General features: G+C 41.6%; 4 protein-coding genes and 2 pseudogenes across 20 annotated transcripts; 3 read left to right on the forward strand and 3 right to left on the reverse strand.

The window, feature by feature from the left end:
* Positions 1–6,034: 6,034 nt before the first annotated feature.
* On the reverse strand, positions 6,035–66,696 carry GCH1 (GTP cyclohydrolase 1). 7 transcript variants are annotated; one of them, XM_009427837.5, is made up of 7 exons: positions 66,102–66,635; positions 29,408–29,517; positions 23,781–23,836; positions 11,135–11,166; positions 9,804–9,888; positions 8,022–8,164; positions 6,035–7,076 (listed from the first exon to the last, which is right to left on the reverse strand). In XM_009427837.5, the coding sequence occupies exons 1-6, from the start codon at positions 66,442–66,444 to the stop codon at positions 8,038–8,040; spliced, it is 753 nt and encodes a 250-aa protein (XP_009426112.1). In that variant the 5' UTR covers positions 66,445–66,635; the 3' UTR covers positions 6,035–7,076; positions 8,022–8,037. The 7 variants fall into 7 exon arrangements, with proteins under 7 accessions (XP_009426112.1, XP_009426111.1, XP_063648997.1 ...); XM_009427836.5 differs by having other exon boundaries at positions 7,995–8,164; XM_063792927.1 differs by having other exon boundaries at positions 6,035–8,164; positions 66,102–66,696.
* LOC112205500 (U6atac minor spliceosomal RNA) lies at positions 23,315–23,430 on the forward strand (annotated as a pseudogene).
* On the reverse strand, positions 48,369–50,136 carry LOC104002038 (farnesyl pyrophosphate synthase-like; annotated as a pseudogene).
* A 40,006-nt stretch (positions 66,697–106,702) lies between the features above and the next one.
* WDHD1 (WD repeat and HMG-box DNA binding protein 1) lies at positions 106,703–191,665 on the reverse strand. 7 transcript variants are annotated; one of them, XM_063793400.1, is made up of 27 exons: positions 191,532–191,644; positions 191,213–191,305; positions 190,001–190,136; positions 178,964–179,075; positions 175,799–175,950; positions 174,099–174,210; positions 173,807–173,857; positions 172,771–172,866; positions 167,557–167,649; positions 166,350–166,456; positions 165,967–166,108; positions 161,075–161,285; positions 156,755–156,942; positions 154,567–154,751; positions 152,678–152,919; positions 150,258–150,395; positions 147,071–147,227; positions 132,820–132,934; positions 132,015–132,146; positions 128,496–128,716; positions 128,282–128,397; positions 128,042–128,095; positions 123,127–123,164; positions 122,569–122,739; positions 121,102–121,235; positions 109,873–110,011; positions 106,703–107,231 (listed from the first exon to the last, which is right to left on the reverse strand). In XM_063793400.1, exons 6-27 carry the CDS (start codon positions 174,180–174,182, stop codon positions 107,031–107,033), a joined length of 3,015 nt encoding a protein of 1,004 aa, XP_063649470.1. In that variant the 5' UTR covers positions 174,183–174,210; positions 175,799–175,950; positions 178,964–179,075; positions 190,001–190,136; positions 191,213–191,305; positions 191,532–191,644; the 3' UTR covers positions 106,703–107,030. The 7 variants fall into 7 exon arrangements, 6 of the variants coding, with proteins under 6 accessions (XP_063649470.1, XP_063649469.1, XP_509959.5 ...); XM_063793399.1 differs by having other exon boundaries at positions 123,127–123,170; XM_509959.9 differs by lacking the exon at positions 190,001–190,136 and having other exon boundaries at positions 123,127–123,170; positions 191,532–191,632.
* Positions 191,595–213,991, forward strand: SOCS4 (suppressor of cytokine signaling 4). Of its 5 annotated transcripts, none has more exons than XM_009427839.5 (3): positions 191,601–191,975; positions 196,362–196,490; positions 207,459–213,991. In XM_009427839.5, the coding sequence occupies exon 3, from the start codon at positions 207,549–207,551 to the stop codon at positions 208,869–208,871; it is 1,323 nt and encodes a 440-aa protein (XP_009426114.3). In that variant the 5' UTR covers positions 191,601–191,975; positions 196,362–196,490; positions 207,459–207,548; the 3' UTR covers positions 208,872–213,991. The 5 variants fall into 5 exon arrangements, with proteins under 5 accessions (XP_009426115.3, XP_009426114.3, XP_009426117.3 ...); XM_009427842.5 differs by having other exon boundaries at positions 191,626–191,975; positions 196,388–196,490; XM_009427841.5 differs by having other exon boundaries at positions 191,840–191,975; positions 196,303–196,490.
* A 2,157-nt stretch (positions 213,992–216,148) lies between these two features.
* On the forward strand, positions 216,149–230,698 carry MAPK1IP1L (mitogen-activated protein kinase 1 interacting protein 1 like). Its single transcript, XM_001148351.7, has 4 exons — positions 216,149–216,311; positions 226,165–226,186; positions 227,103–227,810; positions 229,097–230,698. The coding sequence occupies exons 2-4, from the start codon at positions 226,169–226,171 to the stop codon at positions 229,106–229,108; spliced, it is 738 nt and encodes a 245-aa protein (XP_001148351.1). The 5' UTR covers positions 216,149–216,311; positions 226,165–226,168; the 3' UTR covers positions 229,109–230,698.
* The last annotated feature ends 57,660 nt before the right edge of the window (positions 230,699–288,358 follow it).

Consider the following 288,358-nt stretch of genomic DNA (forward strand, 5'->3'; position numbering starts at 1 on the left):
TCTGTCGCCCAGGCTAGAGTTCAGTGGCACAATTTCGGCTCACTGCAACCTCCACCTCCCGGGTGCAAGTGATTCTCCTGCCTCGGCCTCCTGAGTAGGTGGGACTACAGGTGCCTGCCACCATGCCCAGATAATTTTTGTATTTTTAATAGAGATGGGGTTTCACCATGTTGGCCAGGCTGGTGACTCCTGACCTCAGGTGATCTGACCTCAGGTGATCTGCCCGCCTCAGCCTCCCAAAGTGCTGGGATTACAAGTGTAACCCACTGTGCCTGGCCATTTTCTAAGTTTTCTATGATTAACAAGTATAAAAAAATGAGATGGAGGAGGAAAAAAGTAGGATATGTTTAGAGGTATCAGACCGGAGAAATAAGTTATTTATAAAGGCAATTGCAGCAGTGATTATATTAATCTGGAGACAGTCCCTTTTAAGGGACAATTTACCTTTAGACTTATCAGCTGAGTGGTTGCAGATGCCCTTAACCAGGGACGATAGAAACGATTGTTCGCAGAGTGATCCACACAGCTGTTCTCCTGCCCAAATTGCCTGGGAAGGAGTTACTGGCTTCCTGATGGGTTCTGTGGGTCTGAATTTTTGTATCTTAGGCTAGTCATTCTCAACTGAGGGAGCCCACCGAATAACCAAGAGCAATTTTCTTTTTCAAACTATAATTACAAATACTGAATAGCTCCTCACAGGGTACAGAAACATTGTCTAAAAGTTCCCTAGGTGATTTGGATAGGCACACATGGCCAATAGTCCCTCATTTAAATAAACGTGTGTGTGTGTGTGTGTGTGTGTGTGTGTGTGTGTGTAAATATGCCTTAAATATTTGGAGAAGTATATGTAAGAAAGTGGTAAAGTGGGCCGGGCACAGTGGCTCACGCCTGTAATCCCAGCACTTTGGGAGGCCGAGGCAGGCGGATCACCTGAGGTTGGAAGTTCGAGACCAGCCTGGCCAACATGGTAAAACCCAGTCTCTACTGAAAATACAAAGTTAGCCGGGTGTGGTGGTGCATGCCTGTAATCCCAGCTACTTGGGAGGCTGAGGCGGGAGAACCGCTTGAACCTGGGAGGCAGAGGTTGTGGTGAGCCAAGATCACGCCATTGCACTCCAGCCTGAGCAACAAGAGCAAAAACTCTGTCTCAAAACAAACAAACAAAAAAGTGGTAAAGTGGTGGCTTTGGGGAAAAGAACTGGGCAGCTGGGGATGGAAAGGGAGAGAGACTTTTCAAGGCATATCCTTTTGTGCTTTTCACATTATATGCAAGTGCATATATTACCTATTCAAATAACGTGAAAAGTGAAAGAAAAAAACAAATTTTAAAAGAGCCCCTGCTTGAAACACTCAGTTTGCCAGAATCTGCTTTTCTTTTGCTAAGGTGGTCAAAGTTCTGTAAAGAGGACACATTTTTCTTTTGCAGATGATTTTGCTAAAAAAAAAATTCAGAGAAAGCATCTAATGACTTTGAAAGAACACCAGAAATAAACATAATGGATTTTACATTCTGATAGTTACACAAACTCCTCACCAGTTTAGAGTTACACCTTCTACCATTAGGAAGTACATAAAGTCAGCCTACATGCAGGAGACAAAGATTTTCATTCTGCCATGAAAGTAAAGAGTTTCGTTAAATATCTCTGATGATAGCAGCTGCCTGGCTTACTTGGGAGCAGAGGTGAAGGTAAATGTTTCCTTAATTATTTTGTGATGTTTGAATTTTGTGCTAACCACAGAATTACCAGTTTTTATTTATTTTTTTAATTTGAGCATTTAAGACAGTGTGATTACATGGAACTACAAGGTGACCATCTCACACTCCTATAATCACTCCCAGCAGCACCTTTGAGTTCAAAGGGCAAAGGTGATAGTATACATCTTCAAATATGTGGGGGCACAGAGTGACAGAGGGCACCTGGAAAAGATTAACCAGCTGCAATGGGAGCCAGAGGTAACCTAAGGGGCTGGGCCCACTGGTTAACAGAAAGGTCAACAGAAGCAGAGTCCAGGGAGCAACATCAGCTCTTTAACCCAGTGTGGGTGACGCACGTCATTTGACCCTCCCTGACACCCAACTCACTTATAAAATGGAAATACTCAATTAGCTGGGCACTGTGGCATGTGTCTATAGTCCGAGCTACTTGGGGGGCTGAGGCAGGAGGATCGCTTGAGCCAGGGAGGTAGAGGTTGCAGTGAGCTGTGATCGTGCCACTGCACTCCAGGCTGAGCAACAACAGAGCAAGATACTGCCTCAAAAAAAAAAAAAAAGAAAGAAAAAATATATATTCTTCCTTATAACAAGTCTTCCAGATTCGGTGTTGGGTACACACACACACATACATACACACACACACAGAAAATCTGGAAGATTTGTTTTCCATCCCCCAAACACTAAAATGCAGGAAACAAATTATGAGTTATCAGAGCTCAGGGTTTCATGTTGATTTTAATGTCCTGTTTTGTGTGTGTTCTAGTTAAAAAGACAATGAGAATTCATTGTTGGCTTGTCTATACTTCAAGTGCACGTGATACTTTTTATTCATAATTATTTTTTAAATATATTAAATTTATATGGAAATTCTGTTATAGTCAAGTGCTGACTCCACCAACCTCTTCATTAAGAGGTGATTCTGACAACTGTTAAGCAAGAGAAGGTCAGCTAAGATTTGGATAAGACTTCAAATACTCTTTGATCACATGCAAATCAACTTTCAGAAATGAGACTTCAGGCAAGAAATTTTGCTCTGAGATTAGTTGTCTTGGGCTGGGCACAGTGGCTCAGCACTTTGAGCTGAGTGTAGTCTTAGCACTTTGGGAGGCCAAGGTGGGTGGATCACTTGAGGTCAGGAGTTCGAGACCAGCCTGACCAACAGGGTGAAACCCTGTCTCTACTAAAAATACAAAAATTAGCTGGGCGTGGTGGAGGGCGTCTTTAATCCACTACTCGGGAGGCTGAGGTAGGAGAATTGCTTGAACCAGGAGGTGAAGGTTGCAGTGAGCCAAGATCATGCCACCGTACTCCAGCCCGGGTGACAAAGCGAGACTCTGTCTCCAAAAAAAAAAAAAAGAGAGAGCAAAAGAAAGATTAGTTGTCTCTAATTGGTTAAAGGTACTTGAAAGTTCAAAGGTACAAACTGAAACAGTCAGGGTGCTTCCTCTCTCTGGTTAGACTTGTTCAATCTGCAAGTGGAAATTCCTTTAAAATTTCCCAAATTGAGAGGAGCGGAAGCCACTGTGTAGGTCCACAGGAGACTGTAATCTATCCAGATACAGATGTCAAAGGCTGTTCTTCCCAAGCAATCAGGAACGCAGTTGAGGCTGGCAGCAGTGAAGCCAAAGAGAGACAGAGACCAAAACCCACCTCCAGCCAAAACTGGTTGAGCAGCTGCTAGGAGACCAATGACCAGATGACCAATATGGACCAATAATTCTGAGGTCCCTGATAGAACCAGAATGGTTTTAAGCTGATTTTTATTTACTAGCTTTTTTTTTTTAATTCGGTTTATCCCCCTTGGTTTTAGAAGTAAAATGTCCTTGCAAAGAGAAAAGTTTCCATAAAGAATTTTATCAGTCTAGATAGAATGACTGTAAAAATTATCACTACACATATAATGGGAAACTCCACAAAAAAAAAAAATTAGAAAAAAAGAAATCTCATTTATTTGTTCAGTACATTTTTGAATGTGAAAGGATCCAGGAAAAGGAGGAAGAATCAAAAATGCATTCTAAAATCAGGGAAAATCAATAGCCTGAGAGGAAGTTGTACATACACACACCCAGGCATTTCATCACAGGACTCCCTCCACACAACCTTCCCAATGCTCACCGGCAGCCAAACCACATTTCTCTGGCAGCACAGTCAGTTCCAGATTGAAAGGATTTCTCAAAAGGTCAGAGTTGTGGACATATTGCTCAAAACAAACAGGAGAATGTAGAAATAAGAGGAAAAGTGGATAGGTGCATTAGGGCTGTGTAATGCAGGTGCCAGGAGTTATCCTACCAGGACCCACAAGCAAGTCATAGCTGCACTGCTAGGGAGGAAATAAAGGGAGCTGCTTAAATGCTAGACGCGGTGTGTCCTCCTTCACCACCCTTTGTCGGCCAGAGCCTGATATTCATACTCAGGATGTCATGAAAATGTAATTGATGAGGTCGAGGAGCCGGGGGGAAGAAACCCAAGTACTCCTACTGTCCAACCCAATGGAATTCCCCATGGGTAGGCCCTCAAAGTGATGCCAATTACTGTGAGATTCATTGTTTTCACTTCTGTAATAACTTTCCACCTTAACCAAAATCTTGGCAGCCAAGGAATCCACCAAGCTGAAGCCAAAGGCAGCATGTTTTAAAATGGAAGCCTTACCCAAAAAGGACACACTCAGAAAAAAGCAATGAATTCTATTCTGTACCTGGGGAATGGCTCTAAGTTACAAAACCAAGGAGAGCTATGTTCCAGTTAAAAGCCAGACAGAACCAGACCAAGCTAGGCTGCCCAGGAGTAGGGGTTTAGGGACGTGGAGAAGTGTTGTGGCAAAGAACCCTTCTTTTCCCTGTTTAGCTGGAGTTTGACCTCATTTGGACAGCCACAGACATTCCAGCAACCAGACAGTTCCTGGAATAAACACGGGGCTTCTCCAAAACAAGTGACCAGATAAATTTTAAGGAAAACAGAGGAGGGAGTAGGAAGAGAACATATAAGATTCTTAAGAGACTTAAATCAACCTGTTGCAATGTGTGGATCTCGTTTGTACCTTGATTCAAATAAACTACTAAAAACTACACAACAGTAGGGGGAAATCTAGATATTTGAATTGACACCAATTTTTAGTGTGATAATGGATGTATTTGATCATATATTTCTTTACCTGATTCCACTTTATTTAGATGATCTGAAATATTTATGGATGAAATAATGCCTGGGATTTGCTTTGCAATAATCTGGTCAGATGGGTATAGAGGAAAACAAGATGGCGCCCTTGAGTTGAGACTTCTTGAAGCTGGGTGATTAGTACACAGGGGTTCATGTGCTCATCTCTCTACTGATGTGCATGTTTTATTTTCTGTAACAAAAATTAAAAGAAGGCAAGGGCCTCTGGGAGGGTGAGGAGTCAGGTACTCACACTTCCCCTTGATCTCTTGAGACTTCTTCTTCTCTCCATCAGCAGGAGGACCCATGCCTGTGATGGTGAATCCAGGTGCTCTGTTTTGACAGAAAGGCTTCTTGAAAACCCTTCATGTCTGCAACTGCTCTTCCACTAAGTGAAAAGGAACTTGGCCAATCAATCTTCAGTGACAAAACTCAGGAGCAGCCACTCGGGCTTAGCTGAGCAGCTCATCATTTTATTGACACCTATGAGTGGTGGTTCTAGGAATGTTTTATGCCAGTAAGCATTCCTACTTTGATAAGATTTGCTACCCAACGGTCTACAGGGTCCTGCAAGGAGCAGCAGGCCCCAGTACTTGGACATGCTGGCCACCGGTGAGGGCAGGGGCGGCCTCTGCCTATGGGGAGCACGGAATGGGGAGGAGACCATTAGCAAGAGGGAAAGGAGGTTGTTGGGCATGGGACAGAAGAGCAGCACAAAACCCCTTGCACTAACTGGAAGTTCTGCCCTGGGCAGGCTCTTCCTAGAAGAGGGAAGGAAATCCTTTTCCACTCCCTGCCCCAGCCTACTCTTCCTTCCCCAACAGCTCCCACGTAGGAAACAGTGCCAGTTCCCAGGGGGCTGAAGTTACCTACTAAGCATTAAGACAACAGGGACATGAGGGCCACTCAGATTCCTGACTCTTATCCCAGACCTCCTCCTCCCATTACCTCAAGACAGTGAGGACGGTAAGACTCCAACCAAATACCAAGGAGAAACTGTCAGAACCTGGGCTTACTTCGTACTATAATGGAGATTAGTATTCAAATAGCTTTGATGGCTGGGAGAAGCCCTTATGATGTCTTTGCTGAAACAGAATACAGCCAAAATAATCAAGTTATTTAAATATTTATAGTGGTGGTTGAAAAAGAAACAACTTTCACAAGAACAAAGTTACAATAGTTTAATAATTTAAATAGGACCAACTTCAGGAACATACATACACATACATAAAATTAAACAATTTAATTTTGAACAGTGTATTGAAATACATCAAATTCTTAAAAATCCCCCAAATGGACTCAAGATCATGGATATGAAAAGGTAATTTTGAAGCACTAGAGACTAGAGTAAAACAGACAAAGTCATTACTTTGCATTTACTAATAAGACAACAGCCTGTGGATACATTAGACCTTTATAAGAACACTTCTAGGAAATGTTAGAACAACGAGTCATTAAAAAGGAATATAAATGAGTTCATAAAGATAAATGTATAGCTAACAATTTCTTTGGTCCTCGAAGTCACACTTGTTTTTACTTTAAAATGCCAAACATGAGTTGAGTGCTCAGAATTCTACCTATAAATGTCTAAATATTAAGCAGGCTAATGTTTATACTGGGCTAGATTTAAAAAGGTAGTCAAGCCAACCATCACTGTACTTAAACTCCAGAAAGAAAAAGCTAGGAAACAGATAGAAGTAGAGAGGAATGGAAAAAAACAAAAAAACCCAACACCTCCGCCATCTTGCCCCATCATAACCCAAATAGCATCAAAGTGGCAGAGATGGGACTAAAGTTGAAGCAAGCATCAAAGTTATTACTTTTAGGGTAATGGGATGAATTTGAAGAGCACTATGTCAACCAAATAATAAACTTCATGGAATAACTGTGTTTGTGTTTCTGTGGAGGAGTTGCGGTTTTGTTTGTTTTAATTTGGCCCACGCTGCCCCAATGGAGGAAATTTTAAGATAATCATTAATAAGGCAACAGCTTCCAGGATTAAAATACCTATACCATCTATAAGGAGTTACAATGAGGACAAGACCCACATAGACCACAAAGGAAACCGGGACCAGAAGCTTCCAGTGCATTTTCACAGATCGTTGGTACGATACGCTTTGGTTAGAACGTTGGACACAGCTCATAATGTCTTCCACCGTCAGTTCATTCTGTGCTCGTTCAGGTGCATGGAAGCTATGGTTCTGCAGACCTGAAAATGATGGGCACTCTCAAATGTTTCTGGAAATACTTAGAAAAATATCTTATAAGATTAAAAAAAAGAAGAAGAAACATTTTGAGGCATCTACATGGATCACACAAAGGAAACTCTCAATAAACCTATAAAGTTAAAACTGAGCTGACTAGTTATTTGCAGTGTGAGTACTAAGTCTCATAAAATAATGGCTTTTTTAAAAAGGCAAAAGCATCTACACTCTAAATGATATTCTTATCAAGGCACAGAGAGTTAAATGTCTAAATCCCTGTATGTTGACACAAGAATACACTCGTAAACAACACCAGGAACTAATTCCCTATTCTTGAATTTAAAAACAATAGAAGGTAGAAATGTGCCTTTTTAACTCACAGTAAAATCAAAAACATAGACATTCCACCAGCTTCCTTTGGTGACTAACATTACGACTGCTAAAAATATATTTTTAAATGTCACTGGTGGTTTAATAAACATGACCAAAGTGGAGTCTGTTGAACTTGAATTCACAGAGCAATACCGCATTAAATATTTTAGCACTTTCAGCACTACACCACTTTTATTGGAGGAAGAAAAAAAACAGTATAGTGGGCACAGTTCCCTCTCATTCCCAATGCTCCTATGCTTATGAGGCAAATTACTGTACTATTTGAAAAAAATACACTAATTCTTCTCCCTTCCCAGGCCCCTCTGGTTATCTGGCAGTGGTTTTGTGCACGTACTTACACTATTAGCAGTTCACTTTAATATTGCCACAAAAAGGTGGCAAGAAGAAAGTAGAGGGCTCAACCCTTTATTATATTTATTTGACTTCCTAGAAATAATTTTAAATATAATTAGTGACAAGGAATAAAGTTCACATCTGTAACAATTGAAAATGGAATGTACAAACAAGACCAGACAGACAGACAATGATACCGGCAGTACGATCGGCAACCAACGCACACACACTGAATGAAGCTCAGCTCCTAATGAGAGTCAGGAACTCTTCCCGAGTCTTTGGATCCTCCCGGAACACACCCAACATTGTGCTGGTCACAGTTTTGCTGTTCATTTTCTGTACACCTCGCATTACCATACACATGTGTCTACAAAATAAGGCAACACAGGTTGTTTAAAGGAGTAGACAGCTGCTGGTTTGGTTTTTAAAAGCAGGCCTAAAGATTAAATCTCAGCTCACAGTTCCCAAGTATATCAAAATATCCCTTCTTACACAAATGTTATCTATTAGGTTCATGCAAAAGTAACTGCGGTTCTTGCTATTGAACGTAATGGCAAAAACTGCAATTATCTTTGCAGCAACCTAAACTTTTTGTTCTTGAAGTTGTCTTGCAACTTTTATTTTTATCAGTAGTTGATCCTTAAAGCATCCAAAAAGGGGAAAAATGGAATTTTCTTCTGGGGTGAAAGTAATATAAAAGGTCTACAGAGTTACTTAACTTCTAGATCAAAAGAAAGTCAGAATTCTCACTTGCTCTGCCTTCAGGACCAAGACAGCACTATGCTAGCCTAGGTGTTCAAATAAATGCTCAAGTATACTGATGTCACCAGGCAGAATTCAGATAATGGTGACCAGATATCCTGTCTGAGCAACCTGGTGACATTAGATACCAGACATAGAACAGAGTTCACACCATGTCACAGAACACATACGAACTTTGTCCACACAACAGCTGCAATTCTCTTAACTCATCCTAACTTAAAGAAATGTACCAATTCTTGGCTTTATTTTTTAAATGTGTGACAAAATATTAGAAAAATTTGGCTTGGAGCAACAGAGAGCTAAAGAAGAAATCAAGAGAAGACATAAAATCAAGAAGACATAAAATCAAGAGAAGACATAAAAATGGCTATTGGCGCGGTGGCTCACGCCTGTAATCTCAGTATTTTGGGAGGCTGAGGTGGGCAGATCACTTGAGGTCAGGAGTTTGAGATCCCCAGCCTGGTCAACATGGTGAAATCCCATCTCTACTAAATACGAAAATTAGCTGGGTGTGGTGGCAGGCACCTGTAATCCCAGCTATTTGGGAGGCTGAGGCAGGAGAATCCCTTGAACCTGGGAGGCAGAGGTTGCAGTGAGCCGAGATCACACCATTGCACTTCAGCCTGGGTGAGAGAGCAAGACCCTGTCTTGAGCATTTTAAAAAAATGGCGATTGAGCTGGGTGCAGGGGCTCACGCCTGTAATCCTAGCACTTTGGGAGGCCGTGGCGGGTGGATCACGAGGTCAGGAGTTCGAGACCAGCCTGGCCGACATGATGAAACCCTATCTCTATTAAATACACAAAAATTAGCCGGGCATGGTGACACACACCTGTGGTCCCAGCTACTCGGGAGGCTGAGGCAGGAGAATCGCTTGAACCCGGGAGGTGGAGGTTGCAGTGAGCCGAGATTGCACCACTGCACTCCAGCCTGGGCGACAGAGTGAGACTCCGTCTCAAAAAAAAAAAGGCTATTGATTATGCAAATCTCTACACCTGTGCTTATAACTCCCTATGCCTCCACAAGCCCCATCCTACCCTCAAAAAATACTTCTCCCATACTCTGTTCCTATATCAGTAACAGTAAATGAAAGTGGTAAAAGGGCTTTAGGCTCAGGGATGGAAATCTACAGTTATCATGTCAGTTGTGTGGCATCACCTGGTGCTACAAAATATGAGAAGCACTAAATAGCAAGATCACTTCTAGTGCACCATTATGACGTTACTAAAGGCAGATGCAGACTTACGTTGCTTCAACCACTACCCCGACTCCAGCAGGCCGCAAGGCTTCCGTGATTGCTACAGCAATTTGTTTTGTAAGGCGCTCCTGAACTGTGGATGTGATAAGGAGCTCAGTTTGAGAGTCTGACACAAACAGCTGGAAGCTTTTTCTGTCTCTAGAACATTTGAAATCTTAAAAATCAGACTTCTGTGAGATTTAAGAGCCAAGACACACCAGCTTTTACCAGTCTGCTTTGTCTGCTGACTGGGCCACAGAGAGGCCCGGATTCAACTCCCTCACCTGAAGTACAGGGCTAAAGAGATCTCAGAACCCCCTGAAGCCCTCCAGCATCACTGCGGGAAGGAATTAGAATAGCAATTATCTCATACCTGTGCAGTTAGAACAACACAGTACTGGTTACCAAGCACCTCCATGGAGGTAAAGTAGTGCAGCAAATAAATAGCCTGCAACAGGGTTAACAAAGGGGCTGCAGTCCAATTATTGAATTGTGCTTAGAGCAATGTTGAAAACCAACAATTTAACCTAAATAATATAGTTCCTGTCCTGAATAAAATGACTTGTCTTTTAATTCATACAGGAATATTCATTGCAGCACTGCATCTATTTGAAAACTGATGAAACCCCCCAATATCTATCAGAGCAGGTATAGGTTACGCCAAGCCATGGCATATACAGTAGGATTCTAGACAGCCACCAGAATGAATGAGATAGTTACATGGATGTGGCAAAAATGTTTAAGATTTGTTAAATGAAAAAACGCAGGGGAAAAAGCAAGGCTGATTATGTATAAAATGAGCCCATTTTTGTTTAAACATAATCCAAATAAATTGATTTGAAAATGTAGGTATATGCATGAAAATGTGAAGGAATGTGCAAATACAACAGTGATTTCTTCTGGAAGCTTGAAACAGTAGACTTTTTATAGTCCTAAGAGGTTTTACATTTTTATAAGTCATACTTATCGCACTTGTAATAAAACAAAAAATACTTTTTGTGTAGGAAAAATGTTTTCTGTAGCCAGGCACAGTGGCTCATGCCTGTAATCCCAGCACTTTGGGAGGCCAAGGTGGGCAGATCACCTGAGGTCGGAAGTTCGAGACCAGCCTGATCAATATGGTGAAACCCCGTCTCTACTAGAAATACAAAAATTAGCCAAGGCATGGTGATGCACTCTTATAATCTCAGCTACTTGGAAGGCTGAGGCTGCAGTGAGCCGAGATTGCACCACTGTACTCCAGCCTGGGTGACAGAGCAAGACTCTGTCTCAAAAATAAAAATTTAAAAAAAGAAAAAAAAGAAAAATGTTTTCTGTTAATACAGATTTTTAAAGCTTACCTTGTAGTCTTCTACTATAGATTTCTACAATCCTAGAAAAGAAAGAATTGTTTTAGTTAATCACAAATCATTTGAAGTAAAATTGATAAGCCTTCCTCATAAAACAAAAAGGACATTGTTGAAGCAACAGTGGGCTGCAAGAGGAAATAAAGCTTATGGCAAGATGACAGAAAGATACAAGTACCACAGGGAGATGTAGTCTAAAGTCAACTTGATTGGATTGAAGGATGCAAACTATTGTTCCTGGGTATGTCTGTGAGGGTGTTGCCAAAGGAGATTAACATTTGAGTCAGTGGGCTGGGAAAGGCAGACCCAGACTTAATCTGGGTGGGCACAATCTCATCAGCTGCCAGCGAATACAAAGCAGGCAGAAATATATGAAAAGGCAAGAGTGGCCTAGACTCCCAGCCTACATCTTTCTCCAATGCTGGCTGCTTCCTGCCCTCAAACATCGAACTCCAAGTTCTTCAGTTTTGAGACTCAGACTGGCTCTCCTTGCTCCTCAAGCTTGCAGACAGCCTATTGTGGGACCCTGCGATCATTTAAGTCAATACTTAATAAACTCCCCTTTATATACATATATATATATATATATATATATATATATGTATATATATATATATCTCCTATTAGTTCTGTCCCTCTAGGGAACCCTTACTAATACAGAAGACCACCAACCACTGCAGAGTGGTGCTTCCTGATGTCCCCAGAAAGAGAATTAATGAGTCTCCAACTGTGACGTTCACTTAGGAAAAACAGAGATGAGTAACAAAATTTTAAAGTTCCAAATCATCAATTTTAGATCATGTCTCAAGTGCTCTGATTAATCATATTGTTTTATCAGAGCTTAAAATTCAAGTTAAAAATAAAAAGACTTTGTTAATTAATAGCACACCATGGTCAACTACTATACCAACTAAACCTATTAGGGGAATCAGATTGGAACTGATTAGACTTCTTCAGACACCTCTTCATAAGATAGGTTTATGTAAGCACTTAGTATGATTAACCCCCAAGAAATAAAAGCCTCCTGATCTTAACTTATAGCACAATCTGTCAAGTGATAAATTTTCTTTTTTTTTTTTTTTTTTTTGAGATGGAGTCTTGTTCTTGCCCTCCAGGCTGGAGTGCAATGGCATGATCTCGGCTCACTGCAACCTCTGCCTCCTGGGTTCAAGCGATTCTCCTGCCTCAGCTTCCTGAGTAGCTGGGACTATAGGCACCCGCCACCATGCTCGGCTAATTTTTGTATTTTTAGTAGAGACAGGGTTTCACCATGTTGGCCAGGCTGGTCTCGAACTTCTGACCTTGTGATCTGCCCACCACAGCCTCCCAAAATGCTAGGATTACAGGCCTGAGCCCCTGTGCCCAGCCAGAATTTTTCCCTTTCAACATCTTTCATTCTATTTATGAAATGTAAAGATGACCACGTGACTTATCCATTTGAAGATGACTATTCACACTGAGGACCTTTCCTTTAAATTCATGGCCTTTTGATCATGAATTCAGACTCAATTTATGGTTCACCTCCCTATGAGGCATTTCCTGGCTCTTCCCCCAACTACACGTCTCAGAACCGACAACTTGCTCCTTTATACCCATTACAGCCAACAAAGTCAGTAACAGGTCCGCCACCCCGTTTACCACTCAGCCCAGAGCTCCCTGAGGGCAGAAGCCATCCTAGCTCTCCTTTATCCCAGCAGTAGTTACTAGGATATTGAAGAAATATATTAATAGCTATATTCTATTGGTATTTTGAACAAAACCTTAGAAAGGAATGGTTTTTAAGCTCCTAGATAGGAGGTATGTCATATTTCTTACTAGGTCAAATTTCTGTGTATATTACTTCTGATAGTTTTTCAGGTGATTAGTTTGTTATATATGTAGGAGATGCCACTGATTTTAAAGTTAGTAATGTTTTCCTTCTCGTATTCACCATTCTTTTTCTGGAGTAGAACTTCAGGTGCCACATTGGACAATAGTGGTAACACTGGGCAACCATGTTTTGCTCCACACTTCAATAGGAATGCCTCTAGGATTTCACTACCACCCACAGTGCCTGCCTGCTTCTGGCAGACAGCTGCTCTCATGGCAGGAGGAACATTCCCATAGATTTTTACTGAGTGCCTACTATGTATGTGATTATATGGTGAACATGCTCTCTGTGCTCTGAGAGCTTATTATTTCTAAACCCTAGTTTATTAGTTTTCTTTTTCAAGTGAGGAGTAAATATGAAACCTAACACATCTTTTCAGCATGTCATGTAGCTTCCCTAGATTAAAAAAAAAATCTTTATTTTGCTGTCATTCTGGAAAGATAATTTGTTGAGAGGTATTTGCTGGGAACCGAATTCTAGTTTGACACTGATATCTATCTTGCCCTTCAGTATTGCTGTTGGCAAACCAATTCAGTGTAACTGCTGTTGCCTTTTAGATAATCGATATTTCTTTCTGTGGCTGCTTTTATATTAACTATATTTTATAAGTATATGCTGCAATATACTATGTTTTAATCCAAGTAGGGATTTAATTTGACTTATTTGGAATTTATTAGGCTTTCTGAAGACCGATATTTTGCATGTGTTCTAGAAACTTTTTTAGCCATTATCTTCTCTAACATTGCATCTACCACATTGCCTCTGTTATCTCCAGGAATTTCAATTAAGGGCATATTATACCCTCCCAGTCTTCCATGTTTCTTAAATTCTCATTCATATTTTCTACCTGTCTTTGTGTTGCATTCAGCACAATTTCTTTAGACCTTTCTTCCCAATCACCGTATTTCATCTATGTCTAATCTATTTAATGAGTATATTGGACTTCAGTTTCATTTTTTTAATTTCTAAAAGTTATATTTCATCCTCTTCCCAATCTGCCTGGCTAATTCTGCAAGTTTCTTATCCCTTTGTCAATTTTTGTTTGTTTGTTTTTTGGCACGGAGTCTTGCTCTGTTGCCCAGGCTGGAGTGCAGCAGCACAATCTTAGCTCATTGGAACCTCCACCTCCCGCATTCAAGCAATTCTCTACCTCAGGTTCCCAAGTAGCTGCGATTACAGGTGCCTGCCACCACACCCAGCTAATTTTTGTATTTTTAGTAGAGACAGGGTTTCACCATGTTGGCCAGGCCGGTCTTGAACTCCTGACCTCATGATCCGCCTGCCTTGGCTTCCCAAAGTGCTGGGATTAAAGGTGTGAGCCACCGTGCCCGATCTCCTTTGTCAATTTTTTTATATATAAGTAGGTTCTTTTTTTTTTTTTTTTTTTTCCCCCGAGACAGAGTCTCCCTCTTGTCACCCAGGCTGGAGTGCAATGGCACAATCTCAGCTCACTGCAACCTCTGCCTCCCAGGTTCAAGCATTTCTCCTGCCTCAGCCTCCCAAGTAGCTGGGATTAGCGGCACCCGCCACCACATCCAGCTAATTTGTTTTTTTTTTAATTATTATTATACTTTAAGTTCTAGGGTACATGTGCACAACGTGCAGGTTTGTTACATATGTATGCAAGTGCCACGTTGGTGTGCTGCACTCGTTAACTCATCATTTACATTAGGTATATCTCCTAATGCTATCCCTCCCCGCTCCCCACGACAGGCCCCGGTGTGTGTTCCCTACCCTGTGTCCAAGTGTTCTCATTGTTCAATTGTCACCTATGAGTGAGAACATGCAGGGTTTGGTTTTCTGTCCTTGCGATAGTTTGCTCAGAATGATGGTTTCCAGCTTCATCCATGTCCCTACAAAGGACATGAACTCATCTTTTGTTATGGCTGCATAGTATTCCATGGTGTATAAGTGCCACATTTTCTTAATCCAGTCTATCACTGATGGACATTTGGGTTGGTTCCAAGTCTTTGCTATTGTGAATAGTGCCGCAATAAACATACGTGTGCATGTGCTGGAGGCATCACGCTACCTGACTTCAAACTATACTACAAGGCTACAGTAACCAAAACAGCATGGTACTGGTACCAAAACAGAGATATAGACCAATGGAACAGAACAGAGCCCTCAGAAATAATACCACACATCTACAGCCATCTGATCTTTGACAAACATGACAAAAACAAGAAATGGGGAAAACATAAATGGTGCTGGGAAAACTGCCTAGCCATAAGTAGAAAGCTGAAACTGGATCCCTTCCTTACACCTTATACAAAAATTAATTCCAGATGGATTAAACACTTAAATGTTAGACCTAAAACCATAAAAACCCTAGAAGAAAACCTAGACAATACCATTCAGGACATAGGCATGGGCAAGGACTTCATGACTAAAACACCAAAAGCAATGGCAACAAAAGCCAAAATTGACAAATGGGATCTAATTAAACTAAAGAGCTTCTGCACAGCAAAAGAAACTACCATCACAGTGAACAGGCAACCTACAGAATGGGAGAAAATTTTTATGATCTACCCATCTGACAAAGGGCTAATATCCAGAATCTACAAAGAACTTTAACAAATTTACAAGAAAAAATCAAACCACCCCATCAAAAAGTGGGTGAAGGATATGAACAGACACTTCTCAAAAGAAGACATTTATGCAGCCAACAGACACACGAAAAAATGCTCATCATCACTGGCCATCATAGAAATGCAAATCAAAACCACCACAATGAGATACCATCTCACACCAGTTAGAATGGCAATCATTAAAAAGTCAGGAAACAACAGGTGCTGGAGAGGATGTGGAGAAACAGGAACACTTTTACACTGTTGGTGGGACTGTAAACTAGTTCAACCATTGTGGAAGATGGTGTGGCGATTCCTCAGGGATCTAGAACTAGAAATACCATTTGACCCAGCCATCCCATTACTGGGTATATAACCAAAGGATTATAAATCATGCTGCTATAAAGACACATGCACACGTATGTTTATGGCAGCACTACTCACAATAGTAATTTTTGTATTTTTAGTAGAGATGGTGTTTCACCATGTTGGCCAGGCTGGTCTCGAACTACTGACCTCAGGTGATCTGCTCACCTTGGCCTCCCAAAGTGCTGAGATTACAGGCGTGAGCCACTGCACCCAGCCTATTTTTTAATATATAGTAAGTCCTTGCTCAAGGTCGACAGGTTCTCGGAATCTATGACTTTACTAAAACACTGAGAACAAAACAAATTTTACCCTAGGCTAATTGATATAATAAGAATTAAGCTCCTACAGCATATTTCTGGTCACAAAAACGTCAACAAACTTCCAAATAAACACAAAAACACTTCTAATATTAAACACTAAAATAAATGTGAGCGATACATACATTTAAGAAAGATTAATGGAAAGATATTGATTTCCCCAATTATTCCAGTTCAAGGTCTCAAGTGGCTGGAGCTTTTCCCAGCAGTTCAGGGTACAAGGCAGGAACTGACCCTGGACAGGACACTATCCCATCACAGGGCACACACATCCACCTACTCTCACTCAGACTGGGACCACTCAGATCAGATACGCCAAATCACCTAACGTGTGCATCTTTGGGATGTGGGAGGAAACCGAAGCACCTGGAGAAAACTCACAGATGTGGGAGAAAACTCACAGATGTGGGAGAAAACATGCAAACTCCACACAGACAGTGGATCCCAGCAAGGAATTTTTTTTTCTCAATCATCATGAAATGACATTGAATGAAACAACATTATTCCAGGACTGTTATATGCCACTTTGCCTGAAGTCATTTCACTTCAGGTTGCAGTCTCCAAGAACCCATCGACAACGTAAAGTGAGGACTTACTGTACTTGTTTTATATCCTATCTCTGATAATTCTACTATCTGCCCTCTTCCATCGTGTTTGTCTGACTCGACTCATGGTACTCCTTGGAACTTCATCTTTGGGTATCCTTTCAAGCCTGGATAAAAGTGCATCAGAGAACATGCACTAGTTTCTGCTAGCTGCCTGCAAGGATACCTCTATGGGGATGTTTTATTTATTTTTATTTATTTATTTTTGAGACAGAGTTTTTGCTCTTGCCCAGGCTGGAGTGCAATGCTGCGATCTCAGCTCACTGCAACCTCCACCTCCCGGGTTCAAGCAATTCTCCTGCCTCAGCCTCCTGAGTAGCTGGGACTACAGGCGTGTGCCACCATGCCCAGCTAATTTTTGTATTTTTAGTAGAGATGGGGTTTCACCATGCTGGTCAGGCTGGTCTCAAACTCCTGACCTCAGGTGACCCACCTGCCTTGGCCTCCCAAAGTGCTGAGATTATAGGCATGATCCACCATGCCTGGCCTTATGGGGTCGTTTGAAACTAAATTATTCCATTTGATTTTTTGAAGGCCACACAGGTAGTACTAATTCTGATCCCAAACTTTATGAATGTGTCTATGAGTTCCTTTTTCTTTTTCCTGCTCTTCCTAGAATAATGCTAATAGGTAAGTATCGTCCTTGATTTGGGATGGGAAAAGGGAGGACAGAATCCAGACTTTGGCTTTAGTGCTAATTCCAGTGGATTCTCACTAGAATTGCCTCATGCTTCCCCGAAAGTGTAAAATGTACATATGCATTATATCTTGATATGCTGTGCCAAGAGGGGCATTATTACAATCTAGTTCACCACACCCAGCATCAGTAGTTGTCAATTTTAATCTAAACCATTCTTACATTCTTGGACTAAACATCCCTGGGTCATGTTGAAAACAGTACTTCTATACTAGCCTGACATTTTAAGATTCTTACAACTACATTAATCAGTGAGATTTGCCTATCATTTTTTTTTAATGCTGGGCTTATCAAGCTTTGTTATCAAGAATAGGCAGCTTCATCAAATTAATTGACACTTCACAGGTTTCTCTACGCTCTTGAATTATTTATACACATGCAAAATTAGTGGTTACTTGAAAGCTTGAAAGAACACTTAGAAAACTGACTGGGTCCAGGCACTTTCCCCCAAATCATTAATTTGACCTTTTCTAATGGTTATTAATGTATGCAGGCTTTCAAACTCTTGGTCCATTCCTTTCTCTCCCCATCTTTTTAAAAAACGTATTCATCAAGGTGTAAAGATTTATAAAGCATATTTTTAGTTACATATCGTCTCATTCCTAGATATCAGACTCCCCAGCAATCTATGATACAAGATTTTCAACTTGTAGATTTGTGATTTCTGTTCTTTGGCTTTTTCTAAATTATTCTAAATAAGGAGTTTGGACTTTATCTGAAAAGCTGTGGTGAGCCACCAAAGGAGCAGCATGATCCAATCCACACTTTAGAAAGAACATCCCAGCAGCTCATGAGGGCGAACTGAAGGACCCTCAGAGATGAGAGGCAGGGAGGAGGCAGGAGCTTAACATTCCCTCCAGGAGGAAGATAAGAAAGGCCCAGCAAAGACCTGCAGCAGGGAGGGCAGGAAGGCAGGAAGTGGGGGTGCTGCACCTGCCGGGCAGTGAGCACACACAGCAGTGGATGGGTTCTGCCTCACTCCTCACCCCAAAATACACTCCAGATGGAGCAAAGATTTAAATATAATAATGTGGCCATACAAGTACCAAAAAAAAAAAAAGAAGTTTGTGAACTACAGAAAAGTTTTAAACTTCTTTATGGAAATATAATACTATAAAGCAAAATCAAAAGACAAATGACGAGCTGGGAAGCATTGTCTGTAGCACCTGACCTGACTGCTTTAACATTCAGAGCTTGTGCAAACCAAGAATAAAAAGACAAATAACTCAGTGGAAAAATTAATACTGGAGCTAAGAACAGGAAGTGTCTGAATAGATTCAACCTCGCTCTATTAAGGAAATGCAAATTAAAATAGATACTATTTTTTACTTATCAGTTTGGCAAAGATTTAAAAGTGTGATGAAAAGTGTGTTGGCCGAAGTGTGGAGAAACATACACCACCCCTTATCTATGTATCTATTTATTAGAGTATAAACTGGCATGGTCTCTTTGGAGAGCAATTTCATAATATCAAAAATTCGGCTACCCTTTACCCATCAAGTTCCATACTAGTAATTTATACTTCAGATAGATTCAAAGCACACAAAGATACTAAAATTTGTTCACCAGGGTACTTTTTTACTTTTTGGCAATTCTCAAACTGCAAACTGTACTTATCTATAGCAAATACTGGTTAAATGAATTGTATTAATCAAAGAAATATTAGGTAGCTATGAAAAGAAACTTGGACTTTTTGGACTAAAAGATGTCCAAAGAACTTCAAGGTATTTTAAATTTTTAAAAAGCTGGCCAGGGCCGGGCGCGGTGGCTCACTCCCGTAATCCCAGCACTTTGGGAGGCTGGGGCGAGCAGATCACCTGAGGTTAGGAGTTCAAGACCAGTCTTGCCAACATGTTGAAACCCCATCTCTACTAAAAATACAAAAATTAGCTATGCGTGGTGGTACACGCCTGTAATCCCAGCTACTCAGGAGGCTGAGGCAGGAGAATCGCTTGAACCCAGGAGGTGGAGGCTGCAGTGAGCCCAGATAGTGCCACTGCACTCCAGCCTGGGCGACAGAGAAAGACCCTGTCTCAAAAAAAAAAAAAAAAAAAAAAAATAGCTGGCCGGGTGCAGTGACTCATGCCTGTAATCCCAGCATTTGGGAGGCCAAGGCAGGCTGATCACTTGAGGCCAGGAGTTCGAGGCCAGCTTGGCCAACATGGAGAAACCCTGTCTTTACTGAAAATACAAAAATTAGCCAGGCATGGTGGTGCACATCAGTAATCCCAGCTACTGGGGAGGCTGAGGCAGGAGAATCACTTGAACCCAGGAGGCAGAGGTTGCAGTGAGCCGAAATCGCACCACTGCACTCCAGCCTGGCCGACAAAGCAAGACTCCATCTCAAAAAAACACCAAATAAAATAAAATTTAAAAAAGCAAGTTGTAGTACAGAATATAAGATATGATCTTATGTTTGTGCTTGCATAAATATTTTCCAGAAGGATAGTGAAAGAAATCTCTAGTTCTAACTCTGGGGAATGAAAATAGGTAAGAAAAGTTTTCACTTTATTCACTCATTTGTATTTAAATGGTATGTTGCTTTTATAGTCAAAAAAGAAAAAAAAAATACTGCTCCCTCTGTAATCTAATACTCACCTCACTTACTCTTACTTCCATCAGTCAATCTGGTTCCCATCCACTGGAATAGGCCTTGCTCCTACCCTCTGACTGGTCTTTGCTCATGCATTAACTATACCTAAAGAAACTTCTCCCCCATTTAGAATTCTGCTCATCCCTCCACCTCCAGGTCTATTCACCTGCCAGGCCACAGCCATCATGGCTCCTCTGAACTTGGAGCTACAGCAGGCATTTCCATGGCACTTGCAGTCTTGCCCTGTGCACTCTCCTTGAGGGTGGCTGCCATGTCCTGCTTCTTTAGCCTCCACAGTAGCTGGCACAGTGCCCACCCAACAGGTCAGCCATGGCTACCTGAGATACTACAACTCTAAATTCAAGATTTCGCACATTCACTCAATTATTTATTTATTTATTTATTTTTGGTGACACAGAGTCTTGCTCTGTCACGAGACTGGAGTGCAGTGGTGAAATCTCGGCTCACTGCAACCTCCGCCTCCCAGGTTCAAGCGATTCTTCCATCTCAGCCTCCGAAGTAGCTGGGATTACAGGCGCATGCTACCATGCCCTGCTAATTTTGGTATTTTTAGTAGAGATGGGGTTTCACCATGTTGGCCAGGCTGGTCTAGAACTCCTGACCTCAAGTGATCTGCCCACCTCGGCCTCCCAAAGTGCTGGGATTACAGGCATGAGCCACCTCACCCAGCCAAGGCTCAGTTATTTCTAAGGGAAGAAAATGAATACATGTTCAATGGCTTTTCAGCAACAAAAGAAAGTTCTATTCAAACTAAGTTTATTCTAGAATTCTACTAGAGTTGAGCCAGATCAACTCACTTCTGGCATTTTCTTGTTACTTAAGGCTTTACTGCTTGATATTTGACTTCACTGGCACTGAAAGGTCATTCACTTAAAGGCAAGCATATAACAAACTTCACATACAAGATTAAAATGAGCAGTGAAGTTTTGCTAAGACATTCAGCTTTTATTCCTCTTCATTCTCTAAATATTCTTACTTCTTATAAGGAATAAGTAGTTGGATAAAATCTTAGTCTTCTTTTCTATTTAATAGACTCTTTATTCAAATTTTTTGCAAAGTATTTGAAAGCAACATACACTTGGTTCTTTGGCTTAATGTTCCATTTTATTCTTAAATTTTAATCCTATTAGTCTAAGGACAAATCCCTATGCTAATAATCAACTCCTTTGTATTGTTTCATAAAAGCTTAATTATTTGAGATCTTTTCCTTTCACTTGGAAAGGAAATAACTAAGATTATTTCCTTCTACCACCAGGTTGCCATTTATTGTATGATCTCACTGAATCACTCAAGAGTCCATTTCCCATAAAGTGTTAATCATGATCAACAGTTGGTTTTTCAGAGAAGGCTGTTACATTAAGACCAAGGCCTAATGTGATCTGCCAAGCTTTTTTACACTATGAAACTATCCATTACACCTTTCACATATGGACAGTCTGTTATAGGCATCAGCAGTGCCGGAATTTCTATATGGGCAAGGTATAGGGTTAGCAATCTTGCTGACAGGGAGGCCCAGGGGACTAGGCCTACAGCTATGTTTGCACAGTAAGCATGCTGATTTTACTTAGACTGTATATTATAAAACCATAAGAATAACCAATTTTAGTAAAGATACTTTTACTCACAGTTGACATGAAATTGGCTTAATACATCATTAGTTGAGAGTAAGTTACTGGGAAAGGAGTTGTTAATAAAAATTATAGTAAGATTAATTACTCCTAATCACTACCAACACACTTTTTCTCAGCAACTTTTCAGCACTGCCACCAGGGATGGATCACACGCAAGCAGCCAGAATGTTTCTGGATTTGTGCTAAGAGCCTTATTCCAGTGAAGCAATTACAGCTATGATATAATATTCTTTCATGGTGCCAAGCAGCCCTATCTAATAGCAAAATAGCTGAGCAGGAATGAGGTCAGAAACTGGGGAAGTTAAATTTGTCTCTTCTACCCACTTTCTTATTGATCCCCAGAGGAAATGAATGAGAAAGTGGAAGTGAAAACAAAGTAACAGGAACAACTTTAGAGGGCAGGTGTCAGATTGCTGGGGTAGTTTTTTTTTTACAGATTCCAACACAGAATTGAGAAATATCAGGACCACCATTTCACAACTGTGTTAAATCCCAGGGCCTGCATAAAGAAACAGGAACACATCAGAGCCACAGCGCAGTCAACTGGTCACAGAGACTCATTTATTCCTCTTCTTTTATTTTTATTTTTTTGAGATAGGGTCTTACTCCATCGCCCAGGCTGGAGTGCAGTGGCACAATCTCGGCTCACTGCAAGCTCTGCCTCCCGGGTTCAAGCAATTCTCCTGCCTCAGCCTCCTGATTAGCTGGGATTACAGGTGTGCACCACCACGCCCAGCTAATTTTTGTATTTTTAGTAGAGATGGGGTTTCACCATGTTGGTGAGGCTGGTCTCAAACTCCTGACCTCAAGTGATCCGCCCGCCTCAGCCTCCCAAAGTGCTGGGATTACAGGTGTGAAAGACGGCACCCGGCCGAGACTCATTTATTTCAATTATGATATGGTCACTATAACCTCAAGTTATTCAAACTTAGCTTGATTATTTTTGAAAAAAAAAGAGTAGGAACACTTTACCCGACCCCTTCCATCTTGTTCTTAACTTTCTCTCTCTCTCCACACACACACACACCTCCCAGTATTTCCTCCATCACCCAAAATTCACTAACTTTATACGAAGAAACAACAAGGATATTTAAGGGCAATAAAATATTGGTGGCTGGGGCCTACCAGAGATATCTGAACACAAACCCCCATGTTGACTTCCAGTTAAACACAGATGAACGTGTATGTACATCACCTCTCCTAAAACCCAAATAAAAAAGGCAGTAAGGGAATTTTTTAGGGCATGAACCCACAGGATAAAGAACAGAAAAGAAGATTGTAGCAGGAAAGAGAAATGAGAGCGAGGAGCGTGAACACTGTATCAGAATAAAGCTGTGCAAAGCCAAGGCAGGCAGTCTTGTGTTTGCAGAAACAAAGAACCTAGACATGAACGGACTGGCCTGCAGGACCCCTGAGATATGCCTGGAGGCATCCAGTGCAGAGCAAGGCAGGGTTGAGGCTGGGGATCCCACAGGGAAGTTTCATTACAAGTCTGAAAGCAGTGTTGTATGAAAGGAAAGAAGGTGAGCACTCCCCTTGACAAGGATAGAAGAGTCCTCAGGCCTGACAACAAGTCTGACAGCAGAGCACTGCAGCTAGACCCCTGCCCAGCTTCTTCCCCAACCCCTCACTGTTAGCTAAACCCCCCTTAAAGGATGGGGCTGGACTGAAGGTAAGCTCAGGACCTCTCCAGTCAGAGAAGGCTCTGCAGAGAAAGAGGTGGGCTGAGACTTCCAGGATGTATGTATCTGCGGAAGAAAGGGTGGGAAGTGGAAGAGGAAGCAGGCAGTAGGAGACGAGAAGGAAGGGGCATCTGTGTTTCAGACCCTCCAAGTCTTTAAGTTGCAATATGACTTCCAAGTTAGATCCATACAGGTAAAGAGAGAAAGCCTGATGAGATAGATTCTCAGCAGATGAGGGCAGGTCCTATAAACCTGTATTCTTGTTCACTGCACAGTCACACTTACCTCGCAAGTTTGCTGAGGCCAAGGACTTGCTTGTTAGGAAGATAACCAATATGGACCTTCAGAGAAGAGACGGAAATCATTAGCTGAGTGAAAATACAGTGCCTTCTTTGTGACAAAATAAGGAAATATAGAAAGAATATAGTACACTTTTATGTAATTTATCACAACAATGTATTACCTTGAAAACATCTGGAACTGTTAAGACTTAGAAAATGAAACATTTATATATGTATTTTTAAAATTACATCAATGCAGTAAAAGCAAAATATGTAAGTATGAGTCTATTAATCAAATAACAAACTTGTACAGTTGTCCGTTGGTAAATGCGGGAGATTGCTTCCAGGACCCCTGTGTATACCCAAATCCTGCATACTCAAGTCCCGCAGTTGGCCCTGCAGAACCTGCATATATGAAAAGTTGCCCCTCCATCTATACAGGTTTTGTATCCTGCAAATACTGTAGAATTTTTGATCAGTGTTTGCTTGAAAAAGAGCCATGTCTAAGTGGACCCATGCAGTTCAAATTCATGTTGTTCAAGAGTCAATTGCACGGCCCTGACACTTACCTGTGAAGTTGAACTCTTGACACAAATCTGCAAGTTTCTTCTTTATGGAGGAGAAACATTCTCAAGGAAAGGCAAATGATCTCATAGCAACATTAAAATGTATACAGGAAAGCCTCCTTTAAATGGCAAAAACTGTAAGCATAAGTATTGCCATTCCACACATCACAGCAGCCTTAAGATCCCACCGCAAAGCCCTGCAGCACAGAAGGTCTCCACACCCTTTTGTGCTTGGCTTCCTGGTTTCTAAGCTGCTAGAGAGTGCACCATCTTCCTTTTTTTTTTTTTTTTTGAGATGGAGTCTCACTCTGTCGCCCAGGCTGGAGTACAGTGGCCCAATCTTGGCTCACTGCAAGCTCCGCCTCCAAGGTTCAAGCAATTCCCCTGCCTTAGCCTCCTGAGTAGCCGGGACTACAGGCGCCTGCCACCACACCCAGCTAATTTTTTGTATTTTTAGTAGAGATGGGGTTTCACCGTGTTAGCCAGGATGGTTTCGATCTCCTGACCTTGTGATCTGCCCGCCTCGGCCTCCCAAAGTGTTGGGATTACAGGCGTGAGCCACCACGCCCGGCCCCATCTTCCTAACTGGAGAAAAAGGGCACTGCTGCCACCATGGCTTGGCAAGAACCTGCACCCTAAGAACTAAGTTTTAAAGGACCCAATATACAGCCAGGCCATTCATGTTATCTTAAATGGCACCAATTAATATCAAATATAAAAGTTACTCTTTTTGGGCCAAATACTACATACGAAAAACACTAGTTCTCTGAAAAGATTAATAGAGTAAATGGTCACTTGTAGGCAATTAATTAACCGAATATAAAATTAGAGACTCAACGGCATCATGGTTTGCTAACACTGTTTTCATTGTTCACTTACTATTTACATAATTGATCTAGTAGTACTTAGTGATTTTTTTCCCCATCCATTGGCACTATGCTTTAGGAATTTGAGAAGTCCACCTCATTGCCTTCCTGGTTGGCAGGAGGAAAAAGTAAAATAGCACCTGAACATTGAGGATTTCAAAGAAAAATTAGAGAGTTAAAACTTTCCCATGAACCAAGGTCTTCTATGCTGTCTGAAATTTTTACATTTCCATGCAGACACAGAATTTGTTCATTGTTTATACTATTTTTGGTCTTAAGATCCTAGGTAATTTAAATGTCCATTTCACAAAATCACTAAATAGGCCAGGAGTGGTGGCTCACACCTGTAATTCCAACATTTTGGGTGGATTGCCTGAGGTCAGGAGTTCAAGACCAGCCTGGCCAACATGGTGAGACCCCATCTCTACTAAAAATACAAAAATTAGCCAGGCATGGTGGCGGGTGCCTGTAATCCCAGCTATTCGAGAGGCTGAAGCAGAAGAATTGCTTGAACCTGGGAGGCGGAGGTTGCAGTGAGCCGAGATCGCACCACTGCACTCCAGCCTAGGCAACAAGAGCAAAACTGTCTCAAAAAAAAAAAAAATCACTAAATAATATACTTTTAAAACAAAGGTAGCAAAAACACAAACACTGAGGAAGTAATAGCAGAAAGTAACAGGATAAAATGGTGACAGGCTGAGTACAGAATCAGTGCCTTGGATCTGGCTGCAGCCAAGCCACTAACTCTCTCTATCCTCTTGAACAAGTCATAGGCTTTCTGTGTCTAATTTGCTCACCAATAGATTCCCTTTCAAAGATTCCTTCATTATTAATTGCAGGATTTCCAGATACGATATGGCTTCTGATGTGATGTATCTGGGTTTTCTGATTGCTTTCTCTTCTTTTCTTTTTAGAGACAAGGTCTTGTTCTGTCACCCAGGTTGGGGTACAGTGGCATGATCATAGTTCACTGTAACCTGAAACTCCTGAGCTCAATCTTCCTGCCTCAGACTCCCAAAAAGTAGCTAGGACTGCAGGTATGCACCCACCATGCCCAATTAATTTAAAAAAAAAATTTATTTTGTGGTAGAGACAGTCTCACTTGCTGGTCTTGAACTATTGACCTGAAGCTATCCTCCCACCATGACTTCCCAAGTCGCTGGGATTACAGGCATGAGCCACCTCACTCGGCCCTGATGTGATATAATATGAAGTCTTCAGCACCCTTATGAAGCACTACTTTTTTTTTTTTTTTTTTGACACGGATTCACTCTCTTGCCAGGCTGGAGTGCAGTGGTGTGATCTCGGCTCACTGCAGCCTCGACCTCCTGGGTTCAAGCGATTCTCCAACCTCACCCTCCCGAGTAGCTGAGACCACAGGTGCATGCCACCATGCTAGCTAATTTTTGCTTGTTTTTTTGTTTGTCTGTTTGGTTGATTGCTTTTCGTTTTTTTTTTTTTTTGGTTGGTTTTTTTTTTTTTGGTAGAGACAGGGTTTTACCATGTTGCCTAGGCTGGTCTCAATCTCCTGAGCTCAAAGCGATACATCCACCACCTGCCTTGGCCTCCCAAAGTGCTGAGATTACTGACGTAAGCCACCGTGCCCAGCCCTTACGAACTACTTTTATCAGAAATGTTTAGCCCTAGTCTTATGAAACTTTAGATCTAATCTAGTTTATAGGAAATCCAGAGGCTGAAGGAAACAAATCTGGAAGGTGGGGCACTCTGCTGAACAGCTGGCCTATTTTCTTTTCAGTAGAGAATGTTATGGGTGGGAGCACTATTTTAGAACAAAAGGGACTTAACAGGTATAACCAAATGCAATGTAAATACAAATGTGTGACTCTCCATTGGATTCCTGTTTAAACAAACCAAGAGTAAACATTTGAGACGATTGGAGAAATTTAAATATGAATTCGTTATTAGACACTATTTAAGAATTATTGTTAATTTTGTGATAGTGCTACTGTGGATAAGTAAGAAAATATTTTAGGGCCGGGCGCGGTGGCTCACGCCTGTAATCCCAGCACTTTGGGAGGCCAAGGCGGGCGGACCACGAGGTCAGGAGATCAAGACCATCCTGGCTAACACCGTGAAACCCCTTCTCTACTAAAAATACAACAACAAAATTAGCCAGCATGGTGGCAGGCACCCTTAGTCCCAGCTACTCAGGAGGCTGAGGTGAGAGAATGGCGTAAACCCGGGAGGTGGAGCTTGCAGTGAGCCGAGATCACGCCACTGCAATCTAGCCTGGGCGATAGAGCGAGACTCCGTCTCAAAAAAAAAAAAAAAAAAAAAAAAAAGCATGCACATGTACTCCAAAAAAGTATTGACAGCAGTATTGTTTGTAATAGCAAAAAAAAAAAAAAAAAAAAAAAAAAAAAGAGGCAACAATACAAAGGTCCACCAAGAGCAGAATAGATAAATTGTGGTATATTTGTACAATGGAATAAGATATAACAATGAAAATAAACTACAATGACAGGCAATGACATCAATGAATCCGACTATGTAGAACAAGAGAGGCCAGACACAAAGAGTACATATCGTAGAATCTTTCCACTTACATATAGTTGAAAAACAAGAAAACGAATTCATAGGGTTGTAAGTTGATAAACTGATACAAAGGATGGATTAGGGATTAAGAAGAGAAAAGAAATGAGGTGAGCTTCCAGGATGCTACACATATTGTAGTTGTGGGGGTTTCGTTGTTGTTTGTTTGTTTGTTTGTTTTTTTGACAGGGTCTGGCAGTCTGGCTCTGTTGCCCAGGCTAGGATATAGTGGCGCAATCTCGGCTCACTGCAACCCCTGCCTCTTGGACTCAAGCCATCCTCCCACCTCAGCCTCCCGAGAAGCTGGCAGTACAGGCATGCACCACCATGCCCAGGTAATTTTTATTTTTATCTTGGTAGAGATGGGGTCTCACCATGTTGCCCAGGCTGGTCTTGAACTCCTGGGTTCAAGCAATCCACCTACCTCAGCCTTCCAAAGTGCTGGGATTACAGGCATGAACCACCGTGCCAGCCTATTCTAGTTCTTGATCTCTGAAGTGGTAAGGAACACCCTTAAGTTTTATGCATTTTCTATCTATATATTATTTCCATAAAAAAGTGAAAAGATACAATACTTTAACAAAGACAAAAATGAAGCAAAGGTTAACACTTTAACTTTAGTTGATGGGTATATAAGTATTCATAACACTGCTTCTTGTAAGTCTTCCGTTTAAAGATTATTAATAAAGAGTCAAAATTAAATAAAATTATGATGGGGGTAGGGAAATGGGACAACTCTTTGTTCTATACCACATGTTCTTAAAGGTATGTTAAGTAGTCATTCCTAGACAACATCTAATAACTAACTCAGATTTAAATTCCTCCAATTGTCTCAAATGTTTTACTTTTGGTTTGTTTAAACAGGAATCCAATGGAGAGTCACACATTTGTATTTACACTGCATTTGGTTATACCTCTTAAGTCCCTTTTGTTCTAAAATAGTGCTCCCACCCATAATATTCTCTATTGAAAAGAGAATAGGCCAGCTGTTCAGCAGAGTGCCCCACCTTCTGGATTTGTTCCATTCAGCCTCTGGATTTCCTGTAAACTAGATTAGATCTAAAGTTTCATAAGACTAGGAGTAAACATTTCTGACAAAAGAAATTCACAGAGGTGCTGAGGAATCTAATGCATTAGATTCACTTTTCCTAATATAGAAAGGAATGGAAACAAATCCACAAATACCATAACCTCTGTCACAAGAAATTCTGCAATTATTGTTGCTCATGACATGCCATACATACATATCTATCTTGGATCAAACATTATTCAAGTTAAAATAAAGGGCATCTCTAGATTGGGATGCTAATAATAAATAAATAAAGGGTAAAGGTTTTCAGAGCCTGTAGTAGCTACAAAAAAAAAAAAAAAAAAAGAGAGAGAGAGATGCTACTTAAACCTCATAATTTTAACCTATGAACCTGGTATTTAACATGAAAGGCTTATCCTGAGAGCCTTCTGCTACTTTGGTTTTGTTTTTTAAGTTTCAAGTTATTAGTCAGGTTAATAAAGAATAACCATATATGTATAATTGTAAATACCTGGGATATCAGCAATTGGCAGCTAAAAATTTTAAATATAATTATTCTAATTGAAAAACTTTCACTATGTTTTAAATTGCTGGGAAACAACAAAGAGAACCTTACCTTTCCAACAAATGGAACCAAGTGATGCTCACACATGGAAAACATGTCTATGTCCTTCACGATCACCATCTCATCATGATCTTCATCAAATATAGCATCGTTTAGGACATCTGAAATCAGAGGCTTGCTTTAGTAACATGTCCAATTTTATAGAAAGGTAGAATTATGGATAAACATGAATAGACAGTCAACATAAACGAACGTTAATCCTCCCTAAAATATTAAGGGAATACAAATTAAAACTAGATATTTTTCCTTATCAAAGTAGCAAAGTCCTTTTCTGTAAGTGACATTTAAAAATCCTTGATACAGTGTTACATGAAAAATGCAGGATTATGAACATATTTGCAGTATGGAAGAGGAAGGAGAACGGAGGGAGGAAAGGAAAAATTATACCAAAATAAAACAGTGGCTATTTCTGGCAGTAGAAATGGGCCACTTTCACTTTCTTCCTTACATTTTCTTCTACTTTATATTTTGTCTATAATCAATATGTAGAAAACCATATCTGAGAAAAAGACTAATCCTTAGCCCTCTGACTTCTGAGGCCAGATCCAGACACCTGTAAACTTGACCTCTATTATCAATTCCCCAAGTAATTTTCTACATTTTTAAAGTGTTCTATATATTGTAGGCTAGCATCAGACTTATTCTAAACAGTTGCCTTCCTAAGGAAATAAATCCTACAGTTTGTGTGTATATGCCTCTCTGGGAAGGCTTTGGAAGATAAGCAGTGTCTTGTTTAAGCTGTGGACCCTGGCACTTCCAGCCAGACATACAATAGACATTAAAAAAAAAAAAAGCTTTATTTTTAAAAATTGCACTGACTTATCCTCAACTATGCTATGTGCAAAAGAAAAGATTAATCAGATGATGCCTGAGAGCACTCTGAGCTTCCTAACATTCAGTGACTGCAAGAACATCCTGTCCTGGATGCTGAAGAGGGATAGAGGGAAACAAGCCACATTCCCCACCAATCATAATATAGCCAAGCTATTGATAATAGGCAGGTACCCAAACAACATTGTAGATAAATGCCATATGACATGGAAACTTCTTCAGCTATATTGTCAAATGAGAAAAGAAGCTACAAAGAAATACAGTAGGATTTCATTTTCGGAAAATAAATATAGACATAGAAAAAAACTGTACTGATACCTAGACAGCTTGGCAGACTAGATATAACAAGACACATAGCTGAGTAATTTCAAGGATTTGGGGGATATGCAATATACATAATAGAATTAGACAGAGAAGGGAAGGGATGTATTAGAGCTTTGCACCTGCAGCTCTTTCCCCTCAGAAAGGCAGGCGGCTGAGTGAGTCACAGGAAGATGGACAAATGTCCACCCACACTGCCTGACCTTCAGTGGCTCCACTGCTACTAGAATAGGGGGCTCACAGAGACCAAGTCATCACGTAAACCACAGTTATTACCCCAAGTCAGGCTATTCAGAGATACATTTGACTGTGTCATAGAAAAGTCATTAGTGTGGTCAAGAAAGGCGAACGTGGCAGGGTTAGACACATACAGACAAACACAGACACCCCTGGTAGAAGTGGCTGATAACATCCCAGGAGAAAATGGCGCAGTGTCACTCACTGAGTGTTTCTTCTACCACAGCACTTTTCTATGCTGAATATTCTGCCCTACCTTCAGTCATATTTCTGAAAAGAAGACCAAAAATAGACCCTTAATGTTTCCAAAAGTTTCTTGGATTTCTCCCCAAGATTTTAATATGGTATGATTGCCACATATAGCTTACTAAAATCTTTAGTCACACAAGATATATTCCTGGAAGGAAAAACAAACCAAAAAAATGTCTTAAAGAAAAAACAAGAGAGAAGCATTAAATATAGGAAGCATTTGTTTTCTCTGGCAAAGAATGAGAGCGTCCCCATCCTAAGCTCTGACGACAACCATATGGCCCATGTTAAAGTCAGCCCTTCAACTCAGGCGAAGTGAAGAGCTGGCTCCAGGCTGGGTGCAGTGGCTCACGCCTGTAATCCCAGCACTCTGGGAGGCAGAGGTAGGTGGATCACCTGAGGTCAGGTGTTTGAGACCAGCCTGGCCAACATGGTCAAACCCTGTCTCTACTGAAAATACAAAAATAAGCCAGGCGTGGTGGTGCATGCCTGTAGTCCCAGCTACTCGGGGGGCTGAGACAGGAGAATTGCTTGAACCCGGGATGTGGAGGCTGCAGTGAGCCGAGATCATGTCACTGCACTCTAGCCTGGGCAAGAGAGAACAAGACTCCATCTCAAAAAAAAAAAAAAAAAAAAAAAGATCTGGCTCCATCACTTACTAGTTATTAGGCCTTGGGCAAGGTACTCTGTACCTCAGTCTTCTCGGCTATAAAATGAGCATAAAGTGCCTGCTTCACAGGGTGTCATGAGGATTAAATGGGCACATGTGTTTAGAACTATGCAGGCGGAGCAAGTGCTAGTTATTGTTATTACTATTATTATTACAATTAAGATTGAGGGAGCTGCAAAGCTATGTATCTCCCATGCATATTGAGGTACATCAAAATTTAAAAAGCAATAATTTGCCTTAACAGAGTACAGAAAAGGAAAAATAGTAACTTAGTGGAGAAACCTGGCAGAGGCTACCTTAACCAAATGATCAAGGTTAACTTTGCCAGTAACAGGACATACTGACATCAGGTAGCTCCTGATAGGACACCATGAGAAGGGCACATCACCTCTGCGGTATTCTTCCCAAAAATCCATAACTGCAGCCTAATCATCAGACAAATCTAGGGACACAAAATATCTAAACAAGTACTCTTAGAAAGCATCAGGCCAGGCACAGTGGCTCACACCTGTAATCCCAGCACTTTGGTAGGGCAAGGTGGGAGGATCACTTGAGCCCAGCATTCTGAGACCAGCCTAGGTAACACTGCAATATCCCATCTCCACAAAAAATAAGAAAAAAATTAGCCAGGCACGGCAGCACACTCCTATAGTCATAGCTATTCAGGAGGCTAAGGCAGGAGGATCACTTAAGCCCAGGAGTTCAATGCTACAATGAGCTATGATTGCACCACTCCACTCCAACTAGAGTGACAGGGCAAGATCCTGTCTCTATTTTTTAAGTGTTTAAAAATTAAAAAAAAAAATTAAGGCATCAAAGTCATGAAAGACACAGAAAGACTAAGGAATTGTCAGATTGTAGGAGACTAGAGAAATGACAATGAAAATCTGAATAAAGTCTGTAGTTTAAATAATAGTATTGTACCAATATTACTTTTAAAAATAAAGTATATTTTTATTATTTTTTCTTTTTTTGAGACAGAGTCTTGCTCTGTCGCCCAGGCTGGAGTGCAGTGGCATGATCTCGGCTCACTGCAAGCTCTGCCTCCCGGGTTCACACCATTCTCCTGCCTCAGCCTCCTGAGTAGCTGGGACTACAGGCGTCTGCCACCACGCCCAGCTAATTTTTTGTATTTTTAGTAGAGATGGGGTTTCACCATGCCAGCCAGGATGGTCTCGATCTCCTGACCTCGTGATCCACCCGCCTCGGCCTCCCAAAGTGCTGGGATTACGGGCGTGAGCCACCGTACCTGGCCTTATTATTATTATTATTACTTTAGAGATGGGATCTTGCTATATTGCTCAAGCTAGTCTTAAACTCCGCGGCTCAAGCCATCCTCCCACCTTGGTCTCCCAAGTAGCTGGGACTACAGGCATGCACCACTGCCTGTAGCTCCAATATTAATTTCTTTTTTTTTGTTTTTTTTTTTGAGATGGAGTCTCACTCTGTCACCCAGGCTGGAGTGCAATGGCGTGGTCTCAGCTCACTGCAAACTTCGCCTCCCGGGTTCAAGCGATTCTCCTGCCTCAGTCTCCCGAGTAGCTGGGACTACAGGCACGTGCCACCAAACTCAGCTAATTTTTTTGTATTTTTAGTAGAGACGGGGTTTCACTATGTTGGCCAGGCTGGTCTCGAACTCCTGACCTCGTGATCTGCCAGCCTTGGCCCCCCAAAGTGCTGAGATTACAGGTGTGAGCCACCATGCCCAGCCAGTATTAATTTCTTAAATGTTGATAATTGTACCATGGCCATGTGAGATGTTAAACATCAGGAGAAACTGGGGAAAGGGTATATGAAAACTCTCTCTACTATCTTTATAATTATTCTGTAAGTCAGTCTAAAATTGTTTCAAAATAAAAACTTTCTTTTTGAAACGAAGTTTTGCCCTTGTTGCCCAGGCTGGAGTGCAATGGCACAATCTCAGCTCACTGCAACCTCTGCCTCCCAGGCTCAAGTAATTCTCCTGCCTCAGCCTCCTGAGTAGCTGGGATTATAGACACATGCCACCACGCCCAGCTAATTTTGTATTTTTAGTAGGGATCGGGTTTCTCCATGTTGGTCAGGCTGGTCTGGAACTCCCGACCTCAGGTGATCCACCTGCCTCAGCCTCCCAAAGTGCTGGGATTACAGGCGTGAGCCACCGTGCCTGGCCCAATAAAAAGTTTTCTAAAAAGCAAAAGGACAATGTCCCTCAACTGGAACATATAAACAATGGAGTACACTCAGCAAGAAGACGGAATGAATTACTGATACATGTAATAACATGGTTTGAGTCTCCAAAGTACACTACAATGTGAAAGAAGACATCCATACACAGAAGAGACTACCTATGTTCTAGAAAAGGCAAAACTATAGTGATAGAAGGCAGACAGGTGGTTTACCAGGGCCAGAGAGGTAGGAGAGAGGACTTCACTACAAAAGGAAAGAAAGAAACTTTTTTGGGTGATGGAAATAGTTCCTATCTTAACTGTATGGGTGGCTATATAACTGCATACGTTTGTTAAAATTCACATTGTACATGTAAAGTAGGTAAATTTTACATAAGATAAGTGACACCTTAATAAAGCTAACTTCAAACATAATTTTTAGGCTGGGTGTGGTGGCTCACATCTGTAATCCTAGCACTTTGGGAGGTGAAGGTGAGAACATTGCTAGAGGCCAAGAGTTCAAGACCGGACTGCCCAACCTAGCCAGACTCTGTTTTTACCAAAAAAAAAAAAAAAAAAAAAAAGGGTGGGGGTGGAGCCAAGATGGCCGAAGAGGGACAGCTCCAGTCTACAGCTCCCAGTGTGAGCAACGCATAAGACGGGTGATTTCTGCATTTCTAACTGAGGTATCGGGTTCATCTCACTGGGGAGTGTCGGACAGTGGGTGCAGGACGGGGGTGCAGCGCACCCAGTGTGAGCCAAAGCAGGGCGAGGCGTCACCTCACCCGGGAAGCACAAGGGGTCAGGGAATTCCCTTTCCTAGTCAAAGAAAGCGGTGACAGATGGCACCTGGAAAATCAGGTAACTCCCACCCTAATACTGCACTTTTCCAACGATCTTAGCAAACGGCACACCAGAAGATAATATCCTGTGCTTGGCTCGGAGGGTCCTACTCCCACAGATCCTCGCTCATTGCTAGCACAGCAGTCTGAGATCAAACGGCAAGGCGGCAGCGAGGCTGGGGGAGGGGCGCCCGCCATTGCCGAGGCTTGAGTAGGTAAACAAAGCGGCTGGGAAGCTTGAACTGGGTGGAGCCCACCGCAGCTCATGGAGCCCTGCCTGCCTCTGTAGACTCCACCTCTGGGGGCAGGGCATGGCCGAACAAAAGGCAGCAGAAACCTCTGCAGACTTAAATGTCCCTGTCTGACAGCTTGGAAGACAGCAGTGGTTCTCCCAGCATGCAGCCTGAGATCTGAGAATGGACAGACTGCCTCCTAAAGTGGGTCCCTGACCCCCGAGTAGCCTAACTGGGAGGCACCCCCAAGGAGGGGCAGACTGACACCTCACACGGCCGGGTAGTCCTCTGAGACAAAACTTCCAGAGGAACGATCAGGCAGCAACATTTGCTGTTCACCAATATCCGCTGTTCTGCAGCCTCCGCTGCTGATACCCAGGCAAACAGGGTCTGGAGTGGACCTCCAGCAAACTCCAACAGACCGGCAGCTGAGGGTCCTGACTGTTAGAAGGAAAACTAACAAACAAAAAAGACATCCACACCAAAATCCCATCTGTACATCACCATCATCAAAGACCAAAGGCAGATAAAATCACAAAGACAGGGAAAAAACAGAGCAGAAAAACTGGAAACTCTAAACATCAGAGTGCCTCTCCTCCTCCAAAGGAACGCAGCTCCTCACCAGCAACAGAACAAAGCCGGATGGAGAATGACTTTGATGAAATGAGAGAAGAAGGCTTCAGACGAACAAACTACTCCAAGCTAAAGGAGGAAGTTCGAACCCATGGCAAAGAAGTTAAAAACCTTTAAAAAAATTAGACGAATGGCTAACTAGAATAACCAATGCAGAGAAGTCCTTAAAGGACCTGATGGAGCTGAAAACCATGGCACGAGAACTACGTGATGAATGCACAAGCCTCAGTAGCTGATTCGATCAACTGGAAGAAAGGGTATCAGTGATGGAAGATCAAATGAATGAAATGAACCAAGAAGAGAAGTTTAGAGAAAAAAGAATAAAAAGAAATGAACAAAGCCTCCAAGCAGTATGGAACTATGTGAAAAGACCAAATCTATATCTGATTGGTGTACCTGAAAGTGACAGGGAGAATGGAACCAAGTTGGAAAACACTCTGCAGGATATTATCCAGGAGAACTTCCCCAATCTAGCAAGGCAGGCCAACATTCAAATTCAGGAAATACAGAGAATGCCACAAAGATACTCCTCGAGAAGAGCAACTCCAAGACACATAATTGTCAGATTCACTAAAGTTGAAATGAAGGAAAAAATGTTAAGGGCAGCCAGAGAGAAAGGTCAGGTTACCCACAAAGGAAGCCCATCGGACTAACAGCTGATCTCTTGGCAGAAACTCTACAAGCCAGAAGAGAGTGGGGGCCAATATTCAACATTCTTAAAGAAAAGAATTTTCAACCCAGAATTTCATATCCAGCCAAACTAAGCTTCATAAGTGAAGGAGAAATAAAATCCTTTACAGACAAGCAAATGCTGAGAGATTTTGTCACCACCACGCCTGCCCTACAAGAGCTCCTGAAAGAAGCACTAAACATGGAAAGGAACAACTGGTACCAGCCACTGAAAAAACATGCCAAATTGTAAAGACCATTGAGGCTAGGAAGAAACTGCATCAACTAACGAGCAAAATAACCAGCTAACATCATAATGACAGGATCAAATTCACACATAACAATATTAACCTTAAATGTAAATGGGCTAAATGCTCCAATTAAAAGACACAGACTGGCAAATTGGATAAAAAGTCAAGACCCATCAGTGTGCTGTATTCAGGAAACCCATCTCACGTGCAGAGACACACGTAGGCTCAAAATAAAGGGAGGGAGGAAGATCTACCAAGCAAATGGAAAACAACAAAAGGCAGGGGTTGCAATCCTAGTCTCTGATAAAACAGACTTTAAACCAACAAAGATCAAAAGAGACAAAGAAGGCCATTACATAATGGTAAAGGGATCAATTCAATTCAACAAGAAGAGCTAACTATCCTAAATATATATGCACCCAATACAGGAGCACTCAGATTCATAAAGCAAGTCCTTAGAGACCTACAAACAGACTTAGACTCCCACACAATAATAATGGGAGACTTTAACACCCCACTGTCAACATTAGACACATCAACGAGACAGAAAGTTAACAAGGATATCCAGCAACTGAACTCAGCTCTGCACCAAGCAGACCTAACAGACATCTACAGAACTCTCCACCCCAAAATCAACAGAATATACATTCTTTTCAGCACTACACCACACTTCTTCCAAAATTGACCACATAGTTGGAAGTAAAGCACTCCTCAGCAAATGTAAAAGAACAGAAATTATAACAAACTGTCTCTCAGACCACAGTGCAATCAAACTAGAACTCAGGATTCAGAAACTCACTCAAAACTGCTCAACTACATGGAAACTGAACAACCTGCTCCTGAATGACTACTGGGTGCATAGCGAAATGAAGGCAGAAATAAAGATGTTCTTTGAAACCAATGAGAACAAAGACACAACATACCAGAATCTCTGGGACACATTCAAAGCAGTGTGTAGAGGGAAATTTATAGCACTAAATGCCCACAAGAGAAAGCAGGAAAGATCTAAAATTGACACCCTAACATCACAATTAAAAGAACTAGAGAAGCAAGAGCAAACACATTCAAAAGCTAGCAGAAGGCAAGAAATAACTAAGATCAGAGCAGAACTGAAGGAAATAGAGACACAAAAAACCCTTCAAAAAATCAATGAATCCAGGAGGTGGTTTTTTGAAAAGATCAACAAAATTGATAGACTGCTAGCAAGACTAATAAAGAAGAAAAGAGAGAAGAATCAAATAGATGCAATAAAAAATGATAAAGGGGATATCACCACTGATCCCACAGAAATACAAACCACCATCAGAGAATACTATAAACACCTCTATGCAAATAAACTAGAAAATCTAGAAGAAATGGATAAATTCCTCGACACATACACTCTCCCAAGACTAAACTAGGAAGAAGTTGAATCTCTGAATAGACCAATAACAGGCTCTGAAATTGAGGCAATAATTAATAGCCTACCAACCAAAAAAATCCAGGACCAGATGGATTCACAGCCGAATTCTACCAGACATATAAGGAGGAGCTGGTACCATTCCTTCTGAAACTATTCCAATCAATAGAAAAAGAGGGAATCCTCCCTAACTCATTTTATGAGGCCAGCATCATCCTGATACCAAAGCCTGGCAGAGACACAACAAAAAAAGAGAATTTTAGACCAATATCCCTGATGAACAGCCATGCAAAACCCTCAAAAAAATGCTGGCTAACCGAATCCAGCAGCACATCAAAAAGCTTATCCACCATGATCAAGTGGGCTTCATCCCTGGGATGCAAGGCTGGTTCAACATATGCAAATCAATAAATGTAATCCAGCATATAAACAGAATCAATGACAAAAACCACACGATTATCTCAATAGATGCAGAAAAGTCCTGTGACAAAATTCAACAACGCTTCATGCTAAAAACTCTCAATAAATTAGGTATTGATGGGACATATCTCAAAATAATAAAAGCTATCTATGACAAACCCACAGCCAATATCATACTGAATGGGCAAAAACTGGAAGCATTCCCTTTGAAAACTGGCACAAGACAGGGATGCCCTCTCTCACCACTCCTATTCAACATAGTGTTGGAAGTTCTGGCCAGGGCAATCAGGCAGGAGAAAGAAATAAAGGGTATTCAATTAGGAAAAGAGGAAGTCAAATGGTCCCTGTTTGCAGATGACATGATTGTATATCTAGAAAACCCCATTGTCTCAGCTCAAAATCTCCGTAAGCTGATAAGCAACTTCAGCAAAGTCTCAGGATACAAAATCAATGTGCAAAAATCACGAGCATTTCTATACACCAATAACAGACAAACAGAGCCAAATCATGAGTGAACTCCCATTCACAATTGCTTCAAAGAGAATAAAATACCTAGGAATCCAACTTACAAGGGACATAAAGGACCTCTTCAAGGAGAACTACAAACCACTGCTCCATAAAATAAAAGAGGATACAAACAAATGGAAGAACATTCCATGCTCATGGGTAGGAAGAATCAATATCGCGAAAATGGCCATAGATTCAATGCCATCCCCATCAAGCTACCAATGACTTTCTTCACAGAATTGGAAAAAACTGCTTTAAAGTTCATATGGAACCAAAAAAGAGCCCGCATTGCCAAGTCAATCCTAAGCCAAAAGAACAAAGCTGGAGGCATCACGCTACCTGACTTCAAACTATACTACAAGGCTACAGTAACCAAAACAGCATGGTACTGGTACCAAAACAGAGATATAGACCAATGGAACAGAACACAGCCCTCAGAAGTAATGCCGCATATCTACAACCATCCGATCTTTGACAAACCTGACAAAAACAAGAAATGGGGAAAGGAATCCCTGTTTAATAAATGGTGCTGGAAAAGCTGGCTAGCCATATGTAGAAAGCTGAAACTGGATCCCTTCCTTACACCTTATACAAAAATTAATTCCAGATGGATTAAACACTTAAACGTTAGACCTAAAACCATAAAAACCCTAGAAGAAAACCTAGGCAATACCATTCAGGACATAGGCATGGGCAAGGACTTCATGTCTAAAACACCAAAAGCAATGGCAACAAAAGCCAAAATTGACAAAAGGGATCTAATTAAACTAAAGAGCTTCTGCACAGCAAAGGAAACTACCATCAGGGTGAACAGGCAACCTACAGAATGGGAGAAAATTTTTGCAATCTACTCATCTGACAAAGGGCTAATATCCAGAATCTACAATGAACTCAAACAAATTTACAAGAAAAAAACAAACAACCCCATCAAAAAGTGGGTGAAGGATATGAACAGACACTTCTCAAGGATATGAACAGACACTTCTCAAAAGAAGACATTTATGCAGCCAACAGACACATGAAAAAATGCTCATCATCACTGGCCATCAGAGAAATGCAAATCAAAACCACGATGAGATACCATTTACACCAGTTAGAATGACGATCATTAAAAAGTCAAGAAACAACAGGTGCTGGAGAGAATGTGGAGAAATAGGAACACTTTTACACTGTTAGTGGGACTGTAAACTAGTTCAACCATTGTGGAAGTCAGTGTGGCGATTCCTCAGGGATCTAGAACTAGAAATACCATTTGACCCAGCCATCCCATTATTGGGTATATACCCAAAGGATTATAAAACATGCTACTATAAAGACACATGCACATGTATGTTTACCGTGGCACTATTCACAATAGCAAAGACTTGGAAGCAACCCAAATGTCCAACAATGATAGACTGGATTAAGAAAATGTGGCACATATACACCACAGAATACTATGCAGCCATAAAAAATGATGAGTTCATGTCCTTTGTAGAGACATGGATGAAGCTGGAAGCCATCATTCTCAGCAAACTATTGCAAGGACAAAAAGCACCGCATGTTTTCACTCATAGGTGGGAATTGAACAATGAGAACACTTGGACACAGGAAGGGGAACATCACACACCGGGGCCTGTTGTGGGGTGGGGGGAGAGGGGAGGGATAGCATTAGGAGATATACCTAATGTTAAATGACGAGTTAATGGGTGCAGCACACCAACATGGCACATGTATACATATGTAACAAACCTGCACATTGTGCACATGTACCCTAAAACTTAAAGTATAATAATAAAAAAAAATTATAAAGTACTGCATGGTGATATGTGCCTATAGTCCTAGCTATTCAGGCGGCTGAAGCAGGAGGATCCCTTGAACCCAGGATAGGAGTTTGAGGCTGCAGTGAGCTATGATTACACCACTGCATTCCAGCCTGGGTGACAGAACAAGTCCCTGTCTCTAAAAATCATAATAGTAATAATAATTTTTAAAATTGTAGTATAGTATGTAGCCTTTTGTGTAATGAAAGTGGAAGGAGGAGCTATGAACATATGACATATACATATGAATGTATATGCTTATCTGCAAAAAGAAACACTGGAAGGATAAATTCAAAAGCTAGTAAAAATGATTAACTGCAAAGCAGTAAGAGAAGAGACAGAAGGGATATGGATGAAAGGGAAGCATCTTTGAATATAATTTGTTACACAGTTTTGACCTTGGAATCATGTAAATGTTTTACATACTCAAAATTAAATCAAAGAGAAAAAAAATCTAGTGATCCTCATACAGCTAAATGCTTCATGTGATAATGGAACACTAATATGTTGCCTATGCCCCATTTTATTAAAATGAACCAGACTATAACCTTGACCTAGCCAAATCATTTTTCTTCAGTAATAAAGTTTCCCTGCTATATTTACTTATGTTTTGCTCCAACATATCTAAAAGCTACCATCTGTAGATAATAAGAACAGAACACTATCACATATTGTTTTAATTTCCTGCCTGTTATCAGCAGCAAGAAGGTAACCCTGGAAACAGGGATTTATGGCATTCTGTTTCCTACGGTTGGTCACAACCACAAACAAAACGAAAGCAGCCTCCACAAGTTAAAGGTTTGTCTACAACAACACCACACAATGTCAGTTTTCAGGTATACCTTTCTCATGTCATTCATAATTAAGCAGTGTCAACAAATAACACTGCTGGGTAACATCCCTCAAGTATTTAGTCTGCCAGACCCTTTTCTGAAAGTATAGTAAGACAGGCCCACAATACAAGCCCAAGTGCTTTTTTTTTTTTCTCGAGACAGGGTCTCCCTCTGTTGCTCAGGCTGGAATGCAGCGGCACAATCTCAGCTCACTGCAACCTCCACCTCCTAGGCTCAGGTGATCCTCCCACCTCAGCCTCCTGAGTAGCTGGGATTACAGGCGCAAGCCACCATGCCTGGCTAATTTTTGTATTTTTTTGTAGAGATGGGGTTTCGTCATGTTGCCCAGGCTGGTCTCAAATTCCTGAGCTCAAGGGTTCTGCCTGTCTTGGCCTCCCAAAGTGCTGTGATTACAGGCATGAGCCACCATGCCTGGCCCCCAAGTGCTTATTTAAGCATACTTCGAAACAGGGGTTCCCAGACTCCCGCAGTGGGCCTGTTAAGACACAAATCTCTAGGCCCCACCCCTAGGGCTTCTGTTTCAGGTGATCTGAGCAGACCTGAGAATTTGCATTTCTAACAAGTTCCCAGAAGATCCTGAAGCTCCCGGTCTGAGAACCAGAGTGCCCCTGGTTTGAACTATTCCATGTTTTGTGCTGCTACATAGAAACTTCATCTCTTCAAAATGCTCCTACTCAAATATATAGGTAAATATTTAAGGACAAACAGACCTGTTTCTGCTGTGGAGAAAGTGAGGGAAAAAGGTAAGAAGAAACTCCAGGGAAAGATTTCCTCAAAAGGAAATTTCTGTCCAATGGAGTTCCCTTTGAACCCATAGTATAGGAATTAGTGCCGTCTGGAGTATCTGGTGATCAGCACCAACAACTCCAGCTTTATGAGGAAGCCGGACACCCGACGCATCTTCCTGGAAGGACAGAGTTAAAAGACAGTGGAAGATGACTTGGAACATCTGAGTGAGCATCCATCCTAAAGGATAGGAAAGAGCTAATGGAGTCTGCCTACTGGTTTTAAAATTAAGAGAAGAGACAGAAAGAAGTGCCTAGGGCATCACACCTCTGCTTTTGGCTGGAATTAAATCAACTCAAGGTGCTAACAAAGATAAGCCTATTCTGATTTGGTGGAGAATGGTCCAGACCCGCATAGTTCCATCTAATATCAGAGCTACCTCCACCAGCATACAGCGCTTATCTCATCATGCCTCGTAGTACCATGGTTATTTGTGCCCACGTCCCACAGACACACTGGGCTATAAGTTTCTGAGTTAAGCATTATATCTGAAGGCTTTGGAGCTTCTACACACTTCCCTGTAACACCATGCACAAAGCTGGAGTTAAACATAGATCTTCTGTGTTTATCCAATTAATATGTCTGTCTTTACTCTATGATTCACTTTTTTTTCTTTTTGAGACAAGGTCTCGTTCTGTCACCCAGGCTGGAGTGCAGCAGTGCAATCACCACTCATTGTAGCCTCCATCTCCCAGACTCAAGCAATCCTCCCACCTTGGCCTCCCCAGTAGCTGGGACTAGAGGTATGCCACCATATCCAGTTAATTTTTTATTTTTTTGTAGAGACAGAGTCTCATTATGTTGCCCAGGCTGATCTTGAACTCCTGGGCTCAAGCTCCTCCTACCTCAGCCTCCCAAAGTGCTCGAATTACAGGTGTGAGCCACCACGCTGGACCAATTCACTTCCTTAAAATACATTTTTAAATGAAGGGACTCCAAAGAAATTCATGCAGCCAAGGGAACATAAGAATTTTCAGCTGGGCACAGTGGTTCACGCCTGTAATCCCAGCACTTTGGGAGGCCAAGGCAGGTGGATCAATTGAGGTCAGGAATTCAAAACCAGCCTGGCCAACATAGTGAAAACCCATCTCTTCTAAAAATACAAAAATTAGCCGGATGTGGTACCATGCACCCGTAGTCCCAGCTACTTGGGGAGGCTGAGGCACGAGAATCACTTGAACCTGGGAGGCGAAGGTTGCAGTGACTTCAGATCACACCACTGCACTCCAGCCTGGGCAACAGAGCAAGTCCCTGTCTCAAAAAAAAAAAAAAAAAAATCACTGCCGTCTTGTTGGTAATAGCAAAAATAGAGAAGAGTGAATCAGAAGAACAATTACACAGTTTGGATAAACTCACAATAAAATACGACCCAGCAATGAAAGTGAGTAAATTTGGGCTGCATTTATAAATCCTTGAAAGGATATTCAGTGTAAAAAGCATGTAGCAGAAGGATATGTAGAGTATGAGCCATTTAAATTAAGTAGAAACAATGTTACATGTTGTTTGTAAACATATACAGAAAATGAAAGTATAAAAACAGACATGAGGCTGGTCGCGGTGGCTCACGCCTGTAATCCCAGCACGTTCGGAGGCCAATGAGGGCAGGACTACAAGACCAGCCTGGCTAACATGGTGAAACCCCATCTCTACTAAAAATACAAAAATTAGCTGGGTGTGGTGGCACATGCCTGTAATCCCAGGTACTCAAGAGGCTGAGGCAGGAGAATCGTTTGAATCTGGGAGGCAGAGGTTGCAGTCAGCCAACATTGCACAATAGCACTCCAGCCTGGGCGACAGAGAAAGGCTCTGTCTCAAAAAAAAAAAAAAAAAACATGAAAGCAATCCCAGCTACTCAGGAGGCTGAGACAGGAGAATCGCTTAAACCCGGAGGCGGAGGTTGCAGTGAGCCAAGATCATGCCACTGCACTCCAGTCTGGGCAACAGAGCAAGACTCCATCTCAAAAAAAAAAAAAGAAAGTTAGGGACCAAATTCAGTACAGTGGTTACCTCTGTAGTGAGATGATAACTGGATCAGGAAGTGATAACTAGGAAACTTAAACTATCTGTATTTTTTAAAAGCAATTATAGCAAAATACTAAGATTTGTTAAAACCCAATGTATTTTGATTAAACTTGTTCATACAGTCTTGTATATGTGAGAAATTTCATTAATAATATATTATAAAATATATTTTATATATAATATAATATATATTATAATATAATACATAATATGTAAAATATATATTATATAATACATAATATATAATATATATATATATATATGGAGTGTAATGCTGCAATCTCGGCTCACCGCAACCTCCACCTCCCAGCTTCAAGCTATTCTCCTGCCTCAGCCTCCCGAGTAGCTAGGATTACAGGTATGTGCCATCATGCCTGGCTAATTTTTGTATTTTTAGTAGAGACAGGGTTTCTCCATGTTGGTCAGGCTGGTCTTGAACTCCCAGCCTCAGGTGATCCGCCTGCCTCAGCCTCTCAAAGTGCTGGGATTACAGGCGTGAGCCACCGCGCCAGGCCAATAAAAATTTTTTTTTAAATTAAGGTCTTCATACACATGCTGGCATTTGTTTTTTCTATAAAAATAAAAAAATTTAAAAAAAGAAACAAACATTAAAAAAACAGGTTACCTTTGCAGGGAGGGGCTATAGGAGGAGGGCAAGGAGGAGTACACAGGAAGACCCAGCCAGCTTCACGCAGTGCTGCAAACTCCTTCAAAATCCTCCCTAAATCACATCCTGCAACTCCAAGTCTTCTGCCCTGAAGATGGCATTAAGATGTTTTGCTTTCTACCACCTGTTTGAAAAATTTGTCCTACAAGTAAGAGCATGTTAAAACAAATTCAGAGAGGAAAAAAAAAATCGCTCTGTCTGCTTTCACTTTCATCACGAGTACACCTCTTGTTAGAGCTTCCGACACTCACAGCTTTTTGTACTTACCAAGACAGAATTTGGAAAACTTGGCCAAAATAAGCATGAACCCAAACATTCCACAGACTGACACAATGGCGGAAACTAAGACGACTACAGACAACCAGTCACACCATCTGCTGGAGTGCACAGAGCTGCCGCACAGCTTTGATATGCTCCACAAACTTATTTCATAAACTGTAGGTTTGTCAGCAGGAAAGACCTAATGTATTGCAAAAAAAGTAAAAGTTTGGTTATTTTGGAAATTTTCACTCCCTTCATCTTTGGCAGAGACAAATTCATATGTTGCTCTTAGCTATTAAAATATAGCCAAAGCTATTGAAATAGATATTCTCAGCTGCCCTCAAAATAGTACTGACATGCATGTTTCCTTCAGCCAACCCAGTACTGATGAGCTATTCTCATCCTCTCAGCCAGCCTTGTCACAAACACTACATTTCTTGGTAAGAGTTCAAGTTTTCACGTATAAAGTTATCTTTACTAACATTTTGCTCCTCATTACAACAGTAATATTCATGGAAGTTTATTGGTAAGATGTAGAAATAATCAAATGAGAAAGTGAAAGCACATATAATCTCTCCACCCTGATGCAATTACTTTACTGCCTCTTAGGGGAACCGCATGCACAGTGGTTCAAGATGTAGAATGGTAAAGTAGAAGGAATGAATAAAAGAGTCCAGAGACCCAGGTTCTAGTGCAGGCTTTGTGCAGATTGTGTGACCTGGGCTTCCGTGTCCTCAGTGAAGGGGATGCTTAACATGACTCCCAGGTTCCTGATTTGCACAGCTCAAGGGTGTTGGACATTGATGCCAAATTACAAGTTATCCTTCTGCCCCACTGCTCAGCTTCTGAGATGTGCATGGCAGTGGCCAGGGCCTCTCTGTACTGAGGTAAGGGGAAAGTACTTATTTTAAACTGTTTAGATTTATTGCTGGATAAAACTGAAGGCTGCCAATCATGTATACTATTAACTCTCAAAGTTATCCAAGCCAAAGAACTCGCCTTTCTGGTCTCAGTTTACTACTCTGAATATTTCTGGTAGACCAAAATTAGAGCCTTAGAAACTGTCTAAGGAATCAAAACAGTGTATTCAAGGAGTCATTTTTAAAAACACACACACACTTGCCAAATTTAGTTTTTTAACTGGATAATTTTGTATATCTTTCACAATCCAGCTGTTAAACCAAAAATGGAATTTACGAAACAGATGGTGATAACAAGGTCTAGTTCACAGCAGTTCTACAGAAAAAAAAAAAAACACACCAATCTGATTAAACTATCCATTTGCTTCAAAAGCCTCTAATAGGCTCGTCCCTTATCATCCTACATTCACTTATACCACGAGATTTCATACAGATGGGTGTGATGGAACCATCTGTAATCCCATCCAAGTAAGTACCATCAGAGTGCGCAAGCCACCATCATTAGTGACAGATGAAGAGATAAGGGATCTTCCTTCGCAACAGGGGTTCCCAAATACCTGTTTTGGAAAATATAGCGTCCCAAGCTACCCAGCAAAAATCTCATTTACTATGTGTAGGGATGGACCCAGGATAAGTCGTTTTAAAATCTATGTGATTCTGGTGACTGGCTGGGGTGGGAGCACACAGGCTTGAGAGCTGAGGGTACATGAGGGTTGAAAACAGACCCACTGCTGGCCGGGCGCGGTGGTTCACGCCTGTAATCTCAGCACTTTGGGAGGATGAGGCAGGTGGATCACGAGGTCAGGAATTCGAGACCAGCCTGGCCAACATGGTGAAACCCCATCTCTACTAAAAATACAAAAATTAGCCGGGCACGGTGGCGCGTGCCTGTAATCCCAGCTATTCGGTAGGCTGAGGCAGATGAATTGCTTGAACCCGAGAGGCGGAGTTTGCAATGAGCAGAGATTGCGCCGCTGCGCTCTAGCCTGGGCGACAGAGTGAGACTCCGACTCAAAAAAAAAAAAAAAAAAAAAAAAAAAAAAAAGGCCCGGTGCGGTGGCTCACGCCTGTAATCCCAGCACTTTGGGAGGCCGAGGCAGGCGGATCACGAGGTCAGGAAATCGTGACCATCCTGGCTAAGACGGACAAAGTCCGTCTCTACTAAAAATACAAAAAATTAGCTGGGCGTGGTGGCAGGCGCCTGTAGTCCCAGCTACTCGGGAGGCTGAGGCAGGAGAATGGAGTGAACCCGGGAGGTGGAGCTTGCAGTGAGCCGAGATCACGCCACTGCACTCCAGCCTGGGAGACAGAGCAAGACTCTGTCTCAAAAAAATAAATAAATAAAAAGAAAAGAGAGAAAACAGACCCACTGCTGGCCCAAATTTGCTGTTCAGCAAGGCCAAACAGTGGGCAATTCTTCACTGTAACCCTCACTACAGTCACCACGTCATTCCTGTGGAACACTATGAGGCCTGGGGCAGGGGTGGGGTGGAGGCAGAGACAAGGAGGAAACTGGAGCCAACTCGACCTAAAGAAGGTGAGGCAGGAAGGACCCAGGTAGAGAACCTCTACGTGGTTCTTTTTGCTGGAGCAAATTTTAAAAATTTGTGAGGACCTCACATCAGAAAGTTGTACCCACATTCTAGAAAAATATCCCCCACTTAAGAAACCAGTTGCATCCTACAACCAACTCATTAGAAATCAATGTCTAGGGTAATACAATAAAGTTTTCATAGTTCTGAGCTGAAAACAAATCTATCAAACCATGACCTCAAGCAACTTGAGATCTGCAGAAATAAGAGGCCTAGGTGTAAAAATATTTGGAGAATGACTAGAGGTTAAATTGTAAAACTGATAGTTCACAGAAATGAAAACTTGTGGGCTGAGACAAAACAATATGATTGTATTGAAGATTAAAATTTTACCCAGGCCTAAAGGTCGAGTAGGAGGAAAGGTGGAGGGAGGGTTTCCTACAAAGGGAAAGGAAGAAAAGTACCACATAAAATAAGATATGGAAGTGGGAAACAGCAAAAGGAAAAAAGCCTGTGTAGGTCTATGCATGGAACAGAAACAAAATTCCCTTCTCTTTTAGAGCATTGTTTTCTTTTTTTCTTTTTTTGTAAGATTACACAGTAGGCCGGGTGCAGTGGCTCACGCCTATAATCCCAGCACTTTGGGAGGCCAAGGCAGGCATATCATTTGAGGTCAGAAGTTCGAGACCAGCCTGGCCAACATGGTGAAACCCCATCTCTACTAAAAATACAAAAATTAGCCGGGCGTAGTGGCGGGCACCTGAAATCCCAGCTACTTGGGAGGCTGAGGCAGGAGAATCGCTTGAACCCAGAAGACAGAGGTTGCAGTGAGCCAAGACCGCACCATTGCACTCCAGCCTGGGCAACAAGAGTGAAACTCTGTCTCAAAACAACAACAACAACAACAACAACAAAAGATTACACAGTAATTTATTGAGAGCCTCCTCTCCCTGCCTTGCAGTTGCTTGGAGATTTTGTACGCTAGCCCCAGGAAGGTGGCTGGGGGCAGTGGTGCAACACACTGCTCAATGAGACCCATAAGGTGGCTGTAACCATCTTCCACATACCAAGAACATGGTCAGCAGATCCAGCTCCTCATATAGTGCCTCCTCCCTGTAATTCTTCTGTAGGATCTGGTGCTGTTCCGGTGTGGCCCATTGCAGACACTGAACCACCAGTCAGCTGCATTTGTTGTCATCTGTTGTCCTGGATGTCAGTACAAACTCTGCCAGTGGTGACAGTAGGGTCCCCAAAGAGGTCAAGGTAATCATCCTGAATCTGAAAGAACTCCTAACTCCAGCAGGATCTTCCTGTCATTGGCCCATTCCTTCCCCACATTGACGCCTGCCATAGACATGGCTGCAGCTTCAGGATGGTAGAAGTAGAAGAAAGCTGTCTTATACTTGACAGTAGATTTGTACCTCTTTTCAGCGAATCAGTCAAGATCCACATTGCTCTGGGGGGCTGTGATGGGGTCCAGGGTCTGCCTGATCTCTGTCTAATAGGAACTCCACAGGAAGTGCTTTATCAGGTTCAGGTAATGGGGTTGCTCTCAGCAACAGAGCTTCAACAGGTGATAGATAGATGCTTCTAGAAGCATAGCATCATTGATGGCATCCAAACCTACACCTGGCTTCTGATACAAGCAGATCTGCCCCCAGCAAGGTGAGGGATGAATCCCTGATGTCATCTGCCACCAGGAAGAAAGCTTGCAGCACAAGGTGCAGTGGCTCACACCTGTAATCCCAGCACTTTGGGAGGCCAAGGCAGGGGGATTACCTGAGGTCAGAAGTTCGAGGCCAGCCTGGCCAACATGGCGAAACCCCGTCTCCACCAAAAATACAAAACTTAGCTGGGTGTGGTGGAATGCACCTGTAGTCCTGGCTACTCAGGGGGCTGAGGCACAAGAATCACTTGAACCCAGGAGATGGAAGTTGCAATGAGCCGAGATTGTGCCACTGCACTCCATCCTGGGCGGCAGAGCTAGGCTCCATCTCAAAAAACAAAAAACAGCAACAACAAAAAAAACGGGCAAGCTTACAGCAGTTCACACAACAGCCCAGACAGGACCTGCTGGAGACTATCAGCATCCTGTTTCCTGGGCTCTGCCAGCTCCTGGAATGCTACCAGCAACATCAAACCCTAGTGGTACTTGTCTCCAGTGGCAGTGTACTCCAGGACCTCTTTGAGCCAGGTAATAGACTCTCCTGTCTCTGGGTGCCCCATCTCATCCTCAGTCAGCATCCTGACAATCTGGGAGAAGTCCTGGATAAAATTCTGCTTTTCTTGGGCATACATATCTGGATTTCTGGTCTCCATTCATTTTGTTCCTGGATGTGAGTTCCTGCTTGGACAGCATTTTTCAAATTAAATTTTACATTTAGTTTGTGATTTCTTTCAAGCCCTACCACAACTCGCATTAGTCAAAACCAGTTATAGGCCGGGCGCGGTGGCTCATGCCTGTAATCCCAGCACTTTGGGAGGCCGAGGCGGGTGGATCACGAGGTCAGGAGATTGAGACCATCCTGGCTAAGACAGTGAAACCCTGTCTCTACTAAAAATACAACAAATTAGCCGGGCGCGGTGGTGGGTGCCTGTAGTCCCAGCTGCTCGGGAGGCTGAGGCAGGAGAATGGTGTGAACCCGGGAGGCGGAGCTTGCAGTGAGCCGAGATCGCGCCACTGCACTCTAGCCTGGGTGACAGAGTGAAACTGTCTCAAAAAACAAAAACAAAACAAAACAAAACAAAACAAACACCAGTTATTGTCCCCACTTTACAGATGAGGACACAGATACTGTCATTTGGAAACACTAGCTGACTGCTGAAGAAGAGCCAACCAGCCGGTGGGAGAGCCAGATTTTGACCCATCTTCTGACTCCATTGGGCTGAACTCAACCTACTAGAAGTGTGGACTGAAGGGGAGAGGTCCCCTTCAGGAAACACGCATCAGGGGTTACTGTAGGTTGAAGTCTGCCATGTGGTGACAAGGCCCAGAGCTGATGACAGCAAAAGACAGCAAATCTGATTTTTTAAAAGAAAAGTAAAATCCATTATAAACTGTCAGCCAGGAGAGCAGAGCAGAAAGAGTGGTCTAATGCCCAGAGACTGCCAGAACCAAAGTGGTGCACATCAGTCACAAAATACTGTTTCACCAACTATTTATTTGGCTTATATGAGGGAAAATTCAGAAATGTAATGCTATGTTGACCTTTTCTTTTTGAAATCAAACTGGAAGAATTTCAGGGGAAAGGAAAATCCCATTAAATCTTCAAACTAATAAAACATTTTTTAAAAAGGAACTTCTCTAGAGAAGCTTATCCTAGAAAACCAGTGAAACAGGGCTTTTAAAAACCAATTAGAAGTCTTTAAATCTTCAAGATCCAAATACTTAGTGTCTCCCAGTTGTGACAGTGCATGAAGTACAGAGCATTCCTGCTAAAAATGTTTTCCAGGAATTTAGTGAGGTCTTTAGACCTGACTTGCAGTTACCAGGAATATGAGAAATATAGAAGTTAAATGAAAACAAACAAACAAAAAAATCATACAAATCATAAAGGTAGAGTATCTTACAGGACAACTGACCTCTCTGATAAAGCAGTGGCAGGGGTTGGGGGCCGTAGGCGCTATTCCAGATTAAAACGTAATAATCAAATGCAAATGTATGGACCTTGAGTGGATCCTTGTTGGAAAAAATCATTAGTAAAAGACATTTGAGACACCTGAGGAAATGTGAATATATATTAGGTATTAGACGATATGAAGGAATGAATAGCTAATTTTACTAAGGGTGGTGTAAATCATTAAGAAAAACGCTTTTTAGGGTGACATTTCACCTCTAAATACATGTCTCTGATTTACTATCAGTAAACGAATAAACTACGCCAATATGGCAGAATGTTAGTTTTCGATCTAGGTGGTAAGTATATAGGTGTCTATTATATAATTTTGACTACTTTTATGTTTGAAGGTTTTACATAATAAAAAATTAAAGTTTACAAATACATGAGACTAACAGTGAATATTAGTTTTTTCGGTATTACTATTCTACCCAACCACTCCTTTTCTAGTTTATATGAAGCTTTATTAATAAACTAAAACTTCAAGCACTAGTAAAACTAACAACTGGTTATTATTTTGGTAGAAGCAACAACAACATTCTTGGGGGGAAAAGTCTTTTAATAAAGGCTCTGTCTAATCAAAGGAGCTACAGGTAGGAAGACCATAGATCCCAAGAACATTTAGATAAGAAACCTTTTCAAAAATCTGCATCATAAGAAAAAAGACAGAGACCTGTTACTATAGAAACGATTTGCAGGGCTTGAACATTTCCAGGGAAAACAGCACCTCTAGCAAGGAAAGGAGGCTGAAGAGCTTCCTAGGGCCTTGCCTGTCAGCTGCTGGAAGTCAACAGAGTGAGCGATGACAATTCTGACAGGCCCACCCATGCTCAGAGACCTCGGCATGACAATTTAACTCCTAGTCCTACTGCCTCTCCCTTCAGAACAGACCCAGAATAGTCAAGTGACTCACCTACCTAAGTTCATAAACCAGTTAGCATATTACTAGCCCAGGCTAGCTGTTCTTCCCATTACAGCAGGACAAAGCTTTGTTGACATACTAGTTTTTTTTTTTTTTTTTAGATGGAGTCTCACTCTGTCGCCCAGGCTGGAGTGCAGTGGCATGATCTCCGCTCACTGCAAGCTCTGCCTCCCGGGTTCACACCATTCACCTGCCTCAGCCTCCCGAGTAGCTGGGACTACAGGCACCCACCACCACGCCCGGCTAATTTTTTTTTTTTTTTTTTTTTTTGTATTTTTAGTAGAGACAGGGTTTCAGCGTGTTAGCCAAGATGGTCTCGATCTCCTGACCTGGTGATCTGCCCACCTCGGCCTCCCAAAGTGCTGGGATTACAGGCATGAGCCACTGCACCCAGCCTATACAACTAGTTTAAGAAATACCAAGGAGATTTCAGAATTAGATCAGTGAACAGAATTTCCAACATGCTAAATATGAAGCTGAAAGATGTGCATCTACTTTTTATAAACTACTTCACTTGTAAACAGCCCCAGCCCTCAAAAAGCTGTTTACTGTGGTGGAGGAGGGGTAGAAGGGGAGAAAGAGATGACACCAGAATGAAAGGACACGCAGCATGGGATAAGTATGGCCTCCGTGGAGGCAAAGCCTGACAGCACTAACAGCTGGAGGCTGTCAGCAAACTGTTCCTTGAAGCTGAAGGGCAGATTCTTTTTGATAGGCCATCAGAGAGGCATACCTCCAGGGCTGCCCATGTGATAAACGATAAATGGTGGGGTCAATTAGAGGGGTATGATCTACAGCAGCTATGCCTTAAAGTCAACTAGTCAGCGACCTCACTGAGTTAAGGCCTCTCATCTGATCTCCAGGCACGCATAGCCCTTCCTCACTGCTAATGAACACTGTACCACAAATGCCTAGACCACACAGGTAAAATTATATTTTAAGCTATTTTAGTGAGAGATTCCTTGTTTGGGATGTTTGCCAATGGCCTCTATTGAACTGAGTTCTGATTCCTGCTTAGGACAAATAAAAACTAATGTGTGATACATAAAACACATCACACTTCACAGGAAGAGCCATGGCCTCTTAGGACTGCACATCACAAACATTTGGACCAACTGGACCTCGAAAAATTCACCCAGAACTCAGTCACGGCCAATTTCCTCACCTAAACCTGGCTGCTTGTTCACAGAAGTCTCCATAAGCAATAGTTGTTGATAAGCAAGAGGCAGCAGCCACCTCCCCATGGTTGCCAACCAAAAACAAAAAGGACAGTAAAATAAATTACAGGAGGAGGGCAGATAATAAAGGCCAAACATTGCAAAAGAACAAACCTCAGGATCTTCACCTGGGTCTCCAGCTCCAGCAAGGAAATGAGACAGAGTGGTTTCTCAGATTAACTGTGCACTAAACTATGCACTAAACTAAAATACTAAATTGCCCTATATGAGGAAATGCGATGGAAGATAAGAAAAAAATGTCAAAAAATGTAGCAAGAGGCTACAACAGAACAAAACCTCACAGCAATGGTGAGGAAAGACAACAGAAAATCAATCAAGTGTTTTTTGCAAGGAAAAAACTTATTCAATTTTAGAAAAATCACTTTGGCATGAATGGATCAGAGCAGGACAAGCTAGGAGGCAAGAAGGCCAGTTAAGAGGTTATTGTAATTTAAGTGAAAGATGACTCAGATCCTAGAAATATTCAGGTGGTATATGTGTCAGAACTTTGTGAGCATGATTAGCCAAGGGGATTCACGAGAAAGAATAATTGCAGATAAAACAAATAACCAGGCCGGGAGCGGTGGCTTACGCCTGTAATCCCAGCACTTTGGGAGGCCGAGGTGGGCGGATCACCTGAGGTCAGGAGTTCGAGACCAGCCTGACCCACACGGAGAAACCCCATCTCTATTAAAAACACAAAATTAGCCAGGCTTGGTGGCGCATGCCTATAATCCCAGCTACTTGGGAAGGCTGAGGCAGGAGAATCGCTTGAACCTGGGAGGTGGAGGTTGCGGTGAGACGAGATCGCGCCATTGCACTCCAGCCTGGGCAACAAGAGCAAAACTCCGTCTCAAAAAATAAATAAATAACCAGGTTACAAAGACTAGATGAAGTAGCAACATGTGTCAGGTTAAAATTCATTACAAGGGTTGACTATGGCCAGAATGAACTTTAAAGACATCAGATAAAGGAGCTGGCCCTAATGCCATTAATATTGATCTTTTAAAAGCTTAAAATAAATCTAATTGCCTTGAAAACTCCATTTAATTTTAACTCTGGTACAGATAACTATGAATGTTAGTGTATGCCTTTTATTGAAAAACACTTAGACCATAATCTCTAAACCAGCATGGACACGTTCTGCAAAAAACAAACAACCCAAAAAAACTCAAAATGAATTTCCTTCTAGGTTCAACTCAAAAGCTACTTTCTCCATAACATCTGGACTTTCCTGTCTCTCCACCAGAAGCACCCAGCTTCCCTCTGACTACACAGAACCCCTTTACTCCTTGAAGGCCAAGATCAGGCCAACAATCATCTTTGTTTCCCCTTTAACAGTGACTACTCATAGAGACCATCTACAGTTCCACTTTTCACAGTTTCAGTTACCCTTGGTCAAACATGGTCTGAAAATATTAAATGAAAAACTCCAGAAATAGACAATTCATAAGGTTTTTTTGTTTGTTTGTTTTCTTTCTGAGACAGAGTCCCACTCTGTCACCCAGGTTGGAGTGTAGTGGCACAATCTCGGCTCACTGCAACCTTCGGCTCCCAAGTTCAAGCAATTCTCCTGCCTCAGCCTCCCTAGCAGCTGGGATTACAGGTGTGCACCACCATGCCCAGCAAATTTTTTTGTATTTTTAGTAGAGATGGGGGTTTCACCATGTTGGCCAGCCTGGTCTCGAACTCCTGACCTCAAATGATACGCCCGCCTTGGCCTCCCAAGGTGCTGGGATTACAGGCATGAGCCATCATGCCTGGCATTTTTTTTTTTTTTTTTTTTTTAAACACAGTCTCCCTCTGTCACCCAGGCTGGAATGCAGTGGTGCAATCCCAGTTCACTGCAACCTCCGCCTCCCAGGTTCAAGTGATTCTCGTGCCTCAGCCTCCTGAGTACCTGGGATTACAGGCACGTGCCACTATGCCTGCTTAATTTTTGTACATTTTGTAGAAATGAGGTTTGGCCATGTTGGTCAGGCTGGTCTCTAACTCCTGAGCTCAAGTCAGTGACCTGCCTCGGCCACCCAAAGTGCTGGAACTGCAGGCATGAGCCACCGCATCCAGCCAACAATTCATAAGTTTTAAAATGCACACTATTCTGAGTATTGCGATGAAATCTCCAGCCCTTCTGCCCAGAATATGGATCAATCCTTTGTCCAGAGGATCCACATTGTCTATGCTACCTACCTAATAGTCACTTAGTATCCATCTCAGTGATCAAATCAACCTTCAGTTTTGCAGTGTTTGTTTTCAAGTAACTCTTATTTTACTTAACAATGGCCCTAAACCACAAGAGTAGTGACATTGGCAATTCAGTTATGCCAAAGAGAAGCTGTGTTTCCTTCAAGTGAAAAAGATTAAAGTTCTCAGTTTATTAATGAACAAAATCATTACGCTGAGGTTGCTAAAACTATATTAAGAACAAATCTTCTGTCTGTGAAACTGTGAAGGAGGAAAAAAAAATTCATGCTAGTACTGTTGTTGTACTTCAGACTGCAAAAGCTATGGCCACAGCGCATGGTAAGTGCTTAGTTAAGATGGAAAAGGCATGAAGTTTGTGGGTAGAAGACACAAACAGAAATTTATTCTGAATGATGGCAATCCGGTTTGGTACTACCCTCAGTTTCAGGCACCCACTGGGGGTCTTGGAACAGATCCCCAAGGATAAGGGGAACCACTGTATCTTCAATTCTAAGGTTTTCTTGAAATAAGGAAATTAAAATATAATATGTGTTGAGAATATACAACATTGTACAGAATGAATTACTGATGTGGTGGCTCACGCCTGTAATCCCAACACTTTGGGAGGCAGAAACGGGCAGATCATCTGAGGTCAGGAGTTCAAGAACAGCCTGGCCAACACGGTGAAACCCAGTCTCTACTAAAAATACAAAAATTAGCCAGGCATGGTGGTGGGCACCTGTAATCCCAGCTACTCAGGAGGCTGAGGCAGGAGAATTGCTTGAACCCAGGGGACGGAGGTTGCAGTGAGCCAAGATCACACCACTTCACTCCAGCCTGGGCGGAAGAGCAAGACTCTATCTCAAAAAATAAAAATAAAAATAAAATAGATGTTTTTAATGTGGATGAACCTTGAAGACATTTTGCAAAGTAAAATAAGCCAGACATGAAGGACAAACATTGTATGTTTCCGGCCGGGTGCGGTGGCTCATGCCTGTAATCCCAGCACTCTAGGAGGTTGAGACAGGCCAATCACTTGAGGTTAGGACTTCGAGACCAGCCTGGCTAACATGGTGAAACCCTGTCTCTGCTAAAAATACAAAAATTAGCCGGGCATGGTGGTGGGCACCTGTAATCCCAGCTACTCGGGAGGCCGAGGCAGGGTAATTGCTTGAACCTGGGCGGCAGAGGTTTCAGTGAGCTGAGATCATGCCACCGCACTCCAGCCTGGGTGACAGAGCAAGACTCTGTCTCCAAATAAATAAATATTTCTACTAATGGGCTCCAATAGAATAAAATTCTAGTAAATGAATGTCCTCTTGGCCTTGAGTATAACAGATTTAACTTGGTTCAGATACTCTTTGCATAACCCAACACAAATTATATCCCAATCTAATTACTATAGACTCTAGCAAATTTATAACCATGGGAAACATATTTGTTTGCATAACCTGGAACTGAGAATTGTTCACATAATCCAGGATTCATAATCTGGGATCCAATGATTAGACAGTTGCCCTCTCCTGGTGAGTTTTAACACTGCAGTCTACTCAACCAAATACTAGACTCAAATTACAGTCCTCATATAGAAATCACTGGCAAATGAGTCAGGTGGGGAATGCCCAGGCATGGAAGGGTTTCTAGAGGTGGACAAAGCAAACAGCAGAGAAAATACAAAAGCGGGGATAGGTGAGGAAGAAGGGAGAAATGATTCAAATAAATTAGTAAAATATTATTATTAAAATTAAATCACCTACCAGAGATTACCATGATTCTCATTCTGTATCATCCTCTCAGCTCCGCCACTTTCAAGATACAGTCTTGGGAAAGTTCTCTCTGTGCCCCAATTTCCTTATGTATAAAATGGGAATAATATTGCCTACCCCATCGTGCTACTGTGAGGATCAAATGAGGTAACACATGTAAAAACTCACTGTTTAGCACAAAGTAAGCCATCAGCAGTATTTGTTACTCAGAACATCAGTCGGCTTAAGCATCGCTTCACCCATTCATGCTTCCATCTCCTGGCATTGGTCAAGTTCCTATGCCAAGTGCTCTCACTGAGCTGTGTTTTTGTTTATCATCACATTTCTCAATCTCACAACACATTTCTATTTCATGTGATTCTATCTGCTAGGCTGTAAGTTCCATGAAGGCAGGAACTATACCTGGTTTTGCTCATCCTGCATTCCCAGCGTTCAGTGAAGTGCGTAGTACTTGATGATCAATGAAATTGTAGTAAAATTCCTACTAATTTTTTTAATAATAGTATTTAGTACTAATACAAGTTGAATTGTGCCATTCGCCAAAAAAGATATGTTGAAGTCCTAAACCCCAGGTATCTTTAGCATGTGACTTTATTTGGAAGTAGGGTTGTTGCAGATGTAATTAGCTAAACTAACACAGGCATACTGGAGTAAAGTGGACCCTGCCTCATATGACTGACATTCTTATAAGACAAAACAAAAACATGGACACTGACAGAGGCAGCGACTGGAGTGACGCAGCTCAAACCAAGGAACACCATCAACTGACGGCCACCACCAGAAGCTGGGAAGAGGCAAGGACAGCCTCCCCCACTACAGGTTCTGGAGTGAGTATGGTTCTGCTGACCCCTTGATTTTGGAACTTTAGTCTCTAGAACTGTGAGACTGTTTATTTCTGTCATTTAAACCACCTAGTTTGCGGTACTGTGTGATAGCAGCCCTGGGAATCTAGTACGAGTACCAACCTGAAGGCTTTGCTTGCTATAGTGAAGTTATGTATATTGATTTTTCCTCCCATGTCAGAAAAATTGTTTATAGATAATCCGTTTTTAAAAGAAACTATTAGGATTGGCTTTTCTCCCCCTTTCTCAGTAACTTCTTAACTGTTTTATTCCACTTAGACATGTCCAAAATTCCAATCATATAATATGTCAAGTGCCTTGTTATTTTTTCTTCTTTATTCACAGTGCTCTTTCTGGCAATGAACACAACTAAGTCCTATATAAGTGTTCATTAACAAACCAAGCACAAAAATTATTAATGGATCAAAATTTGAGTGAGCTACACATCTAAAATAGTACCTCTTAATGATGAGAAGAGCATTTCTATAATATACTTTAAAACTTGGGATATAAACTCACCTTTCACCCATGATATAGGAGAGAATAGTAAATAGTTTATGTTTTTGTTCCTCTTCACATCTTAGAAGTTGTTAAAATTCTTAGTTCACCACAGCAGTCTAATTTAATAAATCCGAGAGGTTTGTGATTCAAAAAGAAAAACCTTTTGTGATTGCTACATTTCAGTATGAAGTGTCTAAGATGCATTTTTGTATAAACAAAGTATCTAATTGCCTCCCATTATCTTTAGTGAATAGACATAATCTTCCAGTGAAAATGGCTGAGGTGGGGATATGACTCACTGCCAGTGTCTGTGCTTCCTCAGCCCTCACAGGGAAGCAGTCAGCCACCTCCAATGCCATCTCCTCACGCTGGATTATATGCATGCTTCCCAAAATTTTGAACTGTTAACATGATTTATAAAAACTGTCTTGGCAGACAAGCTAAAACCTACTTTAACTGGAAATGTGACAGAGTCAAGACTCTTGCATATTCCCAAAAACTCATAAAAAACAACTGATGGAACAAGTTATACCCATTTAATCCTTGGTAGATAATGCTGTCTGAAAGGCTGTTCCCATGTATACCTGGAAGGGTCAGTTACAGGGGCATGAAGATCAAGGCCCTCAGAGAATAGCAGACTCTCCAATTTAACTAAGTGTAGGTTCTGAATAAAAGAATAGTGGAAATACAGGAAAGGTACCTTATATAGAAAGGAGAACTCACCAAGATAAAACCTTGAATATTTAAGAGAACTAGGATACAGCTAAACTGAAATGGGACAGAAATAGATCAAGATGAGCTGGTCTGAGCTGGTCCAAGGATCAGCTTGTGATGTAGATTCAAAGGACAGCCAGTTCCTGGGAGAGATGATAGCGTCTCCTCCAGCCCTCCCTCCTAGCCCATGAGCTACAGTCCAGTAGGGAATAGTACTAGGAAACCTATACAACCCTGACACCGCCCTGGTCACAGATGACCACAGATGCTCCCATGGAAGGTACACACTGGAAAGTAGGGAAAAGGTGCACAAGGAGACAGTCATGGAGAGATGCTGCAACGTAGGGAAAACTGAACAAATTCCCCAGAATGCCAGGAATTTGGATCAATCCACACAAGAGGAACTGGGAGGAAAAATGGATTTTGAAGAATGTAAAATACCAACTTATTTTAAATTTTACAACACTTAAGTCAACATTACTAACCAGGAGTTAATATATAGAATACAGATATATAAAAGATATAAAGTCCTGTATCCTGTTTACAAGCACAGAAAAGTGACCTTCAGAGAAGTATGTTCTTATCCAAAAACAATATATAGTGGCCACTTGACTCATGCTCTCTAAAGAAATAAAAGGGATTGTGCAGAAGTGTTTATGGACCTAAAGATGTGGGTTCCCACTCACTCCTATCTCCCACCAGTATTCTTCCTTCTCCCTGCCATCCAGGTTGGTCCAAGACCCCACCACATTTCAGGTTCATTCCTTTAAGTTCAGCATCATCCTTGTTCTCACTACTCTGTCTTCTCTTTAATTATATATCTCTTTAAAAAAAAAAGAAATATGAAATCCTTAAACAGATCCCCTAGATACAGGCTTTCAAACTTTTGACTACAACCTACAGTAAGAAATGCATTTTACATCTGGAGCCAGTGCACACACACACAATTATACCTATAAAACCTATATAGAAGTTTCTCGGCCGGGAGCGGTGGCTCACGCCTGTAATCCCAGCACTTTGGGAGGCCGAGGCGGGCGGTTCACAAAGTCAGGAGATCAAGACCATCCTGGCTAACACGGTGAAACCCCATCTCTACTAAAAAAATACAAAAAAAAAAAAAAAAAATTAGCCGGGTGTGGTAGCGGGCGCCTGTAGTCCCAGCTACTCAGGAGGCTGAGGCAGGAGAATGGCGTGAACCGGCAGACCGAGCTTGCAGTGAGCCCAGATCGCGCCACTGCACTCCAGCCTGGGCTACAGAGTGAGACTTCATCTCAAAAAAAAAAAAAAAGAAGAAGTTTCTCAAAACACTTGTCCTTACTATATGTGATAGACTGATCTTATCCATTCTACTCCACTTTTTTTTTTTTTTTGAGATGGAGTCTTGCTCTGTCGCCAGGCTGGAGTGCAGTGGCACAATCTCGGCTCACTGCAACCTCCGCCTCCCGGGTTCAAGTGATTCTCCTGCCTCAGCCTCCCAAGTAGCTGGGACTACAGGCACGCACCACCACACCCAGCTAATTTTTGTATTTTTAGTAGAGACGGGGTTCTTGATCTCTTGACCTCGTTATTTGCCCACCTCAGCCTCCCAAAGTGCTGGGATTACAGACTTGAGCCCCCGTGCCCAACCTCTACTCCACTTTTTTTTTCTGAGACTGAGTTTCGCTCTTGTTGCCCAGGCTGGAGTGCAATGGTGCAATCTTGGCTCACTGCAATCTCTGCCTCCTGGGTTCAAGCAATTCTCCTGCTTCAGCCTCCCAAGTAGCTGGGATTACAGGCATGCACCAACACACCTGGCTAATTTTTGTATTTTTAGTAGAGAAGGGGTTTCTCCATGTTAGTCAGGTTGGTCTCGAACTCCCAACCTCAGGTGATCCACCCGCCTCGGCCTCCCAAAGTGCTGGGATTACAGGCGTGAGCCACCGCGCCCGGCTACTCCACTTTTTTTTTTAATGCTGTTGACCCAATTCACAGTTTGAAATATACAGATAGGGTACACTGATTCAGTTCTCTGTGTAGCAGTATAAGGAAGTGGCTAAGAATTCTGCAGTCAGACTCTCTGGATTCAAATACCAGCTCTACTACTTGTGTCAACCTCTCTGCCTCAGTTGCCTTGTCATGGGGATAAGAGAAATGTTTACTTGAAAACTGGAAGATGAACCAAGACCATCCACGTAAAGCTTTTAACCCATTAAAAAGTACGGTCATGCATTGCTTAACAATGGGGATACATTCTGAGAAACACCTGAGAAATGCAGTTTCATATCGCAAACACTGAAGGAAGAGAGTGCTAACACAAACCTAGATGAGATAGCCTATTACACACCTAGGCTACACGGTAGAGCCTATTATTCCTAGGCTACAAACCTGTATGGCATGTTACTGTAATGAATGCTGCAGGCAACTGTAACACAATGGTATTTGTGTATTTAAAGATATGTAGGCCAGGTGGGATAGCTCATGCCTGTAATCCCAGCACTTTGGGAGACCAAGAGGAGAGGATCACTTGAGCCCAGGAGTTCGAGACCAGCCTGGGCAAAACAGTGAGACCCTGCCTCTATATTTAAAATACAAATAATAATAATTTTAGAAAGACATCTAAACATAGAAAAGGTACAGTAAAAATATAGTAGAAAAGGCTTAAGATGGTATGTCTGTGTAGGGCACTTACCATGAAAGGAGCTTGCAGGACTGGAAGTTGCTCTGGGTGAGTCAGTGAATGCATGGTAAGTGAATGTGAAGGCCTAGGACATTACTGTACACTACTGTAAACTTTATAAACACTGTACACTTGGGCTACACTAAACATATTTTTTCTTCAATAATTTCAGTTTAATGTATTTAAAACTTTGACTCTTTTGTAATAACACAGCTTAAAACAAAAACACATTGTACAGCTGTGCAAAAATATTTTATATCCTTGTTCTATACCTTTTTCTATTTTTAATTTTAATTTTAATTTTTATTTATTTATTTATTTTTGAGACGGAGTCTCACTCTGTCAACCGGGCTGCAGTGCAGTGGTGCAATCTCGGCTCACTGCAACCTCCACCTTCTGGGTTCAAGTGATTCTCCTGCCTCAGCCTTCCAAGTAGCTGTGACTACAGGTATGAGCCACCACATCTGGCTAATTTTTATATATTTAGTAGAGATGGGTTTTCAACATGTTGGCCAGGCTGGTCTCTTTCTAACTCCTGACCTCAAGTAATCCGCCCACCTTGGCCTCCCAAAGTGCTGGGATTACAGGTGTGAGCCACCATGCCTGGCCCAATTTTCTTAATTTTTAAATTTTGTTAAAAACTAAGACATGGGGGAGACGAGAAGAAAAAACTAAGACACAAACAAACACATTACTCTAGGCCTACACAGGTCAGGATCACCAAGACATCGCTAGACAATGTGAATTTTTCAGCTCCATTGTAATCTTATAAACCACCTTCATACATGTCGTCCATCATTGAAGGAAACATCATAATGTAATGCATGATTATATTCAATTAATGGCTTATAATAATCTTAAATGGGCTGGGTATGGTGGCTCACACCTGTAATCCTAGCACTCTGGGAAGCCAAGGCAGGCAGATCCCTTGAGCTCAGGAGTTCAAGACCAGCCTGGGCAACATGGCAAAAACCCATCTCTATCAAAAATACAAAAATTAGCCGGGCATGGTGGCACAAGCCTGTAGTTCCAGCTATTCAGGAGGCTGAGGTGGGATCACTTGAGTCCAGCAGAATGAGACTGCAGTGAGCCGAGATTGCGCCACTGCACTCCAGCCTAGGCAGCAGAGCCAAACCCTGTCTCAAAAACATGAAAATAAAAATAATAATAATAATCTTAAATGGTCCGCTCCATGGACTTTTCTTTTCTGAAACAGGGTCTCCCCACATTGCCCAGGCTGGTCTCCCGAGCAACAACTATCCTCCTGCCTCAGCCTCCCTAGTAGCTGGGACTGCAGGCACGCCACAAAACCTGTCTTTATATTGTGGTAAAATATATATAAAATTGGTCATTTTTAGCCATCTTGAAGTTACAATCCAGTGGCATTCACAATATTGTGCAACTATCACCACTCTCTAGTTCCAGAACATTTTCATGACTCCAAAAGGAAGCTCCAAAGGAAGCTCCATACTCATTACACAATCACTACCCATCCCCCTCTTCTCACCAGTCCCTGACAACTACTAATCTTGCAGTGTCTCTACATCCATGGACATTTTTTTTTTTTTTTTGAAATGGAGTTTAGTTCTTGTTGCCCAGGCTGGAGTGTAATGGTGCGATCTCGGCTCACTGCAACCTCCGCCTCCAGGGTTCAAATGATTCTCCTACCTCAGCTTCCTGAGTAGCTGGGATTACAGGCACCTGACACCATGCCCGGCTAATTTTTGTATTTTTGGTAGAGAATGGGTTTTCCCATGTTGGCCAGGCTGGTCTCGAACTCCTGACTTCAGGTGATCCGCCCGCCTCGGCCTCCCAAAGTGCTGGGATTACAGGTGTGAGCCACCGCGCCCGGCCCATGGACTTTTTAAATAGTAAAACTTGACCAGAACAGTTTTTTTGTTTTTTTTGTTTTTTCTGGAGACAGAGTCTCCCTCTGTCGCCCAGGCTGGAGTGCAGTGGTGCAATCTCGGCTCACTGCAACCTCCTCCTCCTGGGTTCAAGTGATTCTCCTGCCTCAGCCTCCCGAGTAGCTGGGACTACAGGCGCCTGCCATCACACCCGGCTAATTTTTTTGTATCTTTAGTAGAGACGGGGTTTCGCCATGTTGGCCGGGCTGGTCTTGAACTCCTGACCTCAGGTGATCCGCCCACCTCGGCCTCCCAAAGTGCTGGGATTACAGGCGTGAGCACCGAGCTCGGCCAACCAGAACAGTTTTCTAATGTGGAATGATGTGTTCTTTGCAGTTATTAATCCTCTTTAAATGAATCTTCGCTCATGAGATATTTCAGCTAACCATTTCTCAAGTAACTCTGTGAGTCACTTTAGATAATTCTGTGACCTGTCTCAGGGTCAGAAATTCCTCTCTCTTTGGGTAATTAGATCCATGCTAGATTACAGAACACTGTCCTATGAATTCTCTTTAAGGGAGGATTCCCAAAGCCTGGCCGATGCTGTGGAGTAAACCACTTTCTGCGTCTGCAAGGGGCAAAATGAGTAAGGCCTTAAGAAGACATTTCATTACATTGTGAAATATCTCACACACACACACACACACACACACACACACACACACACACACACAAATTTAAAGCCCTAGACCTCCAAAGAGCTGATCCCACAGAAAACTGAAAGTTTCTTCTTCAGTCTTTGTATTTTGAAATCACTTCTGAGATTCCAAACTTTTGCAATTGAGGGGTAAAAAAAAAGTGAATTTGGAAACAGAACTAGAAGTCACTGCCGGTTTTAGAGTGTAGCATCATTTCCTTTTGGGGCCCCGTCTCTTTCACATTCTGATTTCCCACCCTTCCTTTGGGGTGTGGAAGACTGGGCAAAAAATAACTTTCTTTTTCCCAGGATCTATTTGGTGGAATCGCTCTACACTCCTTCAGAGAAATAACTGGGGCAGGGAGATTGCCTTTCCAGCGCACTGTTTTTCTTTCAAAAAACAGTGAACGGTAGAATGCTTCTTAGGCCAAATAAATAAATGTCACCAAGACACACGGAAGGTGTAGACTGGAAAATAATGTCTTTGGTCCCAGCTGTAGAAGCCAGAAGCTTTATTTTTTTAAACATAGATCAATACTGCTTCTCTGGCCAACAGGCAGCAAAGTCCCCATTTTCCACTCTCCATCACCCCATCTTGCATCCTACCCACACTGATTGCATCCCCACCCTCTGGGTGAAAAGCCGACACGCCTCAGACGCTAACAGCACCGGGTCAACCCGGCTTTATTTTAGGGTGGGAGGGTGCGGGGATGAGACTGAGTCCTGGAACCCACGGAGCCCTCCGAATCCCGGAGTAGCTTTACTGCTTTTTGCGGGGTTGGGGGTGGGGGGAGGAAACAGATTTCAGCAGCAAACTTACCCAATCAACCTCACACCTCAAACTCCGGGGAAGCCAGTGCCCAAAATTGTGCCGAATTTTGTAAATGTCCTGAACTGAAGTAAACTTGAGGTGGACAAAAAAAAAAGCACAACTCTAAGACTCCGATCCCCTGGCAAATCACTGGGAATGCAGGTCCCCGAGGTTTCGGGGAAGGATCGCGCCAAGGCTTCAATCCAGATACACACCCTGACAATGGGATCTCAATAAGGAACTACCTAGGAAGCCGTCGCCGCAGCAAGTGCCCAGGTGATCCTTATCGTGGGCAAGTTTGGAACCGCAGGTGCCCCGAGAATCCCGCGCTGGGCGCTCAGGGGAGAGGGCTCCGGGCTCCCGTCCACGCCCACCCGGGGCGTTCTAGGAGGGCTGCGCGCTGGGAGCGGGAAGGGCCCCTGGAAGGCGGCTGCAGCGAGTTCCGGGGCTGAGAGGTCGCTGCCACCCAGGAAGCCCCGACTGTGCCCCACGCAGGGCCTCGGCAGGGCGGCAGGCTAGGGCGGGTTCGGAGGTGACAGCGCCCGGCTCCCTGCGCCAAAAGTGAGGCAACTCCGGAAACTTCCTGGAGCCGGCGCGCGTTTCCTGCAAGCACCGCCCCCGCCGCCCGCACGCTCTAGCAGCCCGCGGGCGCACTGACCTGAGATGGTCTCCTGGTAGCCCTTGGTGAAGAACTGCATGGCCGAGGCCGCCCTCCAGGGCGTCTTGAGCAGCCCTTGCCGCTGGGGGTTCTCGCCCAGCGAGCTCAGGATGGACGAGTAGGCGGCTGCCAGGTTAGGGAGGTTCAGCTCGTTATCCTCCTCGCTGCGGGGCCGCTCGCCCTTCCAGCCGTCCGCGGGCTGCGCGCTCTTGGCCTCGGGCCGCGGGGGCTTCTCCGCCGGCCTGCTGGGCCCGGGCCGCGGCGGATCCCGCTCGGGGAACCCATTGCTGCACCTGGCGCCCCGCGGCTTCTCCGCCGGTGCCCGCACAGGGCCCTTCTCCATGGACCCGCCGCAGCCGCTGCCGTTCGGGAAGGACCCCGGGGCGCTTCGAGGTCTGCGGCTAAACTCCGCCGGTGGCCGCGGACAATGGGCTGTGGCCGGAGTCACCTGAGGAAGGTACGCGACCTGCTTAGATCACACTCCGAGCCGGGAGCGGCCACAGGCTGGAAAGCCCGGCCGCGCCTCCTTTTTATGGCCCGGCGGCTCAGCCTGCGCCGCGGAGCGCTCCCATTGGCCGGCCCCGCCTCGCGTCACGGCCCTCGCCGCGCCCCTCGGCCTCCCGCCCCAGGGGTCCCCAGCAGGGGTCGCGGCTCCGGAGACGCCCGGAGGGGTTCGCAAGCGCAGGGAGGGAAGGAAAAGGGCGCCGGCCCCTAGGATCCGGCGGGACCCCTCCACTTATTGCGGAATGAGCCGAACCCGAAAAGAGGCAGTCGTCCAGGAGCTGGGATCTCAGTGAGAAAGACGCGGTCTGGGCGCCCAGTCGCCCCCTCTTCAGGCCAAGAGGGCGCTGCATTGAAGGGCTCCGGTCCCCTCGCCCTGTGAAAGATCAGCAAACAGGTGGCCTTGCCTGGAGAGAGACCGAGTTAAGCCACCGATTAGGAACCAACTCTTAAGCTTTCAAGGCAAGAGAATAATGTGACTTCAGACTCTTGGGTTTAGTTAAAAACCCACCTGCCACCTAGGGGCCAGGTGGCACCGCTGTCGGGGCAAGTGTCACATCAAGTGGCCCTTATGTGGGTCCCTATGTCTAGAAGGATAGGATTTATGGTTGCTAGAACTTTGATCCTGGAAAAATTGATTTGCAAACGAAGATAGGACTTTCACTTAAAATCCATTTCCGTCGGTGGCTCACGCCTGTACTCCCGGCGCTTGGGGAGACCGAGGCGGGAGGATCGCTTGAGGCCAGGAATTCGAGACCAGCCTGGAAAACATAGCAAGACCTCATCTCTATAAAACCCATTGCATTTTCTAGAAACGCAGTTGTGCAGATTTGGTGCTCAATTGTTTTACAGTTCCATGCAAAGCGTCTTTCCCCAGATGTTGGTACAAATTGTGAAATGCTATTCACCAACTGAACTCTTAACCAGTGACATCTGCTGTAACTGTTTTCTTTGAGATTAAAAAATGGACCTTTTTCCTCACTTGAGGGATTATCTCATAATGCCGAAGGTGAGCTTTAAAACATGTATCAAAATAATATTTTTTTCTTTTTCTTTTTTTTTTTTTTTTTTTGAGGCTCACTTCATCCTCCGCCTCCTGGGTTCAAACGATTCTCCTGCCTCAGCCTCCTGAGTAGCTGGTATTACAGGCACATGCCACCACATGAGGCTGATTTTTGTATTTTTAGTAGAGATGGGGTTTCACCATGTTGGCCAGGTTGGTCTTGAACTCCTGACCTCAGGTGATCCAACCGCCTCGGCCTCCCAAAGTGCTAGGATTACAGGCATGAGCCACCTCGCCCGGCCATTAATATTTTATTTGTTTCAGAGTTTTGTTTTTTTGTTTGTTTTTTTCTTTTTTTGAGATGGAGTTTTGCTCTTGTTGCCCAGGCTGGAGTGCAATGGTGCGATCTTGGCTCACCGCAACCTCCGCCTGCCGGGTTCAAGCTTTTCTCCTGCCTCAGCCTCCCAAGTTACTGGGATTACAGGTGCCTGCCACCATGCCCGGCTAATTTTTTTGTATTTTTTGTAGAGACAGGGTTTCACCATGTTGGCCAGGTTGGTCTGGAACTCCTGATCTCAGGTGATTCACCTGCCTCAGCCTCCCAAAGTGCTGGGATTATAGGCGTGAGCCACCGCGCCTGGCCTGTTTTGGAGTCTAATGTTGATTTTCTTTTTCTTTCTTTCTTTCTTTTTTTTTTGAGATGGAGTTTCGCTCTTGTAACCCAGGCTGGAGTGCAGTGGCACGATCTTGGCTCACTGCAACCTCTGCCTCCCAGGTTCAAGCGATTCTCCTGCCTCAGCCTCCCGAGTAGCTGGGATTACAGGCACCTGCCACCATGCCCGGCTAATTTTTTGTATTTTTAGGAGAGGTGGGGTTTTGCCATGTTGGCCAGGCTGGTCTCGAACTCCTGACCTCAGGTGATCCACCTGCCTCGGCCTCCCAAAGTGCTGGGATTACAGGTGTGAGCCACCATGCCTGGCCTAATTTAGATTTTCTGACATAGAAGCAGGTATTAATAGGCTTAGGATCAAACAAACCAATAGGGAAGCCTGTGGAATTATTCTATGCTAACAATGTAGCTTGGTCATTATAATAAGTAATTAGTATTTATGATACATCTGCTCTAGGCGCAGCCCCGTTGGAAACATTCAGGAAAGAAATATGGACATTGCCTAGCCTTGTAGGCACCTTTACTCCAAAATGGAAGAAATGTTCATATCAGTGGGGTTATTTATTTATTTATTTATTTTTAAATTTTAATCTATTTATTTAAGAGCGGGTTATGAGACTGGCTAATTTTTGTATTTTTGGTAGAGATAAGGTTTCACCATGTTGCCAAAGCTGGTCTTGAACTCCAGGGCTCAGGATTATAGGCCTGAGCCACCGTACCTGGCCCAGTGGGGTTTTTAAATAGAGAATATGAACATCCTTTGGAAAACCTCTTTGTCATTTTCCTCTTTATTAAAATTTTTAAATTTTTTATTGTAGGTTTTTATTGGGAGTGGGGCCCTGCAACATTTTTTTCCTCTAACTGTGCTGCCCACTGTCTGCTGATACCTCCTGGTCAGAATTATCTGCTGGGTCTCAAGCTATTTCAAGCATAGTTGAAGACAACATTCAAAGGATAACCTTGCATTTAACAAATGAAAACAAAGATTCTAAGTGAGGTACTTTAAAAATGGAGAGAGTAGATAGAGATGCTTTCAGTACGAACTTATTTTTAGTGGCAATCTTTTGTCTTCCTTTAAAAACATGTGTAAAGATTAACTAATATTGTATTCCACAAAGACAGTTTCTAATGAAATTTTTACCCTAAAAATTAACATTTTCTTACACATATTGCCACTGAGGCACCTGCACCTTTGTTGCAGGACAGGGCCTCTGGATACATGCTAACTTGTAAAATGGAGGCAGTGCCTTTCGGCCAAATGCCCAAAAATAATACAAGAAAACTTTGAAATCACCAACATTATATGAATAATTTAATAGTAAAATGTAGATAGTTGACAAGGGTGGTTATAAGTAGCAACAGGAGAAAAAAGAGGAATAAACCAAAAGGGAAGTATGTCCCAGATAATTATTAGCATAAAATGGTTCAACAGTAATATTATGAGCATTTACAGCCAGGAATTGTTACCGCATCCATGTTTTTCACCCAGTAAGGGATTCATTTTCAGCTTGGACCCAGTCTGGGAGTTTCTTTCTACCAAAAAGCCAAGGAATTTTTTAAAGTCTCTAATTTCTAGGACAGCAGCAGAACAAAGAGGCAGATGAGAGAGACACACCAAGTCAGAGACTGAACACTGCAGTGCTACAGAAATGTACAAAGAGTTGTTTGCCAAGTGTGATATGATGATACATGTATATGTAGGTTTTCAGCCATAGTACCTGGTTCATAACTCACAGTCTTTTGTTACAATGTTGGGGCACTGTAGGCCTCAGAAAATAGAATCTCTCTCTCTCTCTCTCTCTCTCTCTCTCTCTCTCTCTCTCTCTCTCACCTTCTGCTCCCCTTCCACTCACTAAAGGCAGGACTCTAATCATCTCCCGCCTTTCTGATTACGGATCATAAACCCTCATTGCAAACAGGGTCCTGCCTCATACCCTGGAGGAAGCATGGCTGCGCAGAGAGGTCAATCACACCTTGACACGGCTGTCCATGCTTCAATCATGCCTATACAACGAACATAAAAGGCCCAGACGGCAGGGCTCAGGGAGGTTTTGGACAGCTGAATATGTGGAGGTTCCTGGAGGGTGGTGTGCCCAGGGAGGGCATGGAAACTCCATACCTCTTACCCCATACCTCACCCTATGCATCTTTTCATCTGTATCTTTTGTAATATCCTTCATAATAAACTGGTAAACATAAGTGTTTCCCTGAGTTCTTTGAGTCACTCTAGCAAATTAATTGAACCCAAAGAGGGGGTTGTGGAAACCCCAACTTGAAGCCAGTCAATCAAAAGTTCCAGAGGCCCAGACTTGTGAGTGGTGGAAAGGAGGGGCCAGTGTTGGGGACTGAGCCTTCAACTTGTGGGATCTACAGCTATCTCCAGGTAGGCAGAATCAGAATTGAATTGAATAAGAGGGAGGACACCTAGTTGATGTCCCCTGCTTGGTGTGTGGGAGAAAACCCCCACCCATTTGGTCACAGAGTCTTCTGTGTTGACTGTTGTTGTGGTATAACAGCAGAAGAAAACCACAGTTTCAATTTGTCCAAACACCAAGGGTAATAGACAAACTAACATTGGGTATTTGGCAACAGTAATTGGAAAAAAGCAATTAAGTGAACTTGATGGAGGCTCTATACTTGAAATTCAAACTCTGGAGGAGATTTTGGATCAAGGTAGAAAGGTACAAAGAAAAGGTGGCCGGGCATGGTGACCCAAGCCCGTAATCCCAGCACTTTGGAAGGCCAAGGCAGGTGAATCATTTGAGGTCAGTAGTTCAAGAATAGCCTGGCCAACGTGATGGAACCCCATCTCTAATAAAAAATACAAAAATTAGCCGGGCATGATGGTAGGCACCTGTAGTCCCAGCTACTCAGGAGGCTGAGGCAGAAGAATCATTTGAATCTGGGAGGCAGAGGTTCCAGTGAGCCAAGATCATGCCACTGCACCCCAGCCTGGATGACACAGCGAGACTCCATCTCAAAAAAAAAAAAAAAAGGCTCAACAGCCTCATATTGAGTATAATAAGCCATCCAAAGCCTAAATGTACCCATAAAGGATACCCTAACAGACATGTGTCCCTGGTAGAGAATCTGCAATACCATCTCAGAAGAGCAGGCAGATGCTAAGAGGGATGCTAATAGAGAGTGCACCTCAGCGCTGCTGAACTCTGTCCCTGCCTCCACATTACCCCAGAAGAAGGGATGCAACACAGCTCCTCAAGCTCCAGACTGCAGCAGAGTCAGGAAAACAAAAGGGCTTCTGTTATCATGGAAAAACCTGAAGATGTCTCAACAATATCAGAGATACACAGTGTCAGGAAACAGCCTCCCAAGCATGGGCAGGGGGCAGAGAAACAGCATGGCAACCGTGCAAACATACACCAGCCAAACAAAACAAAAGAAAACCAAGGGGGAACATCATATGGCATGCAGGAGACATAAAGGCAAATAATGCAACTAAGAAGAAAGCAAATCTCATGGAACAGAAGAAAATTCCTCACGAATGTTTGATGCCAGAGACTAACTCAATAAAAGTATAAATTCAGGCTGGGTGCAGTGGCTCATGCCTGTAATCCCAGCACTTTGGGAGGTTGAGGCAGGAAGATCACCTGAGGTCAGGAGTTCGAGACCAGCCTGGCAAACATGGTGAAATGCTGTCTGTATTAAAAATACAAAAATTAGCCAGCGTGGTGGGCACCTGTAATCTCAGCGACTTGGGAGGCTGAGGCAGGAGAATGGCTTGAACTTGGGAGGCAGAGGTTGCAGTAAGCTGAGATCACGCCACTGCACTCCAGCCTGGGCAACAGAGCGAGACTCAGTCTAAAAAAAACAGACAAACAAACAAAAATCATGAATTTAATAAGACAAAAGCCAAAATAATAGAATTGAAAGGGGAGCTATGGATCAACAAAATAAATTGAGGACCATCATTATTATAGAATCAATTAGAAAGAACCATGTACAAAGTAGATACTGTTGAAACTGTAATTGTTGACATAAGGAAAGACGTGAGAGTGAATACAGAACAAAAGACAAACATGAAAGCTATTAGAGAAGACAAAGATGATCCAGTGTAAAGATAATTAGGGTTCCTGAGGTAAAGAACTCAATGAATGTGAGGGAATGTAATCAAATATATCACACAAGTGTATTAATCCTTACATTTATGTTTGATTGATTTTCGACAAGGATGCCAAGACAATTTAATGGGGAAAGAAGAATCTTTTCAACAAATGATACTAGGACGACTGGATATCTACATACAAAAGGAAGAAGTTGAACCTCTATCTCACAACATATACAAAAATAAACTCATCGGGTAGGTGCGGTAACAGGCACCTGTGGTCCCAGCTATGCTGGAGGCTGAGGCTGGAGAAGTCTTGAGCCCAGGAGTTTGAGGCCAGCCTGGGCAACATAGCGAGATCTTATCTCTAAAAAATAAAACAAAAGAAAATCAGAATGTAAGAGGTAAAATTATTAAACTCTTGGAAGAAAATATAGGCATAAATCTTCAAGACCTTGAGTTAGGCAATTGGATTTCTTAGAAATGAAACCAAAAGTAGCGCAACAAAAGGAAAAATGTAGAAAAAACCTAACAGCCATGTCATGCGGTGGTAAAGAAACAACCTTCAGTTTCACTGTCTGGGTTCATGGCCTGGCTCCATCAATTATCTTTGTTGTCAATGGGCAAGTTTCTTAACTTCTTTAAGCCTGGTTCCTCCTCTGTAAAATGAGTATTATATATAGAGTCTTTGTCATAGGCTTATTGTGAGAGTTTGAGAGAGCAACAGTATTAGACATATACAATTTGAAAAATAAGTATTGGCCATTATTAATGACAAAAATGTCTTTATACAAAAGCAATATTTTAATTCTAGCAAGTTCCCCTAGATTTTATTGTTGCTACAACCAGTGAAAAAAGAAAAAATTTAAAAATTTTTTAAAAGGCAGATCCCTTGGGAAAAAAAAATAATATTTGGTGCTGCTTTACTTAAGAGAGTCTAAGTATAGACAGAAAACTTGAAGTGTTCTTTTTTTTTTTTTGAGATGGAGTCTCACTGTTGCAAAGGCTGGCCTTGAACTCCTGGGCTCAAGAAGTGATCCTCGGCCAGGCGTGGTGGCTCACACCTGCAGTCCTAGCACTTTGGAAGGCTGAGGTGGGCAGATCACCTGAGATCAGGAGTTCAAGACCAGCCTGGCCAACATGGTGAAACCCCTAAAAATAAAAAAATTAGCTGGGCATAGTGGCGCATGCCTATAATCCCAGCTACTGGGGAGGCTAAGGCAGGAGACTCCCTTGAGCCTGGGAGGCGGAGGCTGCAGTGAGCTGAGACTGTGCCACTGCACTCCAGCCTGGGAGAAGAGCAAGACTCTGTCTCAAAAAAAAAAAAAAGAAGTGATCCTTCCGCCTCAGCCTGCTGAGTAGCTGGGATCACAGGCTCGTGCTACCACACCCAGTTTAAAGTGCTGTTTCTTATCATTAACTGAAAATTCATCAAAAGTTGAAATAAAACATTTCTGTTCCTTGGTTAATGGAAATAGAAAAAAAATTTTTTTAAATTATAATGTAAGTCAATAGGGTATAGTTTGTTTCAAGATTTTCAGCAACAGAGTGATTTAACTGAGGTAAAACTGTATTGTAAATACTACAAGTTTGGTGTTTATTTATTTATTTTAAAGAAGGGGTCTTGCTCTGTTGCCCAGGCTGGAGTGCAGTGGCATGATCATGGCTCACTGCAGCCTTGAATGCCTGGGCTAAACAATCTTCCTAGCTCAGCCTCCCCAGTAGCTGGGACTACAGGAGTGAGCCACCATTTAATATTGTTGCTCTCTCAAACTCTCACACCTAAACTCCACCACCCAACTAGAGTTTGGTTTTTTTGTTGTTGTTTTTTAGAGATGGGGGTCTCACTTTGTTGCCCAGGCTGGTCTCAAACTCCAGGCCTCAACAGATTCTTCTGCCTTGGCCTCCCAAAATACTGGGATTACAGGAGTGAGCCACCGTGCTGGGCTAATATATTTTTTAATGTACTTAGTGCAACACCTGATGACAGAACTATGAAATGATACCTCAAAAGATGCATTTCACTGAATACAATTTACTATTAAAAGCCCATATGCTGAGTTCCCAACTAGGCATTGCGAAATGACACCATTCATCAAGAAGGCTTTCAAACTTATGTATGATGAGAACACTGGGTCAGGGCTCTATCATCTGAGGAAGGGACAATCTAGACATGGATCAATATCTATCTGCAGAGCATTATCTCCAACACAACAGTGTCCGATGGCAGGGCTGTATGTCTCATCTGCACATTTCCACTGCTCCCCACTTCTCCCGAGCTCCTCTATCGGTAGTAGTTATTTTGGGAGGAGGCCTAGTTTATCCAGAGCAGAGGATTTGTTTTCTAGTCAGCAGATGCTTTCAAGTTGTAATTTAACTGTCAATGAAAAATAAATAAAAGGTGTTGCAAATTCTGTAAGATCTTAGCAATTCATGGAAGCTCTGTTGTTATTGAATGTATCTCCCTCTCAGTTGCCTGGGGAACTGCATTTTAATGTCACACATCAAGCAGCTCTTTCCTGAATGTAATTGTAGTTTTTCTGATGCCATGGTTAAAGCTGTTCAAATGTTTGGCTTCTGGCAAATATTTTCTAACATCATTCATGACAGTGATGGATCTGAAGCAATTTTAATACATTTTTAAATCTCACTAACTTATTAAATAACCAGAGAAAGAATCCTATATAAATTGAAAATATATTCATTACCAGAAGAAGTGTCTAGGAAGATACATGTGAGTCTGTAATGATATGAGGTTTTCATGACTATGATTGGTTCATTGCAGGATAGCATATTAGAGGCCAGGCACGATGTCTCATCAGGGTATGCCATATACCAAGATGAAGCCCTATACCAGATGGACCATTGGTTTCTACAAGTCACTGCTAGATGCCTACCCCAATATCATTTCTCCCCTTCTTTTACTAAAGGATCTCCAACTCAGTTCAGAGAGGCCTGGACTTAGTTCAATACACTTGGACTTGACTTTAAAAAAACACACACACATTTTCAAGTTCCCTGCAGTTACAATGGCCACATGACATAGTTCTGTCCAATGAGTTATCAGTAGAAATTGCTGGATGGCACTTCTGGGAAAGGCCCTTAAAAGGGGGCAGATTGTTTTCAGCTGATAGGCCCCCTTAAGCCCTTCACATCCTTCTCTTCCCAGGAGCGCAGAGGCCATGCTAGAGATGGATTTGCCATCTTGAGGCCAGGAGGTCACAAGAACATGCTCAGGATGACTGAGCAGAAAGATGGAAAGATGCCGAGCCCCTGATGACATGGCAAAGCCTCCATCCAGCCCTGGGCCACCTCCCTCCAGACTTCTTATCACTCGAGAAAAATAAAGCAATTTGTTGTGCCAGTTTATTGAGTGTTTGAATCCCTGTCATTCGCAGCCAAACACAATCACTAACTGATACAAAATGAAATTAAACCAGATAACAATGGATATAATTAGCAAGTCAAATTTTTATTGATAACTCTACTGTATCAGTAGTCATACACCCACAACTAACATGACAGTTTGAGTAAGAATTCCCTGACATAATACAAAATATAACAACATCATTATAGATAATTGAAAAGTAAATATCAGGCAACCTTTGGCCATATTCCACTCTAGCCCCACTTGGGCTCCCGCCAGATGCTGGGTCCCTCTCAAACCAACTCCCTCTTCTCAAGGTTAGCTCCATTTATCTAAGTCATTCCTACCAATGCAACGACCACAATTCCTGTCCATTTGTTGTATAAATTAGTTCATCTATCACTCTGGCCCCAGCCTACCTCAGCCCTGAAGGTCATGTACTTTCTACCCTCTAAAAAATATTTTGCTTATTACAGATAGTTCTCTCCTGCACCACTGCTGCAGAATTCTGTATTAATTCAAACTACCATTTTACCTCTACTACATATGTTATCTCAAAATCTTGAAGCTTCCTCAACCAACTTTTGGCTATTTGTTGAAGTTCTGTATCACTTAATATCTGTGAAAAAGCTTGATCCATCATGGAAACTATTGACTCAAAATGTATGGATCCAGTTTATTTAAAGTCCTAACAATTTCTCAATACTCCATCTGCATAATATATGTTGCTTTTCTAAGGAATATGATAATTAATATTGATATAATATCTGTTTATACCCATCTTGTCCCATGAGAAAATTCTGAGTTAATGTGCAGTTCTGCTCAGGTATTAGATTAACATTTTCATAAGGAACCCTAGTGACAAAAACTGTTGAATTTTAGGCCGGTAGGGAGGTGTTTTTGAGCAGGAAAGCCTGAGTGCCCCTCAGTTTCCAACATACAAGAAGTCCTAGGCCAGACGTGGTGGCTCATGCCTGTAATCCCAGCACTTTGGAAGGCTGAGGTGGGCAGGCCACTTGAGCTCAGAAGTTCGAGACCAGCCTGGGCAAGATGGTGAAACCCAGTCTTTACAAAAAATACAAAAAAATTAGCCAGGCATGGTGGCCCATGCCTGTAGTCGCAGCTACTGTTCAGCCAGTGAATGGAGCTGGCTTTGGCTTTCATGAACAATAAGGTGTGGGGAGGATGAGATTTGGAAAGAGAGGATGAGATTTGGAGGATGAGATTTGTCTAATTTTATGCAATTAGACAAAGGGGTACATTCCAGCACAGCAGTGAGTAAGTCCTAGGTCTTGGGAAATAGCACCCTGTAGGTCTGTATATTTGCAAAGTTGTGGAGAATCTAAAAGGAAAATTGTATAAACTTTCCTCTCCAAGGCTACCTCATTTTCTTTAACTCACTGGTTTAATTTGACCGGTTTCATTCCTTTTGGCTTTCACACCTGTCCAAATCTGCTTGTCTCACTTTTATTATATATATAATATTATTATTTTAAAAAATAAAACATACTTCCCAACTGGTGAGCTTTTATACATATGCATATATAAATATGCAAAATGTTCTTATTGATCTACATAGGCAGTTGTAAATTTTATTTTATTTATTTATTTTTTTGAGATGGAGTCTCGCTCTGTCACCCAGGCTGAAGTGCAGTGACGTGATCTTGGCTCATAGCAACCTCTGCCTCCCAGGTTCAAGCCATTCTCCTGCCTCAGCCTCCCAAGTAGCTGGGATTACAGGTGCATGCCACGATGCCTAGCTAATTTTTTGTATTTTTAGTAGAGATGGGGTTTCACCATGTTAGCCAGGCTGGTCTGGAACTCCTGACCTAAAGTGATCTGCCCGCCTCAGCCTCCCAAAGTGCAGGGATTACGGGGTGAGCTACCACACCCGGCTGTAATTTTAATAAATGGGTTTGGAAGATACAGTTTAATTAGAAGATTAATGAGACCTTCCAGAATGTTAACACAATAGGAGCGTGTGTTTGAACAGTATACGCCAAACTTCAGTCATTCAAGTACCATCTGGTTCTCTGATTGTGCCTATTTCTGAGGATATTTTAAAAGCTCCAGGATGTACCCCATACAACCAAAAACTTGGAGGGAAGAACAGCAATGTTCCCAGCCTTGTATGTTGTAATCACCAACCTTAAATACATTCCAACTATGAAAGAGAACAGGCCTTTTTGTGGCCAGGCTGGGGAATGGCATCCAACTGAACATAGATCAGATGGAAATCAAGAAATGATCAGAAAGCAAAGAAACTCAACCCTCACCCCATTGTCCCCTCATCACAATTCCTCAAGCCAAGTGAGAAAGACACAGCTAAGTGTTGGGCTAATCCTGTCCTTACATGGAAATCTGAGCAGTGGCAGAGAGTGAGAGGAAACGGAGCCTTTGTAAAGAGACTCGGAAAGTCACTGGTTCTGATTTTGGCAAAGGTGCAGAGAAGGAAAACAATTTGGCATTTATACAGGCCTGCGTGGAATCCTAGTTTAGTCACTTATTAGAAGCTATATAACCTTGGACAGATCCCTTAACTACTCTGTACATCATTTTTGTCCTCTAGAAAATAAGAGCAATCTGCTGAGTGCAATGGCTCATGCCTGTAATCCCAGCACTTTGGGAGGCTGAGGCGGGAGGATCACTTGAACTCAGGAGTTCAAGACCAGCCTGGGCAACATAGCGAGACCCCTGTCTCTGCTAAAAATAAAATTAAAAAAAATTTAGCCAGGCATGGTGGCAGCTGCCATGAGCTGTGATCGTGCCACTGCACTCCAGCCTGGGCAACATAGCGAGACCCCTGTCTCTGCTAAAAATAAAATTAAAAAAAATTTAGCCAGGCATGGTGGCAGCTGCCATGAGCTGTGATCCTGCCACTGCACTCCAGCCTGGGTGACAGAGTGAGACCCTGTCTCAAAAAGGAAGGAAGCAAGGAAGGGAGGGAGGGAGGCAGGCCGCCGGGCACTGTGGCTCACACCTGTAATCCCAGCACTTTGGGAGGCCAAGGTGGGAGGATCACTTGAGGTCAGGAGTTCAAGACCAGCCTGGCCAACATGGTGAAACCTTGTCTCTACTCTCCACTAAAAACACAATTAGCTGGGTGTGGTGGCACACACCTGTTAATCCCAGCTACACAGGAGACTGAGGCAGGAGAATTGCTTGAACCTGGGAGGCAGAGGTTGCAGTGAGCCAAGATCGCACCACTGCCCTCCAGTCCGAGTGACAGAGTGAGACTCCACCTTGAAAAAGAAAAAGAAAAATGGGACTAATAATACAATAATACCATCCTTGCAAAGTTGTTAAAGTGATTTCTAAAAATACAATGTATATTACATGATTCCATTTATATAAATTTCACAAACACTTTGGGAAGCCAAGGCAAGAGGATTGCTTGAGTCCAGAAGTTCAAGACCAGCCTGGGCAATATAGTGAGACCCCATCTCTATAAAAAATTTAAAAATAAATAAATAAATAGTCAAAAACAGGGAAATTAGTCTGTGATATTGCAAGTTAGGATAGTACCTATCTTTGAGGGGAGGGGAGGGTCTTGCTTGGGAGAGGCACCTTGTGAACTTCTGAGGTATGGGCAGGGACTTGGAAAAAAGGGATACGGGACTTCACTTTGTGATAGTTCACTGAGATTTACATTTATGTTGTGGGCACTTTTCTGTATATAAATATACTTGAATTTTGTTGAAGTTGAAAGAAATAACACATATAATGGCTTAGCACTGTGCCCAACATATTCTAGGTGCTTGGTGAATGACACTTGTTATTTGTCATTCATTCTAGATGCCAAAGCCTGTTGGAAGATGTGTAATTGAGAAATCAGTAAGAATGAAATCCAATTTTAAAATTTCCAATAGTTTGTGTTTCTATAACATGTCATTGACAGCCCATGTGGAAATTTGAGAAGTATTGTTAGAGAGGGGTGTAACTGGAAGCTGTGAAAATTCACATCTGAGGGCACAGAGAACAGGCTCCATTTTGCTGTTATGTAGACTTCCTAGTTCCTGTGTCCCATTGGAGATGCTCTGAAACCTTTTTCTCTAGTCTGTGATCCACCCACCATTTAGGTCTGCATGTGTCCATTTTAAATTAAAATTGAGTTCCCACTATGTAATTTTCCCACTGAAAAGCTGGGGCACGCAAAACCCTGTTGATCTCATCAAATCCTGATTAGTGGCCCTGTTTCTTGAAAATCATGGAAGAAGGCATTTACAATGAAATCCTCATTTTCATTTTTTTTTTTTATTGTCTCAGCTTTTTTTTTTTTTTTTTTTTTTTTTTTTTTTGAGATGTAGTCTTGCTCTGTTGCCAAGGCTGGAGTGCAGTGGTGTATCTCGGCTCACTGCAACCTCCGCCTCCCAGGTTCAAGCGATTCTCCTGCCTCAGCCTCCCAAGCACCTGGGACTACAGACATGCACCACCACGCCCAGCTAGTTTTTGTATTTTTAGCAGAGACAGGGTTTCACCATATTGGCCAGGCTGGTCTCGAACTCCTTACTTCGTGATCCACCCGCCTCCGCCTCCCAAAGTGCTGGAATTACAGGTGTGAGCCACCATGCCTGGCCATTTGAATGTTAGTAATTGGAAGATTCCACAAAATGGGGTAGAGAATACCCAGAAACATACTTACCTTTGACTCTTAACTGTCCTTACCCTCCCATCCAAGCTTCTCAGACTGACTCCTTGTAATGTGTCTAGACTAAACTGAAACTTTACCTGTTGAAAATAGACAGTTATCAAGAAGCAAAAACAGATCTTTAAACAAGCTTTGAAGATTATCTTAATGGGGCTTAGTTTACACCCCAGGGTAAAAGTGGATCTGATCTTTGTTATCAGCTGAAAGGAACAGATCAGCATAAGCTGTCCAACTTAATTTTTTTTTTTTTTTAGATGGAGTTTCACTCTTTTTGCCCAGGCTGGAGTGTGATGGTGTGCGATCATGGCTCACTGCAACCTCTGCCTCCCAGGTTCAAATGATTCTCATGCCTCAGCCTCCCAAGTAGCTGGGATTACAGGCACCCGCCACAACGCCCGCTAATTTTTTGTATTTTTAGTAGAGATGGGGTTTCACCACGTTGGCCAGGGTAGTCTGGAACTCCTGACCTCAGGTGATCCACCCCCTTGGCCTCCCAATGTGCTGGGATTACAGCATGATTACACCAACGTGCTGAGATTACAGGCATGCGCCACCCACTAAGCCCGGCCCCAACAGAAAAGAAAAGAAGAAAAGAAAAGAAAAGGAAGATGATTCGTGGGGAGAGTGACAAGAAAAATTAGCAGGAGACTAGTGGGAAATTGCATTTATAATCATGGCGTCTGGGAAGTTTCCGAAACCCCTTGGGAGGAAGGGTTGTTATTTCCATTTTGAAGAGGAAGAAACTGGTTTTTACTTGCAAAATATCAGTAATTTGTTCAGTAAAAGGCTGCCCTCCAAAGCCCCAGCTGGACCAACCCACCATCCTAGCCCCCAGGGGAAAAAAGGAGAGTCAAATGAACAGCAATGTCTCTTTCCAGAGCTCACTTCTGAAGATCCAGGATTGACAACCAGGAGCCCAGTTGCTCACCTGGAGCTTTCTTTCACACAGTCAGCCTACTCCCTATTGCCTTGTTCCAAGACCCCAGCATCAAGCCAAATTCTAGCCGGTGCCCACCCATTTCCATATCATCAATATCCACTTACACTTTTGTCCAGAGAGATCGACTTGTGGCAAATCTCCTCTTCCATCTTCCCTTTTTTTCTTTTCTTTTCTTTTTTCTTTTATTTTATTATACTTTAAGTTCTAGGGTACATGTGCACAATTGGCCTGCTCTATCTTTACCAAAAGAAAGTCATCAGCCTCAGGCATCCCATATCTTTCTATGATACACTGCCCCAGGCACCCTGTGAAAGTAGCAGTTCAGAATGTTGCTATCTGCATGGGGAGTAACAATAACAACTGAGTAACGTATTCATTTGCAAGTTAAGCTGCTCTCAATTCTTTGCTTTCACCAAAACTGAGTGTCTAATCATATTGTCAGCTAATAGATCATGTAAGATTATTTTTAATACATTATGTAATTTTTACAGATATATACAATTTTTCATAGAAGCAAGGTAAATAATAACTACTGTTATTCCCATCTATTCAGTACTTTTGTCTTTAAAAACAAAAATTGGAATAGAATTGATTATGAATATTTTCTCATTCTAGCAATAAATAATATTTATCCATGGCTTCATGAATGAAGTGGGAGGCGAGACCAGTTCTTTTTGTTAAGAAATGGGTTTCCAAAAGAATTGTACTGTTTAGTAAATATAAAATTTTGTGACATGTTTATTTTGTTGTGATACAATATATACTACTAAAAATGAAGAGATAACTCAATCCAGAATAACTTCAATAATACTTTAGAGCCTTATGGTCTCAGGAACTAATTCTTAAATTTAAGTTTATACATAAATTCTTTTTGTAGAGAGGCTCATCTGAGACAATCAATAAGAGAAATTTAGATAAAGTTAGGTAAAGGAAAGAGAAATACAAACAAGAAGAAAAATGAAAAAAAGGAAGAGCTTACTCAATGATTTGTATAACTGGATGATGGTAGGGAACAAAGTGCTATAGTATTTACATTCCATTGACTATTCTAAAAATGTGTTATAGTTTTGTTTTAAAGTCAATATTTAGAAGACACTGCAAATTATACCTTTAACAATTATTTAATCTTATAGAACTTTTAGTTATCAATCTAACAATGAGTGTGTGAGGCAGAGGAGGGTAGGAAGAGGACACATAGATTTCTATAATTCTTTTTTTTTTTTTTTTTTTGAGACGCAGTCTTGCTCTGTCACCCAGGCTGAAGTGCAGTGGCGCTATCTCGGCTCACTGCAAGCTCCGCCTCCCGGGTTCATGCCATTCTCCTGCCTCAGCCTCCCGAGCAGCTGGGACTACAGGCGCCCGCCACCACGCCCGGCTAATTTTTTGTATTTTTACTAGAGATGGGGTTTCACCGTGTTAGCCAGGATGGTCTTGATCTCCTGACCTCGTGATCCGCCCGCCTCTGCCTCCCAGAGTGCTGGCATTACAGGCGTGAGCCACCACGCCCGGCCATGGTTTCTATAATTCTTTTGGAGGTACCTGAGCAAAAAAATGTTTGGCGACAACCATTGTGGGATTTGGAGACTCAAGTGGCAGAATCTATCCTCACTTCCCTAGACTTGCATGCTGCAGTACAGTAGCCACTAGCCATGAGTGCCTGCTGAGTGCCTGGGACACGGTTAGCCTGAATGAGATGTGCAGTACCTATAAAACCTATACCAGGTTTCAAAGACTTTGTATTAAGGAAAAAAGAACCTAAAATATCTCAGATAATTTTTATACTGTTACATATTAAATGATAATATTTTGGATACATTGGGTTAAATAAAATGTATTATCAAAATTAATGTCACCTATTTCTTTTTTATGTGACAAACAGGCAATTTTAAATTACATACCCATAGGTGGTTTCCATTTGTGGTTCATATGATATTTCTTTTTTTTTTTTTTTTGAGACGGAGACTTGCTGTGTCATCCAGGTTGGAGTGCAGAGGCGCGATCTCCACTCACTACTGCAACCTCCGCCTCCTGGGTTCAAGCAATTCTCCTGCATCATCCTCCCAAGTAGCTGGGACTACAGGCGTGCACCACCACACCCGGCTAATTTTTTGTATTTTTAGTAGAGACAGAGTTTCACCCTGTTGACCAAGCTGTTCTTGAACTCCCAACCTCAAGTGATCTGCTTGCCTTGGCCTCCCAAAGTGCTGGAATTACAGGCGTAAGCCACTGTGCCCGGCCTCATGTGATATTTCTGTTGGACAGCGCTGTGTCTAGACAAATGTTTCTCAGACCTCGGAAATTCCTGTAGCTCTTCAAGATTTTTGCAATATCTGCTTTACTGATGGTAATATTATGGAATTATGAAATTATTATTTTTCACTTTATATTGACTGACATTTTAAATTAAAGTTATTTTAAAAGGAAGCTATAGATCATGGACTTAATATATTAGCTCAAGTTGTTAATACACATTAAATATATAACTCTTGAAGTTTTAAAAAAGTCTGTCTCTCAATATATCTCTGAAACCATGACATGCTGCGGTAGTAACAGGCCAACTATACATTGGGAAACCTTGCCCTGGACAGGGGAAGAGGGATTTAGAGGGAATTTCTAAATTGGGTGGTGGAAGCTGTTGGCCCACTCATAAGCAGTGCTATTCCTGGCCACCCACAGCTATGACCTTGGGAGCAGCTGTGAGACAGCAGAATCTGAGCTTCAAAGGAGGAATGGAATTGCATGCCTTAGGGAGACCCTAAGACAACTCTAAGAAACATTTAGACCACGAGCATCTCGGTGGCCATCAAATGGACTGAATAATAAAGATCTTTGTCTGTTTTCCATACGTCCCAAAAGCAGCCTCCCAACTCCTCATTCTGGTGTTGTCCTCAAAGGAAAGATCGCCCTACCCCGACACATAGGCTTTGAAGTCAGGTTAAATTTGATTTAGAAAACTAATATGAGTCTTACCCCAAGATTGTGGAATAAAATTCAGACCCCTTAAACATATCTGCAACATGGGTGCCATGATCCCCATATATATATAAAATGAAGCTCAGATGGCTTAAGTGACTTCCCAGCGTCACTACAGTTAACAAGCGACAGCCTGCTGGCTCCAAATCTGGAAGCCTTGTTATACCCATTTGCTCCTGCTTTTTTACAACAGGCATCACGGATACAACAGAGACATGACTCTGCCCTCCACACACTTGAAATCTAATTGGGACCCCAAATATTTTTCCCTATTATATATTAGGAAAACACCAGAAAATGTTTTCACTGGCAAACATAAATCCAGTTCCCACAAATGGAATCTAAGGCCATGTTCAGCATCCTTCTGTTCCCCCAAATTCCTTGTTGTTATTTATTTTAATTTAACATTTAATAGAGACAGGGTCTCATCATGTGTCCCAGGCTGGTCTCAAACTCCTGGCCTCAAGGGATCCTCCCAACCCAGCCTCCCAAAGGGCTGGGACTACAGGCAAAAGTGACCATGCCCAGCCATTTATTTTATTTTAATGTTTTCCTCTGACCACAAGGAAATGATCATTTGGCAGCTGTGGTAACAAGAGCCCAGGCCAAAGTCTGACAGACCTGGCTTCCAAATCCTAGCTCTGCCCTTTACTGTGTGACTTTGAAGAAATCCTTAATCTCTCTAGGCTGCAATTTCCTCACTTGCAAGAAGGAAAAAGTTGTTTTAAAAAATTAGAAATAATGTATGCAGGCCAGGCACTGTGGCTACACCTGTAATCCCAGCACTTTGGGCGGCCGAGGCGGGCAGATCACTCGAGGTCAGGAGTTTGAGACCAGCCTGGCCATCGTGGCAAAACCCCGTATCTACTAAAAATACAAAAATTGGCCAGGTGTGGTGGTGCACCCTTGTAGTCCCAGTTACTCAGGAGGCTGAGGCACGAGAATTACTTGAACCCAGGAATCGGAGGCTGTAGTGAGCCAAGATGCACTCTAGCCTGGGTGACAGCAAGACTCTGTCTCAAAAAAAGAAAAAAAAAGAAAAAGAAATAAAAGAAATAATGTACGCATGTATGCAAAAGGCCTTGGTAAATATACGTAAGTGATAATATTATGATGATCATAGCAAATAATCATCCCTTATTCCTTTTTCTCAAAATCTTCCATCAGCTTTAATACAAAACAGGAGCAAGCCTTTCATCTAAGGAAGAATAAAAAAGGCTAAATGGCATTTGTGTGGCTGCACCTGTCTGTTCACTTACTTAGTGTCACCGTTTTCCTAGAATCAATAAGACTATTTGCCCCTAGACATAGTTTCCCAGCAACACACATCTTGAACCAATTCAGGTGAATTTCCTCTGTCATTTATAGTCACCTGGCTTCTGCATCAAGTGGCTCTTTGCAGACCTCCATAAATATTAGTATTATGCCTGCTTAAGGGAAATGAGAAAATGTTAGGTTTATACACTGCCTTTCTCTTGGGATTTTATAATACTAAGCAAAGAGCCATCAGCTGAGCCTGCCACATTCTCTTTGAAGGCTGTTGGATGGGTTTTTTGTGCCTTGAAAACAGAGCAGAAGAAGAGATTTATCTCCAGGGTTTTCTGATCCTATGGGAAAGGAGTAGTCCTTACTCAACAATCACTGTTGATAATCAAGAGAGAGACCTGGGAAATAATCCGATTTTCCCACACAAGGGTCTAACCTGACATTTTCTTTCTTCCCACTGAGAGCAGGCTGGCAAGCACCTTTAAGGCAAAACAACAGTCAAGTTATTGCCAAACCTTTTAGCAAATAGTGTATGAATTTTTCGTTTTAAGTGTAAATATTATTCATTTTAAATTCCCTTTTTCCTTCCAAGCCTGATTTTTAAAAAAATTTATGTTGTTTGAATCTCCACAGGCGGGACATTCACTTTGATATTCAATTAAGTGGGTTTTTGTGATTGCTAAGCAAGCTTATCATATGTTTAACAATAATATACTGTTTTTAATTAGAAAAATAATGACAATTATTTTAAACTGGATTAAAATGTTATAATCATTTTGCTGTATTTTTAAAAATCAGTTTTCCTATGTACAGTTATATTTTATTTTCCTTTTTTTTTTTTTTTTTTTTAGAGACGGAGTCTCGCTCTGTCGCCCAGGCTAGAGTGCGGTGGCAAAATCTCGGCTCACTGCAAGCTCCGCCTCCCAGGTTCACATCATTCTCCTGCCTCAGCCTCCTGAGTAGCTGGGACAACAGGCGCCCGCCATCACGCCCGGCTAATTTTTGTATTTTTAGTAGAGGCGGGGTTTCACTGTGTTAGCCAGGATGGTCTCGATCTCCTGACCTCGTGATCTGCCCACCTCGGCCTCCCAAAGTGCTGGGATTACAGGTGTGAGTCACCGCGCCCGGGCTTTTTTTCTTTTTGAGACAGGGTCTCTTTTAGTCACCCAGGCTAGAGTGCAGTGGCACAATGATGGCTCACTGAAGCCTTGACCTCCCAGGCTCAAGCAATCCTCCTGCCTCAGCCTCCTGGGTAGCTGGGACCACAGGCGCATGCCACCACCCCCAGCTAATTTTTTTAACTTTTATTAGAAACGGGGTCTCACTATATTGCCCAGGCTTGTCTCAAACTCCTGGGCTCAAGGGATCTGCCCACCTCAGCTTCCCAAAGTGCTGGGATTACAGGCACAAGCCACCATGCCTGGCCTTATTTTACATCTTTACATTTCACTGGTAACCTCCTTTTTTCTTTTATTGTTATTATTAGCACTATATGAATTTTTCCATGTTACAACAAAATTTTCATGGTTTACAAAAAGAGCTTCTTATTAAAATCTCTTATTAACAACAGAAGTCTTCATCATTGGCTATCACTCAAGGACAATAAGATGACCTTTGTCAGGGTCTTAAATCTGTACCCGTTATAGATAAACAAATTATTCTGTTTTTAAGATATTTTTTAAGATACTATTCTGTACTTAGATAAAAATCTGAAGCATGTGACCTTAGGTAAATTATTTAACCTCTCTTAACTCAGCCTCTTTATCTGTAAAGTGGGGATAATAATGAAACCCAGTTCAAACAGAACTAAGCTCAGGACCTCTCACATGCTGAGCAATCAATAAAGGAACATAGGAAATGTATGTTTTTTTGTTGTTTTTGTTTTTTTCAGACAAAGTTTCACTCTTGTTGCCCAGGCTGGAGTACAGATGCACGATCTTGGCTCACTGCAACCTCCACCGCCCGGGGTTCAAGCGATTCTCCTGCCTCAGCCTCCCGAGTAGCTGGGATTACAGGCATGCACCACCACACCCGGCTAATTTTGTGTTTTTAGTAGAGACAGGGTTTCTCCATGTTGGTCAGGCTGGTTTCGAACTCCCAACCTCAGGTGATCCGCCTGCCTCGGCCTCCCAAAGTGCTAGGATTACAGGTGTGAGCCACTGAGCCCGGCCAGGAAATGTATGTTTTAAACAAGAATCATTTCCTGTCAAAACAAATGAAAAAGAAAGCTTTTACTGACTTTTACTGCCAGTTATCAAATTAGAGGCCATGTGTAGGGGTAGCCTAAAGAAATATAAGTTGACTGGGTGCAGTGGCCCATGCCTATAATCCCAGCACTTTGGGTGGATCACTTGAGCTCTGGAGTTCAAGATCAGCCTGGGCAACATGGTGAAACCCTTTCTCTATATTAAAAAAAGAAAAGAAAAGAAAAGAAATATAAGCCATGTACAATCCATGGAAAATGTTATCTCTTGATTCAGCAGTGCCAAGCTTGCCTTTGTCAGGAACTGCCAGCCTCCCTCCCTGGCAGAGCCACGGTCAGACAACACAGCGGCTCTCTTCCCCACCTCAGTCAGCTCTGCCTCCAGGCAAGCTTGGCTGGCCTGCACCTCTCAATCGCCCAGCACATCTTGAAAACTCTATCAGACAACACACAGCTGGTTTTCTACAAAGAGCAGGACATGTTATTTTCCTTTAGTCCTCAAATGTCTAAATATTATTCCAAACAAAATTTTGCAATGAATCCCACATTTCTAATTCACTGTAAGCTGCTTTTCAAACATGCTGAAATGCCTAGTGCAAAAGGGAAGAAATACAACTAGATTTTCCAGGGCTTAAAAAAAAATTCTATTTTACAATTTCAGATTTAAAGAAAATTCGCAAAAATAGTCAAAGAATTCCCATACGCCCTTCAACCAGACCCCCTAGATATTAATTCCTGCTTCATCATTTGGCTCTCTCATTGCCTTGAGCCAACCAATACTGTGTACAAGTTCAACATGTTTTCTTTACAGCCACTTCTTCCTGTGAACAGGGGTGCTCTCTACTGTCCTTGTTTCCTATAAATTACAACCCCACATAGGCTTTAAAATATATATGTATATAAATGTTTGTAGATGCACTCATTTTTTTTTTGAGACAGGGTCTTGCCCTGTCACCCAGGTTGAAGTGCAGTGGCACAATCTCAGCTCACTGCAGCCTAGACCACCCAGGCTCAAGTGATTCTCTCTCCTCAGCCTCCTGAGTAGCTGGGACTACAGGTGCATGCCACCAGATCCGGCTAATTTTTAAATTATTTGTAGAGATGAGGTCTCACTATGTTGCCCACTCCAGTTAATTATAAATGTGTCACGTACTGCTCAAGTATCAACCAAAGTGATACACACATATGGTTTAAAAAATCAAATAGAAAAATATGAGCTAGGCTGGGTGCAGTGGCCCACACCTGTAATCCCAGCACTCTGGGAGGCCAAGGCAGGCGAGTTGCCTGAGGTCAGTAGTTCAAGACCAGCCTGGGCAACATGGCAAAACCCCATCTCTGAAAAAAAAAAAAAAAAAAAAAATAGGCATGGTGGCACACGCCTGTGGTCCCAGCTACTAGGGAGGCGGAGGTAGAAGGATCGCTTGAGCCCAGGAGGTTCAGGCTGCAGTGAGCTGTGATCACACCACTGCACTCCATCCTGGGCAACAGAGCAAGGCCCTGTCGGAGAAAAAAAAAAAACAGCTTATAAAATGGAAAGCCATAATTCTACCCTCAGCTCTGCTCCTGAGAGGCAATATTGTTTAACCAATGCTTTCTGCTTTGATTCTTCCAGTGGTGACCACCACCACATCTTTTTTTTTTTTTTTTAAGACAGAATCTTGCTCTGTCACCCAGGCTGCAGTGCAATGGCATGATCTCGGCTCACTGCAACCTCTGCCTCCTGGGTTCAAGCGATTCTTCCTGCCTCAGCCTCCCCAGTAACTGGAATTACAAGTGCGCACCACCACGCCTAGATAATTCTTGTATTTTTAGTAGAGACGGGGTTTCACCATGTTGGCCAGGCTGGTCTCGAACTCCTGACCTCATGATCCGCCCGCCTCAGCCTCCCAAAGTGTTGGGATTATAGGCGTGAGCCACTGCACCTGGCACATCTTTAAATAATGTGTTTCAGCTGCTATTTTATTTTATTTTATTTTATTTTTCGAGGCAGAGTCTCCCTCTGTCACCCAGGCTGGAGCACAGTGGAGCAGTCTCGGTTCACTGCAATCTCTACCTTCCAGGTAGAAGCGATTCTCGCACCTCAGCCTCCCAAGTAGCTGGGACCACAGGCACATGCCACCACACCCAGCTAATTTTTTGTATTTTTTGGTAGAGACGGGTTTCACCATGATGGCCAGGCTAGTCTCAACTCCTGAACTCAGGTGATCCACCTGCCTCAGCCTCCCAAAGTGCTGGGATTACAGGCATGAGCCACCGTGCCCTCAACTGCTATTTCTTACTAATCAGCTTTGGACATTTACTTTTAACCTACTGCTATGAAAGACAAGAATTTAGCTCATCTACCCCTCTCCCCCATAGTGACATCACTATTCTTAGTTCTTCTACTGGTCACCTCTGTATCTTTAATCAACATGCTTAAGTCTCATATTTTGTCCCAGCCACCCTAGAAAGCCAACTGACTTCCCACTTTGTAAGCAGAGAACATTAGCACACTAATTCCTTACCCTTGTCCCTTCTAAAGACTTCCCCTCATAGGCTGGGCGTGATGGCTCACGCCTGTAATCCCAGCACTTTAGGAGGCCGAGGCAGACAGATCACGAGGTTTAGAGATCGAGCCCATCCTGGCTAACACGGTGAAACCCCGTCTCTACTAAAAATAGAAAAATTAGCTGGGTGTGATGGTGCATGCCTATAGTCCCAACTATTTGGAAGGCTGAGGCAGGAGAATTTCTTGAACCCAGGAGGTGGAGGTTGCAGTGAGCCGAGATTGCGCCATTGCACTCCAGCCTGGCTACAGAGTGAGACTCTGTCAAAACAACAACAACAACAAAAAACTAGACTGCTCCTCTTTCTTCACATTGTCAAAAATTTTTAGTATTTTCTTTCTGTTCTGTAACCACCATTGAAATGTCCATAATCTGTTCACTCTGCAAGATGGAAAACTAATAGGGAGAATTTACCTTTCTGTGACTATGTGCCCTGAGGACACTGCAGAGCAAGTGGCATGCTAGGATCCCTTCTCCCCTTGGCCAGGATCATGTTCACGTGTCACTCAGTGGAGAATGTTCCTGGAGTGAAATTGAAATGGGGATTCTACCTCCACTCGACCCTTGATCATCCCTCATGTTTTCTGAGTTCTTAGTACTACCTGGTCATTCATTATCCTGGCACCTGTGTTTCATCTTGGCTTGCACCCTCCTTATTGGGCTTTGTAAGTGTGCAGGACCCTGAAATGCCAGAATATGCTGCTCTGGTTCTCCTTAGAAAATGTGCTCGTGTTCTTTAGCGCAGAAGCTTTGCATTTTAGTTAGTTGCCAACAATGAAACAAAATTGAGATATTTCACACAAATTCTAGATTTCTGTCTTTTTAAAAATTATGATTGGTGGCCAGGTGCAGTGGCTGACGCCTGTAATCCCAGCACTTTGGGAGGCCGAGGTGGGCGGATCACCTGAGGTTGGGAGTTCGAGACCAGCCTGACCAACATGGTGAAATCCCGTCACTACTAAAAATACAAATTTAGCTGGGTGTGGTGGCGCATGCCTGTAATCCCAGCTACTTGGGAGGCTGAGGCAGGAGAATCGCTTGAACCTGGGAGGCAGAGGTTGTAGTGAGCTAAGATTGTGCCACTGCACTGTAGCCTGGGCAACACAGCGAGACTCTGTCTCAAAAAAAAAAAAATATGATTGGGTAACTGTGGACTCGAATTTCGTGGCGATACGCTGAGGTACAATAGTACCAGCTCTCTTCCTTCTGCCTATGTGGACTCTGTTGGTGCTGGGTCTTCAACCCCTGAAATGATTCTTGGCTCCAGCCCCAAGTCTCACTCCTGCCCTCAGTCTACAGCCCTTCTCAGGGGCCGCAGGGCACACCCTGCTTTTCCTGGGCCATAGCCCCATCCTATGTATTCTTCCTTGCTACTTCTTCAACATGTGGTTCACGGACCAGAACAGCCTCAGTGGCATCCCCTGAGAACTTGTTAGAAATGCAGAATTTTGTCCAGGCGCGGTGGCTCACGCCTATAATCCCAGCACTTTGGGAGGCCAAGGTGGGAGGATCACCTGAGGTTACTACTCTGGCCAACATGGTGAAATCCTGTGTCTACTAAAAGAAATACAAAATTAGCTGGACATGGTGGCAGGCACCTGTAATCCCAGCTACTTGGGAGGCTGAGGCAGGAGAATCGATTGAACCCAGGACGTGGAGGTTGCAGTGAGCTGAGACCGCGCCATTGCACTCCAGCCTGGGCAACAAGAGTGAAACTCTGTCTCAAAAAGAAAAAAAAAAAAGAAATGCAGAATTTCATGCCCTTTCCTAGAACTGGTATTGAATTGTAATCTGCATTGTAACAAAATCCCAGGTGACTCATGTGCCCATTAACATTTTTCTCTTCTTCTTGTTTTTTGAGAAAGGGTTTGGCTTTGTTGCCCAGGCTGGAGTGCAGTGTGGCCATCTCTGCTCCCTACAACCTCTGCCTCCAGGGCTCAAACGATCCTCCCACCTCAGCCTCCTGAGTAGCTGGAACTACAGACACATGCCACCACACCCAGCTAATTTTTTAACTTTGTAGAGGCAAGGTCTTGTGATCCATCTTTCCTTCTTCCCTCCCTCCCTCCCTCCCTTCCTTCCTCTCTTCCTTCTTTCCTTCCTTTTTTCTTTTTTTCTTCTTTCTCTCTCTCCTTCCTTCCTTCCTTTCTTTTTCTTTCCTTTTTTTTTCTGTTTTCCTAAATTTGTTCTCATGCATGGATATCCCCATCCCTTTCACTTCATCACTGATCATTGATTTTGTGGATTTATTTCCTTCTTATTTTCATTTCATTTATATTATTTAATGGCATCTCTAGAAAGGCAAAGCAAAAATTTTGTGTGATCAGGATTCAGAAGTGATTTGCCAGTTTTCAGAGACAGGTCTTAAAACACTGGAGAAACAGACGATTTTACCAAGCTCTGTTTTGGTTTTGTTTTGTTTGCTTCCTTGTTTGTATTTTGCAGTTCTCCTCTCAATAAGAACACAGATGTGAGAGGGGAGGACAGATGCTTATGATCTTAATGGAACAATTCCTCATGTGGATGCAGGAGTCTCCTAATGCTCTTTAGTTGATTATGTTACACCTAGAAAACTCAGAAATGCTGCTGCCTATAAGACCAGACCAGTGGCCACCATTTTGCTAGAAATACCAGCATTAAAAAAGCAAACTCGAAATTACAATAAAGACAAAGGGAATGGAAGAGCTCAGCAGAGAGGTGCAAAACCATGTTTCTTTGTTGTTCTAGCTATATTTTTATTTTTAGCACCACAACTGCTACTGTACATTTGTCCCAGCCAGTCATCCAAGTATTTGTAGAAATTAACTGCAATGTTATGAATGTTTCACAGGTGGATGAGCCAAAGCTGATGAGAAAACAAACGGGTTCTGATCTTGTCACCATTTGGGGGCTCTGAGTTTTATCTGGCTGAAAATAAATATGTTTTCAATCAGAAACTACTGTGGAGACATAAGATATATATATATCTTATTTGTTTTAAGATCTGTCTCTGAAAACTGGCAAATCACTTGTTGAATCCTGATCACACAAAATTTTTCTTTTGCCTTTCTAGAGATGCCATTAAATAATATAAATAGTATATACATATTATATAATATATAGTATATAATAAATATAGTATATATACATATAATATATATTATAATAGGTATAAATATATTTATGTAAAAATATATATTTATATATTAATATATAAATATATTAATATATATATTTTTCTTCTAGAAACGTAATGCCCAACTAAAATTGGCTTAAACCAGTGGTTCTTAAAATTGACTGCATGTCATAATCACCGAGGAGGCCTGGCTCCCACCTGGTGAGACCTGATTTCATTGGCATGGGTATTGTCCTGGGCATTAAGAGTGATTCTCATGTGCAGCCAAGGCTGAGAATCACTGGCTTAAACACTACATTTATTGTTTCACTTCACCGGAAGTCTGGAGGCAGTATTATGGGCATGGACTCAAGCACTTACCAACTTTCTCCTTAGTCATTCTCAGCCTGTTGTCAATGTCTCCACATCGGCACAGATGACTTCTAGAGCTCTGAACATAAAGGGTTCAAATACAGCAGGGAAAGTGAGGTCAAAAGCACTTCCTCTGCTGGGTGTAGTGGCTCACACCTTTAATCCCAGAACTTTGGGAGGCTGAGGCAGGAGAATTACTTGAAGCCAGGAGTTTGAGGCTGCAGTGAGCTAGGACCATGCCACCACACTCCAGCAGCCTGGGCAACAGAGTGAGACCCTGACAAAAAAAAAAGAAAGAAAGAGAGACAGAGAGAGAAAGGGATGGAGGGAGGGAGGGAAGGAAAAAACGGTACTTATTTTTCATACTTGTCTTCCTAGGTCAGCAAGCAAGAAAAACCTTCTTAGAAGCCCCAATTTCTCCTTATTCCATTGGCTAGAACATTGTCACCCATAGACCAATCACTGGCAAAAAGGAATGGGATTGCCATAATTGGCTTATGTCAATTACTTTGTTGCTGTTAGGAAACAAAAGGAGGGTTCCATTAAACTAAGAACAGAGGAATAGCTATTAGGTGGACAACCAACAATGTATCTCTGTTACCTTGTTATCTGAAACAAATCAGCAAAAACTCATCATTAACCATCAGTCTCCACTGAAACCACTCTTTCTCTTTATTTCTCAGACCTGCCAACACTTAGGGAAAATAGAAAGAACCCACGTTGAAATATTGGGAGCAGGTTCCCCCAATACTAGTATTTTATGGCTCTTTCTTGGAGTTCTTCCAAAGAACAAGAGAAATTTACTTAAACAAATAGAAAAAAAAATTCTATCTTGAGATTGACTTATGGATTCATTGATGCTTTTATAAATCCAAGATACATTATGGGATCTTACTGATCTTGTTTTCACATTTTGCTATTTCATGATTTAAGGAATTCTTTTATCATACTTTTCAATCTTTTCCAGAGAGAGATATATATATATATTTTTTTTTTTTTTTTTTTTTTTTTTTTTTTTTGAGACAGAGTCTTGCTCTGTCGCCCAGGCTGGAGTGCAATGGGGTGATCTTGGCTCACTGCAACCTCCGCCTCCCAGGTTCAAGCATGTAATCTTTTAAAATGTTTGTGCACCAGCATTTACTTGAGACAAAGGTGTACTGTTCAAATTCTTGCTAACATTTCTATTAAATTTTTTTTTTACTATCCTTTTATTCTTCTGAAAATTAAGCATAAAATGACTACAAAACAGTGATGACTATTTTTCTTGATATACTGACAAAGATTACTCAGATTACCCAGTTGTGGGCTCAGAATCCTTTATCAGTGTCCACAGGAGAAATATATTGTTGACCTTGTTTAGGATAGGCATTGTGCCAGGCTCTGAAGGTACAAAAAAAACACATCTGTTCCTGAAGAGCTTTTGCCACGCTCGGGAGCCAGGAATACAAATTCTCTCCCAATAGCTACAAATGCCACATTAGGGTTTTTCTTTTTCATTTCATTTCACTTCATTTCTTATATTTATTTTATTTTATGTTATTTTATTTTATTTTAGAGAGTGTCTCTGTCCAAGGTAGGTGGATCCCTTGAGGTCAGGAGTTCAAGACCAGCCTGGCCAACATGATGAAACCTCATCTCTACTAAAAATACAAAAATTAGCCAGGTGTGGTGTCACACGCTTGTAATCCCAGCTACTCAGGAGGCTGAGGTAGGAGAATCGCTTGAACCTGGGAGGTGGAGTTTGCAGGGAGCGGAGATCATACCACTGCACTCCAGCCCAGGCAACAGGGCGAGACTCTATGTCAAGAGAAAAAAAAAAATTTTTTTTAAATAGAGACACTCTGTTGTCCAGGCTGGAATGTGGTAGCACGATTAGGGCTCACTGCAGCCTCAACTTCCCGAACTCAAGCAATCCTCTCACCTCAGCCTCCCAAGAAGCTGGGACTACAGATATGTGCCACCACACCTGGTTAATTTTTCAATTTTTGGTAGAGATGGGGTCTCATATGTTGTCCAGGTTGGTCTCAAACTCCTGGGCTCACATCACCCTCCCAAAGTGCTGGGATTACAGGTGTGAGCCACTATGTCTGGCCTTCATCTTTAACTTTGATAATTAGTAATCTGTTCTTTATCTCTACAATTATTTCATGAATGTTATATGAATTACATTCTGTAGTTTATATTCCTTTGAGATTGGCTTTTTTTACTCAGCATAATGTCTTTGAGGTTAATCCAAGTTGTGGAGTGTATCAATAGTTTATTCCTTTTCATTGCTGAGTAGTATACCATGATATGAATGTACCATAGTTTGTTTAACCATTAACACATTGAGGGACATTTGGGTAGTTTTCAGTTTGGTACGATTACAAATAAAGCTGATATGAACAGTCATGTACAAGTCCCTGTGTAAAAATAAGTTTTCATTTCTCTGGGATAAATGCCCAAGAGGGCAATTGCTGGGTTGTATGTTAAATGCATTCTAGTTTTGAAAGAAACTGACAGACTATTTCCTAGAGAGGCTGTACAGTTTTACATTCCTACCAGTCATATATAAGCGATCCAGTTTCTCTGCATCCTCACTCATATCAACAGCATTTGGTATCACGATTTTTCATTTTGGCTTTTCTGAAAGGCCTGTAGTAATATCTCACTGTAGATTTAATTTGCATTTCTGTAATGGCTAGTGATCATTGAACAACTTTTCATGTGTTTATCTGCCAGCTGTATAACCTTTTACTGAACGTTTGTGCATGTCTTTTCCTTAGTTTCTAATTGGATTATGTTTCAGTTTTGGTTTTTAATGTTGAGTTTAAGAGTTCTTCATATATTTTAGATACACCCAGCTACTATTTTTAATCAGCTGCTATAACATTTCATATGTGGGGGAAATGATGTCATATAGAGTCTCTATCTCACCAAACCACATTAATACTCCTCCCTCTTTGGAAACACCATCTATATCAATTCCAATTCAGTCTTCAGAGAGGAACACTCTTTTTGAGGGGCCTTTTCCAATCTTGGGCAAAATGTTTCATTTGCCATTAATCTGCTCCAAGAATTAGAATGCCAACTCTTCATCCTTCTTTCTCTAGGTTTTTTGTTATCAGAGCCACAAAAGCAGATGCGACAATATTGAGGTGATAATTTTTCAGTTTGTTTTTAATTTTTTTTCCCGCTTTTCCAACTTTCACTAGATTGGTTTTCTCTGCTCAGTGATGCTCTCTCTCCTTCCCCACTTTAGCTTTCCTCTGCTGTGGCTGTGGCATCATCTCTACATGACCATGCAGTTTAGTTCTGCAGATGAACTAATTTGGCTTCTGTGTCCAAATTCCAGACAAATGGGAGAGATATTAGATCCCCCAATATTGGGGTCAATTGCACTTCTACTAGCACAGCTGTGGCCAGACGAAGTGATGGCAAGAGATATGTGGGCTATCCTTCTGGAGATGTGGACTGTGCAGATTGTCTAAGAAGGAGGTCTGAGCAGGAAATTATTGTCCCTTTTATTACAAGGATCATAAATAATAAGAAGTCTGAGAGGTTAAGTGGTCCCCCAAGGCCTCATATCCCCAGTGGTAGAGCCAAATATAAACCCTAAGCCTATCAAACTCCAAAGCTTATACTGGATTGACTGTGCCAATCACCTCACCAGCATGGTTTTTTTGCTCTCAAAAACCTGGGTCTCTTGGTGAGATAAACAAGTATCCACAATTACAAAAGAGACATGTAAATTCTGACAGAAACATGCAAGGAGAAAGCAGAAGATAGAGATCTACTAAATTAATTTACAGGGCTGGAAAATTTTTTAAAAGGAAAAATAGAAGATAGAGATCTACTAAATTAATTTACAGGGCTGGAAAATTTTTTAAAAAGGAAAAATAGAAGATAGAGATCTACTAAATTAATTTACAGGGCTGGAAAATTTTTAAAAAGGAAAAATAGAAGATAGAGATCTACTAAATTAATTTACAGGGCTGGAAAATTTTTAAAAAGGAAAAATAGAAGATAGAGATCTACTAAATTAATTTACAGGGCTGGAAAATTTTTAAAAAGGAAAAATAATAAATAAATACAATTTACGGCCAGACATGGTGGCTCACACCTGTAATTCCAACACTTTGGGAGGCCGAGGTGGGAGGACTGATTGAACCCAGGAGTTCGAGACCAGCCTGGGCAAGATGGCGAGACTCTGTCTCTACAAAAAAATTAAAAATCAAGAGATTAAAAAAATCAGCTGTGGCTGGCTGCAGTGGCTCACGCCTGTAATCCCAGCACTTTGGGAGGCTGAGGTGGGTGGATCACGAGGTCAGGAGATCGAGACCATCCTGGCTAACACAGTGAAACCCTGTGTCTACTAAAAAATACAAAAAATACAAAAAAAAAAAAAAAATTAGCCGGGCATGGTGGCGGGCACCTGTAGTCCCAGCTACTCAGGAGGCTGAGGCAGGAGAATGGCATGAACCCAGGAAGCAGAGCTTGCAGTGAGCTGAGATCGTGCCACTGCACTCCGGACTGGGCGACAGAGAGAGACTCCGTCTCAAAAAAGAAAAAAAAAAAAAACCAGCTGAGCACGGTAGCAAATTCCTATAGTCCCAGCTCCTCGGGAAGCTGAGGTGAGAGTGTCCCTTGAGCCTAAGAATTCGAGGCTACAGCGAGCTATGATTGCACCACTGCACTCCAGCCTGGGTGACAGAGTGACACCCCATATCTAAAACAAACAAACATATAGATAAATAAAATACAACTTACAAGTAAAGAAACAATAGCATTATTCCCTTTTTAACAAGTCTTGGAGTATTTTAAATGTATGCTTATATTACTAGCCTCGTTATCAAAATACTTGAGTGTGTTTACAAGCCCTTGGGTGATATGGTCTAGTGACATACAAAATTAATTCCATAAAGTGACAGAAATAAACCAGATGGCACAAATCTCTTTGAACAAGATATATGCTTTTGTGAAAGAACACTTTAATTTTGTGCTTTAATCAGCATTAACTGACTTTCTACTGTTAAACCAATCTTGTGTTTTTAGGATTAAGCCAATGGGGTAGCTGAATAGTATTTTTTAATACATTGTTGGATCTGGCCTACTAAAACTTTCACTTAAGATTTTTCATCTTATGTTCATGAATGAGATTGGTTTATAATTTTTCTTTCTTGAATTAACCTTGTCAAATTTTATATCAAGATTATGACAGTCATTATACTCCATAATTGTATGACTGTAAATTTTACTTCATTGTGATATAATTTTAAATTCATCTAGCCTGGTGGTTTTCTTTTTGAAAAGAATTCTAAATATAGACTAATTTTAAAAATTGGTTATAGACTATTCAGATTATCTATTTTTTCTTGAGTTAGTTTTACAATAACAACTTTATTGAGCCATATTCATATACCATACTTTCACCCATTTAAAGTATACAATTCATTTTTTTTTCTGTTTTGTTTTGTTTTTTGTTTGTTTTTTTGAGATGGAGTCTCGCTATGTCGCCAGGCTGGAGTGCAATGGCGTGATCTCAGCTCACTGCAAGCTCCACCTCCTGGGTTCACACCATTCTCCTGCTTCAGCCTCCTGAGTAGCTGGGACTACAGGTGCGCACCACTACGCCCAGCTAATTTTTGTATTTCTAGTAGAGATGGGGTTTCACCACGTTGGCCAGGATGGTCTCTATCTGTTGACCTCGTGATCCGCCCACCTCAGCCTCCCAAAGTGCTGGGATTACAGGCGTGAGCCACCATGCCTGGCCCATTGTTTTTTTGTTATTGTTCTTGTTTTTGAGACAGTTTCGCTCCTCACTCAGGCTGGAGTGCAGTGGTGCAATCTCCGCTCACTGCAACCTCTGCCTCCCGGGTTCAAGTGATTCTCCTGCCTCAGCCTCCAGAGTAGCTGGGATTACAGGCATGCGCCACCACGACCTGCTAATTTTTGTATTATTAGTAGAGACGGGGTTTCACCATGTTGTCCAGGCTGGTCTCAAACTGCTGACCTCAGGTGATCCACCCATCTTGGCTTCCCAAAGTGCTGGGATTACAGGTGTGAGTCACCGCACCTGGCCAATTCATTGGTTTTTAGTAAATTCATACAATTATGCAACAACTACCACTATCTAAAACCAGATTCTAGAAAATTTTCATCACTCCAAAAAGAAACCCTGTATTCATTATCAGTCACTCCCACTTTCCCCCTAACTCCCAGTCCTAGGCAACCACCAATCTACTTTCTGTCTCTATAGATTTGCCCATTCTGGACATTTCATAAAAGTGGAATCAAAATATGTGGTCCTCTGTTTGAAGGTATCCTCACTAGCCATCCTGCCTCAAGACAGCCTGCCAGCCCACCCTGCTGATTTCACTCTACAACATCAACTCTGACCTGGATTTCCTGGTTTCTACCCTGCTGGTCAGCCCTATAAAAACTTCCAGGCTGCCAGCCCCCATGAGCTTAAATTGATATTTCAAAAATCAGACTAGTATATTCTGGACTGAAGTGGGCAGGATCCTGGGCCTCAAGATGAACAAGCCCCGGTCTGCCCACACCTGAGCAGGACAGGAAGGGCTTCGTGGATAAGGAGAATCTTGTTGTCTTTAAAGGGAATTATTTTGAGGCTCTTCCCCTGAACTGGCAGACTAACATCTATATAAGGCCGACTTGGGCTTGGGAGTATGGCCTGGAGTGCTTCCATTCTGCTATAGGGACAATGACATATTCTCAAAATATTCCTTTTTTCTTTTGAGACAGAGTCTTGCTCTGTCGCCCAGGCTAGAGTGCAGTGGCACGATCTCCACTCACTGCAACCTCCACCTCCCAGGTTCAAGCAATTCTCGTGCCTCATCCTCCCGAGTAGATGGAACCACAGGTGCGTGCCACCATGCCCAGCTAACTTTTTGTATTTTAGCAAAGAAGGGGTTTCACCATGTTGCCCAGGGTGGTCTCAAACTTCTAAGCTTGGGCAATCTGCCCATCTCAGCCTCCCAAAGGGCTAGGATTACAGGCATGAGCCACCTTGCCCAGCTTCCTAACTCTTAAATAGCTTACCAGGTTGTTTTCATGTCCTGGTCTGGCACTCAGTATTTACTCAAGCTTTGAACATGAACACCCTATGTTGGAAAATTACTAGCAGTCCTAACCCAAATGCTATGAAGGGAATTCCTGGTTTCTGACAAGTTTCAGTGCTCCCCTAAGTTATTGAAAAATCACTTCTCTGGACCAGAAGTTTATATTCCACTAGGAACACCACTCTATAAATTGCCCCAATTACTTGCTTACTAGTATTTTGTGTTTCTTTTTTCCTCCACCCCTGTTAATAAAATATCCCTCTTAATAAGTTCATTTTTCTTTTTAGAAAAATAAGATAAAACATGTGGTTCTTTGTGAGGCTTCTTTCACTTATCATAGTGTTTTTATGGTTTATTCATGTTATAACATGTATCAGTACTTCACTTCTTTTTGTTATCAAATAACATGTATCCATTCATCAGTTGATGGACATTTGGGTTGTTTCTACTTTTCAGCTATCAGGGAAAATGGTGTATGAATATTCATGTATGTTTTCATGTGGATACACAGTTTCATTGATTTTGGGCATATAGCTAGCTATGGAATTGCTGGTTAACCTTTTGAGGAACTGGTAATGGCACCATTTTACATTCCTACCAGCAACTTATAAGGGTTCCTATTTATCCAGATCCTCACTAACATTTGTTATTGTCCATCTTTCTGATTATGGCCTTATAGCCATCCTAGTGGTAGCAGGTGTGAAGTGTTATCTTTTTTTTTTCCTTAGAGACAGTCTCACCATGTTGCCCAGGCTAGAACACGACTATTCACAGGCGCAATCATAGTACACTGAGGCCTTGAACTCCGCACTTCCAGTAATCTTCCCACCTCAGTGGCCTGAGTAGCTGGGACTACAGGCATGTACTTGTGTGCCCATTTTCTTTGTGGTTTTTGATTTGCATTTTCCTGATGACTAAACATATTGTGCATCTTTTCATGTGCTTATCGGCCACTGGAATGCAATGGTGCAATCATAGCTTACTGCTGCGTCGAATTCCTGGGCTTTAGGCATCCTCCTGCCTCAGTCTCCTGAGTAGCTGAGACTACAGGCATGCACCACCATGCCCAGATAATTTTTACTATTTTTTTGTAGAGACGAAGTCTCACCATCTTGCCTAGGCTGCTCTCGAATTTCTGGGCTCAAGCAATCTCTACCTCAGAGTTCTCAAAGTGCTGGGATTATAGGTGTGAGCCACTGTACTTGGCTATCACTTTCTTGATGGTGTTCCCTGAAACATGGAAATTTTAAATTTTGATGTCAACTTCATCTTTTCTCTTGTTGATTGTACCTCTGGTGTCATATTTAAAGTCACAAAGATTTACATCTGTTTTCTTCTAAGGATCTTATAGTTTTAGCTCTTACATTTAGGTCTTGATTCACTATATGGTATGAGGTAGGGCTCCAACTTCTTTGGGATGTGTCTAGATGTCCAGCACCATTTGTGGAAAACACTATCCTTTTTCCATTAAATTTTCCTGGCACTCTTGTTAAAAATCAATTAATTGTAAATGAGAGGGTCTATTTCTGGATTCTCCATTCTATTCCATTAATCTTTATGTCTATTCTTGTGCCATATAAAGACAGTACCACACCGTATAGTAAGTTTTGAAAGTGGAAAGTGTGAATCCTCCAACTTACTCTTCTTTTTCAAGAGTGCTTTGGCTATTCTGGGTCCCTTGAATTTCCATATCAATTTTAGGACCAGTTTGTCAATTTCTGCAAAGAAGCCAGCTGTGGTTTTGATAGGGATTGCACTGAATCTGTAGATAAGTTTAGGGAGTATTATCATGTTAACAGTATTGTCTTCTGGTCCATAACCGTGAGATGGCTTTCAATTTATTTAGTTCTTCCTTTATGTCTTTCAACAATGTTTTATAGTTTTCAAAGTGTAAGTTTTGCACTTATTTTGTTAAATTTATTCCTAAATGTTTTATTCTTTGTTACCATAAATATCTCAAGTCAATTTTAATAAGCTCTGCTTTTGTAGGTGCCTGTTCATTTCATCAAAGTTTTCCAATTTGTTGTCATAAAATTGTAATACCTTGAATCAGTGTTCAACCAAAAAAATAGAACTGGTAGGAAATATATATAAGATTTCTTGCAATGAATTCGATCACATAATTATGGGGGCTGGCACGGCAAGTCTAAAACCCTAAATCCCATGCCAGACCTTCAGGATTGGCGGGCTAGAAGCCTTGGGCATGAGATGAAGTTGCTACCCACAGGTATAATTTCTTCTTTTTCCTCAGGGGAGCCTCAGTTTTGCTCTTACGGCCTTTGAACTGATTAAATCAGGCCCATATAGATGATCTAGGATAGTCTCTCTGCCTCAAATTCAACTGATCACGAATTTTAATATCCATAAAATACCTTCACAACATATAAGTCAGTATTTGATTGAATATTGGTGACTCTAGCTTAGCCAATTTGACACACAAAACTGACCACAAGCTTCTTTTTTATATCTGTATCATTTGTAGTTAATAAATCTCTTTTCATTCCTAAGATCATTTTTGTGCTTTTCTCTCATCTTGATCAACGTAATATGAATATTAACAAGTGTAACTGTGTATTCCTTACTTTATATAATAGATATCAAAGACTTATGATTGATTACTAACTTAAAATCATAAGGCACCTTAAACTCTGTCTTAAGTATAAAATGTTTTCACATAATTGTGATTTTAGGCCAAAGACCGAGTTCCAGATGTGTCTAGAAGAAAATAGAAGTAATATTTTGTCTGACAATCCTGACTTTTCAGATGAAGCAGACATAATTTTTCTAATTCATTAATCTATCCAAAGACCAACTTTTGGCTATTTTAAATTCCATTATGTTTATTTCCTATTCCATCAGTTTTTGTCCTTTACAATACAGTCCCAAAGTGGGTAGAAATTAGTGTCAATCCCAGAATACCACCTTCTACCCATTTTGGCACAGGCCATCCTTCAAATTCTAAGCTTGGGACCGGGAGCAGTGGCTCACACCTGTAATCCAAGCACTTTGGAAGGCCGAGGCAGGCAGATCATTTGAGGTCAGGAGTTTGAGACCAGCCTGGCCACCACGGCGAAACCTTGTCTCTCTACTAAAAACACAAAAATTAGCTGGGCATGGTGGCGCACATCTATAATCCAAGCTACTCAGGAGGCCGACGCCAGAGAATCACTTGAACCCAAAAGGCAGAGGCTGCAGTAAACCAAGATCATGCCATTGCACTCCAGCCTGGGCAACAGAAAGACTGTCTCAAACAAAGACACACAGGAGTTTGAGACCAGCCTGGGCAACATGGTGAAACCCATCTATGTAAAAAAATACAAAAACTAGCCAGGTGTGGTGGCATTTGCCTATACTCCCAGCTACTTGGGGCTGAAGCAGGAGGATCACCTCAGCCCAGGGAGGTCAAGGCTACAATGAGTTGTGACTGTGCCACTGCACTTCAGCCTGGGTGACAGAGAGAGACCCTGTCTTTAAAATAAATAAATAAATAAATAAATAAATAAATAAATAAATAAATAAAAGTATTTACCTCTAATAATTAAATACAATGCATGATTCTCGATTGGATCCTAAACTGGGGGTAAAAATGGCTAACGGCACTTTGAGGGAAATTTTATTATAAAATACAGGCTATGTAATAATATCATCTATTAAATTTCTTTGGAGTAATTATGGCATTGTAATTATGCAGAAGAAAATCTTTATTCTTAGGGTACATGCTGGGTACTGAGGGATGAAGTATATGCATATTCCAAATGGTTCAGGAAAAATCCTGTCTATAAAGCATACATGATAAAATGTCAACAATAAGACAAACTAGAGGAAGGATATACAGGTGCTTACTGTCAAATTTCAAATTTTCTGTAGGTTTGAGAGATTCAAGATGAAAACTTGGGGGAAAATTATATATTCTGATAATAAAACAGATGGGAAACAAAGAGGGCCCATAAGACAGTCACTGATTAAGATGCTTTCTACATGGATGGGCCTCATCCTTTTGTCCAAAGGGACTACCTGGCATCTGTTCCATGTTAGTGACAGTGACTCACCCCAGGTTGCTGCACAGATATGAGAGGCTATAGATCATAGCACAGTCCCCAGAGCTGCACATAACCCCAGTGCCTATTCACTTGTTCTCCGAAATAAATCTGTAAAGTAACCTCCTCTGAGGAGTTTTTGCTTTTGGAGAATAAAATTAAGTATATGTCAATTTTCTATAGTATACAATAAGCTCAAGTAGGCAATATTATTGATATGATGATGATTAATAATTAATTTATTTCCATTTTCACTTTCATACTATTCAGTCCCAATTCTCTGGAAAAAAAAAAAAAAGAACACTGGAAAAAAACAGGTTTACTATTATATAGCAGAGAAATAAGGATAATGTTTCTTGGTTTCAAAGTTCTGATTTGTAAGTTAAACCAAGTCAATACAAAAACCTTCCTTCAGCCAAAAAAAAGTAGGGAAGTAAAAACCCTTTTGTAAATCCTTGTTATTAGGTTGCTATGAATCTGAAACACAATATACACAGATTATATCCTTAAGCATTAGGTTGGCACAAAAGTAATCGCGGTTTTTGCCACTGAAATGGCGAAACTGCATTTACTTTTATACCAACCTAGTATTATAAAATATATACAAAGCAAGTTGAGGAACCAAACACAAAATACATGTCTACAAACATGCTTTCCAATGTACTATAAATAAACCTTTACTTAAGATCTTGAAATCAAAATTAGTTTGTAGAGTATTCAGAATCAAACCTAATGACAAAGCAAGATGAAATAACCAACAGCATCATCATTATCAGAATAGTAACTAACATTTATATAAAAGATTACTATGTGTCAGAAACTAAGGGCTTTCATTTCATTCAATTCTCATAACAACCTATAAAGTAGGTACTATCATTATATCCATTTTACAGATGAGTGAATGAAGGCTAGACTTTGGGTCACCAGCCCAACATGACCCAACTATTAGTAGTAGGTAGAGAAGTGGGTCTCCGAACCTAGGTAATCTGGTTTTGGAATCTGTGCTCATAACCACTGTGCTATAATGTCTCTGATAGCAGCTACTAATTAAAAAATAAAAAATGTATGTTTTCCTAACTTTAATCATCACGAGATAAGGAATATTCTTGGTTCATTTATGTCTAAATTTTCAACATACTTTTTCCCTTTCAACCTGTTAACTATCCTCAATTTTGAGTCAGCTGATTTTATGTGATTGTTTCCTTCCCTCCCACCCCCAGTACACTGCCTTTATGTGGCTGCATTTGTATTAGTCTCTGCTTAGAAAACCAAAAATGTATGACATGATTAAACCTTGTTTGTTCAATATAAAATAAGAGTTAAATACTTTCCGTAACTTTGCTCTCTTATCAGGCCTTCAAAGTCTTGCTCAGGAAAGTACTGTTGATGTTGATAATCAGAGTATCCCACCAGGAGCACATGATGCCTTGGACTGCAATACTGTCACAGCAGTGTCTTCAGTTCTTCTCTACTGTGTATAATGCAGAGCAAAATGGGGGTGGTGGTAGAAATTATGGTAGTAAATATATATTTTCTAGAAATATATCCATTTCGTGGAAAGATAATATTAAGACCATATCAAGCCAAATATACAAATGAGAAAGTTTCATTTACCTCAAAAAAATCCAGGCTATACAAACAGACAACTGAAAGCCACATAGGAAATTTCCGAAACACAAAAGAAAAAGTCTCACCTACAAGATTATTTACATGTTTAGGGCCAGTATTATTAAAAGACGTCGTCCCCTAGGTCTAGTAGAAACATATAGAGAAGTCTATGCTAACACACTTGGAAAGAGGACTATTGTCCTTCCTTGCACATGACAAAAACCAAATGAACCAAACCCCTAGAAGGTATTAATGCACAAAGGTTTTAATACCTTGGCTTTAATGATTTTTCAAGGTTAAGAAACAAATTCAAATTGGTTGGGGCTTCAACTCAGTAATTACAATCACAATGCATCTCTGAAAGGCCCTGCATTTGGAGGCAGAGTAATCTGCAAAGATGATAGTTTTTACATATGTCCTGTTACCTACACCAATATAATTACTACATTATCTTATAAAGACAAACAGTTGCTTCAAACTCTTTAAAAAATATATAATGAGTTTCCCAAAGACTCGAGTCTATATTCAAAGATGAGTAAAAAAAAATCCATTACTTCCCTAGGGTCACTTTCTTCCTTTACTCCTGCTTAAATGCAAAAGCTGATAGTTTCTGATTTGTAGAAAAATCTAAAGGTTTCTGCTTTTTAGACAAATTCAGGTTCTCTTTTGCTTTTTCTTCCTGGTTTTCTGTTTCATCACTTTCATCAACCACACGTTTTCGCTTCTTTGCTTCAGTTCCTTCACTTGCCGTTTCTCCTTTGGCTTTGTTAGCCCACACCTTTGTAAAATGGCAGGAGTGAAAAGAAAAGATTTTTAGAAAATAACAAATAAGAAGTAAATGATTTATTTACTTTTCCAGGTAATATTTTTATATATAAAGCAGAATAATTAGCACTTGAATTAAGTGTTCTCATTGTTAACAAATCTTTTATTACTTAAATGCAGAGCACATTAAAGATTTACACTACTTTTATATCTCAGTCTAAGCTTTGCTTATATTAATCATATTAGTTGCAAAATACTATAATTGCAGTACTATTTAAAAATGAAACTTTTGGCCAGGCACGGTGGCTCATGCCTGTAATCCCAGCACTTTGGGAGGCCGAGGTGGGTGGATCACGGGGTCAGGAGACTGAGACCATCCTGGCTAACACAGTGAAACCCCGTCTCTACTAAAAATACACAAAAATTAGCCGGGCATGGTAGCGGGCGCCTGTAGTCCCAGCTACTTGGGAGGCTGAGGCAGGAGACTGGAGTGAACCCGGGAGGTGGAGCCTGCAGTGAGCTGAGATCACACCACTGCACTCCAGCCTGGGCGAGAGCAAGACTCCGTCTCAAAAAATAAATAAATAAATAAATAAAACATAAAAATGAAACTTTTTATTCTAAGATAATTGCAGTTTCACATGCAGTTGTATGAAATAATACAGAAAGATCCTGTGTAGCCTTGACCCAGTTTTCCCCAGTGGTAACATTTTGCAAAACTATAGCCCAACAATCACAACTATAGGGAACTGACATTGAAACAATCCCATTTTACTTCTACTCATTTGAGCGTATGTATGTATTTACTTTTATTGTGGGTTGGTTTGTTTACCACCACAGTCAAAATACAGAACCTCTTCCCCAAGCCCCAACTCCGACTCCAACCCCTGGCAACCACTACTCTATTCTCCATCTTGATCATGTTGTCATTTCAGGAATGTTATATAAATGAGTATATATTCTTTGGGGTTTGGTTTTTATTCACTCAGCAAGAGCCAGACAAGGTCCATTCATTTCATCTGTCTCTTAAATCTCTTTTAATCTATAATAGTTCCCCACTCCTACTTTATTTCCCTGGCCATTTCAAGGGCTCTTCAAGCTATAGAATTTCTCACATTAACAAACTGGATTTAAGTAAATGTTTAGGGTTTACCTTAAAAATACTGATTACATTTTTAAGTATTCAAAAACACAATCACAGCCTTTGCCAAGTCTCTTCCTCTTTTGCAGTGTAAAGTCTTATTTATTTAGACGCCATTTTATTGAACAACAAATGAGAAACATAAAATTGTAAATGAGGTTCTAAATGACGCTAAAGGTGTTTAAACCAGTTTCTGGCTTCCTCATTACGCAACACCTTTTTCATAAAACCCAATTTACCAAAGCAAGTATCTACGTTACTAGGTACCTGTGCTGCGCCCTGCCATTCCTGGGGAAGTGAAACCTGAGGATTTAACTGGTACACCACACACATTCCTTCTGCTTCTAACTGAGAGATTGTGCCTTCCTTCCTTCACATGGCAGAAGTTCATCAGAAGCAAGCCAGCCACCTGTCCTAATTTCCATGTGAAAGGCTGGAACAGAACACCAGTCTTTTTCCCAAAAGGAATAGTCTCATGTAGTATTTAATGTGTAAGTAGATACAATTTTTAAAAATTCTGCTTGCAAGAACCCTAAAGTAGTATTCAAAAAATGTGAATTCATTTTTACTTATTAATTTTTTTCCCCCAGAGACCCGGTCTCACTCTGTCACCCATGCTGGAGTACAGTGACACAATCACGGCTCACTGCAGCCTTGACCTCCTGGCCTCAAGTAAGTGATCTTCCCACCTCAACCTCCTGAGTAACTGGGACTACAGGTGTGTGCCACCATGCCAGGCTAATTTTTAAATTTTTGTAGAGATGGTGTATCACTATGTTGTCTAGGCTGGTCTCAAACTCCTGGGCTCAAGAGATCCTCCTGCCTTGGCCTCCCAAAGTGCTAGGATTACAGGCTTGAGCCAACGAACTCAGCTTGACACTTTTGATTTTTAACAAATGCATCTTTTCTTGGGGTATTCTCCTAACTTAAAACATACAGGAACTTATAGAGATTAAAACAGTAAACCGTCAAAAAATTAACCATCCAGCCTGGGCAACACAGTGAGAGGTTGTCTCTATAAAAAAAAAAAAAAAAAGAGGACAATTGCTTGGGCCCAGGAGGTCGAGGTGGCAGTGAGCCATGATCACACCACGACACTCCTGCCTGGGTGAAAGAACAAGACCTGCCTCAAACAAAAACAAAACAAAAAACCCATCACCATTACATAATAATTACTACATATCCATATTACCATATATCCGCACTTACTTTCCTCTTTAAAAAGTTTGGTGGATGTATTCAATTTCCAAAAACAGAAAAAGGCTTTTCCTTTTTTTTTTAGTTGTCATGATCGTTATTATCTTTGTTGTTGTTATTATTATTATTAGAGACGATGTCTCACTATGTTGCCCAGGCTGGTCACGAACTCCTGAGCTCAAGTGATCCGCCTCGACCTCCCAATGTGCTAGGATTACAGGCATAAAACACCATACCCAGCCAAAAGGCATTTCTATAAGAATTTTTTAAATCTGGGAATTCACTAAGATCTCAATCTCGGCACAATTATCCTTACCTTTCTTTCTTCAGTTGACAATACTCTAAATCGAATCATTCCTTCTTTTATTATGTCTGCTTCATCTGAAAAGTCAGGATTGTCAGACAAAATATTACTTCTATTTTCTTCTAACCACATCTGGAACCCGGTCTTTGGCCTAAAATCACAATTATGTGAAAACATTTTATACTTAAGACAGAGTTTAAAGTGCCTCATGATTTTAAGTTAGTAATCAACCATAAGTCTTTGACATCTATTATATAAAGTAAGGAAGACACAGTTACACTTGTTAATTCATGTTACTTTTTGTTTTTTTTTTTTTTGAGACAGAGTCTCACTCTGTCACCCAGCCTGGAGTGCAATGGTGCGATCTCAGCTCACTGCAACCTCCGCCTCCTGGGTTCAAGCGATTCTCCTGCCTCAGCCTCCCAAGTAGCTGGGATTACAGGCATGCGCCACCACACCTGGCTAATTTTTTGCATGGGGTTTCACCATGTTGGTCAGGCTGGTCTCAAACTCCTGACCTCACGTGATCTGCCCGCCTCAGCTTCCCAAACTGCTGGGATTACAGGCATAAGCCACCGCGCCTGGCCTCATATTACTTTAAACTGCCTGGAGACTGCAGGATCAATGAACTGGAAAATCTTTGTAAGGTCAATTCAAAAGGATCACTCACGTTTGTATTTTCCAAGTGCAGCAACCATGAACTCTGTACTTTCAACTTTTTAATGAATGTTGACAGGCTCAAGGTCTCCAACCTCACTTAGCCCTTGTGGCCTACCACATGTCCTTGGTAGGCTCTTTTTCTATTTCCCCAAACCAGCTATTTGAATTCCTCACTACTTTTCTCAAGCCCCTTTCCCATCGCCTCACCCTTGCTCTCAGAGCTGACCTGCATCAGCATTAGGTGAAGCACGGACACAACACATTTGTACATTTCATTAGATTCCACTTACAACACAAATTGTCTTTAAGTCACACAAGTGAAGGTTTAATGCAAATATTTAACATTTACTGATCACTTACTATCTACCAGGCACTACTCTAAAAGCTTTATGTATAGTACCTCATTTAAATGACAATAACACTATGAGATGGATACAATTATTATCTCCATTCCATAAGTGAGAAAAGGGAGGCTCAGAGACATGAAATAACCTATCCCAGGTTACACAAACAGTAAAACTCAGACCTGGGATTCAACAACCGGGCAATTTGACTCCAAAGTCTATGTTTTTTTGTAGAGACGGAGTCTCGCTCTTTCCCCTATGCTGGAGTACAGTGGCTCCGTATCAGCTTACTGCAACCTCCACCTTCCAGGTTCAAGTGATTCTCCTGCCTCAGCCTCCCAAACAGCTGGGACTACAGGTACGCGCCACCACACCCAGCTAATTTTTGTATTTTTAGTAAAGACAGGGTTTCACCATATTGGCCAGGTGGGTCTCGAACTCCTGACCTCATGATCTACTCGCCTCGGCCTCCCAAACTGCTGGGATTACAGGCCTGAGCCACTGTGCCTGGCCCAGAGTCTCTTATGTTTAACCCAGCAGCTATACGCCCCTCACTAGGCTGAACCTAAATGAATCCTAAATAACAAGTCTAAACTTTTTAAGGTTAAAAAAATTTTTATTAAAAAATTACTAGTATGACCATAACCACTTGCCCAATTTCTGAAAATATGCAAATTTTAAGTAATCTTAACGTTAACCGATTTCCAGAAAAATAACAGAACAAATCAAAACAAGTAAAAATCAAGGTATAACAAAGGTTCTTGAATTTCCAAAAATTAATGAAGACCCATTTTAATGAAACTTGGGGCAATGTCACAAGTCTACCTAATGGCCTGCAATCTTCTACTTCTAAACAGCTATTTTTAAAAAGAAAACCAAAATTGAACATTTCTTTCTTTGTTTTTTAAAGAGATGTGAGTCTCACTATGTTGCCTAGGCTGGCCTCAAACTTCTGGGCTTAAGCAACCCTTCTGACTCAACCTTCTGAGTGGCTAGGACTACAAGAGTGCACAGCCACCTGGCTAAAACTGGACATTTCTGATTAAGTATATCAACATCTGTGACAAAATATTAGTTTCAATAGTGGTAATTCCTTAAAATTTCAAAAGTAAGTTTTTTGTATAACCAACTGATAGTATGAAAAATTAAATTATCAATCTTCTTTGTTGTTGTTTTAAGAGAAAGGCTCTTGCTTTGTCGCCCAGGCTGGAGTGCAGTGGTATAATCAGCTCACTGCCACCTCAAATTCCTGGGCTCAAGCAATCCTCCTGCCTCAGACTCCCAAGCAGTTGGGACTACAGGCACGTGCCACCACACACACCTGGCTGATTTTAAAACTTTTGGTAGAGATGGGGTCTCCCTACATTGCCCAGGCTGGTTCCAATCTCCTGGGCTAAAGCTATCTGATCATGTTGGCCTTCCAAAGTGTTAGGCTTGGCCAGGTGTGGTGGCTCACACCTGTAATCCCAGCACTTTGGGAAGCCAAGATGGGCAAATCGCTTGAGGCCAAGAGTTTGAGACCAGCCTGGCCAACGTGGCAAACTCCATCTCTACCAAAAAATAACAAAATTAGTGGGCATGGTGGCACACACCTGTAATCCCAGCTACTCAGGAGGCTGAGGCATGAGAATCGCTTGAACCCAGAAGGTGGAGGTTGCAGTGAGCTGAGATTGCACCAGTGCACTCCAGCCTTGGTGACAGGGCAAGGCTGTCTCAAAAAAAGTGTTAGGCGGGCCAGGCATGGTGGCTCACACCTGTAATCCCTGCACTTTGGGAGGCCAAGGCAGGTGGATCACCTGAGGTCAGGAGTTCAAGACCAGCCTGACCAACATGGAGAAACCTCATCTCTACTAAAAATACAAAATTAGTCGGGCATGGTGGCGCATGCCTGTAATCACAGCTACTCAGGAGGCTGAGGCAGGAGAATCACTTGAACCCAGAGGCAGAGGTTGCAGTGAGCCGAGATTGTGCCATTGCATTGCAGTCTGGGCAACAAGAGCAAAAAGAAAAAAAAAAAGTGTTAAGAGGAAAAAAAACCATGAGCCACTATGCCCGGCCTATCAATTTTCTTAAATAAAATTTTCACTGTTTAAGACCTAAATTAAATTCAGAACAAAACAGGAAATGTGAAAACCACAGCCACTCCCTCAAACTGGTTAACATAAAGTCATTAAGAAAATAAGATATACTTTATTATTATTTTTCTCCCTAGACTGTTCAGCATGAGAAAAATGAGATATATTATGGTAAAAATGAAATTGTGACTGTTCTTTTCTTTTTGTTTTTTCTGAGATGGAGTCTCACTCTGTTGCCCAGGCTGGACTGCAGTGGCACAATCTTGGCTCACTGCAGCCTCCATCTCCTGTGTTCAAGCGATTCTCCTGCCTCAGCCTCCCGAGTAGCTGGGATTACAGGCACGAGCCACCATACCTGGCAAACTTTTGTATTTTTAATAGAGATGGGGTTTCACCATGTTGGCCAGGCTGGTCTCGAACTCTTGACCTCAAGTGATCCGCCCACCTCCGCCTCCCAAAGTGCTGGGATTACAGGCGTGAGCCACTGTGCCAGGCCAAAATTGTGACTTTTCAAATTTAACGGATATATTAAAAATAAGGCCAGGAGTGGTGGCTCACACCTGTAATTCCAGCACTTTGGGAGGCCAAGGTGGGCAGATCACCTGAGGTCAGGAGTTCGAGACCAGCCTGACCAACATGGAGAAACCTCGTCTCTACTAAAGATACAAAATTAAGCGGTTCCAAGACGGTCGAATAGGAAGAGCTTCAGTCTACAGCTCCCAGCATGAGCGATGCAGAAGACGGGTGATTTCTGCACTTCCAACTGAGGTACCAGGTTCATCTCACTAAGGCTTGTCGGGCAGTGGGCGCAGAACAGGGGGTGTGGCACACCGAGTGTGAGCTGAAGCAGGGCGAGGCATCACCTCACCCGGGAAGCGCAAGGGGTCAGAAAATTCCCTTTCCTAGCCAAGCAAAGCTGTGACACACAGCACCTGGAAAATTGGGTCACCCCCACCCTAATACTGTGCTTTTCCAATGGTCTTAGCAAACGGCACACCAGCAGATTATATCCCACTCCTGGCTCAGAGGGTCCCACGCCCATGGAGCCTCACTCATTGCTAGCACAGCAGTCTGAGATTGAACTGCAAGGCGGCAGCCTCAGCCAGGAAACTCGAACTGGGTGGAGCCCACCGAAGCTCAAGGAGACCTGCCTGCCTCTGTGGACTCCACCTCTGGGGGCAGGGCATAGCCGAACAAAGGCAGCAGAAACCTCTACAGACTTAAATGTCCCTGTCTGACAGCTTTGAAGAGAGTAGTGGTTCTCCCAGCACGGAATTTGAGATCTGAGAATGGACAGACTGCCTCCTCAGTGGCAGGTGGGTCCCTGACCCCCAAGTAGCCTAACTGGGAGGCACCCCCCAGTAGGGGCAGACTGACACCTCACACAGCCGGGTACCCCTCTGAGACGAGGCTTCCAGAGGAATGACCAGGCAGCAACATTTGCTGTTCAGCAATATTTGCTGTGCTGCAGCCTCCGCTGCTGATACCCAGGCAGAGTCTGGAGTGGGCCTCCAGCAAACTCCAACAGACCTGCAGCTGAGGGTCCTGACTGTTAGAAGGAAAACTAACAAACAAAAAGGACATCCACACCAAAACCCCATGTGTACGTCACCATCATCAAAGACCAAAGATAGATGAAACCATAAAGACTGGGGAAAAAACAGAGCAAAAAAGCTGAAAATTCTAAAAATCAGAGCACCTCTCCCCCTCCAAAGGAACGCAGCTCCTCACCAGCAACGGAACAAAGCTGGACGGAGAATGACTTTGACGAGTTGAGAGAAGAAGGCTTCAGACAATCAAACCTCTCCGAGCTAAAGGAGGAAGTTCGAACGCATCGCAAAGGAGCTAAAAACCTTGAAAAAAGATTAGACGAATGGCTAACTAGAATAACCAGTGTAGAGAACTCCTCAAATGACCTGATGGAGCTGAAAACCATGGCACGAGAACTACGTGACAAATGCACAAGCCTCAGTAGCCAATTCAATCAACTGGAAGAAAGGGTATCAGTGATCAAAGATCAAATGAATGAAATGAAGCAAGAAGAAAAGTTTAGAGAAAAAAGAGTAAAAAGAAATGAACAAAGCCTCCAAGAAATATGGGACTATGTGAAAAGACCAAATCTACATTTGTTTGGTGTACCTGAAAGTGCCAGGGAGAATGGAACCAAGTTGGAAAACACTCTGCAGGATACTATCCAGGAGAACTTCCCCAATCTAGCAAGGCAGGCCAACATTCAAATTCAGGAAATACAGAGAATGCCACAAAGATACTCCTCGAGAAGAGCAACTCCAAGACACATAATTGTCAGATTCACCAAAGTTGAAATGAAGGAAAAAATGTTGAGAGAGAAAGGTTGGGTTACCCACAAAGGGAAGCCCATCAGACTAACAGCTGATCTCTCGGCAGAAACTCTATGAGCCAGAAGAGAGTGGGGGCCAATATTCAACATTCTTAAAGAAAAGAATTTTCAACTCAGAATTTCATATCCAGCCAAACTAAGCTTCATAAGTGAAGGAGAAATAAAATCCTTTACAGACAAGCAAATGCTGAGAGATTTTGTCACCACCACGCCTGCCCTACAAGAGCTCCTGAAAGAAGCACTAAACATGGAAAGGAACAACTGGTACCAGCCACTGAAAAAACATGCCAAATTGTAAAGACCATTGAGGCTAGGAAGAAACTGCATCAATTAATGAGCAAAGTAACCAGCTAGCATCATAATGACAGGATCAAATTCACACATAACAATATTAACCTTAAATGTAAATGGGCTAAATGCTCCAATTAAAAGACACAGAATGGCAAATTGGATAAAGAGTCAAGACCCACCAGTGTGCTGTATTCAGGAGACCCATGTCATGTGCAGAGACACACATAAGCTCAAAATAAAGGGATGGAGGAAGATCTACCAAGCAAATGGAAAACAACAAAAGGCAGGGGTTGCAATCCTAGTCTCTGATAAAACAGACTTTAAACCAACAAAGATCAAAAGAGACAAAGAAGGCCATTACATAATGGTAAAAGGATCAATTCAATTCAACAAGAAGAGCTAACTATCCTAAATATATATGCACCCAATACAGGAGCACCCAGATTCATAAAGCAAGTCCTTAGAGACCTACAAAGAGACTTAGACTCCCACGCAATAATAATGGGAGACTTTAACACCCCACTGTCAACATTAGACAGATCAACGAGACAAAGTTAACAAGGATATCCAGGAATTGAACTCAGCTCTGCACCAAGCAGACCTAATAGACATCTACGGAACTCTCCACCCCAAATCAACAGAATATACATTCTTCTGAGCACCACATCGCACTTATTCCAACATTGACCACATAGTTGGAAGTAAAGCACTCCTCAGCAAATGTAAAAGAACAGAAATTATAACAAACTGTCTCTCAGACCACAGTGCAATCAAACTAGAACTCAGGATTAGGAAACTCACCCAAAACTGCTCAACCACATGGAAACTGAACAACCTGCTCCTGAATGACTACTGGGTACATAACGAAATGAAGGCAGAAATAAAGATGTTCTTTGAAACCAATGAGAACAAAGACACAACATACCAGAATCTCTGGGACACATTTAAAGCAGTGTGTAGAGGGAAATTTATAGCACTAAATGCCCACAAGAGAAAGCAGGAAAGATCTAAAATTGACACCCTAACATCACAATTAAAAGAACTAGAGAAGCAAGAGCAAACATATTCAAAAGCTAGCAGAAGGCAAGAAATAACTAAGATCAGAGCAGAACTGAAGGAGATAGAGACACAAAAAACCCTTCAAAAAATCAATGAATCCAGGAGCTGGTTTTTTGAAAAGATCAATAAAATTGATAGACTGCTAGCAAGACTAATAAAGAAGAAAAGAGAGAAGAATCAAATAGACGCAATAAAAAATGATAAAGGGGATATCACCACTTATCCCACAGAAATACAAACTACCATCAGAGAATACTATAAACACCTCTATGCAAATAAACTAGAAAATCTAGAAGACATGGATAAATTCTGGACACACACACCCTCCCAAGACTAAACGAGGAAGAAGTTCAATCTCTGAATAGACCAATAACAGGCTCTGAAATTGAGGCAATAATTAATAGCCTACCAACCAAAAAAAAAAGTCCAGGACCAGATGGATTCACAGCCAAATTCTACCAGAGGTACAAGGAGGAGCTGTTACCATTCCTTCTGAAACTATTCCAATCAATAGAAAAAGAGGGAATCCTCCCTAACTCATTTTATGAGGCCAGCATCATCCTGATACCAAAGCCTGGCAGAGACACAACAAAAAAAGAGAATTTTAGACCAATATCCCTGATGAACATGGATGCAAAAATCCTCAATAAAATACTGGCAAACCAAATCCAGCAGCACTTCAAAAAACTTATCAAGTGGGCTTCATCCCTGGGATGCAAGGCTAGTTCAACATTCGCAAATCAATAAACGTAATCCAGCATATAAACAGAACCAAAGACTAAAACCACATGATTATCTCAATAGATGCAGAAAAGGCCTGTGACAAAATTCAACAACGCTTCATGCTAAAAAACTCTCAATAAATTAGGTATTGATGGGATGTATCTCAAAATAATAAGAGCTATTTATGACAAACCCACAGCCAATATCATACTGAATGGGCAAAAACCGGAAGCATTCCCTTTGAAAACTGGCACAAGACAGGGATGCCCTCTCTCACCACTTCTGTTCAACATAGTGTTGGAAGTTCTGGCCAGGGCAATCAGGCAGGAGAAAGAAATAAAGGGTATTCAATTAGGAAAAGAGGAAGTCAAATTGTACCTGTTTGCAGATGACGTGATTGTATATTTAGAAAACCCCATCGTCTCAGCCCAAAATCTCCTTAAGCTGATAGGGAACTTCAGCAAAGTCTCAGGATACAAAATCAATGTGCAAAAATCACAAGCATTCTTATACACCAATAACAGACAAACAGAGAGCCAAATCATGAGTGAACTCCCATTCACAATTGCTTCAAAGAGAATAAAATACCTAGGAATCCAACTTACAAGGGATGTGAAGGACCTCTTCAAAGAGAACTACAAACCACTGCTCAATGAAATAAAAGAGGACACAAACAAACGGAAGAACATTCCACGCTCATCGATAGGAAGAATCACTATCGTGAAAACGGCCATACTGTCCAAGGTAATTTATAGATTCAATGCCATCCCCATCAAGCTACCAATGACTTTCTTCACAGAATTGGAAAAAACTACTTTAAAGTTCATATGGAACCAAGAAAGAGCCCGCATTGCCAAGTCACTCATAAGCCAAAGGAACAAAGCTGGAGGCATCACGCTACCTGACTTCAAACTATACAAAACAGCACGGTACTGGTACCAAAACAGAGATATAGACCAATGGAACAGAACACAGCCCTCAGAAATAATACCACACATCTACAACCATCTGATCTTTGACAAACATGACAAAAACAAGAAATGGGGAAAGGATTCCCTATTTAATAAATGGTGCTGGGAAAACTGCCTACCCATATGTAGAAAGCTGAAACTGGATCCATTCCTTACATCTTATACAAAAATTAATTCCAGATGGATTAAAGACTTAAATGTTAGATCTAAAACCATAAAAACCCCAGAAGAAAACCTAGGCAATACCATTCAGGATATAGGAATGTGCAAGGACTTCATGTCTAAAACACCAAAAGCAATGGCAACAAAAGCCAAAATTGACAGATGGGATCTAATTAAACTAAAGAGCTTCTGCACAGCAAAAGAAACTACCATCAGAGTGAACAGGCAATCTACAGAACGGGAAAAAATTTTGCAATCTACCCATCTGACAAAGGGCTAATATCCAGAATCTACAAAGAACTCAAACAAATTTACAAGAAAAAAACAAACCCCATCAAAAAGTGGGCGAAGGATATGAGCAGACACTTCTCAAAAGAAGACATTTATGCAGCCAACAGACACATGAAAAAATGCTCATCATCACTGGCCATCAGAGAAATGCAAATCAAAACCACAGTGAGAAACCATCTCACACCAGTTAGAATGGCAATCATTAAAATGTCAGGAAACAACAGGTGCTGGAGAGGATGTGGAGAAATAGGAACACTTTTACACTGTTGGTGGGACTGTAAACTAGTTCAACCATTGTGGAAGACAGTGTGGCGATTCCTCAAGGATCTAGAACTAGAAATACCATTTGACCCAGCAATCCCATTACTGGGTATATACCCAAAGGATTATAAATCATGCTGCTATAAAAACACATGCACACGTATGTTTATTGTGGCACTATTCACAATAGCAAAGACTTGGAACCAACCTAAATGTTCATCAATGATAGACTAGATTAAGAAAATGTGGCACATATACACCATGGAATACTATACAGCCATAAAAAAGGATGAGTTCATGTCCTTTGTAGGGACATGGATGAAACTGGGAACCATCATTCTCAGCAAACTATCTCAAGGACAAAAAACCAAACACCGCATGTTCTCACTCATAGGTGGGAACTGAACAATGAGAACGCTTGGACACAGGAAGGGGAACATCACACACTTGGGCCTGTTGTGGGGTGGGGGAAGTGGGGAGGGATAGCATTAGGAGATATACCTAATGTAAATGATGAGCACAGCACACCAACATGGCACATGTGTACATATGTAACAAACCTGAATGTTGTGCACATGTACCCTAGAGCTTAAAGTATTTAAAAAAAAAAAAAAAGATATAAAATTAGCCAGGCATGGTGGCGTATGCCTGCAATCCCAGCTACTCAGGAGGCTGAGGCAGGAGAATCGCTTGAACCTGGGAGGCGGAGGTTGCAGTGAGCCAAGATCGTGCCAATGCACTCCAGCCTGGGCAACAAGAGCGAAACTCCGTCTCAAAAAAAAATAAATAAATACAAAGAAATCCAGCATAGTAGAGATCAAGAAAATAGGTAACATACTGTGTTTGTGGACAAAGAGGATATGAACAAATAGGAATACTCATATTGCTAAAGGTGTATAAAATGATACAACATCAATGCAGAACAATCTGGCATTGGAATTATAAGTGCAGATTAACTTGAACCATACATGAATCCATCTTATAGCTATATATGCATCTGTGAGAAATGCTATTCATATAAAATGATTCATTGCAGTACTGTCTGTACTAGCAAAAGACCGGTAACCATCTTTTGTCCACAAGTAGAGAACTACATGAACTATGACATGTCTATTCAATGGATACACAAAGATTGAAGCTCTTATTTTTCTATCTATCCATCCATTTATGTATTTACTTTTTCTGATAGCCTTGCTATAGTATAAAGAAGTTCTTTTTTTTTTTTTTTTTTGAGACAGAGTTTCGCTTTTGTTGCCCAGGCTGGAGTGCAGCGGTGTGATCTCAGATCACTGCAATCTCCACGTCCCGGGTTCAAGTGATTCTCCTGCCTCAGCCTTCCGATTTGCTGGGATTACAGGCATGTGCCACCACGCCTGGCTAATTTTGTATTTTTAATAGAGACAGGGTTTCTCCATGTTGGTCAGGCTGGTCTCGAACTCCCATCCTCAGATGATCCGCCTGCTTCGGCTTCCCAAAGTGCTGAGATTATAGGCGTGAGCCACCATGCCCGGCCAGTATAAAGAAGTTCTTTATGTAGTAATATAAAATAAGCTACAAAAGCTATTGTTAAGTTTAAAAAGTAAGGTACAGAATAATGTGTAAAACAAAAAATAGACAAATATGTATTTGCACATAAATAGAATAATTTTGGAAAGTTCCACAAGAAACTTGTTGCAGTGATTGTTTTTGGAGACAGAAATTAGTTGGATGAAACTACTTATTATCACTCTTCTTTTTGTATCTTTTGCTATTTCTCCTCATTAAACTATTTAAAAACAAACAAAAAATTAATTACAAAATATAATGTCCCAATAAAATATATCTACAATTTAAAAATATACAATTTATTAAAGCATATTTTAATAAATATTATAAATAGACATTAATATTTGTGGCTTCCTTATAGTCACAAGTGTCCAGAATGCCCACTACCAATGCCAATGTATTATTTGTATTAAGGAATAACAGCATTGCATAATTTTGTATTGCTGCTACTGTATACTTTTTACTTGGTCACTGCATGCTAAATTTCTCTATGTACTGACCTTTGGTTTTCAGTGTTTTGAGGAGGACATATAGCTGGGGTTTCAGATAATACATTTTTAAGATTTTCTTCTTTCACTTCCTCAGTTTTATTAGTTTGAGAATTTTTTTTCTGGAAATAGGATGCTGCAGATGCCTATAAAAACAAACATGAATACTGCAACAACATCTAGTATAATTTTATATGTTTTATAAGCACGTTCTGAAAAATGTGAAGAAACATCTATAATTATTGAGAATTCTTATACTAACACGTGAAATCTGGAGTTCTCAGTTGTAAATAAATAGGCAAACACATGCAAAACCAAAAAACTACACTTCAGATTCCATGTTTTCCTTTTTTTTTTTTTTGAGACGGAGTCTCACTCTGTTGCCCAGGCTGGAGTGCAGTGGCCCTATCTCGGCTCACTGCAACCTCCACCCTCCGAGTTCAAGTGGTTCTCCTGACTCACCCTCCCAGGTAGCTGGGATTACAGGCACCTGCCACCGCGGCTGGCCTAAATTCCATGTTTTCTAAATGAATACAATTATATTAAATAGAAAAGATAAGCAATAGATCTATTTTACCAATGACTAATCCGGGATCAAATACTTATCAGAGTGGAAAAATCAGGACTCAGAACAAGGAAAAATTAGGGCCATGTACAATATCAGCCACTATTAAATAAGAATATACATCAGAACTATCTGGGTGATTTTAATAAAAATACAGATAAATGTCTGAGCTTCTAGGGTCTGAGTATATATATTTTTAAAAAGTGATCTATAAAAACAAGGAGAGGGGCAGGATAGGCTGGGTGCAGTGGCTCATGCCTGTAATACCAGCACTTTGGGAGGCTGAGGTGGGTGGATCACTTGAGGCCAGGAGTTTGAGACCAGCCTGGCCATCATGCTGAAACCCCATCTCTACTAAAAATACCAAAATTAGCTGGGCGTGATGTCAGGCCTCTGTAATCCCAACTCCTCAGGAGGCTGAGGCATGAGAATTGCTTGAACCCAGGAGACAGAGGCTGCAGTGAGCTGAGATCCTGACACTGCACTCCATCCAGCCTGGGTGACAGAGTGAGCCTCTGTCTCAAAAAAGACAGGGGGAGCAGGATAGTGATCTTGGAAGTCAGAATCTGCTACAAAGTGTGTAACAACTCACGAGGCAGAACAGGGAGTGATTCTGAAACAAAAAACACGACTGTTTTGGGGTTTGTTTTTTTCAGATGGGGTATCTCTTATGTTTCCCAGACTGGACTCAAACTCCTGGGCTCAAGTGATCCTCCCACCTCAGCCTCCTGAGTATCTGGGACTACAGGTGTGTGCCACTGTGCCTAGCTGCAAAAACAGAATTGAACTCACTTCCCTAGCAAGACAATTGTAAACAATCAGAACCTCCTATCCTATATCTGAAACAGTGAACAAAACTGAAGACAAACAGATCCCATGCTGCTTACTGCAGATGAGGGTAGCTTAAACAGTACCTGCTTAGGCTTCGGCTTTGGAATCAGAGGCTTTATAATGGGAGACTTTTCATTATTTGTAGTTCGACTAAGTGCAGTGGTTTTCTTGGATGATTTGCCCATATTGTCTAAAATATTAGTTGAACATGCTGAATTCATTGACATGGCTGGTTCTTTGGAACTGGCTGATACCTAAAGAGCAAACTAGTGTTAGCACTTTATGTTTAAAGAAGAAAAATAAAATCCCAAGAGACTTATTTTTTCTTGAAATTTCTGTTAAGTTTGTATTGCCATCTCATCTTTAGAACTAAATACATTTGGTACAATCCAAATTAAGAATGATACGTATATTCCCAAATACCACATCCCCAAGAAAGACAGAGGTATCTTTCAAAACCATAGGTACTTAGAAGGTAAGTAGAAAAGACAACTCTCAGCCCAAGTGCTGCTTTCTTCTGTTTCCACACAGATCAGTCTTTCATGCCTCCAAGTCTGGGGAGAGTCATCTCATCATTTGGAAATATTTCTTTGTATACAAATGTATTTAAATAATATAAAACATCACTTGTAAGAGTTTACCTTAAAGGGATTTACTCGTCCTTGGCTGCTAAAGGTAACTGCACCTTTCACAAAAAAGAAACCCTTGCTTAATAATGGTAGAAAATAGATGACTTCTGACATCTATAATACTAGACACAATATTTTAATCCCCATTAAATGAAAACAAATGTATTTTGCAACTTTTCAAAACTATTAACAACAGATATCCTCTTTCCTACTTCTAAGCCAAAATAAAAGCTATTAAATGTGAACCACCCCAACGTGCCACTATGAAACATATTCAGTATGTACAGATCTTTTATCTTCTGTTACTGCGGAAGAGTGGCAGCTCGTCTGAGCTAAGGTTAGTAATCCCTTTACTTGTGTTCTGCATCCCATGCCCTCCTGCTTTGTCAGAAAACCTGACCTATCAAGTTTCTTGACATCCTACATCTTTGACTTTTCCCTATTTATTGGCCCCTAAAGTCTCCCAACTTAAAAAGAAACAAAAAACAAACCTTCTCTACCCCACATTCCTTCCAGTCACCATTTTCTCTCGCCTCCTCCATCCAGCCATTTTTTTTTTTTTTTTTGAGACAGAGTCTCGCTCTTGTTGCCCAAGCTGGAGGGCAATGGTGTGATCTCGGCTCACTGCAAAGTCCACCTCCCAGGTTCAGGCGATTCTACTGTCTCAGCCTCCCAAGTTGCTGGGATTACAGGCGCCTGCTACCACGCCCGGCTAATTTTTGTATTTTTAATAGAGACAGGGTTTCACCATGTTGGCCAGGCTGGTCTTGAACTCCTGACCTCAGGTGATCCGTCTGCCTTGGCCTCCCACAGTGCTGGGATTACAAGCATGAGCCACCGCGCCCGGTCATCCAGCCAAATTTTTCCAAGAGCTGTTGACACTATTATCATTTCCTCACCACCCATACATTCCTCCATACAATATAGCACTTTCAGCTCTACCACCCTACAGAATCTCCTCTTGCTAAGGCCCTCAGTGATCTCTACATGGTCAAATCTGGTGGATACCTTTCAGTCACCTTGTTTGCTCTATCAATGGCATCCCACATAGTTGACTGTTCCTTACTTCTTGATACTTTGTCCTCTCTTGACTTCTGAGATACTGCATTCCCTGACTTAGTTCCTTCCTCTCTGGACCTGTGGACTCATTGTGTTCCAATAGTTGGTTCCTCCTCTTCCTCTACCTGATGCTCAAATGTTGGAGATTCCCTAGGCCTAAGCTCATTTTTCTTTTTGCTTTACATTCTCCCCCAATGCTTGCTTACCCATGCCCATGGTTTAAATTGCTATACTTATGCCAATGATTTTCACTTTGTATCTCTTGACCAGAATACTTCCCTGAGCTCCTGATTCAAATATCTGTCTTCATGACATTCTACTCACCTTACAGTAATTCATCATCTTCCTCTCTAAATCTGCTTTTCTCTAGTGTTTCCTGACTTAGGAAATGGCACCATCATTCACTCAAGTACTCAAGCCAGTGTTAACAAACTAATCTCTAATTAAGAGTTTTCCTGGCATGGTGGCTCAAGCCTGTAATCCCAGCACTTTGGGAGGCTGAGGAGGGAGGACTGCTTGAGCCCAGTTTAAGACTAGCATGGGTAACATAGGGAGACCCTGTCTCTACAAAAACAAAAAACAACAAAACAAAAAACCCAAACCAAAACAAAACTAGCCAGACATGGTGACACATGCCTGTGGTCCTAGTTTCTTGGGAGGCTGAGGTGGAAAGATCGCTTGGGTCTGGGAGGTTGAGGCTGCAGTGAGCCATAATCACGCCACTGCACTCTAACCTGGATGACAGTCACACCCTGGGGGGTGGGGAAGAGGAGGGAGGGAGGGAGGGAAGAAGCAAGGAAGGAAGGAAGGGAGGGAGGGAGGGAGGGAGGGAGGCAGGCAGGCAGGAAATTTCTAGCTGAGCATGGCCACTTGTGCCTGTAATCCGAAAATTTGGGGAGGCTAAGGCAGGAGGGTCACTTAAGCCCAGGAGTTCCAGGCCAGCTTCGGCAACAAAGCAAGCTCCTCTCTCTACAAAAAGTACACACAAAAAATTAACTAGGCATGGTGATGCACAACTGTAGTCATAGCTACTCAGTAGAGTGAGGCAGGAGGATCACCTGAGCATACGATTTCAAGGCTGTAGTGAGCTAGGACTGCATCACTGCACTCCAACTCTACTCCAGTCTGAGTGACAAAGCAAGATACCCTGTATTCGCACCCCCCCACCAAAAAAAAAACAAACAAAAAACCTTTCCATCTAGCCAATAAAAATTGTTTTATTTATCTCGTTTCTGAAAATACTTTACAAAAGTTTCCCCTTTTGTCTCTCCTGGCAGAGTGCTAGCCCCTTGCGGTTTGGTGCCTCCCTGATTCATGAATCACTGAATGTTCAAATTAATCCTTCAAGATTCAAATGTGCTTAAGTTTTTCTTCTATTACAAGAAACTGAGAATCACTCTTTACGCCCTGAACTCCTACACTCTCTTCATCATCTTCAGAAATAGCTCTCCAACTCTGCCCATTCTTTCTAACATCACCATCACCACCCTAGCTCAGGCCCTTATTCAATCTCATTTGGACTGCCTCTGTAGTTTGTTTGTTTATTTATTTATTTGAGATGGAGTCTCACTCTGTCGCCCAGGCTGGAGTGTGGTGGTATGATCTCACCTCACTGCAAGCTCCGCCTCCCGGGTTCACGCCATTCTCCTGCCTCAGCCTCCCAAGTAGCTGGGATTACAGGTGCCTGCCACCATGCCTGGCTAATTTTTTTGTATTTTTAGTAGAGACGGGGTTTCACTGTGTTCTTCAGGATGGTCTCAATCTCCTGACCTCGTGATCCACCCTCCTCAGCCTCCCAAAGTGCTGGGATTACAGGTGTGAGCCACCACGCCCGGCTTGTAGTCTCTTTATTTTTTAATTTTTATTTACTTCTTCTTATTATTATTATTATTTTAGATGAAGTCTCACACTGTCACCTAGGCTGGAGTGCAGTGGCGTGATCTCCACTTACTGCAACTCCCCACTCCTGGATTCAAGCAATTCTCCTGCCTCAGCCTCCCGAGTAGCTGGGATTACAGGCATGAGCCACCATGCCCGGCTAATTTTTTTTTTTTTGTATTTTTAGTGGAGATGTGGTTTCACCATTTTGGCCAGGCTGGTCTTGAACTCCTGACCTCAAGTGCTCCACCTGCCTCGGCCTCCCAAAGTGCTGGAATTACAGGCGTGAGCCACCACGCCTGGCCTATTTATTTTTTGATACAGGGTCTTGCTCTGTCACCCAGGCTGGAGTGCAGTGGTGCAACCATAGCCTACTGCACCCTCGAACTCCTGGGCTCAAGATATCCTCCTGCCCCAGCCTCCCAAATACCTGGGACTACCGGTGTGTACTACCATGCCTGGCTAATATTTTTATTATTTACTTTTTGTAGAGATAGGGTTTCGTTGTTTCCAAGGCTGGTCTCAAACGTCTGGTCTCAAGTGATCCTTCCACCTTGGCCTCTCAAAATGCTGAGGTTACAGACATGAGCCATCACACGTGGCCAGTAGTCTATTATCTGTTCTTCTTCAGCACAGTGTGCCATGCTATACCTCTGCTTAAAACCTACAACAGTCTCTCAGTGACCTTAGAATAAAGAGCAAAATCCTGACCGGGTGTGGTGGCTCACACCTGCAGGTCCAACACTTTGGGATGTGGAGGTGAGCAAATTGCTTGAGTTTGAGACCAGCCTGGACAACAGAGTGACACCCCATCTCTATTAAAAAAAATAAAATAAAATAAAATAAAGACCAAAATCCTTAGTATGGCCTACACAGATCTGCATGACTTGGCTCCTGCCCATCACTCCGAAACCCTTCAGCACCACTTTCTCTTTGCTCTCTGAGCTTTTCACACCACCCTTTTGCAGCCTTCAGTTCACACATACTGTTCCTTAAGCCCAAATGCTTCTCTTCTGCTCCTGTTCCCATGCACCTTTGCCTTGCTGACTGTTATTCATCCTTCAGGTCTCTGCTGTAAACACTCCATGAGGCCTGCCTTGAAGTCCCTACCCATCCTCCACCACTGGCTAGATGACAGCTATGTGTCATACGCTCTTTTCATATTCTACATGTTTTTTAAGTTAACTTTTTAAAATCAAAGTAACATATGTCCACAGTTTAAAAAGTCAAATGGTACTATAAGGTTTATGCTCCCCACCAAAAAAGGGCCAGCAGTACCCTACTTCAACCTTCTCTATCCCCCAGGCCCACTCCCTGTACGCAACTATTTTCAACTCCTTTTTTTTTTTTTGAGATGGAGTCTCACTCCATTGCCCAGGCTGGAGTGCAATGGCACGATCTCGGCTCACTGCTACCTCCGCCTCCTGAGTTCAAGTGATTCTCCTGCTTCAGCCTCCCGAGTAGCTGGGATTACAGGCACATACCACCAGCCTCGGCTAATTTTTGTATTTTTAGTAGAGATGGGGTTTCACCGTGTTGGCCAGGCTAGTCTAGAACTCCTGACCTCGTTATCCGCCCACTCCGGCCTCCCAAAGTGCTGGGATTACAGGCGTGAGCCACTGCGCCCAGCCTTCAATTCCTTTTAACTGTTTCTCCAGTATCCTGCATCCTCAGTGATACCCAGATCTGTCTTCAACATCTGTCTTCTCAGCTGGGCTAAAATAGCATTAAAACAGAGATCAACCACACATGTCTGTTTGACTTCTGTATCCACCATTAAGTAAAATGCCTGACACTCAATAGGCATTTTATAAACATTTGTTAAATGACCATAGCTTCACAAACAACATCTGAGATTAAAAAAACAAAAACATAAACACACACACACCAAAAGTGGCCTTAAGAGTTAAGGTGTATTTGCGTAGATGTGTCACTTTGTAGACGACTTGCAAAATTTCCTTGATATTACAAATTTATAAATATTTCTCACCTGACTTAGCTGAAACATCAGAGGAATTTGTACTTTTGGAAAACGAGTTCTGTCCTACAGATTAAAATAAAGCAATATAATGTAAATGGGGAAAATATAGTCATCCTCAATACACAACAACCAGATAGCAAAGAGGTCTGAAAAAAAGTATGAGTATTCAATTTCCCTCAGTTAAGCAAAATGGGAAAAGCCACATCCATGATAGTTCTCATGATTTATGGGCTTGAAAATGTATCTCACCAGGCTTATGTATTTCTGGTTTTTCTTCATCATCAGCTTCTCCACTGTCCTCAGCATCTTCTTCAACTTGATTTCTGAACCTTGGTTGGCTCCACTCTGTAGCAGTATTGCTGTAACTAAAAGAAAATAATATTATTCAATAAAGAGCTATGCAAAGACCAACTTAACATTCAAGAGAGTAAAGGAAAATTCAAACAACTAAATTATTTCTTACCCAGCATTCAGCTTTTTTCTGAAATCTTCTTCTTCTTCTTCCTCTTCCACCTGGGTTGCTGTCAATTCGGCTGCCTTCTCTACAGCCAGTTCACTTAGTTTTTGAGCCAGTATTAATTTCCGAGAGCGAGAAGCATATTTAATGGCTAAATTCACAGCATTTTGAGTCATTAGATCAGCAAGTTCCACACAACGGAATTCTCGCTCCAGTTTACAAGAAAGCTAATCCAAAAAGGGGGGGAAAAAAAGATCAAATAACATCAAGTAAAACTTTTTAAAGATACTGACACTACTAGTAAAACTGAGACAATAGTTTTCTAGCTACTCTATCTCCCTAATTCTAAGATGCACATTTTTACAAGTTTTAACATCTCTGAAATTGGAATTACAATTAATTACAATTAATGGTGGGTCACTTTGGCAGCATTTTTATGTCTCCATGGCTTAAATGAATAAAGTAATGGTGCACTATGCAATAAACAGTGGCTTAGATTTGATGAAATATTACATACCACTTTAATCTACTAATTGCAAGAAAATTAAGAAATTTGTTTAAAAAATTCAAGGGGGAGGCTGGGCACGGTGGCTCACGCCTGTAATACCAGTGCTTTGGGAGGCCCAGATGGGTGGATCATGAGGTGAGGAGTTCGAGATCAGCCTGGCCAATATGGCAAAACCCCGTCTCTAGTAAAAACACAATTAGCCAGGCGTGGTGGCGTGCGCCTGTAATCCCAGCTACTCGGGAAGCTGAGGCAGGAGAATCGCTTGAACCCGGGAGATGGAGGTTGCAGTGAGCCAAGATTGCACCACTGCACTCCAGCCTGGGCGAGAAAGCGAGACTCTGTCTGAAAAAAAAAAAAAAAAATCAAGGGGGCCAGGTGTGCTGGCTCACACTTGTAATCCTAGCACTTTGGAAGGCCAAGGCAGAGGGACTGCTAGAGGCCAGGAGTTTGAGACTAACCTGGGCAACACAGTGAGACCCTATAACTACAAAAAATAAATTAGCTGGGCATGGTGGCATGCACCTGCAGTCTTATCTACTCAGGAGCCTGAGACAGGAGGTTCACTAGAGCCCAGGAGGTTGAGGTTGCAGTGAGTTACAATCTTGCCACTGTACTCTAGCCTGGGTAACAGAGTGAGACCCTTTCTCTAAAAAATACAAAAAAGAAAAACAACAAACTGAGAAAAATTGGTATTTTGAAGATTACTAAGGGTCTCCTAATTCATAGTGTATTAGAACTATTTTCTTACTTAGATATTCCATGTCTGATCCATCAGCACAAAAGCTTTAGATATTCACCTGGATGCCCTTTTCAAGATTTTTAGTATCATTTATCTATAATCAGTACTTCTTAATCGGGATGGTACACTGCCTCAGGGGGCATTTAGAAATAAAAAGGAAGCCGGGCGCAGTGGCTCACACCTGTAATCCTAGCACTTTGGGAGGCTGAGACGGGTGGATCACAAGGTCAGGAGATCGAGACCATACTGGCTAACACGGTGAAACACAGTCTCTATTAAAAATACAAAAAATTAGCTGGTGTGGTGGCGGACAACTGTAGTCCCAGCTACTCGGGAGGCTGAGGCAGGAGAATGGCGTGAACCTGGGAGGCGGAGCTTGCAGTGAGCAGAGATCGCGCCACTGCACTCCAGCCTGGGCAACAGAGCGAGACTTCGTTTCAAAAAAAAAAAAAAGAAATAAAAAGGAATAGTCTGGTTTCCACAGTGACTATGCTGAACTAAAGGCATTTGCCCAGGGGCCAGGAATGCTAAAGAAGAACTCAACAATCCCCTTGAACTCCTGGGCTCAAGATATCCTCCTGCCCTGGCATCTTTGATATGAGTCCCCTGGTATTTTTGATATGAGAAACACTGCCACAGGGAAAAGCTCCTCTAGGCTAAATAGCAAATACATGAAATATGTTTCCTTATATGTGTTGTACAAAGTAAAAAGGCTACTAGTTCCTGGACCACAAGTAACACTTTATAAAAGGAATAAAACTTATTCTACAATAAACTGAGTTTTCTTAATACCAAACTTAAGGCCATGTTGCATAAAGGTGACAGTAGTGAGTACTACCTTTTGGAGACAAGAGTGGCAATTTGCTCTGTGGTCTCATATACCACTTTTCTCTAAGAACCTTTTTTCTCCAATTTAAAAATAAAAAGTCTGGACCATTCACTCTTGTCAACAAATATCGAAGTCTACTATGTGTTAAGCCACCGTGTCAGTGCCTGGCATACAGCAGTGAGCAGGTCTCTGCCCTCTGGGGCATAAAGTCTAGTGTAAGACAAATAGAGAAGAAATCATACTATACTCCTCTCCATAAACCAACCTTGAGTGGGGACACAAGCACAGGAACTTTAAGACACCCTGCTCCAAAGATAAATGTACTTAAATATTCTAGACACCAAACCTGGCCACTGGTCACAAATAAATTTTCATCACACACAGCTGCCTAACTCAAAGAGGATGACAAAAGGCAGGCATATCTAACAGCCCGATCAAAGTTCTTAAGATTGCCCAGCCCTGGAGATTAAAAAACAGTATACACTCAAACTTTGTAAAATAATAACAGAAACTAGAGCAGTGGTTCTCAGTTACCTTGAGAGCCCGTTAAAACATAGACTGATGGGCAAAAGCAAAAGGGAAGTAGCCCTAGAGATGTTTATTCCTGCACATGATCTTAGCTACAAGGTAGTGTTTTATTTATTTTAGGCTGGGCACGGTGGCTCATGCCTGTGATCCCAGCACTTTCGGAGGCCGAGGCAGGTGAATTACCTGAGGTCAGGAGTTCAAGACCAGCCTGACCAATGTGGTGAAACCCTGTTTCTACTAAAACTACAAAAATTAGCCAGGCATGGTGGCACACGCCTGTAGTCCCAGCTACTCGGAAGGTTGAGGCAGGAGAATCACTTGAACCCAGGAAGTGGAGGTTGCAGTAAGCCAAGACTGCACAACTGCACTTCAGCCTGAGAAACAAGAGCGAAACTCCGCCTAAAAAAAAAAAAAGAAAAAAATTTTAACTGCAAGACCAACTAGAAGATAGAACTTTACAAGGGAAAACACCACCAGATAAAACTTAAGAATGGCTGGGTGTGGTGGCTCACACCTGTAATCCCAGCATTTTGGGAGGCTGAGGCGGGCGGATCACGAGGTCAGGAGTTCGAGACCAGTCGGGCCAACATAGGGAAACCCCATCTCTACTTAAAAAAAAAAAAAAAAAAAAAAATTAGCTAGGCGTGGTGGTGTGCGCCTGTAATCCTAGCTACTCATGAGGCCGAGGCAGAATTGCGTGAACCCGAGAGGCAGAGGTTGCAGTGAGCCGAGATCGCACCACTGCACTCCAGCCTGGGTGACAGAACGAGACTCCGTCGCACAAACAACAACAACAACAACAAAAAAAAAACTTAAGAATCTTAGGTTGTGGGACTTAGTCCTAATGCACAGACCTTAAAGAAATTCAACCTATAGAAAAGCATTTAACTTTAACGTTTTCAGTATATTTATTTTACTCACCGCAAGCATTTTCATTAAAAGTTCCTGTTGCTCTTTTGTTGCTTGATTTTTAGTGCTCTCTTCATATTCATAACCATTTTTAGCTAAATAATCAAGGTGGTTGTGAAATATAACTGAACGCCAAAATTGCTCCTATAAAAGCGAATAAAATTGCTTAAGGCCAACTATCACCTTAATATGAGGCAAGCGTTAAATATTTATCTTAAGATACCAGTTTTTGAATAAAATATGTTCTGAACTCCTCCTTTCTATAAGTTTATTTTACAATTTAAATTCTAGTGTGATACTACAGCTTAACTTTTTCCCCTATCCTTAAAAAAGGCAGTTGGGGAGGAATACAGCATTTAAAACAGTTTCCTAGCTATCATAATTAATGCTCAGAGAATTTGGTAAACAAGCTTTTTAAAAGCTAACTTGTTTCTTATTTAGAATAACTAATTGCAAGATTTCAAATGACTTTTTATGACACAAGGCTAGGACTAGGGTCAGGCAAGCCAGGTGCTATGGCACAAAATGTATGGAGGCACTTAGTCTCAGGGACATGCCCCATCCTGAGAGTAAGTCCTTCCCCAGTGGGTCTCTGACAGTCACACCCATTTACTTTGTAGACAAAGTCCCTGGAAGCAGTGATGGCAATCAGGTGGCCTGGTGATCCCAAGTAGTCCTCTTCCCTCCCTGCTACCCCTATTTATGTAATTATACAGTAATGAATATTCAATACTGGCCATCAGGATAATTTTAAAGTGTGTGTATCACAGGTGCTGTATTATCAAATTCAAAGTGTCAAGGTAAGACTTCCACATACCTCCATTTGTCCTTTCTCTGTTGCAATCTGACAGTAAGGAAGCTTAAAGGATAATATAGCAACAGCAGGGCGTGGAAGGGTTGGGGGAAACCGAGAACCTTTACAAGGAATGCACCTGTCAGTAAAGAAAAGTTCCATCATAAAAATTTACTAACATGTCATAAAAACTACAAAATTTAAAAAGTTTTCAAAAGTTAGTAACTTAGAATAGTAATATTATAATAGCTGCCTTAATCATATATAACAAATATCTCTTTTAAAAAAGTGTTTTAGGCTTGACTAGGCATAAAGACTATCCCTACATGCATTTCAAGAATAGAAAAATTCCTTCTCACATCTCACTTGATTTATTTTTTTTGAGACAGGGTCTCACTGTGTTGCCCAGGCTAAAGCACGGTGGTGTGATCACGGCTCACTGAAGCCCCAACCTCCCAAGTTCAAGCAATCCTCCCACCTCAGCCTCCCAAGTAGCTGGGACTACAGACATGTGCCACCATGCCTGGCTAACTTTTGTATTTTCAGTAGCGATGGGGTTTTGCCATGTTGCCCAGGCTGGACTCGAACTCCTGGGCTAAAGTGTGCCTCCCGCCTTTGCCTCCCAAAGTGTTGGGATTACAGGCGTGAGCTACCCTGCCCAACCTCACATCTCACTTTATTAAATGACAACCACTAAAAGTGAAATCAGCTCTCTTCATATTTTCCTTAGCAAACTACCACTTTTAAAACATAAAAATTGTACCATTAATACCTGTCATGGAATCTATGTTATCACCAAGATAAATGCTGATGAAGCTGCACATGGAACATACTCTAAGGTCAACCACATGCTTGGCCGTAAAGCAAGTCTCAAAATTTTTTTTTAATTGAAATCATACCAAGCATATATTCTGAGACCATAGTAAAATAAAAATAGAAATCAATACTGAGGATCTCTCAGAACCACACAAATTACATGGAAAGTAAACAACATACTCCAGAATGACTTTTGAATAAACAATGAAATTAAGCAGAAATTGAAATATTCTTTGAAAGAAATGAAAACAGACACAACATATCAAAATATATGGGATGCAGCAAAAGCAATGTTAAGAGGAACGTTTATAGCACTAAACGCCTATATCAAGTTAGAAAGATCTTAAATTAACAATCTAACATTGCATCTAGGGAAACTAGATAAACGAGAACACACTAACCCCAAAGCTAGCAGAAGAAAAGAAATAACTAAAATAACAGCAGAACTAAACAAAATTGAGACTAAAAAATCCATACAAAGGATCAATAAAACAAAAAAAATTGATTTTTTGAAAGGATAAACAAGATCAATAAACTCCTAGCTAGATTAACAAAGAAAAGAAGAGGGAAGCTCCATATAAGCACAATCAGAAAATGGCAAAGGTGACACTACAACTGATTCCACAGAAATACAAAAGATCCTCAGAGACTATTATGAACACTTCTATGTGCACAAACCAGAAAATTTAGAGGAAATGGGCTCACACCTGTAATCCCAATACTTTTGGAGGCAAAGGTGGGAGAATCACTTGAGGTCAGAAGTTTGACACCACCCTGGGCAACAAAATGAGACCCAATTGCTACAAAAATTTTTAAAGATTAGCCAGGTGTGGTGGTGTGTATCTGTAGCTCCAGCTGCTCAGGAGACTGAGATGGGAAGATTAATTGAGCCTGGGAGGTTGAGGCTGCAGTGAGCCATGATCATGCCACTGCACTCCAGCCTAGGTAAGACCTTGTTTCTATTTATTTATTTATTTATTTATTTATTTATTTATTTTTGAGACGGAGTCTCGCTTTGTTGCCCAGGCTGGAGTGCAGTGGCATGATCTCGGCTCACTGCAAGCTCCGCCTTCCAGGTTCACACAATTCTCCTGCCTCAGCCTCCCAAGTAGCTGAGACTACAGGTGCCCGCCACCACGCCCAGCTAATGTTTTGTATTTTTAGTAGAGACGGGGTTTCACCGTGGTCTCGATCTCCTGACCTTGTGATCCGCCCGCCTATGCCTCCCAAAGTGCTGGGATTACAGGCGTGAGCCACCGCGCCCAGCATTAAGACTCCGTTTCACGAAAAAAAAAAAAAAAAAGAGAGAGAAAGAGAAAGTCCTCAAAAGCAATTGCAACAAAAACCAAAACTGACAAGTGGGACCTAATTAGACTAAAGAACTTCTGCACAGCAAAGAAAATCTAGAGGAAATGGATAAATTCCTGGAAACATAAAACTTCCTAAGACTGACTCAGAAAAAACAGAAATTCTGAACAAACCAATAATGAGTTCCAAAACTGAATCAGTAATAAATAAAAAACCTATCAACCAAAAAAAGCCCTGGACCAGAAAAATCACAGCTGAATTCTAGATGCACAAAGAACTGGTACCAGTCCTACGGAAAATATTCCAAAATACCAACTCCTCTCCAAATCACTCTATAAAGCCAGCATTATCCGATACCAAAATCTGGCAAAAACACGTCAAAAAGAGAAACTACAGGCCAATATCCTTGATGAACACAGATATAAAAATCCTCAACAAAACACTAGCAAACCAAACCCAACAGTACTTTAGGAAGTTAATACACCACAACCAGTAGGTTTTACTCCTGGGATGTAAGGTTGGTTCAACATATGCAAATCAATATATGCAATTCACTGCATCAACAGAATTAAAAACAAAAACCACATGATCATCTCAATAGATGCAGAAAAAGCTTTCGATAAAATTCAACATCCTTTCATAATAAAGACCTCCAACATACTAGGCATTGAAGGAACATAACTCAAAATAAAAAGAGCCATCTATGGCAAACCCACAGACAACACCATATGAATGGGAAAAAGCTGGAAGCATTACCCTTAAGAATTGGAATAAGACAAGGTTGGCCACTCTTTTCACTCATATTTAACAGAGTACTGAAAATCTTAGCCAGAACAATCAAGTAAGATACCAAAATAGGAAAAGAAGTCAAATATCTCTCCACTGACTATATGACTCTATACATAGAATTGCTAAAGGGCTCCTAGATAAAAGACTTTGGTAAAGTTTCAGGATACAAAATCAATATACAAAAATCAGTAGCATTTTTATACACCAATAATGTTCGAGCTGAGAGTCAAATCAAGTATGCAATCCCATTTACAATAGTCATACATGTACATAAAATACCTAGGAATATATCTAACCAAGGAGGTGAAAGATCTCTACAAGAACTACAAAACACTGTTGAAAGAAATCACAGATAACACAAACAAATGGAAACACATTCCACACTCATGGATTAGAAGAATCAATATCATTAAAATGACCATACTGTGTCTGCAGCAACCTTGGTTTGCATCGAAGTCACAGCACCAAAAAAAAAAAAAAAGAAAGAAAGAAGAAAGAAAAAGACCATACTCCCCAAAGCAATCTATAGATTCAACACTATTCCTATCAAATTACCAATGTCATTTTTCACAGAATTAGAAAAAACTATTCTAAAATTCATATGGAACCAAAAAAGAGCCCAAATAGCCAAAGGATCTAAAACAAAAACAACAAAGCTGGAGGCATCACATTACCCAACATCAAACTCTACTTCAAGGCTAGTGAAAAAGAACATGGCACTGGTGCACAAACAGAAACACAGACCAGTGGAACACAATAGGGAACACAGAAATAAAGCCACACACCTACAACCAACTGATCTTTGAGAAAGCTGACAAAAACAAGGAACTGGGAAAGGAATCCCTACTCAATAAATGGTGCTGAGATAACTGGCTAACCACATGCAGAATGAAACTGGACCCTTAACTATCACCATATGCAAAAATTAACTCAAGATGGATTAAACACTTAAATGTAAGACCTCAGAATATAAAAATCCCAGAAGAAACCCTAGCAAATACCCTTCAGGATATTGGCCTTGGTAAATATTTCATGACTAAGTCCACAAAAGCAATTGCAACAAAAACAAAAATTGACAAGTGGGACCTAATTAAACCAAAGAGCTTCTGCGCAGCAAAAGAAACTACCAAGAGTAAACAGGTCAGGTGCAATGGCTCACATCTGTAATCCCAGCACTTTGGGAGGCCAAGGCAGGAGGATTACTTGAGCCCAGGAGTTTGAGACCAGCCTGGGCAACAAAGGGAGACCTGTCTCTAAAAAAAAATTAAAAAATTATCCAGGTGTGGTGGCATGTGCTTGTAGTCTTGTGCAATCCCATTTACAATATCCATATGCACACACACAAAATACCTAGGATATATCTAACCAAGGAGGTGAAAGATCTCTACAAGAACTACAAAACACTGTTGAAAGAAACCATAGATGACACAAACAAATGGAAAGACATTTGCAGATCCTGAGGTGGATCACTGAGCCCAGAAAGTCGAGGCTGCAGTGAGCCATGATCTCATCTCACCACCGCACTGTAGCCTGGGTGACAGAATGAGACTCTGCCTCAAAAAAAAAAAAAAAAAAAAAAAAAAAAAAGACATCCCACAGAATGCAAGAAAATGTTCGCAAGCTATGCATCCAACAAAGATCTGATATCCAGAGTCTATAAGGAACTTAAAAAAAAATCAGCAGCAAAAAACAAATATCCCCATTAAAAAGTGGGCAAAGGATATGAACAGACACTTTTCAAAAGAAGACATACAAGGCTGGGAATGGTGGGTCACACCCATAATCCCAGAACTTTGGGAGGCTGAGGTGGGTGGATCACTTGAAACCAGCAGTTTCAGACCAGCCTGGGCAACATGGCAAGACATGTAATCCCAGCACTTTGGGAGGCCAAGGCAGGTGGATCACGAGGTCAGGAAATCGAGACCATCCTGGCTAACACAGTGAAACCCTGTCTCTACTAAAAATATTTTAAAAAATTAGCCAGGCGTGGTGATGGGCGCCTGTAGTCCCAGCTACTCAGGAGGCTGAGGGAGGAGAATGGGGTGAACCCGGGAGGCGGAGCTTGCAGTGAGCCGAGATCACACCACTGCACTCCAGCCTGGGAGACAGAGTGAGACTCGGTCTCACAAAAAAAAAAAAAAAAAAAGTTGGCCAGATATGGTGGCTCATGTCTGTAATCCCAGCACTTTGAGGGGTGAGGCAGGCAGATCACTCGAGGCCAGGAGCTCGAGACCAGCCTGGCCAATGTGGTGAAAACCCATCTCTACTAAAAATACAAAAATTAGCTGGGTGTGGTGGTGAACGCCTGTAATCCCAGCTACTCGGGAGGGTAAAGCATGAGAATCTCTTGAACCTGGGAAATTGAGCTACTGCACTCCAGCCTGGGCAATAAAGCAAGACTGTAACAAACAAACAAAAAAAAAAAGCCAATGAAGCATATTCACTTTCATCCATCAGTTTGGGAATTCTTAGTACTGTCGGTATGAGTTGTCAAAAAAGAGAAAAAAATCAGGCATGGTAGTGGGCACTTGTAATCCCAGATATTCAGGAGGCTGAGACAGAAGGGTATCACTTAAGCCAGGAGACCAGCCTGGGCAACATAGCAAGACTCCATTCCAAAAAAGAGAGACAGAAAGATGGTGAAATGCCTAATATAGGTTAAGTGTTTATTAGATATTGGTCAGAGTGAAGCAGAACATCATTAGAAAGACTATAATCTATATCTACTCTGATAAATATGGTAATAGGTCAACGGGCCAAAGACTGTCTAAACCTGTTCTGAGTAGTCTATATAAGGCATTCAAACACGCCCATCATGAGTAGTGCTCTCGCAACTGATTTATTAAAAAGCATTAATTAATCACAGAATGATTTATATATATAGAACTCTTTCAACTTATGTACTCCAATTTATTTATTAGAAAAGCACTGGAAAACCATGACTGCACACTATAAATACCACAGGCAAATTTCATATTTTCATAAAGTCATTTAAAAAGACGAAATCTCTTTTTGAATGCTTACTAATAATCATCCACTTAATTTATAGTATAGCCTTTTAATCAGGACATTCTTGAAGGGAGATACTAAGTAGAAGCTAGACCCTAGGGTTTAAAAATTTTATAAATATCTTCCAGTATTATCAAATGCCCACTAGAGTAATTAGAAAACAAGTAAGTGACAATGTCTAGTATTCTTTTTCAAACTACTCAGGCCCCTTTCTTGTGAGATTCAAATACCCTCCCTTCTTTTTTTTCTGACTATACAATAAAAATACAAATGTTTTTAGGGTTCTAATTTTTTTGAACATACAATTTCATTTATTTCTTCCTTCTCTCCTTTTATGATTTTATAAAAAATCTAGTTTTCACCACACAGTATGAGGTGGCAGTGTGAATACCTCAAGTTTGAAAGAATCTTGTGGCAATTCTGTCATAAATCTCTATTTACAAGAATCACTACTTTACTAGTCATGCAAAATGAAAAAGAGCATGTGCATTCACAAAAGATGAGTCCAGGTACATATATATGTACATTAACAAAATTAGAAGAAACACTGGGAGAAATGTTAATTGCCTAAACATTTTTTTCTAAAATGTCCTGTTTAAAAACATTTTACAGCTCACTTTATTGATTTACACATAGTAAGCAATTATCACAAAGAAAAAGGAAATACTGAGTAGATTTTATTAAGTTACTTTCTAAGCCACATTTACATCAAAGCAGAGCACCAATTCGCATTTTTTTATCCTTTCCTTAGCTTTAGAGACTTCAACTAAAAAGATGTTTTCTCTGTTAAATATCCCCGTCATAGAAGAATTCAAGGAAAAAACAAACACATTTAAACTGCTAATTTGGTGGGTTTTGATGACGACGGAGTTTCCTGGAAACTATGTGCATAAACCACCTGGAAGAGGAATTTAAAAAAAAAAAAACAATGAAAAACCTGGTTTACTAAAAAGACAAAAGTGGCTGGGCACAGTGGCTCATGCCTGTAATCCCAGTACATAAGGAGGCTGAGGTAGGCAGATCACTTGAGCTCAGGAGCTCAAGACCAGCTCGGGCTACATAGCAAAACCTCGTCTCTACAAAAAAATACAAAAAATACAAAAAATTTGCTAGGCATGGCAGCATGGACCTGTAGCTTTAGCTACTCGGAAGGCGGAGGACGGAGGATCGCTTGAGGCCAGGAGGCAGAAGTTGCAGTGAGCTGAGGTCACGCCACTGCACTCCAGTCTGGGCAACAGAGAGAGATTCTGTCTCAAAAAAAAAAAAAATTACTTCAATTTGTTTTCAAATTGACCACAAAACCTGTTTTTGTTTTTTTTTGTTTTTTTGTTATATTAAAGAAAGAGTTTTAAAATGCCAAAATAATCAGGCGTGGTGGCTCACGCCTGTAATATCCCAGCACTTTGGGAGCCAAGGCTGGCAGATCACCTGAGCTCTGGAGATCGAGACCAGCCTGGGCAACCTGGCGAAACACTGTCTCTACTAAAAATACAAAAAATTAGCTGGGCATGGTGGCACATGCCTGTAATCCCAGCTACTTGGGAGGCTGAGGCATAAGAATCACTTGAACCCGGAAGGAGGAGGTTGCAGTGAGATGAGATTGTGCCACTGTACTAGCCTGGGTGACAGAATGAGACTCTGTCTCGAAAAAATAAATAAAAATGCCAAACTGGAGAAAACTAGGTCCAGTGTCCAGATTAACCTTGCCCCAGCCAGCAAGTTTTGCTTTTTCTTCTGTGTTGGACAGGACTGTCTTCTGCATTTGAGGGGACTTTGCTCACATCTCTTTTAAAGCACTTATTTGGGAGTAGCATAATGACTTTACAAGCCTACCTCTTCCAGGCCACAGCCTCATTTATCTTTGTGTGGTATAGCACATCTAGTCGGTACTATAATAAATTCTAATTCAGTGAACACAACTAGGAAAAATGTCTAGTTTTCAAGCACATTAAATAACTCTTAAGAGTTTTGAAAAACTAAACAGAAAAAGAAAGAAGGTCTCTGTTGGTAGAGAGCAAATTAGACTGTAACACAGCAAAATTTATTAACTCTCAGTTATGTATTAACCAGTAGTGTCATGAAAAAATCTTTAGAAGAAACAATACTTGGTAAACTGAAGTTCAGCTCAAAGGGGGCAGGGATGACATTAATACAGATCAGTAATTTCTCATATTCATAATTTTTTTTTTTTTTGAGACAGAGTTTCCCTCTGTTGCCCAGGCTGGAGTACAGTGGCACAATCTCGGCTCACTGCAACCTCTACCTCCCAGGTTGAAGCGATTCTCTTGCCTCAGCCTCCCAAGTAGCTGGGATTACAGGCATCCGCCACCAGGCCTGGCTAATTTTTGTATTTTTAGTAGAGACAGGGTTTCACCATGTTGGCCAGGATAGTCTCAAACTCCTGACCTCAGGTGATCTGCCTGCCTTGCCCTCCCAAGGTGCTGGGATTACAGGCATGAGCCACTGCACCCAGCCTCATATTCATAATTAAAGGAAAATAGGAAAATTTTATATTGACTTAAATTAATGCTTTTTTTTAAAAGAGACGGGGTTTTGCTGTTGCCCAGGCTGTCTACAAACTCCTGGACTCCAGTGATCCTCCTGCCCCTGTCTTTTAAGTAGCTGGTATTCAGGTGTGCACTGATGTGACAGGCTCTCAAATGAATTTTTAAAAATTATTTTTCACAAAATGTACTTTCTTTTAAAGGATCTCTGAACAAAAAGAAAGCATAAATACCACTGAGTTGGGTTAGAAAATGCATTTAAAGTTAAAAGAATAAAGAAAGAGGTATCACTAAGTCACTTCATCTTCACAGAAATTCTGTGAAATGGGTACACTGTGGTTTTAGAGATGAGGAAACAGTGGCACAGAGCCAGGGCTACTGAACGAGGATTTCAGCCAGGATACCACAAGCAGGCAGTGTCACTCGAGAGCTCGAGCTCTGGACCACTAGGCCACATTGGCTTTCCAGAGAAGCATGTGATTTGCTATCTTTATCACAAACAATGAGAGCAAACAGAGGCATTAAAAATGCAAATAAATATGAAGATGAATTTCTTTATTTCCTTTTTATTTTAGAGACAAAGTCTCCTTCTGTCACGCAGGTTGGGGTGCAGGGGCTGTATAACCTTGAACTCCTGGGTTCAAGTCATACCCTTACCTCAGCCTCCCGAGCAGCTGGGACTACAGGCATGTACCACCATGCCTGGCAGGGTCTCTCTATGTTGCCCAGGCTAGTCTCAAACTCCTGGCCTCAAGTGATCCTCATGCTTTGGCCTCCCGATGTGTTGGGATTACAGCTGTGAGTCACAAAGCCTGGCCAAAGATGAATTTCTTGCTAGCCAGAATAGGTAAGGCTCTTTAAACACAACAGCAGGCTACTAAAAAAGTGATTGCAGAATTTTATTCCCCGAACTTCCATGTACCACTATCCACAGAAAGGAAATGAATCATCTCTAAATATGCCAACATGTTAAGCAAAACTGGTGTGAAAATTACAGTAAGCCATACTGAGAAGTGTAGCTTCCAATCTTTGAAAAATATTTAAGGCTATATACCAAAAAATAAATAATAAATAAATAAATGTTCTACAACGGTGTACCAAAAAAAAAAAGAAAAATATTCTTATTCAAGTTTATTATTCCAGCATAAAGCCAGGAAAATATGAAAATATGAAAACAGTCTGCAGTTATCAATTTATCACGTAATATACAAATAAATACATTTCTATCAACAGATTTTTTAGTGTATCTTCTCAGTGCTTCAAATGCCTACTGTATAAGATTCCCCTCAGTAATTCAATTATTCTACAACAAGCTGGTCTTTATAGGAGAAGTATTTATTCTTTCAATCTACTTATCAACTAACTCCCTTTGTTCCTATATTTTAATACAAAAAAATAAGGTTTTTTTTTTTTTGCCAATAAATAGATGTGTACTCTCTACCAAATTACTTTAATCTTTTTGGACCTTAGTTTTCTCATATGTAAAAATTGGGGAGAAGTGCTGGGGGTGAAGAGAGACAGCAAACAGACCAAAAGAACTTGGTAGTTCCCATTCTTTTATTCCTGTAGGGCTGCTGAGCTATTATAAAGCGTCTAGGAATGCACACAAGCACCATGAATTGTCTGTAGACCAAATACAAAAATAGTTTCCACTTTACATACTAAAATTTTCACATGTATGCAGATAATGTGATTTGTAAATACAATTTTATATTAAAATAAAATTTTCAGGTCTACAGAAGCTTATGTTATCATGCCTGTAATCCCAGCACTTTGGGAGGCCAAGGTGGGAGGATCACTCGAGGTTAGTTCAAGAAAAGCCTAGGGAACATAGCGAGACTGTGTCTCAATAAAGAAATATTCTTTATTAGCTGATACTAAATGTAGAGCTACTAGAGCTACTATTATTTGGAGGCATGAACTGTTCAACATTTAAAAAAGGACTCTTGTTCAAGTCCAGCCTGGATAACGTAAGGAGACCCTGTTTCTAAATAAATAAATAAAAAGGGCTCTTATATTTGAAAATGTCAGGAGCTACTAGTATAGACAGTTTCTAAAATCCTTCTAAGTGTAAAAGCTGTAATTTAGAGTCCATTATTTCTTTATCCATTATTGAATATAACAGTTAAATGTTACCAGCTGTAATTATCGTAGTTTTTAACAAGTTAAAATTCTTTACGAATCTTAAATAAAAAGCAAGTAAAAAATGTGTTCCAAAGAGTTGTGTGGAAAAAAAAAAAAAAAGCATGTAAGAAAAAAAAAGCCAGCTGGATAAATTACTAAGGGCGTGAAAACTGCAATTGATGAAATACTTGTAATATTAAATGAAATGAAGAAGCAAAATTATTCATTGCAGATGACTAATTTCATATATTGCAAATAAATAATTTCATATACCTCTTTAAGATGATGACATTCACTAACAAAATGAATATTCTTACTTGAATAAGCATTAGGCAGAATAGTAAAAATCCTCATAGGTTCAAACCTTAACCTACTATTAAGATAGACTGTGAATTCTTTAATTCAAATTACTAAACTAACTAGATTCCTGAAAATGGACATGCAAGAAATCACTGAGAACAACCTACACTATAAGAACTACTAAAAATAGTCAATGTGGCTTGGCATCTGGCTTATACCTATAATCCTAGCACTTTGGAAGGCTGATGCAAGAGGATCAGTTGAGGCCAGGAATCAGAGGTCAATCTGGGCAAGATGGTGAGACCCCATCTTTACAAATATTTTTAAAAATTAGCCAGGTGTGGTAGCCTGTGCCTGTAGTTCTACCTACTCAGGAGACTGAGGTGCCAGGATCACTTGAGCCCAGGAATTCAAGGCTGCAGTGAGCTATGACTGCACTACTGCACTCCAGCATGGGCAAATGAGTGATACCCTGGCTCTAAAAAAAAAAAAACCGTTAATGAATATACTTCTTCTGATACTAAATATGTCAATATTTAGAATGTAATATTCAGTGATTACAACTGTAAAGGCAAAACACACAGAAATAACCACCAATTCCTCTGTAGTTCTCTACTAATTCAATTTTGCATCCTCTCAGACTATATGCCTTTTCTTCTCAAACATCCCACAATGCCAACCACTGTCTCCAGAAATAACTGAATTCTGCTTCATGATCTGCCAACAAAACAGAAGCCAAAAACAGAAGATAGGAATTTGTTACCTTTTGGCTACCAAATCTATCTGCATTTGTGCCTATTTTTTTCCCTTTCCAGAACTGATGAAATGTCTATTTTCCTATTTTAGACAGGTGATCTAAAAGCTACTACTTTTTTTTCTTTTTTCATTCCTTTCATTGGCTCCTTCTTTTAAATTATCAATCTTATCTTCTTTACTAAATTTATTGCCAAAAGATTACAAAAATGCTATAGAGTCACCTAAGCTAAAAAATCCCTTCAAAGACTTTTTATCCTCCTTTAGGTGCCACCCCAAATCTTTGCTCCTCTTCACACCAAAGTTCTTTTTTTTTGAGATAGGTTCTCTGTCGCCTAGACAGGAGTGCAGAGGTGTGATCATGACTCACTGTAACCTCAACCTCCTGGGCTCAAGTGATCCTCCCCTCTTAGCCTCTCAAGTAGCAGAGACTATAGGTGCGTGCCATCATGCCTGGGTAATTAAAAAAATTTTTTTTGTTGAAACTGGGTCTCACTATGTTGCCCAGGCTGGTCTCAAACTCCTGGCCTCCAGCATTCCTCCCGCCTTGGGCTCCCAAAGTGTTGGGATTACAGGCGTGAGCCACCTCGCCTGGCCCAATAGTCAAATTTCTTGATAAGAGTTATCCACATATTCTACTTTCATTTCTTTACCTCCCATGCCCACCCCAATCTGGAATTTAACATTTTATCACTTTTATCAGAGTCACCGTTAACCTCCATGTAGCCAAATTAAGAAGTCTTCTTGAACTTAACTTCTGGCCTTATCTGATTTAGTTTATTGAATTGCTGCTTTGTTTAAAAATTCAATTTATTTAACTTTTGAGCTAGTAATTCAAAGTTACATGCTCAATTTACATGCTCAAAAAGTATAAAAATGAATACAGAGAAAAGTCTCCTATACTATCCACTGAGTTTTTCTCCGTGAGGTAACTATTATTGTTAGTTTCCTTTTCATTCTTCTAGGAATTCTTTTGCGTATGTAAAGCAAATACAATTACATATTCTTATTCTTTCCCCACTTTTACACAAATGGTATTTATTTCACTTAACACATCTTGCAGATTTTTCTATATCATTATATAGTGTCCTCATCCTTTTTAACAGCTTTGTCAAGATATGATTCACATAATATTGAGTTCACAGAGAATGTACCAGCCACATCATATGGTAAGTATACAATTCAGCCAGGCACAGTGGCTCCTGCCTGTAATCCCAACACTTTGGGAGGCCGAGGCGGGAAGATCCCTTAAGCCCAGGAATTTGAGACCAGCCTAGGCAACATGGTGAAACCCTGTCTCTACAAAAAGTAGCTGGGTGTGGTGGTGAGTGCCTGTAGTCCCAGCTACTTGGGAGGCTAAGGGGAGGATCGCTTGAGCCCAGGATGTCACTGAAGTGAGCCTGAAGTGAGACATAATCGGGCCACTGTGCTCCAGCCTGGGTGACAGAGTGAGACTCTGTCTCAAAAAAAAAAAGACATAATTCAGTGGTTTTTTGTATACTCACAGAATTGTGCATCTATCAACACTAATTTCTGAACATTTTCATCACCCCAAAAAGAAATCCCATGCCACACCCAGCCAATGTATCATTTTATACATATGCCAGCAGCAGTACTTCCCAAACTTTAATGTGCACACGGATCAATATAAAATACTATTAGTCCAGGACCAGGTACGGTGGCTCATGCCTGTACTTTGGGTGGATCACTTGAGGTGGATCACTTGAGGTCAAGAGTTCAAGACCAGCCTGGCCAACATGGTGAAACCCTGTCTCTACTAAAAATACAAAAATTAGCTGGGCATGGTGGCACATGCCTATGTAATCTCAGCTACTGGGGAGGCTGAGGTAGAAGAATAGCTTGAACTCGAAGCGGAGGTTGTAGTGAACCGAGATCACGCCACTGTACTCCAGCCTGGGTGACAGAGTGAGACTCCACACACACACACACAAAAAATTCAGCTGGGCGTGGTGGCTCATGCCTGTAATCCCAGCACTTTGGGAGGCCGAGGCAGGCAGATCACAAGGTCAGGAGATCGAAACCATCCTGGCTAACACGGTGAAACCCCCTCTCTACTAAAAATACAAAGAAATTAGCCAGGCGTGGTGGTGCGCACCTATAATCCCAGCTACTGGGGAGGCTGAGGCAGGAGAATGGTGTGATCCCGTGAGGCGGAGCTTGCAGTGAGCTGAGATCACGCCACTACAATCCAGCCTGGGCAACAAAGCGAGACTCCATCTTCTATTAGTCCTTCCTCCTATTACGATAATTAAGCAAAACATCTCAAAAAGCAGCTTAATTGTATATTTCAATTCTCAATGGAATATATATTCAGTTTTATTTTCACTTTAACTTTTATATTTATTGTTATTTTATTAAAATAAAAGACAGTAATAAAAGGTGAAATGCCATGTTTAATCAGAATTCCTCTCCCTATGTGGCTGAAATGATGGTAAAGTCATCCTAATTATTTTTATTTTGTTCAACATGTTTCAAGTAAAGCAAGTGACTGAAAACTTCAGAGTGAATATGAACAAATTCCTAATTTAGTGACTATGGAAAGCAAGTAATTGGACTAAGATAAAAGACAAATACACTTAAAGGGCCTCATAAAAAGAATTTCAAAATACTTTTAAAAAAGAGTCAACTTTAGACTTCTTTTAATAGCCCACCTTAGTTGCTGGGGATTTTCATGGATACCAACCACCCAGTAGTGATCAGATTTTCCTTTGCAGTGCTCTCTTGTATTACATATAGGAGTCCACGTATTACCAAGTCCTCTGTTAAGCATTCGAACAATTCCTTCTGAATCCACGTAACAAGGGGTACCTAAACACCAACAGAAAAATCACTTGGAGACATAGCTACATGTTGTTAAAGGAACCCTATTTCAAATATATTATACATACCAAGGATTCAACTTTGCTTTCAAAAGCAAAACACAAAACAGAAGCAAATAATCTAAGATTATTACGTAAAATTTCATTAACCATATAAAGTAAGACCTAACTAAAAAAAGAAAAAACATTGGATTTGATATGACTAAAATTTACACAAATAAAGTGAAAAAACTGAGTTTCAGTGAAAACTATGCCACCTGCTGGAAGATAATAATAATTTCATTTATTTATTTATTTATTATTATTATTTTTTTTTTCAAGATGGAGTCTTGCTGTGCACCCAGGCTGGAGGGCAGTGTCGCGATCTTGGCCCACTGCAAGCTCCGCCTTCCGGGTTCAAGCCATTCTCCTGCCTCAGCCTCCCGAGCAGCTGGGACTACAGGCACCCACCACCACGCCCAGCTAATTTTTTTTTGTATTTTTAGTAGAGACGGGGTTTCACCATGTTAGCCAGGATGGTCTCAATCTCCTGACCTTGTGATCCACCCGCCTCAGCCTCCCAAAGTGCTGGGATTACAAGCGTGAGCCACCGCGCCCGGCCGATAATAATTTTAAAGCCAATTTTAGTAAAAAATTAAACATGAATCAGAAGGCTCCCGCTTGAGAAACATTTAGAAAAATGACCAAAATCTGATACAAGGTGATCTTTACGAAATTTATCTTTAGTACTCTTCTTCCTCTCTCTTCTTTTTGTTGGCCTTGTCACTATTCTGTCCCCAACTACTAGGTAAGCAATTCTTACCTCGTAAAACAGGGAAGCATTCTTGTTTTCCACCTATTCTGCTTCCAACTCAGGAAATCTGTGGCAAATTACCTGATTATCCCTTTTCTTATCTGTGGCTTCACACCCCCCTTACTCTGCAAACATTAGTTTCCGCAGGGTCTGGATCTAATTGGTACTTGGGAGAAAAAAATCTATACAAATGGAAGTTATCAATGGTTCATATTATTAAAGCCTGAATGACTAATAGAAAACACATTTAGAAATGGTTCATATTTTAAAGACAAAGTGGAGTTTCCAGCAATGTAAATGAAGAACATGAATCTCCAAAAAGAGAAATATTTAAGTCCCCATGAGACAGAGATGACAGGTGATTTAAAATAAGGTACTCCTGGGCCAGGTGCAGTGGCTCACTACTGTAATCCCAGCACTTTGAGAGGCTGAGACAGGTGGATCACCTGATGCCAGGAGTTCGAAACCAGCCTAGCCAACATGGCAAAACCCCATCTCTACTAAAAATACAAAATTAGCCAGGCGTGGTGGCATGTGCCTGTAATCCCAGATACTCGGGAGGCTGAGGTACGAGAATCACTTGAACCCAGAAGACAGAGGTTGTAGTGACCTGAGGTCACATCACTGCAGTCCAGCCTGGGTGACAGAGTGAGACTCTGCGTCAAAAAAACCACAAACACAAAAACAAATAAAATAAAATAAGGTACTCCTCAGTGTCTTTCAAATCATCTGTCATAAGCCTCTAGAATTTGGCCTAAAATAGCACTTATCCAAAAGAAATATCATGTGAGCCACAAGTGTAATTTTTAATTTCCTAGTGCCACATTAAAAAAAAAAATGGCTACATACCATGTATCTGAAAAACAAAAAAAAGTTAAGTGAAAAAATTTAGGCTGGGGGCGGTGGCTCACGCCTGTAATCCCAGCACTTCAGGAGGTCGAGGCGGGTGGATCACATGAGGTCAGGAGTTCAAGACCAGCCTGGCCAGCATGGTAAAACCCTGTCTCTATTAAAAATACAAAAATTAGCCGAGTGTGGTGACGCAAGCCTGTAATCCCAGCTACTCAGAAGGCTGAAGCAGGAGAATTGCCGGAACCCGGAAGGCAGAGGTTGCAGTAAGCCGAGATCGCATCATTGCACTCCAGCCTGGGCAACAGAGCAAGACTCCTAATTTATTCCTTAAAAAAAAAAAAAATTTTTTTTTAAATAGAGATGGGATCTCGCTATGTTGCCCAGTCTGGTCTTGAACTCCTGGGCTCAAGTGATCCTCCTGCCTCGGCCTCCCAGAGTGCTGGGATTATAGGCATGAGCCACCATGCCCAGCCAAAAAAAATTTTTTTTTAAAGAAAAAAAGGATGAAGTTAATGTTAATACATTTTATTTCATCGAAGATATCTCAAATATTATCATTTAACATGTAATCAACGTAAAAAAATTGATTTTTATATCTTTTTTTCATGCTAAGTCTTCAAAATCCAGAGTATTTTACACATACAAGCACATCCCAGCCATATTTCAAGTGCTCAACAGACACACATACTAGTTATTGTAGTAAACAGTGAAGCTCTAGAAAATTCTAAGTTTTCTGTGTGATCTGCTGGAAAAGACACAACTTATTATTGATTTGTATCACCTCCTTGCTATTTAATACTTTCAGAAAAATATATTTCCCTCTTTATAAGTTTTCTAATGAGAATTCTCATGAAGAGAGCTCTTAGCCGGGTGCAGTGGCTCGCGCCTGTAATCCCAGCACTGTAGGAGGCCAAGGTGGGTGGATCACTTGCGCCTAGGAGTTTGAGACCAGCCTGGGCAACATGGCAAAACCCTGTCTCTACAAAAAATACAAAAATTAGCTAGGCATGGTGGCACATGCCTGTAGTCCCAGCTACTTAGGAGGCTGAGGTAGGAAGATGGCTTAAGCCCAGGAGGTGGAGGTTGCAGTGAGCCGAGATCATGCCACTGCACTCCAGCCTGGACAACAGAGCCAGACCCTGTCTTAAAAGAACATAAAAATAAAAACAAGATCTTATACATAAAACAATGGCTACCTTGCCTAAAGATTGCAGCTCCCAGTTCTGCCAACATATTAAAATAGAAATTTAAAACATAAAATAGAGATAATTTATTCTTACATTAATTAGGAATAAAACAATGAAATAATTTTCTTCTTGAAGAATATCTAACACTTTATATTATACTTGTTTTTTTTAAACAAATTTATCTTGCCTTCAGCTGAAAACCCAATCCATGCAAGGTAGGATTTCCTTGTAAGAGGAAGAGGGTCACCATGCAAAATTTGTTTTTTCTTTTTCCCCAGCTCTAGCAGTTGAACTCCAAGGCACTGATCCCCATCAAATCCTGTACCTAATGAGAAAATGTAAATATAAATCAGGCATCAAAGGTTATCCAACTATAATGCAGTCTAAATTATTTTCTGTGAATTGATTTTGTGGTAAATTACTAGACTGACTAGCACTACTTTTTATGAATAACCCATCTAACTGAGGCATCATTCAGGTATTAGAAACACAGTAAGATGTTACAGGGACTCTTCACATAAAGTCCTTATAAGTGGGCATTTATTCACTCAAGACATATTTACAGAGAGCTTACTACACGCCAGCATTGGCCTAGATACTGGGGCTACAGCAATAAACAAAGTCACCGCTCTTATTAAATTCAAATTTCAGGTAGAAGACAAATTAAAAAACACAAAAAGAACAAAAAAAAATCACAAAGTTAAAATAATGTGATACAGAATGTCAGAGTGGTTTGTTAGACTGGTTAGTCAGAAGTAGCCTCTCAGAAAGTAAAGTTTAAGCTGAGACATGAACTGCAAGCTGGAGCCTGCCATGCAAACATTAGGGGAAGCAACACGGAAGTGGATGGAGGGAACAGCTAACACAAAGTCCTAAGGTAGGAAGAATGGAGGGCTCGAAGAACACAAAGAGGCAGTACGGCCAGAACATGGTAATGAGAAACAACGGTAAGAGATGAGGTTGGAGAGGCAGGCAAAGGTCAGATTATACGGGATCAGTAGATCACCTTGACAGCTATCAGAAGTTTGACTTTGATTCTAAAAGTGAAGGAAAGTCAGAGGGATTTGAGAAGAGGAGCATGATCTATATTTTTAAAAGATCACCTAGGCTGCTCTGTGGAGAATGGACTGTGGAAGGCAAGAACTGAAGCTAAAAGACTAGTTAGGAGGCTACTATGACAGTCCAAGAGATGACATCCAGGTTGTATTAGCAGAAGAAATGAAAAGAGACAAATTTAGAATGTGTTATTCCATAGAATTGACATGATGATATAATTTTACTGTTGGAGTTGATGCAGGGGAAATGGAAAGAGAAGAATCGAGGATAATTTTTAGATTTTTGGCTTCAGCCACTAGATTGTTAGTAAGCCATTTACTAAGATGGGGAAACTACATAAGAAGCAAGCTTGGAAGGAAAAAAATCAGTTTTTATTGTGAGCAAATTAAGTCTGAAATGTCTGTCCAAACTCTAAATAGATTTCAAGTGGGCAACTGGATGTGTAAGTCTGGAGACACAAGGAGAGGGTAGGGTTGGTGCTATCAACTTAAAAGTCATAGACATTGAGATGTATTTAAAGCCATGGATTATGATAAAATTCCCCAGGGTGGTTTCTCAAACTGCATATTTTGACCTATGAGTCATGGAATCAATTTTAATTTGCAACTAGTATTTTAAAAAATGAAATAAAAAAATTTAAACTGAAATCAAAGAGTAAACATTGTCCAGGAGACTTTTATTTCAGTTACATTTGCAGATATTTATAGAACAGTTATATAGAATATATTTCTTTTCTTCTGTTTTTCTTTTAAAAATAGAAACAGGGGCTTGCTATTGCTATCCAGACTTGTATTGAACTCCTGGGCTAAAGCATCTCTCCCGCCTCAGCCTCCCAAAGTGCTGAGATTACAGGTGTGAGCCACCACACCACACCACACCACACCTGGTCCAGAATCTATGAATCTATTTCTTACTGTGGCAAAGCAGACAAAAAGACTGAAAGACCCTGACCTAGAGAGTAGTAGAGAAAAAGGGGATACACTCCAGCTAAAAGGTAGAGTCAACAAAAAAGTAAAAAGGGAGCTGCCAGTGAGGAAAAATATTGAAAGTATGATGTCACAGAAGTCATGAGAAGAAGGTATTTTCAATGGAATTATTTTTTTAAAAAGCACAGAGATTATCAGTTCCCTTGATAAGACCAGTCTTAGCATAGTGATAGGGACTGAAGAAAGACATGAGGGGAGGAAAAAGGAGGCAGCAGCTTTTAAAAAGTGTCACATTCAGAGTTGTTTTGGCCCTTCCTACTAGGAGTTATTTTTGTGGAATTTCAACGCTGAAAGTTCTCTGGTCATGCTTGCCAAAATGGTAAGATTTAGACATGGAAGTAATTAACCAAATTCCACCTTGGAATTCTCTCTATAATATAGTTCTATTAAGAAACATTTTCATTTTCATTGCTGCTAGTCAACACAACAAAATTATCTACATTTAAAGATTACACTGATTCAAAAGGAAGTATATAATCCAAGACAAAAAGAGTAACAAAAACAGCAAAAAAGCTCAAGTAATTTCCATTTTACTTCAAGTCATAAAAGACTGAAAAAAATCTACCTCTGTGATAAACAATGAAAAGCTGTTCTCCATGTCCTGCCATTGACACCACAGGTCCAGCAAGGCTGAATACCTCTTTTTGAACCCCTCCAATAGTAAAAAATCGAAGAAGCAGGGCACTAGTAGCAGCAGCAGCCCATCCTTGACCGAGACATATGGCTTCAATATCCTCATTCTGAGGCAAGTCTATTATCCACTCTTTGCTTGAATCCCAAGAACTAAAGTGCAGGCAGTGAAGCTTGCTAAAAATTACAACAAGACAGAAACAATCAAACTTTCATATAATATTTACATATATATATATATATAAAAGCAATCATGATATTCAACAACAAAACCAAATAGTTTACTTACTATTATACACTAGTATAAAAAGTTGCTTTAAAAAAGTAATTATGAAATACCCTTAAAATGAACTATATTGATATCTTTCCAGCCTTTTTTCTTTGCACATACATATATGTAAGTTATTATTAAATACAAATTCTTTTTTTTTGAAATGGAGTTTTGCTCTGTCACCCAGGCTGGAGTACAGTGGCGTGATCTCTGCTCACTGCAACCTCCGCCTCCCAGGTTCAAGCAATTCTCCTGTCTCTTGCCTCAGCCTCCCGAGTAGCTGGGACTACAGGTGGGTGCCACTGCACCTGGTTAATTTTTGCATTTTTAGTAGAGACGCAGTTTCACCATGTTGGTCAGGCTGGTCTCAAACTCTTGAGCTCAGGTCATCTGTCCGCCTTGGCCTCCCAAAGTGCCGGGATTACAGGCGTGAGCCACCATGCCCAGCCTGAAGGATACAAATTTCAAATCACATAGAAGATAGTAAAATCCATGAAGTGTATCAGTACTATAATCAGCTGAAGAAGGGATCAAGAGAGGGCAATCTCTTGATTAACAAAAAGCTGAAAAAATATTTTCTTTTCTTTTGAAAAGAAAAACATTCTGCACCTATTGCTTTCCCATCATAATTTTTTTCTTGACATCTATCTACCTATTTATTTACCTACCTACTTATCAAAACATGTAAACATCCAAAAAATACAAAGTAGAAAAAGCAAACGGGTGACTAGTACATTTTTTGGTTTGTTTTTCCGGTTTTTTTTTTTCCTTTCTCGAAGAGAGATTTTAAATTTAATCCATCATGACAAAAATGTAGATTAATAGTTGGCCAAGGCTTAGGTTGAATTAACTGCAAAGGGATATAAGAAAACATTTTTGGGTGATAAAGACGTAGTGACAAAAATCTAGACTAATAGTTGGCCAAGGCTAGGGTTGAACTAACTGCAAAGGGATATAAGAAAACATTTTTGGGTGATAAAGAACATTCTGTATTTTGATTGTGGTAGGGGTTATCTGTGTATATACACCTTTGTCAACTCATCAAATGGGTGGATTTTATTGAAAATAAATTACATCTCAATAAAGTAAATTAAAATAAGGGAAGTTCAAATAGAAAGAAATCTGGAAGGATACATATCAAATTGTAAATAGCAGTTATATCTGAGAGTAGAATTCTGGGAGGAGTTTTCATTTTCCGAAACTTCTATACTGTATACTGGTTTTTTTTTCTTTACAATGAATGTATATTACTCTTATAATAGTAAAAAAAAAAAAAGCACTTAACAATGTAAAAAAAAAATCCCATCTCTTGCATTACTAACCATGCCATGTCATTTTGCTATGTAGTTAGAGCATGTAATGAGGGAATCATTACGGCAAAAACAGACATATGTTCTGAGGTATTTTGGGTGTGCTGGTGTTTGTACCAAACTCTTCTGAAATTTCATATTACAAAAAATAAATTTTGTTTTATTAACTTTTTGTCTTTAATTTCAACAACTGTATCTAACAGTTCAACAGTGCCAAATTCTTCCTAATAATCTTGAGTTTACCTTGCTAGTTCATCAGTGCTTTCACATGCCAACAAAATAGCTTCGTGGGAAAGATCTGCTATTGTATAATTCAAAGTGTTTGATAAGTGTGTTGCATGGTGTATGGAGGTATCATGGAACTCCACATCTATGGCATTGTCTTGCTCATCATTATAGCAGCGAATAATTCCAATAGAGTTCCACACCTACAAACAGGTAAGATTAAATATAAGTCTGAGAAAAACTGAAGCTCCTAGAATCAGTAAGCCACAGTAGTACAAATTAACAAATATTATAATTAAATTTGTATTAAGATTTAGGTTTTGGGAGTTACTACATCTCATCTATCTCTAAATAGTTTCTGACAGGAGTCATAATACCAGAGCTACAATTACTTATTATTTCCTTGGTGAGAATAAGATACATATATACTTATTAATTAGCAAATAGAGTATTTAATAATATTTAAAAATAAATTACATGACTGTTACTTTAAAAGCACATTACAGTTGTCCTTTGAACAACCAAACCATTAAATTCCTCAAAAGAAACATTTCAAAAATTGAGTTTTCTTACAAATATGGATGCAAATAACAACAGACTTTTTTCATAACTATTCTACGATAAAATAAATACATACATTTTAAGAAAACATAATTTTTTTTTTTTTTTTTGGAGACAGAGTTTTGCTCTGTCACCCAAGCTGGAGTGCAGTGGCATGATCTCGGCTCACCGCAACCTCTGCCTCCTGGATTCAAGTGATTCTCCTCCCTCAGCCTCCTGTGTAGCTGTGGTTACAGGTGCATGCCACCAGGTCCAGCTAATTTCTGTATTTTTTTAGTAGAGATAGGGTGTTTCACCATGTTGGCCAGGCTGGTCTCCAACTCCTATCCTCAAGTGACCAACCCACCTTGGCCTCCCAAAGTGCTGGGATTATAGGCGTGAGCCACCACGCCCGGCAGAGGCAACATAAATTGATACCACTTGGAAAACTTATCTTCCACTGATGTCCATTATAGGCTCACACTAGGCCCTAGAGTTTCTAATAAAATTAGTGCCAATATTTTATTTAACATAACTATAAATAAAATATTGACACTAATAAAAAAATTAAGACCTATGACTTGATGACTACTGATAGCAATAAAAAGTTTTATTAATATTAAGCACCACCCTTAATCTTTACATAAAAATTTATGCCAGGCCTATACTCTTCAAATTTATGCCAGGCCTATACTTTTAAAAAGGCAAAATCCTCAGAATGGAAAACATCATATAACCAACACAGAAAAACTAAACTTTTTAAGAACTCAGGCCAGGCGCGGTGGCCCACGCCTGTAATCCCAGCACTTTGGGAGGTCGAGGAGGGCGGATCACGAGGTCAGGAGATCGAGACCATCCTGTCTAACATGGTGAAATCCCATCTCTACTAAAAATACAAAAATTAGCTGGGCATGGTGGTGGGCACCTGTAGTCCCAGCTACTCGGGAGGCTGAGGCAGGAGAATGGCGTGAACCTGGGAGGCGGAGCTTGCAGTGAGCAGAGATTGTGCCACTGCACTCCAGCCTGGGCAACAGAGCGAGACTCCGTCTCAAAAAAAAAAAAAAGAACTCAAATCTAAGGCAAAAAGCCAATATATTCATTTTGTCTATTCATGAAATATATATTTAATGTGTACTGTATCATACCTTGTTCCAAATCCTAAGAACATATCAGTAAACAAAACAAAAATCTTTATCCTTGTGTAGCTTACATTCTGGTGGGTGGTGGAGTGAGGAAAAGGGGCAGACTTTTCCCCCCATAGTACTTGCCACCTTCTAATATATTATACTAGTAGTTGCCTTCTAAGAAAGCACCTCCTTACTAGTGTTTTGGAGTCAGTATAATCTTCTATGTAACAATGACCATGAAGAATAAGGTTTGAAAGTATTGCCAAGAAATATTGCAATATAGTAATATTTACTTATGTTCATTTAATGTCATTTTGGAAAGCAGAATTTTATTTAACATCATTTTCAGTAAGGTTGAAACAAGATTAAAACTGTGAGCTAACCATAAAATAAACCAACCACAAAACTGTAATCAACCAAAGTGCTCCAGGCTACTTAATCAAAGTTTTAAAAAATATGTTTTATCCAAAAAAATTAACTATAGTAAGAAAAAAGTGCTGAAAACCTACTAAGAAGTTAAGTGTAGATCCAAGTCTTACCATGAATCTGTGAGTGAGATGCAACGGTGTAGAACCTGACTGAAATGGCTTTTGCCGGGGAGTTGGCATGGGTCCATCATAAAATGGCCTTTGGGATGTTACAAGTGGTAGATTGTGAATGCTGCCTTCTTGACCATCTTCCTCCTCCTCTTTGAGAAGACTAGAACCAGTTTTTAGCATTGAAATATCTACAACACAAAGGATCATAATTAAGGGAATCACGAATACCAATGATTTGGAAAAAGGAAAGCATTATGGAATCTAGTAACTTTTTCATTCATATTCAATGACACTGACATGCTATTTGCCTCTTTCACTGTGTTAAAGAGATGCAGTGATGGTGCAAAAGCAATGGTGGGTAAAATTCCTGGTGCCTTGGCACCAATCAAGGCAGTGGCACCTAACTGTATTAGTCGTTACTGCATTGTTAACCAATACTCACTTGCAGTAAAAATATTAATTTTATTAAATCTTGACGCTTACACAGATTTTTTTTTTAAAGTTCTGTGTGCTAAAATGAGAAGTGTGATGGTTGTCTTGAAAAAAAGCACTTATGCAATTGTTTGAGTTGTAAGCTGAACTAAGTGATTTTTTTTCATACAACACTACTTTTACTTAAAAAACACATGCCAGATAAACTATGGTTATGCAGAATTGGATCTTTGGCAAACATTTTCTTGTAAATGAATGAAGTGAGCCTATCAATTAAGAAAAAATAACTGGCAGAATTTGTTGCCAATGATAACATTTGAGCTTTCAGGCCAGGCACGGTGGCTCACACCTGTAATCCCAGCACTTTGCGAGGCCGAGGCAGGCAGATCACTTAAGGTCGGGAGTTCCACGTTGACCAGCCTGGCCAACATGGTGAAACCCTGTCTCTACTGAAAATACAAAAATTAGCCAGGCATGGCGGCACATGCCTGTAATCCCATCTACTCGGGAGGCTGAGACAGGAGAATCGCTTGAACCCGGGAGACTCTGTCTCAAAAAAAAGAGCTGGGCACAGTGGCTCAGGCCTGTAATCCCAGCACTTTGGGAGGCCAAGGTGGGTAGATCATTTGAGGTCAGGAGTCCGAGACCAGATTGACCTACATAGTGAAACCCCGTCTCTACTAAAATACAAAAATTAGCCGGGCATGGTCGTGGGCACCTATAATCCCAGCTACTCCGGAGGCTGAGGCAGGAGAATCACTTGTACCCAGAGGGCAGAGGTTGCAGTGAACCAAGATCGTGCCACTGCACTCTAGGCTGGGTGACAGAGCAAGACTCCCTCTCAAAAAATAAAAACAAGAAATTTGAGCTTTCAATTAAAAATTAAGATATTGGAAAGCTTCTATTTGCCATTATGAGCTTCACAACTTTCTAATACTTAGAAACTACTGATGAGATTGGTAACAACAATAGCAGATATAATTTACAGCCAGGTGCTGTGACTCACGCTTGTAATTCCAGCACTTTGGGAGGCTGGGGAGGGAATATCACTTGAGGCCAGGATTTCAAGACCAGCCTGAGCAACAAAGCAAGATTCCATCTCTATAAAAAATAAAAAATTAGATACGCATGGTGGCTTGCATCTGTAGTCCTAGCTACCCGGAAGGCTGAGTGGGAGAACTGCTTAAGCCCAGGAGTTCAAGGTTATAGTGAGGTGTGATGATACCACTGCACTCCAGCCTAGGTGACAGAGCAAGATGCTATCTCTAAAAACAAAAATTAATTAATTAAAAACAACATATAATTAATTAAAAACAAAAACAAATAATTTATATTAGATAATAAAAAGTGTCAGTATAAAGAAGATCTATAAACTTCAGTGAACCAATATTATCAATTCATATGTTACAAAATTAAACATGATTTTAAAAAATCCATTCAACATTCAAGTCAGACCAATGAATTTTTTGATTTTGTTTTGTTTTTTTCTGAGACAGGGTCTCGTTCTGTTACCCTGCCTGGAGCCCACTGTTGCAATCATGGCTCACTGCAGCCTCGACCTCTCAGGCTCAAGAGATCCTCCTACCTCAGCCTCCCAAGTAGGTGGGATTACAGGCACACGTCACCACACCTGGCTAATTTTTAAAGTTTTTTGTAGAGAGGAGGTCTCACTATGTTGCCCTGGCTGGTCTTGAACTCCTGGCCTCAAGCAATCCTCCTGCCCTCAAGCAATCCTCCTGCCTGGGCCTCCCAAAGTGCTGGGATTACAGGTGTGAGCCACCATTCCCAGCCAGACCAATGAATCTTAACATAACAGAGCCGTAAGAGTTCACTGAAGTTTTCAGATTACACTTTGCAAGTAATCTTTAGGAAACGATCATCTTCTGAGTCTTGGTGCAACATCAAAGAATATCCACAATTAATTGAATGTGCTATTAAAAGATTTCTTAAAATATTTCTCCCTTTTCAAATTACATATTTATCTGAGGCCAAATTTTCTTTATACACTTCAAACAAAAACAATGTATAGCAATAGACTTAATCCAGAAAAGTAGATGAGAGAATCCAGCTGTCCTCTATGACAGACATTACAAAGATTGCAATGCCACTCTTCTCACTAATTTTTTTTTGTTTTTCATAAAAAAGTACTATTCATGTTTACATGAGTTTATTAATGTTATTTTTAAGTGAATAAATATTTTTAAATTTCTGAATTTTAATTTCTAATATGTAAATGACGATAGCCGTAACTCTATATAAATAAATGCTCTCAGAAGGGTCCTCAAAATTTTTTAGAGTATAAAGGCTACTGAGACCAAAACATTTGAGGACTGCTGTTCTATAAACTCTATATGACTTTAAAAAGCACAACATAGCACTGAACATTGGCATTTTACTTGATAATGTTCAAGTGTTATTGCAGCATGTAAATTGTTACAATAAGCACTCTATTTGAAGATTTTAAATTACAATCTCAATTTCTTTAATAGATACAATACTATTCAGGTTATCTATTACTTCTTGAGTTAGCAGTGGTACTTTGTGTCTTTCAGAAAATTCGTCTATTTCATTTAAGTTGTTAAATTTATGGGCACAAAGTTATTCATAATATTGCCATTATGCCTTTGATATTAATAGTAGCACTGCCATACAGACATATAATGTGAGTTACAGCTGTAATTTTAAATTTTCTAATATTTCTAAAGTTTAAAGAGTAAAAAGAAACAGCCATAATCTTAATAATATAGTGCATTTAAAATACATATTATCATTTCAACATGTACTCAATATAAAAAATTTCCCAAGATTTTTACATTCTTTTTTTCATACTGTCTTCAAAATCTGGTTGCACTCCATGGTGAAACCCCATCTCCACTAAAAATACAAAAATTAGCCAGGCGTGGTGGCGCATGCCTGTAATCCCAGCTTCTCAGGAGGCTGAGGCACAAGAATCACTTGAATCCAGGAGGCGGAGGTTGCAGTGAGCCAAAATCACACCACCACACTCCAGCCTGGGTGACAGAGTGAGACTCCGCCTCAAAAAAAAAAAAAAAAAAAATCCGGTTGCACTCATAACATATCTCAATTTGAACTAACCACATTTCAAGTGCTCAACAGCTACATGTGGCTAGTGGCTACTATATATTGGATAGCACAAATCTACAGATCTATAGTGATGGCCCACCTCTCTTTCATTCTCTATGTTAGTAATTTGTGTCTTCTCTTTATTGATCAACCACAATAGATATTTATTAATTTTATTGATCTTTTCTTTTCTTTGGAGATGGAGTCTTGCTCTGTTGCCCACGCTGGCATGCAGTTGACGCGATCTCGGCTCACTGCAACCTCCACCTCCTGGGTTCAAGTGAGTTTCCTGCCTCAGTCTCCTGAGTAGCTGGGATTACAGGCACGTGCCACCACACCCAGCTAATTTTTGTATTTTTGTAGAGACAGGGTTTTACCATGTTGGCCAGGCTGGTCTTGAACTCCTGACCTCAAGTGATCTGCCCATTTCAGCCTCCCTAAGTACTGGGATTATAGACGTGAGCCACCGTGCCTGGCCTTATTGATCTTTTCAAAGAACCAGCTTTTGGTCTCATTGACTTTCTCTATAGGTTTTCTGTTGTCAATTTTGTTGAATTTTGCTCTGTATTATTTCCTTCCTTCTATTTGCTTGGGGTTTAGTTTTCTCTTTTTCTAGTCTGCCATAGCAGAAGCTTGGATTATAGATTTGAAACCTTTTTTAACAAAGTCATTTAATGCTATAAAATTTCCTCTAAGCACCACTTAGCTACATTCTACAAATTCAATAATGACTTTAATAGTGTTAATAAAAAATCTAAAGTATTAATCAACAGGGTAATCACATGCACAAAGTCAAATTCTTACCAACTGAGTTTTCATCATCTTCTAGGATGTGACTTCGCTGTCTAGGACGACCTGAAGCCATCATGAGGTCTTCATCATCCTCATCATCATTTATAATCCCTTTTGAAAAAGAAGGGATCTCAACTGCATTGTCATTTAGAAAATCACCAGCATTACTCATATCATCTCCATCAAAAAGATCATTATAATCCTTTTCCACTCTGCTAGATACCTTGAACAAATTAATACAAATTATAAAGTAAAAGTGAATGATTTAGAAAAACTCAATTACTAAAAAAGGTAAACTTTTAATATGCACCTATAAATTCTACCAAGCAGCAAACTCACTGAACAGATAAGAATAATTAGTAAATGTATTTATGAGAATTGTATTTATATTTACACAATAAGACCCAGTCCTTATTTCAAATGCCTTGTAGTCTGGGGATGGGATGGGAGTATAGGGACTGACATGTAAACAAATACTGTATATGCGAAAATATAAAATAAGATTTTATTCCTCAGAAGTCATTCCCTAGAAAAGAAGTGATATTAATATGATAAAGTCCCTATAAAGTCTGTCATATTGTAAGACAGTCTCTCATTTACTTTTATTTTGAGCAAAATACTGCATAAGATACATTTTCTTTATATTATCTCAGTTAAAGTTAGTGTTTTGATACTTATAAAAATAAAGTGATAGAACCAATAGAAAAACAAAGAAGGCAAAGAAATTCTACATAAAGCCCCAGAATGGTGGCTCACACCTGTAATCTCAGCACTTTGGGAAGCCGAAGCAGGTGGATGCCTTGAGCTCAGGAGTTCGAGACCAGCCTGGACAACATGATGAAACCTCATCTCCACAAAAAATTAGCCAGGCATGGTGGCATGTGTCTACAGTCCCAGCTACCTGCGAGGCTGAGGTAGGAGGGTCACCTGAACCTGGAAGGTCAGGGCTGCAGTGAGCCATGATCTCACCACTGCACTCCAGCCTGGGTGACAGAGTGAGACCCTGTCTCAAAATAAATAAATTTTTAGATCATTTCAAAAAGTGAAATGGTAAGCAGATACACTGCAAAGATCCCAAGTTACTCCTATAGGATGCATAAAAACTACAAATGTTAAGCCAATGGAAATTTATAGTTTGGTATAAAAGTCTAATGAGAACACCATTAACAGATTAAAAAGTATTATATCATAAACTTTTTATTTTCATTTATTTATTTTTTGACAGAGTGGAGTCTCGCTCTGTCGCCAGGCTGGAGTGCAGTGGCGTGATCTCGGCTCACTGCAACCTCCGCCTCCTGGGTTCAAGCGATTCTCCTGCCTCAGTCTCCCAAGTAGCTGGGACTACAGGAGCATGCCACCATGCCCAGCTAATTTTTGTATTTTTAGTAGAGATGGGGTTTCACCATGTTGGCCAGGATGGTCTTGATCTCTTGACCTCGTGATCCACCCGCCTCAGACTCCCAAAGTGCTGGGATTACAGGCATGAGCCACAGCGCCCAGCCTTTTTTTTTTTTTTTTTGACACAGAGTCTCACCCTGTCACCCAGGCTGGAGTGCAGTGGCGTGATCTTGGCTCACTGCAAACTCCATCTCCCAGGCTCAAGTGATTTTCCTGCCTCAGCTTCCTGAGTACCTGGGTTTACAGGCCTACACAACCACACCTGGCTAATTTTTGTATTTTCAGTAGAGACGGGGTTTCCCCATGTTGGCCAGGCTATTCTTGAACTCCTGACCTCAGGTGATAAACCCACCTCGGCCTCCAAAAGTTCTGGGATTGTAGGCGTTAGCCACCATACCCAGACCCTCATAAACCTTTTAAATGGAAGTAAACATAACTGTGCTCTGAAAACTGACGTTTAATAAAATGAGATGAAAAAGTGTTTCTAAATCCATACATTGAAAAATACTTGATATGAGTAAATTAATAACTAAGTGCTATAAGAAGATATTCAACCATTCCATTTATAGTCCTAAAAGTTTGTGTACTCAAGCTGACAAAAAATTGTTTTTAGATTTTCTAATTTAAAAAAATGGGGAGGCCGGGCGTGGTGTCTCATGCCTGTAATCCCAGCACTTTGGGAGGCCGAGGTGGGCAGATCACGAGGTCAGGAGATCGAGACCATCCTGGCTAACATAGTGAAACCCCGTCTCTACTAAAAATGCAAAAATTAGCCAGGCGTGGTGGCACAAGCCTGTAATCCCAGCTACTCAGGAGGCTGAGGCAGGAGAATCACTTGAACCCGGGAAGCAGAGGTTGCAGTGAGCCGAGATCACGCCATTGCACTCCAGCTTGGGCAACAAGAGCGGAACTCCGTCTCAAAAAAAAAAAAAAGGGGGAGGCCAGGCACGGTGGCCCATGTCTGTAACCCTAGCACTTTGGGAGGCTGCGGTGGGTGGATCACCTGAGGTCAGGAATTCAAGACCAGCCTGGCTAACATGGTGAAACCCCGTCTCTACTAAAAATACAAAAAATTAGCGGGGCGTGGTGGTGGGTGCCTGTTATCCTAGCTACTTGGGAGGCTGAGGCAGGAGAATCGCTTCAACCCAGGAGGCGGAGGTTGCAGGGAGCCACCATTGCACTCCAGCCTGGGCAACAGAAGACTTTGCCTCAAAGAAAAAAAAATTTTTAATGGAGGACTGTGCCTCATATTTATGATGAAGGCGATAAAATGTTCACAGATGTGAAATTAGCCCAGCTAATTTTTGTATTTTTAGTAGAGACGGGGTTTCGTCATGTTGGCCAGGCTGGTCTTGAACTCCTGACCTCAGGTGATCCACCGGCCTCAGCCTCCCAAAGTGCTGGGATTACAGCCGTGAGCCACCGTGCCCAGCCAAAATTTTTTTTCTTAATTCACTTTTTGTTTTTACCAATGTTACACATGCATATATATTAGTTGGGCAGTTTTACAAGGCGTGCTATGAAAACAGTCCTCTCCACAGCCCCAACTTACTTCTCTACAGAATAAATCCTTCCAGCTCTTTTAGTTGTTTCTTTGCTACTTCTTCCATACCTGTAAATCATATTCTAATAGAATTTTTTTTTTCACTTTTAATCATTGTGTTTAACAGATCCTATTAACTTCCATCTATGGCAGATGAGGATCTGGTACCCTTTCACAACCACCCCAACCGCCATGCTTGCATGTACACTACTCTCCGACCCCAATTCTCCCAATATAGATAGATATATCCTCCTTGTGGTTCAATCAATATACAGTATTTAGGTTATTAAGATCATGTAAATGCTATTCATGGCTGAATAATAAAAATAATAGCCAACACTTATAAAGTATGCCAAACTTATGAAGTGTGCTAGACACTGTTCTAACTATACATAATTCACTTAATCCTCCCAATAACCCCAAGTGGTTGGCATTATTCCTATCTTTTTACACATACAGTATATTATGATCACTGTTCCTTTCTTTTACAACTTTTTGTTTTCCCTGGAGTTAAGAAACTCTCTCTTTACGTCTTTTCTCTTAGACAAATTCCCCAAAGATGATTTTTCCAATCTCCTGCCTGAAACGCATAAGAATGGCTGACAATGTTCTGGGAACCTAGTAGAAGTGAGATGGTCATTTCAACATTCAAGTATCTAATCTTTCATTTAATCCTCTGTTTTCAGTACAGTATTTCCCCCTTACCCAAGACCACTCAACTGTAACCAGTGTCCCTAGACCAAGGACAGTCTATTTCATCTTTTCTAAAAAAACAAATCTCCAACATTCTGCCAGAATGCATGTGAAGATGGGGGAGGGCAGGTACCCAGCTTTGAACACAGATGTTGAGACTAGAACACTCTATGTGCTTATTAAATCACCTCTCCTGCTTTCAGCCCCACTTCTAGAAGCACCTAGTACTACCAAATTCTGAATCTCTGGGGATTCAGTGAGGCAAACTGAGTAGCACCTCAACTTCCAGAAACTACAGTTTTAGAATTCAACTTTTTGAGAAGCTGAAGTGAGTTTCTCATCATCCTTCTATTTTCTAGCCTCCACTTTTTTATTTTTATTTTTTAGATGGGGTATCACTGTCATCCAGGCTGGAGTGCAGTGGCACAATCACGGCTTGCTGTAGCCTCAACCTCCTGGGCTCTAGTGATCCTCCCACCTCAGCCTTCTGAGTAGGAGCATGAAACTACAGGCACACACCACCACACTTGCCTAATTTTTATTTTTTAATTTTTTGTAGAGATGGGGTCCCACCATGTTGCCCAGGCTGATCTCAAACTCCTGGGCTCAAGCAATCCTCCCAAAGTGTTGGGATTACAGGTGTGAGTCACTGCAGCAGAGCTCAAAATTATTTTTATAATCATCCCTTCAACTGACTTCTTTAACCTTATGGGATTATGCATTTAAGAAAATGCCTTTAGTATAGTTTTTGTGGGGGTTTCAGGAGGGACAGCTATAAATGCATGTATTAAGTCTGCAATCTGTAACCAGAAGTCTAAACTAAGACTTGAATATAAATAGGTACATCTGCCAGGCAGGGTGAATAATGAACAAAAGCAAGAAGGTATAAAACAAGGTGCCTGTTTAAAGTTGCTCAGTAAAGCTGTTTGACTAAGCAGAGGAGGTGTATAGGTAGTTCTAAGAGTTAAGGCTAATTCAGAGTAGAAACAGTTTGCAGGCCAAACTGAGACCTGATACAAAATAGTATTTAATGAAAGGTATTCCTTGGAAAGGCATTATATGGAGAGAAAAAAGTTTCTTAGTAAAATACACTTGGGAGACATCAGGTTGAACAAGTAAGAAGTTTTCTTACTATAGATTACTACTCAGCATCTACTATAGTAACATGAAAGGTAATTTTCCAAGAAAGTAAGGCAGTTTGTGGTGTCTTCCAAATCCATATGATCACAGAAACATTTTGAAGAAACTATTGTACCATACTCCCTTTTACCTTACTGCTTGATGTCTTTCCACTGGGGTCACAAACATTCTCTAGAAGCCCTAGATTTCCTTCCGCATCAGTATACGATATTCGACCACAAGTAGGATGCCATGCCAGACCACAAATTGCATAACCTTTCTCATGTTTCACCCTAAAAATTAAAAAGTAGGTTCTAAAAATACTGTCAAGAAAAATATAAATTGTACATTTCTTTAGGTAAATTTTAGTTAGGAAAGAATAAATGACTTTTGACAATAATTTATAAATAATATAAATTTAATTATATTTTCATTCTGACAATCTGATGGCAAATTTGAAATGTTTCAAAATAAAACAAATACAAAACTAATAGAGATGAGCAAAGAAGAGACAAAAGATACACTAAATCATACCTTTCCATGCAGTCTTTGGTTTCCACATTCCAAACTATGATTAGACCATTAATACTACCTGCAGCTAAATATTGCCCACAGGGAGACCAGGTTACTATATTGAGGGTCTGTAAAGAAAAACAGTTAATAAATAATGATTTTGTAAAATTTCAAACTAAATACTCATTTTATTACCAAATTCAATTTTCTTTTCATTTTTTTTCAAGAATTTGGAGGGCAATCAACCAAATTCAAATTTTTATATCCCTGTTCTATATTATTTCTAATTATATTCGATACAAGACAAAGTTTGCTTATTTTCTAACCTCACTTTTCAATAACATTCAAGTATCACTACCAGCTATTACTTTATCATGAAAAAAATTATACTGGCACAATTTTATTTTATTTTTAGAGTCAGGGTCTTGCTCTGCCACCTAGGCTGCAGTGCAGTGGCACCATCATTACTCACTGCAACTTTCAACTCTGAAGCTCAAGCAATCCTCCTGCCTCAGCCTCCCAGGTAGCTAGGGCTACGGGCATGCACCACCACACATGGCTAATTTTTTAGTATTTTTTGTAGAGATGGAGTCTTCTTTTGTTGCCCAGGTTGGTTTCGGATTCCTGGCCTCAAGCAATCCTCCTGCCTCAGCCTCTCAAAGTGCTGGGATTACAGGCATGAGCCACTGTGCCCAGCCACTGGCACAATTTTCAAAGCAAAACCTAAAAAATGTTATTATCCTAGAAAGAGAGACAATTCAAGACATCCTCTTAGCATTCACAATCAAGATGAAGAAAACTAGTAAGTGAAGTGAACTTTAGTAAGCCATTGCTGACCTACTGGGCTTATGTTTCCTTAACTGTAAATATCTACGCATGTAAGAGACAGAGAAAACAGACCAACAACCTTTCTTCCTCTAAAATTTCAGAGTCCATGATCACAAGTCTCAGTGAAACTCACTTAACAATAAAGGCTAACTACTGATCATTTTAGAACAACTTGTTCTAATACTATGTAAGGGTTAAATCTGACTTCTTATAACAAAGATCTATTTAGTATCCAGTTATTGATCAAATGAAGAAAGGATGAGCTGTTAGAAGATGGACCACATACAACAGCCAGGAGTTGTTTTCCATTCCAATAATATTTAACTGCAACTGTATTCAGGCAAACTATGCATTAACTGCTCCTTACGGCCCACTGAAAGTGTCACTTTGTAAAACCTACCTGAGAGATGAAATTATCTGAAAGATCAAATTGATGACTCCAAGATTCTCTTCTATATAGCTTAACAGATTTTTCCACAGGAATTGCCAGTAACTATTAGAAAAGATAAACAACGTAAACAAAAGTTTACATTAAATTGAATTTGAAGAAGGAAAAAGGCACAAAATTCATTCAGATATATTTACAAGACATAAAAGCAAAATAGTTTCTATTGTTTCTGTTTTTAAGAGACGGTGTCTCACTATGTTGCCCAGGTTGGTCTCTAACTCCTGGGTTCAAGGGATCTTCCTGGCTCAGCCTCCTAAGTAGCTGGGACTACAGGCATACACCACTGTGCCAGGCACAAATCTGTATTTTAATTGGCAACTAATGAAACTCAGAACATTACTTAAAACTTCAATAAGCAAAAAATAGGTGATAATTTGTCATGGGAAGAGAAAAAAATAAAGGTGATCACTCTATTGCTTGCACCCCAAAAATGGAGAACTTGTAATTACTAGTACTTTTAATATGATTACTTTTTTTTCCCCCAAGAGACAGTCTTGCTCTGTCACCCAGGCTGGAGTGCAGTGGTGTGATCATAGTTTACTGAGCCTCAAACTCCTGGGGTCAAAGGATCCTCCTGCTTCAGCCTCCCAAATAGCTAGGACTACAGCCCAACTAATTTTTTTCCTGTTTTTTTGTAGAGATGGGGTCTCACTGTGTTGCTCAAGCTGATACTGAACTCTGGCCTCAAGTGATCCTCCTGCCTCAGCCTCCCAAAGTGCTGAGATTACAGCGTGAGACACCATGCCTGACCTTCAATACTACTTCTTAAGGAATCTAGGTCCTTCTGATATAAAAATTCCTCCCATTTGTTTGAGGAAAATAAAGACAGAATCCTTCAAATATCTTGAAAAACAAGAAATGTATCTTCTTATGCATTATTCTAAAGAAACTGATTAGTAGAAAAAATAAAACTGTGTATTCTTTCCATGATTATCCAAAAAAGGATTAGTAACATATAATAAAAACTTTATTTTAAATAATTTTTAAATTAGGTTTTTTTGTAAGCAAAGAAAAAAAATACATACTACATTTCCTTGAGCTCAATTATCACTTTAATCTAGAATGTACATTGTTAAAAGTTCACATGGGCTGGGTGTGGTAGCTCAGGCCTATAATCTCAGCACTTTGGGAGGCTGAGACAGGCAGATCACTAGAGCTCAGGAGTTTTGAGACTAGCCTGAGCAACATAATGAGACCCTGTCTCTACAAAAAATAAAAAAATTAGCCAGCCATTGTGGGCGCGTGCCTCTAGACCCAGCTACTCGGGTTGGGGGCTGAGGTGGGAGGATGAACTGAGTCCAGGAGGCAGAGGTTGCAGTGAATCGTGATCATGCCACTGCACTCCAGCCTGGGCAACAGAGTGAGACCATGTCTCAAAAAAAAAGGAAAGAAAAAATAGTTTTAAAAGCCAATTGTGTATATATGTATACAAAAGAAAGAAAAACAAACTATATATATATCTATATATATATATATAGATATATATATAGTTGCCCAGGCTGGAGAGAAGTAGTGCCATCTTGGCTCACTGCAACCTCTGCCTCTCAGGTTCAAGCAATTCTCCTGCCTCAGCCTCCCAAGCAGCTGGGACTACAGGCGCACACCACCACGCCTGGCTAATTTTTGTATTTTCAGTAGAGACGGGGTCTTATCATGTTGGCCAGGCTGGTCTCGAACTCCTGACCTCAGGGGATCCGCTCGCCTCAGCCTCCCAAAGTGCTGGGATTACAGGCATGAGCCACTGTGCCCAGCTACCAACTGTATATTTTTTATGTACACTGTCTGCTCATGTCTTCGCTCATCTTTCTAATGGGTTTTTATTGATTTGTAAGAATACTTTGCACACTATGGAAATTAGCTCTGTTTTATTGTTTCAAATTTTCTTCCCCAGTTTGTCATTTGTACTGTGACTAATATTTTGTATCATGCAAAACTATTTACTTTTTATACAATCTACTTTATTAATTTTATTTCCTGAAAAATTTCAAAAGAATAGAAAAGTTGAAATAATAATATAGTAAATACCTATATATAGACTCATCATGTGGAAGCAAGCTTCCAAGATGGTCCTCAAAGATTCCCACTCCACTTCCTGGTATTCATATCCTTGTGCTAATACATTTGCTAAATCTCCTTTTCTCTACCTTTATATACACTAACTTTCCATATACATTTGGTTCTATTTATCTCTTTAACAGGTATGTGTCTATTCATAACTCAATAGCAAACTTATAATTCTCATAACTTTATGTTTTATTATCTGACTGAATTATTTGCATCACTTTTCTTTTTCAAAACTTTTCATTTTCCACATGGACTTTCCCTTTTTTTTAGAAACCAATGTTTATTTTCTTTTTTTGAGATAGAGTCTCGCTCTATCACCTGAGCTAGAGTGCAGTATTGCGATCTCGGCTCACTGCAAACTCCGCCTCCCAGGTTCAAGCAATTCTTATGCCTGAGACTCCCAAGTAGCTGGGATTACAGGCATGTGCCACCATGCCCAGCTAATTTCTATATTTTTAGTAGAGACAGGGTTTCGCCATGTTGCCCAGGCTGGTCTTGAACTCGTGGCCTCAACTGATCCACCTGTCTCAGCCTCCCAAAGTGCTGGGATTATGGGCATGAGCCAGCGAGCCCGACCCAATGTTTATTTTTCATCAACCTTATCTCCATGTTGCTTAAGAGCCTGTGCAAGAACAGCTTAAGATCACTCAGTGGTTGTTCCTATGCATTCAGTGGTCTGAGCAGTGGGGAGCCGCAGACCAGTCTTCTGTGGCAGGCTGAGCACTCCAGTTTTCAGGAGGGAACTGCTAAATAGGCACAGAGGGCACCTGCACACCATCAGACCAGTCTGCAACCTCAGGTTGAGGAGCACCGAACTCAGGAGCTGGAGTAGTCCATTCACCCTGAAATTCCTCCTTGGTCACAGCCTTTTCAGCAGCAGGCTGCTCTTCTTTTTCATTCTCCTCAGGAACACTGTAGAAGTAGAGATCAGGCATGACCTCCCACAGGAAATGGTGCCACACATGCGAACTTCCTGGATCGGCATCCACCACATCAATCCCACTGAGTGAGCTCCCTCGCTGTTGCATGGGATGGTAGTGTCCACATAGCACAGAGGAAAATCTGTGTGACACACAGCAATGGTAGGTAGGTTAACATAAGATGCCTCTGTGAGAGGCTGGTGATCAGCACTGGGATTAGTCACCATAAGAAGCTGTGGCTCCTAAAAGGCTGCCTGGATCTGGTTAATTAAAGTACCAGGAGTGAAGCAGCCAGCAATTGGAGTGACTCCAGTGGCAGCAGCAAACTTCAGCATGGCCTTCGGACCAGTATTCCTGGATGATATGACACTGACATCGAAAGAGTTTTCAACAGCAACAATGGCACAAGCTCCCAGGAGAAGCTTCTCCCAGGTCCTCTTCAGATTTATGATGTAGATGCCAACACTTTTCCTTTTATAGATGTACTGTCCCATCTGGAAGACAAAGCTGGTGCTACCTAAGTGGGTTCCTCCTGCAAGGAACTTAAGGACATCCTCCTCCTTCATTTGCAGGACATTGAGGTTCTAGACATTGTGAAAGTTTCCCTTTAAGTTACAATGGGAATCCAGAACAACATCATAAGGATCCTTCTCTGGGTAGTGCAGAAAGCCCTCATGGGCTTTAGAATCAGCTCAATTTGGTCCTTCTAGACATCTTATTGGTACTTTATTTTATTTTGTTTTCTTTTTTTTTTCCTTAGAGCCTTCAGATGAGACATTTTATTTTTAAGGCAGGGTTTTGCTCTGTTGCCTAGGCTGGAGTACAGTGACAAGATCATAGCCCACTGCAGCCTTAATCTCCTGGGCTCAAGTGATACTCCTGCCTCAGCCTCCCAGGTAGATGGGACTACAGGAATATGCCATCACACCTGGCTAATTTTCATTTTTTTGTGGAGACGAGGTCTTGCTATGTTGCCCAGGCTGGTGTCAAACTCCTGAGCTCAAGCAGTCCTCCTGCCTCAGCCTCCCAAAATGCTGGGATTATAGGCATGAGCCACCACACATAGGCTGTTGTTTTATATGTGAATGTTATCAAAACTATAGATTAATTTAGGGAAGAACTGACATCTTTATTTATATCAAATAATTCCTTTCTAAGAATATATGTTTCTATTTATCCAAGTCTTCTTTTACTTCTCTTGGTAGCATGTTAAAAGTTTCTTTATATAGATCTTTCACATTTCTTGTACATTTAACCTGTTCTGTATCTTTTTCAATTTAAAAGTAAATGCATTATTTTTCCTACATGCTTTCTAAATGGCTATTGTTTGTATACAGGATAACAATCCTGTATTTGTATAACAATCCTGTATACAAACAATTTTGCTTCCAGTTACCTTACTAAATTTTCTTATTAGTAGTAATGATTTTCTTCCCCAGTTGATTTTCTTGGGATTTACTCATATACAAACATTTCCTTTGCAAATAATGAACATTCTCTTTCTTCCTTTCAAATTTCTCTTATCTTTCTGTTGTCTAACTGTATCAGTTAGTACCTCCAAAATGTTAGGTACTAACGGTGAGAATGGACATAATAAGACTGTCTCCAGAGTTGTTCCATTAAGCATGAATGTGAACAAAAATATAAAATTAATTCATTCATGCAAAATTTATACTTCAAAATGAATCTTGAAAAAGTTCAAATGTTTCTTAAAGCATTTCAATACTAATTATTTGGCTTGGTACTCTAAAATTTATAATCCAAATTTTAAAAAAGTAATTAAAAAAACTATTCTTACACTCAAAGTTGAAAAGGACTGAATAAAACAAAGGTTAAAAATAAGAATCATGCCAGGCATGGTGGCTCACGCCTGTAATACTAGCATTTTGGGAGGCTGAGGCGCGTGGATTGCCTGAGCTCAGGAGTTCGAGACCAGCCTGGGCAACACGATGAAACCTCCTCTCTACTAAAAATACAAAAAATTAGCTGGGCATGGCAGTGTGCACCTGTAATCCTAGCTACTCGGGAGGCTGAGGCAGGAGAATTGCTAGAACCTGGGAGGGAGAGGTTGCAGTGAGCCGAGATCGCACCACTGCACTCCAGCATGGGAGACAGAGTGAGACTCCGTCTCTAATAAAAAAAAAAAAGAAAAGAAAAGAAAAGAAAAATAAGAATCACTTACCTTCCCACTTTTTGGCTGCCAAGCAAGTCTGCAGATTGATTTTGCATTTATCACATCGTTGCTTTTTTGTAGCAGTGGCCAACTAATAGCACATGTCTAATTGGTAAAAAAAGAAAATTTCTTTCCTTTATGAAAATCCCCCCCAAAATATATGCAGAACTGAATATATTTAAAGGTTCTTCAAATTAATATATATCTCAGAAAAATGCAACTTAATGCACCTTAATTATAATAATACCTGATATACCTAAACTGCTTTAAGTTCTTCAAAGGTATGATGAGTACAAATCTTAAATAACTAGAGTATTTTCTGTGCAGAATAAACAAATGATATACTCATTGAATAATCATACGCACATACACAAAACCCCAATATGTGAAATTCTTAGAATGACTACAAAAATAAAACTTCAATGGTCTACTATAAAATGTTAAAGTGTCAAAGTCGCTTCTTTTAAATAGCTCAAGAATGAAGGGAAGGAACTGTGGATATTAAGGCATATTTGTGGAGGATATTTCTCTAGTCAATTACATTCATATTCTCTCTAGAAATGCCAAGCCATCTTGGATTGCCTTGGGCAGACTTAACTGTTCCCTCTGTCAATCTGGAGAACACCTTATTTCGTACCTCCTTTAAAACCTTTATTAGGCTGCATTTGAATAAACTGTATATGTGACTCTCCAAATCAAATGTGACCCATAATTTTTTATCCTCAACCATCTAACCCAAGGCCCAACGCATGGTCATTACATTGTAAATATAAAATAACTGAATTTATTCCCTTCATTTACAAAACTTAAAAAGTTAACTATAAGATTATCATTCCCCTTGTGATTAGGTAAAAATGCAATTAGTCTTCAATGTATTTATTTGGCACTAGAATACTGTGGACTTTGATCACAAAAACAGTATTTAATGGTACCAAAGAAACAAATTCCAAAGAAAAGCAATTATTAATTTGGCCCAGTAATACGACATATAACAATTTATTACAGAAATGGGCAAAAAACTTTAAATTTAAATTGCTGAGTTTACCTGATCTGAAATTTGCCACACTCTGACAGATCCATCACAACTAGCTGATGCCTGCAGGAATAAACAATACATTTCTCTATAGTCATAGCCATAATACTACATGGAAAGTGGTTCAATTAATTAAATCAAAAAGCCCTTTTATCAACTGGGTGAAATTTCCTGCTAACTCTCTTACTGAATAAAACAAAGGTTGAAAAGTTGAGTTAGCAGAAAATTTTTTAGAGAGTTAGTAGGAAATATATTTTTAAACATATTCAGGAAAAACACAAAAAGAGAAGGAAAAAATAATTACCAGAAAGATGTCCTTAGGATCAAAGGAAAGACTTAAAACAGGGGCATCATGTCCTCGAAATGTTTTCTGTTGGCTGCTATCCATCACATCCACAATTTTGACTAGAAAATCACTAAGAACAAAAAGAGTAACGCAAATGAATAAATGCTAACACAAAGGCCTCTCCTAAAAGCTATGATCCAAATATTTCTTTTCTTTTTTTTTTTTTTGAGACGGAGTCTCACTCTGTCACCCAGGCTGGAGTGCAGTGGTGCGATCTCAACTGCAACCTCCGCCTCCCAGGTTCAAGCGATTCTCCTGCCTCAGCCTCCCGAGTAGCTGGGATTACAGGTGTGCACCACCATGCCCAGCTAATTTTTGTATTTTTAGTAGAGATGGAGTTTCACCATGTTGGTCAGGCTGGTCTTGAACTCCCGACCTTGTGATCCGCCCACCTCAGCCTCCCAAAGTGCTGGGATTACAGGCATGAGCCACTACGCCTGTCCAAGTATTTTAAAATCACAAAATCTTTATGGCAACTTATAAAATTTGGCACCCAAATTTAATGGCTTACCTTTTAGTTTTGCTCTATAAATATGTTGAAAACACAAGTCAAGATTTCCCATTATGCTAAAATACAAACACTTCCTAAATGGCTTCTTTAGTTACATCTTAAGCTTCTATTATTTGCTAATCTAATTATAGCTACAACCATTTTTAAAAGTACTATACCTTTCACTTCACCTCAGCAATTCAACCAACTATATTGTTTTCCTATGACAAAGAAGCATCAAGAGAAACTCCAAAATATTCTGACTGTACAGCCCAAGTTCTAAGTAAAATAATTTTTTTTTTTTTTTTGAGACAGAGTTTCACTCTTGTTGCCCAGGCTGGAACGCAATGGCATGATCTCAGCTCACTGCAACCTCTGTCTCCCGGGTTCAAGCAATTCTCCTGCCTCAGCCTCCCAAGTAGCCGGGATTATAGGCACCTGCTACTATGCCCAGCTCATTTTTGTATTTTTAATAGAGACGAGGTTTCACTGTGTTGGCCAGGCTGGTCTTGAACTCCTGACCTCAGGTGATCTGCCCACCTTGGCCTCCCAAAGGGCTGGGATTACAGGCATGAGCCACCACGCCAGCCCTAAAATAATTTTTTTAAATTTTCCATCAAGCTATGCTTTCAGTATTATAAAATAGGCCATCTGCCCATCTGCAGAGCAGTATATTTCTTTCCTTTTTTTCTTTTTTTGAGACAGAGTCTCACTCTGTCGCCTAGGCTGGAATGCAGTGGCACCATCTTGGCTCACTGCAACCTCTGCCTCCTGGGTTCAAGTGATTCTCCTGCCTCAGCTTCCCGAGTAGCTGGGATTACAGGCACCCGCCACCACACCCAGCTAATTTTTTGTATTAGTAGAGACGGGGTTTTGCCATGTTGGCCAGGCTGGTCTTAAACTCCTGAGCTCAGGTGATCTGCCCGCCTTGGCCTCCCAAAGTGCTGGGATTACAGGCGTGAGCCACCACACCCGGCCAAAGCAATATATTTCAATTCAAAAAGAAGCCCAAGTTTGTCCTCAAAAACCTTTACTAGATAAAAGAATATATGAAGAAACAACAAACAACAAAAAATTAAGTCACAGTCCTGAAAACATTACCCTGAAACAAATAAACAAGGCCTTTTGTTCTAACATTATTTCCTTTTCTGATGTCAAAGAGCCTTACCTAGATCCAGCAGCAATTTTAGTACCATCCCCATTAAAGACCACATGGTTTGCATTTGTAGTGAAGCGAGTCAATATACCATCTGGAACTCCTTCAGGAAATGTGTGGACTTGAATAGTATTATTAGAAACTGCAGTGACCAGTTTTCCATTCTAAAAGAAAAATTAAGGTAAGAAACATTAGCAAAACAAATCCAAATGACTGGGAGTCTCTCCATAGTTAAAAATCCGGTAAAAAACAAAAAACCTTAAAAATCTAGTTCATATCAAGAGAAAAATTATCACTAAATGTACAACTTTGCTGGAATGTGCATTAGCAAGAAAAATTTGCTAGCTTTAGAAAAATTAATTCTACCTTAAGCAGCCTATCTTTTAGCCTCTAATTTTTCTTTTACTTCTGGTAAGAAAAATGTTTGAATAGTATTTCTATGGATCCTAAGTGTTATAAAAAGGAAGGAGACTCAAGAGAGCTTTTCAGAGAAAACAGAGCTAGTCTCAAAATGAGGAGAAGGCATCAGAAGGCATGGCCACAATGGCCACTGCCCTATGTTTCCACAACAAAAGACACATCACATGTCTTTTTAGAGTAAAGTCTAAATGCAGAATCCATGCCAGAGACTGCAGTGATATACCTACAAGGCAAGGAATGTTGAGGATTGCCACACCACCAGAACCCAGAAGACAGGAATGGAACATATTCTCCCTCAGAGCCTTGGGAAGAGCCAACCATGACGACACCTTGATTTCAGACTTCTTGCCTTCTGAACTGTGAGATAATTTTCTGTTGTTTTAAGCCACCAACTTTGTGGCAATTTGTTATACCAGCCTTAGTAAACTAATACAAGACCATGTTTACTTTTTCCTCCTTTACAGTCTTCTTCATATACAAAGGCAGTACATGCTCACTGAACAGAAAAAAATGACAATATGAAAGTATTGCGGCTGGGTGTGGTGGTTCACACCTGTAATCCCAGCACTTTGGGAGGCCAAGGCGGGTGGATCACGTGAGGTCAGGAGTTCGAGACCAGCCTAGCCAACATGGTGAAACCCCATCTCTACTAAAATTACAAAAAAATTAGCCAGGCATGGTGGTGGGCAGCCAGCTGTTTGGGAGGCTGAGGGAGAAGAATCACCTGAACCCGGGAGGCGGCGGTTGCAGTGAGCTGAGACTGCGCCATTGCACTCCAGCCTAGGCAACAAGACTGAAACTCTGTCTCAAAAAAAAAAAAAAAAAAAAAAAAAGTATCCTGAGCAGAGGGTGAGTTCCTTATTTTATGAATTAATCTCCATTAACATTTTGGGGTTAAGTCTTCTTAATTTTGTTATATTCGTGTGTGTGTTTGTGTGTGTATATATATGTATTTATTTATTTTAACAAACATAAGACTACACTATATTAACTGTTCTGAATCTCATTTTTTTTACTTATTGTAAACTTATTTTCAACTTATTATAAATATATTTTCTGATGAAAATAGATACCCTACTTTTATAATGGCTGCATAGTATTCCATTATATGGCTCTACCAAAATTTATAAACTAACTTCTCAATTGAAAGACACTTCAAATGTTTCTGACATTTGCTATTGTTATGAATTGTGCTTTTACTATCCTTTTCCACATAAACTTGAAAATAGCCAGAAATGACTGTGTACATTCTAATTTTAATACACGGTATCAATTTGCTCTAAAAAAAAAAGTTTCTCACTTATGTATCCAGCTACTATGTATGATAATACTTACTTCTCAAAGCCCTCACTATTACTGGGATTAGCAATATTTTTCATCCTTGCCAATCTTATGGGGAAAAAAAATCCAATTTTAAAATTTGCATTTCTTTGCTTACTAGTAAGATTTAGCTTACATTTAATGTATGTTGGTCATTTACATTTTTTCTTCTGGGAACGCATTTTCCAATTATATATGATCATTTTAAAAAGAATATCTAAACATCATCTTATCTACCTTAAATGCTCCTGAGTTTGGAAAAAATATGAATTCTGTGGAAAGATTTTTCTACCTAAACACAATATACTCAAGTTAAAAGTCATCACAAATAAAAAGCTTAGGGGTTTATAGATAATTAATTTCCAAAGTCCTTCTGAATAAGTCTTCTTTCTCCAAGTAACCTACATCTCATTCCCATATTTGCGTTACACAAAACATCAGAAACACATATGAATATATATTGGGAAAGTTAATTAAACATTCCCGTTTTCTAGAACAATTCCTTAAGTTATCTGAATCAGTAGGTGTTTTAGTCTGTTCTGTACTGCTATAAGAATCCCACAGACTGGGTAATTTACAATGAACAGAAATTTATTGTCTCATGATTCTGAAGGCTGGACACTACAAGATTGAGGGGTTGGCATCTGGCAAGGGTCTTCTTATTGCATCATCCCATCTTGGAAAGGTAAAGAGAGGGCGAGAGGGAGAGCAAGAGGATCAAACTCACCCTTTTATGATGAACCCACTCCTGAGATGGTGGCATCAATCCAATCATGAGGCCAGAGCCCTCATGGTCTCATTACTTCTCAGTAGACCCCACCTCCCACCACTGTTATGTTGGGGATTAAGTTTCCAACACATGCTTTTAGGGGAACACATTCAAATCATAGCAGTGAGCTAAAAACACCACTGAGTTTTCCCTTAAAGGAAAAAAGGGAACATTTAAACCTTTCTTGGAAGTATTATTTTCCTGCATTTATTTTAATTGGTTCACCATTCATGTCCATTAATCACTTTTAATAAACCACAAATTTTGGGGTGGTCAGGTATGGTGGCATGCACCTACAGTCCTAGCTGCCCGGGAGGCTGAACTGGGAGGACTGCTTGAGCCCGAGTTTGAGACCAGTCTGAGCAACACGGCAAGATCCCATTTCAAAAAAAAAAAAAAAATTGGTGGGGCAAGTTATGGCATTATCATGCATTTTAAAATATTATTTCATGAGGTTAAAAAAAGGTATATCTATATTCAAAAATATTTTTCACACCCCATCTCAAAAAAAAAATGGTAGGGCAAGTTACGGCATTATCATACATTTAAAAATATTATTTCATGAGATAAACAAAGGTATATCTATATTCAAAAATATTTTTTCACTCAAGCATAAAAATCACATGCCAGTATCATTTCATATCAATTGATATAACTGTTTTTACTACCTTCAAAGCACATGAATATGCCTTTTCTCCAACATTAATGAACTTAGGATCATCATCATCCAAGTCTTCCCAAATCCTCACATCACCATCACTTCCACAAGTCACAATAAAACTGTGAAGAAAAGACACAAATTAAAGTCATCGGGCATGGTGTCTCATGCCTATAATGCTAGCACTTTGGGAGTACAAGGTGGGAGGATTGCTTGAGGCCAGGAGTTCAAGACTAGCCTGGATAATACAGAGAGACCTAGTCTCTACAAAAAATTAAAAAATTAGCCAGGCATGGTTATGTGTACCTGTAGTACCAGCTACTTGGGAGGCTGCAGTAGGAAGATAACTTGAGCCTGGGAGGTCAAGGCTGCAGTGAACCATGACGGCACCACTGCACTCCAGCCTGGGCAACAGAGCAAGACTCTATCTCAAGGAAAAAAAAAGTCACCTAGTTTCATATACATTAGTTTTTTGGAATGCTACCTCTATATTTACCGCTTTTTCACAAAATGAAGACATTAGCCAGTATTTTTTCTCATTTTATACACTTAAACTTTAAAAATAAAGTGCTAATTTCCTTCTATAAAATAAAAGATGAGTTTAATACTCTAGTTCTTCTTTGGCATAAAATTATAAAATTTTGAGGCAGGGTCTCATTCTGTTGCCTAGGCAGTATCATGATTATAGCTCTCTAAACCCTCCGCCTCCCAGGCTCAAGTGATCAACCCACTTCAGCTCCCCAGGTCGCTGGGACTACAGGCGCATGCCACCATGCCTGGCTAATTTATTTTTTGTAGAGACAGGGTGTCCCTACATTGCCCAGGCTGGTCTTGAGCTCCTGGGCTCAAGGGATCTGCCTGTCTTGACCTCCCAAAGTCAAGGGATTACAGACATGAGTCACCATGCTTGGCCAGCATAAAATTATTTATTTGTAAGAATGTAAGAAAGATGGGTATATAATCTGCAACAATAGGGACCGTATCTTCCTTGTCCACCATTGTATCCCTAGCACCAAACAGTCTCTGACAGAAACCTTAATAAATGTTTGTTGAATTAATAAATGAATAGATGAGCTCAACTATCTAAACATGTTTCAAATAACCATCTGTATCTATCATAACTTGTTTTAAACTTATCTTCCAAATGCTTTTACTCATTTAGTATGTGCCCTATCTACACACATACAAAAAAGCAAATAAAAACACAAAATATAATGTATATAATAAAATACAAAAATAATATATAATAAACAGCAAAAAAAATCTATATAAAGAGCTGTGGATGTTCAAAAGAAAAAGATTAATTCTCACCTGAGAAAATCAAAAAGATTCATAAGAAAGATGGTATTTACACTGGGAAGTCAAAGAACAAGCAGGACTAGATATGCTAAGACTGGTGACAAGGGCAGTTCCAGAGAAAACCACATGAAAAAAAATATAGTTAATACAGCACGGGGGAGTTTACCTGGAGCAGACAAGCCAGGAAAGGAAAAGGAAAATGAAGTCTAGGTCACCTATTTAGAATAACCTTAATGCCAGAGTAAGGTGGTTAGGCTCCCTTCTATAGAGAGTAGATAGGAGGACCATAAGTCTCAGTTTGCCTGGGATACTCCTGGTTTATGTGTCCAATTGGCCTGGCATTGTCCAGGAATTTTCACTTTAAAACATATTATTATTAGTTGCATCAAAATTGGCTAGGGTGGAGCCTGACCAACATGGCAAAACCCTGAGTCTATTAAAAATACAAACATTAGTCAGACACAGTGCTGTGCACACCTGTAATCCCAGCTACTCCAGAGGCTGAGGCATGAGAATCATTTGAACCCAGGAAGCAGAGGATGCAGTGAGCCGAGATCGCACTACTATAGCCTGGGAAACAGCACGACACTGTCTCAAAAAAAAAAAAAAGGCTAGGGTGGGTTTGGCAGACCTCTTCTTTGTACTTCCAGCTTCTGCCATGGTCTCATTTGGTAACATAACACACATAACACATGGTTAAATCTGTAAAATGACTAGTGATAAGCTATCTCCCCTTTTCCTACCCTTTCCTGATGCAATGTGACTAACAAATCCTTTCGGGGACAACATGTGAGGCATTCAATAAAAAACGGAATGGATTCAGACATAAGACCCTAGGGATAGCTACTTCTTTCAGTCCCAATGGTGATGAGAGAAGTATTTCACGTTTTTGTTCCGATGGAATTTTTTTTTTTTTTTTTTTTGAGACACAGTCTCACTCTATCGCCCAGGCTGAAGTGCAGTGGTGCTATCACAGCTCACTGCAACCTCTGCCTCCCGGGTTCAAGTGATTCTCCTGCCTCAGCCTCCCAAGTAGCTCGGACTGCAGGCGTGCGCCACCACACCCAGCTAATCTTTGTGTTTTTAGTAGAGATGGGGTTCCACCATGTTGGCCAGGCTGGTCTTGAACTCCTGACCTCAGGTGATCCACCCACCTCGGCCTCTCAAAGTGCTGGGATTATAGGCATGAGCCACCACACCCAGCCCCGATGGGCTTCTTGGTGTATCAGCAGATGCACTAGAGGAGACGTACAAAGTTACAGGTGCCAGTTGGTGGGACCAATGGAAAATTATAGTGAAATATAGTAGAATTAATAAGAAATAAAGGCAGAAAATAGAGTTAAGCAGTCTTCTAAAGAGCTTTTAGAGTAGTCTGAATGTTTTTCTAAATGGTTTTGTCCTTTATTGTATCAAATAACTAACTACATATTAATTTTATTGATTGCTATGCTTTTGAAATTTCGGGAAAAAAATGAAAACCAACACAACCCTTTCAGTGGTAATGAGCTAAAAAAGTATATCAAGTACATATTTAATAAAAGATTAAATACTAAATTTCTTCTTCTCAGGAAAGTTGATAATGAAAATATAACTTGAATAAAATGTTTGTTGACATTTACCACGGGGCTACAGTCATACAATAGTGATAACACCAACCACAGGAAAATTAGAAGAGAAAGAAGTCCCAAAGAAGCATCAGTATCTATTCAAGTTAGTAGTTATCTTGAGAAGGCTGCCTAAAAACTGTGATTCTACTCCTGCAGAAGGTGAGTTTATATCTTGTGAAGCATGATTCTTCCTAAGAACTCAGTGCTCTCCAAAACAACTTTCTGAGGTGATGAAAATGGTCTATACCTGGTACTGAGCAATTGAAATGTGGCTAATGTGACAGACAGACTGACTTTTTAACGAAGTTAACCTTAATTGATTTAAACCTACATAGCTGCATGTGGCTAGTAGCTACTGTATTGGACAGTGCAGCATTAAAAGAAATGTCAGTTGTTCTAAAATAATTTTGTTCATTTTTCATTCCAAGTTTTCTGGTGCAAGCATAAAAAGTGAAGTGACTGTTAATGGGTTGTCTCCATTATCAAAAGAACTTTCAGATGAGATCAGGTGCGTTCAGGGCGGTATGGCCATAGACAGCAAAATAACTTTCAAACTGTTAAATGATAAAAGTATTATATCAATGTCACCAGGAGTTTTAAATAGAAAATCGCCCGTATTAATTCCAATAATAGTTGAGTTTACTCTTCAGTTCATGGAAACAAAGTAAATCTTCTGGAAGTTCATTCTGCTGAAAGTGAAATATCTGACATCAGTGGGGATTCTATCTAAATTTATTTGAAAAGTTTAACACTAATGATAAAATTCTTAATTTTTACAGTAATACAAATACAAACTTTGGCAGGAAATAGAGTTCAGCAGTCCTGTGAAAGAAGTGCTTTTAGAGTAGTCTAAACATTCTTCTAAATGGTTTTATCCTTTATTGTATCAAATAACTACATATTAATTTTATTGTTTTCTACAGTGCTGTAGGAAAAATCAATATTCTTTTTTTTTCTTTTTGAAACAGGGCCTTGCTCTGTTGCTCAGGCTGGAGTGCAGTGGCACCATCTCGGGTCACTGCAACCTCCACTTCCCAGGTTCAAGTGATTCTCCTGCCTCAGCCTCCCAAGTAGCTAGTATTACAGGCACGTGCCACCCACACCTGGCTAAATTTCGTATTTTCATAGAGATGGGGTTTCACCATGTTGGCCAGCCTGGTCTCGAACTCTTGACCTCAAGTGATACGCCTACCTCAGCTTTCCAAAGTGCTGGAATTACAGACGTAAGCCACTGCACCCAGCCAGAAAAATCAATGTTCTTACTATATTAGGAAATCTGTGAAACACAAAAGTACTTGAATTTGGAATTACAATTCATGATTCTATCCAAATGAGCTGCAAGATAACACACCAACAAAAAAGAAGCCATACTTGTCAAATCTTCAGATTTTATTTATATCTAGAATTGCTGAACAACAGAATTTTTGAAAAAAACATGTTTTGTTTCTGTTTTTGTTGCCCAGGTTGGAGTGCAGTGGCCCTACCACGGCTCACTGCAGGCTTGACCTGGGCTCAAGCAATCCTCCCACCTCAGCTGCACACAAATCAATGTGATATACAGAAAAACTACTAGACCTCCTGGCCTCAAGCAATCCTCCCACCTCAGCAGCGCACAAACCAATGTTAATTAAATACACAAAAAATACTAGCATTGCAGGACATACTTTCTCCCTCTGCTTGGAGTGATTGGGTTTTTAAAATCTTTAAGCCTTTGAAGAGCGAGCGACTCTGTAAAACTACCTAAGTGTCCTACTGTAATAATGGTATTATTATTATTAGAAACAAGTCCTCTAAATCTTAGTTGCATTTAGTTGAAAACAGACATCTTTAATCAAAGCATTAAACATAAGCTTTTGAAGCTTTTAGTGAAATGCAATTCATGAAAACAAAACTTATGCACAGGAAGACACTGAAATTTATCCCTACAAAAGCAAATAAGAATTGAACAAATTGTACATGAAAAGCTGAAATGGTGAATGATTTCATTTTAAAATTCTGTAACTGTACTTTGGAATATCTTGACTTGTGGGAAGAATCTTTTGATAGAACTCCTATTTTTAATTGTATTAATTTATGTTCTGTGCCAGAATGAAATAAAAGAGTAGGCTTAAAATCTGTGAAACAGCCAAAAGAATCATAGACAACTTGATGAATTTTGTCCTTAAAAACAGTGAAGACCCTATTATTGAAGAAGTGTACCCTGAATGGAGATAAAAAGACAGAACCTATAAAAATACTGAGGCTGAAGTATTTACCCATTTCAATTAAAACAAATTCTTAAAAATTATGACTCTCCCACCTAGTAGAATTTGCTATGAGCCTGCCAAGTACCTTAGAACCTAACATTTTTCTCATTAAAAAATATTATAGTCTAGGCCAGGCATGGTGGCTCACGCCTGTAATCCCAGCACTTTGGGAGGCGAGACCAGCCTGACCAACAATGGAGAAACCCCATCTCTACTAAAAATACTAAATTATCCAGGCATGGTGGCGCATGCCTGTAATCCCAGCTACTTGGGAGGCTGAGGCAGGAGAATTGCTTGAACCTGGGAGACAGAGGTTACAGTGGGCCGAGATAGTGCCATTGCACTCCAGCCTGGGCAACAAGAGTGAAACTCTGACTCGAACAAATAAAAAAAAGAAAAGAATTGAAGATTTAACTTCAAATTTATTCAGCATAAAATGCAACTCTAAACAAGGCTACAGCTAATTTTTTATGAGAAAAATTAAAATAACACTGTATTAAAAATATATTTTTCAGAAAAATATCAGCAATACCATGGGACAGACAGGCTAAGAAACTGATTAAAGCACATAAATATGTACCAGAAATGATTATCTTACATATGTTAACATTTAGATCATATGTTTAATGTTTGGATAATCAATGTAAATAAATATTTTTATTTTTTTCTTAGGTAAACTGGGTAAGTTGTTAATTTACATATTCCTAGAAAATTATACCTTTGTTTCAAATTTTCAAAACTATTGGCATAAGGGTGTCAATGTATTCACGTATTTTGAAGCCTATATTGTACCTTTTTTATCTCTAATATTATTTTATTTGTGCCTTCTCTTTTTTGATTCATGACTCTTGCTAAAGCTTTGTTCTACTAGGTTCTACCCCCAATAAACCAGATTTTAGTTATAAGATGTATGGGATTTACTTTAAAATAATAAAGAGTAAGGCTGGGTGTGGTGGCTCATGCCTGTAACCCCAGCACTTTGGGAGGCCAAGGCCGGTGGATCAATTGAGGTCAGGAGTTCAAGACTAGCCTGGCCAACATGACGAAACCTTGTCTCTACTAAAAATACAAAAATTAGCCAGCTGTTGCGGAGGGCATCTGTGATCCCAGCTACTTGGGAGGCTGAGGAGAGAGAATCACTTGAACCCAGGAGGCAGAGGTTACAGTGAGCCGAGATCGTGCCACTGCACTCCAGCCTGGGCGACAGAGCTAGACTCCATCTCAACAAAAAAGAAATCCGCTATCAGTGTCTGGGCATGAAGATTAATTATATCAAGACTTCATCAGCTTTATGACATAACCTCAAGGAGTCAATGATTACCAACGCATTTCTTACTACCTCAACTCTATCCTCAGACAGCAACATTCCTTCCCTAATCTGACCACCTCTTCTTGACTCTTAATCATTGAGTCTCATGAGGTTCATGGTGAGGCACAAGCAAAATCTCTATATACTCAGCTTTCTTTCTGGTCATTCTTCTGGGGTCACTGCTTCCTCTTCAGCCCTCTTAAGTAGTGACTGATTACTTTCTATACCCCACTGGTACTAGAGACAAAATCAAAACCACGTAGTGTCAACCTCACTAATTCAAATTCCTCCCCTCCCATTATCTTGAATCCACTTCAAGGTTTTCATTCTTACCATTCCATAAAACTTGCCAATGGCCTCCACATTGCTAAATCTAATGGTGAATTCTCAGTCTTCAACCTGACTCACCAGGAGCATTTGACAGAGTCTATTATTTCTTGTTCCTCAAACACTTCTTTTGGCTTCTAAACATCCTTCTTGTCTTTCAGTTCTCTACTTTTCTAGCTACTCTTTCTTAGTCTCCTTAGCTGGATCCTCTTTAACTTGATCTCTAAATATTTTGGAGTACCCTTGAACCTCTTTTCTTACCTATATTTACTCCTTCCCTAGGTGACTTCATCCAAGTTCACAGTAATAAATATTATGTTTATAAGGACAATTCTCACATTTATATTCTTAGCCAGAACCTCAGCCCTGAACTCTGGAAGGTATCAGCTAAAGATGTAAAGGTCACCCTTGAACAACATGGGCATTACAGGTTCCAACCCCTAAACAGTCAAAAATCCACATAGAAGTTTTGATTATCCTAAAACTTTACTAACAGCCTACTGTTGAGTAGAAGCCTTACTGATAACATAAACAATTAACAATATTTTGTCTATGTATTATATACTGTATCTGTACAATACAGCAATATAGAGAAAAAATATATCAGGAAAATCATAAAGAGGAGAAAAAATATTTACTATTTATTAAGTGGAAGTAGATCATCATAAAGGTCTTCATCCTTATCGTCTTCACAGTGAGAAGGCTGACGGGGAACACGAAGAGGAGTTGGTCTTACTGTCTCAGAGGTGGAAGAGGGGGAGGAAGTAGAGGAGGAGGCAGGAGAGGCAGGCATACTTGGTGTGACCTTATAAAAACACATCAAAATTTCCGTCTGACTCTTTTCCTTTTTAATTTCTCTAAAAATGTTTCTATACAGTACCAATCCTTCTTCCACCATTTCCTTTAATTTCAGTGCTCATAACATAGAAGGGTCTACGTTGTAAAATAAGTCAAAAGCAGTCTTGAATAATCAGAACCCTTCTGCCAGATTGCTTAAAGTCAATTTGTTTTCTGGCACTGCTTCTTCTACATCTTCTTCCTTATCACTTGGCAGTAGTTAGGCAGAACTCATTTCTATCAAATTGTCTTCTGCTAACTCTTTGGTTTAGTGTCTATTAGCGTTCCTTTTTTTTTTTTTTGGAGACAGAGTTTTGCTTTGTTGGCCAGCCTGGAATGTGCAGCGGCACAATCTCGGCTCACTGCAACCTCCACCTCCTGAGAGAAGGTGGAGTGTGGGATTACAGGCGTGTGCCAACATACCCAGCCAATTTTTTATGTTTTTGGTAGAGACTGGGGTCTCATCATGTTGGCCAGGCTGGTCTCAAACTCCTGACCTCAAGTGATCCATCTGCCTGGGCCTCCCAAAGTGCTGGGATTACAGGTGTGAGCCACCGCGCCAAGCCATGTCTGCTACCTCTTGAATGTCTCCAAGGTCTATATCTTGAAATTACTTCGCTCCCTATCTTTTTTGCCATACCCACAATCTCCTTCATGATTTCCTTGACTGGCTCTGCTGTCAATCTTAAGTCATGCACAACGTCTGGACACAGTTTTCTCCAGCAGGAATTTGATTCGGGCTCGATGGCCTTCAGAGCTTTTTCTATAACAATGATGGCATCTTCAATGGTATAATCCTTCCAGACTTTTAGGATGTTCTCTCTACTGGGGTTCTCTTCTATAGCAATGACAATCCTTTCCATAGATTAGTTTATGTAATGAGCCTGTAAAGGCCTGTATGAACTCCTGATCTAGAGGTTGAATTCGAGACATTGTGTTTGGGGGCAAGTATACCAGTTTGACACCTTCAGTATTGAACTTATGGTGTTCTGGGTGGCCAGGTGCATTGCCCAACATTAAAAGAATTTTAAAGGCAGTCCCTTACTAGCAAGATACTTTCTGACTTCAGGCACAAAGCATCAGTGAAACCAATCCAGAAAAAAAGGTTCTCATTGTCTAGGTCTTTTTGTTGTACAACTAAGAGACTGGAGTTTATCTTTTCCCTTCAAGGCCCGGGGGTTAGTAGCTTTATAAATAATGGCAGTTCTGATCACAAATCTGATTGTATTTGCACCAAACATTAGAGTTAGCCTTCCTGCCTTAAATCTTGGTGCTCACTTTCCTTCCTTACTAATAAATGTTCTTTGTGGCATTTTTCCCCCCACAGAATAGGGCAGTTTAGTCTACATTAAAAACCTGTTCACCAGCCTGGCCAACATGGCAAAACCCCATCTCTACTAAAAATATAAAAATTAGCTGTGTGTGGTGGTGTATGCCTGTAATCCCAGCTACTCGGGAGGCTGAGGTAGAAAAATCGCTTGAACCCAGGAGGCGGAGGTTGCAGTGAGCTAAGATCGCGCCACTGCACTCCAGCCAGGGAGACAGCTAGACTCCATCTCAAAAAAACAAAACAAACAAACAAACAAAAAACCTGTTCAGGCAGATGTCCTTTCTCCTCAATGATTTTCGTAATGGTGTCTGGGAATCTGCTGTCTCTTGGTCAGCAGAAGCTGATTCTATTGCCATCTTGACCTTTTCTCTTTCTTTTTTTTTTTTTTTTTGAGATGGAATTTCGCTCTTGATCCCCAGGCTGGAGTGCAATGGCATAATCTTGGCTCACTGCAACCTCCACCTCCCGGGTTCAAGTGATTCTCCTGCTTCAGCCTCCTGAGTAGCTGGGATTACAGGTGCCTGCCACTGTGCCTGGCTAATTTTTTGCATTTTTAGTAGAGACAGGGTTTCAACACGTTGGGCATGCTCTGACCTCAGGTGATCCACCCACCTCGGCCTCCCAAAATGCTGGGATTACAGGTGTGAGCCATCACACCCGGCCATCTTGACATTTTCGAAGCCAAATCTCTTTCTGATATTATCAAACTATCCTCTGCTGGTATTAAACTTTCCAGCTTTAGATCCTTCACCTACCTTTCACTTTAAGTTGTCAGATAATGACTTCACTTTTTCTGGAACCACATTAGAGTCTATAGCTATGCCTTTCTATTGCAATCCTATACCCACATAAAAGCTGCGTTTTCAATACAAGATAAAGTTATTTCACAAACAGTGCAAGGTTTTCATGCCTGCTGGCATAGCTGCAGTAACAGTGTCTCAAATTTCCTTTTCACAGTGGTCCTTATGCTGGATTCATTTATCTTGAAATAGTGAGCAACCGCAACTGCAGACCTCAATCTACAGTACATTATCAGGCAATTCAACTTTTCTCTCTTAATGTCATGACTTTTGTCTGCTTCTTAGGAGTATGTCCAGCATCACTAGTGGCACTTCATATGATTCCCATGGTGTTATTCAAAGTTTACGGCATTGGACTAAACATGATGAAAAATATATGAGAACCACCAGAGATGTCTTTTTACTGGGATAGGCAATTTACTGGAGAGACAAACTGCTCATGAGCATCATACAGTGTTTTAAGCAGATACAACCTCATACAGTGTTTTAAGCAGATACAACACTTAAGCTTACCGAAATAGCAACAGGAGGTGGCTATGAAATTATTACAGTAATACAGTATATACTACAGTTAATTTTATGTAGTGACGATTTAACACTGCATCTTTATGTTTGTTTACATTTCTCTTGACTGCGGATGGTCTGGAAATGTTTGAGTGTGTAAGTTTTAGTACATTTCAACTTTTTATAATAGATTTGTGTATATTTTATGGTAGTAAATGATAAAATACGCTAGTATCTACATAGATTTTATGCACTCATGACATACTTTTTCTTAATTTTTCCATATTTCTAGGCTACATGGTTCGTCTGCTAGTTTTTTCAAATTGTTAGAAACTGCCAAAAATTTTCTAATATGTGTAATGAAAAAAATCCACGTATAAGTAGACATACACAATTCAAATTCATGTTAAGGGTCAATTGTATATTTCTATCTCTAGCTCACATTTTTCTCTGAGCTTGAGACACAATTATCCAACTGTGTACTTTATCCCTCTAGTTGAATATCTCAAAGAAATCCTACAATAATCACATCCAAACGCAAACTCAATCTCCACCCACAGCTCTACCTCTGAAATACGCCCTTCTTCAAGTGTTCCTGTTATTTGCAAGTGGAAGCATCACTTTCTCAACTGTAACATTCAGAAATGTAGACGTTATCCCTGTTGCCTCTTTCTCCATCCTTAATATCTGATCCATCCTGTTGACTTTATCTTTTTAAATATTTCCTGAATGTATGCTCTTTTCTACACACCCATGTTTACTCTAGTCTAAGCTTCTATCACACTTACCCAAACTAATACAGGTATCTTCTAACAGTCTTTCTGCATCCATGAGTGCTCCTTTTCCAATTCATCCTCCATGCATTTTCTCAAAAACAAATCTGATCACGTCTCTCTGCTTCAAGCCTTTAATACCTTCTCAGTGCTTTTAGGATAAAACGAGATTCCTTAATAAAGTCCAGAAGGTCTTGGATAGGACATCCATTGCCTAACTTCACAGATTCATCTCTCACTAAACTCTGCATCACTCTCCACATTTTAGTAAGGCTATTTTCCTTCAGTTCTTTGAGCATACCATGATCCCTGGCCCCATTGGGCCTTTACACACAGTATTGCCTCTGCTTACTATGCCAACATCACCACCCCACCGCCACCACCACTCATCTCTTTATACTGCTTAATGCCTGCTCCGTCTTCAGATGGCGTCTCAAGAAACACTTGTCCAAAGAAGCCTTCCCTGACTCCTTTAACTAGATGAGCTTCTCCTCATACATGTTTATGACTGCACATATTACTTGTTTCTAAATACACATTTATTTTTGTGATTAATTTGTGTTCAATGCCTGTCAATCCAAAAAGACCTTAAGCTCAAAGGAGGAAAAGACTGTGTCTGGTTCGCTCTATTCTCTCTCTAGCCCCCAGCAAAAGAGACACACAAGTATTTTTTCAATGAATCAATCAACATAGAAGCGACAGTGGAAGCCTTGCAATCGAGCAGTAGTGCGTAAGAATGGGACTTGGAAAGATAAAAGGGACCAGAATAACCGTAGGAAAATATTATAGTTTAGAAATCAGAGGAAAAAATTGTTTTAAGCCGTCAAAAAGTTAAAAAAAAAAATAAGCAAAAAAGGAAATAGCATCACTAAAGGCATGGAAGGATATCATTCCAAACAGAACAGGCCACCGAATTTGACAAGTAGGCAGTAACTAGTGATCTGACAAAATTAATAATGTAAGATGCAGGGAAGGGGAAAATATATAGAGAGAAGCTCGCATCTTTCCAACTCCTCTGGAAGTACGATTATAACTTTGTCGATATACTACAACTACCATGACGGCCCGAATCAAACAATAAATCTAAAGAAATATGTGTGCCATTTTAGATTTCAACATTATTCCTCTATCCGCATGAGTCATTTTCAGCTGACTGCACATATAAAGTTTAAGGATAAATGTTTTAACATTTGCACCTAAAACGTTCTGTTTCTCAAAGAACCTTACCTCCCAGAATCATCAAAACAGACCTCCGTGTGTCCCTCTGTATGCCCATATCTCATTGGCTTCCGTGTGGCAGGCATGTTTTCCTTTACCTATCTGAAAATGTTTTATAAAAGCCAGTCTTATTATTTCAAAAGAGAGAAAAGCAGCGAGGCTAGGGATAGGAAGAGAGCTTAGTCTCCTCTAGGGCCCGTTCTCCGCAGCCCGGTTTCCCCCACCCGAGTGACACCAGCGGGATAAGGCAGAGGGTCTGTCAGACAATAAGCTGGAAAGGGAACACGCATCTCCTTGGTGGACGCGGGCAGCCGGAGTGGGGACTCACCCGGGTGACCGAGCCTCCGCCACTGAGGATCCACAAGAGCCGCTTCCCGCGCTTCGGCTCGCTCACCACACTGCGCCTGCGCCGACCCGCCCACACCCAGCGCAGGTCCCGACAGAGGTCGCCGGGTGGTGGCGTCAGCTGCGGCGCCCTCCGCGTGGAAATTAGCCGGTTGCCCGGGCAAGTGAGGGAGGAAGGGAGGGAGCTGAACACGGAAGTGGTGGCGGCGCCCAGGGAACCGGCGGAGGCGATGACCGTGACGGCTGGGTTGGGACCAGAACGCCGAAGCGGGGTTAGGGGTGGCAGAAAAGCATCTGCTTTGTAAGACCTACACGAGGTGCAGGAGTGGTTGGGCCTCCCCTCTCCACTTAAGCAAGCGCCCAGACTGATGGCGATGGTGATGGCAGCAGTTACTCGGACAACCCCAGTTAAGCTGCGCTCCGGGAGGTGAGTGGGGGAAGGGTGGCCGCTGCCTGGCCTCGCAGGCCGGGGTCTTGTTCCTGCCCTCCAGGCTCTCCTCCCAGGAAACAATATCCGGATCCCTAAAAGGATCCGGTCTCTTCTTGGGGCCCAGTTAGCAGACAGATCTTTGAGCATCTTCTCTGGAAAAGAAGGCGAGATCTTCTAGAGCCTCTAATCTTGGCATCCTTCGTGCCCTCACCTTGTCGCTTCTGTAGAGATAAAGAAGGAATGACTTAATTTCTGTTCCGGTTGGTTCTCTTGGTACCTGAAGGTATAATTAATTAATGCTCAATTAATGCTTATTCTTTGCGACTCTATATATCCGTTATGAAGAAAGTAACTTGTGTTCTCTATTCAGATCCCACCTAAAGTTTACTGAAGTGAATATTTATAACCAAAAGAAGAGTTATAACTTAGTAGCCTTGAGTACTTACATTTGATCCATGCAATATCTGCTAAAGTCTTGGCCACTAAGTTTAAGTTTATGCTTTTCTTGTATCTTCATTCTCCATATTGGTACAGCAGCCTGTGACGAAAACCTTCAGAATGATATTCTTTCATTTGTACTTATCTTTGAGAATTTTTCTGCGTTTTTGTGATACCTTCCAGTATCAATCACATTTATTTTATTACCTGAGACGTTTCTCTGTTGAAGAGGTTTCCCTATTGTTTTTTTCAATCTAGTTCCATTGTGAAAAGTTGCAAACACACAGGCAAACCGTCGTGTTCTTACCGTGGGTGGCATTGTGTGAGGCGTTGTTTTTAGTACTAGAGCTCCAGATAGCCTTGCTAGACGCTGAGGTTTGTATATGAATGAAGAGGAAGAATGATTGGCTTAAAAACAACTTGGGATTTGTGGAAAAATAACCCACTGTTGATCTCCCGAAAGAGCAGTGGTACCAGAGATGATGCTTTCTGAGTGACCTAATTTTTTTTTTGGAGATCATTTGTTTTTTGGATAGACTGGCTTATAAATTTTTTCGTTCAAGTAACAATATCATTGGCTAGAGTACATAGAGTTCAAGATGAACTCTCATAATATTCGTCTCTATGTTGAATAAAGCGTGGTGAGATTTCTGGTTAGTACTATTCAGAGCTCAGCGTAAGAAGAATCTGCAAATTGGAACAAGTTACAGCTACAAAATGCCTTCACTATGATATCTGTAATACCCATGAGACTATGATTGGTGTCCACACATCTGTCATTTTCTCTTATCAATCAAGCCATTTGATTCATAGGTTAAAGAACAATTTTCTTTGCAGATTTTGCATGTATGGTAAAAGCTTGAGCCTCCGAGTTCAACAGTCCTGGGTTTTAATTCTAACTGACACATTGTGTGACCTTGAATATGTTCCTTTACTGAAAATCGAATTCCTCATCTCTAAAATGGAGATGACACCTACCTCCGTCGCATTGTTAGAGTATATAGGAGATACTCATGGATGTATAAAAGTAATTGTTATTAATATCTCATGTTACTAAAGGGGTGCTTTGGGTGGGTATTTAGTGTTTTTTGTTTAAAGTGGGATTTGTTTAAATAATTATCCAGTAAATTTTTCAAATATTAAAAAATGTATTCTTGTTTTTGCTAGTATCATGTTTTCACAATTCCATTTGTTTCAGTCAAATGGCTACAAATTGTAATACCTTCAGTGAGTTTATGGTCTTGCTGAGGGAAATAGACAAACAATATGAACAAGATGATAGTGCAGTAATGAAAGATGTGTAACTTAAATATTAGCAAAATTGTCTAGTTAGTTAAAATAACATAGTTTTTTAAAAAGAAATCAGTGTAGCTGTGTCACTGATATGAGTATCAAAAATTTTCCAAATGTAGTTATTTGTCATTAACAGTGCTTATCTCATAGGTGTGGGTGGCTAACTGAACTGACTGAAAATGATGCCAAAGTCACAGATTCAATTGCAGTGATGGTTAGTTAGCTTTGCTGTGTTGTAACCACTCATACTACCCTTAGACTCACAAATATTTTTGCTCCCAAGGACAATTGGGTGAGAAAACATGGGTACATTGCCATTCTACCAATGATGGTATTACCTATATAAAATCATGTGATCTTACAGGATTTATCTAAGAGGATATATCAGTATTGGCTTATGGAAGGAGTTTAAAAAATTATTTTCTAGTAAAATATGTACTTGGTGTAAAAATGATTAATCTTGTGAAAGGTAAGGCTAGAAGAGTGTAACAATAGCCAAGGAGACCAAAGTATTGAAAAAAGAAACATTGAAGGCACTTTAGAAATGTGAAGATTTTTATATTTCCAAATGTGTCCTGAAACTTACTAGCCTATTTAATAATTTTGGGGTAAATAGTACTTGTCTGTATGTATACTTAATATGATATAAAAGGCAATACAGTAAAAGTCGTCCTCCTACTCATACTCCCAGCCATCCAGTTCCCCTGGCTAAAGACAGCCAGTATTTGATTCTTGTATTACATTAACACTAGATCCTTACTACAGCAAGATGAGATAATCAGTGTTATATAGATAGAAAAACAGAAAAGTTGTGATTTATCTAGTCTTTATCTAGTCACACACCTGCGAAATGTCAGAGCTAGAAATAGAACCCAGGTCTTTCACCTAGTCCAAGGTAGTCTACCGCACTGATTCTCCAAATCATAGCTGTTGCCACAAAACTTAGAATTTAGTAAAACATAAAGTCTAGAGTCACCTTTTACTAATTTGTACATAAAACTTGTTACCCAACCTTAAATGTCAGCATATGTAATTGTTATAAAGCAGTGAAGAAAATATAATACAATCTTATAAAATCTTTGCCTGTTTCTACTTAAATCTATTTACTAAGTTAACTTCTAAAAAACTACAATTTTTTGTTTTAAAGAATTTAAAAATTTTTAAAAATAATATATTTAACATCAGGAATAATATAAAGTGCTTTGTGATATTTCAGAAATGGAAGAGCCTCCTTCACCTCAGATTTCTGAGGCACGTTTTTGTGCAGATTTTCTAGCCTTACATATAGCCTTTGTTTCCCCTCCCCTTTTTCTTAAAAAAATAGTGTTCTTTAAAAAAAGTGTTCCCACCTCTCATTTTTAGAAATGTACTTCTTCTAACATGAAAAGTTCTGAGTAATACTAGGAAGCAGTTAATATTTCTTTTCATTAAGTTCAGTGTATGTTGTTTTCATACCTTTTACTCCTGGCAGTAAAAACATGAGGTAGCTGGCATTATCCAGATTTTACAGTGGGAGAACTTAAGCTAAATTAGATTTTTTTAAACCAGGTAACATACCTAGTGAGTGGCAAAGTCTGAATTGTAGCCCACATTTGACAGTTCAGCAGCTCATGCTATTTCATCTTCACCATGTTTATTTTCAGATATGGTATAGTGAAAAACAGTGTAGGTTGTTAATTTTTTACAGATCTTTAAAACTTTAAAATTTTCTCTTTATGCTTAGTTGGTCTCACAAGAAAAAAGAATTCAAGGAAATAAGCCAAAATGTCAAAATTGCTTGCTTTTAAATAATGGAATTATAGCTTTTTTCCCCCTCCTTTTTAAACTTTTCTGAATGGTCCATGTATTATACAATGAGCATATATTGTTTTTATCATAACAAATTACAGATTGGAAGAAAAAATAAATGTTCAATCTAATTTATTCCATAAAATGGTTCAGTATTATATCTTAAATATTCTGTTTCTTAAATTCTGTTAATCTTCCTTCTGCTTTTAGAAGTTCAGGTACTGCCAGCTCGTAGTTTCTGCTTTCTTCACTCTAGATTAGCCTCTTCAGTGATGGGTTCCTAGACCTCTCTCCTTATCTTTAGCTAATAAGCTTAGGGAATGTACACTGATGTTAACAGATTAGCCCATTAATGTTTCCCCAAACTTTCTTCCACAAAAGGATTTGTGGCAAAGTAAAGACAGGAAGCTATGGTTTATGCAGATTTCTTTACTGAAGGATCTCCTGGGAACGTTTGCTAAATATGCACTGTAATCTTTGAGAGAAGAAGCATTTCCCAAACTTATTTGACAAGAGAACCTTTTTTTCTCCAGAATATGTGTTAACATCTTTCAGAACTAGTGTCCACAAGAGTACAGAGTGGGGAAAAGTGACATAAGCAAACTATAATTAGGAAAGCATGGAAAAAGTGGGGAGAAAGGGAAAGGAGGGTGTAGTGCTACCAAATCAATGATTCTTTTTTAGAAAATTGCAATTAAGTCCCATGAGCCCTGGCTCAGTAGCATGAAAAAAGGAGATACTTTAAAATATTTACTGGAAAATGAACCTGTATTGCTTCTGTAATGAGAAAACATTTGTTTTTTAGGTCAGATATTTTCCCATACAAACAAACCTGTTTTCAGATTTTTTTCTTAACATTCCAAGGAGTTCATCTGTTGTCTGCTCTCCAGTGACTTCCGTTTGTGGAGCCTAAGTGTTTCTACAGAATCCAACTCAAATATCAAGGACTATGATCAGAATGCTTTCAAGGAGTTTTTGGGCACATGATGGCAGGTAAACTTTGGAATCATGAATTTCGTAGGGAAAGTTCCCAGGCTTAATTACTACCAGAATAATAATATATTTGTGAATTATTAATGTAGTATACTGAATTATTCTTTATAGGATCAAATGTATTCCAATTTAGTATTTACATTAGTTGTGGTGTTAGATGTATGTCAGCATCATAGACATAAGTAGTTCAATGAATAATTAACGTATGCAATAATGCTGTTATCCTACATCATAGAGGATACTAATTAATTTCCAGATAAATGAAGCTTATCCTTTTAATTATTGGATTTGAATTGTTTCCTGTAGAAATTTTGAATTAAAATCACCTTCTAAGCCTTAGTCAGTATTACTAAATGTTATTTAAATATTTTGTAATGAAAATTGACATAATGGGCACTCATTTTGTTATTGTTGTCATTATAATTTGTGGTAGAACCTGGGACCAAATAGTGGCAGAATCTGGGTACTTGTTTTCTTGAGAAGGCTTTTATATAAACTTGCTTTTTAAACATTTGCTTTTTGCTCATTAAGAAATATGACTTAAAAAAAAAAAGATGTCATTCTGTACTCCCCAGGGCAATGTAACATAGCTGCCTTCGTAAAAAATTAATTATTGAATCAAGAGCCAAGGCAGCCTTTTCCCAAGTGATTCTTTCACCTTCTTTTTAAAAAGCTTTTTTGCAGCTACAGTCAAAGATCTTTGATTTGTCACCATCTTTCAAACCATCATCTTTGATTTCTGTGTCACATAAAATTGTTGGTAAAGCCACCTTATTCTTCTTCTTCTACCTCATGTATACAAAGTTTTTTTTTTCTTTTGAGACGGAGTCTCACCCAGGTTAGAGTGCAGTGGCACGATCTCAGCTCACTGCAAGGTCCGCCTCCTGGGTTCATGCCATTCTCCTGCCTCAGCCTCCCGAGTAGCTAGGACTAGAGGCGCCTGCCACCACACCCGGCTAATTTTTTGTATTTTTAGTAGAGATGGGGCTTCACCGTGTTAGCCAGGATGGTCTCGATCTCCTGACCTCGTGATCCACCCACCTAGGCCTCCCAAAGTGCTGGGATTACAGGCGTGAGCCACCGCGCCCGGCCCTATACAAAGTTTTTATAAAATTTTAAGAATTAATGATAGGCTATCTGGAACAACTTGTTCGGATTCAGAACCCTACACTTTTTTTTTACATTCAGATTTTACATGTATGGACAAGATACGAAAGCACAATTTCAAAAAACTAATCTTTAGTCTTCATAACAATAAAAATAATTTTTCTCTCACTAAAATTAAGTTATTTTTATTGAAAGCAACATGATTGATTTTTTTATATTTTAGAATTTTGGTTCAAAGAAGCTTCTGGAAGAGATTAGAAAATTCTCTTTATATGTGTTTAAGTATAAAGATATGAAAGTTTGATAGACTTCTCTCATTTTTTTGTAACAGAATCAAATAATGGTGAAAGAAATTCTAAATATCTTTTTTCTGATAAGATCTCTCCATAGCACACAGTTATTTTTTAAGCAGTTACTTTCTCAGTAATTAAGATGTTACCTATGCCGAAAAGTGAATGATTAAATGTATGTGTTTTTAAAAAATATATCTATCTGCTAAGTAGCTTCTGAGAGCCACTTGTTATTTCAGTAATGGTTATGAAATTTAGAACACTTCTTATTTTGTGAAAGAAAAATGCACAACTCCTCTTAAAAGTTCAACAACTTATGTAAGTACTTTGTCTTGAGATAATTAGCAGACCTTGCATGTTATAAAACGTCTATGGTCATGTCTCATTACAAAGTATTTTAAAGATTCTCTTATTTAAAATAATACAATCCACGAAATATTCTAGTAAGATATAAACAGTAAAGCTGGGCACGGTGGCTCATGCCTGTAATTCCAGCACTTTGGGTGGCCGAGGTGGGTGGATCATTTGAGGTTGAGGAATTCAACACCAGCCTGGCCAACATGGTGAAACCCTGTCTCTACTAAAAATACAAAAATTAGCTGGGCGTGGTGGCACATGTCAGTAATCCCAGCTACTGGGGAGGCTGAGGCAGGAGAATCACTTGAACCTGGGAGGTGGAGGTTGCAGTGAGCCGAGATCGCACTGCTGCACTCCACCCTGGGTGACAGTGAGACCCTGTCTCAAAAACAAACAAAGAAAAAGATATAAACAGTACACTGAAAGTTAATAAAGAAATGGAGAGGGCTGGCTGCCATAATTTGTCAGCTTTTTGGAACTCCCATTCTTCTCTTAGGAACAGCACAGACAAATGACCATCTGACAATGCATGATGGTAACATTATCAACCATATTTAGTACTAATATTAGTTTTTGTATGTTTTAGACAAATATAAATAGAAAAATTTTCTTCCGACTTTGAAGACTAAAATATCTGATGACATTCTGGATCATATATTGATGGGGCAAAAGATAACATTTTATAAAAGTAGGACTTCTTGAGCATGAACTTAACAGTTCTCTAGCAAAAGAATAGCTACACAAAATTTATATAAAGCTCTAATTCTGAGATAGATACAAAACAGTAACTAATCAGAAAGTTTTCAGGCCAGTCGCGGTGACTCATGCCTGTAATCTTAGCACTTTGGGAGGCCGAGGCAGGTGGATCACGAGGTCAGGAGTTCAAGACCAGCCTGGCCAAGATGGTGAAACCCCGTCTCTACTAAAAAAAACTACAAAAATTAGCCAGGCGCGGTGGCAGGTGCCTGTAATCCCAGCTACTTGGGAGGCTGAGGCAGGAGAATCACTTGCACCCAGGCAGCAGAGGTTGCGCCACTGCACTCCAGCCTGGGCGACAGAGTGAGACTTCACCTCAAAAAAAAAGTTTTCATTGCGTTAACTCTCTCTCTCTCTCTCTCTCTTTTTTTTTTTTTCCTTGACATGGAATCTTGCTCTGTCGCCCAGGCTGGAGTGCAATGGTGCAATCTTGGCTCACTGCAACCGCCGCCTCCCAGGTTCAAGCCATTCTCCTGCTTCAGCCTCCCAAGTAGCTGGGACTACAGGTGCACGCCACCACACCCGGCTAATTTTTGTGTTTTTAGTAGAGAGGAGATTTTGCCATGTTGGCGAGGCTGGTCTCGAACTCCTGACCTCAGATGATCCACCCACCTCGGCCTCCCAAAGTACTGGGATTACAGACATGAGCCACCACGCCCGGCCTGCATTAGCTCTTTAAGTACAGGTGAACGTGTGGAAAACTCAACTAGGGCAGTGATATTTTTCACTTTATTTTATGGACATCTACAGCATTAGCACACGTAAAAACAGTTAACCTAAAATCCAAACACACTTGATTGACTGGTACCTGTAACATACAAGTTGGGAGTCTTGCAAAATAAAACCTGTTTTGTTAGCGTGTAAACTTGTTCTTTGGGGCAAGACGTCAAATTGTTCTGTAACTTCATGGTCTATGAGTTTCACCTGTATCTGACATATGGATCCTTTTTCACTTTGAAACATTAGTTTTCCTCCTGAAAATTATATTTGCTCATGAAAATCTCTTTACCTTGTAGTAACACTGCACTAGAGACAGAGGTATTCTGTGATTTCTTCATTATGAAGAAAACTGTAAAGCCAATAAGACTGGCTTAGGTGCTTTAACAAAACAACATATGTAATCTTTGTTTCATTTTAAAACAAAAAGAAAATATGAACATATATGTTAACATATATTGACTAATTAATACATTTAGGACCTGAGCTGAATACATGCATTATTTTATCCCCAACAGCCCAGTGAAATAGATAGCATTAGTACCTCCATTTTACATGTGAATGCACTGATGTTTCAAGGTTATATGGCTAGCACAAAACAGAAACTGGACTCAAACCATGTTTCTTTTTTTTTTTTCCTTCCAGAAATATTTTAATAAAAATTGGCCATTTCCAAGAAACACCCAGTGCGTGCCCATGAATAAAAGAGAAACATAACAAAATAGAAAATTTACCATATGGCTATGATTTAAAGAAAAAAAAAATGCGGACACGAGCACATTAGCAAAATATTAAAGTCACATGCCTTCTTATGGACTCAAACCATGTTTCTAATGCCTGCCGCCGCTATGCTGTGGGAATGCATCCTTGCCATCCATATACATATATAGAGATACTGAGAATGTTAAAGTGGTTACTGCTGGGTGGTGGGATTATGGATATATTTACTTTTTCCTTATAACTTTATGCCTAGTTTGGGTTTTCCATGGTGAGCATGAATTTTCCTTCTCAGAAAGACTTAGTATCTCCTCTTTATCTCTAGGCTTCTAAAATTAGAATAATGTACTTTGATGTTGAGTGGGATCTTTCAATATGGAGGTGCCTGTCCTTTAGTCCTGGGACATTTTCTAACCTTTTTTTTTTTTGAGATGAGGTCTCACTCTTGTCCCTCAGGGTGGAGTGCGATGGCATGATCTTGGCTCACTGCAACCTCTGCCTCCAGGGTTCAAGTGATTCTCCTGCCTCAGCCCCCCGAGTAGCTGGGATTACAGGTGCCTGCCACCACACCCAGCTAATTTTTGTATTTTTAGTAGAGACGGGATTTTACCATGTTGGCCAGGCTGGTCTAGAACTCCTGACCTCAGGTGATCCACCCGCCTCGGCCTCCCAAAGTGCTGGGATTACAGGCTTGAGCCACCACACCCGGCCATTCCTGGGAAATTTTCTAATATAGTTTCTTTAATAATTTCTCCCGTCCATTTTGTTGTTGTTTTCTGTGAAATGCCTATATTAATCTCTAATTTTCTTGTCTTTTCTGTCTAGTTAACCATTTTTTCCTATTTGCTGTATTAGTTCCTAAGCATACCCACGAACTTTTCTATTGAATATTTTATTTCAGGCCAGGTGCAGTGGCTCACACCTGAAAATCCAAGCACTTTGGGAGCCAAGGTGGGCAGATCACTTGAGCCCAGGAGTTCAAGACCAGCCTAGATAACATGGCAGGACCCCATCTCTACAAAAAAATACAAAAATTAGCCAGGCATGGTGGCATGCACCTGTAGTCCCAGTTATTTGGGAGGCTGAGGCAGGAGGATCACTTGAGCCCTGGGAAACAGAGGTTGCAGTGAGCTGAGATCAGTGCCACTGTACTCCAGCCTGGGTGACAGAGTGAGACCCTGTCTCAATAAAAAAAAAAATTATTTTAGCAATCATATTTTTTTTTTTTTTTTTGAGACAGAGTCTCACTCTGTCACCCAGGCTAGAGTGCAGTGGCATGATCTCGGCTCACCACAGCCTCCACCACCCGGGTTCAAGCAATTCTCCTGCCTCAGCCTCCCGAGTAGCTGGGACTACAGGTGCCTACCACTGTGCCCAGCTAATTTTTGTAGTTTTAGTAGAGACAGGGTTTCACCATCTTGGCCAGGCTGGTCTTGAACTCCTGACCTGATGATCCACCTGCCTCCCAAAGTCCTGGGATTACAGGCACGAGCCACCGTGCCTGGACTAACAATCATATTTTTAATTTCCTAAAAAAATTCTTATTCTAGTTGTCTCCACCTCTTTTTTTTTTTATTTTTTTTATTTTAGAAGGAATTTCACTCTTGTCACCCAGGCTGGAGTGCAGGGGTGCAATCTCGGCTTACTACAACCTCCGCCTCCCGGATTCAAGCGATTCTCCTGCCTCAGCCGCCCAAGTAGCTGGGATTACAGGCGCCTGCCACCACACCCAGCTAATTTTTATATTTTTAGTAGAGACAGGGTTTCACCATGTTGGCCAAGCTGGTCTCGAACTCCTGATCTCAGGTGATCCTCCCGCCTCGGCCTCCCAAAGTGCTGGGATTACAGGCATGAGCCACTGTGCCCGGCCCCCACCTCCTTTTTATACCATCTTACTTATTCATAGTTGTAATATCTTTTCTTGACTTGAAGTAAGTCAATTTTAGTTTCTACTCTTTCCATGGTTATTGCTTTCTCCAAATTCTGTATATTTTGTTATTTCATATATGTTAGAAGCTTTCCTCAAAAGTCTTATATTAGTCTGTTCTCATGCTATTAAAGACATACCCAAGACTGGGTAATTTATAAAGCAAAGAGATTTAATTGACTCACAGTTCCACATGGCTGGGGAGGCCTCATAATCATGGCAGAAGGTGAATGAGGAGCAAAGTCACATCTTACATGGTGGCAAGCAAGAGAGCTTGTGCAGGGGAACTCCCATTTATAAAACCATCAGATCTCAAGAGACTTATTACCATGAGAACAGTATGGGGGAAACTGCCCTCATGATTCAATTATCTCCACCTGGCTGCACCCTTGACACATAGGGATTATTGCAATTCAAAGTGAAATTTGGGTGGGACACAGGCAAACAATATCAAGTCTGATAACCCAGGAGTGTTCTTTCATAGTTTAGAGTGTACAGCTATGTTGCCTGGAAGCTGTGTGTGAGTAGCCAGGGCCTGTGGATATGTGTGCTTCACTGTATGCTTGGGTGGTCTTCTAGCTTTTTATTGGAGGATTCCCAGCTATCAGCTTTGACAGATCTTTTCTCTTTGGCCATTCTCTTTCTCCAGGAAAGTATCTGCCACTCTTCTGTTAGGGAGGTATAAATCTAGCTGCTGGAGTTCTGGGAGCTGGATGGCAGAAGAGAACAAGGAACTTTTACTTTGTTTCTGTTTTTTAGGCCCAGTCTTCCCCTCCACCCTCTGCTGTGTCTGGTATTTAAAGTCCTGAGCCCACCTAGTTCAGTTTCTCCAAATAATAAATGTCCCATCTCCTCTAAATGTGGATAAGAAACTGAGAAATCTACCTGCTCTTAGGCAGAATTTCAACTTATCTCCCCATGTTCCACCCTGTTCTCCACCCAGACTTTCTGTAGCACCCAGTGCCTGTGGGTCCTGAATTGTACCTGCTCTGTTGGCTTGTGTCTTATCTGTGTTACCTCTGTGCCTGATGTCTGTCACCTGCATCTCTGCTGCTGAGTCAGTTATTGTTCATTTGTTTTCTGTACTTCTATTTTATGACTCAGGTTATAGATATCTGTTCATTTCATTGAAGAAGAGGTTTGTGATTTTATTTCTCATATTTTCTTGTTGTTTGGACTGACTTCTGAGAGAAGGGTGGGGCAAAAAGATTTTTACTCAGCCATTTTCTGACTGGAGTAATTTTTGTTTTATAATGAGAAAAAACCAAAAAGCTGTCTTCATCTTGAGGGGAAATTAAGTTACACTACTCATTGAGAAATTTAGGGCTGGGCTCAGTGGCTCATGCTTGTAATCCCAGCACTTTCACTTGAGCCCGGGAGTTCAAGACCAGCCTGGGCAACCTAGGGAGACTGTGTCTCTACAAAAAAATTTTAAAAATTAGTCTGGCATGGTGGCACGTGCCTGTATTCCCTACTACTCCAGAGGCTGAGGCAGGAGAGTCACTTGAGCCTGGGAGGTCGAGGCTGCGGCAAGCCATGATTGCACCACTGCACTCCAGCCTGGGCGATAGAGACCCTGTCTTAAAAAAATAAAATGAATTTAGTAGAAATGGGAACAGTTACGACCAAGAAAGCATTATAATAATCACTGAAACCTTTTATAAGCAGACTTAGTTGTTTTTGAAGGTAGCAAGAAGTTTGAGAGAGAAATTGAAGTAGGGCCTTGGTAAAGGTGAGAATGTCATCAAGAACACAGGTAGAGGCCAGGCGCGATGGCTCATGCCTGTAATCCCACCACTTTAGGAGGCCGAGGTGGGCGGACCACGAAGTCAGGAGATCGAGACCATCCTGGCTAACATGGTGAAACCTCGTCTCTACTAAAAATACAAAAAAAAAATCAGCCGGGCATGGTGGTGGGCACCTGTAGTCCCAGCTACTCTGGAGGCTGAGGCAGGAGAATGGAGTGAACCCAGGAGGTCGAGCTTGCAGTGAGCCGAGATCGTGCCACTGCACTCCAGCCCAGGCAACAGAGCAAGACTCCGTCTCAAAAAAGAAAAAGAAAAAAAGAACACAGGTAGAGAGCTTAGCTCTCATATGGAAGTGAAGGAAGAAATGCCACAATTTAGAGGTAGCAAGGAGACAAGACTAGAGGTCACACTCATAAGTGAAGTTCATTTAGTAAATAAAAGTGCCAAGCATTTCAAACCTTATTAATAAATGACTCTTCATATTCTTCAGCCCATCTTGTTGCTTCTAATTTTTGTTCAATGGAATTTAGTCAATGAACAGCCAAAGCAGGCAGTTGAATACAATTTTGGCTGTGCTAAGTGATGAAGTTTCTTTCAAAATTAAATAAGAAATACTTTTCCTTAAAGATCTTAAATGGTTATATATCATTGAGCACACTAAATCAAAATACAGTTGTCTCTGCGTATCCAAGGGAGATTGGTTCTAGGACCTCTGCAGATACCAAAGTCCATGGATGTTCAAATCCCTTAAAATAAAATGGAGTGATATTAGCACATAACCTACACATGTCCTCCCAAACACTTTTAATCATTTCTAGATTACTTATAATACTACAATGTAAATGCTATATAAAGAGTTATTATAGGCCGGGCGCACTGGCTCACACCTGTAATCCCAGCACTTTGGGAGGTCGAGGCAGGCAGATCACAAGGTCAGGAGATCGAGACCATCCTGGCTAACACGGTGAAACCCTGTCTCTTCTAAAAATACAAAAAATTAGCTGGGCGTGGTCGTGGGCGCCTGTAGTCCCAGCTACTCGGGAGGCTGAGGCAGGAGAATGGCATGTACCCGGGAGGCAGAGCTTGCAATGAGTCGATATCATGCCACTGCACTCCAGCCTGGGCGACAGAGCGAGACTCCATCTCAAAAAAAAAAAGAGTTATTATACTGTATTGCTTTTAATTTATTGGGGATTTTTTCCTCGAATATATTCAATCTACAATTGGTTGAATCTGAGGATGGAGAACCCATGGATATGGAGGGCTGACCATAATAACTATAATCACCAGATGTTTTTTTTTTTTTTTTTTTTGGAACTGGGGTCTCACTCTGTCACTCAGACTGGAGTGCAGTGACACGATCATGGCTCACTGCAACCTCTGCCTCCCAGGCTCATACAATCCTCCCAGGCTCCTGTGTAGCCGAGACCACAGGCGTGCGCCACCACACCCAGCTAATTTTTTGTATTTTTGTTAGAGACAGGGTTTTGCCATGTTGCCCAGGCTGGTCCCAAAGTCAGCTCAGGTGATCCACCCACCTTGGCCTCCCAAAGTGCTGAGATTACAGGCATGAGCCACTGCACCTGGCCTTAGAAATGGAGTTCTTTATATGGCAAGTCTTTATTATTAGTTCACACTTTTAAACACTTGACAGTCATATTTTCTGATATAGATACTTGTTTCAAATCCCACTACTTTGAAAATGGATTCAAGTGTCTGTAGACATTTACTTGACTGTTGGGATTTTTAAATTTTCCTGTGACATAATCAGACAATCATATCAGACTGTTGAGTATGACTGATTTTTTTTGTTGCAAAATTTATTTTTCATTTGTAAAATATTTGAGATTATAGGACCCCTTCCCCAAGTTCCTGGCGTAAATCTTTTTTTTTTTTCCTCCAAGACAGAGTCTTGCTCTGTCACCCAGGCTGGAGTGCAGAGGTGCGATCTCAGCCCACTGCAACCTCTGCCTCCCGGGTTCAAGCAGTTCTCCTCAGCCTCCCGAGTAGCTGGGATTACAGGCACCCGTCACTGTGCCTGGCTAATTTTTGTATTTTTAATAGAGACAGAGTGTCACCATGTTGGCCGGGCTGGTCTCGAACTCCTGACCTCATGATCCACCCGCCTCAGCCTCCCAAAGAGCTCGGATTACAGGTGTGAGCCACCGTGCCCAGCCAACCCTAAATCTATTTTTTTTTTTTTTTTTTTGAGATGAAGTCTCGCTCTGTCCCCCAGGCTGGAGTGCCGTGGCGCGGTCTCGGTTCACCACAACCTCCACCTCCTGGGTTCAAGTGATTCTCCTGCCTCAGCCTCCTGAGTAGCTGGGATTACAGGCGTGCGCTGTTGCACCTGGCTAATTTTTTGTATTTTTAGTAGAGATGGGGTTTCACTGTGTTGGCCAGGCTGGGCTGGTCATGAACTCCTGACCTCAGGTAATCCGCCCGCCTCAGCCTCTCAAAGTGCTAGTATTACCACCTCGCCTGGCAACCCTAAATCTTATTCTGCATAAGAATACTTAAGTAAATTCCATTTACAAACAATCATTATCATTAGTCTTCATGAAACTCGGTATTTTACATTGCAAATTCTAGTATGTTTTACCAACTTCAGAGGAAAGGCAGTGCCTTATAGAAATTTATCTGCTTGTTTTCAAATGATCAAGAATACAAATGAGTATGTGTTTAAAATGGCTAATTTTTATCAATTTTGTATTTTCTAAAAATTGCCTAGACTAATGGTAAAGTTGACTAATTATTGAAGTGAGTTTAAAACACTGTATTGGGAATGCTTACTGAGCATTTTTGCTGTTCAATGGTGATTGTTTATTTAATAAATTCTTACAGCTTTACAACTTAAAATTGTTCATATTTTAATCAGTAGGGAAGGAAATAGGGAGAAGAAGGTGAAGGAACTATGTAGGGTAGTAGTTCTCAAATACCAGCTCATAGATTTGTGTCTGTCTTCTACAAATAATTCACTGGTCTGCTGTGAAATAAGAAAACTATGGTAAGGAGAGATGAGCATAAGATATACTTCAAGACTAGAAACTATTCACATTTGAGCATTTATTATGGTTGATAGAGGAGGCTTGGCTTTTTCTTATCCACACTGAAAATTAGCTATGAGAAAGGAACTCACTCTTCACTCTATGGCACTATTAAGTTATCATGTATATTATATAATATATAGCATGTTATTTAAGTGGGAACAAAGTCTTGGGACTCCCTTCCAACATCTCTTTTTCATGTACTAACTGTGCTTTTCCCTCTTGTGTCTAATTGAAGCTTAATATGTAAACTAGACAAGGTAGATGACAAATGGTTAATGACTTTTTTTTGTTTTCTTTAGATACATCCAGAAAGTGCCCAGAAGAAACTTCCTGCTGGAAAAATTGAAAAAGCAGTATTTATAACATTAGAATCTGGATAATTTGTTAACATGGCAGAAAATAATGAAAATATTAGTAAAAATGTAGATGTAAGGCCCAAAACTAGTCGGAGCAGAAGTGCCGACAGAAAAGACGGTTATGTGTGGAGTGGAAAGAAGTTATCTTGGTCAAAAAAGAGTGAGAGTTATTCAGATGCTGAGACAGTGAATGGTATAGAGAAAACCGAAGTGTCTTTAAGGAACCAAGAAAGGAAGCACAGCTGTTCATCCATTGAGTTGGACTTAGATCATTCCTGTGGGCATCGATTTTTAGGCCGATCTCTTAAACAGAAACTGCAAGATGCCGTGGGGCAGTGTTTTCCAATAAAGAATTGTAGTAGTCGGCACTCTTCAGGGCTTCCATCTAAAAGGAAAATTCATATCAGTGAACTCATGTTAGATAAGTGTCCTTTCCCACCTCGATCAGATTTAGCCTTTAGGTGGCATTTTATTAAACGACACACTGCTCCTATAAATTCCAAATCAGATGAATGGGTAAGCACAGACTTGTCTCAGACTGAATTGAGGGATGGTCAGCTAAAACGAAGAAATATGGAAGAAAATATAAACTGTTTCTCACATACCAATGTTCAGCCCTGTGTCATAACCACCGACAATGCTTTGTGTAGAGAAGGTCCTATGACTGGCTCTGTGATGAACCTGGTTTCAAATAACAGTATAGAAGATAGTGATATGGATTCCGATGATGAAATTCTAACACTTTGCACAAGTTCCAGAAAAAGAAACAAACCCAAATGGGAATTGGATGATGAAATCCTGCAGTTGGAAACACCTCCTAAATACCACACGCAGATTGATTATGTCCACTGTCTTGTACCAGACCTCCTTCAGATCAATAACAACCCATGTTACTGGGGAGTGATGGATAAATACGCAGCCGAAGCACTACTGGAAGGAAAACCAGAGGGTACCTTTTTACTTCGAGACTCAGCACAGGAAGACTATTTATTCTCTGTTAGTTTTAGACGCTATAGTCGTTCTCTTCATGCTAGAATTGAACAGTGGAATCACAACTTTAGCTTTGATGCACATGACCCCTGTGTCTTCCATTCTCCTGACATTACTGGGCTCCTAGAACATTATAAGGACCCAAGCGCCTGTATGTTCTTTGAACCACTTCTATCCACTCCCTTAATTCGGACTTTCCCTTTTTCCCTGCAGCATATATGCAGAACAGTTATTTGTAACTGTACAACTTACGATGGCATCGATGCCCTTCCAATTCCTTCTTCTATGAAATTATATCTGAAGGAATATCATTATAAATCAAAAGTTAGAGTACTCAGGATTGATGCACCAGAACAGCAATGCTAGTAACAGGATAGGAACATGGGAATGATAATATATATTTTTTCTTTTAATATTTTATTTTTCTTTTTATGCCACTTTGGATTTTTCTACAAAGGCAGTGGTGTCCAAAATAAAATCTCTGCCCTAAATTTTACTAATAAATCCATTTTTCTAGTGATACACAAATTGTTTAAGGTTATACACTAGAGCTTAAATAGATATTTTTAACCAGGTGTTTGGTTTTTGTTTTTACCGTGTAGGTTGTATACTTACATTTTTTCTTTCCTTAATTTATACATGATCCTTTTTTCTTTCCTTAATTTATACATGATGCAGGCACATTTGAAATTTGGTAGGCATTGCAAACACATTTGAATATTGTGTATTTCATACTATTCTTTAAAAGTAATCTTATGTCCTTTCCTACATGTAAAATATTTTGTTAATCTATGCCATTAGTAGTATTATATATAAAATATAGTTCCCCGTCCCCCTTTTCATTGAGTTTGATATTCTTCAGTAAAGCTGAATGTTGTAATTCACCATTCATACTAATGTTATTGACGTTTGTAACTTACTAATAGGGATGTTAAAGGTAACAAAACCAAGTCAAACTTGGTGTATTTTTATTTTAAATATTAACTCTAAAGCAGGATTACTAAATTTGATTAATCTGGTCAATGAGAATCAAATGGAAACATATCATTCTGGAGGTGCACTTACTCTTCTACAATGTGGCCGGATCATTTGTCATTCCCGAATAGGTCTTTCTCTCAACCTGCAAGAGCTAAACCATCTTCAAAACATAAATCTTGTTCCTTTCTCATTGGAAGCTTTGAAAATAATGATAACACTATTAGTAGCTAGTAGTTACTAAAGTGCTAAAGTAATTGTGGGGTTTTTCTGTATTAGCTTATGAACTGTTGCTTCTACTTAGCCCTTTTATAGAAACTGAGCTGTTACTTTGGGGAAATTCCACAATGTATTAGCAGCCACAAATTTCCACTGGTAACCAAAGAGTACCTAAGTAGTTTTTCATTATTTTAAGTTGAATTTGAATAAAGATTCCAGAAATAAACATGGAGCTCAGTATTCAGGAAGCTTAATATTGTTTTTGATCTACAAGATCCAAATAATTATCCCTATCTTCAGAATTAACTTAGTCTGTAATGTGGCTTCAAAAAAAGAAAGCCTTTTGACAGCTACATGACTTACACCATACAGAACAGTACTGGACAAAAGGGGTGATATTTTAAATTTACTATCCCAGAAACAGGGCAACGTTTTTAGAAACATCTTTAGCCCAAGGTAACTAGTAAAAATAAATGGAGTGGTATCCTATCTTCTTTTTTTAAGGAATCAATGAATAATAAATGTAGATAGACAATTTTCTTCTGGTGAGCTGTCTAACCCTTTGTACACATTGACATTTTTAATATCGTAACTGATTTCTTGATGCTAGTTTAGCTATATTAGGAAACTGCTTCTACCTAGATTGAAATAAATTTGACTCATAAACTTCCAAGTTAGAACAAATATTTCTTCATTATTGTTGCTTTTACGTGAGTAGCATTTCCCTATCTTGCAGTTCTGTTAACATGAAAATGGCATTTTTCCATAATAGCTTTAAAATAATTTTTTAGTAATTATTACAAAATTAAGGAAAATCTCTATTACCGTTATCTTTTAGCATTTTTTTTTCCTCAGTGATCTCAAGATTGTCTTAGTCTCAGTGAGATGTAGCTACAAAAATGGCACCTCTTAGCAGTGATGAGGCTCAGGATATCATAACACCAATGTCAGGATAAATATCTCTTCTAAAGACGATATTTACCTTTTACAAGGTTAGAAAAGTCTCATACTACCTCATCTTTATTGTGGCGCTTTTGTAGATCACTGAGAAGCTTATCTTATTAACCAATATACCACTTCCTAAATATCCATCTTTGGTGAAAGAAAATAGTGTGGTAAGAGTACCCATGATTATAGTTTTTTATCAGAATTTGATAAGATTTTCTGTTTCTGTGAAACAATTATTTTAAATATTTTTCTTTTAAAAATAACTTTTTATCAGTACAGAAAAACCTAAGGGATGACTAGCTTACAAATATTCTGTTAAGGGGTAGTTTTATAAAGAAAAATGATATATAATTATGTTGTCTTTTATAGTGTTAAAATTAGTATTTATATGAAAGTCAAGATCTAAGTACCTTTTCATATAATTCAAACTGATTGCTTGTGATATGTTTTCTCTGGCTTTTTTATTTTTTCAACTTCAAGGTATTAACAGCTGTTAACACTTAAAAAGTACTGCCACATATGTAGCCTTGAAGTAGTTGATCTAATAAATGAGAGCAGGGAGGAGATTCATTGACTCTGAAATGATTTTTATTTTTCCTTTGGTATTTGCTACAGTGAAAAGAAGTTTGGAAAGTAGATACATAAAGACTTGAGAAGGGAATTGTTTAAGGGAAAAGAAAAGAGTAATAATTTTTTTTAAAACATTAAGGAATTGGAATTCAGAAAGGTTACCCCCTTCCTCTGTGTCTTTGTAAGGATACATTTGGAAGAACATACAGTATTCAGAAACTAACCTATATAAAATGTAAACAATATATTGATTGCACTATATAAATGAGTAAATTTTGAGAGGAACAATGTGGGAATGTATAAATTTGTCTAAAATTTTGTAACTGTTGAACAAAGGGAAGATTTGAACAGTGTAAATTCCAGAGTTGAGAAAGCATTTAGCATGGTGGAAATGTGGAGAGCTTATTGGTGAGAGAGGATGGAGCTAAGAGAAATAAGATCAAATATTAAAATTAGGAATTTAGGCATTACCTCAGGGAAAAGCCTTGACAGTGAAAAGAAACTACTTAATCGCTAATAGCTAGTCTGGACCAGACACTTAACTGCGCTTTGGGAATCATCCTGGGCTAATCAGGAAATAAACTTGACTTTTCTATTTTTCTCTGAAGCTTTACAGGACATACTCCCACTCCCATTTTTTTCTAAGCCTACAGCATCTTGATTCATAGTATAATTCCTGAAGTATGCTCAATGGACTTTTTAAGGTTCCTTTAGCATTTTTGTATAGAGTTATATGTGATCTTTCTATAACCATGCCATTCACTTAAATAATTCATGAAGGGAATGGTTTAATTTAAAGGAAGACCTAATAGGAAGAAGATTAAAGGAAGCTTTTAGTCAGCCTGTGGCTAGATTTATTGATTTGGTGATCAAACCTGTGCTATTTCCTGAATTTCAGCTAATGGCCAACTGTGGTCAAAGAATGGCTTTCAGTTAAAGTTTTGACTTCTTATTATAAATAATATAAAGAATGTCTCAGTAATTAGAAATCCCTTAATAAGTAGAACAAATGTGGCAAGTAGGACTCCTATCGGTATACAAATTCCATTTCTTTTTATAAGAAAAACACATAAACCATTATCATTTATTCATGAGCCAAAGCCATTAAGAAGATAAATCCAGTTATCAGCTTCCTGTCTCTGAAGTTTGGATCATTTTATAGATCCACGCAATAGAGAGCTTCCTTCCTATGAAACAAAAACCTTGAGATCTCTTTTTTTTTGAGACAGAGTCTCGCTGTTGTCAGCCCAGGCTGGAGTGCAAGGGCGCAATCTCGGTTCACTGCAACCTCTGCCTTCCAGGTTCCAGCAATTCTCCTACCTCAGCTCCCAAGTAGCTGAGATGACAGGCGTGTGCCACCACGCCCAGCTAATTTTTGTATTTTTAGTAGAGATGGTGTTTCACTATATTGGCCAGGCTGGTCTCAAACTCCTGACCTCAGGTGACCACCCGCCTCGGCCTCCCAAAGTGCTGGGATTACAGGCATGAGCCACTGTGCCCAGCCAAGATCTAACTCTTACGCTTACTTTTCATTAAAATATTTCTTGTCGCTTTTAGCTATTGTCAGAATCCAATAAACAGCTTACGCATTCATTTTGGTAAAGCAAATTTCACAGGAAAATAGACAAAATTATAAGAGATTCCTGGAGACAACACAAGGAAAACAATGTTTAAAAGCAAAATAGCCTGTGTAATGTTAGGTAATGTAATGCCCAAGTGAATAAAAGATTTTTCGTCAAGCAAACTACTGTTCCTACTTTGGGGGAAAAAAGTCAGTTTTACATTTGTAATTTAAGGAAAGAACAGAAAGCACAAAGGTTTTTCTTTTCTTTATTAATGGCCTACTAGAAATGAGCAGTGCAAGAGTCTACCTGTACTATTCTAATACAGTAAGATATTGGACACAAAATGGAGGTAACTTTTTAAAATAGATTGGCTTGGAAGTTGAAATGTAGATTAATGGATATAACCCAATAGAAAGGGATTTTCAAATAAAACCAAAGTCTATTTTTTTATTTACTTTCTAATTTTGAACAGATGACTCAGTCCGAAATCTTTGCCTTTATTTCCTATAAAATGTAGGTGATACTTGTAACTCGACTTCCTGGAGGTTAATTCTTCAGCAAGAGGTGACCCTGGGAGCATACTTTAAAATAATTGCTGTACAGCCATTGAGTACTAACGTGATGATAGGTTTTCAAAATATCTTTGTAGTGGATGCTGCATAATTACATTCACTTCTCTTAGACTGTAAAAGACTTTCTTGACTTGTTTTAACAGTAGAGATAGAAGTACAATTTGAATTTATGGTTTAGGCTCTGCAATTAGAGGAACAATTGCAGTTTCCTCCTACCCTTCATATGGTCTGTGTAAAACTGATGTTTGCTTAACTTATTTTAAAAGTTGATTACGTTTTCAGAAAATAAAGATAATCACTTTTGCCATGGTTATAATCAAATCTAAGCTTTCAGACTTGAGAGCCATGGTGTAAAACTCAAGGTTTATTTAAATTATGCTGACTTTGCTAGAATTGGATAAATTCTGTATAAGCCAAGTATGAGTTCACATGTACTCGAATATACAGTTTTCACAAAGCTATTACTCTCGTCAGTCAGGCTTGTATGATCTATTCCTTACCACAAAAGAAGTAGACAATTGCCACTTTTATTTCTAATCCTTAAGTTGAATGTTTCTTCTTGGATGTAAGTTCAAATAAATTGATCTGGATAAATTTTCATTTCTACTTAATTAAAACTTCCTATGTAAAATCCAAAGGCTTTGTGTTTTATTTTAAAAACATAGTCTTTACTTCACACATTCAACTTAGAATCTGAAAAAGATAGAGAAACCCATATTCTTACATATTTTCTAATTTATAATACACTCCTTTTAGTTTTTTTGTGTTTGGGACTTCCAGAAGCAGGTGCCAAAATGTGATTAGAGGTGCAAGAGATTTATTTGGAGTGAAACACCTAGAAAGATAGAGAAGGGAGCAGAAGGTGGGGAATTCTTCATACCACCCTGAAAGTCTGACACCTAGAAGGAAGGATTGGGTAGGGGAGCTTCGGACTTCAGTGCATCTTCAGACTGCTAGATGATGACTTGGTTCCTAAGCAAAGGTTGCCTGTAGAGAAGCCCACAGGGACAGGAATGGCCTAGATCTAGACCCCTCCAACGTGCTCAGCTACTGGCTGATTGCAGGCAAGGAAAAGTTGGAGGCTATCCATTACTGGTACACAGCGCCAGGACTAGGGTATGGTGAGGCACTTAGGGACAAATATTTGACTATACGACTAAGGAAGACAATGTTTTGGTGCAATATTGTAATATCTGAATTGATGCAAAAAAGCCTATGATGAGCAAGATACCAAATTTCAAATCAAACCCGACCAGATTACTGATTTCTTTTTGCTTCAGGTTTCAGCATGGCTCAAGGCACTGCTGATTCACTGTCACCAGTGAGGACAGGCTAGGTCCACACCAGTCGTGTAATTTTCCATAGGCCTGTGTGCCCTTACCCAAAAATAAGACTCTCGGCTTAGGTATTTCAAGTTCCTCTGTTGCCCCTTTTTCAGTGTGAGAATTGTGTGTGCTGTGGAAAACATCCAGGGATGTCTTCCTTTAAACAAGTTCATGGTTAAATGGCCACCCACTCACTCACTAATGCCTTACACAAAGCAAGATGCAAGTGTACCACATACTTTTAGGATATTTTTATATCTTAAAAAATGTATATTGGCCGGGCACAGTGGCTCACGCCTGTAATCCCAGCACTTTGCCGAGGAGGGCGGATCACAAGATCAAGAGATCGAGACCATCCTGGCCAACATGATGAAACCTCGTCTCTAAATACAAAAATTAGCTGGGCAAGGTAGCGCGCGCCTGTAGTTCCGGCTACTTGGGAGGCTGAGGCAGGAGAATCGCTTGAACCCGGGAGGCAGAGGTTGCAGTGAGCCGAGATCGCGCCGCGCCACTGCACTCCAGCCTGGCGACAGAGCAAGACTCCGTCTCAAAAAAAAAAAAAAAAAAAAAGTATATTGCATATATGTATATATTTTGCACACCATATAATTATCACGACATCTTTATTGCTAGTTAGTAGGTTCCTTGACTGGGGTCATGTCATCTGTGCCTGACACAGGAGGTAATGTTTATTCAGAAATGAAGATGGCGGCTGGGCACGGTGGCTCACACCTGTAATACCAGCTCTTTGGGAGGCCGAAGCGGGCAGATCGCTTGAGGCTAGCAGGGTGAGACCCCATCTCTATCAAAAACACAAAAATAAGCCGGATGTGGTGGCACATGCCTGCAGTCTCAGCTACTCGGAGGCTAAGATGGGAGGATTGCTTGAGACCAGCAGGCAGAGGTTGCAGTGAGCCGAGATCGCGCCACTGCACTCCAGCGTGTGTGACAGAGGCCGTGTCTCAAAAACAACAAAAAAGAACATGGGAGAAGAGGCATTGATGAGGAAAAATCTACAAAGAAAGCAAATATCAATTTGTCAAGCTATTTGCAAACGTCTTCCCTTTCCTGTATTAATATTTTCCCTCTCCCCACTTTTGGCCCGAGGATCTGAGTCCTCGGGTCAGGCCGAAATCAGACCGCGTCCATACCCAGCCTCCTTCGAGGCCTAGCTGTAAAAACCGCTGAGCAAAAGGAATCCAGAATCAGCCCTCAAGCAACTCAAGACAAGTTAGCAATTTCCGCCGGGAAGCCGTGAACAGCGGCGGCCACTGGCGTTTCCTCCGAGTCCTCGGAACTCCGGAAACTCTGGGAGCTTTTAGCCCGCCCACCAGGGGAAAGCTGCCCGGGGCCGGCGCCAGGTGGAGCCCATCCCCCTAGGCCTGGCGGGCCGCAGTACCGCCAGGGGCCTGCGGGAGGCGCACGCGGCGCGGCCTGAGGGGAGGGGGAGAGCGGGCGGAGGCGGTGCGCTCGGCGCTTCCTGTTCCGGCGCCAGGAGGAGCCGCGCGCTGCTGGTGCTGTTGCCGCCGCTGCTCTAGCTGCCGTCAGTCAGGCTGCGCCCGCGTCTTCAGGGCCCAGTCCCTCGGACCCATCGCCGCTTCTAGACCCTACTGCGGTCTCGGATATTGCCGGGTGAGGCTGCTTCGGTACTAGTGGGAGTCGTGAAGGGGAATCGGGGAGCTGGGGTTGCGGAGCCCGCGGGCGCGGCCAAGCGGGAAGCGGGCGCGGTGACCGAGGTGCATCGAGTCACGTCCAGTGCTCGGGCCGTGGTCGCCTGCCTGGCACCGGGACTAAGCGTTTCTATCGGTCGCCTTCCTCCACGCTGCGGGCTGCCTGGGGATCGCCCCCCAGGGAGAAGGTGTCGGAGGCCGCTGACGTCGTGCCCGACGGGTTTCTGGGCGCCTGACGTCAGGCCTGGCTGCGGGGCGGGGCGGGCCGGCCCCTCCCCCACCCCTTCCCGGCGGGCGCGACCCGCTAGGAGGCCGGTTCGCTCCGGTTGATCCCGGACTCCCTTTGTTCGTGCATCCCTAAACGGCTGCCGGCCTCGCGCCCCTTGGCCCCGATTTCCCCTCTACCCCCACCCTATTACACTCATTCATTAATTTTTAATAAAAAGGGAAAGGCCTGAAAAGATTCTTACAAGAGACCCGGGCGCTTGTTAATCCGCAGTGTGACAACGTTCTGGTTATGACTTACTAGAGGAATTGCTCACGGATACATTAGATGAATACCCAGGGCAAACCACGAGAAGGGCAGAATTCAGTGATCTCCTTTTTTAGGACTGAGGAGCACATACCTGCGATAGCGTATGCATAGCTGGACCGTTTTCCTCTTTACCTTGAAAAGCAAGAGTACAGCTTTTAATAGGTAAAGATTCCAGTGTTAAAGCATGAAGCCAGGCTCACTCGACCGCAAGAATTTTTTTTAGTTTTACTACTAGAGAAATACACACCTGGGGGTTGTAAAGGTCTGTTTTGAAAACGAACCCTCATTACAGGCAAAGGTAGCCTTCAGAAACATTTCGTAAGTTCTTTGTTCACTGGTGTTCTTTGGGGGAAGAATAGAAATTTTTCATGCTGGCATCTCTGAGCCCACAATGCAAAGCGAGTTTGCTTCAGAAACTTGGAGTGAATTGCAAATATTGGAATGTTCTTTTCCTCACTCCAGGCGGAATGGGTAAAATCCATCCCCAGTCTCTTAACTGAAACTTTTGAAGCTAGTGTGTTTTGAATTCAAAAATACTTGGATTTTATCTTCATCTTTTTAGAAAGACAACATGTTAGACGAGAGATAACCCCAGCAGAGTGGTGCACCCCATAATCCAACATTAATATTTGCAGCAATAGATGTGAACATTCATTCTAAGTGGGGGCGAATAGAAACTATAAATAGCTTCAGGTCACATTTTGCCACCATGTAAGTTTTGTGCCAAACTAGGGCAGATAAAGATTTATGGACCTAAAAGTAGGCATCATAAAAGCTAATATTTGTTGAGGTTTTGCTATATTCCAGGCAGCGACTAAGAGATTTGTTTATTAAAAGTTTTACAGCAAATCTATGATGTGGGTACGATTCCCATCTTCCTTTGCCTCAAGTTTGGAGAGTTGGACTTGTCAACTCTGGCCGAACCAACCAGTGAAGAGCTGCAGTTATAGCTAGATAATCATACTTTAACGTTTACTCTTTTACCTATAAGCTAGATGTCCACATACAAAGAAAAGAGAATTTGGTATTTGTTTTCCACCCAAGCACTATTTTTTTTAGGCACTTGATTGGACAGAGTCCCATTTAGTTTCTCGCAACATTACTGGCCTGGTTTTTTTGTTTTGTTTTGTTTTGTTTTGTTTTTTAAACTGCGTGCTTTTTACAAATACTATGGCCTGTTCTTTATAGTTCGGGTTCATTCAGATGAGCCGACTCTTAGTGAAATAATTCAAACCCTCGTCTAAGGTCACTCTGCTAAGACTTTCATACCCCTTCCCTTTCTCGCTATATTCTAACCCATCTGAACTGCTTATACCTCCCCAGAGATTCTCCCAGTTTTTACACTAACTGCTCTTCTTTCCCTAGGGCCCATTTCACCGCCCTCTACTCCCGACTCTTTCCTTATGGTCCTTATGGACTGCAAAAGACAGCACATCTCAGGAATCTCCATGTAATACTATAATTTCTCTAAAGGCCAACACATTGTTTGGCACATATGTTCCAATAAGTATATAACTAAATGCCAAGAAATATTGCAGGTTGCATATCCTTTATCCCAAATGCTTGGGACCAGAAGTGTTTCAGATTTGGGGTTTTTTTTTATATTACACCAGTTGAGCATCCAAAATCCAGAATGCTCTAATGAGCATTTCCTTTGAGAGGCATGGTGGCACTCAAAAAGATTCAGATTTTTGAGCATTTCAAAACCCCCGTTTTTGAGTTGCCCAAATGTAAAAAATGGAACATAAGCAGATAAATGAGCCAATACTAAAAACTAGCATGTATTCTAATTTATAATTTATATATATATATATTTTTTTTTTGGAGACGGAGTCGCTTACTGCAAGCTCCGCCTCCCAGGTTCGAGCGATTCTCCTGCCTCAGCCTACCGAAGCGAAGTAGCTGGGATTACAGGTGCCTTCCACCACGCCCAGCTAATTTTCTGTATTTTTAGTTGAGATAGGGTTTTACCATGTTGGCCAGGCTGGTCTTGAATTCCTGGCCTCAAGTAATCCACCCACCTCAGCCTCCCAAAGTGCTGCGATTACAGGCTTGAGCCGCCGCGCCCGGCCATTAATTTATATTTTCAGTACGATACATATCATCCCCCCATACTAAACAAATCAACCCAAAAATTTTGATTTCGCTTAATTTCGCCTAACAAATATCTAACATGTATATAGCACTTTATAGATTAAGTGTGTTACTATTTTCTTTGCAGTGGGCAGGAATTATAACTTCTACAGATGGAAAATGGTCTCTTATTGAGAAGTTTTTTGTCAAAAGATAACCGTCAAAAGGATTGATGTCCGGGTTTCATCACTGTGTAGTCCCATACTGTTTATCACTCCATCACAATTTGAAGGCTGTCTGAAATATCCATGAACTCCACTGGTAATTCATGGAGTTCAACTCTCTTAACCACCCTCCTCCCTGACCCATGATTTTTACCCTAACAGCCATGAGAGTTTCCAAAAATGTTATGTTTTACTTTTCTAGTGTATGTCAAAAGACATTTTGTACTGTTTTAAAATTACTATTCTTGCTATTCAAAGAATAAAAAGTATTGTTTTTCAGATGATGGGTGGATCATGCTATAAACTGGTAACAAAGTTTTGGAAATAATAGCTTTAGATTATTCCAAAAAGAAAAAAAAAGAAAGCCTTTCTTGAGTATAAATTGTTTTTATGAGTTCAAGGTTACATTGGCCTCATCTTAATAATTAGCGATGATTCAGATATTTTGGAATAGCTTTATATTTTTATTTATTTTTCTTTTTGAGACAGAGTGCCACTATATTGCCCAGGCTGGTCTCTTAACTACTGGCCTCAAGCGGTCTTCCCACCTCAGCCTCCTGAGAAGCTGGGATTACAGGTGCACACTACCAAGCGCGGCTTAGAATAGCTTTTTAGAAAACCTAAACTTTTTATGTTCTGCAACTCTCCTCATATTGAAACGTTCATGTCCAACTGTTTTTCACCTTTTCTAATGAAAGTATTCTCCAAAGAACAAATTGGAATGCTTCCAATTATAGTTGTTCCCCCTTATCCTAGGGGGACACATTGCAAGACTCCCCAATGAATCCCTGAAACTGAAGTCTGTATACACTGCCGAAGCCTAAGTATACCATGTTTTTTAGATCTAATGACCAAGATGGGCTGATAGCTTATACAGCATGGATACACTGGACAAAGGGATGATTCACGTCCTAGGCAGGAGGGTGCAAACTTTCATTTTGCAACTCAGAACATGCTCTTGCCCCATTTAAAACTTAGGAATTGGCCAGGTGCAGTGGTTCATGCCTAATCCCAGCACTTTGGGAGACTGAGGTGGGTGGATTACTTGAGGCCAGGAGTTTGAGACCAGCCTGGCCAACATGGTGAAACCCCGTCTCTACCAAAAATTAAAAATTAGCCGGGCGTGGTGGCACGTGCTGATAATCCCAGCTACTTGAGAGGCTCAGGTAGGAGAATCACTTAAACCTGGGAGGCGGAGGTTGCAGTGAGTCAAGATCACACCACTGCACTTTAGCCTGGGTGGCAGAGTGAGACTCCATCTCAAAAACAAAACAAAAAACTTACGAATTGTTTATTTCTGGAATTTTTCATTTAATACGTTCGGACCTTAGGTAATTAAAACCACGGATAAGGGGGGATCACCCTAACATGAACGCTGTTTATTCTAGGAATGGAGAGCTGGTCACTTTACTAAGACAGTGCCGTAGAACAGAACTTGTTACTAATTCCTATGCTTAGGGCTTTGTTTTTTAATCACAAGATTCTAGCACCTCCCCTATCTTCCAGACTTGGATTTTGAACTTTAAAATTTTGAAGTAGTGTTGTGAATCAGTTGAATATTATTAACTTGTAGAATAATTTATGTAATTCCATGACTAGGTAACTGTATAATTCTGAAAACCTGAACAGTCAAGACCATTTGGTTCACTTTGATTCTCAACTCCAGAATTAATATGAACTTTGATACAGAATCATTTTCTATTTCAGAAAGGCTAACCCTGTTTAAAAAGCATGTTAGCCTTACAACTTACCATATATTTTCTACACTGTTAGTCCTAAAAATTTTATTGTGTGATGTGATTGACGTTAAACCCTAACATGGGAATGGGTTGTATGTGGGTTTTTTTGTTTTTTTGTTTTTGAGACGGAGTTTGCACTGTCACCCAGGCTGGAGTGCAGTGGCTTGATCTCAGCTCACTGCAAGCTCCGCCTCCTGGGTTCACGCCATTCTCTTGCCTCAGCCTCCCGAGTAGCTGGGACTACAGATGCCCGCCACTACGCCCGGCTAATTTTTTGTATTTTTAGTAGAGACAGGGTTTCACCTTGTTAGCCAGGATGGTCTCAATCTCCTGACTTCGTGATCCGCCCTCCTCGGCCTCCCAAAGTGCTGGGATTACAGGCGTGAGCCACCGCGCCCGGCCATGTTTTTTGATATTCTGAATAAAAAGGATATAGCAGTTGGGATAGGCTTGGGTTCTTGTCCTTTATGTTCTTGTCCTTTCCTCATGATAACCAAATCATAATCAGAAATAAGATGCTAAGAATACAAAGGTGGCTCTATGTTAATACTGTATTGATAGGTCAAAGGAGAAAAAGCATGAGATCAATTCATTAGATACTGAAAAGTCTTTTGAGGGAATTTAATGTCTTCTTGCTTTCTTTATTAACAGAATAGGAATAAATAATAGCATAGGCATAAATTAAAAATAATGTAATTTTTTAAAATCTCAAACTAAAAATGGGAATCATACTTAAACATTAGCATTCCCAGGAGAGTTGGAGCAAGACCTCTGTGCCCACTATCACTCAACATTTCATTATTTAAGTCCTAGCAAGTGCAAAAGAGAAAAGATGCATAAATATTAGAGAAGGAAAGTTATTTTTTGCAAATGGCGTATTTTTTATCTGGAAATCCCAGAGAATCAAGTGAGAAACTTTGAAGAATAAAATAATTCAGTAATGATGCCTCCTACCCTAGGTTAATTAATATAAAGAAGAGTTAAATTCCTATGGCATATTTCTGGTAACAAAAACATCACTAAACTTTTAAATAAAACCCAAAACACTTCTAGTATTAAACATTTAAATGAGCTGGGCGCAGTGGCTCACGCCTGTAATCCCAGCACTTTGGGAGGCCAAGGTGGGCGGATCACAAGGTCAAGAGATGGAGACCATCCTGGACAACATGGTGAAACCCCGTCTCTACTAAAAATACAAAAATTAGTGGGTGTAGTGGCACGCACCTGTAGTCCCAGCTACTCAGGAGACTGAGGCACGAGAATCGCTTAAACTGAGGAGGTGGAGGTTGCAGTGAACCAAGATCGCGCCACTGCACTCCAGTCTGGCGACAGAGCGAGACTCCATCTCAAAAAAAAAAAAAAAATTAAATGATTTCTACTAAAAATTTTAAAAATTAGCATGCCTGTGGTCCCAGCTACTCAAAGGCTAAGGTGGGAGGATCCACTTGAGCCTGGGAGGTCGAGGTTGCAGTGAGCTGTTATCACACCACTGCACTCCAGCCTGGGTGACAGAGCAAGACCCTGTCTCAAAAAAAAATTGAATGAATGTGAGCTGTGTATACATTTAAGAAAGATTAATAAAAAGATAATTATTTGCCTCCCTATTCCAGTTCAGGGTCTCAATGGCTGGAGCCTTTCTTGGCAATTCAGAGTCCAAGTTGGGAACCAGCCCTGAACTGGACGCCATCCCAGCACAGGGTGCTCTCACCTACACCCACACTCACAGACTGGGCCGTGTAGACACATCCATTCATGTGCATCTTTGGGATATGGGAGGAAACTGGAGTACTTGGAGAAGACCCATAAAGATGGGAGAATGAGCCAGCTTCACACAGACAGTGACCTCAGCTGAGACTTTTTGTTTTTTCTTCTCATCAACATTATAACAAAACAAAGTTGAATGAAACGTCTTTCGAGGACCTGCTATAGACTAAAATTTTAAAACCCTGTCCCATATATAAACGAACAATTAGAAAATAAAATAGAAGAAAAGAGCCTATTTACAACCACAGGGAAAAGTTTAACAGAAATCCCTTAAAAGAAATGTATATAGGAGATCTGATCAAGAAAATAAACTACATGAAAAGGACAGGAACTAAACAGTCCTCTGTGTCTGCATTTGCGGGTAGAAAATATTCAGGGAGCTGGGTGCGGTGGCTCATGCCTGTAATCCCAGCACTTTGGGAGGCTGAGGCGGGCGGATCACTTGAGGCCAGGAGTTCAAGAGCAGCCTGGCCAACGTGGTGAAACCCTGTCTCTATTAAAAATACAAAAAATTAGCCGGGCATGGCGGTGCGTGCCTATAATCCCAGTTACTCAGGAGGCTGAGGCAGGAGAATCTCTTGAACCCAGGAGATGGAGGTTGCAGTGAGCTGACATCATGCTATTGCACTCTAGCCTGGGCAACAGAGTGAGACCCTTTCTCAAAAAAAAAAAAAAAAACTTGGGGGAAACACAATAAAAATAACAATAGAAAATATAAGTTAATATAATTATATAGTATTCACACTTTTAAGTATTATAAATAATATAGAGATGATTTATACGGGAGGATGTGCATAGGTTATATGCAAATACTACACCATTTTATATCAGGTACTTGAGCATCCTGGGATTTGAGTATCTATGGGGGTCCTAGAACCAATCTCCCTCAGGTACCGAGGGACTATACTATACCTTGTTCTTGAACGAGATGATTTGACATTTTAAATAGATGTTCCCCTAGATTAATCTGTAAATATAATACATTTCCAACCAGAATGCTAACACATTAATTTTTTTTTTAATGATCTGGAAAAAATAAAAATACATAGGAAAATCTGAAAAAAAAAAAAGACAGTAGGGTGACTCACATTAATGTTTATTTAAAATATATTGTAAAGCTTCTGTAATTAAAATGGAATGGTACCGTTGCAGACCAGTAGAAAAGAATAAAGTCAGCTGGGCACAGTGTCTCACGCCTGTAATCCCAAGACTTTGGGAGGCCAAGGCAGGCAGATCACTTGAGCTCCGGAGTTCAAGACCAGCCTGGGCAACATGGTGAAACTCCATCTCTACAAAAAAACTAGCTGGGCAGGATCGATTGAGCCCAGAAGGTCGAGTCTGCAGTGAGCTTATGATGGTGCCACTGCACTCTGGCCAGGGAACAAAGCAAGACTGTTTCAAAAAGAAAAGAATAAAGTCCACAATATCTGTGGGAAATGAAGGAGGCTCTATAGCCTGCTTGTTAAGAGCCTAAGCTCTGGAGTCATACTGGGTTTGAACTGCTTCTCTCCTTGTCATTAGCTCTGGGACCTTAAACAAGTTAACTTGCCAAGCTTCCTCTTCTCCAGCTGTAAACTGGGGGTGAAAATAAAATTTGTATCTGGGTTCTGGAGCTACCAAGTGAGGTGGTGCACAGTACACCACCATGTTCCATGTTTCATGGTAAATATTGGATAGATGCTAGTTATAAATGGCAGCAGTATAGTGTAGTAAAGGTAGCTTGTCCAATTAGCTGAGAAAAGATAGATAGTTGATAATTATTGTTTGGAAGAATTTAAAGGTTTTAAACAAGAAGTTAAACCATAAAAATACTATATGAAAGCAAGGCAGAGTAGGGAAGGCCTTTGTAAATATATCACAAAATCCAGAAGCCACGTATAGGAAAACATTGATAGATTTGATGACATGAAATTTAAAACTTTTGTATAACCAAAATATGCCCTTTAAGAGATCTACAGATAAAAGGAATTTGGGAGAAAATTTTTTTTTTTTTTTGATTCAGAGTAGCCCTCCGTTGCCCAGGCTGGAGTGCAGTGGCGCAATCTCAGCTCACTGCAAGCTCCGCCTCCCAGGTTCACGCCATTCTCCTGCCTCAGCCTCCCAAGTAGCTGGGACTACAGGCACCCGCCACCACACTGGGCTAATTGTTTTTTTGTATTTTTAGTAGAGACGGGGTTTCACCGTGTTAGCCAGGATGGTCTCGATCTCTTGATCTCGTGATCCGCCTGCCTTGGCCTCCCAAAGTGCTGGGATTACAGGCGTGAGCCACTGCACCCGGCCAAAAAATTTTAATCTCATATATGAAAGCTAGTCTGCTTAGTATCTTACAAAGCAGTGAGAGAAAAAGATGTGCTACTGAGTAATAAAATGATCAAAGGCAAAGAGTACCTACAGTCTTTTATTTATATAAAGTCAAAGAACAAGCAAAATTAAGTCAAAAATTGACTGCCATGAGGCAAGGCAGTTGATTGGAAAAGAGCATGGTAAACTTTCTGGAGTGAGAAATGTTCTATATCTTGGGGTGGTTATAGGGGCGTATAGAATTATCAGAGCTTGTTAATCTGAACACTTAAGATCTCTGCATTTTGTTGAGTGCTAATTATACTTCAATTTAAAAATTGGTAAAAGTACTCCAGGACATCAATAAATTTAAATTTGGGAGTACACACAGTGGCTCATGGCTATAATCCCAATACTTTGGGAGGCTGAGGCAGGAGGGTCCCTTGATCCCAGGAGTTTGAGACCGGGTCTGGGCAACATAGTGAGACACCTGTCTCTGCAATAAATTTTTAAAATTTTAAGAAATTTGCTGGGCATGATGGCACACACCTGTAGTACCGGCTATTAGGGAGACTGAGGCAAGAAGATGACTTGAGCCCAGGAGGTCAAGATTGCAGTGAGCTGTGATCTATCTCGCCACTGCACTCCAGCCTGGGTGACAGAATGAGACCCTGTCTCCAAAAAAAAGACGAGGAAATGTAAGTTAAAATAAGACACTAATTTTTAATATCTATTGTCATTATAAACAATAAATTTAATAATATCCAGTGGTAAAAGGAGTTAGAGAAATGAGTGTAAATTGGCATGGACTTTTCAAATAGATTTTAGATAAATTTATCTGTTGACTCTAAATTCCATGTCCAGTGCTTTTTCCTGGTGTTAGATTCTCACACACAAAGAAGTGTTGAGAGATGTTCACTGTATCATACTTAAAACAACTTACACTGCTACAAAAAGAATGTAAATTAAATTGCAAATCATTTTTGTATGATGTGCAGCCATTAAAAGGGATGAAGTTAATAGAGCTGTATGAACTATTATGGAAAACTTTCCTATGTAAAGAAAAACACATTACATAAATAAGATTCCGTTTAAGTAATAATAATGTATGCATAGAAAGTTCCTTAAGGAATATTTAAGAAATGGTGAACACTGATTTTGAAATTTTTCTTTCTTCCTTCATTTCTTTTCTTTTTTTAGGAAAATGTCTGATGAATTTTCGGTAAGTTGATCAGTTTATCTGTGATAAGTTTTTCATCTCTTAAGAAAAACAACATGGTCCTAACTGGGCTACGTAAATCTTTTCACTTAAAAGAGATGCTTTAACCAGGCATGGTGGCGTGCACCTGTAGTCCTAGCTACTTGGGAGGATCCCTTGACCCCAAGAGTTTCAGGCTGCAGTGAGCCATGATTGTGCCATTGCACTCCTGCCTGGGCGACAGAGTGAGACTCTGTCTATAAATAAATAAAAGAGATGCTTTTTGTGATTCTTGGCTCTGGGGGTAGTAAAGAGATTTTGATAGGTGATTTGCCTTAGTTTACTGAGATAATAGCATGTTTGGAAATGTTTCCTGTATTTATGAAAATATGTATTTCTTTAAATGAAAATTTAAGATGTTACTTCTGTTGTTCTCTTTTACCCTGATAGTATTAATAGCCAACATTTATTAGAAATTATTATATACCAGGCACTCTGTGAAAGTGTACTACATGAACTATCATATTTAAGCCTCAAGTTAACCCTAAAACAGTTTTGAAACTGAAGAGGCTCTATCTCAGAGTATGTAGCTCCTTTGAGGTTAAGCCAGGATTCAAATCCATATCTTGACTGTTAGTTCTATCTTCTTAATTACTGTATTTTGTTATATTAATACAGCAGAGAAATGAAGCACAATATGATTAGTTGTATTTAGAAAACGAGTTTCTCTGAAGAATTTGCACTGTAAAGTTGATACGCAAAGTAGCATCTCAAGGTTTATGTTAAATAGAGTATTTTTTAAATGACTAGCTTAGCTTTTGAAGATATTCTTGAGGTTTATAATCCCTGCCCCTATAGGTTACTATTCTCTGTGGGTTTATAATGGTGTTTGATGTAACTTTTCCCTAGATAGGAAAGACGTATCTGTTTTGTATTCCAGTTGGCAGATGCACTACCTGAACACTCCCCTGCCAAAACCTCTGCTGTGAGCAATACAAAACCTGGCCAACCTCCTCAAGGCTGGCCAGGCTCCAACCCTTGGAATAATCCGAGTGCTCCATCTTCAGTGCCATCTGGACTCCCACCAAGTGCAACACCCTCCACTGTGCCTTTTGGACCAGCACCAACAGGAATGTATCCCTCCGTGCCTCCCACCGGACCACCTCCAGGACCCCCAGCACCCTTTCCTCCTTCCGGACCATCATGTCCCCCACCTGGTGGTCCTTATCCAGCCCCAACTGTGCCAGGCCCTGGCCCCACAGGGCCATATCCTACACCAAATATGCCCTTTCCAGAGCTACCCAGACCATATGGTGCACCCACAGATCCAGCTGCAGCTGGTCCTTTAGGTCCATGGGGATCCATGTCTTCTGGACCTTGGGCGCCAGGAATGGGAGGGCAGTATCCTACCCCTAATATGCCATATCCATCTCCAGGCCCATATCCCGCTCCTCCTCCTCCCCAAGCCCCTGGGGCAGCACCACCTGTTCCATGGGGCACCGTTCCACCAGGAGCCTGGGGACCACCAGCACCATATCCTGCCCCTACAGGATCGTATCCCACACCAGGACTCTATCCTACTCCCAGTAATCCTTTCCAAGTGCCTTCAGGACCTTCTGGTGCTCCACCAATGCCTGGTGGCCCCCATGTGAGTGTTCAATTTGTTATTTAAAGTGTACTAATTGTACATAGCACAACTGACATTGTTTCTCCCCAGTTTTGGACGGAAGATTAAGAAGGCTTTTAAGTTTTTAAAAGAGGGTGTGTGTATATTAAATGAGTAAATTTCAAACCTTCAGGTAAAGCATTTAAAAGGATGAAAGCACTGTTTTAAGTATTCCTTGTGCTAAAAAGAAGAATTTTCCAAAGATCCCCAAAGACTTTGTAATGTAGTAAGCAGTGTCCTCAATAGCATCCTTTAGGTAAACTCTGAGATTCATTTCATTGGGATTTTTGTTATATTATTATTATTTCTCAGTATTGTTTTATAGCATCACACCAAAGTACAGTTCAGTAAAAGCAGTCTCTACCTGTCTAGCTTGATAGAGGTAGATTTTTAGAGAATCCAAGGCAATGAGTAGGTAATGTTCATCTTTCAAGCAGTTCTGGAGCTCAAGATTACACCCCTATTCTTTATTGTCAGTTACATGTAATGCTTTATGCTTTACTGTCAGACAACCCAGTGTGGGGTTAACATCTTAGTTGAGGAGCCTGCCTTGGTCATATAACCAAATGGAAAAGTACCCCACTTCCCCTGTGAGGTAAGCCAAACGAGTATCCAAATGCAGAGTAAAGATTTTCCTTAGGAAAAAAAATCTGTTAACTCTTTTTTTTTTTTTTTTTTTTTTTTTTGAGACAGTCTTGCTCTGTCACCCAGGCAAGAGTGCAGTCTCTCGGCTCGCTGCAGTCTCTACCTCTCAGGTTCAAGTGATTCTCCTGAGTAGCTGGGATTACAGGCGTGTGCCACCACACCGGCTCATTTTTGTATTTTTAGTAGAGATGGAGTTTCACCATGTTGGCCAGGCTGGTCTTGAACTCCTGACCTCAAGTGATCCGCCTGCTTCAGCCTCCCAAAGTGCTGGGATTACAGGCCTGAGCCACCATGCCCAGCCAGGAAAAAAAAAAAATCTGCTAACTCTTAATACGAAAATAACTAGTCAGATCTCTGATTAGATTAGTCAAACATCCAATCCAGCTATAAAGGAAAAGAAATCTTTAAAGTACCCCTAAAACTTCCTCCTTGCATTAGTGTAATTTCTTTCTTGCTATATATATTATCTAAAAATATTTGTTTTGCAAAGTGTATGCCAGAGTAAATGATGTGACTCGCTGTTTGGATTTATTAAGCAATAAATTTACTTTAAGCCACAGTAAGGAGTTAATAAACTCCATTTGCAAAATCTAGAAGTTGACTTTTTCTTTTTTCTATTGCAGTCTTACCATTAAGTTAACAATGGACGAAGAGATGACGCTTTGCTTTTTGAAGTACATGTATATGCACATGAATGCATATATAAAAATTGCTGGTTTCACTATTAGAGGGCATTCATGAAAGAACAACTCTTGCACCTCTCAGAGAAGATAACTGCCTCTTGTACTTGGATGCGTAGTACATCATATGTATACAATCAGATAAAAGTATAGAAGTAAATCATTCAGATGTGATTTTTATTTGGTTTTCATGGAAAGTTAAAGTGATAAAGTATATTGAATAGTTCTTTGACAGAATTTGTTTAAACTATGAAACTACACACTTAAAAATCTAAGATGTGGATTATTGTTAGAATCTGCAACTTCATTGGCAAATTATTTCAAGTATTTTTCTATAATCACTTTCCCCTTCTAAATAAATAAACTTCGAGAATAACCCATCATAATCCAAACAAATGATGCCTCAACATTTTGAGCTGCTCTGTCGGACAAATAAACCTGGTCCTCTTGAGGTTATATTTTGGATATACATTTTTAAACTGTCAGTAATTATTGTCAGATGTGGAGTTCAATAGCCAGCCAGTGTTCATTTTTATCCTTGAGCTTTTAGTAAAAACTTCCTGGTTTTATTTTTAGTCATTGGGTCATACAGCACTAAAGTCTGCTATTTATGGAAACTAACTTTTTTGTTTTTAATCCAGGCCAACATGTATGTAAATTAAATTTTTAGATAATTGATTATCTCTTTGTACTACTTGAGAGTTGATTATGAGATGTGCATATTGCTTTGGGAAGAGCTCGAGGAAGGAAATAATTCTCTCCTTTGTTTTGAACCTCAAACTAGATAAACCCTAGGAATTGCTTAATTGCAACAAGTAATTTTCATTCCCACAAAAACCTGAGGCAGCTCTTTTGCCCAGAGCGTTCCCTGTAGCCACCCCCACCCCACTTGCCCTTGGTTCTTTAGAAGGAGCACACACATCCCTTGATTCCTCCCTGATGTGGTAAACTGGCACACTCCAGGGGTCTAAAACATAAAACAGTTGTGTTTAGGGAACCTTAAGTCATGCAGACATGACTGTTCTCTTTGTACAAGTGTGAATCAAAATATGTATCTCTTTTTCAGAGTCTGGTTAAGCTATGTCATTGTCTACTGCATAGTTTCCTGAGTCTGTTTGTAAAGTGCTTATGGCTAACAGTTCAGTTCTGTATTTGTTGACAGGTAAATAAGTGGAGTTGAGTGCCATCTTTGAAAAAATTACCCTCTAGCTCTAACACTGAAAATAATAATAAATTGTAGATCTCTGCAACTAAGTTTAAAGCAGTGTGACTGTGTTGCTTAAATATCAAGTATTGTTTATAACCACCAAAAAAAAAAAAGCCCTGGTAGTTTTTTGGCACCTTATGTTTAAATCAGATTCTTAGATTTGGAGTAGACCTGACCTTGTTATTTATTAGATAACATTTTGAATGTATCCATTGGATTTCTAAAATGTATTGTGAATTTCTCAGACAAACAGGATTTATGCTGGAGCTCTGTTTTGCTTAGAAATAAAATATTTAGTAGTTTATTTCTGCTCTAATTAAAATGTCAAGAATGCCAAATGCTGCCAGTTTTTTGGTTTGATAGCTACCTCCTTCTAAGAAAGCAAAATGGTTACCTTTGAGAGGAACATTCAGTGTTTAATCATCCCTTATGTTAACTAGATGATAGATTCAAGCTTTTAGAAATGAGAAAGTAGAGACTAATTTGTTAAGATATTTTCAGACTGCGGAATGTTGTTAGCTTTTTCTTTCACTTCTCTTCAAGGACAGGTGTTAGCTGTCTACAATACTGTTGAACTCTGTTGTCAAAGTAGCCCCCCCCAGTCTACAAGGCAGGTAGCCTTGGCTTGAATTATCAATATCAAAATGTCAGTTAACCATGGAGGGATAAAGTAATGTGAAAAGTGAGATGGCTGCAAAGATAGCTCTCCTTACAGTTATTTTGGCTGTCCTACATTGGGATAAGCTGACAAATTAGCAGTATTTAGTTTAACACTGGAGCAAATATAATTTGAGTAGGAAGAAGAGATAGCAGGTTTGGGAATCTATAATTATGAAGTCCATTGATTTTGGGAGAAAATCTGTTGCTAAAGGATTTGAAGGGCCATGAACACAATTTGGGATTACTACTCCCTATAAGTATAATAATTTTGCTAGTGACCCATACTGTCCAGTGTGCCCTAAATCATACTGCTATTGTACTCCCTTTGTTTTCAAGGACTTTGCAACTGGTATTTGGGGGAGATTTTTTTTTTTTTTTGGAGACGGAGTCTCGCTCTGTCGCCCATGCTGGAGTGCAGTGGTGCTGTCTTGGTTCACTGCAAGCTCCATCTCCCAGGTTCACACCATTCTCCTGCCTCAGCCTCCCAAGCAGCTGGGACTACAGGTGCCCGCCACCATGCCTGGCTAATTTTTTTCTTTCTTTCTTTTTTTTTTTAGTAGAGATGGGGTTTCACTGTGTTAGCCAGGATGGTCTCGATCTCCTGACCTCATGATCTGCCCGCCTTGGCTTCCCAAAGTGCTGGGATTACAGGCGTGAGCCACCACGTCCGGCCGATTTTTTTTTTTTTTTAATGTAAGAATGGAGATAAAAGGGATAATAGAATTTGCTTTTATATTGTTATTTTTGTAAAGCATCTTTTCTTCAATTCTTGTTGGCATTCTGGGCCAAAATATTTCAGGTTGGTTCGGTGTGGAGTTAAGAAAAGCAGGAGTTTTAGTGGAGAAATGGGGAACAGCATCAAGAAAGGCTTTTTTCCTTTTTTCTTTTTTTTTTTTTTTGGAGACAGAGTCTTGCCCTGTCACCCAGGCTGGAGTGCAATGGCGTGATCTTGGCTCGCTGCAACCTCTGCCTCCAGGTTCAAACGATTCTTCTGCCTCAGCCTCCCAAGTAGCTGGGATTACAGGTGCCCACCACCACACCCATTTTTGTATTTTTAGTAGAGACGGGGGTTTCACCATGTTGGCCAGGGTGGTCTGAAACTCCTGACCTCGTGATCCGCCTGCCTCAGCCTCCCAAAGTGCTGAGATTACAGGCGTGAGCCACCATGCATGACCTTTTTTTCTTTTTAAAAGGGAACAATGTTGCTTTCAAAACAAGACGTGCTAGGCTGAAATTGATTTATGGAAAAGACTGCTTGTTAGCAAGTATATTTGGTCTTGAGGGGGATACAGATTATAGAATATGCTGACGTTTGGGCTTCAGAGGAAGAATTTTCAAATCTAATGGAAATAGTTGAGGTGTTGAGGAATGCTGTTTCTTGGAGTTGGAATCTTAGGTTTTGAAATGTTGAAACCAAAAAGACAAAAATTAAAACATAGACCTTAGGTCTTCATTCACACCCGGTTCTCAAGAATCAAGTGGAGCACTTCAAAGACCTTGGCTTGTCTGTCCCATCCTGCCACTTTCTCATCTTTTCATGCTTTTGAAGACACCATTTACAGCTCTGACTCAGCCCTATTTTGTGTAAAGTAATATGTTGATTATTCAGAAATAGACAATACATTTTTTAATTACCCAAGGACTGACTGTTTTGTCCATTTTACTGTTGGTTGTCTTCAGTAGAGAATAGTAATAGGGCAGAGAAAAGTGTATATTTTGCCTCAGTCAGTCCCACCACCACAATGGACTATTGGGATATTTTCTAAAAAACCAATCAATTTGCCCATGATTACCTCACAAATAATTAGTGCTACCTGTGGTACTCTCAAATATACAGCTTTTGAAACTGTGTAGATGAAAAAAGCTCTACTCAGAGTTTTTGTCAAGACTGTGCCTGGGTTGAATATCAGTCAATTGCCTACACTTCTAAACAATAAGTGCCAATGTCTCAATTTTCTCACCCTGAATGATAGAAGCTAGCTTTATCAAATGCCAAGGTTAGAAAGCCTGGAAATAAAACTTCAGCACAGACATTCAAGTTTTGGAAAAGCATAAGCCTAAATTCCGATAAATCACACTGATATATTGTACTATGCATAGAAAGTTGTAGGTGGCGTTCAGGGAAGACTATTTGATTTTAATAAAGCAATATTTAGTATTGAAGACAAACACTTTTTCAGAATTCTGCCAAGTAAAACAGAAATTGCCAATAAAATAATCAGTATTTTGTAAATGCCAGGCAAGCTTCTGGCTGTCGAAAACATCTGAGTCATTTATTCAGTAGACAATATGTCCTTGATCCAGGTTCTTTGCCAGCTATAAGGGAATCCCTGTCCTTGAGAGGCTCATAGTCTATAAGTAACATTACAGAATTTGTTAGCACACCCATTCATTATTAGTTTTACCTAGATAAACGTGTTAGGATCACTACTGGTGGAAATTGTAACCAGCCTTTGGGCATCTTAAAGGGTGACATGTGGCATACCTTTTTTTTTTTTTAAGAATTTAATGTTTTTCAAGATTGTAGTGTTGATCAGCGCAACAATTCAAGTGTGCAAAGTAACAGGATAGTTTGCCTCTTCACTTTACCCCTGGATAAAGGCACTTTCACTGCCTGTCACTGATCAGCAGATACTGACTTGTTGCCATTAAGTGAACTTGACTTCTTATGTGTGCTCTATGAAAGTTTGTTGTAATTTTCTTCTTGAAATTGTGATTTTTCACTGACAGTAATGACAAATTTAATGTATGTAATTGTCTATGCATTTTAAGTTAAGCTGCCTAAAATGTGATTTGAGACATATACATATGTTTGTATTATAAATTGTAAGCAATCAGTTTGAGATACTAGGTTTTATCACCTGCTGCTGTATTTGTAAACAAAGACAAATGTTGCTTTAAGAAGTAATTATAATTAGGAATAGGCTATGGATGTGATACTTGATATTTTTTAAGATAAACTTGTTTGCTTTTGTGTATTATACCTGGAAACTTTTTTTAAAAAATGTATTTTCATGGTTTCACAGATTTTTCATGTTATTTTATTCTTTAGGCCCAATTCTGGGCTTCTCTGAGCAAGTCCAGAGCCTAATTAACTGTAAATTTGTTGTCAAAAAGGAAGAAAAAAGGGCCTGAGATACCTCTTTGCATGTGACCTGCATTCACTAAGGATGTCTGGAAACCACCCTTCCTCCGCAAACCCTCTCAGCAACATGGTGTCCATTGTGGTGATTTTCTCTTTCAAGGCTAGGCTACTCTTGGTAACCAGATTATCTGTATATATGATAATATGAAGTCAGGGAACTTTCTCTGTCTGTCCCTACTCCCCTCACTCCCCCACTTTCTGTTATGAAAAATAGTTCTACTTTTATCATTAACTGCTACGCATTTAGTGAGGGTCACATTATTAAACTTGGAGTTTACCATTTTCCCACAGGAGATTTCGCTGGCATTCCTTGGAACTCCCAATTTCAGTAGGGCAATGAATGAATGAATACTTTGCAGTGCTACTTTTGGAAGGAATTTCTGCTTTTTGCCTTATGATTGGACAAAATGCAGCTGTAAAATTTTAAATTGTTTTTGATATGTTATTCAATATCCCATGAAAGTATTCACCTAAAGTGGAGTTATGAAATGGATGGTGAAATAATAAGACCATTCTGGAGCAGGGCCAGTTTCTTTTTTTCCTGTTGTGAGATGACATTGCTCTGACAAACATGCTATCGTGGGTTACCTGACCCAGGCAAGTCCTTTTTTATCACCGTATTAATACTCTTAGCACCAATCCTTTTGCAACTGATCTCCAAAGCAAAATAGAATTCTAAATATTAGCTCACTTATTTTAAATAAGGCATGCGATAGAATTCTAGTGCCAGGAGAGGATTTGGGTCATCTCATAGAGCTTATTCCTGTGGCTTTTACTTATTTTTGGGACAGTCTCATTCTGTCACCCAGGCTGGAGTGTAGTGATGCAATCTCTGCTCACTGCAACCTCCGCCTCCCGAGTTCAAGCGATTCTCCTGCCTCAGCCTCCCAAGTGGTTGGAATTACAGGTGCACACCACCAGTCCTAGCTAGTTTTTGTATTTTTACTAGAAATGGGGTTTTGCCATGTTGACCAGGCTGGTCTCAAACTCCTGACCTCAGGTGATTCGCCTGCCTCAGCCTCCCAAAGTGCTGGGATTACAGGCTTGAGCCACCATGCCTGGCCCTCGTGGCACTTAAACTTTTTTCTCTCATTTGGGAAAATTGATTTTCCCAGTGTTGAGGAGAGGACCAAGTAGAGCTTATAACGCTTAGTCTCTCCCTGCTTTCCCTAGAGCAGTTCCACTCTGCACTTCGTGTATTTTCCTTACTGATAAGTTGCTTCAGGAAGGGGACAGATTTGCTGCTTTTAAATTTTAAAAAACTACCATTATAAATGACCATGTCTGCTACTTGAGGTTTATTTAGATCATAGTCAGAGGTTCCCAAGTATAATAGAATTGGGTCATATGGGATTCTAAGCCATACTTAGTTTTACGTAAGAAAAGAGGAAATAAAACATTTTAAGTTTTGCTCTGATTATGTTTTATGTCAGAGCTTGTTTTATTTAATGGTCATATAGTCTAGCTTTCCTTAAAGATACGTAGATTTAAAAGCCACTTTAGAGATAAGGAAACCAAGTTTAAAAGAGATACGCAGTGACTCATGCCTGTGTAATCCCAACACTTTGAAAGGCCAGGGCAGGAGGATCATTTGAAGCCAGGAGTTTGAGACCAGCCTGGACAACATAGCAAGACCCCATCTCCACAAGCCAAAATTGAAGAATTAGCCAGGTGTGGTGGCATGTGCCTCTAGTCCCAGCTACTCAGGAGGCCAAGGTGGCAGGATCACTTGAGCCCCGGAGTTAGAGGCTACACTGCACTCCAGCCTGGACGACAGAGCAAGATCCTGTCTAGAGGTTAAATTCCCAGAGTCATACCACATAAATAATGAACCAGTGCTTCTGTTATCAAGGCTTAGAGTTTATCCACTAGGTTCTATTTTTTTTGTTCAGGCATCTAGTACTGCAGTTCTTCCAAAACTATCTGGACAATCAAATCTATCTAAATCGAACGTTATGTAGCAGACCTCTCACACTTCATTTAGTGAGTTTCATCGGATATTCAGTTAAAAAAAAAAAAGCTAATGGTTATGTTTGAAATGCATGGTTTTGTGAATAATCACAGTTCTTCAAGTGCTAACCTAGAACTTGAGTTGTGTTTTCATAAAGGCAAATGTTCAAAGGTATAGCAGTTAAGAGTGGGTTTAAAATGTGAATGAGAGAATTAAGGTAGTGGATGATCAAACCACTAGTTCCAGGTTCAGCCTTTGCAGTTACCAGTCATTGGAGACATGGATATCCAGCTACCCTGCAGTGGCACACACTAGGCCAAGGCTGTCAGAGCAGCTGAGACAGAAGAGGTCTCTGTTAGCAGTGGATGGGCAGCCAAGATGTACAGGAACTGCACAGAATGTGGAAGAGTCAGAGTGAGGTTCTGCCAAGCACGGCGTGACAGTTCTTTTTTTAAACGTGCCAATGCAGGACATGCTAAGTTAAAATATCTTAACTGTTGCTTAGTTACTGCAACACACAAAAACCCCAAGTACTAAGCTTAATGAATCACCTGCGTCCTTTCTTGAATGCTCAAATCTACAAAAAGACTAAACTGCATGACTAACGATTAGGACTCTTACTTGGGCTTTTTATAGAAGTGGAATGAAGAGGACTTGTGCGAACTAGGAAAAGCAGCTTCCCAGCATAAGATTTCTCGTCTGAAAGGTGGTAATAAGTCTCCACCTCCGATGCCTCTGTGATCAAATTCTAAAGGGCAGCCCTTCATGGTTCAGTGAGCAACACAATTGCTGGGGATTCACAGGGCAGAGTTGGTATTTTTATTTTTTACTTTTCTTTTTAAATCAGTGTTGGGTCACGAATTTGTTTTTTAGAGTTTTTATTTTGAGCTTTGAGCTCAGCTCTGGTGTGTGATTTACGGCAATTGATTAGCTTCCTGTGCTCACTTCCCTTACCTATAAACATAATAATGCTCAAAGTACCATGAGGGAAAAAACATTCTTCATTCCCTCTAGCTAGAGATCCACTAGGTATGTTAGCATACCCCAAACGATGCACATCTAATATAGTAGCTCTATATGAATATTTCTTTTTTAAAAATCAGATTATCACCCAGGCGTGGTGGCTCATGCCTATAATCCCAGCTACTTGGGAGGCTGAGGTGGGAGGATCACATGAGCCCAAGAAGCAGAGGTAGCAGTGAGCCATGATGGCACCACGCCTGAGTGACAGAGTAAGACCCTGTCTCAAAAAAATAAAAATTAGGTGATCAACATTAAGGATTAAATGTTACACAATGTGATTAGCTCTTACCTCACATGCCGGGGGGAGCAGGGAGTACACAATGTGATCCTAATATTTATTAACCACAACCTTGTGCTCTAAGCAAGTGGTTATATGTCCCAGTTGGATATATGGCCTGGAATCATTCTGGTTTCTGTTTGCCAGGTATAATTTTTTTTTTTTTTTTGAGACAGAGTTTTGCTTTTGCCCCCCAGGCTGAAATGCAATGGCATGATCTCGGCTCACTGCAACCTCCACCTCCTGGGTTCAAGCGATTCTCCTGCCTCAGCCTCCCAAGTAGCTGGGATTACAAGTGCCCGCCACCACACCCAGCTGGTTTTTGTATTTTTAGTAGAGACGGGGTTTCACCATGTTGGCCAGGCTGGTCTCGAACTCCTGACCTCAGGTGATCCACCCACCTTGGCCTCCCAAAGTGCTGGGATTACAGGCATGAGCCACCACGCCCGGACTCCAGGTATAATTATTAAAGCACCTCCCTTGCATCCACAAAAGTGTCCTGGTGTTTGTGATAAGTCACATGGTTGTCCTAAATATAACAAAAAAAGAGTACCAGTGAAGATTTTATTTCCTCAGAGAAAAAACTTGTCCTAAAAAACATGTTTTACTGTAGAAATTACCCCTTCATTCACATACAGTCGGCCGCTTTTATCTGTGGGTTCTGCATCTGGGGATTCAACCAACCTCAGGTGGAAAATATTTTGAAGGAAAACAACAATAAATAATACAAAATGTAAAATACAATATAGCAACTATGTGCTAGCATTTACATTGTATTAGGTATTCTAAGTAATCTAGATATGATTTAAAGTATAAGGGAGGATGTGCGTAGTTTACAGGCAAATACGACACCATTTAATATCACCAACCCAAGAATCTGTGGATTTTGGTATCCCAGGAGGGTCCTGGAACCAATCCCCTGTGGATACTGAGAGATGACTATATTATTTAGGGTGCTACTCATACTGCATTTTATAAAGGTGAAGAACCATATCCAAGTCACTGAATTGTAGCTACATTATCTTCAGTAAGTCCTAACGGCAAGAAGCAAGCACGTTCCAGTCTTGGAACAGGGAATCATGTCTTCTAAGATAGAGGAGCTAGATAGAGAAAGAGGGTTGGAACAGGGCTTTCTACTTTTCTGGGCATCTCTCCAAAGGTTTCTGCCGCATAGCCACAATTATGTCTTTTTCCCTCCCAAGTCAGAAAGCAATGTCCCTTAAAGCCCTAAGTTTTTCCCCCAACTTAATCCCCTTACAAACTGAGTAGTACCAAAAATTATGTCCATTTTATTGTATTTTAGAGATGGGGTCTTGCTATGTTTCCCAGGCTTGTCTTGAACTCCTGGGTTCAAGCAATCCTCCTGCCTCGGCCTCCCAAAGTTCTGGGATTACAGGCAGGAGCCACTGCGCCTGGCTTATGTCCAATTTTGGAGGGTCTCTGGCTGCTGCATACAAATACTACCAAATATGTAATAGAATTACATTTCATTTCCTCCAACCCTGGGGTAACATACACGTTTTGTTTCTAATTCACAGTAAAGAGGGACTAGGGGACAGTGAAATTATTATTTCATACGATACTTGAATGGCAGGGAAATAGCAAAAACTTGTTAAATCATTTCAGAAATATCTAGTGGCCGGGTAAGAGTTGTCAACTTTTTGGTGCTTGAGGTGCATTTTTGAATACTAGAACTTGTGGCTCTCCTGTAAGGATTAAATGCTTCAGGTGTTACCACACTATTATTCATCAGGGTGTTTGAGGAGAGCATCTGCTGCCATGGCCAAGTTCTCTCACATAGTTACACAGCAAAGTTCTTACGTGTTGCAGGAAACAATCTATCTGTGGCCCTGGCTTCATGTTACAGTCACCTCTTCACTCCTGCTGTTTGCATCTGCTCTTCCCCATCTGCAGCACCGGTCATCTTAACATTCTGGCAGTCACTGCCACAGAAGTACATGTCCCCAGTTTGTGGCAAAATTTTGCACATCCACAATTTAATGACACGTGTTCTCAGCACACTATTACGCGGCAGCACTGTGGTTGTAAAGTTAGAATAGAAAGCAGCTCACTGACAGTATCAGTTCACGTTGAAAATGAAACTTCAAAATACAAGTTTGAATATTCTTTTGCTGCTAGCACCTTTTATAACACAAAGTACTTAGGAATCACATCTGATATACAGTAGTCATCAGAAAAATTATCGCTTTCAAACAGCTAATACTTTATAATGAAAAGCATGTTAGAATTGCCAGGGGGAGGAGTGGGAGAAGGACGCAGTGGGGAGAGGATAGATTCTGGATATATATACACACACACACATATATACACACACACACACACATATACACACACACAAACACACACTTTTTTTTTTTTTTTTTTTTTTGAGATAGAGTCTTGCCCTGTCACCCAGGCTGGAGTGCTGTGGCACAATCACGGCTTACTGCAGGCTTGACCTCCCCTCAAGCAATCCTCCCACCTCAGCCTCTCTGGTAGCTGGGACTACAGGCATGCACCACTAGGCCCAGCTGATTTTTTTTGTAGAGATGGGTTTTCACCATGTGGCCCAGGCTGGTCTCAAACTCCTGGCCTCAAGCAATCCACCCACCTCGGCCTCCCAAAGTGCTGGGATATTGCAGGCGTGAGCCACCATGCTTAGCCTGAGATTCTGGTAATATTCTATTGAGTTGAGTGGGATGGCGGCTATACATGAGTATTCATTTGACTTATTTAACTCCAAATATATGTCATTCTCTTGCATATATAATTTACATGTTTTTAAAAGCATATGGGACCTGAGAACCTAATATTGAAAGAAAACTCCAGTTTCACTCAGACTGTCTTTGAGAGAGGCAGACAAGCCTAACTTCAGGGGTGACTGATGTCTGAGGCATGTAACAGTAGCACGAGGCTGTGCCTAGCATCCACGGTTTCCTTTTATGCTGATAACTGAAAATCTCAATTACTTTAGGAAACAGGGCTGTCATTTAGAACACAAGAGCATAAAAGGGTCTTCCCAGTAGTCCACTCAGTCTAGTGTCCTGTCTGACAATGGCATCCAGAAATGTTTTTGTGAAAGAGCATAACTGGGTCATAAACCCAGCATGCCAGACACAGCTCTGCACCAATGGGGAGGCGATTGTCAAGCATTCGATTGTGTAAAGCATTATGTTGAGCCAGTACAACGAGAATCGCGGAATAAAGATAGCCCCACAAATACGGAAGACAATAGGGATGGTATTTTTCACTGTGCTATTCGGGAGAAAAATGAGAAAAACATAATTAGAGTGAGGACAGAGGCAGCGTAGTATAGAGGTAGAGAGCAGGCTGGGTGTGGTGTCTCACGCCTATAATCCCAGCATTTTGGGAGGCTGAGGTGGGAGGATCACTTGAGGTCAGGAGTTTGAGACCAGCCTGGCCAATGTGGTGAAACCTCATCTCTACTAAAAATACAAAAATTAGCTGGGCGTGGTAGTGCGTGCCTGTAGCGCCAGCTACTTGGGAGGCTGAGACAGAAGAATTGCTTGAACCTGGGAGGCGGAGGTTGCAGTGAGCCGAGATAGTGCTACTGCACTCCAGCCTGGGCGACACAGCGAGACTCCATCTCAAAAAAAAAAAAAAAAAAAAGAAAAGAAAACAAACAAACAAAAACAGAGGTAAAGAGCACAGGTTCTGGAACCTGGCCAGCTGTGTTTAAATCGTGACTCCACTGCTTACTACATAGATCACACTGGCTGAATTACTTAACCTTGTGGTACCTTCGCTTATTCAGCTATAAAATGAGGGCCAGGCGTGGTGGCTCACGCCTGTAATCCCAGCACTTTGGGAGGCCGAGGCGGGCGGATCACCTGAGGTTAGGAGTTTGAGACCAGTCTGGCCAACGGGGTTTCAACCCCGTCTCTGCTAAAAAATATAAAAATTAGCTAGGCATGGTGGTGGGCACCTGTAATCCCAGCTACTCGGGAGGCTGAGGCGGGAGAATCACTTAAACCCAGGAGGTGGAGGTTGCAGTGAGCCACGATCACGCCATTGCACTCCAGCCTGGGCAACAAGAATGAAACTCCACACAAAAAAATAAAAAATAAAATGAGGATTACACTCATGCGTAACTCCACAGGGTTACGAGAATTAAATGAAGTCATCCATGTGAAGCAGTTGGCACCTGACATCAGATATGAGCTTATCATGGGAGCTGAAAGGCATTTTTCTAGGTATTGGGCCTACAAGAGTGTTACAGTTTAGCAGAAGAAACGGAAAAATAGGCAGGTGTGATGTTACTGATGCAGGAGGCACGGATTGCTCTGAGTACACCCGAGGAGCACCTAATAGTGAAACAGCTACCATTTGTTGAACACTAGTGATGTCTCAGACAGTCACCCACATGCTTTGTTTTCTGTTTTCTCCCTTAGCAATGCCCTATAAGCCCCGCCCCTTACCCAAGGCCTTTACTCACACTCACTGTGTCCTCACAACAACATAAGCAAGGGGTAAAAATTCACAGCCTGTGGAGTGCAGAGCCATGCTCTTTCCCCTTTATCACGCAGGGCACCATTAATATTTTAAGGCACTTCAGAAAAAGACCTGTCTCGGAGAAAGAGAGTCCAAAAGAACATCTGTCTCCTCACCTCACGCTACTTTGCACCTGGCCATATTTCCAAATCAATTCCACACCCTGTTTGAAAGCAGCTCACCTTGGGGATGGATTAGAAAAATCGCAAGCCCCAGGCCTGGGTATGTGAGTGAGTTTCGGCAAGAGATGAAGGGCAGGCAGGCGCCCCGTCTGGGGAGGAAGTCCAGTGTCACAATTGTACCTCTGAGTAGCTGTGTTCCCAACATTCCAGAGAACAGCTCCACCCTGGAACAGCTTTCATGAGTTATCCGCACTGACGTCAGCTACATACCTGTGAACACAACTTGCTTCTTGGCTGCCCACAGCTGCACTATTCCTTCTTGCTGGGTTTTGGGAGTACACATGAGCTATTCATTACAGAGTTTCAGGCCCACTAGCAACTCTGAATGCCTCATATTCTAAAAGAGCACGGCTTTTCCCAGCTCATTTGGGATTACATGAGAGATTAGCCTGTGTCCACGAAGGCCAACAACTACTCTGACTGGGGAATCGGCAAGAGAAGGCTTCCTGGAATGAGTCTCGAGGGATTTGAGCTTTGGACAAAGGAGTTGATAAGATTTTGTCCTAGGACAAAGAAAGATAGAACAGGCCTAAGATAAATGAGCAAAGATATTTTAGCACCTAGGTTTTAGTCGTTCAACTTACTGGTATGTATGTATTTATTACTTATTTTTATTTATTTTTTTGAGAGGGAGTCTCACTTTGTCACCCAGGCTGGAGTGCAGTGGCACAATCTTAGCTCATTGCAACCTTTGCCTCCCGGATTCAAGCAATTCTCCTGCCTCAGCCTCCCGAGTAGCTGGGATTACACAGGCACCTGCCACCACACCTGGCTAATTTTTGTATTTGTAGTAGAGATGGGGTTTCACCATGTTGGCCAGGCTGGTCTCAAACCCCTGACCTCAGGTGATCTGCCCGCCTCAGCCTCCCAAAGTGTTGGGATTACAGGTGTGAGCCACTGTGCCTGGCCTATTTATTTTTTATTTATTTATTTTATTTTATTAGATGGAGTCTCGCTCTGTCGCCAGGCTGGAGTGCAGTGGTGCAATCTCAGCTCACTGCAACCTCCGCCTCCCGGGTTCAAGCAATTCTCCTGCCTCAGCCTCCTGAGTAGCTGGGACTACAGGTGCGTACCACCATGCCCAGCTAATTTTTGTATTTTTAGTAGAGATGGGGTTTCACCATGTTGGCCAGGATGGTCTCGATCTCTTGACCTCATAATCCGCCTGCCTCAGCCTCCCAAAGTGCTGGGATTACAGGTGTGAGCCACTGTGCCCGGCCTATTTATTTTATTATTATTATTTCTGGGGGACAAGGTCTTGCCCTGTCACCCAGGCTGGAGTGCAGTGGCTCGATCATAGCTCACTGCAGCCTCAAACTCCCTGGCTCAAGCGATACTCCCACCTCAGCCTCCTGAGTAGCTAGGGCTACTGGTGTGAGCAACTAACTGGTATTTTTTTACTACTTACTCTGTGCCACATCCTGGAAATTCAATACTGAACAAGTTAAATGGTTTCTGCCCTTGTGTAGTTTACAAGCTAGTGGAAGAGACAATCACTAAATAATATAAATTACATTTGTAATGAGCGATGGGGAAATAATGTGTAACAGTATTCTGGAGTCAAGGAAAGCTCACCAGAGGAAATGACATTTGAGCTGAAATTTGACAGCTGAGCAGGATTCAGGCTGGAGATATGCTTAGGGAAGGGTGCAAGAAGAGACTGCAAAAAGGACAAGGGGGAGAGACAATCCTGTATGCAGGATGGTATGGGTCAGGAGCAGCAATACCTGCCTACATGTTGATAGTGTTGGGGCCAGAGGATGTGAAATGGAGCATGATAGGGTAGGAGACCTATGATTGGCTCTGTTTCTGTCCCTATATTCTGTCTACTAGATTAAGTTAGCTGTTCTCCCATCTACAATACAGAGAGCTCCAATAAACTCAGTTTTAAGTTTTAGGATCCCTTGGCTCTCCAGGCTAACCATATGAGGGAGATGCTTCGCACGGAGATTTGGGTTCCCTGGTGTTCTATTAGGCATATTTTTCCAGCCAGGTGGAAGAGGAAGTCTTTCTGGTTTTTGTTTTGTTTTGTTTTTGTTTTTTTGAGACAGAGTTTCACTCTTGTCACCCAGGCTGGAGTGCAATGGTGCGATCTCAGCTCACTACAACCTCCGCCTCCCGAGTTCAAGTGATTCTTCTGCCTCAGCCTCCCGAGTAGCTGGGATTACAGGCATGTGCCTCCACATCCGGCTACTTTTTGTATTTTTAGTAGAGACAGGGTTTCACCATGTTGGCTAGGCTGGTCTCGAACTCCTGACCTCAGGTGATCCACCCACCTCGGCCTCCCAAAGTGCTGGGATTACAAGCTTGAGCCACCACGCCTTGCCTGAAGTCTCCTTTTTATGAACCTAATATCTTTCAACGTGCCTAATATTTGTCAAAGAATTAGTCTCAGCACTGTGCTGTTTAGGGGATGGGACATTATTCCTGTATTTACTCAAAAGGAGAAATTAGAAAAACCCTTGATTGCATAATTTAGTCAGCTCATACCCCAAGTCACTTCAATTTCCCTATCTTGCTTCTTGTTATTGTTTTTAAAAATAGGCTGGGCGCAGTGGCTCACGCCTGTAATCCTAGCACTTTGGGAGGCTGAGGCGGGCAGATTGCCTGAGCTCAGGAGTTCGAGATCAGCCTGGGCAACATGGTGAAACCCTGTCTCTACTAAAATACAAAAAATTAGTCAGGCATGGTGGCGTGTGCCTGTAGTCCCAGCAACTCGGGAGGCTGAGGCAGGAGAATTGCTTGAACCTGGGAGGCGGAGGTTGCAGTGAGCCAAGATCACACCACTGCATTCCAGCCTGGGTGACAGAGTGAGACACAAAAAAGCAAAAAACAAAAAACAAAAAAACAAACCAGAAAAGTGGGATGTTTATACTTTATAAAAGGTACCCGGAGGAATTTCAGTTCAGCTGTTCAGTCTATGGCTGCTGTAGTAAACAGCTATACTTCCAAGGCCTTGCACAGAGCAATCCCCAAGGCAGCATTTCCCAAGGTGTATTTTATACAACACCAATTTCTAGAGCTGCACCTTGAGTAAAGGGTTCCATGGATCAGTAAGTTTGAGGACACTGAATGTGAAATCCATTCATGAAGAAGTACCACCACATTAGTACATTAAGGGGCTAGCAAGTCCTATAGTAAAAAAAAAACAAAAACAACAAAAAACCAGTATTTCCCAAGTACTTAATCACAGGAAATTTTTGTTTGAATAACTGCTTATTTCTATGGCAGGACTACCTGCGATTATTGCTCATTTTTATTTTAATATTTTTTTGAGACAAAGTCTCACTCTGTCGCCTAGGCTGGAGTGCAGTGGCGCAATCTCGGCTCACTGTAACCTCCGCCTCCCGGGCTTGGGTGATCCTCCCACCTCAGCTTCCCAAGTAGCTGGGACCACAAGTGTGTGCCACCATGTCCAGCTAATTTTTGTATTTTTAGTAGAGATGGGTTTTTGTCATGTTGCCCAGGCTAGTCTCAAACTCCTGGGCTCAAGCAATCTTCCTGCCTCGGCCTCCCAAAGTGCTGGGATTACAGGTCCCACCCTGCTTATTTTTTATTTAACATTTATTCAGCATTGTGTGCAAAGTAAGTGTGGTGTCATGGAGAAATGAATAACAGAGGGGAAGGGTTTAATATGCATTTGATATATAGTTTCAAAATATTCAATTATTTTATAGAAGAAATGGGATGAACTCATAAGATATCAAGTATAAATCAGTAATTGGCATATAGAAAATGTGTGGGTTAAACACAGATGAAAAAAGCTGGGAGAACCAAGAGTACACGTGGTAATAAACATACATAAGGGGGACCTGGGCACTAAATAGTGATACATTAAATACCAATATTCACAAGTCTTTAATATGGTCACCCATTGGTGATATCTAGCCTGGCTTCATGTGTTCTCTGCCCAAGTAATGAAAATCCATGGCTGTTCAACAGACTAATGACAAGCTACAATTTTGGCCAATTGCTTCTCTCCAATAGAGCAAATATGTACCATTGACCCAGAACCTCCTCCTTCCCTTGCTTGAACCTCACCACTGGCCTGGAAGTTCCTCATAAGGTTAAACATAAAGTTACTGTATGACCAACAATTCTACTCCTAGGGATATACACCCAAGAAAAATGAAAATATATGTCCACACAAACACCTGTGCACAAATGTTGACAGCAGCATTGTCCATAACAGCCAAAAAGTAGAAACAACCTAAATGTCCATCAACTGATGGATAAACAAAATGTGGTATTCCCATCAATGGAATATTATTCAGCCATAAATGGACATGAAATTCTCATACATGCTATAACTTGATGCTCCCTGAAAACATTATGCTAAGTGAAAGAAACCAGTCACAAAAGGCTGCATATAGTGCGATTCTATGTATATAAAATATTCAGAATAGTCAAATCTATAGAGGTGGGTTGGTGGCTGCCAGGGCTTGGGGAGAGAGATACAAAGAGATACCACTACACACTTACTAGAATGCATACAATTAAAAACAGGACTGGGCGTGGTAGTTCACGCCTGTAGTCTCAGCACTTTGGGAGGCCAAGGTGGGAGGATCACTTGAGCCCAAAATTTTGAGACCAGCCTGGGCAACATAGTGAGATCTTGTCTCCATGAAAAATAGAAAAACTTAGTCTGGTGTGGTGGCATGTGCTTGTAGTTCCAGCTACTTGGGAACCTGAGGTGGGAGGATCACTTGAGACTGGGTAGTTGAGGCTGCAGTAAGCCATGATTGTACCATTGTACTCCAGCCTGGGTGACAGAGTGAGACTCCTGTCTCAAAAAAAAAAAAATAATAATAATAATAAAAATGAATAAATAAATAAATAAAATTAATTTAATTAAAAACGTTGACCGTACCAACTGTTGGTGAGGATGTAGACAATGGAATTCTCCTACACTACTGGTGGGAATGTAAAATGGCATGACCAATTGGAAAACAATTTGTCAGTTTCTTAAAAAGTTAAACATATACCTACCTAATGACCCACTCATTCTACTCCCAGGAGAAATATAAGTAGAGGTGGTCTTCGACTTACAATATGGTTACATCCCAATAAACCCATCATAAATTGAAAATATCGAGATCACCTGAGGTCAGGAGATCATGACCAGTCTGGCCAACGTGGTGAAACCCTGTCTCTACTAAAAATGCAAAAATTAGCCGGGCATGGTAGCGCGCACCTGTAATCCCAGCTACTCAGCATTCTGAGGCAGGAGAATTGCTTGAAACCTGGGAGGCGGAGGTTGCAGTGAGCTGAGATCGTGCCATTGCACTCCAGCCTGGGCGACAAGAATGACACTTTGTCCTCTCCCTCTCCCTCTCCCCACGGTCTCCCTCTCTTTCCACGGTCTCCCTCTCATGCGGACCCGAGGCTGGACTGTACTGCTGCCATCTCGGCTCACTGCAACCTCCCTGCCTGATTCTCCCACCTCAGCCTGCCGAGAGGCACGTGCCGCCACGCCTGACTGGTTTTGGTGGAGACGGGGTTTCGCTGTGTTGGCCGGGCCGGTCTCCAGCCCCTAACCGCGAGTGATCTGCCAGCCTCGGCCTCCCGAGGTGCCGGGATTGCAGACGGAGTCTCATTCACTCAGTGCTCAATGGTGCCCAGGCTGGAGTGCAGTGGCGTGATCCCGGCTCGCTACAACCTGCACCTCCCAGCCGCCTGCCTTGGCCTCCCAAAGTGCCGAGATTGCCGCCTCTGCCTGGCCGCCACCCTGTCTGGGAAGTGAGGAGTGTCTCTGCCTGGCCGCCCATCGTCTGGGATGTGAGGAGCCCCTCTGCCTGGCTGCCCAGTCTGGAAAGTGAGGAGCGTCTCCGCCCGGCCGCCATCCCATCTAGGAAGTGAGGAGCGCCTCTTCCCGGCCGCCATCACATCTAGGAAGTGAGGAGCGTCTCTGCCCGGCCGCCCATCGTCTGAGATGTGGGGAGCGCCTCTGCCCCCCCGCCCCATCTGGGATGTGAGGAGCGCCTCTGCCCGGCCGCGACCCCGTCTGGGAGGTGAGGAGCGTCTCTGCCCGGCTGCCCCGTCTGAGAAGTGAGGAGACCCTCTGCCTGGCAACCACCCCGTCTGAGAAGTGAGGAGCCCCTCCGCCCGGCAGCCGCCCCGTCTGAGAAGTGAGGAGCCTCTCCGCCCGGCAGCCACCCTGTCCGGGAGGGAGGTGGGGGGGTCAGCCCCCCGCCCGGCCAGCCGCCCCGTCCGGGAGGTGAGGGGCGCCTCTGCCCGGCTGCCCCTACTGGGTAGTGAGGAGCCCCTCTGCCCTGCCAGCCACCCCATCCGGGAGGGAGGTGAGGGGGTCAGCCCCCCGCCCGGCCAGCCGCCCCACCTGGGAGGGAGGTGGGGGGGTCAGCCCCCCGCCCGGCCAGCCGCCCCATCCGGGAGGTGAGGGGTGCCTCTGCCCGGCCGCCCCTACTGGGAAGTGAGGAGCCCCTCTGCCCGGCCAGCCACCCCGTCTGGGAGGGAGGTGGGGGGGTCAGCCCCCCGCCCGGCCAGCCGCCCCATCCGGGAGGTGAGGGGTGCCTCTGCCCGGCCGCCCCTACTGGGAAGTGAGGAGCCCCTCTGCCCGGCCAGCCACCCCGTCCGGGAGGGAGGTGGGGGGGTCAGCCCCCCGCCCGGCCAGCCGCCCCATCCGGGAGGGAGTGGGGGGGGGTCAGCCCCCCCGCCCGGCCAGCCGCCCCGTCCGGGAGGTGAGGGGTGCCTCTGCCCGGCCACCCCTAATGGGAAGTGAGGAGCCCCTCTGCCCAGCCAGCCAACCCGTCCGGGAGGGAGGTGGGGGCGTCAGCCCCCAGCCCGGCCAGCCGCCCCGTCCGGGAGGGAGGTGGGGGGGTCAGCCCCCCACCCGGCCAGCCGCCCCGTCCGGGAGGTGAGGGGCGCCTCTGCCCGGCCGCCCCTACTGGGAAGTGAGGAGCCCCTCTGCCTGGCCACCACCCCGTCTGGGAGGTGTGCCCAACAGCTCATTGAGAACGGGCCAGGATGACAATGGTGGCTTTGTGGAATAGAAAGGCGGGAAAGGTGGGGAAAAGATTGAGAAATCGGATGGTTGCCGTGTCTGTGTAGAAAGAAGTAGGCATAGGAGACTTTTCATTTTGTTCTGTACTAAGGAAAATTCTTCTGCCTTGGGATCCTGTTGATCTGTGACCTTACCCCCAACCCTGTGCTCTCTGAAACATGTGCTGTGTCCACTCAGGGTTAAATGGATTAAGGGCGGTGCAAGATGTGCTTTGTTAAACAGATGCTTGAAGGCAGCATGCTCGTTAAAGAGTCATCACCACTCCCTAATCTCAAGTAACCAGGGACACAAACACTGCAGAAAGCCGCAGGGTCCTCTGCCTAGGAAAACCAGAGACCTTTGTTCACTTGTTTATCTGCTGACCTTCCCTCCACTATTGTCCCATGACCCTGCCAAATCCCCCTCTGTGAGAAACACCCAAGAATTATCAATAAAAAAATAAATTAAAAAAAAAAAAGAAAGAAAATATCGTAAGTTGAAAATGCATTTAATACACCTAACCTACCAAACACCATAGCTTAGTCTTGCCTACCTTAAATGTGCTTAGAACACTTACATTAGCCTACAGTTGGGCAAAATCATCTAATACAAAGCCTATTTCATAATAAAATGTTGAATATCTCATGTAAATTATTGAATACTGTACTGAAAGTAAAAACCAGAATGAATGTATGGGTACTTGAAGGACAGTTTCTACTGAATGCATATTGCTTTCACAACATTGTAAAGTTGAAAAATCGTAAGTCGAATCAATGTTAAGTCAGAGATCATTTGTGTATATCCATACAAAGACTTATATATAAATGTTTATAGAAGTTTTATATCTAATATCTCCAAACTGGAAACAGTGCAAAATGTCCATTAATAGGTAAATGGGCAAACAAATTTTGATATAGCCAAAAATGGAATACTACTTAGTAACTGATACTCTAAACAACATGAATGAATCTCACAACATAGCTGAATAAAGAAAGCCAAAAGAACGGTATATACTATATTATTCCAATTATATAAGTAAGATTCTAGGAAATGCAAGCTAATCTGTAGAGACAGGTAGTAGATAGTGTTACCTGAGGACAAAGAAGGGGATTATAGACAGGTATAAGAAAACTTTGGCCAGGCACGGTGGCTCACATCTGTAATCCCAGCACTTTGGGAGGTCGAGGTGGGTGGATCGCCTGAGGTCAGGAGTTCAAGACCAGCCTGACCAACATAGCGAAACGCCATCTCTACTAAAAATACAAAATTAAGGCCGGGTACAGTGGCTCACGCCTGTTATCCCAGCATTTTGGGAGACCGAGGCGGGCAGATCATGAGGTCAGGAGATTGAGACCATCCCGGCTAACACGGTGAAACCCTGTCTCTACTGAAAATACAAAAAATTAGCCAGGCATGGTGGCAGGTGCCTGTAGTCCCAGCTACTCGGGAGGCTGAAGCAGGAGAATGGCATGAACCTGGGAGGCAGAGCTTGCAGTGAGTCAAGATCAGGCCACTGCACTCCAGCCTGGGCAACAGAGCGAGACTCCGTCTCAAAAAAAAAAAAAAAAAATTAGCCGGGCATGGTGGCAGGCACCTGTAATCCCAGCTACTTGGGAGGCTGAGGCAGGAGAATCACTTGAATCCAGGAGGTGGAGGTTGCAGTGCATCAAGATCGTACCACTGCACTCCAACCTGGGTGACAGAGCGAGACCCCATCTCAAAAAAAAAAAGAAAAAAAAAAGAAAGCTTTTAGGGGTTATGGATATGTTCATTAACTTGATTATGGTGATAGTTTCATGGGTGTATACATGTCAAAACATGATATTCTATACTTTAAACGTGTTCAGTTTATACTGCATGTCAATTACTTCAATAAAATGGTCTTAAAAATCAGAGAATAGAATTTTCCAAAATAAACGGAGCATCTATTTAAAAAATAACAGCTAATATTTTTGAACATTTACTATATGCCAAGCCCTATGCTAGTTGAGAGTTATTACATGAAAGACATTCCTTTTCTCTTCCCAGTAACCTTAGGAGGAAGGTACTACTATTTTTATTAACTTCCCCAAGTAACTCACTCAAATCACATAAGCCAAATCATACAAGTAGATGCAAAAACAGAATTCAAATCCTGGACCATTTGACTTTACTACCTGAAGTCATAACCACTGTAAGACCTGGTTCTGGGAGACCTAAAAGGAATTTGCACCTCCCTGCAACTTACAAGAGAGTAAATGAAGGTGAAAGAAAAGGAAAATTTAGTGAAGATGAACCTATCCTCTTGTTAGGTTCCAAGCTGGAACATTGACCCAATAGCATTGGCAATGCTCTTGACATGCGATCCTGTCAGGCGTGGGAGGAAGGGAAGTCACTACCCAGACTGAAGGAGGACAAACTATGTGTGCTTGGTCCAGGTGAGCTCATCATTCAGGGCTCCAGCTTTTTCCATGGTAAAGACATTCAGAAGCAACTGAGCAAACATTTCAGCAATTCCAAGACAGGTTTTTAATTGAAAACCCTAAGGTTTAGAACCTGGGGAGAGTCCTTTCACTGTTCAGAATTCCCATTTCCTCATCTCTAAGATGGGGAAGTGGAACTAGATGTTGCTGTGGTTCCTCCTAGGTTTCATATGCTCTTTCATGCCTGTTTTTATGGTTTTTCCCAAAGCATATAAAGGCTCTGATGGGCATCTATGAAATGTCTAGTAGGGTGACTATACTCTTAGCAGCTCTGCTGACTACAAGAAAATGTACTGAGCTTACAAAGCAGCATCATTAAATAACTAAAAAGAAAATCATTATGTTTGGATGCCTTTATGTTAATAGTTACTTTTCTGATTATAAAAGTAATATATGTTAATTATAGACATTTTAGAAAATACAGACTGTGAGGAAAGAGTTAACACAGTAGGTCAGGTTGCATAACCTTGCAGGTCTCCAAGGGAACCATGATTAGCCCTTGGCCAATCACTGGGAATATAGTCCTTAGAGAGTTCTTTGTGTTATTGATTGGTGATTTTGTTATATACAACTGGAGCAACGAACCATGCCATACTGGTTTGTCAGGTTGCTTTCCATAAACAACAAGATTGAGGTTTCATTGTTAGGGTCCTGAGTTTTGCTTGCCATGGCTAATTGCATAGCAGGATATACTTACATTACCAGCTCCTCATAAAAGCCTTGGACTCTGAGATTCAGACAGGCTTTCATGGGCAAAGACATTCCACACATGTCCCTGTAGTTAACTGCTCGAGACAGCGAGTACTCCTGTGTGGCCTCAGACAACGGAAGACATTGGAAACCTGTGTTGAACCTCTCTGGACCCTGCTGATGCATGTCTTTTTCCTGCTGCTTTTGCTATGTATACTTTGCTATAATAAATCTTAGTAGTAAGTATATAACCTGCCATTGGTTCTTTTTTAAAATTTATTTTTGAGATAGGGTCTTGCTCTGCCACTCAGGCTGGAGTACAGTGGCAGGATCTTGGCTCACTGCAGCCTTAACCTCCCAGGTTCTAGTGAGCCTATTACCTCAGCCTCCCGAGTAGCTGGGACCACAGGTGTGTGGCACCACACCTAATTTTTTGTAGAGACAGGGTTTTGCCATGTTGCCCAGCCTGGTCTCGAATTTCTGGGCTCAAAGAATCCACCCTCCTTGGCTTCCCGAAGTACTGGGATTTCAGATATGAGTCACCACGCCTGGCCAACCAGTGAGTCTCGTCAGTCCTTCTGGTGCATTGCTGAATTAAACGCAAAGAAAAAAGAAAATATAAATGGCCAGGCATGGTGGCTCACGCCTGTAATCCCAGCACTTTGGGAGGTGGAGGCGGGCAGATCACGAGGTCAGGAGATTGAGACCATCCTGGCTAACACGGTGAAACCCCGTCTCTACTAAAAATACAACAACAACAACAACAACAACAACAACAACAACAACATTAGCCGGGCGTGGCGGCGTGCGCCTCTTGTCCCAGTTGCTGGGGAGGCTGAGACAGGAGAATGGCGTGAACCCAGGAGGCAGAGCCTGCAGTGAGCCGAGATCGCGCCACTGCACTCCAGACTGGGTGACAGAGCAAGACTCCATCTCAAAAAAAAAAAAAGAAAAAGAAAAAGAAAATATAAATGAACCCAAATCCCTTCATCTAGAGATAACCATTTGGCTAGATGTAAAAATAGGTTTTGACCAGCCAAATTTTCTGAAAGTCCTTCTAAATTGTTAGGAAGCAAACAAACCTGCCAATTTTATTGATTATAAAAAGTTGCATTGTGGAGTATGGATTAAGTTTTATGGAAATCCCATATTAAGACTTAAAAAAAGGCCAGGCGCAGTGGCTCACACCTGTAATCCCAGCACTTTGGGAAGCCAAGGCGGGTGGATCACGAGGTCAGGAGATCGAGACCATCCTGGCTAACACGGTGAAACCCCGTCTGTACTAAAAATACAAAAAATTACCCGGGCATGGTGGGCGGGCACCTGTAGTCCCAGCTACTTTGGAGGCTGAGGCAGGAGAATGGCGTGAACCCAGTGCGTCCGGAATTGGTTCCTTCCCATGGGTTCTCGGTCTCGCTGACTTCAAGAATGAAGCCACAGACCCTCGTGGTGAGTGTTACAGTTCTTAAAGATGGTGTGTCCGGAGTTTGTTCCTTCAGATGTTCAGATGTGTCTGGAATTTCTTCTTTCTGGTGGGTTTGTGGTCTTGCTGACTTCAGGAGTGAAGCCGCAGACCTTTGCAGACCTTCACAGTGAGTGTTAACAGCTCACAATGGTAGTGCAGACCTAAAGGGTGAGCAGCACCAAAATTTATTGTGAAGAACGAAAAGAACAAAGCTTCCACAGCGTGGAAGGGAAGCCAAGAGGGTTGCCACTGCCGGCTTGGGTGGCCAGCTTTTATTCCCTTATTTGGCCATGCCCACATCCTGCTGATTGGTCCATTTTACAGAGTGCTGATTGGTCCATTTTAGAGTGCTGATTGGTGCATTTACAATCCTTTAGCTAGACACAGAGCGCCGATTGGTGCATTTACAATCCTTTAGTTAGACACAAACGTTCTCCATGGCCCCACCCGACCCAGAAGCTCAGCTGGCTTCACCTCTTACCAAGAGGCAGAGCTTGCTGTGAACCGAGATCACACCACTGCACTCCAGCCTGGGTGACAGAGTGACTCCGTCTCAAAAAAAAAAAAAAAAAAAAAAGACTTAAAAAATAACTTTATTGTTTTAAATGACTGCCAAGATGTACTGAAGTTGCCTTTGTGACATAATAATGCTTTCGTCGATGATTTTGTCCTCAATTTGGAATTTGGAACCCTTTTTTTTTTTTGCTCTACACCTTCAGAGAAACTTCTCTAGTAAAAAAAAAAAAAAACTATAGAAATGATCCCTAAAAGTACAGTCTTGGAACCCAACTTTTAAATTTGATTGATTCCTATGGGAAGAGATAGGACACTTTAGAAGAAATGTGTGATATACATTTATAATATACCCCAGGAATAGGTTGTAGTGAAAAACAGAGGCTGCCTGTGTCTGTACCTGAGAGTTTTGGGAGAGAAATGTGGGGGAGGAAAGTGAACTAAACTAGCTAGCTTTCCTCACTTTGTAAATTACCCTTCTGTGACAGCTTCCCACAATAATTTTAGTAACTACTAACTTTTATTGACTACCTACTCTGAGTGAGATACTATTCTAAGTGCATGTGTTTTCTTGTTTAATCTTTACAACAGCCTATTCAGCAAATACTACTATTTTCTTTTTTTTCTTTTTTTGAGACAGGGTCTCACTTTGTCGCCCAGGCTGGAGTGCTGTAGCACAAAAACGGCTCACTGCAGCCTCCACCTCCTGGGCTCAAGTGGTTCTCCCGTCTCAGTCTCCTGAGTAGCTGGGACTACAGGCATGTGCCACCATGCCCGGCTAATTTTTGTATTTTTTGTAGAGACGGGGTTTCGCCATGTTGCCCAGGCAGGTCTTGAATTCCTGAGCTCAAGCGATCCGCCTGCCTCAGCCTCCCAAAGTGTTGGGATTACAGGTGTGAGCCACTGCACCTGGCCAAATACTACCATTTTCTCCCTTACACAAATGAAGAAACCAAGATTAAACATGATTAAGTAAAAGTTCATGAAACTAGTAAGTGGGGTGGGGCTGGGACTTAAACTGGAACCCAGAAGGTCAACTGCTATACATCAGGTCCCTTGATAGTTATTTAAATATGATGTCACTGACACAAAATAGGTTTTGGAGTTGGGTTTTGTATCAGTTAGGGTTCTCCAGAGAAACTGAACACATAGGGATACACACACACACTCAGATTTATTTTAAGGAATTGACTAACCCAGTTGTGCAAACTGGTAAGTCTGGAATCTGCAGAGCAGGCCAGCTTGCCAGAAATTCAGGGAAGACTTAGTGTTGCCATCTTAAATGCAAAATCTGCCCTCTGGAAACTCAGGTAGGGCTTCTATATTTCAGTCTTGAGGCAGAATGGATTTTTTTCCAGGAAACCTCAGTCTTTGTTCTTAAGGCCTTCAACTTAGTGGATGAAGCCAACCCACATTATGAAGGGTAATTTGCTTTACTCAGAGTCTACTGATTTAAATATTCATCACATCTAAAACAATATCTTCAGCCAGGCGCTGTGGCTCATGCCTGTAATCCCAGCACTTTGGGAGGCCAAGGCAGGTATATCACGAGGTCAAGAGATCCAGACCATCCTGGCCAATGGGGTGAAACCCCGTCTCTACTAAAAATACAAAAATTAGCTGGGCATGGTGGCGTGCGCCTGTAGTCCCAGCTACTGAGGAGGTTGAGGCACGAGAATCTTTTGAACCTGGAAGGCACAGGTTGCAATGAGCCGAGATCATGCCATTGCACTCCAGCCTGGCAACAGAGCGAGACTCCATCTCAAAACAAACAAACAAACAACAACAACAACAACAAAAAACAAATGGGCTGGACTTGGTGGCTAACGCCTGTAATCCCAGCACTTTGGGAGGCCAAGGTGGGCAGATCACGAAGTCAAGAGATCGAGACCATCCTGGCCAACATGGTGAAACCCCGTCTCTACTAAAAATACAAAAAAAAAAATTTAGCTGGAGATGATGGCACACGCCTGTAGACCCAGCTACTCGGGAGGCTGAGGCAGGAGAATTGCTTGAATCCAGGAGGTGGAAGTTGCAATGAGCTGAGATCATGCCACTGCACCCCAGCCTGGCGACAGAGTGAGACTCCGTCTCAAAAAAACAAAAAGCAAACAAACAAAAAAACAGTATATTCCCAGCAACATCTAGACTAGTGTTTGACCAAACGACTGGGCACCCTAGCCTGGCCATGTTGACGCATAAAATTAGCCATCACGGATTTCATTTTTCTTCTTGGAAGAGAAAGGGGAGGATGAATCCTCAAATGTGATTCACTCAAGACTGATAATAACCCCAAGATGAGCCTGCCGCAAGTGAAAAACCAGTCCTCATGGGTTGGCAATCCTTTAGCCACAGCCATGCAAGTGTAGCATTGGCCAGAAGAGGGCACTGCCTCCTACTCGTATGACTATGTACGTGGAAACCAATAGGATGGATGAGATTTGGACGCTACTTTCAATTAATTACCTTTTTTTTTTTTTTTTTTTTTTGGAGATGGAATTTCACTCTTGTCGCCCAGGCTGGAGTGCAATGATGCAATCTTGGCTCACTGCAACCTCTGCCTCCCAGGTTCAAGCAATTATCCTGCTTCAGCCTCCCGAGTAGCTGGAATTACAGGCATGCACCACCATGCCCAGCTAATTTTGTATTTTAGCTCGGACGAGGTTTCTCCATGTTAGCTAGGCTGGTCTCAAACTCCCGACCGCAGTTGATCCACCTGCCTCGGCCTAATTATTATTTTTTACAGCCTCTGATTTAGCTTAGCACAACCTTTGATAGAATAAACGCCTGTGAAATTTTAGTATCACTGTGGGACCAAAGCACCTCATTGGCAATACTTAACATTTATGTTCAATAATGCAAGAAGGGCAGGGCACAGTGGCTCACACCTGTAATCCATGCACTTTGAGAGGCCAAGATGGGAGGATTGCTTGAGCCCAGGAGTTCGAGACCAGCCTGAGCAACATAGTGAGACCCCATCTTTTAAAAAAAGTTAAACATAATAATAAGAAGACATGGAATGATTTTATCCTTTGGCTTTCCTAGTGTGCTATATCTGGTCCAACAAGGCAGAGCCCAGTTTTTCCAGATCAGGCAAACACAGGCTGATGCTGGGGGAAGGAGGAAGTTGGGGTATTTAGAGATTGAGAGAAGAAACTGGGAGGAACCCTAGACCTCCAGATAGCTGAGGAATCTTGTAACAAAATAGAGAGGACAGGTTTAGAAGGTTGCACTTTGTGTTGTGATTTGAGAGAATAATACTGCAGGCCCCTCTGGCAAAACAACGCTGCCTACCACAGCAGTTCATCTAATCTGTGGATTCTTAATTGGAGGAGGAAATTCACATAAGTATAGTTATTCTTTAGTTCTCATTAATCGTTAAAATCTCCCTCCTCCTCTGCTTCTGTTTTAATGACAGCCTACATTTGTGCAGTGCGAGTCTTTGTGGAAGGTTGTCCCATCCCACAAGGAACAGAGCAGGTACTAATTATTTCCAATTTACAGTTGAGGAGACACAGAGGGTAGGTGGTTTGCTTTGGCTTCCCTGTAAGCCAACCCTGGGAGGGGACCAGAAGCCTGGGGCCTGATTTTAGCCTTGTGTTCTTTCTCCTATCAAAAACATGTTCCTAACTCTCATACACTGCGATTTCCGGTGTCCACCAACTGACTGTATGCCTACACTGTGACACAGAAGTTCTACTTTTAGGAATCTGGCCAACAGAAATGCATGCACACGAGCACCAAAAGACAGGTACAAGATAGTTCATAATTTGTAATAGCCCAAACTGAAGAAAACCTCAAATTCCATCCACATAGAATGGATAAATACATGGTATATTTATATAACGGAATGCCATATAGTAATGAGAATAAATAACAAGATCTATGTGCAATGTGAATAAATTCTACAAATACATTATATACAAAGTTCAAAAGCAGGCAAAATTAATATAAAGTTTTAGAATTTACACTTTGGGAGGCCGAGGTGGGTGGATCACCTGAGGTCAGGAGTTCAAGACCAGCCTGGCCAACATGGCAAAACCCCATCTCTACTAACAATACAAAAATTAGCCGGACATGGTGGCATGTGCCAGTAGTCCTAGCTACTCGGGAGGTTGAGGCAGGAGAATCGCTTGAACCCAGGAGGCAGAGGTTGCAGTGAGCCGAGATCATGCCACTGCACTCCAGCCTGGGCGACAGAGCAAGACTTCATCTCAAAAAAAAAAAAAAATGTTTAGAATGTAGGTGAGTGTTTATAACCCACAGGACTAGTAACTGGGAGGGGAATGAGGGTGTTGGCTAGGGTGCCGCTAGTGTTCTACTTCTTGGCTTATGTAATGAGTTCAGTTTGTAAAAATTCACGAAGCTGTACACTGATGAGGTGTGCTCTTTGATGCATATATGTTACACTTCAATAAAAAGTTGTTTTAAATCCTGATTTGTTTACACAAATTACTTTTACATGAGCCGACTTTAATACTACCAAAACTTAGCTCATCCCTGCTTAAAGGTGCAGCAGGCTTATTTACTCTTATGCTCTGACAGAGAGCACACCAGCATTCCCCGAAGACTTTCTGAAGGGTTGTGAGAGCAGCTCAACATCTGCCATTGCATTTTGAGTGCAAGAATACATTTCAGGAGAGCTGCCACACAGGAAGTTCATCCTCTGCCTTTAATACTACAAACATATGCTCTTTCTGTGTGTCCAGAAAGTAAGGAAGAAGACAGTTTCTAAGTGGGCAGGCCAGATGCAGCAAACATCTCACACAAATGGCAAAGCTCAGAACTCACTACAGTCTCAACCTCCTGTGCTCTTGAATAGCTGGGACTACGGGTGCATGCCACCACACCTGGCTAAGTTGTAAACTTTTCTGTAGACACAAGGTCGCACTATGTTGCCCAGGCTGGTCTTGAACTCCTGGGCTCAAGCAGTCCTTCCATGTCGGCCGCCCAAAGTGTTGGGATTACAGGTGTGAGCCATCGCACCTGGCCCATATCCCACTTTTAACAGCCAATGGCACTAGTACTGTTTTCAGGAAAAGCAAGAAAGCCAACTCCTGCATCCTAACGGTGCAGATGGCACCTCCAGAGAAGACAGAGATGAGAAACGGAGCAGCAAACTAAAGCTGCTCAAAACTCCATGGCAGGCCGCAGTGAAGTCATAAATGGAACCAGATTTCCTGTTTCCCTAAGTACACCTGCTTCTCATTAGCTCTTACTGCTTTTTGCAGGACCAGCAGGCTTGAAAATATTAAAGGACAAAAGTACAACATATTCCTTCAGGGGTTGGCTGTCTCTGTTCATGGCTACACACCACACATACACATAAAAAAACACACATACACACACATATACACCCATGTGCACACATACACCCACACACGTACACACATACACACATATACACACACGCACACATGCACATATATGTAGACATTCACACACACGCACACACGCATGCACACATACCCACATAATACACACACATGCATATATACACAAAACATACACACATACACACACATACACACTGCTGGCTTGGACTGCTACTGCCACTTGAGCTCCTTGTATCCTCTATCTCACTGATTCTCTCCCATCCCACCAACAAAAGAGTAAAAATCCTGAAAAACATTGCTAGAAATCCACTTGCACACTTTCTCCAGCTAGATTGCTTTCGGAGGAGTTGACGCTCTTCCTCCCAGCGGACAGAGGGACACAGGATATGTGTCTGTAATTTTTGCACCTCTCCATGATGGGGCAGGGGGCAGTTTTCAGAACTCTGGCAGGCTGTGCCACAGGTGTGTCTTCAATCACACGTGCAGGATCATAGTGTGGGAACTGAGGCAGGCTGCTGTTCTGCCAGAGTCTAAAGGAGTCCTGGGGGCAGCAGAGATAGCTTGGGGTCTGCTTGCTTAATTGGGGCCCAACATCAGGAATTTTCTGCAGTGGCAATACTCAAAGCCAGGTAGATGGCACAAAGACATATACAAAGGTGTTCATTATAGCATTGTCATCAAAGAGAAAAAGAGAAACAACGAAAACATCCAGCAACAGGAAGTGTTAAATTATATATAATCAGCTGGGTGCGGTGGCTCACGCCTGTAATCCCAGCACCTTAGGAGGCTGAGGCAGGTGGATCACTTGAGGTCAGGAGTTCAAGACCAACCTGGCCAACGTGGTGAAACCCCGTCTCTACTAAAATACAAAAATTAGCTGGGCATGGTGGCATGTGCCTGTAGTCCCAACTACTCTGGAGGCTGAGGCAGGAGGAGAATCACTTGAACCCGTGAGGTGGAGGTTGCAGTGAGCTGAGATCACACCACTGAACTCCAGCTTGGGCAACAGAGTGAGATTCTGTCTCAAAAAAAAAATTATATATAATCATATACCATGGATTATCACACAGCCATGAAAAGAAATGAGGCAGCTCTATATTAACCACCATGGAAAGAAGTTTATGCTATGTTGTTAATGATAAAAGCAAGTTGGAGAAAACTACATATAGCATGATCCCACGTATGGATTAAAACAATTTGTATGCACACACAGGCATACACTATTTCACGTTAGACTTGATAAGCTGATAGAAAAACATCTAGGAAGAAGGAGGAGGAGGAGGGGGAGGACGAGGGGGAGGAGGAGGGGGAGAAAGGTCTTGAAGGATACACACTAAACTATTATCAGGTTATTTCTGAGCAAGTGAGCGGAAGTGGGGGTCGGTGAGGGGAACTTTCCCATTTTGCCCTATTTATTTCTATGTTATTTAGGATGCACCAATAGTGCTTCCCCATAAAAACTATGGGGATGGAGTATGGAGGAGGCATGGAGGCACATTTAATGGGGATGTTAGCACAGCCAGAGGCTTCTGGGAGTCAGGGCCAAGGGCTGGAAAGCAGACTGCAAGCTGGAGGAGAGGATCTAAGCTCCTGACTATGCACTGCATGTCCTTTTCTTATTTTGTTTTCCCTTTCCTGGGTCTCTTTCCAAACCCAGGCAGCTAGAGAAGAACCCCTCCCTAGGAAAACTCAGAGAGGATGGCTTGGCTTGGCCCAAGGCCTTAAGAAGAAACCTCTTCTTTCCCTTAGTGCCCATTTCCTTGTTTGTTTGTTTGTTTGTTTGTTTTGAGATACTCACAGACTGAGTACAGTGATGCAATCATGGGCCACTGCCGCCTCGACCTCCTGGGCTCAAGAGATCCTCCCACCTCAGTCTCCTGAGTAGCTGGCACTACAGGCACGCAGTGAGACCCTGTCTCTACAAAAAAAAAAAAAAAAAAAAAAAATTAGCCAGGTGAGGTGGTACGTGGTAACGTGTTGTGCCACTATATTACAATAGCTATGATGTCACTAGGCAACATAGTGAGACCTCAAACTCCCAATGCAAGTGATCCTCCTTCCTCAGCCTCCCAAAATGTTGGGATTACAGGCATATGTCACCTTGCCCAGCCTTCCTTGAGGTTCTCTTCCTGTGCCTTTTGCTATCAGAGCAAAAGATCTCCAGGAGCTGAGGAAAACAGGCTACAATAATTTGGCTGACTTCCAGTGGAGACCACTTGTTTTCTACCCAGACTCCTCCTTAGAATTGCCTGGGGAGCTTTTAAAGAATACGTAAGCCTCACGCTTAGTCATGCATCACTTATAAGAGACAGGGATGTGTTTTGAGAAATGCATTGTTAGGTGATTTTGTCATTAGATGAACATCATAGAGTTTATTTACACAAACTTAGATGATATAGCCTACTACACAGCTAGGATACACTATAAAGCCTATTCTTGCTCCTAAGCTATAAACCTATATGGCATGTTACTGTACTGAACACTGTAGGCTATCCTAACACAATGGTATTTGTGTATCTAAACACATCTAAACATAGAAAAGGTAATGTGTCATGCTACTACATTACAATAACTATGACGACACTAGTCAATAGGAATTTTTCAGCTCCATTATAATCTTATGGGACAACCATCATATATGTAGTTCATTGTTAACCGAGATGTCATTTATGCTGCTTAGTGTATAGACATATACACTGAAGTACAGAATAAATGTTTTGTTATTTTAGCAAATATCCAATGCTGGATAAATCGAACGTTTCTTTTATTCTGGAATGAGTGTAAATTGGTTAAGAACCCTTTGAAAAGCAATTTGACAATACCAAAGTCTAAAATGTTTTTTAATTTTTATTTTTGAGATAGGGTCTAGCTCTGTCACTTGGGCTGAAGTACAGTGGCATGATCACGGCTCACTGCAGCCTCGACCTCCCAGGGTCAAGCGACCCTCCTAACTCAGCCTCCTGAGTAGCCAGGACTGCAGTCACGTGCCATGATGCCCTGCTAATTTTTTTTTTTTTTTTTGTAGGGATGGGGTTTCACCATGTTGGGCCAGGCGGGTCTTGAACTCCTGGCCTCAAGCGATCCTTCCACCTCAACCTCCCAAAGTGCTGGGATTATAGGCATGAGCCCCCTTGCCCAGCCAAAAATATTTTCATACCATTTTGTTCAGCAATAAAACTTCTGGGAATTTTTCCTAAGGAAATATTTTTTAAAGAAAATATATGTGACAGTTGCTCTTATTATGATTCCTTTTATAATTGCTAAAAATTGGAAACAAATTAAACCTTCAACAAATGGCAGGTGCTTACTACATTGGACATTTTGCAGCAATTAAAACTGTAATGGAAATTTGTAATAATATGTAAAATATACTGATAATGAACTGGTAACCTTTCTTTTTTGGACTTAAGTGCTTTTGTGCTTTTATGAAAGTTCATTTCAAAGGAAAGAATAGGCTGGGCGCGGTGGCTCACGCCTGTAATCCCAGCACTTCGGGAGGCTGAGGTGGGCGGATCACCAAGTCAGGAGTTTGAAATCAGCCTGGCCAACACAGTGAAATCCTGTCTCTACTAAAAATACAAAAATTAGCTGGGCATGGTGGCTTGTGCCTGTAGTCCCAGCTACTCAGGAGGCAGAGGCAGGAGAATTGCTTGAAACCAGGAGGCAGAGGTTGCAGCAAGCCGAGATTGAGCCACTGCACTCTGGCTTGGGCGACAGAACGAGATTCTGTCTCCAAAAAAAAAAAAGAATAAGCATGCTTAGACTTCATCCCAGTCTAATAATCTAATTAAGCCAAAACTCAGGGAGTAGGGGCTGGTCATTCGTATTTATTATTTATTTATTTATTTTTTATTTTATTTTTTTGAGATGGAGTCTCACTCTGTTGCCCAGGCTGGAGTGCAATGGCATGATCTCAGCACATTGCAACCTCCGCCTCCCATGTTCAAGCAATTCTCATGCCTCAGCCTCCAGAGCAGCTGGGATTACAGGTGCCCACCACCATGCCAGGCTAATTTATTTTGTATTTTTAGTAGAGGTGGGGTTTCACCATGGTGGCCAGCTGGTCTCGAACTCCTGACCTCAAGTAATCTGCCTGCCTCGGCCTCCTAAAGTGCCGGGATTACAGGCGTGAGCCACCGCACCCAGCCCTATTTATTTTGTTTTTTAAAAATTTGTTTTAACACAGCAAAATTTCATCATGAAATGCTGGTAGTTTTTAAAGTTCCCCAGATGATTCTAATTGAAGCCAAGATTGCGAGACAACCATTAGCCTTGGATCCAAATAAGAACCTCCCCCCAAGTTCAGCTGTGGCCCAGTCTAGCTTGTTTGGGTGGAGTTCTAAGTGGGGTACTAAATGGTCTCTTTCCCTAGACTTGTCACCTGCACATACCTCTCAAGGAGTAGTGGGGCCAGTGGTGGCCCCTGTAGGAGGCTAATCGTAAATTTGGGATCACGGCCCGAATAGTTATACATCTTACCACAGCCAGCGGCAGGTAGACTCATTAGGAAGTAGGTGTTAAAATAATCTAGGTAAAAGTCAGTGAGGGCTCGACCAGGGTCAGGGCAGCAGAGGAAGGCAGGCAGAGGCAGAACCCGCACCACTGAGCAGCTGAGCAAATCTAGGATCTACAGAGTTGGAACCAAATTCCGGAATGAATCTGGCCTGTTGTGGAGGGGATCCCAGCCCTACAGAGGCCCTGGTTGCCTGCCCGCTAGTGTCTGCACAGTCTTGCTAGAGGGGATAAAAGCAGAAAGCTCAGAGGGTTTGCACTAGGAGATCCTGGCAAGAGATGCTGGTGTCTACAGGGCTCTTTAGAAGAAGGTGCTACATCCAATTTGCTGTTGGACCAAAGGAAACAAACTAAAATTGAATAGGAAAGAGAAGAGTCAGGAGAGCAAAAGAGGTCCATCAGAAAAAGATAATGATCCCTTTATGGCCCAACATTCTGTGACCTCAGGGAAGAGTGACACAGGTGATGTGGCACGACTGGTGAGGCAGCAAGGAGCCCCCTGCTCATCAAAGTCCTTCTCCCTCCAGCTCCCTATTGCCTGTAATTCCACTATTGGGTCAATTCTATTTGGATTAATAAGCATCGCTCATTCATTATTGTCATCTTCTAAAACACAGATTCCTGAAAGGACTAACAATTTGATTAGCAACAATTTAGTGGAATTGGTTTATGATGTATTCAGCCAGTGTGAGTGCCTACTCACTAGGAAGTCAGATACAATAGAAACAAGAATTTGTCAAGGTGACTAAGAAGACTCGATTCAATTCAGAAGTATCTACTAGACATTTCCTGGTCACCTGACAAGGTAGGAAAACAGAAAAATGCATGATACTGTTACCTCCCTCAAGGAGCTTTTAGCCTTGTTGGGAGGAATTCAAGCACACCAAAGCCACAGACAGAACAAGCAACTGCTTATTAAACTGTTAACATAGTCAAGGGCCAACATGAAGAGCAGAGCTAAATGACTTCATGTCAAAGAGCCTTTTCAGAAGCTCTCATGATTGAATCACACTGACCCTTTTCATTAGGGAGCCTGGAAAATAAGCTATTACAACCCCACTGTTATCTAAATATTAACCTGGGTGTAACTTCCTGGTTCTAAGGAACCATAGTTTCTACCCTGCACCAGAGGTCTTGCCTTTGCACTACTGAGAGTCATTAATAAGCGTTTCAGTGTGCGTAGGAGCCCACCTACCTTCTCTCTTTGTCCTCCCAACTCTGGCCATGTGCCACATCTTCTGGGTCGGCTGAGTAGTTTCACATTTACTAATCACCCACAAGACACATGGTTCCTGTCTATCTCAGTCATGCTCACAAGGAACCCTCGTGAGGAAACCTCACAAGCTCCTGTCTCGGGCTGTCACTGGAAGACAGGACTGTAACCATCAAGAAATTGGAAAAAAAGAAGCAAGATTTAGGCAGGGCATGGTGACTAGTGCCTGTAACCCCAGCACTTTGGGAAGCTGAGGCAGGAAGGATTGCTTGAGTCTAGAAGTTCGAGACCAGCCTGGGCAACATAGCATGAACCCATCTCTACCAAAAAAAAAAAAAGAAAGAAAGAAGGAAGAAGCAGCAGAAGAAGCAGAAAAAGAAACAGAAGAAGAAGAAGAAGAAGTGGAAGAAGCAGCAGAAGCAGAAGAAAGGAAAGAAGTATGGGCCAGGTGTGATGGCTCATGTCTGTAGTCCCAGCACTTTGAGAGGCCAAGGCAGGTATATTGCTTAAGCCTAGGAGTTTGAAACCAGTCTGGGCAACATGGTGAAACCCCATCTTTACAAAAATTACAAAAATTACAAAAATTAGCCAGGTATGGTGGTGTGCTCCTGTAGTCCTCGCTACTCTGGAGGCTGAGGTGAGAGGATCACTTGAACCTGGAAGGTGGTGGCTGCAGTGAGCCATGGTCAACCACTACACCCCAGCCTGGGCACAGAATGAGACCTTGTGTCAAAAAAAAAAAAACAAAAAAAAAAACCTATAAGTCACAAGGGTGTATCTATTTATAAAAAATTGTTGAATTGTATACTTAGGACTTCTGCATTTCTATATATATAAATTTTACCTTTAAAAATGTGAGCAGGCCAGGCACGATGGCTCATGCCTGTAGTCCCAGCACTTTGGTAGGCCAAGGCAGGCGGATCACCTGAGGTCAGGAGTTTGAGACCAGCCTAGTCAACATGGTGAAACCCCATCTCTACTAAAAATACAAAAAATTAGCAGGGCGTGGTGGCAGGCACCTGTAGTCCCAGCTACTCGGGAAGCTGAGGCAGGAGAATTGCCTGAACCCAGGAGGCAGAGGTTGTGGTGAGCCAAGATCACACCATTGCACTCCAGCCTGGGCGACAAGAGCGAGACTTTGTCTCAAAAAAAAAAAAAGGTTAGCAAATTGAACTCTGGTTAGGTTTACTTTTAGCAGTGCTATGGACTAGCAATTCTGAAACTACATTCTGTGTATTCTTGAGCTTAAGGCTAAGGGGAACCAGATTTTTCACTGTTGGGGAAAGAAGTTACAAATATGGAAAGTTTATTGCATTGGAACTGGAGTTAATCAGTAGGAATTCATATTTTCTAATATACATCTATGTCTCTATAGCTATTTCTGTGTGTATATATGTGTGTGTATAATCTATTGCCTAATCCTGTCTGCTGACAGGGCCTACAAGCAATGACACACCAATAGGAATGAGCATGTAAGCACCCAGGTCTTGGTTTCTAAATATCATGCTTCACTAAAGGAACCAGGGATCTTTGAGAAATGGTTTATTCCAAAGCTGGAGCAGGAAAAGCTGGAGAGGATTAGCCTGAAACATCTTGGCCAAAATGTAAGGAAGTGCTCCAAGAAAAATGGGATGTTGTAAGGACTCAGAAGCCAGTTTGGAGAGACTCCTAACTGGCCGAATCTGAAACAATTTAAGTATCAAAATAAATAATATTTGTAATGGGCCTTATCCCATCGAATAAAATAAGAATCCATATAGATATAAATAAATAAATGCATTTTTTTAAATGGGAGGGGAAATCTCTCTTTTTAAATTTTCTTTTTTTTTTTTTGAGACAAGGTCTCATTCTGTTGCCCAGGTTGGAGTGCAGTGGCACAATCATAGCTCACTGCAGCACTGGTCTCCTGGGCTCAAGCATTCCTCCCACCTTAGCCTCCTGAATAGCTGGGACTACAGGCATGTACCATCATGCTTGGCTAATTTTTGTTTTAAATTATTTGTAGAGACAGGGTCTCACTATGTTGCCCAGGCTGGTCTCAACCTCTTGAACTCAAGTGATCCTCTTGCCTTGGCCTCTCAAGGTGCTAGAATTACAGGTGTGAGCGGCTATGCCTGGCGGAAATCTCTTCATTACAGTAGAATGCCAACTAATAAATATAGAAGGAATGACGAAGGGAGAAAATCATCAATGAATGCTAAAACTGGTGAGTACATGTTTGATAAGAAATAGGATAATTATACAGTTGCAAAGTATGCTGCCACAAATTACTTATTTGTTACAAAGGAAAAATAATAACTCCACAGTAGCAGACACCACTTTAATCAAGTCATCAAACTTTACGTCACTATATTGGCATAAACCAATATCCAATATCCAATATCATGTGCCTTCCAGTAAGATGCTTGGAGAAGGAAAATAAACAGACCTGGCAACAAAATGCTGTTGTGTGATCTTGGACACAGGAAAAACAAGTAAAAGCCTTGTTAGGGCAATGGATGAGATAGATAGTAGTACTGTATTAATACTTAATTTCCTGATTGTGTTAACTGTACCATGTAAGAAAATGTAAGGGAATATAAGAGAGTGTCTTTGTTCTTGGAAAATGCACACTGAAGGCCAAAGTGGGAGGATTGTCTAAGGCCAGGAGTTTGAGACCAGCTTGGGCAATATAACGAGACCCCATTTCTGGAAAAAAAATGTAAAACTTTACCAGGCATGGTGGCAAGTGCCTGTAGTTCCAGCTACTTGGGAGGCAGAGGCAGGAGGATCATTTGAGCCCAGGAGTTTGAGGTTACAGTAAGCTAGGATTGTGTTACTACACTCCAGCCTGTGGGACAGAGTGAGACCCTGTCCCAGCACCCCCCACTTTTTTTTTTAGGGACAGGGTCTCTACAAAACAACAGAAGGAATTCCTATAATCCTTTATCCAGAGTCACTGATGGTTTGCATTTTTATCTTTTTTGTCCCAGCACTTTGGGAGGCTGAGGAGGGTGGGTCACAAGGTCAGGTGATCGAGACCATCCTGGCTAACACGGTGAAACCCCATCTCTACTAAAAATACAAAAAATTAGCCGGGTGTGGTGGCACCTGCCTGTAATCCCAGCTACTCGGGAGGCTGAGGCAGGAGAATCACCGGAACCCAGGAAGCAGAGGTTGCAGTGAGCCAAGATTGTGCCACTGCACTCCAGCCTGGGCGACAGAGTGAGACTCCATCTCAAAAAAAAAGAAGAAAAAAAAGCACACTGAAGTTTTCAAGTTACTCTTTCTTTTTTTTTTTGAGACAGGTCTCGCTCTGTTGCCCAGGCTGGAGTATAGTGGCACAATCATGGCTCACTCTGCAATGCAACCTCAACCTCCTGGGCCTAAGTGATCCTCCCACCTCAGCCTCCTGAATAGCTGGGACCACAGGCACATGCCACCACGTCCAGCTAACTTTTTTATTTTTGGTGGAGACAGGGGTCTCCCTATGTTGCCCAGGCTGGTCTCAAACTCATGACCTCAAGCAATCCTCCTGCCTTGGCCTCCCAAAGTGCTGGAATTACAGCCATGAGCCACTTGCTCAACCAACAATTTACTCTTAAATGGTTCAGTGAGTGCTATATATACATATATATATCACACATACATATTTATGGATAGAGAATGTTAAGACAAAAATGGAAACCATCAGTGACTCTGGATAAAGGATTGTAGGAATTCCTTCCATTGTTCTTGTAATTTTTCTGCAACATTGAAATTATATCAGATTAAAAGGCCCTCCTCCAACAAAGCAAACAAACCTATGAGTGTGGCCAGGAATCAGGCAACACTTTGGCAAGAGCAACCGGGAGGCCTGTGCTTCCTGCTGGGGCCAGAGCCAACCCCAAATACGTCCACCCAGGGCCTGCAGGAGGGCATGAATAGCGACCCTGTAGGGTAGGCCTGGTTGGCAAGAGCACGTATTATGCAAATTCTGTCAACAACTAGACCACAAGCTGGGTTGCAGTTCCTGGCAGAACTCATTATGTCCTTAGAGCGGAGAGGCCTTACAGCTGTTTCGTGTTAGATGATTCACAGACAATGTGCAGCAAACCGAAGAATCGTTGGTGAATGTGTGAATTGCATTTGCATTTCATCTCTTTTCATAAAAATTATTGTTTAAGTTAAGTCTGCTTTTGTTACAGCTCACTAATAAATGGAATGTATTTGCATTTTTGCAAGGAGGCCTGAATTTTTAACACCTAATCATCTTACCAAAGAGCAAGAATCGGCTAAAGTTTTCCCATTTAGTAAGAGTAGTAATTAAGACATACACCTTCCCTAAGCAATTCCTTTTCAAAGAGGAGCACACATTTAAAGATAATTCATTAATGTCTCTTCTGAGGCTGTTTATCCAGTTTTGTCATGGCTCTAGAGCACAGGAATCTCTTTTTCTCCTCCATCTCTTTTTTAGCCAGTCTGAGAATCTCTGAGTTGCTAAGTATTATTTATTTCTTCCATTTTACCCCCAGGAGCTTAGGCATTTTTGATTTTTTGGCTTCGTTTTTTGAGCAACTTGAATGTCCCACACATCAAAGGCCAATTAGCTAAAAGACAGGCTTCTTCACACAACCCCTAGTTGATATCAACCTGTCTTTTTCTCAAAGCAACAGGAAGCCAGGTGGCCAGCTCTAAAACCAATCCCACCACATAACGTTTTTCCTAACCTCTGACTTACACCTCCGGGTTATGCCTGGTTAACCTTCTTGTTTTCCTCCTGGGGCCAAGAGTGAGCTGCTGAGGAGTGAAACAGACAAAGATTCACGTTCCTCTCCGGCCGCCTATGGGGAGCAGTTTCCAAACTCCCATCCCGGATCACGCAGGGGCGGGGCAGTGCTAGCCTGGGGAGCACCTGGCCGACATGACTGAAGAGGCCCTGCCCCAGAAAGGCCTGAAAAACACTCGTTAAAGCTAGGGCTGAGTCATCTGGGTGTGGAGGCTGTCGGGTCACATTCTTGAAACATAACAGGCAAACAGGACAGGCAGAGAACATCTAGACTGTGGATTCTGTAAAGCTTTTTCAAGGCCGGTTCACAGAAGCGTTCCCTACTCTGTGAGCGTGAAATATAAAGGTGAATGCAGCTCCAGGGCCAGCACATAAGGCCAGTCAGTGCTATACAGGGTCAGCTTGGCCCTGGGCTGACCCTTAAGATCAGGAAAAAGTTATGGGGCAGTGACTTCTCAGCAAGTCTTTTCCAAGTTTCTGGTGTCTTCGAATTCCTAGCTGAACAGAATTTATCAAAGCAGAAGGTAGCTGTTTATACCCCAGTTTACCCAGGCAAAGAGAAATGCTTTGGAATTGAGATATTTTCAGGGCATGAGTGGTTTAGATCTCTGAAACTGGAAGACGAAAATCCAGGTTATTAGAGATCAGCAGCACCTGAGAGGCAGGCTTCCTGGCACCTGAAGACTCACAGACAAGCCTTGGTAGCCTGGCTTGTTTTCCTTGCAGCTCAAAACCATTTCTTTGAGGTCATGATCTGAAAGGGGACACTGGGCCCTGAGACCTAAATTCTGGTCCCTATGAGTAAATGCTTCTGACAGATCAAGTTGGGGAGCTTCCACTGAAAAACACTGAGACTAACACCCTGGTGTGACAGCCACACCTGTCTCCAAAGTGTACACACCACCCCACCAGGACATCACCAACCTGACATTTAATTAGCAATGAGACACTTGTTTTCACTCCTGTGGTCAAAGAATGGGGAAATAGATGCTTTATGTCTCCTTGCCTTTGGTTATTTTTCTCCTACTTCCTGAGCTGGGCTGGGAGCAACAGAAAAGAGAAGGAAGGAGAAACCCAGCAAGGCAAGAGCAGCTCCTTCCCTTCTTTGACACATTTATGTTCTGCTCCTGTAGTGGTGGAAGCAGGAAGTAGGGTGACTGGCCTGCTCCACTCACATTCTGATCATTTTCTCTACAAGGCAAGGATGGCTAGCACCTCCAGTTGTGTGGAATGCTTCTATCAGGGGCCTGTGTACGGTATCATTGACATCTGGAATGTCTCATTCAAGCAATGAGGGCCACGTGTGGTTGTGGATGGTGAGATAAAAATTCATCTTTGCCTCTGGAAAAACAGTCAGAAGGCATGCCTTCCTGAAGGTGGGCATATCCTCTCTAAATCCAGCATATTGTATAGCATTATGGAATAGAGCAGAAAAGAAACCTAACATTTGGCTGGGGGCTGGCTAACTGCACTGGACATTTTAGCTATTTTCTCAATCCGCCACCAACTCTGAGGCAGATGGCCTTGTACCCGTTTTACAGACAAGGCAACTGGGGCTGTGGATTTGGCAAGGCGCTAGTTGCAGGACCTCAGGTAACTGGCAGAGTTAGGATGTGAACCTAGGTTGCTATCTACTCATCAAGCCTGTGTGTTCTCCATGGGACCAGGCATGCTGTGCTTGACTTTTCCACTGGTTCGACATTCAGGTCATTTGTTCATCCCTGGTCACCTACCACTTCTTCAGTTTTCCATGATTTCTTGAAGACTGCCAGGAGTGATTGTGAGGTCACTGGTGATTTGAATTTCATCTTTTTAATACATTTGATTTGAATTTTATATTTAAATATACTTGGATTTGATTTAAAAAAATTTTTTAACTATAATTAAAAACAGCCTAGGTATGGTGGCTCATGCCTATAATCCCAAAACTTTGGGAGGCTGAGGTGGGAGGATCACTTGAGCCCAGGAGTTCAGGACCAGCCTGAGCAATGTAGGGAGTCCCTATCTCCATTATTTTTATTATTTTATTATTTTTATTTTTTAAAACTAGAGATGGGGGTCTCACTGTATTGGCCAGGCTGGTCTCAAACTCTTGGGCTCATGTGATCCTCCTGCCTCAGCCTCCCGAAGTGCTGAGATTATAGGAGTAAGCCACTGCACCCAGCCTCCATTAAAAAAAATTTTTTTTTTCTTTAACCTGGTGGTTCATGCCTGTAATCCGAGTACTTGGGGAGGCCAAGGCGGGTGGATCACTTGAGGTCAGGAGTTCAAGACCAGCCTGGCCAACATGGTGAAATTCCTCTCTACTAAAAAAAAAAAAAATACAAAAATTAGCCAGGCATGGTGGCAGACACCTGTAATCCCAGCTACTTGGGAGGCTGAAGCAGGAGAATCACTTGAACCTGGGAGGCTTAAGAGACTCTGTCTCAAAAAAATAAACAAAATAAAAATGAAAATAAAAAAATTTAAAAACCTATAATTGAAAACACAGTGTGTTGCTGTGCTAGGTACCAAATTATAATAATGCTGGCACATAACTTTTGCTGGCAGTCTTTTGAGCAAATCTTGGATTGAAGCTTTCTGGGCCCTTCCTTCTTTCCTCCCTGCCTCTCTCTGTGTCCCTCTCTCTTTCACTGACTCTTTCAGCTAACAGGACATTGAAGTATAATTAATCTACAGCAGAATACACAATTCTTAAGTGTATAGCTCATGAATTTTCCCACATATATACTCCATATAATCACTACGTATAACAAGATATAGACAGTGTCCAACACTCTGGAAAGTTTCCTTGTGCCCCTTCCAAGTCAAGAGCACCGCCTCTTGTTACTATTCTTACTTCTATCACCAAAAATTACTGAGTTGTGCCACTGATTAGGAAGGTTATGGGTCTGCCCTGGCCTTTTCTATCTGTTCCTGCGACAATGTTCCCGAGAAGACAACTGCTGCACAAGGCTCAGGATTTTTGGTTCATATTCTTGTCATGCCTCAGTTGTGCATTCACGAGTGATGTGTAACCCGCCCTGAGGCTCTACTGCTTATGAAAAGTTTTGAGTATTTTGTGTTTTGTGTCCAACTTTTTATTTAGGACAAGAAATTTAATAGTCTTTTTTTGTTTGTTTGTTTGAGACAAGGTCTTCCTTGGTCACCCAGGCTGGAATGCAGTGGCACGATCTAGGCTCACTGCAGCCTCGACCTCCCAGGCTCAAGTGAGGTCAAGTACCTCAGCCTCCCAAGTACCACATCCAGTTAATTTATAAACTGTTTTGCACAAAGTCTCACTGTGTTGCCGAGGCTGATCTCAAACTTCTGGACTCAAGTGATTCTCTTGCCTTTGCCTCCCAAAGTGTTGGGATTACAGGCATAAGCCATGGCATCCAGCTTCAATGGTCTTAATAATTCACTTTGAAAGTTAGAAAATGTTCTGGTATTCCTTTTCCAAATTGGATCAGTTTTAAGATGAGATAAATGACAAGGCAAGCTGTTTTTAAATATGTGTTTATCTTTTGCAACTAAAACAATATGAAGTAAATTAAATGCTGAGCTTGATAAAAGATTGCAATGGTTATGCCTGTATTATTTCAAATTTTGGTGTTCATCAAAATGGTAATTTTTCTCATAGATTGACTTTATGAGAAGTGAATGCTAAATGAATTTTAACTTAAATGTAGATTCATAAATTATTTCTTTTGTGTTTTTATCTTTTACTGTTTTTTGAGACAGAGTCTCACTCTGTTGCCCAGGCTGGAGTACAGTGGCTTGATCTCAGCTCACTACAACCTCCACCTCCTGGTTCAAGTGATTGTCCTGTCTCAGCCTCCCCAGTAACTGGGATTACAGGCGCCCACCACCACACCCAGGTAATTCTTGTGTTTTTGTAGAGGTGGGGTCTCGCCATGTTGTCCAGGCCGGTCTGGAACTCCTGGCCTCAAGCGATCTGCCCGCCTCAGCCTCCCAAAGTGCTGGGGTTACAGGCGTGAGCCACTGCGCCTGGCCTCCTTGGTATTTTTATTTCTGTTTTTTTAGATGGAGTCTCGCTCTGTCCCCCAGGCTGGAGTGCAGTGGTGCGATCAGCTTACTGCAAACTCCACCTCGCGGGTTCAAGCAATTCTCCTGCCTCAGCCTCCTGAGTAGCTGGGATTACAGACATCCGTCAACACGCCCAGTTAATTTTTGTATTTTTAGTAGAAAGGGTTTCACCATGTTGGCCAGGCTGGTCTTGAACTGCCTACCTCAGGTGATCCACCCACCTTGGCCTCCCAAAGTGCTGGGATTACAGGCGTAAGCCACCTGCGCCTGGCTGGTATTTTTAAATTAGAGTTCTTCTAAGATTTATCTGAAAAAGTTACACTACTAAAAAATTTGCAACCCACACCCAAGGACATAATTTGTCTGGGCATAGAGACTTGATGGCACTTCAAGTAGCTGGATGAGCTTCTCTTAACATGTGATTTCTCTCAGGTTTACATTCTTCTTGACTGCCCTTGTTCCTTTCCTATTCTATTTGAAGCAAAATGGTTAACGTTCTTCCACTTTCACCAGGACAGCCCTATTTGCCCCTTCCTTGTCCTTGTTAGCCTGGTTTTATAAAGCCTCTTTTGCAGGGGTCGGGACAGTTAATAGCATTGGGGATTGTCGCTTGTTCCCTGTAGATGAAAAGTATTTTTCTATTGTTTAAAAAAAAATCGAGGCCATTCTCCAAAGTAATTTCCTGAAATAAAGCGTGGGAGGAAGTCATGGGCATGAGGATGAGTCATCAGGCAGCAGCACGAGGCTGCAGGCGTGAGCCGGGGAGCTCTGGCTCGGTCCTCCGCAGGCTTGGATCCCTGAGCGGAGCAGGCCACTGGGGCCTTCTGCCGTGAGAAGAGACCTACTGAGAGGCGGGGAGCGGGGCTGGGACTGGTTGCTTCTGACCTGTAGGACAGTGGTCAGCTTGGGCGGGTGGAGGCACAGGAGAAGGCCGACAGGCCCTGGGTCCTAGGGCCACTCAGCTGCTGGAAAATGAAATTCAGAGTTGTTTGGACTGTCTGAAGTAGGATAGAACCAGCCTTAGCCCTAGTTAGGTAACACATGCCAGAGGCACCTGAGCAAAGACGTGAGCTGGACCATGGGCTTCCTGGCAGGACTTCCACGGAGGAGGGCGAGGGGAGAGGAGCAAGGGAGCAGAGGGCAGCTTGCCGTCCACGCAGCCTCCTGAGGCCCCAGATGAGTCACCAGACAACAGCCTGTCTTTACTTAAAGCAACTGCTGGGCAACTGCTGAGTAGAAGAGTCCCTAACCACATGAACACTGGGGAGGAGGTTCTGAAAGAGGCTGCTGGGTGCAAGGTCCCTAACTAGGGTAATCCAATTTCACTCCAGGCTAACATGAGAAGTTATGACTCCAGCAGCCAATCCTGTGGGCCGTGAGAGAGTGGGAGAGGGATTTTCCAGATATAAGTCCCACTAGAGCTTCTTTTTTTTTTTTTGATACGGAGTCTCACTCTGTTATCCACGCTGGAGTGCAGTGGCACCATCTCGGCTCACTGCAACCTCCGCCTCCCGGGTTCAAGCGATTCTGTTGCCCCAGCCTCCTGAGCAGATGGGACTACAGATGTGCACCACCATGCCCAGCTAATTTTTGTATTTTTAGTAGAGACAGCGTTTCACTATGTTGGCCAGGCTGGTCTCGAACTCCTGACCTCGTGATCCGCCTGCCTTGGCCTCCTAAAGTGTTGGGATTACTGGCATAAGCCACAGCTTCCAGCTGAGTCCCACTAGAGCTTCTAAGAAGAAATTAGGGAAGCAGGATTATGAGAGGCCTGGTCCCACTCACAGTGTGCGACATCACTGATGACTATGCTTGGTTACCTGCCGTGTTATTTGCTACCTTTGTTATTGTCTATTTCTTGGTAATTAGTAGTACACTATAGTGATTAGGAGTGATCAAGAAGATGCCTGGCTTCATATTCCAACTTTGTCATTTACTAACTGTGAACTTGGCTGAGTTTTTTTTTTTTTTTTTTTTTTTTTTTTTTTGCTTGTTTGTTTTGTTTTGAGTCAGGATCTCTCTCTGTCACCCAGGCTGGAGTGCAGTGGCGTGATCTCAGCTCACTGCAACCTCCACCTCCTGGAATCAAGGGATCCTCCCACCTTAGCCTCCCAAGTAGCTGAGATACACGTGTGCACCACCACACCTGGCTAATTTTTGTATTTTTTGTAGAGATGGTGTTTCACCATGTTGCCCAGGCTGGTCTCGAAGCCCTGGGCTCAAGCTATCACCCACCTTGGCCTCCCAAAGTGCTGGGATTACAGGCATGAGCCACCTCCTGACCTCAGGTGATCCACCTGCCTCAGCCTCCCAAAGTATTGGGATTACAGGCATGAGCCACTGTGGCCAGTCCAATTTCAATTTCTTTATTTATTTGTAAATTTGTAATAATGACAGGACTAGCTCTTAGCCAGAAGCAGCAGCTCTTGCCTGTAATCCCAGCACTTTGGGAAGTTGAGGTGGATGGATCACTTGAGGCCAAGAGTTTGAGATCAGCCTCAGCAACATGGCGAGACCCCCATCTCTACAAAAAATATAAAAAATTATCCAGGTGAGGTGGCACACACCTGTGGTCCTAGCTACTTAGGAGGCTGAGGTGGGAAGATCGCCTGAGCCCACGAATTCAAGGCTGCAGTGAGCTATGATCACACCACTGCACTCTAGCCTGGGTGAAAGAGCAAAATCCTATCTCAAAAAAAAAAAAAAAAAAAAAAAAAGATAGGACCAACTATATGGTAGACACACCTGTGTATGGGAGACACGCCTGACAACAATAACCTAAACATTCCCTGAGAATGACACTGTATGGCAGATGCACCTGAATGTGTATTCTGAGTCCCAAGCATGCCAACTCAGAGATTCATTCCTTATCTATAAGGAACATCTGAGCTCTTGTCCTGCCCATGGAATGCTGTAGAGGGGATCAAGGCCCTTTGTGTTGGTTTAAGTGAAGGTTGCCAGGTGGTGATTGTCAGGGGGAGGGTGTTAAGTGAAAATGCTATACAAACGGCATGCTTTTTTTTTTTTTTTTTGAGATGGAGTCTCTCTCTGTTGCCCAGGCTGGAGTGGAGTGGCGCGATCTCGGCTCACTGCAAGCTCCGCCTCCCAGGTTCACACCATTCTCCTGCCTCAGACTCCCAAGTAGCTGGGACTACAGGTGCCCACCACTGCGCCCGGCTAATTTTTTATATTTTTAGTAGAGATGGGGTTTCACCGTGTTAGCCATGATGGTCTCGATCTCCTGACCTTGTGATCCTCCCGTCTCGGTCTCCCAAATTGCTGGGATTACAGGCCTGAGCCGCCGCGCTTGGCCAACTGCATGCATTTTTACAAGCAGTGGCAATTCTCCTGTCCAGTTCACCTCCATCAGACCACTCTTTATGTAAGTGCCCTTCAATAAACTCTATGTTGGCTGTGTGCAGTGGCTCCTGCTTATAATCCCAGCACGTTGGGAGGCTGAGGCAGGAGGATCCCTTGAGCCCAGGAGATTGAAAGCAGCCTGGGCAACATAGCAAGGCCCATCTCTAGTGAAAAAAAAAAAAAAAGAAAAAGAACAAAAAAATAACCCTATGTCTCATTCGCTGGGTCTCTTCTTTGGCCTCTCAGACATGGTACCATCCCCACTGGAAGTTTTTTTTTTTAATTTTTAAAATATTTTAAATTTTTAATTTTTTTCTAGTCCCAAAAGTAACATCCTGACCTACTGGAGTTAATGGGGTCCAGTATGATAGGTGGTGAGCCCAGCAGGAGGTGGGAGAAAAGCCCCAGATGATGAGATTGGAAAAGGGGAGATCTGCAGGGGGAAATCCCAGGTTGGCTGTCCATGTCTATATGGGGCCCAAGAGCTGCTATCCTTGATGGATCGGGCCTAATGTGTGAGTACAGGGATGCTCTGCAAACACTGAAAGGTCTGGAAGGGTAGTTGCAGGGGGTAGATCTGACTGAGCAAGGCTCAGATTCCTGAGCTGTGGCAGCTGTAGTTGGCTGGCCGCTTCAGACCATGCTCTAAGGAGCCATAGAGGCTGAGCTCACAGCACAAGCAACGGTCCAACTGGGCACAGATGGTGGCTTCTCTTCAGGACAAAATGGACTGTTGAGCCTACAAAGAGCCGCCCCTTTCCTCCACCAGGGGCTTGCTGTGGCACATCCAAGATGAGCTCCCAAGAGCTTGGGAGAACCTTCTGTCGTATTCATTGTTCTTTTTGTTGTGGTGGTTTGTGTTGCTGCTGCGCTGGTGCCAGTGCTCCTCTGTATATCTGGCCCCAGGGAATGTGATGAGACTACGAGAGCTATTCAAGGGCGTGCTGGGGTGGGGCGTATGGTAGATGCACCTGTGCGTGGCAGAAGCACCTGACAGTAATAACTTAAGCCTACCCTGAGAATGACCCTGTATGGCAGACGCACCTGAATGTGTGTTCAGAGTTCCCAGTGCGGCCAACCCAAAGATTCATTATATCTTTTTTTTTTTTATTTTTGAGACAGAGTCTTGCTCTGTCACCCAGGCTGCAACCTCTGCCTCCTGGGTTCAAGCCATTCTCCTGCCTCAGCCTCCTCAGTAGCTGGGGTTACAGGTGTGCACCACCACGCCTGGCTAATTTTTGTATTTTTAGTAGAGACAGGGTTTCGCCATGTTGGCCAGGCTGGTCTTGAACTCCTGACCTCAAGTGATCTGCCTGCCTCGGCCTCCCAAAGTGCTAGGATTATAGGCGTGAGCCACCACACCTGGCATCATTATATTTTATCTATGAGGAACATCTGAGAGCCTGGGCCATCCTGTGGAATGGGCTGTGCAGGGGATCAAGGCCCTTTGTTTTGGGTTAAATGAAGGTTGCCAGGTGGAGGTTGTTAGGGGAAGGGTACTAAATGAAAACACTATAGAAACTGCATGCTTTCTGTAGGTGCTGGTGCTTCTCTGGCCCAGCCTGCTGCCACTGGACCACTCTGTGTAAGTTCCTCTCAATAAACCCCCTAACTCATCTATTGGTTTTGGGTCTCTTCTTCAGCCTCTTGAACCTGATGCCATCCCTATTGGGGTTAATAGGGGTCTGGCATGATACCAACTCTTTTTTTTTTTTGAGACGGAATCTCACTGTGTCACCCAGGTTGGAGTGCAGTGGCACCATCTTGGCTCACTGCAACCTCTGCCTCCTGGACGAGCGATTCTCCTGCCTCAGCCTCCAGAGTACCTGGGACCACAGGCATGCACCACAGCACCTGGGTAACTTTTGTATTTTTGTAGGGATGGGGTTTCGTCATGTTGGCCAGGCTGGTCTTGAACTCCTGACCTCAAGTGATCCACCTGCCTCGGCCTCCCAAAGTGCTGGGATTACAGGCATGAGCCACCACTCCCAGCCCAACACCAACTCTTGAGGTAAAAATGTTTAAATGAGAATGTGTATAAAGCCCTTGGCATGGGTAAGGGTGATGATGAGGATAGAAATAATAGTAGCAAGAGAAACAGTGATGGTGACAAGCCAAATAGCAGTTGTGTGCTGGTTTGGGGATGGGGGAGTGGATGGGAAGGTGGGGAAGGGCTGTCCTGCAAGCTTGGGGCCCAAGGGAATCTGAGAGGAAGAGCTTCCTACTGTGGTTAGCCTCTGAGGGCCTCATGATCCCAGGCTGGTTCCCTTCAACCTGCCTACAGCTCTGGAAATCCTCCCTTCACTCAGGACACTTTTTATTTTATTTTATTTTTATTTTACTTTTTTTTTTTTTTTTTTTTGAGATGGAGTCTCGCTCTGTCGCCCAGGCTGGAGTGCAGTGGCGTGATCTCAGCTCACTGCAACCTCTGCCTCCTGGGTTCAAGCAATTCTCCTGCCTCAGCCTCCCAAGTAGCTGGGATTACAGGCACCCACCACCATGCCCGGCTAATTTTTGTATTTTTAGTAGAGACGGGGTTTCACCATGTTGGCCAGGCTGGTCTTGAACTCCTGTCCTCAGGTGATCTGCCCACCTCAGCTTCCCAAAGTGCTGGGATTACAGGCGTGAGCCACCGTGCCCCGCCCACTTAGGACTCTTCATTGAAGCCATCTGAGTGGATTCTGTCTCCTGCTGGGACCTCAACTGATCCAGTGTTTGATGATTGCTGTGTGTCCTTCCGTCAGTCTTTTGAGATGGTCCTCAAACCAGCGCCTTCTCTGAACTTCCCTTGGCTTCTTCCCTTGGCTGTAGACACTAACATTTCCTGAAGCACCCAGGTGTGACTTTTAGTCATGCTTGATTGATGCTTCCCTCTCCCTGAGCCCCCACATCCTGACACTCTTACCCCCGCCAATCTCTCATGCCCACTCCTTCCTTTCCCTTTCCCTGGCTTCTCCTTCCCTTCCCTTCCCCTGGCTTCTCCTTCCCATTCCGACCTTCCTTCCTCCCCCTTGGGCTGTGACAGGAGTCTCCTAACTCGACCCCCACGCTCTTCTACACCCTCATTCAGATGAATCTCTCTAAAGCTGGAGCTTTCCTGTTTCTTTCTTTTCCTTTTTTGAGACTTTTTTAGACAAGGTCTCGCTCAGTCACCTGGGCTGGAGTGCCGTGGCACGGCTCACCGCAGCCTCGACCTCCCAGGCTCAAGCCATTCTCCAGACTCAGCCTCCCAAGTAGCTGGGACTACAGGCACACACCACCATGCCCGGCTAATTTTTTGTAGAGACGGGATTTCATGTTGCTCAGGCTGGTCTCAAACTCCTGAACTCAAGTGATCCTCCCAAAGTGCCGGCATTACAGGCATGAGCCACTGTTCCCAGCCAAGAACTATATTTTACCTTACAACCCAATACACACACACAAAACTCACAAAGCAATACTGCATTCTGTTTTATTCATGATCCACTAAATTGACTTTGTGGCTCAATAACGGGTCATATCCCACAGTTTGAAAACACTGCCTCAAAGCATAGCTCCGATTATGCCACTGCTCCAGGGAAAGCTTTCAGTTATCTCTGGCATCCACTGAATTGAGTACAAGTTTAACCTGGCATTAAAGGTCTTTTATAGGATGACCCCAAGTTGTCTGTCTAAACATTTCTCTCCCTACCTCCAATTATGCATTTAACCTGTCCAGTTCTTAGTGGTCTAATATATTGCATGGGAATAAAAATACTTTCCTAGCCTGGAAGCCAGGGGTAGACCAGATGGTCCATTTAGTTTCCTTCATCTATAAGAGCCATGACTCTGGGATTGTAAGTACCCAATATCAATGACCAAACACATCTCCTCTCTGGTGTTTGTGCATTCTCATGTCTTTATCTGTGTTCATGTTGTTTCCTTTAGTCCTCCATCTCCCTCTATCTTCCTGTGTTGAAATCCCAACAAAGTCCAACGAGAGCAAAGGACACAGGAAGGAAAGGTAGGAACTTACTCAAGGAATGCAATCAGTCCACTAAGGCCAGAGACATGAAGGCTGGCATATTACCTGAGATGGGCTGGGCTAGATCACACCAAACCAAGAGCCTCGGGCTGAGATTTTACCTTAAATTAGAAGTCATAGGGAGTCAGGGCTAGCTTCTGGGCAGGTGTGACATGTTCAAAGGTGAGGTTGAGCCAGGGGTGGTGGCTCACGCCTGTAATCCCAGCACTTTGGGAGCCTGAGGCGGGTGGATCATTTGAAGTCAGGAGTTTGAGACCAGCCTGGCCAACATGGTGAAACCCTGTCTCTACTAAAAATACAAAAATTAGCTGGGCATGGTGGCGGGCACCTGTAACCCCAGCTACTCGGGAGGCTGAGGCAGGAGAATTGCTTGAACCCGGGAGGCAGAGGTTGCCGTGAGCCAAGATCACACCACTGGACTCCAGCCTCAGTGACAAAGTGAGACCCTGTCTCAAAAAAAAACAAGAACAAAAAAACGTGGTGAGGTTGAAGGCTGATTTACCTGGAGCTGGGGACATAAGAGGTTACTTCAACAGTGAAATGGACAGAGCCTGGATATAATTAGTATCAGGCCAGACCATGGATGAATTCTAGAAATCCAGGCAGGCAGCATCTGGGAGGTATGGCTTTGGCTACAGATGAGTGTGCTGGAGAGCAGGAGGGACACGGTGTCAAGGTAAAAGAGGCAGGCCTGAGCAGTGAGTGCCTGGCTGGAACACAGTGCAGGGACACAGCCAGGGACTGGGACTTGGGAGCAGGAGGCCATCCGTGGGAGGCTGATGAGAGCTGAGCTTCTGACAGCAAATAAAAGATGTTACTCTTAACTCAGTTCCTGCTGTGTGACAGGTTCCCTAGAAAGCACTCTGAGGGGGGGGGGTGGGGTGGTGGGAGGGGGGAGGGATAGCATTAGGAGAAATACCTAATGTAAATGATGAATTAATGGGTGCAGCAAACCAACATGGCACATGTGTAAATGTGTAACAAACCTGCACGTTGTGCACATGTACCCTAGGATTTAAGTATATTAAAAAAAAAAAAAGAAGAAGAAGAAGAAGAAAGTACTCTATGGAACCCATTGCTTGTCATCCATCTGGCACCAAAACCTAAACTCTGAATGATACCAAACTACCACCAAGGTCTCTAAGGCACAGATGCAAATTCTCTCTCCTCCTGGGACCTAGCACAGTGCTTGCACAGAGCAGGCCTTGACAGGTTTTTGTTGGGTAGAATTGCAAAGGGATCATCGTCGTTATCATCCCATGGATAACACTGTTTGCTTCTCTGTCTTCATGGGTGACTTTTTTTGTGTCCTGGGCCTGAACTGTCTTCTAAATACTAGAGCTCTGTGGCCGGTTATGTTAATATTCTGATTTCATTAACCTAAATGCATTTCTAGATGAAAGCCTTGATACGCAGCTTCAACAACTGGTGCCAGTGTGAACTGGCAAGCCAGCAGCATTACTGTGCTGTCGTCTTTCATCCCAGAGCCCTTGAGGAGCAGTGAGAACTCAGCACTGTGGTGAAACATTACCTATGAATAGTCATGAGACTTGCTTCCTTCTGGTGCAGAAGAAACTGTTACCAAGCAAGGGTTGTAGAAGCCAATACTATGGCAATGGCTTTTGAGATAAGAAAAAACCTTATCAACAGTTGACTGGCAAGGACACAGGAGGCAACATTCAACTCTGTCGCCAGGATCTGGGTGGTTGGGTCAAACTTTTGTGGCATTTCTAACTAGTCCCAGTCCCCCATGGCAGCCAGTCTGCTATGCAGGTGGTGCTAACAATTAGGAGGTTAAACTCTTCCCATGGCACGTACCAGGGCAATTTTGACTGTGTGACATGGTCAAAGGTGAGGCTGAACACCCTAACAGCTGTTCAGCTGTTGCTGTAACAACTTAGGCAATGGTTAATTGGTTTGATCCGGTCCCATGGTTACAAAACCAGCACTGTTATTTTTCTTTTCATGCACTCTCTTCCAGATATGCCATATACGTTCCAGTCCCTCCCACCAACGTGTCAAGGGGCTCAGTTGCTGAGTGCGTCCATTCAAGGAGCAGTGTCAGGAGGAAGCTGAGTCCTGGGCTGGAGCTGCTGCATCTGTGTGGCTCCCACTATCATTTCGGCAGCCCTGAAACAGGTGGGGGAAGCTGGCTGGGGTCTGTTTGGAGCAGCATACTCTTGGGGTGAACAGGGAACATTTGACTGCCAGGAAAAGGGTGTAAAACACTTTCCCTTGGTAATCTCTCCATGAGCATCGGTTATTCAGAATCCATGAGTCCTGCTTATTCATTAACACTCACTAAAAGCTCCTTTGCTAACCCAGAAGCAGAGGGAAGTCTGGCCCATTCCACTTTTGAGGCACATGGTATACTAAAAAAAAAAAAAAAAAGTACAAATGGGCCAGGCACAGTAGCTCATGCCTGTACTGCCAGCACTTTGGGAGGCTGGGGCGGGTGGATCACTTGAGGTCAGGAGTTCAAGACCAGCCTGGCCAACATGGTGAAACCCCATCTTTACTAAAAATAAAAATTAAAAAAAATAGCCGGGCATGGTGGCACATGCCTGTAATCCCAGCTACTTGGGAGGCTGAGGCAGGAGAATCACTTGAACCTGGGAGGCAGAGGTTGCAATGAGCCAAGATCACGCCACTGTACTTCAGCCTGGGCAACAGAGCAAGATTCCATCTCAAAAAACTTTTTTTTTAAAGTACAAAGGGCTAAACAACATTTTTAAATTGTGGTTTATTTTAATGTTTATTTTTAAAATTAAAATTGTATAATGAATATTGCCTTTCCCTCCTGTAGGTATACCTCTGCATCTGAGTTCATAACCTCACTTTCAGATAGCTCAAAAGCCCATATTTGAGGCCCTTTATGGATATGGTGACTGGATCTATCCCCACCCATGGCTGATCCCTTGTCCCCATCCCCCCTCAGTTCCCTTGCCATGTCATGATGCTCAGAAGGCTGAACTGTGGTTTATTACGTGTGTCTTAGACTAATGCCAGACTATCCACCTCCTGCGCAACCACGGAGGAGACTCCCTTTGACTTCAAATTGAGCCTGGAGCTTTGATCTGCCCTGAGAGGCTCACACTCAGATGCAGGACTCTGTTCTGGTCTGAAGCAACTCTTCTGAGTTGGGAAAGCCTTTCCTGCCCAGCCGAGAGTAAACCATGCTATTTGGCTTAAGTTATATCTATGGTTTCCCCACATGCATTAGAACTGTGGGGAACACCCTCTATGTATATGCTTGGACATGCTCATCTGTAGCAATAGGGAAAGAAGGGATTCCCCAGGGAACCTCTTTTGCTTGGACACATGATAAACTCCTCTAAAGCCACAGAGTCAGGAATAGGAGGTGCCGTGATGTCCAAACACAGAAGCACATGATCTGATTTCCATTGTGATAATATGAGGAACTGCCAACGCCCTTTTTTTAAAACAACAAAGAGACCTAACCCACAATACGAATAGATTTACCAGATTTTGGTTTTAGGAAACAATGGATCTGAGGGACTCATTTCTTTGGAATCTGCTTCTTCTACAGCTTGGTGTTTCGGGGGGACCCAAATTGGGGCCTCCCACAAGGCCAACCGAAGTCTGAGGCAAAACCTTGCTGGATTTCCTTACTAAGACCTTTTCTCTAAGAATTTCAAATTTGTTTTGAGAGAGTTAAGGAGTTAGCACTTCCCTGACAACACTTAAGAAGAAAAGGGCTTCCATTTCTTCTGGAAGTAGAAGATCTGAGCCCCGTGGCCTGTTCTGTGTCCTTGGTGGTGGACTGATTCCTGCCCCGGGGTTCACTGACAGCTGAAAATGTGAAGGGATGCTGAGGAACAGGGAGTGATGCAGTTAGAGGGAGCTCTCTAAAGAACTTGGTAACCCAGAAATTCTTCTTGTGTAAAAATGCCTACCCATCCCAAAAAGCCGATAAGAAGGAGCAGGCAAAATAACAGTCTCTAATATTGCTAAAGCAATAAAAATACTTTTTTTTCACATCAATTTCATCTTAATTACAAAGATGCATGAATGTGATGACGTAGCTGTCACTATCGTGTTTCCTGGCACACAGCTATGTTATTTTGTTTCCTTACAGGCTTGTAGCAAAGGAAAAAACGTTAAAAAAATTTTAAGTCTCAAGGGGAAAAAAGACACAAGTGGAAGGAACTTTTTTTTCTTCAGACCAGTTCACACTTGCATTTGAAAAAGTAGCACATCTCTTAACATATTTATCTTAGGAAGCTTCCACCCCGCCCAGGAGAAATGCTAGAAATTATGGCTAGTTACTTTGTGTTTATCTTGGGTATTAGCTCTTGAAAGAAGAGAAAATTATAATGGAAGTACCTGTCTATTATTAATTACTGAGCTTCAGAAATCCTGTCACATGACTTCTAGTGTGTCTTTCTAAAGGAAATAATGACCATGGCCTTCCCTTCCTTACTTTGCCTTTAAGAATGAAAATTCTGGTGTAGCTTTTATATGAATTCTGGGGAATTTGATCATGACTATAGCAGTTCCTTCACTCCTGTTCCCACCACCCTCTTTCTCACCAACTAAAGGTGATTTTCTCCATCTCCTGCCATCAAGGACATTGGCAGACTGGGCAAAGTGGTGCACAGGAGTTTGAGGCTGCAGTGAGCTATGATTACACCACTGCACTCCAGCCTGGGCCACCGAGAAAGACCCTGTCTCTAAATAAATAGAACATCGACGCTGGTGACTCCTTCATATCTAGGAAAAAGAGATGTTCTGGCATTTATTCACTTTATTTGGCATGTATTCATTTAGTGCCTGGTATTTTGCTAGGCACTGGGGATAAAAGAGTGACCAAAAAAGGACAGAGCCCTATTATTAAGTGGTAAGAATCATACCAATAAATATGAAATGACACTCTGACAAATCCTATTCTTTCCAAGGAGAAATCCTCCTTGTTCTTAACTCATCCCTTCCTAACCCTCTTGTCCCTCTGCAACTGCAGCCTTAACCTGTTCACCTGATCCTTCCTCCCAGTCAGCAACATGCTCTGGTTTCCCCTTTTAACCCTGCCTCCAAATAGTCTTACCTTCCTCACCTTCTTTTTAGCCAACAAACCATGTAAGTTGGTACCCACTGGCTTTCTCCAACCTACTGGAAATGCTGTCTCAGGACTGGCCACAAAGGCCTCGCCATTACTGAATCCTCACCGCAGCCTTCACTGTTGCTCCTGATCTCTCCACTGTGTCTAACACCCTGACTACCTCCACCTGGAAACGTTCTTCCCCCATCAGACAAGCCTCTCTTCTTTCTCCTTACACCACATAGGGACTGGTGTTCCCCAGGTTCCAGTCTTGGCCCTGTTCTGTCTTCTGTCCATTCTGGGAGATGGCACTGAGTTTCAAGCCTTCAATGACACTCTCCCCTACACCTCCAATTTGAGTTTCTCCTGAGCTCAGACCCATGTTTTCATGTCAGCCATTATTCTTGAATGCCCTGTTGGACTTCAGATCTGAAGATGTGCAAAACAAACCTCATGGTTTTCCCTCCCAACCCAGTCTTTCTCTGTTCTCCGTCACCATGCACAGCATGGCTTTCCATTCAGGGACCCATAGCAGAAACTTCCAAGTTATCTGTGACTATACTTTTTTTTTCACCTTATTGGGACATTCTGTCTGCCATTGTGTTCACCCGAAAATGTCTGTCGCAATGAGAGATGACAAATAGGTTTCATCTAATGTACCAGCTGTGACTGATTGGCAAGTGGCTGCCTGGAGCACTGTGTTGAGAAAGATTCTGAGGCAGCATCTGACCTCAGCAAGAAAAAGTAGCGTGATTTGTTATCACCTCTGCCTTGGGTGGTGGAAGGCATGCCAGGCATTTGCCATCTGGCTGCAAACTTCACCAGTAAGCAAATGGAGATAAGCTCCTCCGGGTCCCATCGCCACTGCCCTGGGTTCTCTCCTAGAGTGTTGCAATAACCTCTCTTGGTCTTCTCCTTTCTGTCTCTCTTCCCTTCCCCACCCAGCCCTTGCATTATCCCTCTAGGGCAAATTTCTCCTACTGGGTTAAAGCACATGGCATTAAAGGCCATTGCGAATGTGACTACAGCACCCCTCCCTTCCTCCAAACGTCCCATGTGCTCCCGGATCAGGTGGTAGGGCATTGTGGTTCACAGCATGGACTCGAGGCCTTCCTGCCTGGTTTCAAACCCCAAATCTGACACTTACCAGTTGTGTGACCCTGATTAAGTTATTTGACTCTCTGTGACTCTATTTTCTCAGCAGCAAAATGAGAAGATCTACCTTATAGGTTTGTTGTGAGCATTAAATGAGTTAAAGTATAGAAAATGCCCAGAATATCTGCAGGCATATGATAAACCGAATGTCAATGTTCAGTCTTATTGCTACCACACCCGCACCCTAATCCTCACTGGCTTTGATCAGGCTGTTTCCACGGGCCTGCCCCACCTTTCCCAACTCTCAGGAAGAATGAAGTGTTCCTTGCGTTGTCCTTCCATAGCACGGGTAATATTCCTCTACTCCAGCAGTTATTGCATTGCACTGGGGTTAGTTGTTCATGTGTGTGTCTGATCCAACAGTTGGGGGATCCTTGGGGGCAGGGAACATGTCTTTCCTACTTTTGTGTCCTCTACTTCTTTTTTTTTTTTTTTTTGAGACGGACTCTCGATCTGTTGCCAGGCTGCAGTGGCGTGATCTTGGCTCACTGCAAACTCTGTCTCCCAGGTTCAAGGGATTCTCCTGCCTCAGCCTCCCTAGTAGCTGGGACTACAGGCACTTGTCACCACGCCTGGCTATTTTTTTTTTTTTTTTTTTTTTGTATTTTTAGTAGAGACAGGGTTTCACCATGTTGGCCAGGCTGGCCTCAAATTCCTGACCTTGTGATCCACCCGCCTCGGCCTCCCAAAATGCTGGCATTACA

The sequence above is a fragment of the Pan troglodytes genome, chromosome 15 (assembly GCF_028858775.2).
Source record: "Pan troglodytes isolate AG18354 chromosome 15, NHGRI_mPanTro3-v2.0_pri, whole genome shotgun sequence".
NCBI classification, from domain to species: Eukaryota; Metazoa; Chordata; class Mammalia; order Primates; family Hominidae; genus Pan; species Pan troglodytes.

Coding starts and splice junctions, on each gene's coding strand:
- GCH1 (XM_063792927.1), bottom strand. CDS start 66,444: ATGGAGAAGGGCCCTGTGCGGGCACCGGCGGAGAAGCCGCGGGGCGCC. Junction 29,518..66,101: donor CTACCAGGAGACCATCTCAG/GTCAGTGCGCCC, acceptor CTCTGATTTCAG/ATGTCCTAAACGATGCTATA. Junction 8,165..9,803: donor GGGGTAGTGGTTGAAGCAAC/GTAAGTCTGCAT, acceptor CTTATTTTGTAG/ACACATGTGTATGGTAATGC.
- WDHD1 (XM_509959.9), bottom strand. CDS start 191,289: ATGCCTGCCACACGGAAGCCAATGAGATATGGGCATACAGAGGGACAC. Junction 128,096..128,281: donor ACCAGAAATACATAAGCCTG/GTGAGATACATT, acceptor TTTAATCTGTAG/GACAGAACTCGTTTTCCAAA. Junction 121,236..122,568: donor CAAAGCCGAAGCCTAAGCAG/GTACTGTTTAAG, acceptor TTGTTTTTATAG/GCATCTGCAGCATCCTATTT.
- SOCS4 (XM_009427840.5), top strand. CDS start 207,549: ATGGCAGAAAATAATGAAAATATTAGTAAAAATGTAGATGTAAGGCCC.